Raw genomic sequence first — 270,705 nt, 5'->3', positions numbered from 1 at the left:
ACTCTTCATGAGACCCATTTTTCAGTTCATTTCTTGTGTAAAGTACTTAGGAAAAGAGTGGTGCACCAAGAATATGAAGATGACCCAAAATGAATGCTGGGATGGGGTGGGCCACAAGGGATACACATGAGCCATCCTTCAAATCTGGGCATTTGGAGGAGCCTTGGAATTTGGACAGTCTTTGTTGAAATGCCATACCTCTGTGATTTTAGCTACTTTGTAACCTTTTTCTAAAGCTAAAGTAAATGCAGGGATGGGCCACAAACCAGTCAGAGCTCTTTGCTCATTACCAAGATTACATCACAGGCTGCTCACTGTTTTGTGAAAATGTGTTTTCAGATTGATTACCGCCATTTAAGTTTACCCTGCTGGAGCTAAATGTATTGCTAAAAACGGACTGTCATGATGAATGTGGCTGATTGTTACTCTCCCTCTTTATGCTTTTTTAAAAACTCAAATAATAATAATAAATAAATGTCCAAAAAAGTAAAAAGAAAGCTTAGTTTTTCTTTTGTTGTTGTTGTTTTTTTTTTAATCAAATACAAAACATTAACTTTCATGATATGAAGACATTTTATTAGAAAAGATCTTCAATGTATAACTAAAACGTGACAAATTAACAACAAAGTAAACAAACACTAATAAACTGCGACTGAAAGTATCTTAAATCGGTTGGCTGAGGCAGCAGCAGGGAAGCTCGGACCTCCCTCTAACCACCTCCTCCTCCGGGGAGCCATCGAGCTGTTCCCGGGTCTACCCCGGCCCTTCTGATGGACATGCCTGGCTGAAACACGTTACCCAGCAGGCGACGGCCTTTAGACGTGGAGGAGTAGCAGCTCTACCAGTCCGTTAGTGGACTAAGAAATCAGTGTCCAGAAACATCGCAGATCTTACTGATTCTAAACGTCAAACCCCTTCCTCACTTAAAACTGTTTGTTTCCCGCTCTCCAAGGAGCTCCAGGCCCCGCTCGTAGACTCGAGAGGCTTTTCCTGTAGCTCAGTCAGGCAAATGAGAGCTCTCAGACCTCTGGCTTCAGGTGAGGGGGTGTCACAGCTCCACAGCACGTGTTTCTCTCCCGCGCTCTCATTGGTCGAAGCAAGGGCCTGCCTCTCTTTTAATGACGGGCCACCACTAATTTAACGTAGTTTATTGACGTTCAAGGTCACTCCGACCTTCAGTCAAGGGTCTGACGGGTGTCGGCCGACTCAGAGCTACTCTGAATATGACTTTTTTGCATCAATCTTTCAAATGTTTGATATTTGTGTCACCTCAAGCTAATAATAAATGCTAATATCAGGTTAAAATGACTTGGTTGTAGTACAAATGCCTTCAATGACATGTCTCATCACATATGGAAGCAGAGACTGTTGAGCAGTGGGGCCACACAGACCCATGTTATTTGTAAAATCATTCTAATTAAGTGGCATTTTTAAATCGGCCGACCCTGGACTCTGCAGAGTCTGTCAGATAAACAGCAGCAGTAACTGTCACAAGTTCCTCAAAGGCCATTATTTGACTCATATTGTTTTTACTGAGGAGCTATCAAATGATGTCTGTTCAAGGCATTCTTTATAAACACGCCTCACCCCACTAATATTAATGATTTGTATGCACATAGAAGACTCTTGATACCAAATACATATGTGTAAAACATTTATTAAGTGTACAAAAAGTAGCTTGACAGAAAATCATAGATAAAACAGACAATACATGCCATAACCCCTACATGAATAATAGCATTTCTCCGGTTTTTCGGACTTCTGTTGTCATCAATGTTGGTTACTTTTCAGTTATTAGTAAGGCAACTGGCACTTTCTCCCAATAGAAATCAAAACATTTTATATTAACTGTTCGTATGAAGTGAAGCCTTTTGACTTTTTAGTGGAACACTACAGGAATAGTGTTTAGGTAATTTTTTTGTTTATTTTTTTACATGGACCCTGAAATATAAGTCGAGTTTCCCAGTTTCATTAAGTCACAAAAACCCTACCAGAGCCAATCTAAGAATTGTACACACATTTAAAAAAAAAAAGTTAAACTGATTACATAGAACTAGTAAATCACACAACACAAACACACGAGAGAGAGCCGTTTCCACAATAACACACAGCAGGTATGAGAAAAACTCATACAGTGTGCTCAAGTCAGAAACAGAGTACAGACGGAGACCGTGTACTCGAAATATCACGTCACACCTGCAAAAGTCTGAGGAAACAGGAATCTTACTTCCATCATTTATCCCACACACTTCAAAAAGTTTGTCAGTTTTAGGTTTCGGATTGAGAAAGCTTTAACTTTAATTTCATCATCTAACCTAATCCAATTGACACTGCACTGTCCAAAGAAGAACAAACCCAAGCAAAGAAAAACTGGCCGCTGCATGGTAAATGTTCCTAAACCCTAAAGCCTCAGCTCCACTCTGCAGATCCAGGTGTTTATTAACAGCCTGGCATGTTGGTTAGATGAGTCCAATATCCTGTCTGTCTGCACACATACGTCCTGTTTCTGGGATGAGTGTTTTGGCTCAGAGACGCAACATTTAGCAAGTCTGAGAAGCACCAGTTAGTTCTCCAACTTTGTCGAATGAAAACTGAAAACGGCAACAAGAGGCAGAACAGCAGACTGTAAGAAAACGCCACCCACCCTACAATGTCAGCACTTGTAATAAGTGTTCTATTATTGTTCTGAAGTTTAGTTTCATTGGTTCTCTGGAGGCATCAGTCAGTTTTTGTTACAAGTGCAGATTTCTTCCTCTGCAGACTACACACGGGCAGCATAGACACGCATCTGCTAACAGAAGCGTTGCCAGTCAAAATGAACCACTAGTGTTTTTTGGTCCAAAAAAAAAAAAAAAAAAAAAAAAGTGCTGGCCCCACTAAGAAAATCTCTACAAAAAACTATTAGCAACCAATAAAGCCAGTCTAGGCAACAAGTTGCAGTGTAATTCAAAAAATAAGAGCTAAATAAGAACATTCAAATACTGTAATGGAGCGGTGTGAGGGCCCTGGACTTCCTCTGGGTCTGCTGTCAGGGTTTACACAGCTGCTTTGGAGCACTCGCAGCTCTTTTAGGTGTGGATAGGACTGAGTTCAACAAAGCACATTTCCCCAAGAAAGCAGGGTTCACATGCATCACATAATTCTGACCATGCTAGTCTTGTTGAGGGTCGTAAGAACACAGACGGGAGAGCTACGTGATTTTAGGTTTGGCAGTTGTCTTGTGTTTTTTCCTGGCTTTATGGATTTCGGTCTGCAGCTCAACTGGGAGCCACATTTAACAAAACAAAAGGAGGCTGCTTTTAGTTTTCAGAAATCTAAGAACGTTTTATCTTCACCTTTGAAGAAATAAGGAAGAGAAAAGTACGGAGCATAGTCACAAAGAGTTCTAGGTTGTGACCAGAAGGTCAAGTATCAACCGAGTGTACCTCAAAGGTCAGAGGTGGTTAGATTGAGCCCAAAGTAGAAGAACTGGATCCGGTCAATTTGCAAACCACCTTTTGAATAGGGAAATCCAAGGTAACTGAACAAGAATGTATCGTTTCATTTGCATTTGGATGCAAGTGAAAGGAAGACTTCAAAAAATACTAAGAAAACATGCAGCAGACAAACATGAGTATCCACGCAATAAATGTTAAAGTTAGAAACACATTCAGAAAGGCCCTGATGTCACAAGGGGTTTGATAACAGATGCATTTTACCCAGTACACACCCAGTATACAGCGGGTGTACATAGCATATAGACTATATATAGTATATATACCATATATAGTGTCTATATACCATGTTCTGTTGTGCTTAGGAGTTGGGATCCATCATATCTAATCCATCGTTGCTGGCGTCTGACTAATTTTTATTGACTCATTAAAGTAGGTGCAGAAATATGGAAAGCTATAAAAACCAAGTCCATTATACAAAAATGATCTTGAATAGTAAAAACATCAAATAATGAGGCAATGGACAGGATCATATCTGAATGGCTCTAGAAGAAAAAAAGTAGTATATAAAGGGTAAAAGCCATCTACTTATGAGGAAGGCTTCACATGATGGCACACTCTCTGGACGACACTTTGCCCTGTAGGAGAAACAAAAAGGTTTGTTATTGGGAGACTTCCATGTGTAGCAGTACAGATGTACAAGTTCCAAAGAGTGACTCCATCCAACAGCCTACAACAGGTGCTGACTGAGACAGACCATGTGTTCTACACTGTTTAACCTCAGTAAATAAACATGTTATGAAAACTATGAGCTCATTTTGAATGTGATCGCAGCCACACGTCATAAATACGTTGGCGCAGGGTCACATGCAGCACTGTGTAGCATCCCCTCTTCTTCTAACAGCAACCCACAAGTGTGTGGGACTTGAGGAGAGCAGCTGTTGGACTTGTGGAAGAGGAATGTGTCCCATTCTTCTCTGTTAGAGGATTCCGGCTGCTCAGCAGTTCTGACCCTGCTTTGTCCTGTTTTTTTGGTGCAAACTGCCACTTCCATAGGCACTGAGATTTTGGTTAGTATGACCTCAGCAGTTTCCCCACTTTGCCTCAGTCTATCTTAAACTGGCTTTGGTCCAGAGAAGACAGCGGTGTCTATGGATCACGCTCCCATGTGGCTGCCTCTTTGCATGACAGAGCTCCAACCTGTATCATCATCATCATCATCATCAACTTTATTTATAAAGCACTTTAAAACAACCACAGCTGACACAAAGTGCTGTACATTGGAACTGTAAAATAAAATTACATGAGATATAAATAAAAAACAAATAAAAGAAGAGTGAAATCATTAATTAAATAACTACTGCATTAAAAAAGAAACTAAGTCTCACTGAGGTTAAAAGCCAAGGAATAAAAGTGGGTTTTAAGACGTGATTTAAAAGTGGACAGTGAAGGGGCCTCTCTAACATGCATGGGCAAATTATTCCATAATTTTGGAGCCACAATAGAGAAGGCCCTGTCCCCTCTGAGCTTCCTCCTGGATCTCGGTACCTCCAGGAGCAGCTGGTCAGCTGACCTGAGAGACCGACAGGGTATGTGGGGATGAAGAAGCTCAGAGAGGTAAGGCGGGGCAAGACTGTGTAGACATTTAAAAACAAACATAAGAATTTTAAAATTAACTCTAAAAGACACAGGCAGCCAGTGCAGAGAGGCCAGCACGGGGGTTATATGCTCTCTCTTTCGAGTTCCTGTTAGGAGTCGTGCAGCCGCATTTTGAACCAGCTGCAGACGTGAGAGCAATAACTGACTGACCCCCACATAAAGTGAGTTACAGTAGTCCAGGCGGGAAGAAATAAAAGCATGGATCACTGTTTCAAGGTGCTGCCTCGAAAGAAAAGATTTTAGTCTTGCCAGTCGCCTTAAATGATAAAAACTGGACTTCACCACTGCTCTGATTTGGTTGTCCAATTTAAAATCACTGTCCAACTTAAAACCAAGGTCAGTAACAACAGATTTAAAATAGACTTCCAGGGATCCGTGGAGGGCACGCTGATCCTGAGCACATGCACTGATTTCCACCACACAATCATGCCCGTTTTAAGGGACTGGTGATGCAGATATCCAACAATGATGATATTATGAACTACAGATGATGAATTACTCAAAGTCTTCACATGTTTACATTCAGAGACATTCTGAAAAACAATTTGTAGACGCAGTTTTCTGCAGAACGGTGAACCTCTGCCTCTCTAAGACGCTCTTTTAGACCCCGTCATGTGACTCACATGTTGCCAATTAACCTAAGCGGCTGCTAAATGTTCCTCCAGCTCTTTCTTTTTAGTACCACTTACTTCATCAACCTTTTATTGACTTTCTCCAACTGCTCTGCTACCTGCTCCTGCCACCGAGTCAAAATGAGCTCATAGTTTTCTTAACATCTAATCTAACTGCAGTAACAGCCCTGCTCCTTTACACCGAGCCAAACAAAAAGTTTTACCAAAAAGGTAAAGAAAAAGAAAAATTGTTGGCCAAGTGTACCGTCTGTGCCACTGTCTCCTCCTCGCCATCAACATCATCTACATCCACCTGAGTGTTGGTTACAGTCCTCCTGGCCACCTCCTGTGAGACAAACACCGCATGACTCAAAAAATAAAAACCATGTACGAATTTCAAGCAAAGGAAACTGGTTTAGTTAGCTATGCACCGACGTCTTTACCTCGCCATCAGCATTGACCAAAGAGGTAACTATGTCATTTCCTGTGCCCCAGGAAGCCTGGCTTTTCCACAGCAAGTCAGTTGGAGGACTGTGAGCCATACCAGCATCGGCAGACCACACCTAGGTGCAGGTAAACAACAAAAAAAGCTGTTTACAACATACAGTATAACATACAGCTTCACATATTACATTTTTACAATATTACACAGCATGATCATCACGGTACAGTCTGTTAAACTTGAGAAATATCAGTCTGTCCAGGTAGGAAGTCTGAGCTGCTGGGAATCCATTTCACCTGCACAGGTGCAAATCAATGACAACAGGTGCAGAGGAGAGACAACAAGTCAATGCCCCAGAGGGTTTAGCAGTCGGGGGCCACAGACCTCCCTCCTTATCCCTCACGACTGATTTTTCTCTTGGTGTCCTTGTCAAATACTAGTAGCATGAGACCACCAGTGGGTGGCAGCACATTCAGCACAGAGGGAGAGGGAGGATGGCTGCTACAGGCCAAATGATCTTTGCTGGTGGGCTCTTTATCAGTGTTCCTGTCTCACCTCCACTACATGTGTGTCTATACGTGTCTGATCGTTTAGGGTCATGCAACCATACGCAATCTACTCACAGTGACAGACTGCCCAGCTTTCAGGACGTATTTTGGTGAGAACTTGTAGATGATTTCTTCCCCATTGTCAACCTGTCTCTTCAATCTCCAGTTGCCCAGAGGCTGGTCCTGCAAGACATGAGGAGCCTTAATACAGAAGTGCACTTTGTTCAGAAAAGGAGACACAATATAAAATTTCACCTAACACACCTGCTCAGTATCGTTGATGAGTGTGACTGCGTTTCCATCCATGTCAGTCGGTGATATGGTGACGGCTCCAGTAGCCGTAGCCTCTTCTGACACCAGCAACTGCTCCTCTCCTCTTCCAATCTCGGGCATCTCCCTAACCTCTGCTTCCGCTCTCTTCCTCTTAGAGGAGCGGGAGGATGAAGATCCTGTTAATCTGGACACTGTGACTCGGGAAGACGGGCTGGGGGACAGCTTCAGTCTAAAACAGGAGGAGAAAATGATGCTGTTGGAATCAATGCTGTTGCAATGATCCCAACAGCCCAATCTGATCCAAGTATCACTTTCCACACATCCTACCCACGGTGCCTACAGTAAGTACTGGCTCTGATGGCATCCTCATGATAAAGTACTTGATAAAACATGTGCACCTGTGTTCCTCTCCCTCCAGCAGTTTCCTGTATGCATTGATCTCCATATCCAGAGCCAGCTTCACATCCAGCAGCTCCTGGTATTCACTGAGCTGAGCGTTCATCCGGTCTCTCAGTTCAGCCATTTCTTGTTCTTTTGCTTCGATGGCACGGCGGTGCTTGTCTCGCTCAGACGACAGAATTTCTTCCAACTCTCTGATACGATCTTCTGAGGCAGCCACCTACAAAAGCAAACATGCAGACACCACTCAATTAAAACCAAATAGCAAACCACCAGAAATCCTGAGCTGTTTAAGGGATTTAAAGTGTGGAAGCTGTAGGAGAGATCTCCATTTGGGTGTACTGGTGTCCATAAAGCCACACCTGTTTCTGCAGGGCGCTGAGCTGGTACCCAAGGCTCTCTATTCTGGTACGAGACTCCTGCAGCTCCTCCCTGGCTGAGCTCATTGCCTTGTCATTAATCTCAGAGGACACTTTGGCATTATCCAACTGCAGACAGAACGAGACAGATAGCATATTTGAACACAAGGAGCATAAAACACAAAGAAAGAAAAGGGGAAAAGACAAACATGTGTCTTTCACCTTGGCCTGAAACGTTTGCTCCAGTTCTTCCTTATAAATAGAGACTTGCGCATCATGTTGCCTCCGCAGGTCCTGGTTGGGATCACACAAGTCTGATTAACATTCATTCTCAACAGAAAGCCTGCTGAGCAGTGCTGACACAGATGTGAAGGTGAAATTTAGCATCAACACAAACACAGTACAGACATAATATATACATAATATACTTGCCAAAATGGTTACAGAGAAAATTAACAAGCCCTAGCACGCAATGTGAAATTGTGCAGCATTTTACAGTCAGAGCCAACCACCATGCTCCTGTGCATGTGCGCATGGTGCCACAGGCAAAAAAGAGCTAAAGACTGACTGATACTAAAAATGCCTTTATTATTTGTATGATAACATTTGTTTTTCAATGACACAACTGTACCTGTAAATATACTGGGTTGTAGCAGCCACAGACACGGCAACATCAGAAATTAAATCATACCTGTAGAGCTTGTGCCAGTTTGAACTCATAGTCCTGTCTGACTCCAGAGTCCACCTCCACTATTCTCTGCTCATGTCGACGGCGAGACTCGCGCACCTCCTGAGCACAAGGAGTGAGTGAAGTGTAACAGAGAAACGTCACCCAAAGAAAACCCAAAAACTTTGCTACGTTAAAAGAGAGGGAAAGAAATCTGATTATGCAAACTTTATGGCAGTCTTGTGCACAGGCACAGTATTTACGACACAACCCTTACCTCATCAAACATAGTCTTCCTGAACTCCAGCTCTTCACTCAGTGACTGACAGCGATTCTCCAAGTCCACACGCATCAGTGTCTCTGCCTCCAGCTGGCGTTTACCAACAGCATGGCTGTCCTCTGCCTACACATCATAAGACCGGGACATTTATTAGCACATGGACAACATTAGGCTGATTGGCTGGCTCTTCATGACCAAGCAGAGAACATTTGTTATGTTAGTCTGGCATACAAAAAGTAAATGAAACATTTACTTTTGGGGACATAATACCCAAATAAAAAGGTAAACAAAATTGTAATATCAATCACGATTAAAGTATTGTGGTGATCATATATTATCATTTCTAATTATTCAACCATTTCTAGATATTTCTTTTTCTGGCTTCATTTTTTTACTAAACATCTCGCATCTTTCCCACCTTGGCCAGCAGGCTCTTGACATCAGCTAGCTCAGAGCTCAGAGCAGCATTTTGGCTTAGAGCTGTTGAAAGAGCTGCTTCATTCTTATTCAGCTGGGCTTCCAAACCACTGGCCCTGGACATTGCTGCAGCAAGATCACCATCCTTTTTCTTTATACTGGAACAAATAGACAAGGAGGCAGAACACAATTAATATCTTTAAGTGGTCACTTAATGGCCCTTACAAGCTAACATCCAAAATCTTTAGCCACGTTAACACGATTTCAAATTTTTTTTTAAAAAGTATTTGATAAGGCGTTACCTGCGTGTAGCTTCTTCCAGGTCAGCCTGAGCCTTGCCCAGATCTATCTGGAGCCTGGCTCTCTCTCTAGCAGTTTCATCCAAAACTCGCCGAGCATCAGCCAACTCTGCCTCATACAGAGCCTTTAGGCCTGTTACCTAAAGAGAGGGATGCAAAACACATTACCTGGTGAAGAAAACAAACACTACTGACTGTTCCAGAATGTAAAGTCTTCCGAGTGGTTGCATATTACAACAGAAGGACAGGTTTCTAAAGTTCACCTTAAAAAAAACAAAAACAAAAAAAAACCCCAACCTATTTCTTTTTTTTCTCCTTTCTTTTCTTTTAATCAGACAGAGGATTATTACAGGAACATACACTAAACTAAATATACACTGTGGCTCCATTATTATGTCTTAAAATTAAATTTATTCCCGTTTGAATTTTATCTGAATAAATAATGAATTGAAAAAGATAAATAAATAAAACTCTTTCAGTCAAGCACTGGGGGCAGTGTTAAATTCAACAGTCAGAGCAGCCGTTTCCAGCTGACCTAATTTCATTCAGTATCAATTATTCTGAATGAATAGATCCAACTACCACAACTACACACACTGTGTGACGTTTTCAGTAACCATATATAATGTTAAGATGTAACAAAAGTAATTACTGTCTGAAAATAGCCTTAAAGCTTTCCTTTCACTGCTGCCACCACATTGGACTTTCCGAGTCTAAATAAGATTCAACTAACAACAAAGAGGAAGTGCATTAGCATTTGAGCAAAAAAATACCTCTTAAGTACTTCATGGGCATCTATAAAACCTATAGAAACCAACCATCGCACATTGCTTCACCAGTGGCAAAAAAGGCGAAGAAAAAGAAGACAGAACAAAGCAAGGAAGACTGGTACAACCATTCACACAATGGAGAGAGGTTTGGGATTTAAGACTTTCCAAAAATGTCAGCAAGCACGTCACACTTCTACTGGATCCAGAATTTTTTTTTTTTTTTTTAAACTTGCCTGCTTATGATCTAATTTACCTTTTTTTTTTTTACCTTAGTGTCACTGGAATTTAAAATAACATTTTTAGAATTTATATTACATTATTAAGTAGCAACCCTGTCAGTGTTAGCCACATTGGTAACTACTCCCTAATACCTGCAGTACAACAAAAATGACTCCTGTTTTTTTTAAAACAAACAAACAAACAAACAAACAAACAAACAAACAACAACAGCAACAAAACAGCAGAAAACAGTCACAAACGCAGGCTTGTTAATTCAGTTAGCACTAGGCATGCCAACCAATAAAATCATAAGGCTAGTGTGCAGAAAAAGGTAGCATTGAGTGATCCACTGAGTGATTGTTAATATAAAAGAACACGTTTAGGGGCTCTCCTTTACTCGTTATAAAAGAAGGAACTTTGGAACATAGTATATGAAAGTGTAAAAAGGGTGGACAAGGCCAATTTTTCACGAATGTGGTTATTGCGTGCGTTCATCGCTGTGTTGATTGGGGTTGCTACGTTACAAGAAAAACAGGAAATTGATGCTGCTATGGGCAACAACGTGTCTTTGCAACACCACCTGCTATAACTCCAGTAGAAACACTACAAAACCAAAATTTATCTGTTGTAGGTCAAGTGTCGAAATAGTAGTTCCTTTAAGAAGCAGTTCCATTACAGGGTTGCTACCTGTGAGCATACAGTGACTCACAGCACGAAGAAATAAAGGATCTGGCACGATTACAAGATCTACCATTACTCAAATATGTTGGGTTTTTGTGTTTTTTTTGATGAAGCAGAAATCATACATCATGCAAAGGTCACATATAAAATAGAAACCACGCACAAGTTAAAATTTTAACTTTAGGGCAACAACTATTCAAGATTACAACAAACACCTTTGTCCCATGATAGGTTCTATCGATGCTTATCTGATGAAGCGCAAAATTGTCTTGATACAATCATCCAGGTAAGGAAATCAATCATTATGGTAAAAAAATTCCCCAAAAATGGATTCTGTAGGGTTTTTTTTTTTGTTTGTTTGTTTAGTTTTGGTTTTGTTTTTTTTTGTTTTGTTTTTTTTTTGGGGGGGGGGGGGCAAAGTCAAATGAACGGACAAATTCACAAATGCAAAAAATACATTAAAATAAAAAATTAAAATTAAAATTAAAAAAAAAATCACTGAGCAGAGATTGGCGCGCAGACCCACCCGCTCAGTGCTTCCGGTCCGGTCACATTTGAATACAGATGCAGTATGGATCATTACGGCAAACAATGCAAAGCCAACGGCACCAGTGAAGCTGAGTTTACCGTATGTGAGCGCAGTTAGTTACACATTTTACGCCGCATAATTAACGTGACTTATAATGACCGATTTTCCCTATCGTTCAAGACTAAATATGTGCGCGCACGAGCCTTTTTTCAGTTACACATTTTTACGACAGGGATCACGTGCTGATATTACGTTTACTGAAATATTTTCATTTACTAACCTCTCTCGTAGTCACCTCTTCTTTTTCCGACACTTTGACCATTAGCCGGTCATTCTCCAATTCCAGCGCCCGCACGCGATCGATGTACACAGCCAGCCTGTCGTTCAGATGCTGCAACTCCTGTTTCTCCTGTAAACGAGAAATCCGAGTCGGGGAGAGAGGAGTGGAGGCCGCTGACCGGCCAGCTTCACGGCTTGGGGTAGCGCTTGCAGTCGCCATAGCGGTTCCTTCAAAATTCTGCCCGAGTTTTCCTGAGCACTCAGCGAGCAAAAGAAAATAAATGACTGTATCTACTGGCTTTGTTAGATCGGGATGCAAAACAGCTCCTCTTGATAGTTAGCGCCAGGATATCGCAATCAATGAGCCGGAGGACCACGCAGTGTCTCGAACGCTTGCTTTACACAGTGATGTGATTCCAAGATGGCCGCGGTCAGGACCGCGCCAAAAGCAGAGGACACTTCCTGTCCGCAATGGCTGATGGGAAAGCAGAGGTACGGGAAGGGCGTAACGTAACGCATTACCTCCTGTCTAAACAAAAGCACCTTTAGAGGTTTTTTTTTCGAAAATGTCCCGTGACTTTAACATTATGAAGGACAGCTTCCCCACCAAAACCCTCGAAAAATTACCAGAAAGAACTGTTCACACTTGATAGTACTGAAGAGGATTAGGGCCACTGGAAAAAAAAAAAAAAGCAGGAACGTATTTTTTTTTTCTTTTCCTGAATTCTGACTTTAATCTCAGAATTCTGACTTTTTTCTCAGAATTCTGGGATTAAAGTCAGAATTCTGACTTTTTTTCTCAGAATTCTGGCTTTGATCTCAGAATTCTGACTTTAATCTCAGAATTCTGACTTTTTTCTCAGAATTCTGAGATTAAAGTCAGAATTCTGACTTTTTTCTCAGATTTTTTTTCCAGTGGCCCTAATCCTCTTCCGTATGATAGCAATAGGATAGGGTTACACAGGTGCATATAAAGACTGTGACGTCAGGCCATAAAACCAAACTTCACCTTTCCTGTATGCTTAGAAATAGAAGCAGTTATTCTGGTAAATGACAGTATATTTATATTCCTGTGAGTGCCAAACATAGTGTGTGTGTGTGTGTTTCATTGTTCTACTGTGCTTCATTGATCTGGTAACAGTGACAATAAAGATCTATCTTATCTTATCTTATGTTATCTTTTTATACAGTATGTCAGCATTCAAAAACAACCGCTACAAATATAAAACATTCTATTACATAATTATCCCACTTGTAAGCAGTGTTGCTCAAGTTACTTGAAAATAGCAATTATTTGCTAATTACTGATTACTCCTCCAAAAAAGTAATCCTGTTACTTTATTGAATACTTATTTCCAAAAGTAATTAGCTACTTATTACTTAGTTACTTTTTAAAAACATGAAACCCAACATAATTCTATTGTTTGAGCATAATCCATCATATAAAATTGAAGTCTCTTTTAAAAACTTGTTTTATTAATTTTAATCTTTTAACTTTATGCGCATTGCAGTTAAATGATATGCAGTAGTGTTTGACTTGAAGAAATTTCCTGTATATTCCAGCATATAAAATAAAATGTTTTTTTTTGTGTTTACACTCACTATTTCAAATATATGAAAGTAAAACACTGCAAAAAATAAATAAAATTAAAGATTCAGCGGCACTAACTCCTGTTGTTCTTAAATCTATTTTCACCTGTTTAGCAGGAGTGGCGCCGGTGGAGGTTTTCCTGGTGCCGCAGCTTTCATGTCAATGGGGGGATCCGGGGGTTTGCTCAGATTTGAAGTTTAATTTTTCACTGTAGAAAGAGGTTTTCTTCCCACACAGAGTGTACAGCAGACGCTAAGGTTTTTGTCACTTTTTTTCAGAGTCAAACTCAAAGTAATGTCAGTACTTCCAAGCTTTAAACGCTGCATGGTCGTACTCTCTCCAGCAACACCCATCTGTTGCTGCCACAGATGTCGCACGCTCATACGTCATTGTCATGAGACATTCTCACAAACAAAATCACAGTTTAGTAATACAGCGTACTTACGAGAAAGTAACAGTAATATAATTACTTTTTTGCAATAGTAATCCCTTACTTTACGTGTTACTTGAAAAAAGTAATCGGATTACAGTAACGCTTGTAAGTGCCAAAATTATAATTAATTGACACATTAAATATAAACTTGTGCTTTTATGGAAAATACTGAACATGAAATTAACACAAATCCATTAACATGAATTTACCTCTATTGAAAAAAGCTAAACAAGACTTTTAACAAAAATCTCAAATTATGTTTGTTTGTTATTGTCCATTTATGGAAATATAAGCAGCCTCCTAGAAAATCCTAAAAATATTTTTTAACTCTGTAGAGTTTATTATGTGGATGTGGTGGCAGCGCAAAGACAGCCTGCACTTCTGATTTATAAACAAAATTTGGGAGCTGTTTTAATTTTGTTCTCAGTGGAAGAGTTGGATGGAGGAGGTTGCTCTTTGGTGAGATTAATGGCAGAGGCGTAAATCCTATCCCACAAACCATAGACCAAGGCGACTATGGTTTGTGGGTAAATGTTAGAAATGAGAAAAAGACAAACACCCATGTCGAAAAGTAGAGGGCTCATAGTTGAAGGTTTTAAAGGCGATAGCATACACAAAACATATGGAATACATAATAATAAAGATTATGATCTCTACACTGAAAACAATTAATCAGCATTCACACTAATTTTAACAATATGATGAAACAACAAGTAAGTCTGGTACCAACTAGTGAAAGCGACGATTAGTCAGGTAGTCGACCAGTCATGCACATCCTTAAGCCCAACACTCATAAGTAGATTATGAAACTAAAGACTCATAGAAATGGAGTAATTTATTATTTCTGAGTACACAGTTGTTAAACCTACTTAATATTTACTAATAAATGATCAGTTTAACTAATTAGCCCCCACATATTTAGGGATTTTTAGATTTATACCAGATTTTATTTTCAGACACGGCAAACAATGATTATGTCAACATCTTTAATCAATGACATTATCAAAACCACAAACGAGGTACAAAATGATTCCCTTCACTCTAAAACATCAAGGTGTATGGAGCTCTTCAAATGTAGGTTGGCTCAATACCTTGAACAGTGTACTACTCTCGGCAGAACTGGATGATGAAACATTTTAACTCCACACTTGTCTTATTATTATATATTATAATAAGACATGATTATTTATCATAAATAATTATAAATAAGACAGTTTAAAGCAAGGCAAATGCTGGCTGGGGAGATGGCAGCCCCCCAAAAAGGTAATTCAAATATGCTAAATTTGTGACTGATGATATTGGACTCCAATAATTACTCTGTTAATGTAACAATTTGATCTTTTTCACCAATTTTGTCATTTTCAAAAACATGAAGTTTACTTTCAGAGAAGAGAAAAGAAAACAGAAATGCTTTTTTTAGAACCATTTTTATTTGTTTTGTGAATGTTTTCAACCAGATTAACTGATTAGCAGGGTAGTTGAAAATATATAATAATCCCCAAAATCCTTTTTTTTTTTACAGTGTATTGTCTTCGTCAGCAGCCTCTCTACAACTGTGTGGCTGAGCTTCAGCCTGCGCTGGGATGTTGAGTTCATTCATTAGCTTGTGAAAACTTTGTGTGTGCATAGCTTGCCACATCAACAACGTATGTGTGTTTTCCTCGAGGTGTTGGAAACAGAGTTTGTTATGGGAGCCCAGCCAAATGCGGGAATTGCAGTTGTCACAATTCACACAACGGACACGAGCACTGTGTGGGATTCATGGAGAATCAGCATGGACCCACAGTGCGAGGATTGTCACCTATTGTTGTTCACTTTTTATCACTGTAAATAAACTCACTGCCTTACACAGCTACTGTGTATTTCGGGGTCAGTGGCCACAGATACTGTGTGTTTTGGGCCTGGTCAGCTCATTAAAACAGGTACTGTTTGTTGTGCTAGGCCACCGGCAACAGTGAACTTGGGTTTTGCTTCTAAGTTAGAAGGCGTCTGGGAAGGAATCTCAAAACTGGATTATAGATGGCAGACAGCTGGTGTCATAAGCCACCAGCTCTGTTCAAAGATGGTCGTTCACAATGGGCATAGATGGCTTCTTTCACTCCTCTTTCAAACAATCTGTCTAATCTGTCCAAAATGTGAACATCGACATCCTCGAAAGAGTGACCTTTGTCCTTAAGATGCAGATGGACAGCCGAGTGTTGTCCTGTTGACCTGTCTGTCTGACCTTCTTTTCTGTGCATCTTTGCTGATTTGATGATCAAAAAAGAGCTTTCTTTACAAGTGTGTGTTCCCTCTTTTTCCCTTCTGGTTTAGAGGGAACATTTTCTGCCCAGTGTTTTAGGGTCCTGATTACTCCAAGTTTGTGTCCCAGAGGGCGTTGGGAGTCAAAGAGGAGGTACTGGTCTGTGTGTGTGGGTTTCTGGTAAACTTCCATACACCGGTGACGGACGTCAACGCGCCACCTGGACCTGCCGCGGCTGAGCTGGAGGTCAGCAAGCCATTTGGACCGGTTAGGAGGTCAGAGCACCGTCTGACCTGCCGCGCCTGAGCCGGAGGTCAACGCGCTGCCTGTACCTGCCACGGCTGAGCTGGAGGACAACGTGCCACCTGGATCTGCCGCACCCAAGCTGGAGGACATCACGCCATCTGACCTGCCACGCCCCACCTGGAGGACAGCGCGCCTTCTGGACCTGCCACACCTGAGCCGGAGGTCAACGCGCCACCTGGACATGCTGCACCTGAGCTGGAGGTCAACGCACCACCTGGACATGCTGCACCTGAGCTGGAGGTCAACGCACCGTCTGGATCTGCCATGCCTGAGCCAGAGGCCAGCATGCCGTTTGGACCTGCCATGCCTGACATGCCACGCCCAACCTGGAGTTAAACGCACTGCCTGGACCTGCCACGCCCAAGCTGGAGGACAGCACGCCATCTGACCTGCCACTCCTCAGCCGGAGGTCAACGCGCTGCCTGGACCTGCTGCGGCTGAACCAGAAGACAACGTGCCTTCTGGACCTGCCACGCCTGAGCCGGAGGTCAACGCGCCGTCTGGATCTGCCATGCCTCCCAATGAAACGCCTGCCTGGACTGCCCACGCCCAAGCTGGAGGACATCACGCCATCTGACCTGCCACTCCTCAGCCGGAGGTCAACGCGCTGCCTGGACCTGCTGCGGCTGAACCAGAAGACAACGTGCCTTCTGGACCTGCCACACCTGAGCCGGAGGTCAACGCGCCGTCTGGATCTGCCATGCCTGAGCCAGAGGCCAGCGTGCCGTTTGGACCTGCCGTGCCTGACATGCCACGCCCAACCTGGAGTTAAACGCACTGCCTGGACCTGCCACGCCCAAGCTGGAGGACAGCACGCCATCTGACCTGCCACTCCTCAGCCGGAGGTCAACGCGCTGCCTGGACATGCTGCACCCACGTTGGAGGACAGCACACTGTATGACCTGCCACAACCGAGCTGGAGATCTGTGTGCCACCTGGACCTGCCACACCCCAGCCGGAAGACAGCGCACTGCCTGGACCTGCCGTGCACGACCTGCCATGCCTGAGCGAGACAGTCTGCACATCAATGTCCTGCCAAGCTATGGCCTACACATCCATGATCTGCCAAGCCACATCCAGTTCAGTCACAATCTGCACTGCCAGCACGTTGCTGGTCACCTGTCATGCCACGCCGTTGCTGGCCACCAAAAGTCTTTCGCCATTGTTGCTGCCTACCTGAACTGTTCCATTGCTGAACTGTTGGACCTGCGGTTGGCCCTCTGAACTTTTTGTGTTGGACTATGCCCCTTTTGTTGTCTTGGGGGATTGGTTTGCTTTTGGACTATGCTAATACTAAACAGCTAATGTTACCATATGTGTCAGCCAGGTTAACATTCATGAAAACTGTTTAATACTTTATTGAAAACAGGAGCTTTGCTGACCCCTGAACTTTCTCCTTACGTTTTGTTAAGTGTTATTAGCATTAGCTAATCCAGCTGTTAGTAAGGAGGAGCTGTGTGTCTGTCTGTGTGAAGTTGTGTGTCAGCAGCCAAAAAACCCAAAGGATCTATTGGTTCACATTTCCACCAACTACAAGAAGCATCTCACTGTACTCACCAACAGTGATTTCTGGGGGAATAATTATTTCCTTCAATGTATATAGAAAAAAACATTTAGACATTTAGGGCAAGAAGAATCAAAAGTCTCACTAAACAACAATGGTATTTGTATTAGAATATTAAGAGCTATAGATTTTATATACTGATGCACCAAACTCGGTGAAGATTAGAAACACTTTTGCATAGGATAAAGCTGTGCATCATCACAGCCTCCTCCATCCTCTAACCATCCTCTAACCTCCAAATGCATTTTAGGAATAAAACGACCTTTAACATAGTGTACATAGACTGATTCCAGAGACAGATTAGTGAAATGAGAAAACCCCATTAAAATGAAAAACGCTTTCTCTTCCCGGGCAGCAGGGCGCGCTGTCACGCCAGCGTAACAGAAGCGTTTTCCGGGTCAGCGCTTTCATTGCCCCGTTTAGCTCACGCAACAGTCCTTCCGGCCTGACCGCCATCAAAGATAGCAGGTACGATTTTAATGTCGAGAAGTTTTAGCCAAAAGCCGTTTTTAATCTTTGCCATCCGTCGAGTTTTAGAAGATTTGTTGAAACTGTTTAGTAACTACTAACCTTACTTTACGTCTCAGCTCAGTATTGTAGCACCGTATTATATGAAGTTGAAGAAAATGTGGCGTCTAGTCAGCCGTGTCCGTTTTCCTTATGTTCCTAAGTGCGTAGAAATCGGTGCTTCCGAGCGCAGACTGAATATTGTTGTAGTGAGAAACTAAAGCAGCGAGCAGACCTGCTGGCTCATAGGGAGCTGTCGCACAGTCTGGTGGACACTAAAGCTTTACCGGCCCGATGTGACGGATCAGCGCCAGTAGGTCGCTTGTACCCTCAAAATTGGAAATGAAATCGCAGATTGCTCCAGGCTACCTCGCGTGTCTTACATGGCGAGTCCAAGTCAAGAGTTTTTACTGAAGGTGGCTGCAGCAGAGCACATTTTAGTAATCAGCGTTCACTCAGTGTAACTGTGATGGTTAAGCTTCCACCGACATTGACCTGTTTAGATTGTGGTTGTTAAACGGAGATTTGGAGTCCTGTTAGCACTGTAAGAAATGTTTTTGAGACCAAATTATGGTGTTGTTTCAAATGGCTCGCTCAAAAGAACCAGAAGCTCCTGCTAACATTCTTTTTGCACACAGTTATTGTCTAATCTGCAGGTCGCATCCATTGAACGAGAGTAATTGGTCTGTTGTGTGTGTATATCACACAGTGCTTTTTTTATTTTTTATTTAATGAGGTTGAATTGATTCCACTGACCTTACATCTTGCTCGACTTCCTGAGCTACAGCTACCTTTGCAGTAAAGTAAAGTGATGGACGCCGTTATTCCCATCACTGCTTACAATAGAGCTTAGACAAGAGCCTGTTGTCGGTGTTGGTCTTCCTGCTATTGCATACTAAAGTATTTGTTCTGATATGTTGATCATGTGAGATTGCAGCTAGTTAAAGCCTCATCATTTGCACTTGTCTTAATGTTTGTGTGTGATCCTCCGCAGACATGGCTATTCGTTATCCTATGGCTGTTGGCCTTAACAAAGGCCACCCAGTCACCAAAAATGTAACTGCTCCCAAACACAGCCGCCGGCGCGGGGTGAGTATCTCTTGCTGAGTGACTTTACAGACTTGACTATATTACAAGTGTTAAGATAAATATATTTGCACTTCAGACAGTAGTTTGTGTACTTACTCTGTGACTGGCTTGACCTGAAGCGTTTGATGACACATAGTGTAAATCAGTCCACATAAGCATAATCTGTCAGGCATCAACATTCCTATATCACATTATGTCCAAATAGAGTCAATGGTGTTAAATGCTTTGACTTAACGTGTACTTATGTCTTTACTGCCCAGCGTCTGACCAAACACACCAAGTTTGTGCGGGATATGATCCGTGAAGTGTGTGGGTTTGCTCCGTATGAGAGGAGAGCCATGGAGCTGCTGAAAGTGTCCAAGGACAAGAGAGCCCTCAAGTTCATCAAGAAGAGGGTGAGTTTGTGTCAAAGCACTCGCCAGCCTAAACCACAGTAGTGTTTGCCCGGTTACAAACCACAAAAGTGAGGACAAGTTGTAAAATGTAAATAAAGATTATGCAAATGTTGTATTATCTTTATAATATTTATAAAACATATTACATGTTTAAATAGAGCTGGGCGATATAAGATTTTTTTCATATCACGATATGGTTTTTTTTGTTTGTTTGTTTTTTTTCATTTCAGGCGATAACGATCTATATCACGATATAAGCCAAATAACTATATTTGTAAGATTTAAATATGCCATTGCTCACAAGTAAAATGTGAAATAATCAGCAGCTTGTTTTGATTTAAATATTTATTTCCCATAATAAGTTCAACAGGGTAGATGTACTTAAGGAACATGAGACTTTTTCAGATAAATAAAGGCAAATATTGCAAACTACACAAAAGGCAGCCGCTAAAGCGTTTAAGTTTCAAAATAGAACAAACGAAACAGACTAAATTGTCAATTCCACTTAGAAACAAAATATTAATTCTAAAAATAAATCTTAGTTTGTTTTACAGAAGAACAGACAAAACTGACTAACTTTTGTCAATATCAAATGAACTGAGAACTAAAAGGAAATTCTCAATCTCTCCTTGTTGTATAGCTGAGCTTTTCAAACAGTTTTAACAGTTACTTTAGTCTGACAAAAGCCGAATGACGAATTAGTGCTTCCAGTCAGACATTGAGCATGCACCGCGTTATTGTATTTCCAGACTTGCTTTCGGCACAATTTACAGTGCACGCTACTCTGTTTTTTGTCAGACTTGAAATAGCCGAAATACCTTCACACTACGGAACTTCTGCGGCTCTTCCGTTCGACAATCTCTCCGGCATTGGAACCATCATCTGTTTTCTCTTCGGTAACCTTCGGTCACGCTCGGTTGATTTTTCTCTAGTCGGCACTCTAGTCCCTCCATTACCCGGGCGGCACGGCGGCCGGCTGCTTCCCAAACAAATACACATGTGCGGCTTGGCACTTGTGCTGTACGTAACAAGTCACGTGACGTGACGCTGTGATTGGTTTGGCTCTGCGCTACTTAATTTGGATTGGCTGTTCTTCTTCTTCTTCTTCTTTTTTTTTTTTTAAGAGGACGAGCGGTGAGGTCTATCGCAATAGTTTAACTTTTCTATCGAGAAAAAGTTATTTCGCAATACATATCGTTATCGTTCTATCGCCCAGCTCTATGTTTAAACTGAATTATTGTACCATGTTAAGAAAACTGAGCTCATTTTGACTTGATGGCAGCAGCAGGTATCAGAACATTCGAACAGGGTCAAGCTGAAAAAGTGGGACTAAAAAGAAAGAGCTGGAGGAACATTTAGCAGCCACTTAGGTTAATTGGCAACATGTGAGTCACATGACGGGGTCTAAAAGAGCATCTTAGAGAGGCAGAGGTTCACCGTTCTGCAGAAAACTGCGTCTACAAATTGTTTTTCAGAATGTCTCTGAATGTAAACATGTGAAGACTTTGAGTAATTCATCATCTGTAGTTCATAATATCATCATTGTTGGATATCTGCATCACCAGTCCCTTAAAACGGGCATGATTGTGTGGTGGAAATCAGTGCATGGGCTCAGGATCAGCGTGCCCTCCACAGATGCAGGTTGGAGCTCTGTCATGCAAAGAGGCAGCCACATGGGAGCGTGATCCATAGACACCGCTGTCTTCTCTGGACCAAAGCCAGTTTAAGATAGACTGAGGCAAAGTGGAAAACTGCTGAGGTCATATTAATCAAAATCGGCACCTTTGGAAGTGGCAGTTTGCACCAAAAACAGGACAAAGCAGGGTCAGAACTGCTGAGCAGCTGGAATCCTCTAACAGAGAAGAAGAATCTTCTAACATTCCTCTTCCACAAGTCCCGCAGCTGCTCTGGTGGACTTGTGGGTTGTTGTTAGAAGAAGAGGGGATGCTACACAGTGCTGCATGTGACCCTGCGCCAACTTATTTCTGATTTGTGGCTGCGATCACATTCAAAATGAGCTCAGTTTTCATAACATGTTTATTTACTGAGGTTATCAGTACCATGTTTTGTGATTTGGAGGTTATACTCATAATTTTCCATGTTACACAGCCTTCCAACTGCTAACTATGAGTTGAGATGTGTGCATTCTCACAATTTCAGTGAGGTAGTTTTATAATGAGCCATCTGTAATGTGTTGGCCATTTATAAGGACTTGAGCTTTTTTGTGATCGTTTGTTGGATATGATTTTTATGCACTGACTGGACAACAGAAAAGCTCAGAGCTCTTCTAATATTTCTATACTGTTTTTCCCCTCACAGATCGGCACTCACATTCGGGCCAAGAGAAAGAGAGAAGAGCTGAGCAACGTACTGGCTGCCATGAGAAAGGCTGCTGCCAAGAAGGAGTAAAAGTCATTTAATAAAACATGAAACTACATTCCAGCCTCGTCTTTCTCTTTTTGCTTTGTCACCATTCATCAGATCTGTTTATGTTGCTGCAACCATCTCGGTCGTCAGCACACCTGAAGATGTTTGTAGAAATCTCAAAATATAGACATAACATGCTGCTTGGCTTTAGACCAGACTGTAGATTAGCCTACTGTGGCTAAAGGAATGAATATCACCAAAGAACTTGTAAAATTACCGCTGCAGCAGAAATAAAGCATATACATTTTTGTATAGAAATGTGTACTTTAAGTATAAAATAAATTTTAGAATGGTGACTTGTGCCCATTCTTTTCTGTTTGAAAGGAGCATGAAGCTTTGGCATGTGTGTGAAAATGCTTAATCAGCTGAGTATTCTCCAGCACTTTATTCTGTCTCACACACCGTCACACTCAAGCCACTTCCAAATTTTAAATGAGTTCACAAATTTAAATGGAGAAACTTGAGGTTTGGAAGTTCAGTGGTTACCACTGTTGCCTCAGTGAGGGGTTTGTGGTTCACATCCCAACTGGGCTGTTCTTTGATGAGTTTGCATGGTTTTGATGTATGGCTTGTAGTCTTACAGAATTTGAGTGATCAGTACTACAAAACGCGACACATACACCAGTCGTGCTAAAATTAGCACTCACAGGTGAATTCAATAATGCTGATCATCTCCATCTCTGTTAATTGGCTATGCACCACAGACCTTAGTAGACAAACTGTTACTTAAAATGCCATCACTTGACCCAGCTGTATTGGCACATTATAGGTCAATCTCCAACCTTCCTTTTATTTCAAAAATTCTTGAAAGTGTAGTTGTAAACCGCTAACTGATCACGTGCAGAGAAAAATAATTTGAGGAGGTTCAGTCAGGTTCGAACCTGAGAGATGCATCTCCACCTTCAGCTGATCCATGTACTGTTCACTGAAGCCTCATCAGAAATGGTCTCAGTGGAAGGGTTGCTTTCAAGAAGTCATTGTTAAGAAAGGTAAACAAACAAAAGCCTGAAGTATGCCACATTACACAAGAACTGGACTGAAAATCCGTGGCAACTGGCCCAATGGAGTGATGGATCCAAATTAAAAAATTTACAGCCTGCATCTGTTAAAAACGGTGGAGGCTCTCTCATGGTTGGGGCTGCATTTCAGCCAGTGGTGTTGGAGATCTTGTTAAAATCGATGAAATTATGAATCCAGATAAGTATCAAAAGATTTAGCATCTGCAAAAATGGTAAATTGCTGCACCCATCTCCCATTTTCCATGCAAATTATAAAGATATAAGGGGTGCTCAAAACTTCTACATAAGCCTGGTGCAGTCGTACTGTGTAAAATTGTATGCACACACAGATTTGCCACCAACAATGAACATGTCTGTTTTTAGTATTGTTTGGTCCTGGAGAAGGACAGCCCTGTTTGGATTCTGCGTGCAAACCACAGTTTCCAGCCGTCTTTAACAACTTAAGAGAATTATACTGCACAATTTTCTCATCCAATAAAAGAATATTTACTACATCCGTTTACCTTGCATTTTATTTAAAACCTACAAAAGGATCACATATTTCTAGCTGTCACTAAGGGATATTGCCCTTCAATATAACTAAAGCTTTCAGACAGTTGTAGGGGTCGCAGTATATAATTATTTGTGACACAGTCATACAGGTTTAAAATAATACGAATTAGAACTAAATACCCTGAATTTGAACTGAAATGTAACATTTAGGACAACTGAGTTAAATTCTATCTCTGAGCTACGTTTTGATGTAAGTACAGGATATATAATAAAATATGTATAATATAAGACCTATTATTTTTTGCACCGTCAAAATTAAATGAGTGAAATGAGTGTCTTGAGCTACACTATAGCTAACTAGTTTACTTGCTAAAGTTAACATTACTGTTGGCTAAAGGGAGTCCGCGCACGGCTGTGGTGTTCTCACATACATTACACGAAACAATACAATTTTGCTCCAATAAAAGTAAAATAAATGACATAAATTAAAGATTTTCTCCATTTCGGTCGTCCATCACGGATGCAGCGTCTACTGTCGCGGTTGCTAAGCAGCAAGAGCCGAGCGTCGTAGGGGACACGGTCCAGTTTAACAGCCGCTCACTTCCGGTCTTTAAGGGCAGCCCCTGAATTTGAACACACGCCTAGTTTTGCGTTTTAGGAGAGTGAGTGCTTAAATGATAAAAGAAGTAAGCACACAGACAGCGCAATAATGATGTAATACTTTGTGTGTGGCGTTGCCACTGGTGACGCGTCTTTATCCGTTTTAGTCCCGCCCTTGCTCGCTATTCTCCCTGTGATTGGCTGATAGTGGTTCCCTTGCGTTTCACTGGTTAGGCTGTGTGCAGCCCGTTTGCTAGCTGGGTATATTTAGCTGATTGCATTATCGGATCAGATTTAGCCTGCAGTCCAGCAGAGTAGTGAACGTTATTTCAGGTGAATTCTGACTAGTAGTTAGCCAAGTAGTTAAGCTAACGTGAACAGCAGCCGTCTTTTTTCAGAAAAGTCTAGGTTATCTGTAAGGAGCGAAAACAAACCATTTCGGACATGTCTTCAGACGAAGACAGGGCCAAGGAAATTTTGAAGGGCTTCAAACTGTATCCTTTTTCCTGTTTGTGTTGCGCGAATGTTAGAAACACAGCAATGAGCTAAATAGCTAGCTGTCTGGGTAAAGGCATAGGACAGGATGCAGCAGCCACATTAGCAGGATGGATGTTGTTGTACAACAAGCTTAGTTGCTAAAGCTAACCTGCCACAGTCTCTGGGCACGGAGTTGTATAGTTGCTGTGTTCCAGTGTCTGAACGGACACAACAGCAGCTCATTGAATGACGACCTGTGGGCTCACATGAGCTTCCACATGAGGGTGAATTCGCCTGCAGTTGTAGTACCTGTGGCACATGATGAGGATGAGATTTTGCTCAGGTAGCTGAGAAGTAACTGTTGTGCCTCCTGTAACTATTATTAAGCGCCTCACAGGTATGTGACTCGCGTTGAGCATAGTCTGACTGCTGTATGGTTCCGTAATGCTGGAAGTTGAAACCCAGGTGCGCCTCTCTGTGTGATGATGGCAGACTTGATTCCACGCAGCTATTCTGGATTTGTATGCTAACCACCAGAGCAACATTGGAGATTGCAGTATGACCTGTTAAATGTGTACTCATGTAGTGAGTCAATTTTATTCCTCTTTGGTGTGCCTGTTAGCGCTCATCCAGCACATGTCTGAGAAAGTGACCGAGCAACAGATTTGTGATTAGAGAATAGGAGATGCTGTGCAGGATAAGTGTTCAGCATAAGTTACCTCAGTCATTTAGGTAGGTAAATTGAGTCTCTTTAAGCTTGATGCAGCTCAACATGTCATTGATTGATTCATTAATTCTGAGTTGTAGCATCCAGTTTGAAAGACAAATGTCAGAACATCAGTCTGTAAACTAAACCTGAAGCTGGTGTTTTGTTTGTTTTTTAGCCAAGGGGAAAAAAAAAAGACAAAGTGATTAAAGTCATGCAGTAAAAGTGCGGTAGAGTAGTATCACAATAGTCTCTTATGTGTAGGTTATCATTGTAGACTTATTTTTAGGGGTTACACCTTGTGTACACATGCTGTAACATAAGCATGAAGCAGAAGCTAAGGAGGTGTTTCAAGCACACATCTGATGTTTAGGTTGCCTATATCTTATAAGAACTCAGCGCTGAGTCAGTTCACAATCATTAAAACACTTGTAAAATAGAAGGACATGCCTAGAAGCACTCAAACACACGAGTAAAACTATGTTATAACCTGTGTCGCACAGAATTAAACAAATACACTTCATTTCTGATGCTCAGAAAACATAAAAACTGAAAAGCATGTCCAGATTAGAAATCTTACTATAGAAAAAGTCTACAGAAAAGAAAGGGGGGGGGGATTGTGTGCTTAATGGTTAATGGTCTGTGCCAGTGTCACCCTTTCATGTAAATTAGCTTGAAGCTACACTAGAACATCCTGGGTTAACTTGACCAGTTAAGAACCAGCTTTATGTGAGCACTTTTTACTGCAGGCTTGATTTATACATTCACACACATTTCTACAGCACTTTTACTGCATGCCTTTAACTGTTTGGTCAGACCTCTTGATGCACTGTGGTAATGGTTAAACCCATGATTTAGTGGAATGGAGCTTTACTGCCTTCTGTCCTTATTGAAATGGGCTAAAGAGAATTTTCTTTTTCCCTTCTTTAGTGTAATGGTAACACAGATAAAGTCCAATATGACAACAGCCCTGTTTAACTAATATAATACTAAAGTAGTGTTTGTGAAGTTATGTCACTTTGTCCCATACTGAGTAGTCATCAGATTTGTAAATGGTGAAATGTGATGATTTTAAATGGCCAGGATGTTCTTACGAAACCCCTTCAGACACCTTGGAACTGGAAGGAAGTCTTCTAGAAGGATTAGTCAGATTTCAGCAAGCTGCTGTGAGAGACTGACAACTAAAAGAGCTACACAGCGGTCTTTGTGCTAAAGCAGACAGCTCTAGTGTTTGGTACTTCAGTGTTTCCAGCTGGCTTTTCAATCTTTTGATATCTTTCTAGATATCAAAAAAGTAAAATAATGACCTTTGTTTTAACTGTATGCCAGCTCAAAACACTATTCATCTTCTTTTTATGGTTTACTAGTTGTAAATTAAAGGCAAAATATAAGCAGCTAATGTAATTGATGGTAAAACCTCAAGCAAAGAAAAGTTCTCTCCGTTTCCTAAAATTGCAGTTATGTGCTGTGAACATCACCTCAAAATAAATGGACATCAAAATTGTATTCTTTGTTTATCCTAACATGTAATACTATAAAAGCTATTTTGGCAGCTCCACAATCAAATCTTATTGAATTCTGGTGTAAATGGCTTAAAGGTCAGTAGTTGTATAAATGTTGGGGTTAGGAAGTTGCCAGTACTTGGAGCCATTAACATGTCTTTAAAAAATAAATGCAGACTAAAATGTGACAGCAGCTTTTCACTGGGGGCTCATTAACGATGTTCTGACGGGTCTGTGCAGGCACCCTGGTGATTTACACACACACACACACACACACACACACACACACACACACACACACACACACACACACACACACACAACCTGCAGCAGACCCACAGGAGGCTATGGTATAATTTTGTATGATGTTATTGGAGCTGAAGTGTGTATGGGTTTTAGACTGTGAGAAAGTGATTGGAAGTAAATTGAATAAGGGCATACATTATTGGGTGTAAAGCATTTGTGGAGGTGATGGTTTTTATTTTCTGAGCCTTTTTTTTGTTTTGGTAGTGTGTAAAGAGGATTCTTCTGGATGGTGTAGATCTGGTTATGCATGGAGGGATTAGTGAAACTGTTCAACTCAGCATACTTTACTAGAAAGCCAAAGGAAGGGGGAGGGGCTAGTAGAGGTAATGGAGTTGTGCTGTCAGTGGGATCTGACCCATACGGCTGGGATTATACTCCCTTGCAGACTCAGCCACGGACAGCTGTCAACTGCAGACACTTAGCTTGGAGGAGGTATGTACATTTGGTGCCCTTCAAGTGGAGTGGCTGTGGAGACAACTGTGCACAGACCCAACCACAGGGAGGGTATGTGAAAGTCCACTCAGTCTCTTATATACACTGTTTGGACAAAAGCCACACAGCCACCATGTACAGGGCTCAACAGATAACAAATATTTTACAAATGGGCCAAAAACCTTTTTCCAAACTATAAATGACTGTATTCACTGTAGTGAAGATTGAGTGGACTTCTCTGGGAGGTCAGAAATGAATTACTAATCACATAAACATGTGACCACTAAAACTACCTTTTCAGTTCAAAAATGGAAGTAAATAACTGATTTGGCATCTTAATCAAAATAATAACATGTTGTACTTATATCCAATAAATTTGAAAATTATAATAGCAATTATAGAAACATAGAAAAGTAACTTTGGCAATTAAGGACATCTGTGACATAAAGCTTACACATTTGTAGAACTGTGTTCTTCAAGCAAATTCGAAAACAGTATAAGAAATCCACTATTCATTACACTATTCACAGATGACTAATGAATAATCCCATAATATGACGACTTTCATTCCTCTGGGGGGTTGGCCAACAGGCTGCTGGTGGAAACTGTGCTACTGTTGTCTGAAGATGAAGACAGAGGAGAAGGGGAAGGTGTTTTAGGCATTGGTAAGAGAGAAGGAAAGGCATGAATGCAGAAGTGTGAGTAGGAACTCTACATGTAGGGACTCTGACTGGTAAAAGGAGAGAGCTGGGTGATACGGAGAGAAGGAAGGTTGATATATTGTGTGTGCAGGAGGCAGCAGCTTTTCACTGGGGGCTCATTAACAAGCAAGGGAAGCACTCAAGGTGGATTCAAACTATTCTACCATGGTTTAGATTGGAAGTGAAGCGGCGTGGGGGTAATTTTTAAGGAAGAGGATGTGAACAGTGTTATGGGGATGAAGAGGGAGTGAGGTGGGATCATGAGTTTGATGATGGAAATTGAAGATGTGACGTTAACGGTTGTCAGTGCAGAGTGTCCCTATGGCGGGTGGGAGTTGTTAATTTCAGTGTAATGTAGGTTATGGGAACAGAGGTGATGGTGTTGGGGAGGAAATGTGGAAAATTACGTGGCAGTGGATTTTGCAAAAAGGATGGAAAGGACTGTCAAACATACAAGAAAAGAGAGGAACATAGGGTGGCATAAGGTCACCTTATGTTCACCCTGAGTGCAGTCTGAAAGACATATGAGACTCCAGGGTGGTGTCAAGGGAGAATGTAGCTAAGCAGCATCTGATGGTAGTTGGTAGGATGATTTTAGAAATTAAGAAGAGGAAGCGAGTCAAGGATTAAATGGTGAAAGTTGAAGAAGGAAGCATGTTGCTCAGAGTTCAGGAAGGAGCTGGGACAGGCTGTGGGGTTTGTTGGGAAGTTATCAGATGACTGGGAATGTACAGCTGAAGTGGTGAGAGAACCTGTCAAGAAGGTGTTTGACATATCCCTTGTATTTAAGAAAGAGTATAAAGATACTTGGTAATGGAATGAGGAAGTACATGAAAATATTCAAAGAATGAGGTTGGCAAAGAAAAAGTATGATAGTCACAGAGATGAAGAAAATAGACAGGTGTACTGAGAGGTTTACAGCAAAGAAAGAGGTGGCAAAGGCTCATAGTGAGTTTGTGAAGCTGGAGACTAAGGAAGGACAAAGGACTTGCAGAGAGATCACGCTGAAAAGATTGTGCAGCAGCCTTTCAATCTCTAAACATAAAGATGGAAATCGAGTAATGAGTGAAAAGAGTGTTGAGAAGATGGAGGAGATACAGGAGTAAGGATGGAGGACAATTTTATTTATACAGCGCCAAATCACAACAACAGTCACCTCAAGACGCTTTATATTGTCAGGTAGACCCTACAATAATACATACAGAGAAAAACCCAACAATCATAACCCTATGAGCAAGCACTTCGGCGACAGTGGGAAGGAAAAACTCCCGGAGGGGCGGACATCTGCTGCAACTGTTTGGCGTTAGGGGAGGAAGACGGGACAAAAGACATGCAGTGGAGGGGGCCAGAGATTAATAATGAGTATAATTCAGTGCAGAGAGGTCTATTAACACATAGTGAGTGAGAAAAGCGACTGGAGAAGAAACACTCAATGCATCATGGGAATCCCCAGCAGTCTACACCTATTGCAGCATAACTAAGGGAGGATTCAGGGTCACCTGGTCCAGCCCTAACTATATGCTTTAGCAAAAAGGAAAGTTTTAAGCCTAATCTTAAACATAGAGATCGTGTCTGTCTCCTGAATCCAAACTGGAAGCTGGTTCCACAGAAGAGGGGCCTGAAAACTGAAAAAAGCCTCCCATTCTACTTTTAAATACTCTAGGAAGAACAAGTAGGCCTGCAGTGCGACAGCGAAGTGCTCTAATAGGGTGATATGGTACTGCAAGGTCATTAAGATAAGATGGGGCCTGATTATTTAAGACCTTATATGTGAGGAGCAGGACTTCAACTTCAATTCTGGATTTAACAGGAAGCCAATGAAGGGAAGCCAATGCAGGAGAAATCTGCCCTCTCTTTCTAGTCCCTGTCAGTGCTCTTGCTGCAGCATTTTGGATCAACTGAAGGCTTTTTAAGGTGTTTTGAGAACACCCTGATAATAACAAATTACATTAGTCCAGCCTAGAAGTAATAAATGCACAAACTAGTTTTTCAGCGTCACTCTGAGAGATGATGTTTCTGATTTTAGAGATATTGCGCAAATGGAAGAAAGCAGTCCTACATATTTGTTTACTGTGTGCATTGAAGGACATATCCTGGTCAAAAATGACTCCAGAATTCTATTGGTTAGGTTACATATAAAATTATTGCTTTTTGTTCATCATCAATTTATCCATCCAGCCTCTTCTGATTATTGTGGGGGCGGGGTTTAATTGTAGCTACCATAGGTTGAAAGTGCATTATGAGAAAATTTTCAAAGGTCATATTACAGTGTATGATAGATGACTGTTCATAATAATAGTAGCCTATTAAAGGTCTGCTTTTCACCTGTGTTTTGACACACTGTCAAAAAAAGTTGTAACGTCATCATTTTCAACATGTTCCAGCCATCAGTGCTTGAGAATTTAAATCTGTACTCTGATGGTTTTAAGGTTGTTCTGTGGGTTTGTGCTGTTGTCCTCCTGTTGTTTCTAACGTGAGCAGTCAGCACTTCTGTACTACAGTAGGAAATTCAGCATGCAGGCTTCATGAAGTCTGAGGGAATACTTGTTCCAGGGTACCATGCTTTGGTGTTAATGGCTGACCAGTGTTAAGTTGTAGTACTGCTGTTGTTGCAGTAATATTGTTGAGCTGATCAGAGGTTGTGTTTCTTCACCAGATATCCTGCCAGTTTTCATTTTGCTTTGATTGGAATTAAGTGAGGGCATGGCGCATTAAGAACAGCTTCAGTTCCTTCACGTAAGCTTCTACTGGTTTTTGGCTGATGTCTCCAGTGCAGCATGTCCCTTTTGAAAACACCAGTTGTAGAAGTATCCAGATCCATAATTTTTATTCACAGTACACGCTGTTTGTTGGGAAAAGATCATCTTTAATTGGAAATGATACGAATACAAAATTTCAAATATTTTGAATTTGGCAGCAAACACTTGAAAAAGTTGGCAATGGGGTAACACGACAGGGAAAGAGCCTGAAAATATGCATGTTGAAAAGTCTCACTGCGCTGACCTGACATGTAGGGACTTTACAGGGAGGTGTAGGTCAGGTACACGCTAGGTTACAGCATAGCTGCTTTGTAGATCTCCCACTGCAGCAGAAATTCCCAGTAAGTCTACCGGTGTGTATTTGAGTGGTGCGTTCACTTTGGTTAGGACACTGTTACTTAACTGTTTCCTGCTAGAAACTGGATGAATCTTCGGGATGCAGAGACGGGCAAAGTGCTGTGGCAGGGAACGGAGGACCTCTCTGTACCGGGAGTAGAGCACGAAGGTATGTCTGCGCTTTTGACACTCTCAAGTCATATCTGTTGTGAGAGAACAAATAAATACAAATCTTCAAGACCTGTTTATCAGATGGTTTACCCACTAATTCATAATAAAACCCACTCATCTCATAAGCCAACATTGTCAGCTAATACTGATTGTTCTATATATGCAGTATCCTTCTCTCTGTTTATTTAGAGGCTGTATATTTAGACAAAGTCGTTTTTTCACATCATTTTAAGTTTAAAAATTATAATGTTGAAGAGGCGTTTGTGAGGGCCACTCAAAAAACACCAGATTGACCTTTTAATGTTACCAAAAGTGATTTTGCGGTTTTCAATCATCCTGTTGTAGAAACCAGCCTCTAGTTAACATTGGAAGAAATTGGTTTCACTCTTCCAGTGAAAATTGTGTGCAGCACAAACAATAAATGTGTTCTTTTGTAAATGACAGATAAGGTCGGAAATGACTGTTTATCAGGATCGACTGTTGCAGGTAAACAGGAGTGGAGTCATCACATCCATCATAAAATGTTTTGTGGCATTGTGCCTTCAAATAATGTAAAACACAGGACGACCAAGCAGAAAAAATGTGTTTGTCCATTATTGTTCAAGAAGTTACTTGACAGCACGATATCGCACTGACAGCAGGGAGTCTTTTATGAATTCCATTGTCATCACAGATTTTCCCGCAAATCTGAGGAGCCTGATCAATTTGTTACACTCACAATTGTTCTCGGTTTCCATTCAACCTGATAATTCAGTTACTGAAGTGAAATAATGATCAATGGGTTATGCAACTTTTTTTTTTTTTAGTGACAGTAAAAAGCTAAACTTTGTCTGTTAGTGGACAGCAAATCAGCCATTCATTATTCTTCACTCTCTCCCTTCCCCGTCATATCCCTCCATCAGTTTTTTAAACCATAGTAATTACACCTTCCTGTCGTTCTCGCGCTGTTCTTGGGCCTGCGGTCTCTCCTCCTGCACTTCTCCACAGCAAGTGTGAGCAGCAGCAGCCTCCTGTGACTGCAAAGGCTGGTTACTAGTTGTTGCTAGGACTACAGCTGTCAGTGTAGCAGCAGCCCTAACAACTAACATGTCGCTTAATTTCACACAGTTTGCTGCTTCCATTTCTTGTATCAGAGTGGCTATAGCTCAGGAACTAGAGCGGTCGTGCTAATTAGATGGTTAGTGGTTCAATCCCTGCCTGTTCTGGTTTGGATGCCATAGTATCATTGGGCAAGATGCTAACAATTCGTCGAAGTGTGGATGTTGGATGGAAGCACATAAGCATGGAAAACGTTCTTGTATGAATGGATGTGAACAAGTGAATGAAGCATGTTATGTAAAGTGCTCCGAGTGCCCCAGTAGAGTAGAAAAGAGAACCAGTCCATTTACCATTTCTGTCTTAGCTTTTCAGCTCCACTTTGCTACTTTTGTTTGCTTTGTTCCATCTTTATCCGCCACTTCTTCCACGATACACTCTGTTCTACAAGGTGCATGAATGCACAGGGAGGGCAGACGAGGGGTCAGTTGCCTTGACAGATTTGATCTGATCCTACATGCTGACCTGTAGCCTGTATAATTATGTCTATAAAGTCTTAGGTCCTGGGCCCACAAATGAAAACACTGAATGCTGGTGTTACGTACCTAGCTGTTGTAAGCAGAGTTAATTATATACGGCATATCTGTCTCTTCAGCTCGTGTCCCAAAGAAGATCCTGAAGTGTAAAGCAGTGTCCAGAGAGCTCAACTTTTCTTCCTCAGAGAAGCTGGAGAAGTTCAGACTGGAGCAGAAAGTTTTCTTCAAAGGACAGTGTTTAGAAGGTAATATGTGAAAACTGACAGATCAGTGTTCGTTTCCACATGAATGGAGCCCTGCATGTTCCTGTCTGGTTCTACAGACATCCTCTTATCCACATGTGGTACAGGGACCAGTAGCTAACGGAACATGTTAAAAACGGAGTCGACTAGGTACTGCTGGAAAAGGGCTATATGTTATCCATATCTTATCTGTCTCATATAATATAGTCAGTGTAAGATTAAACCTATTTTACTCCAAATTATGTCAAGTTTATTAAAATGTGTTTAAAATTTGTTAAAAAAAAAAAACAAAGACCAAAATGAATATATACAAAATACAATATTATTCCCTTAAAAGTGATTACTACCCACAGAGTGAGCAGTGAAATGCTATTTGAAGATGTTAACATGTTTGAAGTAAACCTCCCTTTCACATAGCATCATCACTTAACCTCGACCCCTCAGCTGTAATCGGCTGACTGCGTTATGTCGTCACCACGGTGGGCGGGTGAGAGGTCACCCAGGTTTGTGAATGCAAGAACTCAAGAACAAGGCAAAAAAGAAACTTTGCATCGATACCATAGCTGTGTCTACTAAAAATCTCAGACAAGTTCAAATCTCAATGACTTGGACTTGGTCAGTTTTTTGTTGTTTTTTTTTGAAAATCTTGTGAATGTGAGAACTTGAGAAAAAGACAATTTTGAAATTGATACTATAGGTGCGTTTACTAGGAGGCTAACAGCTTTTTGTTGTTTTGACCATGTGTAGGGACAAATGAAGGCCTGGTAGTCTTAGGAAGGTTAACCAATGAATACAGTTGCTACATAGTATTATGAAAAAAACAAAAATGATAAAATGCTCAGAATTAAAATCAAATAAAAATGTATTTTTGTGAATTCATTAGCAAATTAATTATAAGATTCTATAATCAAGCAAGTTGAAATCTGAAAGAAGGAAAACCTGTGCAGGGTTACTAGAAGGCGGTTTGAGAAGAACAGACAGCTCACAGCCCTGGAACCTGTTGTGCATTGTCGTCACTTCCCTGTTTCACTGTGTTTGCAGTACAGTAATCCCCCTGACACCCTGCTGCACAGTTCCAGAGAGAAAACACACAATCCACACCCACATAACATGTTTGTGCTGCTGTTTTCCACCTGAGAAGAGAAATGTCTGTGAACTAATATCTAGGCCATGGTGGTATAGTAATAGCAATGATAGTGTGTGCTAGAGCAGCAGCATTGAGCCCTCTGTCTCTCTGTCCAGAGTGGTTCTTTGAGTTTGGTTTCGTTATCCCCAACTCCACCAACACATGGCAGTCTCTGATAGAAGCGGCTCCAGAGTCCCAGATGATGCCAGCCAATGTTTTAACGTGAGTCTCTGCTCAGATGTTTCCTGTACTTTGTGTTTCTGTACTTGGACCGTCTCTGTTTTAATGCCATAGAGCTGTGCTAGGCTTTTATCTGGCCTTGAGCTACATCAGGCCTGCTTCCATAGCGATACAAAGTGTACATCAACACACAAGTGGTCTTATGTTCTTGGCTGAAATATATTTACATACCTGCATTTTATTCTGATGATCTGAACATTTGCACGTAGACGCCTTGTGGATTTTCAGCGACTGAATCATAAAAGATCCAGTCGCTGAGCTTCAAACCGCACAAAGTGTCGTTCAGCAGCCCTACATTCTTCTTTCAGTGCGCCCGGAGGTCATCTTTAAACAGATGACTTGGGAAGCGCAGGCTAATCATAATTAAAGTCAAGTCCCACATTTAGTTTCCTTTTATTCTACCAGTCACAGCTGTACAAAGTTGCGCAGCATTCATGTATCTTTTGCCCTGTTGTAGTGAATTTTCTGTTATGTTTCACTTTTACTAAAGGCTGACACTTGTCTTTGTTTTCTAGTGGTAATGTTATCATAGAGACCAAGTTCTTCGACGATGACCTGCATGTCAGTACTTCCAGGGTACGGCTTTTCTACGTCTGACATTTAACCCCCCCAAGTCTACCTTCCTGAATGCTGACACCCTGCCAAGGTCTGTAAATACCCAAGGTTAGCTACAATTCACAGCGGTAAAGAGCTCTTTGCTGACGTGGGATCAGCATGTTGGGGTGAAACCCAGCTGTGGCGCCACAATCAGTCAAGTGAGCTCGTGTTCTCTAGTTTTGTCTCGACTTGAAAACCTCTGGACCTTGGAAGAAGAGGGAAGAGGAGAGAGAGAACTCGATTGCTTCCCCTGTTCCAGGATCACCTCTCTCTCTGTTTTCCCCTTCAGACTGTTTCACTGTAAACACGTGATCACTGATCTCAAGTCAGCTAGGGAAGCCCTCTTGTGTTTTTTCTTTTTTGTAGTGCTGCCCTATCTCACTCCCAGGTAGCATTTACTCAGGAACAGAACAGATGTGTAACCTTCTGTGAATAGATATCATGTTTTCTAATCTCCATGTGTCATGTCATGGCTGGTCAAAGATGGACTGTTGTTGTTGAGGGAAGGTGATGCACTCAAGCAGGGGTGGGGGAACTCCAGGCCTCAGGGGGCCTATGTCCTGCAGGTTTTAGATATCAGCCTAGGTCAACACACCTGAATAAAATGATTAGTTCACTACCTCTGGAAGTGGCCTCTGGAGAACTTCAAGACATGTTGAGGAGGTAATTTAGCCATTTAAATCATGTGTTGGATCAAGAATACATCTAAAACCTGCAGGACACGGCTCTCGAGGCCTGGAGTTCCCCCACTCCTGCACTAGAGGGTCGGGGATGACATGAAAGCTCTTATTGTCATTTTAGGTGCTACAAATTTTATTGACAACTCAGATAAAATGTATAAACCTGTTACAATGAGCACTGCATATTTTACATAATTCAAATATAAAGTAGTATAGCCTTGAGGCGACTGTTGTTATGATCTGGCGCTATATAAATAAAATTGAACTGAATTGAGCTCATTTCCTCTGGCTGCCTCCCGTTTCAGAGGCTGTCTGTGAGCGCCCACATTTCTCACTTGGTATGTCTTTACTAGTAAGGGTGACTTTCCAAAGCAGGTGAAATGCAGCCTCCTTCCTTCATTTGAGCAACAGAAGGAGCACAACCTGTGCACTCTTCTCCTCCTCAGATGGTCAATTTGTTTTTTTCTAGTCATTGATTAGAATTGCTCGGTTTTTATTGGAGAAATGGAAGAAATATACATTTGTGGATATATTAATCTTTACACATTAACCCATTCGTAATGTTTCACTTTGATGAGTTGATGAGGCCCGTCTAACACTGCAGTGCTCATCCCCTGTTAGTTTTCACAAGCACTAACCTTAGCAGGCTGACTCGTGACTGGAACAAACCCGCTTAATGTAATGTTTGCAACAGTGGTTTCAATGTAGTCTGATAGAGGGCTACACACGTTTGCTTGTTTTTTTTACACTCCTCCATGAATTGTTAAAATGAAACCTTCACACAGTTATGACATAATTAACAACTGTTGTTATTCATTGGTAGAACAAAACAAGCTTTTATTCCATTAATTTATGTTTTAATTGACCTTCACATGACTTAATTCTGATATTTCACTTTGAATAAAATCATTATCAGGGTGAAACCAAAACATGCGTCATTTTATCTTAGCTAGATCCAGATGGTAACAGCAGCTTGAATTCTTTTACAACACCTTTGCTTTGCATATTCTCACTAAATTTTTAGCTTTGGCTTCCTGCGTAGTTCACACATTCACCTCGTTATGTGTTTTTCTTAGCTCCTATCTGGGCTTTGTAAAATAGATTTGTGTTGTAATATAATGGGAGGTGTGGATTAAAGTTACATGATGTTGGAATAAAATGATGCGTTCTGTTTATTTTATTAATTAATAATTTTCCCCGACCTGGTTGGGAAACAATTTCCCCAATTTCAAATGATGCATGTAGAGTTGTTGGAAAAATTCCCATGCACCCTGAAGTATCTTATCGCAGGTAAAGACTTGATATGCTCTTCTATGGCTAGGCCAAAAAACAGGTGGAGTCTCCTCTCTAGTACTGGGGCAAAGACTTCCACAGGCCAAGGAATGTCATTCCCCTAGTTACCCATGGGACCACCATCCCAGTTTGCCAATCCAGAGGGGACTGTCCCTGACCTCCACACAATGCAGCAGAGATTTGTCAACCAAGACAGCCCCACAGCATTTACTTCACTGCAGATACTAGTCAGCTGGCTCCAGAATCCAAGAAACAAACCAAGGGAAGAGGAGAGAGAACTCGATTGCTTCCCCTGCTCCCTTCACTTTTGGCGTCCACCATTGAGACAGGTACCAGCAACTTTACAGCCAGAAATAGAGGAGTGGCATCTGACTAATTTGGATCCTGACCAAAGATCTACTGCTCTTGGAGCAGGCATTTTGCCAGATGGTGCCTCCACATCCACACTGGACATTTGATTGAGATTTCCACATCAGTGCATCTTCCCACACCACCTTGACAGTTGACAGCTCAGCTTCTCTCAGCCTAGGTTGTGGGTGTTAAGTGCACTGATGTGGAAATCTCTTCAGTTTCATGCAGATTTTTTTTATGGATTTTTTTTTTTATGGATTGAACAATTATGTTTAGAAATGTACTTAATATACTGTAGGTCGTTTTCAGTGTTTATTTGTGACAGAGGGATAGCAGCAAGAGAGAAAGGGAAGGATTACAAGATGGTAGTGAGACCTGCTATGATGTATTGTTTGGAGACAGCGGCACTGAAACAAAGAAAGAAAGCAGAGCTGAAGATGTTCAGATCTTCATTATGAGTGAGCAGGATGGACAGGATTAGAACTGAGTCCTTTAGAGGGACAGCTCAGGCTGAGCAGTTTGGAGAAAAAGTGAGAGAGACGAGGTTGAGATGGTTTGGACATGTGCAGAGGAGGGAGAGTGGATATATCAGATAAAGGATGATGAAGATGGAGCTGAGAGGAAAAAGCACATGCTAGGGACAGGGTGAGATGATCCACTGGGATAAAAGACAAAAAATAATCACATAGCAAGCAGAAGAAACTCAAACACTGTTTGGGTAAATTCTACAGGGTGGGCCATTTATATGGATACACCGTAATAACATGGGAATGGTTGGTGATATTAAAGTCCTGTTTGTGGCACATTAGTATATGTGAGGGGGCAAACTCCTCAAGATGGGTGGTGACCATGGTGGCCATTTAGAAGCCGGCCATCTTGGATACAACTTTTGTTTTTTCAATAGGAAGAGGGTCATGTGACACATCAAACTTATTGGTAATGTCACAAGAAAAACAATGGTGTGCTTGGTTTCAACGTAACTTTATTCTTTCATGAGTTATTTACAAGTTTCTGACCACTTATAGAATGTGTTCACTGTGCTGCCCATTGTGTTGGATTGTCAATGCAACCCTCCTCTCCTACTCTTCACACACTGATAGCAACACCGCAGGAGAAATGCCAGCACAGGCATCCAGTATCTGTAGTTTCAGGCGCTGCACATCTCGTATCTTCACACCATAGACAATTGCCTTCAGATGACTCCAAAGATAAAAGTCTAAGGGGGTCAGATCGGGAGACCTTGGGGGCCATTCAACTGGCCCACGATGACCAATCCACTTTCCAGGAAACTGTTCATCTAGGAATGCTCAGACCTGGCACCCATAATGTGGTGGTGCACCATCTTGCTGGAAAAACTCAGGGAACGTGCCAGCTTCAGTGCATAAAGAGGGAAACGCATCATCATGTAGCAATTTCAAATATCCAGTGACCTTGAGGTTTCCATTGATGAAGAATGGACCCACTATCGTTGTACCCCATATACCACACCAAACCATCACTTTTGTTGTTCCAACAGTCTTGGAGGGATCCATCCAATGTGGGTTAGTGTCAGACCAATAGCGGTGGTTTTGTTTGTTAACTTCACCATTCACATAAAAGTTTGCCTCATCACTGAACAAAATCTTCTGCGTGAACTGAGGGTCCTGTTCCAGTTTTTGTTTTGCCCGTTCTGCAAATTCTGTGCACCGATCTGGGTCATCCTCATTGAGATGCTGCAGTAGCTGGAGTTTGTAAGGGTGCCATTTGTGAGTAGCTAATATCTGCCGAAGGGATGTTCGACTAATGCCACTCTCCAGTGACATGCAGCGAGTGCTACGCTGTGGGCTCTTGCTGAATGAAGCTAGGACAGCCACTGATGTTTCTTCATTAGTGACAGTTTTCTTGCGTCCACATTCTGGCAAATCCAACACTGAACCAGTTTCACGAAACTTAGCAAGCAGTTTGCTAACTGTAGCATGGGAGATGGGTGGTCTCGTAGGGTGTCTTGCATTGAAATCTGCTGCAATGACCCGGTAATTTCGATCCGCTCCTCACGTGTTAACCTCTTCGACATGTCAATGGCTGTGAACAAAGAGAAACTTGTAAATAACTCATGAAAGAATAAAGTTACGTTGAAACCAAGCACACCATTGTTTTTCTTGTGACATTACCAATAAGTTTGATGTGTCACATGACCCTCTTCCTATTAAAAAAACCCGTTGTATCCAAGATGGCCGGCTTCTAAATGGCCACCATGGTCACCACTCATCTTGAGGAGTTTGCCCCCTCACATATACTAATGTGCCACAAACAGGACTTTAATATCACCAACCATTCCCATGTTATTACGGTGTGTCCATATAAATGGCCCACCCTGTAGATGACGGCTGGATTTTGGAGGCTAACAGAGACCTCCAGGGGGCAGCATTACTTCTGTGAGAATGCTTTTATGACGTGAAATGCCGAAGAAAAAGGGGACTACATGTCCCAGTGTAGTTTGCGGCCCACGCGGAGGGGTTCCATCTGTGTCGACCTTGGGCTTTGACGTTTAAAACATGGCGAATAAGGAGCCGAATGTAAGTGTTTGAAATGTGACTGGTTTTGAATGAAGACAGCATGATCTTTATTGTTGTGCGACATGTTTATCTGGCACTAATGTGACTGGTGACGAGGCTAAGTTAGCATGCTCCATCAGATTGAGCAGCTTTGCTAGTTTCGTTGTAGTTCACTAACAGCTCGGTTAGCAGCGACAACTGCTGTATGTGATCTAGTAGGCTTTACACGATACAGGTGAGGGCAGGAGATAGTGGGACAGGGCGACCTTTCGCTGTGAGGCAGATGTTTCACACTGTAGGAAATATCATGAGATTACATGTAGCTGACCTTCTGTTAGTAGAGTAACCTGAACTGGGCTATACAGGCAAACCTGCCGGCAAGCTACTGCCGGCAAGCTACTGTTAGACCTTGTTTCTGCTTAAGGATAGCGGGTTTCTTCTCTACTACCACATATGGTTTTCAAGCATTCATCGTTTTTCTTAACTACCTAAACATGCCAATGCCAGCTAACAGTGGGCGGAAGGCAGTGATCCACCGTGGACAGGTCCCACATACATCACAGAGCTAACACAGACACAGCCAATATTCATGTCCACATCCATGTGTATGAATAACCCAGCTGGCATGCATGTGTTTAGGCTGTGGGAGGAGAACATGCGGACTCCACGCACAGAGCCTTAAGTTCAAATCCACAACCTTGGTACTGTGAGGTGATGGTGCTAACCACTGCACCATCATAGCTCCATCAGCTAAATGATAAATCAGAAAAATTAAGCTTTACACCTGACATAAACATAAACCGCACCAAGATACTGATTGTATTTTTGTTGTTGCACTCTCGCCACCACATACAAACACAAACTGCAGCGGTTCATCCAGCACCTGAGGGATCTGGCTGGTCGGATGTCCTCATCTGGTGGCAGAGGAGCCGGATTAGGAGTGAAACTGCTTCTTGGAGCTGGTGCATTGGCATATGGCATTAAAGAAGCCACCTACACAGGTAAACACAATGTGGGATTTTTAGACCATGCTTTAAATTTGTGGCAGCCTGGGTAATGCTATGGTTATTTACAGAAATAGATTCGAAGACCTGTTTAGAAACTTTAATGATGAATTTTGTTAATAACATGCTGTGTACTAGAACTGTACTACTGTACTTATTGATCGAGTTAAAGATGGTGACAAGGCAAGGTTTCACAACTTCAGTCATGCTAATATAGTGTGTGTGTGTGTGTGTGTGTGTGTGTGTGTGTGTGTGTGTGTGTGTGTGTGTGTGTGTGTGTGTGTGTGAGAGAGCAGTGGAGGGTGGTCACAGAGCCATCATCTTCAACAGGATCGGAGGGGTGCAGATGGACACAGTTCTGGCTGAAGGGCTACATTTCAGGTAGAGTTACAGCTAGTGTCAAGATAAATTTTAGATAAATTTATGTGAATCTATTAATGATACAGATTTTGCACTCAGCACAATTAAATGAAATCTCCCTGAATATTCCCCGAGAAACTGACTCTTAGTTCATTAAAAAAAAACAACTTTTTACTATTATTTTTGTGAGTCATTTTGCCTGATGACACCCAAAGCAGTTTCCAAACCACTTTTATGTTTGTTTGAGAGGTACATGATTAGGCAGAGTGAAGGATTCTGTGTGTGCAACTTACACAGATGTCCTTGTATGCAGTCCTCCAAAAAACCAACAGCTCGTAGCCCAGCAGCATTTGCTATGCATAGGTTAAATGCTGATTGATTGACAAGTGTACCTGAAAAGAAACGGACACCAGCTTTGACTGTAAAGGGGAGAAGTGCAGGAAAAAATGTGAAGAAGATGAGAAGCACACTCGGTTTACTTTAGCGCTTTAGGTTTGGACTTTGCTCTTCTTGGCTGGTTCTAGAGATTTTTGATGCTGCCCCCTGGTGACAGTAAATAGTTAGAGCATGTGACTACAAAGCTCTGTGTAGGCTCATGGCCCAGCTGTACTGATGCCTTTAGATCTTTGGTTTAAAGAACTACAAGAAAACCATTGGCTTTAGTACTGCCGTAGTGCAGGAGATGAGCCACAGCCAAACATGGCGGAAACTGTGTGGGTGGCCACAAATCGGCATGTGTTGGGTCCTATGGTATGTGTGTTGTTTTTCAGCCTCAGCCACTCATCTAATAATATAATATAATATAATATAATATAATATAATATAATATAATATAATATAATATAATAAAGACATGAAATGGGCTGTGAGCTCTGTGGTGAGGTCAAGACATTACCTTTAAAAAAAGATTATGAATTAAGAATATTAAAGGTGATCACAGCACATGATATCTAAGTCATTTATAACTTAAATGTGAGTATGCTTCGAAATCTTGATCAGCTTTGCTATGACTTTCAAATCTTTTGTAGGATCCCTTGGTTCCAGTACCCTATCATCTACGATATCAGAGCTAAACCCAGAAAAATCTCCTCTTTGACTGGAAGCAAAGGTAACAAACATGGGGGGCTTTCTCACTCTCTCTCTGTCACACACTCTCTATCTCGATTCTTTATTTGTTATTTGTAATAGTGATCTAGCTCGTGCTTGAGACAGCTGCTGATGAATGTATCGATGTGCCAGTATAATAACTGAGGCGAAAGATTTGTTTTAAGTTCAGAGTTACAAAGGCGAATATAACAAAACTTGTTGGAGAGGTGGCAAAGAAACCATTCAGTCATTTTTGGTGTGTGCATGTTTGTTTGTAGATCTGCAGATGGTGAATATTGGAGTGCGGGTGTTGTCCAGACCCATGGCATCCAACTTGCCAGCCATGTACCAACGGCTGGGGAAGGACTACGATGAGAGAGTCCTCCCGTCTATTGTCAACGAGATCCTAAAGTCTGTGGTAGCAAAGTTCAATGCCTCCCAGCTCATCACACAGAGAGCACAGGTACTGCAGCACCTTCGCACTGCTGGGGGGGATTCATGTTTTTCCTGTTGGCCAGTTACTGTAATCAGCATTGATAAGTTGATCCAGAACAGTAACTATAATATTCAGCTGATTCGACTGTAGATTCAGTCGTTCCACTAAGCTGACACACAGTGCAGATCATACTTGTGTTGCTGTGTCTCGTTTAGGTGTCTCTGCTGGTGCGCAGGGAGCTATTTGAAAGGGCGAAAGACTTCAACATCATTCTCGATGATGTCGCCATTACTGAGCTGAGTTTCAGCAACCAATACACTGCTGCTGTGGAAGCTAAGCAAGTTGGTAAGGCTCAGTATACCACAGTGTTATCAAACAGTGAATCAGACTGCTCCAGTCTGTCATTAGCATCACTGGAGCAACAAACAGCGAAAATGCTGTTGCCATAGTTTTCATTATTGTCTCTGAAGTAAATGTGGCTGCTTGGGTTGCATTGACCACGCCTGTTGTCTTGTGTTTAGCTCAGCAAGAGGCCCAGAGGGCCCAGTTCTATGTGGAGAAAGCCAAACAAGATCAGCGACAGAAGATCATCCAGGCTGAAGGAGAGGCTGAAGCTGCTAAAATGGTAAGCAGACACTGACGTTGTCTCGGTGCAGTGTTAGCAGCAGTTATTACTGCACAACAAAATGCTGTTTTTCTGAGAAGCTGTTACATGTCAGCCAAGAAATAAAGTTGTTCTCTATTATGCGAGTGTCTTTTCCGTGCAAACTGGAAGTCGGGATGTTGTACCTGAAACCTCTACGGTTTCACACATGTATGTAACCCGAGTCAGACAGCAAAACAAGTGCTGAGAATGAACTGTGAGAAACGTAAATATCCATAGAGAACAATCAAAAGTAATCATTCTCTACCTTTCTTGTCATATTGTATGAATGTCGTTAATAATCTAAACACAAACTGTTTCCTTCAGCTCGGCCAAGCAGTGACTAAGAATCCTGGTTACCTGAAGCTGAGGAGAATCCGAGCGGCACAGAACATTGCTAAGACGGTCAGTACGCTCCTTCATTGCCTGTGGCTTCGTTTCTGTTTTGTCTTGACACTCAGTAAAATCCCAGAAATGCGTGCTCTGGCTTTTGAGTAATCAGCAGAATTCCTCCCTGAGGTGAAAATGTAGACTTTAACTCCCAACATTGGGAGGTGACTAATAATTGCTGTGTCTGCTTCCAGGTGGCATCGTCTCAGAACAAGGTGTATCTTAATGCTGACAGTTTGGTCCTAAACCTACAAGACCAGGCACTTTTTAACAAGTAGGTTTACCCACAGTCTCTGTCCCTCACAAACATACAGACCAACACACAAATGTCTGCATCGCTTCATTGTTTCATTTTATTACTCGGACCATGCACAGATTACCAGTTTTGTACCAGATTTCGCTGTCAGCTAATTTCCATCTGCATCACTTCAAAGGACGCTGCATCCTCTTTTAGTTTCCACTTGTCTTGACTGTGAACGATCGGAGGCTGAAGCTCAACTCCCACGTTCAGTTTTGTTGGCATCTGCACACAATCAGCAGACTGCACATGGCTCAGTAGTTACAAAGTGAAACAACACTTTACATTTCAGTGAGTAAAGCAGCCAGATCCCTGTGAACCTCCGTCTTAATCTACATCACTTTAACAGAAAGTATAAACAGTGTTTCTTTTCCTGTAAAATATCCTGCTGGCATCAACATAAATTCAATTGCAACATTATTGCCTTCACTAAATTCACTTTTATTAGTTTATAAAACAAAGCACAGTCTTTACTTTTTAGCTCATCCAGCTGAAGGACTTGTGCCATGTTGAGGCCTCCAGTGTCCATCTGTCCACAGTTCAGCTGCTGCTCTTCGTAGAGTCTTTTTAACATTTTAGCAAAACTTGCAGGTGACGATCACCTAATGGTTTCCCCCACAAACTGTGCTCAAAGTTGCTTTACGGGCGGTGACCTACGAATGATGAGGGAGCCGGATGAGCTTTTAGATTATTAAACTTCTGGTCTTTATGTAACTTTTCAAAAACAAACTGTTCTAAACAAAAACCCCTCAAACACACCTCTCCACCAAAGCATGGCACTTTTTACCCCATCAGCTGTGAAAGGCTATTGTGGTCACCAGTGTTGAAAATAAAAATTAGTTACTAATTACTGATTACTTCTCCAAGAGAGTAATCCTATTACTTTACTCATGACTTATTTTCAAAAGTACAGTGCATGGTCGTACTCTATATTATCCATCGTTGATCTTCACACGTCGCACGCTCGTACGTCATTGTCATGAGACACTCTCACAAACAAAATCGCGGTTTAGTAACGCAGCGTGCTTATGAGGAAGAAACAGTAATCTAATTACCGTATTTCCCGGACTACAGAGCGCACCTGAATATTAGCCGCACAAGCTAAAATCAGGGGAAAATCCTGTTTTGTACATACATTAGCCGCACCTGACCAAAAGCCGCAGGTGTTTCAATGTTGACTCATCATATGTAAGAGAATATGCACAAAGGGAATTGTCAGGAAAGAGATGGCTGTTTGGAGACACACCCCTTTTATTAATATTTTGAAAAACAAGTTATGGGTACATATTTGCATAACTTTTTAGGTATATGTACAAGTAGCGGTAATTACAAGTACGAAACATGTACTGTGCTTCATAAATGAGTAACAAATGTAGTACATAACAATAACCTACAGCACACCAGAGAAATAGATTCGGACTACCTTTTAGGCTCAGGTGCAGTGACACGGCTTTAACAAGAAGAAAAGTCAGTCATTCACCACCATCTTCCTGCGCACTAAAACCACCAAAGTCCTCTTCTCCAGTGTCGGAAACGAACAGGCTCAGGATGGCTTCGTCATCCACTCTCCGCTTCTTTCCTTTGTTGTCAGTGTCAGAGTCGAACACCCTCTGAAGGGCCGTGGCGGTGTCCTCCTCTCCATCATGCAGCAGTCCAGCCCTTCGAAATCCGTTGGTGATCGTGGATGTTTTCACACTTTTCCACGCTGTCAGATTCCACCGGTGGAGTTGAGCATAACTTGCTTTTCGCAAGTTTATCGCCGCTCGTCATCCACGACTCCCGCTGAACGCGTAGCGTTAATTTGAAGTTTGTTTTTCGCGCTACTTGTACGGCACTATGTTGCCTGGCGGATGGATACGTGACCAACATACCACTCTTGAACCCAGATACTGTGTGTCTGATCACATGCCCTTCCGCCAGGCAACGTAGTGCCGTACAACAGCGGAACAAACAAAACAAATCGTCTTACGATATCACAAAAATCACGGACAATCTATAGAAAAGCCGCACCTGACTAAAAGCTGCAGGGTTCAAAGCTTGTGCAAAAAGTAGCGGCTTATAGCCCGACAATTACAGTACCTTTTTGCAATAGTAATCCCTTACTCTACTCGCTACTTGAAATAAGTAATTGGATTACAGTAATGTTACTGCCCATCCCTGGTCGTAACCCAGGCAGGTGGGCAGCATGCACACTGAAGTTTGTAAATGCAATAACACACAATGACCTTGAACTCAGTTCGAGTCAACTTGACGAGAGGTCAGGACTGGCAGCAGTCATTAGTTTTATATAGTACCAAATAAAAACACAAACTACTTCCTCTGGAAAATGTATGAACACTCTTCAGTCTCTATTTTGTCCACAACACATAAGCAAGAAAACAGCTAACGGGCTTCACATCTGCATCGTATCTGAAACTTGTGCCTTTATTTTTGTAAATACAGATTTAGTTCAACTAAATTTAATAAGTGAAATGTTTAATATTTATTGCCTGTTCATCGCTAAAGGATCTGGTCTCTGCTCTGTGTTGCACTTTTCTTCTGACTCAGCTTTTTCAACAAGGTTGTTAAATTCCATTTCTACGTTTTACCACTGAGTTTATTTCCACTCCTGATAACATGAAATTTGAACAGTGTTGTGCTCGACAGCAGAGTTGTGACTCTGAGTTTAACTGTGTATAACAGTGTACGCTAATGTGGTGTTCCCTTGTTTTTCAGTTTGACAATGGGTGCAAAGAAGTGATGAAGAGGACACGAGCTCTTGCAGAGGCTGTTGATTTTGCTTTGTGCTACTGGAAAAATCAACGTACATGACTGGAAACTTGATTTCTTTATGGTTTTTCTTGTTTTAATTCTCTCATGTGTCGGAGTGACTTTCATCAATGAGTTGTCTAGTGATACATAAAGGGGACGTTATTAAAATCCACATTGAATACGTCTAACAGATTTGTTGAAGAAAAGATCAAAATCCAGTTTTACCAGAGACTTTTGTGTTGAAGGATTTATGCAACAGTACATATGGATACTTAAGAAGATCAGAGACTTCTGTCAGGAGGAGCTCATTGGCCTAAAACGTCTCCAAGCCGCTTGTCTAGTTTGGCTGCCGATGTTCGTTTTACATGTTTTATCAATAAATGTTCCTGTTTCCTCTTTACAGCTATGACATGAGAATGTTAGCTCCATCTACACATGTGTGTGAGTTTATAATACAGCCACTGCTGCTAGCAGACCATCTTATGCATTAATAAAGTTTATTAGGAAAAGTTCTCATTTCTATTAGTTACACCGCTCTACTAACCAGCTGTCAAAGGTTAACTGCAGGGTTAAGACAGAGAGGCAGACAACCGCTCATGCTCATAGTCACACCTGTGGCCAATTTAGGATTGCCAGAAAACGCAACTCATGCATGTGATGGGACTGTGAGAGGAAGTCAGAGAGAACCTACACAAGTGCTGGGACAACATGCAGGCTCCACAGATTTGACTACAACTGTTAAAGAAAAGGAAAATAAAGGAAAATGCAATATCAAACAGCCTACTGGAAGGTTTGTTGTAGGACAGCTTAATACGTAATATAATTGTATATACCAAAATACCCAAGTGCCAACAGGCTGTCTAGCTAGCGTTGGCTCCAGCCCGACCGCGACCCTGAGAAGTGGAAAAGTTCAATGGATGGATGTCTCCTGTGGTATTACTGACTGTTATTACTAGTTGGGACAGCTGGAGGCACTACACCAGTGCAGGATCTGGTGTGTTCTATGGATCTGTGTCAGCCTGCTGTGTGTGATTCCTGAGTCAGGTTTATGGCGTTTTGCCCTGACATCGCATGTGATGAAGGTGGGAGTATGCCCACCAGAGACCAGCAGTTTGCACATAGATCCAATTTGGAAATAGGTGACGCAATCATATACATGCTGCAGAGAGCATACTGCTTTCTAGATGTGCTCCAGAAGAAGGTTAAGGTTGCATTCACTGACCTTTCTTAAAGAAAGCTACTTTCTCCTTTCAGGTTTCTCATATAAAGCTAGAGCAGCAAGCGCTTCTGTCCATTTGGCCTCTTTAGAGTTTTGGTTTCAATCTTGAGAATGGTGTTTCTTTACTTTCTAGTAAGAGTGAGGTTTTGTTGTGGCCTTGGAGACCTTGACATTGAACCGCTTCCTTTTTCTCCTCCGATTTATTTTAATGGTGGAAGTTAATCGTGAATAAATTCCTACGATTTATTTGGAGGCTTAATCTGTGGTTTGCCCTGCTGGCACTTTTTAACTTCATGTGTCCTCTAGACTTTGCAGTAGAGGGAGTTATGGCAGCTTGGTTTAGTGCAAGGTAATTTCAGATGCAGCTTTTTAAAGAGCTCAACAATCATCACCATAAAGTACATCTGTGCAGTTTGTCACAAGTGTGTCTGCTAGCTCATGGACAGCTGCTCTATTTCCCAGTGATTGAGAAAAATGACACTGAGATGGAGGAAGCTGTAAGATGAATTATTTTCAAAGGTAAGGGCTGCTCAGGAAGTGAAACTTTATCATTTGAAAAAGCAAATCTTACATATAATGTTCTAATTTATTTTAGTTTATATTTGGATATTAGATCTATAAACAATGTGTTGCTGAATTGTTTTGTGGAAAAAAACATTCAAAACTTAAGTTTGTGCTATTGAAAGTTTGCATGAAAAAAAAATGTTTTGCAGGCTAAACTAGTTTGCAGCACTGTGGTGAAGTTTTTCAGTGATGCTGTTAACAGGGTGTGTTGCTCCTGTTGGGTTACATCAGGTACTTTTTAGGATGTTTAAGGTAATGTGCTAAACTCTAAATCTTACACTAGCTTTATGCTAACTGGGATTGGAAATCAACCATGTGGCGACCCTCAAAGACCAGTGAATGTCAGTGAAAGAAAGAAGCTTTAGATTTCATTATGGTTTTGCTTTTTTCATTCAAAGGAAAAATCCATCCTTATGCTTCACAGTTGTGGGGCGGTTGATTCAACAGGCACAGCTGAAGTTGCTGACTCTCAGTAAGTTAACTGTGTTCAAAGCAGTTAGGTCAGTCCAGCTCCACTTTACACTGCAGCTCCACTCTGGGTTTCCCTGCAGCCTCTGCGGCGCCTCACTTCTCCCTCCCTCCCATGTTTGTCTCATCCGCCATTTCAAATAGGATTACAGCAATCCTGTGATGGTGGAAGAGGGAGAGGAGATTTGAGGAAGGAAGTAGAAATGTATCTGAAAATAGGGGCTGGAATTGTGAAGCAGTGATTAATGCATGCGCTGCTAGTTATGAGTAAAACTTTAACATCAGTGCAGTCAGCCAATGTAAATGTGTTAGTAGCAAATGCAGAACACTGATACCCATTTGTTACCTTTCAAATTCAAAGTACAATTATATGCAGTAAATAAATAAATAAAAAATATACACAGCCATCCTGTCTGGATCAAAGCTCATTTAAAATGGACTGAGGAAAAGTGGAAAACTGCTCTAAAGTCAGGAGAATAAAAATGTTTATTTCTATTTGGAAAACAGAATGGCTTTTTAGTAGAAAGGTCCAGGTGCTGAACTGGCATGTCTGTAGTGCAAACCTTTGAACAACTGAAAAAGGCCAATGGAGACCAGGGACTGCTGAACAGCTGCAGTGCTCTGAAAGATGAGAATGGGACAATATTCCCTCCCAAAGCCCAGCAGCTGCTCTCCTCAGGTCTGGGCTGGAACGAAAACTATTTTTAAACAAATATCTCAACTTTCTACTCCTTACATTTTCAAAACAGGCTCATTACTTTTACCAATTTGCGGAACAGCAACACATAAAAGTTAGTCCTGTTTGTATATGAATCATCAGGGGATGTCGCATAAAAGATGAGAGAGTCAGAACCGTGTTTTCAAAGTCAGGAAGTCAGGTGTTAAAGTGGGACTGTGTTTTGTTTTTTTTAACCCCTAGTAGAAGACGAGCGAGCATAAAGGGAGTCACGTTTTTTAACCATCAGGTAATTTTAAATGCAACATTTCTATCAGCAAACGGCAAAGCACCCACCCACCACTTTAATCACACTCAAGATCTTGTTCTAGCATATGACATAGAAACTGAACATTTAACAGTGTTTCCTGAAAACCCTCTTTGGTCTGATCATTTCCTAATAACATGTGAATTTACAAGAATGGATCACACAGCAGTGGGGAGTAGAGTTCATCACAGATGTCTTTCTCAAAGCGCTTTAACTCAGTTTAAGAATATATTTCAGCCACAGTTATCTTCTTCAATGCCTTGTACCAACACTACCTGAACACTACTCCAACAGAGGTTGATTATCTTGTTAATAATTTTACGTATGACACTGGATACTGTAGCTCCTGTGAACAATAGAGCTTTAAAATCAGAAGTACCTGACTCCCTGGCAGCTAAATCGTAAGCTGGAGAGAAAATGGCGTATCACAAATGTAGAAGATCATTTAGAAACACTTTGCTGCTTTATAAGAAAGCCCTTCGCAAAGCCAGAACATCTTACTATTCATCACTGATTGAAGAAAATAAGAACAACCCTAAGTTTCTCTTCATCGCTGTAGCCAGAGCGCTGTTGAGACAAACATCCTTTTAACATAAACTTGTAATGACTTCATGAACTTCTTCCCAGATATCATTTTCACCATTACCCTCCTAAGACCTGAACTCTTTCATGGCATGCATTTTTAATTTCTCTTTGCTGTTTGGGCTGATTGGGACCTGATGAATGCAAAAACAAAGAATTACCTGATTTTAGTTTCTGAGAAAAATGAGATCCACATATGAAGACATTCGTTTAAAACGTCGATAGAACAGTGGCAGTATGTCCTCATGAGTGGATATCAGGCCCTTGTAGAGCAAAATTTAGTATTTTGTTCTAGACAACCCAAAATGTGATGTCCACATATGTGGACGTCAGGTCCTAAGAGGTTAGAGACAAAATTACTCATAACCATCTCACAGACATAAAATTATGTACAGCTACTTTCAGTAGCGTTGATATTCATTTAGACTGTTTTCCTCCAGTTGATCTGAGTCAACTTCAGTAATTACGTCCTCCAAACCATCAATGTGTCTTTCAGACCCCATTCATACAAGACTGCTCATAAAAGTCCTACCATTAATGAAGTTTCAGTCCTAAATATGATCAGCCTATCTATAATAATTGTCTATGTACCACAGACCATGAAAGGTGGCAGTATTTAAACCATTACTTAAAAAGCTCCAAGCTTCTTTTTTTTATCTCAAAAATCGTTGAAAGAGTGATTTTCAAACAGCTGACTGATCATCTGCAGAGGAATTGTCATGGTCCTGGGTGTGGTGACCCAGTGTTCATGTCTTTTTGAGTTTTGTTAATATTCCTTGGTTTTGTGTCAGTCATTGTTTTGGTTCTCTTTATTGTTTTTGTGCTTATGTTATAGTTTTTAGTCTTTAGGTTTCTGACTCCGTGTTCCAGGTGCCCTCTCTGTCTCTCCAAATCAGTCATGCCCCCCTGTTCCCAGCATTAAGGTTGTGTGTCTTCGTCCACGTCTGACTATTTGTTGTGCTTCCTGTTTTATTTTGATAGTCCTTGTCCTATGTTCAGGTCACGTCACGTATACCAAGTGTAAGATGCAGACAAGCCCTGCACAATTCAAGAAAAAAACTAGAGACCAGACAGAATCAGAGCTAAAAAACCCTCCTGTGTTATTTTTCTTCTTGAAAGCAGAGTCGGTTTTTATTGACATATTTGAATTATTATACATCACAGTGTGCCACGCTCTCTCTGCTGATGTGAGGAAATGGAGCTCACCCACCAGTCTTGGTCTTTCTCGCTTTCTGTTATCTATATGACAGTAATCATTGTATATTATTTATATAATATGTATTTGATGAAGCTTTCCAAAGGCTCATTAATAAGACAAAAGTATTTCTTATGTGATTTCTTGGTTAATCGATGGATTACTCTATAGCCCTAATTAAAATCAAACATTAATTACTCCGAAAGAAACATCAATTGCATCCTCCTTCATACCACCCACTGGTTAGAATGCTTGGTACTATTGTTTTCTCTATTTACATGATTGTGACTTGGAGGGGCACTCAGGTGGTCATTAGAAAAGGGTAGGTTGTGGCAGTAAAGACCAGCAACAATGATTTGTTGGTATTTAAAATGATCCAAGAAAACATTGCCCATATTATTATTTTTACATTGTCAACAGCAGCCAGACTGTTGATACAGGCCAGGTTGGCCCTATGGGCTGTTCAAGCCAAATTCTGAGCCAAGCATCTGCAGTCTCAGCAGAGATGGAGATCGACCACATTGGTTCTTCCAGGATTGCTGTGCCCACTGCAACCATCTGATCGCTCATATTTGGAATTTCTTCTCCACCTCCAAGACCTCTGGGATGTCTCTGATGAAAAGTGACACAGACGATATAAAATGACAAAAGAATTTAACCGTGTGTTAAGGATCTCTCCTTTTGTTACATACTGGTTCATAGTTTGCTCTGTAATGTGTTCAAACATTACGTAACTTTAATTTAAAACTACGAAATGCGTTATTTCAGGTTCTTTCATTTGAGTTCTGAGGCCTGAGAGCAGCTCAGAAACAGCCCGTCCACCTGCTTCCGATTCGCTCCTGTCTTTGTCTGTTGCCCGACAGCGCGCACACTTTCATAAGCGGCTCTGCGTGATTGGCAGCTCTGTCAGCCACTCACATGGCGCAAAGCGTCAGTTTTACGTTAACTCCGGTTTGCTAACCAATCAGGACAAATGTTAAACATTCAAGACGCAATACGGACTCCAAGACTCGCCATGTTGGTGAGGGAAGCCCCCGAAGCCCTCTGTGGGATTTTTAATGCAAGCTATCCTGATTACAGGACGGATTCAATCAGTGTAGCGTTCTTCTTCACTTTGTAGTTCCAGTATTAACGTCTTACTAGGATTATTGAATATTTCCTTTAATAGTAAAGAACCTACTACGCATTATGAAAATGTCCAAAAAAAAAAAAAAAAATGCAGCCCTGTCCACAGAGAATATTTTCATATTAATATGTTCACACTTTCTCCTCCTTTGGATCCATAACGCCTTTCCAATCCTGCCACCAAGCTTCCGTCCTCCCTCCTCTCCCTCCTCTCTATATCTCGCTACCTTGTCCAGCCTTTCTCTTTCCCATTCTTATACAGAAGTACTATAACTGGGAACAAATAGAAAGACAATAGAAGCAATAGTCAGTTACGAAAAAAACGAACATAAAATGCGATCTTGGCACATCTTGGCACGTAGGCTAAGCATATATAACAACCACTACACATACAATTCATACATGTAGTACTGAGAGAAACTGATTGCATTATTCCTTTAAAAAAAGTCAAAGAAAATCTTATTGCATGTTCACTTCCGAAGGATAATAATAATAATGATAATAATAATAATAATAATAATAATAATAATAATAATAATAATAATAGAAGTAGTGTAATATAGCATGATGACAGCTTTTTAAATGACACTGGAAATACTTTAGTACTTTTACTGAAGTAAAATCTAGGTGCCTGCCCATTATGCTGTTGGGGTATTTTACCTCAGCATCGCTCCTTTCAATACGCGTAATTAGGCGATGCTTCTTACACAACTGAACAGCAGATGTATGACAGTAAAATGGTCTGTATAGTAAAGCGTCGAAATTCTAATATAATTATATAAATCTACACATTTGCACTCCACTGACATGTCCTCAGGGACTCAATGGCTGCCGGCGCTACCGGGCCCTCTGACCGCCACCAGTAGGCAACGGGTGAAGTGTCTTGCCCAAGGACACAATGACCGAGACTGCCAAGCCGGGGCTCGAACCGGCAACCTTCCGATTACAAGGCGAACTCCCAACTCTTGAGCCACGATATTGTAGTATGAAGTATAAAGTGCAGGCTCTAGCTTGTGAAATTGTTCAAGTTAAACATGCACTGTGTGTGTGTGCAACACAGCATGTGTGAGATTTATAGTGTATCAATGTCAGGACCCACACACACACTCACAAGGAGGGCTGGGTATTGTTTTCCCCTCGCCAATAGTAGGCTGGACATTGTCAAAGCCAAACCACCAATCACAGTTCGCTTCTGGACACCCTTCTCCGCCCACTGCTCTATAAAGAAGGGAGCTCCAGCTGGCGGACAAGCAGCTGACAGCGCAACGATTATCTTAACACAGCAGCTGGAATAATTACAATACGTTCATTTTTATTTTTTGCTATATTCTGACTGGATATTAATAATTTCCTTTTATATATCTAATATGGCAGACAGCCAGGTGGAAAGCAGCGGAGAACTGAGCACCAAGGTAAGGACAATAGAAGGAGACAGGGCACGATGCTTTTTCTAACTCTTGCTTCCATTTATAACTGTAACATGTTACTAATTTTTCTATTTTAAGCACAGTGCGTATGAAAAAGAAGACTACCAGTTTTCTAGATGATATTCATTATGACCTGCTTGTATGCACGAAATTCTAATATAAATCTACACATTTGTCATCCATTGACATCGGAGCTAATGGATGAGGAATAAAGACGGGCTTATTAAGGTACTAGTTTTGGCACAGGGAACATTTCTAAGCTTCCTCGGTGGGCAGCTTAATACCGCCTCCCAGTTTCATTTAGAGTCAGACATGCAGAGATTGTAGGATGCCTGTCTGTCATTTCACAAACTACATATACGGCCGCTGTACTCGTCAATGCAGGTGTGTGTTCTGTGAGGGCTGTCCCGATCTGTCGCCAAACTCTCGGATAGTTGAGGGAACTGAACCGGCTGAGGCGCGCAGAACTATTACTTTTACTGTTTGGGGAACGTTTAGAAGTCGAAGCAGTGACCGAAAGCAAATAAAGACCTTCAGGGATGGAGGTAGGATAGCAGAGTGGGTTATCTCCCGCCCGGCACCGAGTGTTTCCATTCACGACCGCGGGACTATCACAGAGCCACATCTAGTCTTGTTAAACTACTGTTCTGGTTTTGGTTTAACATAGTAAATATCGGCTTCATTGTTAGTGCTTCTGATACGTATTCGTGTAATCATTCACAAAAGCAAATGGTAGTTCCGCTGCGGTGAAACGGCGTGGACACCAGGGGCGGAGCGGGGGGGTGGCTTACGGGGCTTAAGCCCGGGTTGTTTTGTCAGAAGCCCGGGGTATTTTGGAGTGTAATTTTTTCATAGATGCCTGGCTGACAACTGTATAAAACAAAAAGTACACACAATATTCGAAGCACATAGTGCACACTGTGGGAATTTACGACTGTGCGTGAATCCCCCCCTGATATTGGTATGATCCGAGCTCAGGCACTAAGCGACTGAGCGAGGGGGCGGGGGGAGCTGCTCCCCGTGAGTGCGCTGTTGGAGAGACGGAGCTAGCCATACTAAGGAGAGCTTAAGTTTGACCAGGTACCAAAGCAAATCATTCGTACTGTACAAATAATGTAAATATGACGGTGCATCACGAAAGACTGATATCAAACTGATCACTTGACCAATATTACGTTACTTGCTCTTCAAGTGAATCAACAAATGGCGAAATGAAAAGCCGAACAAATGCTATTTTTTAGAGAGTCTTAGCTTACGTGTGTTTATTTCATATTTTCAGTTCTTACCCTCCCCGACTAATTCGGTTTCAGTTATGTACTGAAATATAAGAATGGACATTAGAGGGTTCTTTCAAAGAAAAAACTCAGGTAAATGTTATTTTATATATTATGCTTTGTATGTTGTTCAGTATATTTCTATGCAAAACAAGAGGGATTTCAGTACACAGCAGGATATTCACATTTGTAACCAGATATTTACACTTTAGGGAGAAAACATAAAACATTTTTACTGTACAACATCAATTTAGAGTAAACTTTTGTTTTAGATAAATATTGAAATATATTTTGAATTAGTTAAATGTCAGAATAAAGAGAGACAGAGCTGTCTATTTTTTATCACTTTCATTAAATTTAGGAGTACATATACACTAAGTTTATTGTTAATTAATAAGAAAACTCCAGACGATTCCATTCTGAGCTGAAGAAGCTTCTGATAGGTTAGTAGAGTCCATGTGAGTAAATTGGTAGCACAGCTGTGGATGCATATAAGGCAAAACACAGAGCCTGTTTCTTTGACATGGGAAAATCAAGAGATGTCAACCAAAACACCAGGAAAAGAATCGTGGAGCTCCATAAGTGTGGCTCAATTTGAATACAATTTGGTGCCATTTGCAATTAAAAAACACAGACAGTTTCTCTCTTTACTCTTAAAGTTAACAAATATGTTTTTATATTTATCAATCTAAAAAAATAAACATTTAGTCTGATTTGATGTTACAATTAAAAAAGTGTTTGTGTTTTGATCTGAAGAGTTTGTAAATATCTGGTTTCAACTGTATATTTGATGATTGTCAGCACAAAGAGGGAGAGAGAGGAGCAGAGAGGGAGATGGAGAATGAGGACAGAACAGAGATGAACAAGAGCAGGTGAGACATACATGTTAGTCAAATGGTTGCTTACTAAAAGTATCACTGTATCATAGGTACTCATGTATCTCGTACCTAGTGTTTCTTTTTAGGTTTGCTATTTTTCAAATTCTATATTTATTAAGTTCTGCAGGCTTGTTTGCACAACAAGGCTAAATAATTATATAAACTTTTCTCAATCTAAATATTGTACTTTGGTAGAATTAAATAAATAAGTGTAGTGCAGGTCTATGATGATTTTTAGTGCTACTATCATCTAGTTCTGATTGTGGTTATGTCTTGGTTAAGTCCTCAGTAATCCTGCTTTTGAACTGTTGTAGTCCTGTTTTAATTCTGGATCAGTTCTGGGTCTGGTTGAATTGGGGTTTAGTCCTCGTGTCTTGATACAGCCCCGACTTCGTTCTGTCTTGCTGCTCAATTAAAAAACTAGTTTAAGGTGTCCTGCATGTGTGATATATATATTTCCCTATATGAAGTCATTCTTTTTTGAACAAAACTCAAAACACAGCCTATTAATCTTTCAGTCATTTCTACACCCCCCCCCCCCCCCCCCTCAAAAAAAAAAAAATCCCACATGCATACTACCCTTTAGGGCTAAGCCCCGGGTGTTTCGAATGTCTGGCTCCTCCTCTGGTGGACACGCATGTTTCTAACTGTCCAGCTCTGTGTTGTCTGTAACTCCAGTGACGCGATCGAGCAATAATCTGAGTTTATGCATGTGGAGCTCCACCTCACTGCTACTGTGGCCCTCAGCGGAGCTGGGAGCGCGCACGCTCCTGTGTTTCTCACCAGTGTCGTCACGGTGGAGGCAGGCTGCTGTGCCCGACCCTCGGGCCTCTCTTCTTCTTTAACCGAGTTTTCTTTAATGTCTCAGTTTCCTCGCGCCTCGTGTACCCGCTGGTACTGTAGTACTGAGTGATGCCGAGGGGACGCTGGTGGTTTCTGCTCAGTTTGTTTCCGAGCAGCTCCATTTCAAACAAAGGCTGACAGCGAGCGACGCGGCGCAGGGTGTTCTACAGGTACACGCTAATTCAAACAGCTGGCGCGCGAGCCGTGCCCGTGAAGCTGTGCATGTCTGTCTGCAAGCCGACTCGCGCGCTCCACGAGGGGTGGAAGCCTTCCTTTCGTCTAACCAGGTGCCATTCTAGGTTCAAACTCTTAGGGGGGCTCAGCTCCCAATCATAATGTGCTGTTCATAATATGCTCTTTGCAAATGTAATCAGCCCTTCTTACATCAGCAGACCTCAGGTCAATTGAATAATCATTACACCTTCAAAAGCAGCCTAATTAGTTGGATAACCTAGTGTAGTGTCTAAGAATAATTCAGAGTAAGTAGAAATTTCAGTCTAATCCACTCGTTTTAATGTGGAGCCTTTAGTTATCAAACCCAAGGCAAAGGCTCAGTGTTTTAAGAACTATTTATGGCAATCAGATAAGATGAGAGACATGGAGATTATTTCAGTCTCTTAACCACACAGAGGCAGTCCAACAACTCATCAAGCACTTAAACTAGCACACAGACACTGGAAAACCACTCCAAAGACCTGGAGTGGCAGGGTGCAAACGCGCGTTTTATTATGCAAACTCAGCACAGAGCATCATGTACCCCAATTTCACGAGTGAAGAATAGATTTGTAGTCCTGTTCAGCCATGTTTAGAAGGAATCCTGTGAAATGCTGCATTCATGTAAATATGCTCTGTTTAGAGCGTGCTACTGGAAAGCAGAGTGAGCGTTCATGAAAGGCACCGAAAACTACTTTGTTAAAAATAACTTTTGTTTTTCCAGCCAACTGCAACTTAAAGCGTCGAAGCACTGTGTTTGTAAACGATAACTGGCATCCCATTTCCACAGAGGTGAGGACAGGACGGAAAAACCCGAGAGGTTTTGCGCTCATACTGACAAAAATATTCACTTTGAGTATTTGTTTTCTATTTGTTTTAGGCATAGATAAATAATGATGATGCGGTAATTAGTCTTTTGTCTAATCTTTTGGTTTGTGGTGATGAGAGGCTTTCTCTGTGGTGTTTCCTTATTATTTTGAGGAAAGCTGAAATGTGGAGATCACGGTTGTTGTTTTCAAGGCAAACTGCCATGGCTGCCATACCCTCTGTGTAGGTGACTTAATGAAATTGTACTTCAGATACTTCATTATCTGACAGTTTGTATCACTATTGGAATTTTATATAAAGTCACCCAGCTGTACAGCTAAAAAAAAAAAAAAAAATTAATAAATTTTTGATTTGCTTTTTCTCATTGCTTTTTTTATTCCTAGTATTTTTTTTGTTGTTTGTTTTTTTTGTTTCTACACAAAAACAAAGAACTATATTGAGAACATGCATCTTAGGTCATACAAATGCCTACTAAACCAGTTAAAACCATGTGAAATGGTCATTTTATTTTGTTTTAATTCATCATGGCATGACTTTGCAGGGAAATTGCAAAAGGCAGTCTTCCTTCAGTGGAAGGATAAGATGATGTGGTTTAAAAATGCCATGTGGCTGCTTTCCTCCTCCACTTTCATGGCATGTATGTTTTTTGTTTCTGGACTATGATGAGCAAACCTGGATGCAGCTGGAGAAGCTTCAGCTTAAGTGGTTATTGTTGGCATTACTGTGATTCTTATAGGAGGTGCGCTGATTTGGTGAGTAAATAATTTACTTTTTCTGCCTTCTTGCAGTGTCAGGTTTATAAACTTGCTAGCCAGTGTTAGCCTAGCCTTGTAGCATGCTGCCGCCTCTCGGCTTCTGTTGGTTAAAAAAACATAAACCCTGCAGCTTTAACTTTTTCGTTTACATTTCTCTCAGTGAAACTAACTGTTGTTGATTCGAAATGGGAAAGGTGGGCTTATAAATCATTAGATAAGAGACGAGACGTTTTCGCAGCTCTTGACAAGACACAAATGAACAACTACAGGCCGATCTCAAATCTCCCGTTTTTAAGTAAGATCATTGAAAAAGCAGTTTCCCAACAGCTCAGTTACTTCTTAACACAGAATAATTGCTACGATGCCTTCCAGTCAGGTTTTAGACAGAACCACAGCACTGAAACCGCTCTGACCAAAGTGTTTAATGACATATGTCTGAATACAGACAGTGGAAAAATGTCAGTCCTAGTTTTACTGGATCTCAGTGCAGCATTTGATACAGTTGACCACAACATATTACTCAAACGACTGGAGAACTGGACAGGTCTTTCAGGAACTGTACTAAACTGGTTCAAAACATACGTAGAAAACAGGAAATACTTTGTATCAATAGGTAACTTCACATCTGAGCAGACAAGTATCACATGTGGAGTTCCCCAAGGTTCCATCTTGGGACCCCTTCTGTTTAACATCTACATGCTCCCACTGGCACAGATTATAAACAACAACAAAATAAACTATCACAGCTATGCAGATGACACACAAATATATATCACAATGTCACCAGGAGACCGAGGCCCTGTACAGGCTCTTGGTAAATGCATTGAGGAAATCAATGACTGGTTGTGCCACAATTTTCTCCAGCTAAACAAAAACAAAACTGAGGTAATGGTCTTTGGCGCCAAAGAAAAACGATTACAGGTCACCAGAGAACTTCAATCTATACATCTAAAAACCACAAACCAGAAGAGAAATTTGGGTGTAGTGATGGATGCAGGCCTAAACTTAGAAAAACACATTAAGACAATAACAAAGTCAGCTTACTATCACCTCAAGAATATATCAAGGATAAAAGATCTGATGTCTCAACAGGACCTGGAAAAACTAGTCCATGCATTCATCTTTAGTAGGCTTGATTACTGTAACAGCATCTTTAAAGGTCTACCTAAAAAATCAGTCAGACAACTACAGCTCATTCAGAACTCTGCTGCTCGAGTCCTCACTAAGACCAAAAAAGTGGACCACATCAGTCCAGCTCTGAGGTCCTTACACTGGCTGCCTGTCCGTCAGAGGATAGACTTTAAAGTTCTGATGCTGGCCTATAAAGCTCTGAATGGTTTAGGACCAAAATACATCAATGACCTCCTGACCCAGTATGAACCATCCAGATCCCTCAGGTCATCTGGATCCGGTCTTTTATCAGTTCCCAGAGTCAGAACCAGACACGGAGAAGCTGCATTCAGCTTTTATGCTCCTTATATCTGGAACAAACTCCCAGAAAGCCTCAGATCAGCTGAAACACTCAGTTTATTTAAATCCAGGTTGAAGACTCACCTGTTCTCAGCTGCATTTGAATAAAGCACCAAATCCACACTTTAAGCTTAAATTTCAAAACTTACATTTAACTACTGATTTTATCTACTGTTCTGATTTTATCTGTTTTGATTTTATATACTGTTGTTTGTTTGTTTGTTAATTAGTTAGTTAGTTTATTTGCTTGTTTTATTCAATTTTAAATCATGCTTTTTATTTGTTCTTGTTTCTAATGTCTCTGTAAAGCACTTTGAATCACCTTGTTGTTGAATTGTGCTATACAAATAAACTTGCCTTGCCTTGCCTCTTAGCAGCGTTGTCATGTTTTCACCTCACACAAACTGTTAGGTGGCAAAAGCACAATAATTTACAAGCATGTATTCAAATTCCTGCATTTGTTTTAATGCTTTATGGCTACATCTGCGGCATCTGTGAATGTCAAATCTAGCCATTCTTTATCAACATAAACAAACTGCTTTTACATTACTGCTTTTACAGTTCCCATTTCTGTATAGCTGTATATCTCAGATTTCTGTAAAGTTATTTATTTCATATTCTGTATAGTTTTTCATATTTATATCCTGTTCATAGCCTGTACATAGCTTGTACTCACTACAGCCTTTACATACTTAGTTATAGAATATTCACAACATACTTCATACCGTGTACATTATAACATACCATAATAGACCCATTTCTGTAGTATACTTACATATCTATACTATTGCTAATATATATTGTAATATATCTATATCACTAAAGCACTTCTGGATGGATGCAAACTGCATTTCGTTGCCCTGTACCTGTGCATGTGCAATGACAATAAAGTTGAATTCTATTCTATTCTATTTAACTAGCAACATTTCTGCTTAGTTACATTTTTAAAAAAGTAGTCTTAATACCATTACTTTTTACTAAAAACTGTATTCGTATACAAGTTTTGTTGTGAAAGTCAAATTTAAGACATCCAGAAACATTTTGGGGTAGCCTGTGTTAGATATAAACACAGCCACAAGTTTTATCTGGTCATCTTGCTTATTAGAAACTGTAACAAGAAACTGTAACAAGTAACAACTTTAACAACATTAAGTTCTATGTTGTAAACAACAGAACTTTATGTTGTAAGTTATCTATGGTTGCACAGCCATTAGGCATCTAATCTGCTTCTGAATAATTTGCTGGTTTTTATTCTTGTTTTCTTTTTTTCTTTTTACTTTGTCAGAGATTTCTCAGAGTTTGCAGAATTGTCGTTAGACTGAAAGAGTTTAATGATTGCCCACATTACACTGAACTCTTGCAAGTCTAGAAAAGGAGCTGTTGGACAGACATCAGTTGAGTGGTAAGTATTTTTTGTTTTCCAGTAGATTAGTAATATTCAGTGTCATCTATATCAATCATGCTAAATGTTTAATCATACTTTAGACCAACCTGTTTTACTCCTCTAATTTATTCTTTGGCTTTGGGAAATTGTTTCTTTACCAAGCTTTTCGTGCTTTCTGTTATTAGTCCTCAGATATGACTGCATTATGCTGTTGTCCTCAGACGCATTAAAGCAGGACTTTGTGTACATTTCATTAGACATGTTGTGTAAGTAAATACAAACAACAGTTTGGGCTGCATTTCTTGAAAGATTATATCTCACAAACTTAGTTTAGAGGTACCACAATGTCTGTACAGTATATAGCGAAGTCTGAACGTTTGAGCTATCAACTCAACTGAGTTGGATCAGGTGGTGGGGGAGGATGCTGGACAGACCTGTCACACCCAAGCATATAGGCTGCACATGGGATGCCTGCCAGAAGCCCCAGTTCAGGAGATCTTAATATCCCAGTTCAACAGTTTCCAAGGGAGGGTGGGGACATTGAGTCAAAATGGACAATGTTCTGCACCTCCATAGCTGATGCTGCTGCAGCAAGGAGCTGCGGCCGGTATGTCCCACCGGGAGGAGGCCCCAGAGCAGACCCAGGACATGCGGTCTGGGGGTTCTCTGCTTAGGCCCCTGCCCCCGCGACCCAGCTGTGGATAAGTGGAAGAAAATGGATGGATGGCATAATTGGTTATATCAAATTGACGGCATTTTTTGAAAACAGTGTAATAATGTAACTTGATTGTCTAAAATGCAGAAAAAATGTTTTAAGAGCAAATATAACTTGGTGTTCTAAAGAATGGGCAGCGCGGTGATTAGTTCGATTCTGCCACCTGGCCAGGGCCTTTCTGTGTGGAGTTTGCATGGTCGTGTTGGCGTGGGTTCTCTTCAGGTACTCCGGACTATCCCACGACCAAAGACATGTGGTTAGGTCAATTGGTTATTCGAAAGTGCAAGTGGGTGTGAATCAGAGTGTAAATGGTTGCCTGTCTCATGTGTTGTGACAGACTGGCGACATGTCCAGGGTGTACCCTGCCTCTCTATGGTAGCTGGGATTATCTCCAGCCTCCCGCCGCCAACCTGAAAAGGATAAGCGGAAGAGAATGAATGAGTTCTAAAGAATATGATTGTTTCCTTGCAGAACGCAAGGAGAGATGAGTCCTCCGTCACAGATGGTGTGGTCAGTGAAGATGGTCACCTGCATCTTCAAGGTCATTGGATCTCCAACCCACATCCACTGCCACTGTATGGGGATGTTGGGACAATGTTAAAGACTTTCTTCAGGCACTTATATTTGAATCACCTAAATCTATGACAGTCATTTTGAAAGTAATGCCAGGACCTTCACATCCTTAAAGTATTACAAGCTTGTGTGTTTAAATGCACAACAAATGTGGTGTTAGAGCTACAGACTACACTGAACATTTGATAGATAGACAGAAATTGAAACTAGGACTTTGTTTCGTTATACGGTTATTAAAGCTTTAAATTGTGTAACAAATAAATATGAAATTTACATTTGGTAATATTTAAAATAAAATTCAATAACACAGGCTACTATAGCGGCAGTATACTTGTTTGTTGTTCAGCAGAACAGTGTCCAGTATGTTGGCTGATATACTTTTTTGCGTTTGAAAATAAAAGTTGGGCTGATTTTAACTACATTACGAGAAGTGTTTTTAATTATACTGACAGTTTTTATATCTGAGTGTTGTTGAACTAGAAATCTCTTAAACTCAAGGAATATAAAAAGCAATGTGATTTTAGTTGCATTCAGTTTGTATGTAGACAAATTAAAAATAGTAACTTACCACAATTTTTTTTTTTTTCAGAAGTTTTTTTTTTTTTTAATATAATTGATCTTGAAATGTTTGTCATTGACCAAACATTTACTATTGTTCAGAAAATCCAAGATATTCTTAGTGCTGTGTACTCACAATGAAGAAGCTGTCCTAAGTTGGTGATCTTAAGTACGCTTATTTCTTTTTTGAGGCAACGAGCTTGCATATTTTTTTTTTTTTAAAACTCTGTAAGAACTAATTATGACCAATGTACTCATAATTAATAAGTTGCCCTAACTTGGTTATTTTAAATAAGCTTTTTGTATGTTTTTCTTTTCGTTATTTTTTATTTTTATTTTTATTTTTTTTTAGGCAATAAGTTTGCATATTTGATTAAATTTTTTTTAAGTTTTGTGAACTAATTAGATTTTACAGTCTATCCACTCCAATGTTGAAAAGATGGTGCAGAAAGCTGCATCTGGTCAGGGAAGAGTTGGACAGATTTGTAAAAAATGAAGTGGCTGCAGTGGACAGGTGCAAGGATATCGATGGTTACACCATGTGCAATACAGAGGATGTAGGTTGTGTCACAAGATGGTCGATCAATTTGTTTCACTAACTCAACCACACAAGACATTTTGTAGAGGGTATAGGAGCTGTGGAAGCTAGCCTGTAAACAACTGTAATCTGCACATTTTGTTTAAAAGAAACAAAAGAAAACAAAAATACTCCTCCGTACTGTAACGCTCGCCCACATTTGTAACAAAAAATAGACCTGCAATAGAAACGTATTTAGAAGCATGCATGTGAGTAAAAAGTACGACAACATAAAGCCCACGCAGAGCCCAGTGTTTCAACAGAAAGCCTGGTAACACAACAGAAGCAGTGATGATAATGTCACATGTTAACGTTGGCTTGACGTCTGTCTACACTGTGCACTACAAAGGGCAAAGAGGAGACGACACATTGAGCTCAGCTGGAGTGAAAACTTTTTTCTAGCTGTAATGACCATTAAAACCTTCAGTGGGTAAAGCTGGCAGGAGCCCGTCATCAAAGAACCTGATCAACAAACTCCAATGTAAAGAAAAGCAAACCCTGTAGCTGCTCCATCCACGGCTCTTTGTTCTACACAGCAACAAATCTACAGTTAAGCTACAGACGTACGGCTACATTAAAATATGCAGATGAACTGTTCACTTAGTCTGATACCACGTTTAGATTAGGCTGCTGCAGGTGACCTGCAACACCTGAGTCTAAAGGGGGCCATGAGGTGTACTAGACAGTATTTATTTGAAGCTTTTGTAACATTATTTTTCAGATTTAAAGTGAAATATTATAAAATATTGTGTTAATGAAATTGTTTTAATATTTAAAAATATAAAATGAAAAGCTTTTTTCCCCCACAGACTAATAAAAATGTTGTGGATCATGAGCCACTGGCCTGGGGCTGTTACGTTGCACCAAATGATTACTGACATTAATTATTAACATGTGCAGCATCATAACGTTGTGTTCAGCAGGACAAAATCTTCAGAATGTGCATATGCTCACTTTTCTTCACCGCTGCTACCACATGCTCCTTTAAAGGCTTAAAAACAAACTCACTCAATCATTTTGCACATGTAAACATGCAGACACACACCTGCACAAAGTCACATACTCATGAACACATACCTAATCTATGTCATCCAGCAGATACAACACTGTCAGAACCTTTTCCCACTGTTAACGTAAGAAAGCCTAACAGACAGTTTTATTTTATGTATTATGTTGCATGTATACCTTATATCATTTGACATTACAGTACTTTAGATCATTTATCTATTTTTGCATTTAAGAAAATGTTTTCTTTAAAAAACTACATTACTCCGGTTTCACTTATTTAGGGGTAAAGATTTCACCAAATCTAAAAGAAATGTATAGTCTGAACTACACCCCTTTGATTTAGACCATCAATCGCGATTTGGGTAGGTGGTGCAGCCTCCCTCTGTCTCTCTTAGGTCGTATTCACCTGGTCAAGATGAATATCCTCCCTCGCCTCTTGTATTTATTCCAGATGTTACCGCTTGCTCTGTCCAAAAAGGTTTTGTCAAAATTAAATGGTTCAATTATTTCTTTTATATGGCGTAAGAAAAGACCTAGGCTGAGATACAGTTTTCTGTGTTTGCCTGTTCAGAAAGGCGGTCTTGCCGCTCCCTCCTTCCCACAATACCTCTTGGCTGCACAGTTTAAATTTCTTACAGAATGGTTTATGGACGATCCGGATTCTATTTACCTCAGCGCTGAGTCCACTTCTTTAAAGGGCATTCCGTTGCGGAACCTGCTATATATTTCCTCAGGTAAAGCCACAGTTCTAACACAAGATAATATGGTGCTAAAGAATATGCTCATTATTTGGCGCAAAGTCAGGCGCCTGGAAGGATATTTTAATTGTTTCTCCCTACTTACTCCTATTCATGAAAACCCTGACTTCTTACCTGGTCTTCGGGCTGGTTTTGCGGACTGGTCTCAAAAAGGGATTAATACAGTGGGTGATCTTGTTCATGAGAACTCTCTTCTTACTTTTAATCAACTGAAAAGCAAGTTTGGTCTGACCAATAAGGATTTTTTGAAGTACTTTCAGGTAAAGCACTATATTACTTCTAAATTGAAGGATTTTAATGGAGGGTTTGGTCTTTCTCCCACAGAATCACTCATGGTAAAAACTACCCAACTAAAATGTATCACTGAAAAGATTTATAACATTCTGTCTGATCTTAGAATGGATAACTCTAACAAAATCAAGGGCCAATGGGAATCAGACGTAGGCGTTATAGATGCTGAGGCTTGGGATGAGTTGTGTTGTCGTCCTTTCAAAGCCTTGGCATCTAATTCTATTTGGGAGAGGCAGTTTAAACTTATAAATAGGCTTTATATTACACCTGAGAAGAGACACATAATGTTTCCAGCTTTGCCTAATCTTTGTTACAAATGTCAGTCTGCTGTTGGTTCCTTTTTTCATTGTCTGTGGAGCTGCCCTGTTATTCTACAGTTTTGGAGATCACTCATAGATAAGCTATGTGTTATATTTAATTGCCGACTGCATCTGGGTCCAAGGACTTGCTTGTTAGGACTAAATGATGAGCTACCTGCCGGCTTTCGCAGCAAAGATCTCCTTCACATACTGCTACACTACGCTCGAAAGTGCATTATGGTACTGTGGTGGTGGTCAGAGGGCACGGTGGCGCCAGTGTCCGGCAGCCTCGCCTCTGTCAGTGCGCCCCAGGGTGGCTGTGGCTACAATGTAGCTTGCCATCACCAGTGTGTGAATGTGTGTGTGAATGGGTGGATGACTGGATATGTAAAGCGCTTTGGGGTCCTTAGGGACTAGTAAAGCGCTATATAAATACAGGCCATTTACCATTTACTGTGGATTTCTGATAAGGCTCCATCTGTCAACCAGTGGCTACAGTCTGTGATAAGTATTGTGCCAATGGAAGCCTTCTCTACGGCACTTAAGGACAAACCTTTCCTTTTCTACCGGGACCCTTTTTTGGCCTATCTGGAAACTCCTTCTGCTCAGAGGTTGAAATCGGGCTTACGGGATTTAGCCTGGCAACAAAGGGACGATTGTTAACCTTTTTCATTGTTTATTACTATTGCTGTTGGGCTTTTTCTTTCTGCCTCCCACGTCCTGCCATACATGTAGATGCATCTTTGTCCTGTGTATGTATATGCTGGTGACTGCTGTTTTCCTGCTTTGCAATTAAAAGTTCAATTAATAAAAACAAACAAAAAAACAAAAAAACAAAACTACATTAGTTTTTTGACAGATGTCGTATTTAGTTAAACTTTAAGTCAATGCAATTTATATTTACCTTTTTCTCATTTTTGCTCAATTTTCTCTTTCTAAACTAAATAATCTTTCCTAAAAAATTTTCTGAAACCATAAAGTGAGTTATGCTGAGATCACACTTGGTCATTAGGTCATCTCATTTAATCATGTGCTCTTCCTGCATTCATAAAAGTGGGCCAGCATGTCTGAGAATATGTTTTGTTTCAGGAGCTGAAGGAGAAGAAACAGACTGAAGAGACAGAGAATGGAGAAGACTCTGCTGCCAATGGCAAAAATGTAAGAACAGCTCCTGTTAACGCCTCTCGCACCTTTTAGGACGTGGATAGTCCTTGTGTGTTACTGGTGACCAACATAAATCTGTCTCACCGTGTCAGGAAAAGGAAAATGGTGAGGAAGACAATGAGGTAGAGGAGGATGAGGAGGATGTGGGCGACGAAGAGGAGGAGGATAGAGAAGGTAGGTTTTTTTTATGCCATGCTGAGCAAAGAGGTGATGAAACAGAACAACAACAAAACATGTCAATCAATATAATGCAGAGGTGAGAGGAAAAAGCAGACGTGGCGTTGTTTTTAGTGTTGGGGTCATTTTAGGAGTTTGGATTTTTGTAACACCTCCCAACATTTTTGAATGTTTTTGAGCTCAACAAACATCAGCAAACACAGATGCTTGTGTGCAGCTTGTCTCACAGTGTGTTGCTAGCTAAAGGTTCAGCTGCTGTATTACACAGGGAGAGAAAAGAAAGAGAGCTAACTTCACTCCGAGATGGAGAAAGATATGAAAGAGGAAAGGTTAGATTTAAAGGTAAGGACTGCTCAGTGGTGTTTGATAAACTGGAAATTTTCAGTCCTCATGTTTGTAAATCAGATATTGGGTCTGTAATTTACTGGTCAACCACGTCCCTACCCTCACCCACAGTCACAAGCTGTAGTGACCAAAAGAATGAGATCACAGATCCAAATGGGGGAAATGAATCCTCACCCTATCTCTCTTAGAGATAGGGTGAGGATTCAACATTCAACCTTTTCTGTGTCACACAAAGACACGATGGTTGGAACCAAAGATCTCAAATTTGGACTCATCAGACCAAAGCAGAGATTTCCACTGGTGTAATGGCCATTCCTTCTTGTTTTTGGCCCAAACAGATCTCTTCTGCTTGTTGCTTTTCCTGAGTGGTGGTTTTGTAGCAGCTATTTGGCCATAAAGGCCTGATACCTGCAGTCTCTCTATCTGGGCTCTAATCTGAGGTGCTTGCAATTTCTGAGGCTGGTGACTCAGAAATATATACCCTCAGCAGCAGAGGTGACTCTTGGTCTTCCTTTCCTGGGGAGGTTCTCGTGTAAGCCAGTTTAGTCATAGTGCTTGATAGTTTTACGGCTGCACTTGGGGACAGATTCAAAGTTTTAGCAATTTTCCAGATTGACTGACCTTTACTTCTTAAAGCAACGATGGACTGTTGTTTCTCTGTACTTAGCGGATTGGTTCATGCCATAATATGAAGTAGTCAAATAGGGCTCTCAGCTGTGTAGCAAGCTAACTTCTGCACAACACAACTGATGGTCCCAACCCCATTAAGGGGGCAAGAAATTCCACAAATGAACCCTGACAAGGCACAGCTGTGAGGTGAAAACCATTTCAGGTGACTACATCGTGAAGCTTATTGAGAGAAGGCCAAGGGTTTGCTACATATCTAAATTATGAATCATACACACGATGGATAACTACACATAAGACCAATTATTCATGTAAGTAGATAGAAATTTGTCTGCATTATTTATTGATAAAGTTTGACAAGACATCTGTTTAGAAGTCACAGCAGTCACAGTGTGATCCAGGTGGGGTGAAAAATACTGAACTGAAGCCTCGATTTGTTCTACTGTTTCATTCTAACAAGCTTTATCTTTTTGTATTCAGGTGACGAGGAGGACGATGAAGAAGATGACATTGATGGACCGAGGGGGAAGAGAGCAGCTGATGACGATGACGATGACGATGTGAGGATGTGTCCAGCTTACAGGAGCAGCTTTTTATGCTAAAAACAGCAAGAACAGTTAGGGTTACAGCAGATCAGTCACACTGAAGGGCTTCAGTGTTATTTATCCTGAACCCAGATTTGATACTCAAAATATCATATATTTGAAACTTTAGCTCAGTTTTCTGTATAGTTTCAAATTATAAAAACCCTACAGATTTACAGTGCATAATCCAACAGTTATCTAAGATTCCTTTAAATAATAATAATAATAATAATAATGATAATAAAAACATAAAACAATGTCCTGTTTAACACGTATCTGGATGGATGTTATCTTTACCTGAAACGTTTTTTAGTGAGGGATAGAAAAGTTCAGAGCACGTCTTTGAAATATGTTTTGTTAACCTGCTGGCAAACTTTCATTTTTACTTGTGAAAAGGGGGATAACAAAACATCAATAGCGGTGTTGTAATTTTGTGCAGCATCACCTCTAACCTCGATCTTCTCGGTTTTCAGGATGAGGTTGAAAGCAAGAAGCAGAAGACAGATCAGTAGTGTCTGCAGCGCCCACTCTGCACGGAGGACGACACTGTTGAAAGACAGCCAGCAAACCTTCTACACCTCAGTCCTCCTTTCGTAACAAAAATGTGTTTAAAAAGAAAATTTGTTTGTATTTTTATTTACATTTTATATTTTTGTAAATATTGTAAGGAGTTTGGCCATTTTGCAAAAGTGGGTATACAGTGGTGCTCTGAAGACTTTTAGATCCACGTTCAACATCAACCATCCATACTCGGTCTCGACCAACAACCAGCCTGTCATTCCAACAGCGCACACACACACGTACTACAACTACCTTTTTTCTGTTTTTCTAAGACGTATAGGATGCTAGAAGTTGTGTGTTGACCTGTAGTTGCATGGGAGTGTTAAAATAACTCGGCTCTTCTCCCAGTGCTGGGGATATATTAGTGGTAGTTACTATGAGATTCCAAAGTCGTAGTTTCTCTTGTCCATGTGTCTCTATCTGTGTGTCTGTCATGGCCAGATTATCATTTTTTTAAAATGTCTGTGCAATTTGGTTGAATAATAAATTCATTTGATTTTGCTTTTAGATTTGGACTGATTCTGCTTTAATTAAAAAAGAAGTTTGGACAACCAGGAAGTCGCAAAACACTCCTTCTGGTTGTGCTCATGACATGAAAGCTGGTATATTAAGTGTTATTATTTTGGTAGTTTATTAATAAGCCAGGCTGCTGAGCATTTAAAAAAATATCAGAGTAGCTAGCCTCAAAAGTCAGGAAACACACCTCCAGGACATCCATCCTTCACTGCTGACCAACACATGACCCCAATGGTCCTGCAGAAGAAGGGTGGCTGAGCCTCAAAGTAGAGCTGCTGCTCCTCCACACTGAAACAAACCAGTTGAGGTGTTCAGGATATCTGACAAGGATGCTTCCCTGGTTGAAGCCCCAGAGCACTTGGCTGGTCTGAGAACATCTTGGTGTCCCCCCAAATCTTGGAGGAGGTGGCTGGGGAGATGGAATCTATCCCACTATGGATGGCGCAGCTCTCATTCCTAGAAATCTGAACAAATGTATCAAATTCCCCAAAACATGACTATCCAGAGCTGGGACCAGGAAGTAGAGTTGCAGTCTAACACGCCTCTGCAGATTCTCGTTTTCTGTCATCCTCCACAAACTGCATCCCCATAGAGACTCTCTGCTCTCAGACCATCAAAATCAATGATTTACTAGAAGCTCTGTTTTAGCACTATGATCATTTTAAACATGAGGCTGGATGTTAAGACCTTTTATCCCCAATCAGATGTGATGTCAGGGGGACTTGATCTCTCTCTGTCCCACCTTTCTCGACAGTGTTGTCAGCCTCCTAGTAGACAAACCTATCTTATCATTTTCAAAATTCTGACCACCTTCTTATCATATTCACAAGATTTTCAGAACACTTGGCTTCTAACCTTGACCTTGACCAAGGTCTCTATGGAATCAATCGAAAGTCTTTCTCAAGTTATTGTGTTCATAAACTTGGATGTCAACATTACACGCGGGCCTGGCAGGGTGACAACAATACCTATCAGTCTTTTACAGCTGAAGGGTAAAAATTACTATATTGGACATATCAGCTATGTTTTTATAAATGAATTTACACTGAAAGGTGTTTTCTGTTATGTAACTGTGATTAATGAGGGAAAAAGAACTGATCTGACAACATGACCGAAAAGTGGACCTAAAACCTTTCAAATGGACTGTAGTGTGTATAGACGTTCTATAAACTCTATGCAGAGCTCAGATAAACAGCACTTTTTAGTTTTCATACTTTTAGTGGGCTATTAGCTGTACTTAGTATGTTATGAAATTCACACCAGTCACAATTAGCCAAACAACTTTATTTGGAGAAGTGCTGCCCGCAGAATAGCAAACAATATAAATCCTATTCTGACTCGCATCCATGGAAAAAAGAAAAACAGATCAATGGTTTAATTTTATTACCCTTAACATCTTCAAAAAGCAGTCTGCACCATTTTCCATAGATGTGTGAAAAAATGTAAAAAGATTGCATTTAAACGTCTTGATCACGGTGGCGGTGCTCTCCTCCAAACATGGTCACAAATCACGTTGGTATGCGGCTGCGCAGATACTCCATCAGTGCATCTGTTCCTTTGGCCACAATTGCTGCTCTGGGTGTGCGGAAAGGATTTCCCTCCAGACTCAGACACCTGAGGAACAACACCAAATTCAACTCATTTTGTGAGGAATTTATTGTACATCTTACAGGAATTTACACAGTTTCCAAACTCGGCTGCGATTTTAAGTAGATGCACTTATGGTATAGAGGTGGGAATCAGCAGACAGCCCATGATATGATATTATCATGATACTTCACTCATGGTACGATATTATTGCCATTTAGCATTTTGTGACATGCTCACAGAAGCATATATTGTCATTTATAACTTCAAATTCTGTCCTCAAAGATAAACGTTGTCAGCATCTGCTTTATCCAGCAGGATAAAGTGATCTCACTTAAAAAAATAAAATAAATAATGAGTAAGGTCCTTACCTGAGGCTGGTACACAGGCCCAGTTCAGGAGGGATGTTGAGCAGGTCATTGTTTGCCAGATCTAGTGTTGACAGATGAGTCAATTTCATCAGGCGACTAGGATCCACCTCACACACCTGGTTATTAGCAAGCAATATAGTCTCCAGAGAAAGGGTCTCATACAGGACGTCAGGGAAGGATTTGAACCTGTGAGCAACAGAAATACACCGAGTACACAAACACAGGTCAGACAGGCCAACTTACTGAACCACTGTACATGTGCTCCATTACCTACAGTTTATGAGCCACAAAGCGAGGAGGCCGAACTCCGTGACAACAACGTGAAGCGATTTGTAGCTAAGACCATGACGATAACATATTTTTCTTATTAGTTTCATGAGAGCAGAGGATCATTGTCTAGTCTGTGATTAACTTCATTTTCAATGCACAGCATCATATTCTGAGGTCCAAACTGTACAACATACTGTAGGCAGGAATCAACATGTCAGCTGACATCCCTTGTGGAATCAGATCGAGTAAGACAACAGTGGATGCTTCATGCTAAGCTGCTAAGGGCAGAGGTTTAGATCACATCCCACTGAGTTCCATCTTTCCATCCTGCACACTCTTCTTTATTTAGTGCTTAGATGTGGTGCTCAGAAAGGTCAGTCAAGGGAAGGTCTTGCAATGGATCACAAGCTGTATATGGAACATCACAACACACAACATTACAAGCTAACAGCACTGAAGTGCTTTATGGAGTAATGTGCAAGCCATGTCAGGATCGCCTCAGAGCTGATCAGACATCAAGGAGGAATCCAAGTAAGGCGCTGGGACTGCTGTGGCTGCTCCCTCGAGCAGCTGCGTATGTGTGTGCGGGGTGTGATGAAAAAATGCTGGATGATGGGGCTGCAATGTGGAGTTAAGTTACCTGTTGTAAACGAGGATAATGGAACGTAGTTTAGTTAAGTTCTGCATTTCAGACGGTAAATCACTCAGCTGATTATTCCTAAAACAAACGAAAGAAACAAATACAGCATAAAATATTAACACCTGACCCTTCCCTTTTCAGAGGTTTCATACATCTTACTGACTAGTACTAAAAACAACACCCATTATTATGTAATGTCAGATTATAGCTTAATTTAAACAGGACAGGACGGGAGACTCCAGAGCTAAAATGTTGGCAGTGGTTTGCAATGATGTGGTGTCTGATTTAGAAAGGCAAAAATAAAGCAAAAGAACACACAAACACACACACACACACACACACACATGAATGATGCGGTGGATTTCTGTCCTTTCTGTACTTTGGACTCAAAATTTGCACATTATATAATAAATGGGAGCTTCCTGAAATAGATTCTGTCCATATCTGAGTGTCGGCTGTGTCTGCGTACCGGAGATCGATGTGTGTAAGCTGGAGTAACTTGCAGATGTCAGGTGAACAGCTGATCAGTCTATTGAAACCCAGATTGACTTCTGACAGCGAAGATTGGAATTCCACCAGCCTGCAGACAGAAGTGTGATTAGCCTGCAATCATCTGCATTAAAATGGCTTTTTGTTGGGGCTTTACCGTCTGTCACACAGTGATGCTCTGTGTGTGAAAGAAAGAGAGCGAGGGAGTGTGCGTGTACCTGGGAGGAACTGAAGTCAGCTGGTTTTTGCTGAAGTTAACTGTGGCAATGCTCTGACCAGCTGCACCATCAAACAGCTCCTCTGGGATACTCCCTGCTTGCTTGTCACTGGTCACAAACACATTCACATTGGAGTATTTAGCGTAAATATACTGTAATAACCAATAATTATTAGGCATGGGAATTGATAAGAATTTAGCAATCCCATTGTCTCGATCCCTTGTCCACTTGATTAACTATTCATTCTCGCATCGATTGCTATTGGCGCTACTTTGTGAGCTACCACCATAACTAAACTGCATATCACAGACTTTACATTCTGCAAATTAATTGCATGATGTGGTCAAATGTTTGTGCATGTTGGGGGTATTTCTCCTCTTTGTTGGGATCAGTGTTGGGTCATTACTCCAAAACAGTAATTATTACACAGAACATTAAAAGTAATGGCGTACGTTACTTAATTACTCCCACGAGTCAGTCATTTGTTACACTACTCGTTACAGTCAAAGGAGCTTGCAAAGAAAAGCATCTGGACTTCTTTAAGTTACTTGAAGACGTTTCACCTCTCATCCGAGAAGCTTCTTCAGTTCTAAGGTCAAATGGTGGAGAGTCCCAGATATAAACCTAGTAATGTAAAGTAATGTAACTACTCGTTACATTACTTTTGTGTTTCTCCATAAAATGACCTGTAATCACCATTTAACACTATAAGCCTGAGGCTAAAGTCCCACACACCAACACAAACCCCTATTCGGATGAAGACACATATGATCTTTCTCTTAGTATTTAGGTATGAAGACAAATCCAACAGCACAAAGCAAAGACAAAAACCAGCACAAAGAGCCTGGTGAGTATAGTTTTCTGATTCCCTGACGGAGTACATGCACATTCCTGTGGAAATGCAGAAACCAGTCTATATAACTAACCTGTATGCCAACAGCTTGAGAGTTTTAATGTCATGCACATTGACCCTGGCCTGGCTGGGTAACATCATAGCTGTATCTCCTCCATCTGTTTTGTCAGGCTCCTCTACAAAAAACAGACAAAAGATCATGTAAGGACAGCAGAATCTGTAGATTTGCACCCAGGACAAGAAGAACTAAAGCATTGATAGCAATACCATCACACTACTAAGCATTATTAAGGTATTAATAAGGTGTTAGCACGTTCATTTATATAGCATAACTACTAGTTAGTATCCCATTTACATATACAGGTAGGGCAAAAAACCACTTTACCTTTAACTCTTCCTCTCAAATACTTCAGAAGCTCACTGGTTCCTTTCTGTAAGAAAAGACAACGTTTCTCCAGATTCTCTGAATATTTTCTTGATATTATGTACTGCAGATAATGAATTACTCAAAGATAATAATATTTAATGTGATTTAAAAGTCTTTTAGTTTTTAAATTTAAAGAACATTCCAACTTTTCTGGAATTCACGTTGTATTACAACTTCTCCATATAATCCTGTAAATGCAGATTTCAGTGTTTTTACATATTCAGCTGCCACGTTTCCTTTCTCTCTTCCTTTCCTCTGTTTTACCATGCATACTCTGTATTTGAGTCCTCATGTGTCACCTACAGAGAGGATGTCTCTCCTGATTCCTCGCAGAGGGTTTCCCTCCAACAGCAGCACGTTCAGATTGGGCAGCAGGCTGAGTGACGCTGGAAGGCTGGCAGGACACAAAATATTATTTGTATGAAAATCTACCTGCTAGGATTTACTCTGAAAAGGTGGACACTTTTCAGATATAACATCAAGAAATACTTGAAATAAAGAAAACGAGAATAAAATACAAATTAGGCATAAATTCAGACTAATGGCACTAGAAACTTGATGCAGCTGCTCTCAGTGTAGAGCAGTGATTATATTTCCTTCCAGCTGAATTCAGTCACATCCTGGCTGCTTGCAGGTATAAAAGGTTTACTGAGCAGTGTGTCATCATACTGAAAGCTTACCTGGTAATGTCATTGTTGGTGAGGTCAAGGCGCGTTAGCGTACTCAGTAAAGTGATCTCTTCAGGGACTATTTTGATCTTGTTGTTTCTGAGTTCCAGAAGAGAGATGGCTGTCAGGCAGGATAGCTGCTCCGTCTGCAACTGCTCAATTTGGTTGTTCCCCACATATAACTCCTACACACACACACACGCACACACACAGTTACATCTTTCTGCACTGCCAGAGTAACGGATGCACAGAAGCATGTCTCAGACACAATACAGAGCGCAGAGCGATTTGGTCATTGCTCCAATACCGTCAGCTTCACTCACACCACAAAGGAGTTTTAATTCCTGGAACATCATTTTGCTGTTAATACCTTGAGCGCAGGTGCGGGGAGCTTTGGGAGGAAGCGGAGCTTGTTATGTCTAAGGTAAAGCTGCTCCAGAGCGAGCATCTCCGATAGGCTTTCAGGAATCTCAGTCAGCTGATTGTCACTGCAGTCCAGCAGCTTAACATCTGCCAAATTAAACCAGAGTTCAAAAAAGCCAGAAAAAGTAACACAACTTTCAGCTGCTGACATGCCCATCTTATTACAGGGCCTTAGTGTATGTCAAAGAAATAACTTGTTGTCCCTCCACCCACATCTTGGGGAATTATTGGCCAGCTTGTAGCAAACATAAAAATACAGAGAGAGCTGCCCAAAATAAAGCTCAAGCTGTACTACTGTGACCTATTCATTCACGAGTTTGTCTTATATTAATGTTTTCTGTTGTGTGGAACATTATGGCAGACATAAAATGACACTATTGTGTTATCCAGAAATAAATACAAAGATTTAAACACAGAACCTTGTTATAAGGTGTCCGTGCTGATTACTGCACCATTGTTCTACCTGGGGGGTAAAAGAACCCCAAGCAAACAAATAAAATTCCAGTGAATTTACAAGAAGGAAACAAGAGGAGGAGCCATGATGCTGTTGCAGCTTTGCTGGATATTCATTCAAAATCCACCCGGCACGACCACAAAAATCGGCATTGATGCCGTCGTTTATTTTTCAATGAAATTTAAAAAACAAAAGAAAGGCTCTGCATGAACTATTGTTGCTGTTTTTTTTAATGCAACTGATCTGAACATCGAAGTCTGCCATAGGTGTGAATGTGAGCATCAAACATTACCCTCTGTCACACTCCCTCTAGTCACTTGCTTGTGCTTTGCTTTGCTTTATAGCAGCTGATCTTCATCTTTTAGATAAGCACCAATTCTCCAACAGTAAACAAAATCAATTCTGATATATCTAAATATGCACAGAGTTATGTTATTATTCAATAAAACAACATTAGCTAACAATAGCTATGGTCCTTCAATAAACAAAACACCTGCCCAGTTCTCTACCGTTTCTCCTCAAACCACAATGTCACCAGTGGCTGTTTTTTCTCCTGATCCTCGTCTGTTTCTGGTCATCTTGATGTCTATCAGACTATTAATTATAAGGCTGTGGTCATATGCATACATAGATGTTTATACTTTAGTGCATATTTTATGTCAAATCTATATTATTGCATTCTTTTTATAAACATCTATTCGGTGTGGTCGCCAACCTGCGAGCTGCTTTTGAAGAAAATAAATGGATGGAATAATTTGTTACGCCGGAACAAACGCTTTCTCATTCACAACTTATTTGTAAGCACTTCTGCAACTCTTACTTGTGAGCCGGGCTAGGCTGTCTGGGAGCCCGCTAAGCTGGTTGTGACACAGGTTCACTTTCTGTAAACTGACGAGACACCCGAAACTGGAGGGCAGGCTCTTCAGCTGGTTGCTAGACGCGTCCTTTAATCATTCAACAGGATGGACAGAAATTGACCATCATTCCATTTCAGTCTTTCATTCCACTTTGTTTTAATTGGGAAATAAATGGATTATCAATGCATTTCCAATACAGGAGAGAGAGGAAGACACACTAGAGTGCATGCATTATGCATTAGTTACCAGCTCTGTGAGGTTCGCGAGCTGTCCCAGATCCTCTGGCAGGTTCTCCAGCAGATTCTGCTGCAGTGTGAGGCTACGGAGGTTCTTTAGAGTACACATCTCAACTGGCAGAGAGTCTAACTGATTATGACTGGCCACACAGAACAAAAACACAACAGATCACTAGTTATTGCCAACTTCAGAATGATATGCTCACTTTTCTTCACTGCAGCCCCCGCATGCTTCTTAAAGGACTGCAGACACAAGCCCTCTCTTTCACTTGCACACTTAAATGCATGTAAATACATCATTTGTTTTTTGACAGCTGTTTAATGCACTTAAATTATTAAAGTACTGCAATTTCTAAAATAGAAATCAATGAAGACCTCATTTATGAAAGACCTGCAGTGTCTTCTCTTTTGAATATTTATTATTGCTCATTAATAAGGCACAAGTATTTCTTATGCAATGAACTGGTGGAATAATCAATAGGACACTCCATTACTAAAATGACTGATAGCTCCAGCAAATTCTGTATTTAGTCTTCATTTACTGTTTTGCTCGTCTCTCTTTTGTACTGTTGTACGTATGATTATGAAGAGTTAAACTAAACATTAAAGAGCTCAAACAAAGAAAACTAGGTTTTGTTCTCCAATGACTAATATATTGTTTTGAAGTTTGGAGTTGATCCAACAGAAACTAAAGCTTTTTCTTAACTCGTGTGACTTTGACTTTTGACCTTGAAGGATTACATCATAAAATGGTGTATTTTAGCTTTATCCATATGATTGAAGCAGACGTGGCTGAAATCTTTGGCTTCCATAAGCTGTACAAACTTGAGAGTTTTAGATCTATTGTGACATCTTGAAAAAATAAAGTGTACAGCTCTTTCCTGCACTTTCACACGACATATGACTTGATATGGTTTCTTTAAATGTTTTTTAGTTCGCCTTAGCCAACCTAAGTATTCATGTTACCCAAGGCCTAGTCTGCTACTGTGAAGTTTGAAAACAATACATAACTCATTTTGGGTAATGAAAGTTTTTACTGATTTTCATATTTGGTGCAACCAAACCTGATTTTCACCAAAACTAAATGAGCTTGAGCCGTTATCGATCATCACAGAGAATTTGATGCTGACATCTTGGAAACTGGACTGTGGACAAACTAACAGAACCTTATTACAAACTCCCTCTGTGGTTCCAGTGGACACAAGACTGGCCAGCAGACCGGGTATACTGCACAGTCTGTACACGGCCTCCAGCCACAAACACACTCTACAGGGAGATTGCTTTTGCGCTAACCCACTGAACCATAGTCCAGACTGTGGTTGAGTACCAGAGTTCAGGCTGGGCTGTAAAATAAAAGGTGGTCATACCACATACTGACTTTCAAACACATTACACACCTTACATACTGTATTTCCATGTGTATCTGCACATTTCAATAAACCGCTACATCTATTTTCCTGGCAAAATGTAAACAAACTGGGGTGGCTGTTGCACAGTATTGTAACATAAGATATTTTATTGGAGTATTATGAGTGTGCACAAACTTTTTCAGATTTCTCTTTTCCATTAGGATTATGGACTTATGGTGTGTGTGAGTGTGTGTACCTGAGTCGCAGCTGTTGAAGATTCTGCAGTTCTCCCAAAGCACTGGGTAAACTACTTAACTGGTTGTCATGTAGCTGGTAAAACAAAAGTTGACATTTTTTGTTTATTAGCTGGATTTCAAGTCATAATTTTCACAGGTGAAAACAGAAACTGCATTTCCTCTAATCAGCACTTGAGGCTAGTTTTAAATTCTGAGACAATTGCCCATACAGTCCCGTTTACAGCCTGGTACAATAAAACGGTTTTGATCTTTGCTGGTAGCTTTCATGCACTGTATCACAAATAGTTAGAAAGCACTAAGTATAGAGGCAGTGCTTGTGAGAACTGGTGTGATTGGGTGAATGTGGCATGTTGTATAGAGCGCTTTGAGTGCTCCGGGAGAGTAGAAAAGCGCTACATAAGAATCAGTCCATTTACCATTTAAAAACAGAAATATATGTTGGAAACATTTTTAGATTAAAAATGTTTCCATGTCAAATTCTAATCAGCTTTTGTTCAACATAGTTTTACTGCATTGTTAGGTTAGTTGAATGTATTGTCTCCGACTAACACAGCATTAGCAATTAGCTTATTATTGAGGGGAAGAAAAAAAAACCCAAAACATGAGAACCCCCCCCCCCCCCCCCCCCCAAAAAAAAAGTAATATATACACACATATATATATACACACACACACAAATAATAGACATACACTCAGCTAGCTTGTTGATTGAGGCTTCTACTACTTACATCCAGTGTAGTCAGTCCAGGCAGCAGGCTGATGTCATCTGACAATAATGTAATCTGATTGGATGAGAGCAGTAGTTTTGTGAGGTCTGTCTGCTCCCACCAGCGATCTGCTGCTCCAAAGGACACATTCTGCTGGGCCTCCTCTGGTGTGTCGATGTTTAGACGATAGACGTTCTGGGGAACTGAGCCACGTGTTAGTCGGGTTTCTACGCAGTATTGGTGACATTAAATTCATTTCATGTCCTGGAGACTCAAGCCTAATTTTTACTTGCCTAACCCCAACCATAACACTTTTTCATTCACATAACTGGCCTACAACATGAAAGTAAAAATAGGATTATGCTCCCATGATGATAATAATAATAATAATAATAATAATAAAAATAATAGTAGTAGTAAGAAAAAGTGGTGCCTGTAACTCACAAGATAGAACAGGTCATCTACTAAGGTTGAAATTCGATCCCTGGCTGCTCCCATGCCAAATATCCTTGGGCAAGGTTTAACCCTGTGTGTTCTCCGATGAATCCATCAGAATATGAATGCGTGCAAATGTTAGAAAGCGCTTACTTAGACAAACCATAAACCTATGCTTGTGTGAATGGATGAATGAGGCAAGTTGTATAAGCATGAATAAAGGCCATTTACCATTCACCTGACACAACAAAGGCCAGTGTAATTTTTTTGTGGAAAGAGACCATTGCCATGAAGGTATGCACAACATGGTACGAGTCACAAAGTAACAAAGCCAATAAATTCCTGGACCCCAGGTTTCATCTTAACCTTTGCAACAGCAACAAGAACAATAAACTTTGTCTGGCTGGGCCTACCTTTCAGAAGGTCGCCACAGTGGATCTGCCTCCATCTCACTCAGCATCCTCTGCCATACCAACCCTCTACATATCTTCCTTTACTACATCTATAAAGCTCTTCCTTCTGCCTGGCAGCTCCATCTTCATCATCATCCATCAAATATATACACACACTATTCCTTCTCTGCACATGTCCAAACCATTTCAGCCTTATCTGTCTGACTTTGTTAGCTAACTTTTTTTTTTTTTTTTAATTGCTGTTGCTTTCCTAACAGGTCAAAGTGTTGTGACCATTCTCCTCTGATCTCTGGCATCAACAAAGCATTTTCCCCCAGATAACTGCTGCTCACCAGACATTTCTCTTTTTCAGACTATGCTCTGTAATCCCCGGTGATGGTTGTGCAGGAAAATCCCAGCAGATCAGCAGTGTCTGAAATACTCACCAGCCAGACTGGCACCAACAATCCTCCCACTTTTAAAGTCATTTAGATCCCCTTTCTTCCCCATTCTCATACTCTATTTATACTCAGGTCGTCTTAACCCTGTCTACATGAATAAATGGGTTGCTGTCATGTGGCCGGTTGATTACATGATTACATTAACAAGCAGTGTAGATTAAGCAGAGAGACTTACACTGGCGTAAAATATACTTTTTGGAAACAGGCAGGATCATGTGTCAGTGTTCAAACATGAGCAATATGGGAATATCAAGGTTCAGTTTGTTCAGTCAAAATATATACTGAAAGAAGTCCAGCGAGGAAGAAAACGTGTAGTCATATTATTATTATTATTATTATTATTATATATTATAATATATTAGGTTACTTTTTTTTTATTAAATCAATGGCAGATCTGGTCTTTTAGTGGTGCTGTATGTGTGAGCTAACATAAAATTACCTTCTTTCAGTCCTCGGCCGGACAGGTTGAGCTGCCCGCTCTTCCGGGCCGCCTTCAGCAGGCCGTACGGAACAGTCGGCTCTGCCGTTTGCACCTTAAAGCCCGCCAGAGAATCCTTACACCCCCCTTTGAATCGAGACATGGTGAAATAAACCCGCGTTGAACTCAGCTGATGTTTAACCTCAGCACCTCACCCACCCACAGCCTTCCGCCAAAATTAAAAGCGTTTCCGTTTACGATCCTTCAGAATAAAAGTCCTTTATTCACACTTTGTCTTCTAATCAATCGATTTATGCGGCATAAGAAATAAAATATCCTTTAAACACGAACAAGTGACATTTAAAACTTAAAAATCTACGACTCAAACTCTGGCTTGATGTGGTCTTGGAAGTATTTCGCACACTCAGGTTACACACGCTGTCATATCAAAGGGTTCAACAGGGGGCGCTAAATGTTCAGGAGTTCAGCTCCAGCTGCAGTTATATTGCATCAAAGCCTCAGTGACAGACATACAGGGATCGTGAGCTTACATACCCGTGGACACAGATGTCTGATGGATACTAGCCAGCTAGATTTCAATAGAAAGGCTTAAAAAATTATGATTATTATATTGATTATGACATAGCATTTAAGGTTACCACAGTAAAAAGGTCCTGAGTAGTGATTAGTAGTGATTAGTGTTTGGCCACTTAAAATATCTTTATAGGACTATTGTTATACTTGTTGCCATTTCTGCTGCTTTCTTGGCCAGGTCTCTCTTCAAAAAGACATTTTTAATGTCAACAAGACTTTTTAACTGGACAAATAAGCAATATATACAAGTCACTTTGCCAAAAAAACTGATTACAGCTTCTACCTCGTGGCAGAAATGTTGTTTGTGACTTGATGTCATTCATGAGGGATGGATTTGACATATGTTTCACATATTAAAGACAACAAATTACTTTCAGCAGTTTAAATACTGGTAATCACTTTTTGGCAGACCATCGCTTTTTGGCACAAACAATCTGAAAACCATAAGAGCACCAGTGATACCCCACTTCAGAGCAGTATTTCGAAACATCTGTGCTTTGGGAGCTCGACACAGTGAGGAAACGTCAGCATCAAAACTCCCATCCCTGGTCTCGGGTTCAAATCCACCATGATCTGATTTTTCTGTGTGGAGTTTGCATGTTCTCACCGTGGGTCTCTCCAGTGTGGGTTTTCTCTGGAGCTTCCTCCCGAGGTAATTAGAGTTAGGTTAGATTAATGACTCTAAATTGCTGTGCTACAGTTTGTACTTTGCCTCTCATCACATAGCAGCTGGGATAAGCTCTGAGACTCTAAGATAGATGTACACACGGTGTATACATCCATCCACAAAGGAAATATCCTAATAAAAATTCACTAATGTTTTTGAATGATCGAATCAGACATTAGATTGAAAACAGAGACAAAGTTTATTTATGAGTTCAAATCTAATTTCTTCGAGTTCATGTTAAATCTACCATCAGGACACAGACATGTCGGCATACTGAAGATTTTCTCAGCAACTTTAATGTTGAGCAAAGCAATTCTCAGTAGGCAACTTCCATAAAAATGGCACACCTTTTTTTCTTGTCCTCTGCTTTCCTTTGCTTACCTAACTCCTACTTGTTTCATTCTCTTACATAGCCTACCCAGATTATTATGTTAGTGCAGAAAGAAGCGCTTTTGTTTGTTTGTTTTTTTGCCCAGAATACCACTTGGATAATCTAGGCTCAGCAATCAAGTTAAACTGCTGCTGTTAAAGCTATAAAATATTTCAGTATATTCAGATTCTTTGTAATGGCCCTGTGATTTTTACTCAGCAGTGCTCGCCTAATTAACTATTGTCCCTTATGAGGCCTATGGCTGTACATGAACCACGTGAAAATGCTGAAATGTAAGAGCACAATAACTTTCTGTGATATTATCTGTGTGGACTGTGAACTTTGACCCCAGTTAGTGTTAGGTGCATGTGTTTTCTCAGAAAGTCAGGTGAGCTGGAGGCCCATTTCTAGTGAGCTGTTGGATCGACTTGGTCTGAATTCACAATGAAAATATTTTTGTCATGCGTGCTGCTGTGTGCCACCATCTGCTTAGCTGACAGAGGTAAAACATGTCCCGCCTTCTGTTTGAATTCATATGTAATTCTGTATTTCTTACTACAAACAAGTGTGGGTTATATCGTCTTGCTGTCTACATATATGTGCGTCGGTGTGTCTGATTTTCTTTTATCTGCTATACTGTTTACAGCTCAGACGTTAGGTCATTGTTTAGTTACTTGATTTATTTTAACCTGGTGTCCTTAAACGCTAAAATGCTTGTTCTTGTGAAACACTAATCTGTCTAACTATGGCACTTTGTGGTACCATAAAATGTGTTTTGTTACTCAACTTTGTTTCCATATTTTGTTCATTAATGATTGAAGATGTCACATATGAGACCCTTGTTGCAGTGCGGTGTGAACCTGTATTAACAATTATTCCTACAAACTGCTTCCACCAGGTTACATATAATTACCAGGTCTATCGAAATGAATAGAATGTAAACTCTGTCCTTCTGACTCGCTCTGTTTTTGATAAGGAGCAGTTCTGAGCCTAACGTCAAATTTAAAAAAATGATTATGTCATTAAAAACATACAAATTAATTTAAATTGGCTTTCACTTTATTTATAGTTATGCATTGATATCACAAATGTCATTATAATTCTCTGCACACACTGAGGACTCATTTTCCTTTTACAGACAGAAGCACCCATACTTTAAACTATGATGTTAAACAATCAGTTTAAGCTTATGGTAGACCCAAGTTTAGAGTAAGCATTTAGGGTAAGGTTTACAGGAAATCTGTGCAAAGTGCAATATCATCTGGTGATTAGAACCCCCCCCCAATAATAATGCAAGTCTGTGTGTGTGCAGGTGTTCAAAATGGCATGAGAGCAGCAGAAGGATCCAAGCCAGTGTCCCTTCAGCCCTGGCTACTCGGCCTGACAGCTGTTGTCGGTTTCCTTCTCCTTGTCTTCATTATTCTGGTTATTCAAAGACTACTTAAGAAAAGGTTTGTTTTAGGGAAAAAAGAGGAAATATGAAATATATGAAATCTCATGTAGCAAAAATGAATGCAAGCATAGCTTACTTTATAAACAATAATAATAATAATAATAATAATAATAATAATAATAATAATAATGGATTGCATTTATATAGCGCTTTTCGAGACCCTCAAAGCGCTTTACAATTCCACTATTCATTCACTCTCACGTTCACACACTGGTGGAGGCAACGGTGATGAGCGATGTCACAGCATATAAACCAAACCTCACAATTAGTCAGTATTTTTAGGGTAGGGTAAAGTTCATTTATTTCTAGGCAGAAGCACAGTGTGCTGCACGAGCACAAACTACCACAGTGATTGCATAGATAATGTATAAAACGATGTAAAAACTGAATTACTACAATACGAAACAGCAATAAAAAGTAAACACAAGAGTAAAAACAGTAAAACCTCCCTAGCAGAAAGAAGCTAGCCCCGTTGCCTAGAGCAAGGAGGCCAACGCCCACACACACACACACACACACACACACACACACACACACACACACACACACACACACACACACACACACACACACACACACATCAAAGAGTGAAAAGGTAGAACCATTGCAGACACAGTGCAGGTGCATTTCTCTAGCATCCAAAACAGCAGCACTGTTCCTGTAATCACCATTAAAACCTTGACTGGGAAAAAGCTAGCAGGCACCTGATAAACAAACTTTGACTTGAAGAAGCAGCCGTACTTCATCCATGGCTGTTTGTTTTACACAACAACAAATCAATAGAAAATCTACTGAAATGAAAATAAAATATGCTGATGAACTGTAAACCTATATGTTTATGCCAGGAGCTCAAGCCCCCTGGGTGTGCTTTATTTCTAAGCTTTTGTAACATTATTTTTTAAATGAATTAAGTTGCTTAATGGCATGCACCTAACACTAATAGCCTTCCTGTACCTTCTTCCCCATTTTCTTTAATTAATTCCAACAACCTTCATGGCTTCCTGCCAAACAGCAGCTCAAAGGAAGAAAATCCTGCAGGGTCCTGCGGCACCTCATGCACAACCACAATAGTGGGTCTAGCCAGTGATGCCAATTGTGTTCATCCTTGTAAATGAACCTACGAGTCGTAGACTTTAAAGTCTTCTTCATATGCCCCACTAACCTGTCAGTGCGCAAGTGATAGACGCTGGTCCGAACAGACTTTTATCCCAATAATTCATAGTGTTCTTTTAAAGTGTGAGACAAGGTGCCGTGGTCCATCTGTATCCCTTTTGGGATGCTGACTCAGGAGGTGAACTAAAACAGCATCTGTGCTACACTCCTTGCAAAAATGCTAAGCAGCAGCGCTGCTTTGAGACATCTCACTGCATAATCCACAAGAACTAAAACAAAGTGATATCCCCCTGAGCGCAGCACAGACATCACATGTCATTGCCCATCATGCCATTGCCCATCAGTTTGTTAAACCTAGTCCAATCTGGCACATCCTTTAATCAGAATTAAGGGACGCAGAGAGAAACAGGTTACTAGGATATGAACAGGGCAGCTCCTCTCCCTCAGGTGGTGATGGAGGGTCTCCTCTTTGGGGCAAGGAGCCATGGTCTTGCCACCATTGGCTGAGGGCTCCCTGGTGGATCCTCTGAGCACGCCTGCGTCTTGTGGCCTGGGTCTGTAGCATCTCATCTTGTTGCTGATGCACTGCCTCAATCTCCTGATGCAGAGTGGGCAGCTCCTCAACCATCTTCACCGGTACCTGGACTGCGTGTATGGGCTACGCTTATTTACAAAGGCTTTTTCAGGCCTCAGTAGCCGCCTTCGTTTTGTCTCTGTCTCTCAATGCCAGCCCAGTGTTGTCCTCCCTCTGCCAGGCTCCAGCGTGCTACTGAAATAGGTAAGGCATGATTAGACCATCGTTGACAGCTGGGTCAGTCAGCCTCCCCTGGCAGTGCCCCTGAAACCACTGTACCACCTCTCCCCTGCAGCTAAGCCACAGACCACATCCTCCCTCCACAGCAACAATGGAAACTGTACTTCTGCATTACAATTACCAGTTAACTTGGTGGTGAAATTAATAACCTTGTTTTTCTTTAAAAATATCTAGTATTCACATCCATTAGACATAAATTTGGATGCACTTTCTTACATTATGAAGTCACTCACGGTATTCAAAGGTAGCTACAGGTAAAAGCGATTAAACAAATAACCTGTCTGATCATCACTGTCTTTTTTCTGCAGGGAGGATGGTTATGACGAGCCAGCAGGGGCGGATGGAGCTGAAATTCATCAAACCAGTCTGTAGCTGTTCATGACCAACTGAAGAGCACGATTCTGCTAAATCACACTCACTCACTTGTTTTTATTTAATAAAGTTATCATGGTCATATTTAGTGAATATTGCTATAAATCGAGTTTTTAAGTTGATGGTTGAGCAAATATCAGAAAATATCAGCAAAGACAAAAAGCACTTTTTCTCGCAAAACATGTCTGTGAGCTAAATAAAGAGTTGCTGTATTTTCCAGCGAGAGGAAAAAAACATTCATGTGCAAAACTGACAGATGGAGAAAGATGTAAGAAACAGGAGGAAGACGAGAGATTATTTGCAAAGCCAAGAACTGTTCTGGAAAACTGGAAATTTAAATCCTACATGTAGTGTCTTAATTCATTTTAGAGTTATTTTATATCAAATATTTGATCAATATAGAATCTGTTGCTGAATTATAAATTATGTTAAACATTTTACAAAACAAATTAAGTTTTGATTTGTGTTGTATTTGCAACATCAGGCATTTATTTACATTTTGCTCTTTAAAAATAAATGTTGCAATTTACTTTGGGTTTTTTCTTTGCAAATAAAATAAAACAAAATATGATATATTTAGTTTTAAAGGTTATGTTTACAATGATGCACTAGGTCTGGTTGGTTACTGGTTTATTGGTTAACCAGAGCTACTGGAGCTCACACCTGATGTACCAAATCCCACTGCTTCATATGTTAATCAAGAATAAATGAAAGAAGAAGAAGTGGTGTGATTAAGTTGTTTTTCCAATATCCTGTCGTCTTTTTATTTTTTATGCATCCCTACATAAAGCTGTGCTTTTAAATAATTTGTATCCTTCATAAATGTATTTGAGAAAATATATGCATGTTGATCAAGAATCAAAAAAATGATGGAAACAAAACTTGTCTGTTAGTAAAACTTACACAGTATTTGGGAAGAAGAACCTCATACCAACAGTCAGATCTGGTGATTGTGTCATGGTTGTGTGTTGCTTTGCTGCTTCAGGACCCGGACGACTTGCTGTGAATAATGAAACCATGAATTCTGCTCTCTACCAGGAAATCCCGAAGGAGAATATCTGGGCTTCAGTTCATGCCCTGAAGCTTAAGAGCAAGACAATGATTCAAAATTCAATTAAAAAAAAAAAATAAATGGAAAAAACCCTCAACAACAAATAAAATAAGTCTCTTTCCAGCAATTATGCCACTGATATATAAACAAGCCTCATCCACAGAAAAAAACCCCACTTTTGTACAGAAATGCGATTGCAGATGGACATGCAAGTATATGTAGGAAGGTAAACTCAAAAAGTTACTGTGGAGAAGCTGAATCTGTTAAAGGTTGTTAACCAGTAACGTCAGCTACAAACCACAGCAGTGAGCTTCCTGTTCCTACTGCAAACTCAGTTATTCATGCAGCGCTGTCATCTATGCACATTATATGTCTCTAATCCATAAAGAACAATTTTTATTCACTAGATCAAACCATCCATCGACAGGACTCTGAAACGTCTCTTTTCTTTGAACCGCTCCCTCCTTATCACAGTCACCATAGTGGAAAAAAAGTGGTAAGAGTGCACAATGGTGGCAGGAGTGGACCAGTGGGAGCTAAAAATGCTACAGACATAAATACATTTAACACATTTTGAGCTATGCTATTCAAAAGATAACCAAACAACATATTATTCCAAATTCAGTGTTGTGGATGCTGGCAGATCCCCCAGAGAGGAAGAGGAAGAGTTGTTTGAAAACCTTCAGGTATTGGCAAAATTGGGCCTCGAGGCCCGGTGTCCTGCTGGATCCATCACAGCTGATTCAAATGGCTAAATTACCTCCTCAACATGTCTTGAACTAATGAACTAATCATTTGATTCAGGTGTGTAGATCCAGAGTACTATTTAAAACCTGCAGGACACCGGCACTCGAGTCCTGGAGTTGGCCAAGCCTGATCTAGAGTAATGTTGTTTAAAGCAGTACTGGAAACATCCAGCAGGTGGTGCCAAAGCATTTAAGCCTTTTATAAGCTGTTAAATGGCTTCAGAGATCAAGAGCCCCATTGCCCTACATCTGTGTATCACGTACTGCTGCCCACTGTGCTTCACGAGCGCTGTTTTCCACTGTAGCTTGCTTAAGAGCTGGAATCACTGTCCCGAAGTGAGTGTTTAATAGCAGATTTGTATTTACTTTAATAACTTAATAAGTTCCCCGTGATAACATCTGGTATGTGTATAAATCCACCCATCATCTTCTATTCATCCAGTTCAGGGTTGGGGGGACAGGAGCCTACCCCAGCTGTCACAGGGCAAGAGGCTGGTTGACCTTGGGAAGTTGCTAGCCCGTTGCATGCATGTCTTTGAGAAGAAGATAGATGGACATAACCTGGTAGACATGGGGGAAACAGACAAACTCCACAGAGAAAAGCCCCAGCCTGGATTTGAACCCAGAACCGTCTTGCTGAGTGCTAACCACCACACCAACATGCCACCCCACTGAATAAATAAATCAAAAACTGTCTGAACTTCACAAACTACAGGGCATGTGTATAGCCACTTCAGTTTCTGCTCAAATACAACCAAATATAAATCAAATATGTTTAATATATATATCTATTAAATAAAATATATATCAATATGTTTGTTGTTTCTCTAGGCAGACGGCTGCCCCTCCCTAAACCTGGTCATGCTGAAGGTTCTTATAAAGTGTTTACTCACAGGACATCATCAGATTGTTGTTGGGGTGCTTTCTGTTTTAATTCAGTGTTCTTATATAAATGTATAAAGCACATTGAGATGAATGGTGCTGTGAATTGGAGCTATATAAATAAAACCAAATTGAACTGTGTATCCCAGCTATGCTGATTATATATAAGTATCGTGTTTAATGTGAATCATAAGATTACATTTTGTTGGACAACGATCATGAATGCAAGAAAGTAGAGCAGATTTTGAAGTCAAGAAAAGAGAGGCTTGTTCTGCTCTGTCATTCAGTAAGTGTGAGGTCTGTTCCGGGGTTTGGGTACTGGACTCTGTGTGTGTGTGTGTGTGTGCTTATTCTGACCTGTAATTTACTCCCTTTATGTCCTGTTGTTTTTGTGGACCAACAGTGCTGTGTTTATGCCTGATTTGCTGCATGTTTACACCTCTGAGGGAGGTTAATTGTCTAATTAAGTGAGGGGGTGGAACCTTAGAGATGATTGATTGAACTAGTAATTACAAGATTGTGTTTTAAATTTATGTGCATGTGTGTGGTGAGAGGTGGGCTGTTTCATACTGCTAAACCCTCAGTAAGTTTTCATCCTCTCTAGTATTTAAAGCAGTATTTAGGCATTTAAAGGGAAAAACTACTAAAAAGACCAGGGAAGAACAATAGTACCCTAAATAATAATGCCAGTTTAAGGCAAGCCTAAAACAGCAGTTTGACATTTGGTGGAGGAGTATTGACCTTCTCGTCAGTGGGCTGTGGTTGGCCTGATCTGGAGACCTCAAGCCCTCAGCTGTAAGGCTATAACTCTATGGGCTGACATAGACACTAAGTCAACCGCACTGTCACCACACCCTGAAAAACCACCCGTCCTCTAGACAAGGCAGCTCAGCAAAGGGCAGAGGTAGTACTGTAAATTGGTTAATTTACTTTAAAAGAAAATTGCAAAATCCCTGTGAAGGAAGTATGATTCGAAATGACATCTATCTATCTATCTATCTATCTATCTATCTATCTATCTATCTATCTATCTATCTATCTATCTATCTATCTATCTATCTATCTATCTATCTATCTATCTATCTATCTATCTATCTATCTATCTATCTATCTAGCGAGACTGTGTGTGTGGTTGTGGGTGGGTGAGTGGCTGGGTACATTTAACCAAAACAGCAATTTTACTATTAGTTTTTTTCTGCTAAAACTGGTCTGTAGAGTTGTTGCAGCCCCCAGGTCTCCAAAATGGTTGGACCCCGTGTTCCTGGGAAGCCAGAAGCATTCGGCTGAGGTACAATACCGAGCAGTTCAGTTTGGCTCATTTATTTTTAATTGACATAACATTAGTTCATCAACAGTCATCTCAAGATCAGCTATAAAGTAAGATAAAGAAAATGCCTCATAAGAGTTTGTCTAGTTATTGGCATTTTCTTTAACAGGAAGAAGACCTGTAAAGGGCTTTTCCACAATTGGTTGGACTTTGTGGACAGATAAAAAAGAAATGACAAATATAGAGACAAACAACTAGCAAGCGTGGCAACACAAAAGCACAGGGGAGAGCAGATCAAGACTATTAACACCTAAATGCACATAAATTCCTAAAGGGACAAAAATGCACGGGTGGTGAAAAGAGGGGAGTGGAGTAGGAAAACTAATAGTACGGTTTGAATGAACGCTTCAGAAACTGGCCCACGTACACTGGCCTTAGTGTGCTGGAGTCAAAGCTTCAAAGCTTGAGGGTCTGCTGACTCACCTGGTTACTTGGGTATTGGCCAAAGCTATGTCCATCTGACTCGATACACACGTCCTCTTTCTTATCAGGGTTGCAGCCCATCCCATCTATGATAGGGCGAGGGATGGGGTACACCCTGCTAACACAGAGAGGCAGACAACCTATGGTTATTTAGAATCACCAGTTAACCTAACCTCACCAACTGCATGTCTTTGGACTGTGGGAGGAAACCAGAGAACCTGGATAGCCTACACAAACACGGGGAGAACGTGCAAACTCCACAGCAAGGTGGTGGAGTCGAACGCAAGACTTTTTTGCTGTGAGGCACCAGATTCTTCCCGTGGTCCTGGCGTATAATTTTAACACGTTTTGTCATGCTGACAGAGGAGACTCAGAGCAGAATGGGCAGGTGTGAGTTTCCAGCACAACAATCATAACAGAAAACTCACATACTACAAAACAATAGAATCAGAGCAAATTTAGGAGCAATTATATAGTTGTGAATTCCCAAATATTTAGGGTATTAACAATCTCAGTATTCGCAGTATTAGTATCCACTTTTTCTTAAGCTTCTCAGAGTCACGTATCATCTTTTCTTCTCACCTTGAGTTTTATAATTTGATTGTGGAATAACTCGAAAGTGTCTCTTCCTAACATAAGAAAGATTTGAAATGATAGGACATTAGAGAACTTCACGTTTCCATGAACCACTGAAGAAGTTAGATTTGAGGATCCCTGTACCAGCCCGTGCTGCTGTGGGGGTGTTGGATAAAAAGAGAGCGAGCGAGTGAGAGACAGAGAAAGGTCAGTGCATTTTTTCAAAATGAGCACTGAGTCACAGTGGACATCTCGACCTAAAGGGTTTTTGGCTCATTTTTGTTTTATTTGCACATTAGTGTTTTTTAAAGCAACGTGTGTATGTTTTTGTACATGTATGTGATTAGACAGCTGGCAACAAGCATCTGATGTATGTGTGTACCCGCATGTGTGTCTACTAGTTCTTAATCCGCCTCTTCAAAGTGACAGCCCACTCAGTGGAATAAAGAAAGGGGGTGGCTGGCTTGTCGGTTTGGTTGTTGGCTGCTGTTTTTCCTCCACTTTAAAATTGTCAGAAAGAATGGAGCTTGATTGAACTTTTTTGAATGGGACTCTCTGTAGAGATACTGCTGAACTTGGACAGGTGCTGAAAGGACCTGGAAAAACAATACAGGAATATATTCAGTACTTACAAATAACTAATGCCTATTTATTTTGATTTTCCAAAATGAAGAGACTGTCAGGAGCCACATGAGGGAATTATCAGGGGAAGCATAACTGACAAGAGAACAATATCACGTTGAGTTTTGTTTGGAGTTCAAAGTTTGAGGTTTCCCTCGAGGCTGTGGGGGACAGAACGTGACAGGTAAGCAGCTCGGCTTTTGTATGAAGAAAGAAATGCAAGAAGCTGACGACTGGAAATGGACCATGGTGGAGTGGGACTTTTGAAATTCTCTGCCTGATAGTTTTTGGATTTAGTGGGAGTCCAGTGGGACAGAGAGGAGAAACGGTGCTGGATCAGGGTTCCTATATAGTTCAAGGCTGTTTTTTTGTGCTTTTATAATGTAGGCTTTATTTAAAACTGCACTAAATATAACTAACTTTTTGTTTTTCGGAGGCTTGACTGATTTGTTGAGCAGGGAAAATATATCATACACAAGCAATACAAAGTGTCGACACATGTCAGAGGATTCTTGAATATGTCAAATGTACATTAATCTTCGTTGCACTGGAAACCAAACATCGAAGCCCTTCTTTTTAGATACTGGACGGTTTGGGCATTAGTTTGCCACTTGCTTCTTGCTCTGTTCTTCTCAGGAACTTTGTATAAAGACCCAGAGCTGAACTACAACAGCACAGGACTGCATCCGAAAAAGGCTGAGAAATACAGACAAAAGCACGGGAAGCGCAGCTCATCACTTATCATCGAGTCCTCTGTTTTCCTCAAAAGCCATGAACTGATGGTTTGATTGCTCCCGTTCTGTTGTCATGGCAATGTCATCTGCACCAGGAGGATGCGGTGAAGCAGACAGCTCGGTGAAGTGGCAGTTGTGTTATGATGTCAGTGCCAAGACATGGTGGATGGTGAGTACAATAATAATGAGCACTATGGTGCTAATCTGTTTTTATTTTATTTGTCAGATTTATGAGTTTGGTATTTTAATTTTAATATAAAATAAAGTTGGAGTTTTTTTTCCCACAGAAAAAGCAACAACACTAACAGCTTGCACAGGATTCATTCCTCCTTAAACAAACTTTGAATCTTAATTATGAATTATGAGGGATGAACGTACAGCAGACTGCTGTTTTCGGCTCTGCCCTCCAGTGAGTGTGAGGTCTGCGCTGGAGTTTGGGTGCTGAACTCTGTGTGTGTGTGTGTGTGTGTGTGTGTGTGTGTGTGTGTGTGTGTGTGTGTGTGTGTGTGTGTGTGTGTGTGTGTGTGTGAGAGAGAGAGCGAGAGACAGAGGGCTTGTTGTTCTCTAATCCCTTTTCTGTTTCCACATTGTTTATGAGATGAGTCAGAATAAGAGCTCATGTTTTATGATGAATCACGTTATAATCATATGGCATTAAATTTGCGTGTCATTCTGCCCTCTTGTTTATATTCAGTCAAATGTGCTGAACACACCATATGTTATAAAAAATGACCAAGATCATTTTTGTCCATTATCTTGGTACTTTAATGTAACTTAATGTCACTTATTTTGATATGTTTTTGTAGTTTGAGGCTTTTTTAAAATAATGTTGAGCTTCATGTGCCTTTTGGATTTGTTCAGATTAGATCAGGAATTATTAAAGACATGGCTAGCATTCAGGGTTTCTACACTTTAATACTGCAGAGATGTGGATATTGTATTGTTTTTACTGTGTGACATGACAAAACAAAAGAAAAGCATGATAATTGTAGTATTTACTCTGCTTCCAGTGTTTTCTTATACCGCCATCTTATTTGTATTTAAACAACTTACTGGGTGGCAAGTGGTGTGTAGGAGGTCAGCTGGCAGTAATAATCTTTGTAAGAAGGGAAGAAGAGGAGTGGTCGCGGAGCAAGGGCGATAGCATGAGAAGCCTCGAAAACAGACCCAGACAGACAGATGAAAACTATTAAAGTGTTCTTTCATGTCTGTCACATACTGCAACTTATATCGTACCAACAGTGTATAAAATAGTAAATGGAAGGAACAGATTTAAAAACATTTTTTTGTTTATCTGCCCAGAGATTTGCACATGCATTGAAGGTAACTGTGCTCTAAATGCAGAAATGCAACAAAACATAAATCCCACGCAAATATGTATCAATCGCATGGAGAGCAAGGTTCAAACCTGTTCTCGTTTACCTCTAAGCAGTGCTCTTGTCAGTTTATTGTAAGTTAAAGTTGTTTGCGCAGGATAGTCAGGCACAGTTATATCAAAGTGGAATTACAAGAACCCTGCTGAGTTGCACCCAAATGGGCCAACTTCAAATTTGGCTTAAGCTGTATAAAGAGAGACCTAGATACAGTGTGTCCATCAAATATATCATAAATAAGAGAGTCGGTTGTTTTCTGTTTCTATCATTCACATTACGGCAGTAGTTTTTCAGCTATGTCATGTTAATCTGGATTTTGCTTATTAACGAAATTTAAAAAGTTTGCTTCTTTCAGGTAAAATGTGAATAGATTAAAAGTTTACTGCTAACAGAATCTGTTGCAGTTGCTTTTGAAAAACTGAGAAATCTCAAGGTTGAGAAATTTCAAATTTCTTTTTGCCTACAACGGTCTGCTCCTGGGCTGAATTTGCTGAGCCAATCAGTTCTTGAAAGAACAGACGTTGTTTTAAATGTTTACAACTTGTAGATAATTGTAAGTTTTATTTCAATAATTTTTCAGTCCATTGGAGATTAATAAGCATCCAAAACCTTTTTCCTAATGTCTGAAAGAGGTTTTTTTTTTACACCTTGTCATGTCAGTATAATAGGTTCCACTTTACACTGTCTAAGAAAATTCACCTAGTATCTTTGATCCTAACTTAATAGAACTGCTGATTCTATAAAATTCTGTTTATAAAAATTACAAACCCAATTCAAAAAAAAGTTCAGTGCTCTATAAAAATATTTTATGTTATATTAAATTTTATTATAATGTAATGTAATGTATTATAATTTATTTATTATAAATGTTTATATAATGTTAAGGCCCTCGGCAGCACTGCTATAAGGCCAGGTATGATTATGTAATGGAAATCAGTGCATGGTCTCAGAAATACTTCCAGAAATCACTGTGTGAACACAGCTCACTGTGCAGGTCAGAGCGCTGTCATGCTCTGAACACGATTCACCACTGAGTGCTGCATCATTCAGTGCTGAAAGGAATACACAACATGTGCTTCAAACAGAAAATATCTTTTTCAGGAAAGGCCTTGCATATTTAGAGACTCGGTCTTCACCAAAAACCAATTTAATAGAAGCATTCAATTCTGAAACATACACGTTAAAGCAGATAATCTGTAAGGTGGGGAGGAAATGAAATCTCACTAATTAAGAAGATCTTTATTTTGCCTGGAAAAATAGTTTATTGCTCTATTTTTTTTTTAAGGGAAATTAAGAACAACCCTAGGTTTCTGTTAGCACTGCAGCCAGGCTGACAAAGAGTTAGAGCTCTGTTGAGCCAAGCATCCCTTTAACCTTAAATTGTCATGATTTCATAAATTTTTTCAAAAATGCAAAATAAACATTAGAGAAAAAATTACTTATAATATTATTACGTACAGCTACTTTCAGTAATATTGTTAATTTTTTTAGACTGTTTCTCTCTGATTGATTTTTCAGTGTTAACTTCAGTAATTACTTCCTCCAATTCATTAACGTGTCTTTTAGACCCCATTCCTACAAGACTGCTCAGAGAAGTCCTGCCATTAATTAATACTATAATTTTAAATATGATCAGTTTATTCCTATTACTGTGCTAAGTACCACATGCCTATAAGATGGCAGTGATTAAACCATTACTTAAAAACCCATCTGTAGTAGTTGTATGAAGTAGTATGGAAGGCAGAGCATTCAGCTTAAAAGTGAGTTTTTCCTTCCCACTGTTGCTAAAGTGCTTGCTCAGGACTGCTGAGCAACTAGAAGAAGAAGGTGAAGATGAAAACTGAGGCTTGGATGGAGCTATGACTGAGGTGACTGTGAGGTGGAGATGGGGAGGAGGTGGGTTGTATGAATGAGTCTGAAAGGGAAAATGACAGAGAGCAAAGAATTATGCCATGCAAAGTGAAGGCTGATAGGCTCAAAGAAGGCAATTGATTGGACTAGAGTAACAATGGCAGTACTAGGATTGACAGCATGGCAAAGTGGTTGAACAGAAAGTGGCTGAAAAACTGAAAAGCAACCTAACAGAGGAAAGCAGGCAGATGAGGGATTATAGATCTTTCTTATTGAACTTACACAGAAGCTTTGCAATACTGAAAATAATAACATGGGATGTATCTTTGTTGACTTAAAATGCTGGGTGTGTGTGTGTGTGTGTGTGTGTGTGTGGGGGGGGGGGGGGTTGTTACTGTTTTGTTAAATAAAAATTCTAAGCATTGAAAGTTTGAATTGAAATCAGTGATTTTGGAGACTCATAAAAGTCTAACAAATGTCTTGTACTTGTGTAGTTAAATTCTCTCACAGTGATCAAATTGAATGGAAGCCATTGGTGCTTAGCACTTAGAACATCCCCTCTTAATCCTCTGAGCTGCTCCCATTTCTGCAGGAAGTCTTTTTGCTTGCCAGAACTAATTTCTTTTCATTCTTTAAAAGAGCATTAGGAACGCACAGATCACTCAAATGGCATCTTAAAGCTTGGGTGAGCAATTCTGATTTTTCACCTACATTAAAGCAAAATTACAATGTAAATTATACACATAAAAAATGGATCTCTGGTTATATATATCTTTTATATTACTTTGTCAGATTGGTATTGCTAAAACATAGGGAATTAGTGTGTGTAAGGTTTAGTTAGAATTTTGCTATCCTTTAAAACTATATTGTTAATTAAAAAACAAACAAACCTCATATTGCTGGTTTATTTGCTCATCTTATGCGCTGCATCTCTGTTAACTAGCATGAGTGCATGTGTGTTTATGTATAATGCTCACTGATGTACAGATTAACAGAACAGTGAACTGATGATTCTAAACTGGCCATAGGTGTGAATGTGAGTGTGAATGGTTGTCTATGTGTTATCCCTGCTAAAAACTAGTGACCTGTGTACCTCGCCACTCGTAAGCCAAACCCTACTGGCCTAAAAGTCTTTGTTCTCCTTGTGTACCAAGGGGAAAATGCATTCAGGAAAAAAAGATTAGGAGTTGTCTTGCAATTGGTTAAATATGTTCAGACAGGAACTTGCATATTCTTTGCTTGATACTGCACAACAATTAATATCGCAGATACTTTGTTCGCAAAAGGTCTTCTAGCAATTGGAACTACATTGAAGAACCAAAGCCATGCTAGCTAAGAGGAGATAAGCAGCTACGAAAAGAGGGTCGGGGAGCATCTCTAATGATTGTCTGGAGGAGGCCTGAACCATCATTCACCAAATAGTTTGACGGCTTGCTCACGGCAAGCAAACTAGCTTATGATCGTAAAACATAAGACCATGAGGCCATAAGACAGACTGGACTGTCAGCCAATATCCTTGGGCAACCAAGTTGCTCTCCGATGCATCCTTCAGAGTTTGAATGCGTGTGAATGCTACATAGAAATGCTACATACACTTATGCTGGTGTATGTGTGTAAAAGTGCTTTGAGTGCTCAGATAGAGTAGAAAAGTGCTATACAAGAACCAGCCCATTTACCTTTACACTATAACAGTACTGATGGCTTTGACTGTGTCTGGGAAAGCTCCAGAAGATATTTGTAGCAGAAGGCTCATGTCCAGGTTTCCGTGTGACCGAATGCTGAACAAAGAAATGAATGATAGGTGTCATCAGTCATTTCATTGATGTTGCCATCACAAATGCTCGGATCCAATACAAGTCTGACAGTAAAGTGCTCCATTGACAAGCTAAGAACACCCAATAGTACCAGGGCTTCAAAACTTAACCTGCCTGAAGAGCAGTTGGATTGTCCTTTACTAGATGACAGCAGTGAAGAGGAGTATTAGCCACAAGTCAAAACAAGGCTAGTAGCCATGAAAAGGGAGGGAAAAAAAAGAACGCTTGGAAACTGCTAGCATAATGGACAGGTTTTTGACGGGGCGCCCACACAAACGCAAAGCAGGAGATGAAGCATCGCTGAATATGTTTCCAAACCAACTTCATTCTAAGCCAAAGACTAGAAAATATGGTGAAGCATGTCTGCCCTTTGGCTTCACCTGCACAAGTGCCACGGTAGGTCTCCCCTGCAGAACTGGTTTTCCCTGCGTCGGGAGCAGCGCTGGGCTCTCCAAATCATGGGCAAACAGTATCGCACATTCTTGATTTTTAGTTCACAAACACTTGTTGTAATGACTAACTACTCCTGACATTTTGGAGATGTTAGCTCGTTATACAGTAAAGTTACAGCTGGATACAAATAACATCAGGCTCATCCTGCCACGATTTGTTCCCCCTGTCTAAATCACAGACAAACAGTATCCCACAGTTGTTTATGTTTTTGAACCTATTTTGCACAGAGAGGCATTTTTTTGAAAAATGCATTGATAGCAATGTTGAAAATTATTACACAGGAAAAAAACAACTACACGCAAAATAATCACACCGTGACGCCTCTGCCTTTCTAAATAGAGGGACAGTAACTGCGTGTGTATATGTAAGGTGTAAAACCTGAAGACAGTCATATTAACAGTATTTTGTCTCTATCTGCCATTCTGCAATTCATCTCATGTAAACAATAACATGGCGCACTGCGTGACGTGAAAAAGGGCACATACCTTTGACGAACTCTGTATTTCTCGTCCACACGTAAACGCAAAAAGGAGTTTTAAAAAAATCTCAGTTTTCGGTGATTCGAAACACCGTTTACGTGTGGATGAAATGTCCAAACGCATAGAAACAGCTGCGTTTTCAAAAATACCCGTGCAGGTGTGGACATAGTGTAAAAGAGTTAGTAGTGTATTTTATCACTACCTGTAATTTATTGAAGATTACTTGTATTTGCTTAATTGTTTGCTAAATGTTTGAGGTGTGAAATAAACCACAATGGAGTTTGAAAACCACTGGCCTATCCTGTGGAGGTCTTTTCGTCCATCCATTGGATATTTCCTCCCTAGACCATGACTGACTCATCACCAAATCACTCATACTCAACGATGTTACAGGCAACATAACATTCTCCACACATGCTCTACACCCCTTTCATATCTGTCACATGTATGCCTATGTCCCAGAATATCCTCCATGCTCTTGAGACTGTGCTGAAAGACACAGCAAACCTTCTGTCAGTGGTACATACTGCCAACCTGGAGGAGTTGGACAGGCAGTGCAACTTCTGTAGGGTCCTGGTATGATCTTATAGGTGGTGACAATGACCTTTAACCCTAAACCACCACTATCAACCAAGCTTGTTTGCTTAAAAGTTGATCTCTAACAACACTTGTCTTCTCATTGTTGCGGTTTGTACTTTGAGGGAGTCATCCAGGATTTCTACATGTTTATAGCTTACCTGACATTTACAGAAAAAAAGTGCTGATAGTAGCTGTCCAACATGCTGGACTAAAACTGAGGTTCTGGGCGCTGAAAGTCCAGCTGAGCGGTCTTAAAGCAGATAATGAATTCCCCAACATCTGTCCCCTGGATGCTAAGAGAGGCATTAGATAGCCTTCCTAAACACAGCTCCAGAAGGTTAGATGGAGAGTGTGCCCACTAAAAAGCACAGCTGCTTTGATTTACAGTGAAAAGGTAAATACTGCCCTCTAGCAGCAACACAAACACACACAAAAGATAGGGGGGCATAAAAGACGTACAGCAAGAAAAGATACTGGGCATCAAGTGTGATACTGGGCAGACAATTAAGTCCAATCATACCCATTTGCAATTCTGTGCCTGCTCACTCTGCAGTCATGCAGATCCAGCCTGTGGCCAAAACATCTCATTTTGTCTGCTGACTCCATGAAATTATAAACTGCTAGGGATTATGCAAAGATTACCTTTCCTCTCTGCTTTGTGTTACTACTATTCATATTTCAGCACTATGACCAACTTTTAAGTTGCGCATGTAAAAAGACCTTCAGGCAGAGAGTTTATGCATCTGTGTGAGTGAACATGTATGCCTCCAGCAGGGGGCACTATGCAGATTGCAGTAAGCTGAGTCAGCAACTACTCTTTTTTTTTTTTCTAGGACACACTCATGTATAATGATACCTGTTTGGTCCAATAGGGAAGATCAGTTATTTAAACACAAAGCAGATCCTAACGTGGATGCTGTTTGAAGCTTACAGAGTCTCTACTGACAACTGAAGACAATTCTAAAAGGAATTTGTCTTCGACTGTTGGCGCATATCAATCATAATTTCCTTGGAGATTAATAAAATATTCTGTTTCTGATTCTGAATAATAAGGCAAAAAAACATGAAAAATAGGAAAGTGAGAGCAAACATTGTCAAAGAACATATTAGAAAAAGATTATAGTAAAGCTACAAGAGAAAAGAATATAAAATCTGCAAAGAATATTTTAAATATGCTTTAAATTATGTAGTTCAACAGTTTGTAAAGTGATGACGAAAATAAGAACCATGAAATATGCATAAGATGTGCAAAGACAACACTTCACAAAAATATGTGTTATTGTGATGTACTAAAATGTATGAATACATTTCAGCAGTACAGGGTATTATGAGTATAGGAGTATAAGATGCTATAGATCGGCATAATATTTCATAGTGTTGCAGTTTTACAGTTTACAAAGTGATGTCTCACCATGTGTTACCATAGATGAGACTCAGTAGACTCAAAGAGGATCAAAATGCATGTATCCATTATAGACAGCTGCATAGAACTCTGAGTCCTATACATAAGCTGTCTGTTTCCTTCTTGTAATGTACACAACAGTCTGGCCATTAGAGTAGCCAGTAATTACTGGTCATATACCCCATGTAATAAATATATATATATCTACAAGTCTGCACGGTTTAAAATGTTACGACATTTTAACCTTCATTCCTCAGCCTTACTCTAACCCATGTATGCATGAAGTGTGGGAGAAAACCAGAGAACACACATAGGCATGGGGAGAACATACAAACTCCACACAGAAAGGCCTCAGTCAGCCAGAGGATTCAAATCCAACACACTGGCTTCTTCAAAAATTTGCCCTGCTGTTGATTCAAATGATTGCTTGGGATTATCTTTAGTTGCCACTATCTGAGCTCACCTTGTGTCATATGGTTTGGAGATGGAACTAATGCTGTTTCACTCTCTCTGAGTGATGGGTTTCATGGTGTTCATTTGTGCTGGGTTATGATGATGATGGATATGTTTCGCATCTGACCCTGGGTCCCTGTATTTAACTTCTGTTCATACCTAAACTTGTTAGTTGCATTTTGTTTTAACAACTTATTTGCCTCACTTCACTTCCTCTCCATCTCCTTTCTTTCTTTTCTTTACTGATAACACAGTTTGCTTCCCTGACGAGTCGCATTGTCAGTCACCTAGATAAAATATATTAGTTGTGTTGTAAAAGGTCAGCCTAAACAGTTTTCTCTCATTTGTAAGGAGCAAAAATATTATCAGAGAGCCAGTCACCCAGCCAATTTGTGTTGGGCAATTTATTTATGATACCACTTACTCAAATAAAAAACTGCAAACCACAAACCAACTTTTCATTGCAGGCTTCCAAGGTCACCTCCCAGCCCACGTTTTGTGCTTAGAGGTAGCTTCATAAAGATAAAACCTTTAGAGATCCAAGTTTTAAGGGTTACGTTGTAACAGGGAACCTGGAAGAAGAACCCGAATGCTGACGAAACAGGCAAACCACATGATGTGGCATGATGTGCATGACACATTTCTAATTTTCCTGACCATTTAGAGCACCTTACACAAGAAGCCAGACTAATTGGTAACAAATTAACCTAACATGCATTCCTTTGGACTGTGGGAGGAAACCAGAGGAAACTGGAGAAAACCCATGCGGACACAGGAAGAGCCTAAGAGGGCTAGGATCCACAACTGTTCTGCAAACCAGCAAAATGTCTCTTTAAAGGCAGTTACATGCCTCTAAGTTTATTTATGTAAATTCATGTATCCATCACATAATACATATTTGGATAATTATTAAAGAATGTAAAAGAAACATTAATTCATGTGTGCAACAAATGTGTTGTAAACTTGAGAAATATGCATGTTAGTGGAAGTTTAGCATTAGTGCTTTCTATGATAAATTGCATTCATGACTGAATGAATGAGCTGAAATCATTATGCATTCTTTAAAAAAAAATACATGAAAGATGCTTTGAATTAATAATAAAGATAAAAGGAATACTTTATTCATCCCACTTTGGGAAATGCTTTGGTTTTGCTGTTAGTGGTTATTCAGTTCACACAGACTGCTTAATGTGAAGTTATAGATTGATTATTAATGACTGGTCCGTATTGTTGCTCATCCAGAAAGGCACACTGTCGGGACCCAGATGGGAAATCTGACATCTGGTGACCAGCAGCAGATCTATCAGTACTTTGATGCTTTCTATATGTATATCTCCTCAGTCTACATACAGATTCCACAAAGTAACACGTTACTATGTGCATTATTACTAATTTATTATTTTTAGTGAATGCTAAACAAAGCCAAACATTAACAGGAATAAAATATGGCACGTTGTACCATAAGATTCCGATTTTTTTTTTGGTTTTTTTTTTGCGTTTTTTAGTACCGGCAATAGATTGACTGAATCCATAGAGGTCAAAACATAAGATACCATGCCACAGACACGAGAGCCTTGTCTGATCACAGTTAAATCTTCACAAGCTTACATTGTTACCACTGTTTATGTAGTTTAATTGGAACTGTCGAACAGCAGGAACAGCAGATGGATTCATTAATTGTTCAGCTTTTAATTTAATAATAAAATCACAGCTCTGGTCTCAAAACACTGCATTTCACTTTATGGAGTGTATCCCAAGGAAAAAACTAAGACAAATGAAGCTCAAACCTTGGCAGAAAGTGAATATTTAGACTTTATAAAGCAAAGGATTTCTGACTACTGTAGATGAAGGCTCACCCTTAATTCTCTCTAAGGACTGAATCTGCTCATCTACGATCTTAGAAAAAGGGTGAAGAGACATGAACACAAAGCAGTCAAACAAAGTGAGAAAGGAAAAAGTGAAAAAAAAAAAAACTAAAGGAAGGAATAAAACGTTTCACAGTATCAGGAAGAAGAGCTAATATGAGGAAGACAGAAGCGAGGAGAACGCTGAACAGAAGACAGGTGGAAGGTTAATGTAACACTGGTCTGTTCTGCCGCAGCCTTCCAGGCGGTGTGTGTGTATGTGTATGTGTGCGTGCGCGCGCGCGCGTGTGGTGGGGGGGTTATTGCCGTGGAGCCCGAAGCTTGACGCGGGACGTTTCTGGTCTCGAGCACCGCGGTTATACTCCAGCTGGCACGCGCACAATGGTAGACATGAATATGGAATGGTAACGAACGACAGCGCGAGATGGGCAGGCACTGATATCAGCTTTAACTTTCCCCGGTGGCGGCTCAGCTTCGACATGGTAGGACAAAACCTGTTCCGGTACAACAATGTAGCAGTGTGTCCCTTCCAACCCTTCCCACTGGTGTGCTGTTTCGTGTTTTCCGAAAAAGACGCAATGCGAGGAGTTGACTGAGTAACGCAGGCTACGCAGCTGAAAGTGGAGCAGAAAGCGGTGCGATAGTTCCGTCCTAATGTCAGCAAGCCTGCGTCTGTATTTCTCATTTTTTCTTTTAGTTTGTTTCAGCATTTGAACACGGTCCGATCCCTGGCGTTTTCCTGGAGAGATTCTGCCCGCTAAATCACATTCAAAATATGGCAAAATAAATTGTCCTGCGCATGACAACAAATATACACGCAGTCAAAACATAAGTGGGAACAAGGTTGAACTGTCAGGGCCCATCCTTAAATTCGGCACACATATGATACACGTTAAAGCCCACCCTTCAATAAAATCTTAACTTTGCCTGTCGGGTTGCCCTTTTATCCAGCTGACGTTTTCCATCAAACGCTGAGTGCAAGGCGGAAGCCAGCAGCAATTACGATTATGAAAGTGGAAATTTCGTTGCCGTAAAGCTCTTTCTGAGTATTTTATGCGCACCGAATTTGCCAAAAATGTATTTAGACACGAAATGATTTCATGTTACACACGGAATGTTAGTTAGGCCAGCGATAAAACAAAAACTATTTTAACTGTTGTAATTTTGAATGAAGTTTTGAACGTGGCGTATTAGCGTTACACAAGCTTCTTCCCACAGGCTATGGGTTCCGGGCCCTGACTTCGACCGATTAAGCGGAAAATATGCCCTGCTGTGTGCGTATCAGGTGTGGAGTAGGGGGTGAAAGTTGTTGAGCTAGGGGCTTTGTTGAAGCGCGTGCAGCAGCAGGCCCTCCGCCACCGCTCCACTCGTCACGCGGGACGGTGGAAGGCCAAGTTGAAGTTCAGCTCAAGCCTCCTCCTCCGCCTCCTCCTCTCGGCTGTGGATGTGTGGATGTTTCTGGGCATTTGTGTTAGTCAGCAGAAAATGGCCGCAGTTAGAGCCAGCGGGCTGAGTTAGAATGACAGGCCGACAGAGGGCCTCCTGCCCCGGCTTACAGCCCAGTCAGAGAGCTGCCTGAAAGAGGGAGAAAAAATACAGTTAGTGGAGGCAGTCCTCCTGAACCACATCAGTTGGAAACACTCAAAGAGTCATGTTCAACTTGCAAAGTGAGCAAACATCCGAGAATCCGCTCAAGAGTAGAAAAGAGTCAGATGCTGCCCCTCATCAGTCCCTCTAAATGCGGTACATGACCCAGAGGAATGTCTGCCTGAGGAAAAGCTTTAGCCTATTCAACCGACTGAGATGGCATGCCCCTGCTCACACAGTACACGACTCTTGTGTCTTGGGACTTTATGTGAAGGTATTCACATCTTGTAAATCCAGTGTTGAAAACGACTACTGTAAACTGTGTACCACACGAATAAAACCAGTCCTTATGAGCTAACTATATTTAAATATCAAAAGTAAGTATTCTGAGTAGAAAAGGAAGTACATGCGTGTTATACAAATATATCATGAAAGTACAAATGTATGATTATAGGCTATAAGTGGAACTTATTGTTGGTTGAATGTGTATATAAAACATTTGTAAATACCCTGACTTATAATTATGACTATCAATACAATTCAATATAAAGTACTTAGTAATTGCAGGAAATATGGGATACAGTTTAATTGTAGGCACAACAATGCTATCACATGCCATTCTCTTGCATGCCAGCTCTGCCACCATTATTGTGTCTCATTGTGGAAAAATGGACAATAACATTGTAATGTGCTTTGTTTAACCACTAAGGTTAAAAGGTGCTATGTGCAGACCAGTGCAACATTTAAAGCCGAATGGAACAGAAATAGGTTTATCTACCCTGAGAGTACTCAGTCTTGCTGCCACAGTTTGGAAAGTTTGGTCAACAGTCACCTTAGAGGGTCGAGTGAAGCCAAACAAACTTATTCTGAGTAATCACTTTTACTGTGATGAAATATTTCCAAGTGTCCACAGGACAGGATGACTCACATGGTTTGAGAAGCAGGAAAATACTGTGAAACACATGCTGTGCCTGTTGATGATATTGCTGAACACCTATTAAGGTGATGGGGTACGTTGCAGAAGGTTCTGGGTGCACGTGGTTGGATTACTAACACATTAATAGGACACTTATCGGTGTTGGTGTCTCTAATTGACCATTTGCCTGTATATCGCGGAACCATTGTGCCGATTTGTGGATGAGATATCCAATTATAATATAAACCTTGGTCAGGTTTTTAATGCTTCCCATTTCACTAGAATGCAGTCGGTCAGGACTTTGAACACCTTGAATCCATGATTTTTAAGACTGCAGGACGGAGGTGCAGCTGTTATTGAGATAAAGTGCTGTGCGCGTTATAGGGCAGCTGGGCAGTGAGAGCGCAGCTGCAGCTTTAAGCTCATAGTTTGGGATGGGCTGAATTCACAACGTCATTTCAGCGCTCTGTCTTTTATTCTTCGCCCCCTCATCTCCTTCCCTCTCTAAATGACACAACTCCCATGTTCCGTTAAACCTCTGGCCATATTTTCCGAACAACTTTCTTTTTTCCCCCCCGCGGGACATTTTTCCGGGGCCGAAACTTTTCTGGCGTGTGATCGTTTCTGGAGTTGACACAGCAGTCGTTCGCTCTCATATGTGGATTCTTTGGAAAAGCCCATTTTAACAGCCCAGGAAATGCAGCGTTTTCTCCCGCCCAGAGGGATCGCTGCTTAACTGAATCCCGACATGGAAGAACATACAGATATCTCCAAAAACAAATAAGTACGCTATGAGGATTTAAATGTTTATGTTAACGCACAGCCTGCTGTGATTCAGCTCCATCTCGTCAAAATGATGTTTTCGTCCCTCTCGCTGTCTCAGGTAAAACTACACCACAGTTGTTACACTTCAGCTGTTAAAGGAAAGCTTTCCCACTTTGAAAGGAAGCTTTAGTCTAGACAGCCTTTGTTGATTTGACAGTCCTGGTTATATGTGCCCTAACTCTGTTTGGTGACTGACATCTTCAATCAAACAGTGTCGCAATATAAATTCGTGCTTGATCAAAAGCAGGCACATATGCGAAGGCTGAAACAAATCCTGCAGACTGCAGCAAACCTGCTGATCAGGGGCTGGAATTAACATGGAGTTTGTAGCTGGAATGCATTGAAGTTACTGGTTAACAGACTTCAGTTTCTCTACAGTAACTTTTTGAGATTTGTCTGCCTACATGTACTTGTGTGTGCATCTGCAAGTGTGTATCTGTGTTCAAGTGTTTTCCCAGTATCTGTGGACAAGAGTAGTTTACATATCAGTGGTGTCATTTCTGGAAAAAACCCCTTTTTAACAACAAAGTTAAAAAATTTTATTTTAATTGCTGCTTCCTGATTCTTAGTGTTTTCCATATTTTTCACATTTGCATCTTCCAGATTATCAAAGATAACTTGAGTAAATACACAATGCATTTTTTAAACAAGGATTTCATTTATTAAACAAACAGAGTTATCCTAATCTATCTGGGTTTGTGTGAAAGACAAATTGTGTCCTAAATCTAATAACTGGTTGTGGCACCTTTTGAAGCAATGAGTGCGAAGGTTTTTCAGTATGAACGTCCTGTTTAAACTCCCAAAGCATCGTAATCAGGTTTGATTCTGGACTTTGACTAGACAACTTCAAAACCTTCATTTTTTTCATCTTTTTTGAGCTGTTCACAGGTGGGCTTGTTGATGTGTTTTGGATTATTCTCCTGCTGCAAAACCCAAACACAGTTGAGCTTCAGCGCACAAACCTACACCATGTCTGACCACGGTATGATGTTGTTTTTATGAAATGCCGTGTTAGTTTTATGGCAGATGTAATAGGAATCAAACTTTCCCTGAAGTTCAGCATTTGTCCCATCAGTCCACAGAATATTTACCCAAAGGTCTTGGAGATCAGCAGGATGTTTTTTGTGGTTTTTTTCCATGTTCAATCTTTAGAAATGGCTTTGCAACTCTTTCTAGACTATTAGATGTCAAGGACTTCGTTTCCCATCTGTTTGTTTAGATTATGCCATGATGTGTTGGTATTTGAGCTCTTTTAGCCTACTACACTTTTTCAGAAAGGATCTATTTAAGTGACTTATTGATTCAGCAGGTCTGGAAGAATCAGCCCTGAGTGTGGTTAGTGAAATTGAACTTAGCTTTCCGAAAAAAGAAAAAAAAAATTAAAAGATTAATCACAGATAACCTCAGTTAAGGTCAGGTTTCGTGATAAGAAATGTAAGTAAGAAAGAGACTTGACAAAAATGGCATGGAAGAGTTTCAAGGGGAAATCCACTGCTGACCAAAAAGAGCACAAAGACTCATCTCACATTTGACAAAAACCTTGATGATCCCCAAGACCTTTGGAAAACTATTTGGCATAAAACTAACAGCCTTTCATAAAAAGAACCTCATATCAGCACAAGCCTGTTGGTATGGTGATGGTAGTATTATGGCCTTTGGTTGCTTTGCTGCTTGCTGCAGTTGATGAAACCGCAAATTCTGCTCTCTACCAGAAATCCATGAAGGAGTAGTTCAAGCCTTAAAACTCAGGCTAGTTCACTTCTGAATGCTGCCACAACCACTTACTAGGTTTAGGGGGCAATTACTTTTTTGTATAGCACAGGTTTGGATAACTTTTTTGTTTAATAAATGAAAATTTTTATTTACTCAGGTTATCTTTGTCTAATATTCAAATTTGTTTGATGATGTGAAATATGTGACTGTGACAAATATGCAAAAACAAAAGGAATCAGGAAGGATTGTGATACTTTTTTACATAGCATCTTTCTAGTTTTACTGACCAGTCAATGCACTCTACAAACGCAGGAGGTTTTTTTAACTCTTCAAAAATGCTATATTTCCATAAAGCTGCACTGTCTAATGCTGCCTGCTATGTGTGGAAATCAGACAGAGATTCAGTTTTATTTTATTTACATAGCACTAAAAACAGTGCTATGTACTAAAGGTACTTAGTATTGCCAGGTAAAGATCCTACAAAAGTAAAGAGAAAACACCAACAGTAACACAACCCCCTATGAACAAGCACTTAGTGAAAGTGGGAAGAAAAATCTCCCTTTTAAGAGTAAGAAACTACTGCCAGAACCCTGCTCAGGGAAGAGCAGCCAACTGCCATGGCCGGTTGGAAGGGGAAGAAGACAGGACAAAAGATACAGTGTGGAAGAGATCCAGAGATTAATAATAACTAATGATTAAATACAAAGTGGCTTAAAAACGAATAGTGCGTGTCAAAAGAAGAAGAAACACTCAGTGCATCATGGCAACACACCCAGTATCCCTAACTATATGCTTTAACAAAAAGGAAAGTTTTAAGCCTAATCTTACAAGTATAGAGGTTATCTGAGGGTCCTCGAAGCTGAAGGCTCTGCCTCCCATTCTACTTTTAAATACTCTAGGAACCACAAGTAAGCCTGCAGTCCGAGAGTGAAGTGCTCTCATGGGGTGATATGGTACTATGACGTCATTAAGATGAGATACAATCTAATTATTCAAGACCTTGTATATGAGGAGAATGATTTCAAATTTAATTTCAGATTTAACAGTAAAACTATGGAACAATGCAACTATTGGAGAAATATGAAGAAATACACAACTTTTCCAGCCTTATAATAACGAATTCCAATAATCCAGCCTCGGTAAGCATGTTTTTCAGTTTTATAGATAGTTTCAAGAATTTCTGAGATGACAGGAAGGTAGGAGATTAGCCTAGAGTTTGCCAAGGCAGCTGGGTTAAGTGATGGATTAAGTTTTTATAATTTTTTTAACTCATAATATGAATTCATTTTTATTTCTTGCAAACAGCCAACATTAAGTTAAATTATTACAATACATCATAAGCTGTTCAGTAGGGCTTACAACAAAATCATTTAGAAAACTGCAAATTCGTCATTCTAGGTTGTAGACAGCATAGTAGTGATGTCATCAATCATGCTACACATAAAATGGAAATTGTTAATTAAGCTCAGAGTATCCAACCCTGAAGGTAAAACATCCAAGGAAACTAACCCCATTTTTGTTTAGTCAACTAACTGCATCCAACTAACACAGTACATTTACATAAGAACATCATACCAACAGTCAAAGATGGTGGTGGTAGTGTGTCGGTCTGGGGTTGCTTTGCTTCTTCACGACTTAAACGACTTGCTGTACTTGATGAAACCGTAAATTCTGCTCTCTACAAGGAAATCTTGAAGGAACAGCCATTAGTTCAGGCCCTGATCGTCAAGCACAATTATGCAGCAGAACAATGATCCAAAACACACACACCAGCAAGTTCACTTCTAAGTTGCTCAAAAAGCAAAATGAAATGGAGTGAAAATAAAGTGGCCTAGTCAAAGTCCAGGCTTAAATCAGATTGAGATGGTATTAGCCTAAGCGGGCCTTTCGTACTGGAAAACCGTCTAATGTGCCTGAATTAAAACACTTGACCCACTCGTCTTTGCAGAAGAAGAGTGGGTCAAATTCTTCCATAGTGATGTGGAAGAGTTATTGCGAGTAATTGCAATGCTTATTTGCAGTTTTTGTTATCAAGGGTGACATAGCTAGTTATTAGGTTTAGTGGGTAATTATTATTATTTTGCATGGGGCCATGTAGGTTTACATAACTTTTGTTTTGTTTGTCAATTCAATAATAATTTTAAAACTGCCTTTCAAATTTAATATCCATCACATCAGAAACTCTGACTTCACCAACAAGGTCCAGAAACTTACACTGGATCTGGATGAAACCATAGTGTCCTTTGATGTGGTCTCACTCTTTACTTGCATACCTACAACTGAGGTAGTGGAAACTGTCAGGAAATGACTACAGCAAGACAGCTCCTTAGAAAACAGAACCGGCTTTACCCCCAAACAAATGTGCAAACTGTTAGATCTCGGCCTTACCACAGCATATTTTAAATACAACAAGGGTTTATACAGACAAAAACATGGATGTGTCATGGGCTTCCCACTGTCATCCATTGTAGTCAACCTTCACATGGAGGAAGTAGAAAGTAAAGCTCTTGGTTCTTTCAAAAGGACAGCACCAAGCCACTGCCCAAGAAGTTGAATCCTTCACTGCTCGCATCAACTCAGTGGATAAAAACATAAAGTTCACCAGGGAAGAGACAAAGGTCATAGTTTGCCATTTCTGGACTGTGCTGTGCGCAGAAGGGAAAGAAAAGAACACACATGTAAAGAAAGCTCTTAAAACATTTGGTTATCCTAAATGGACTTTCATCAAATCAGCAAAGATGAACTGGGAAGAAGGTCGCACACCAACTAGGGAGAATCAGAAGGACAAACAGAACAACATGGTCATCCCTTATGTAGCAGGTTTATCAGAGAAACTCAGGAGAATTTTCTACAAGCATGACCTCCTAAGCTACTTCATACAAAAACTGGTTCATCCTGAGGACAAAACTGCAGTACAGTGAGGAGAAACCAAATAGCCACTCCATACACGCATGGCAAAACATAGAAGAGCCACCTTGGCAGGACAAGACTGAGCTTTACACCTGCATCTAAAGGTTAAAGGTCACTTATTCGAGGATGCCAATGTTCACATTTTGGATAGAGGAGACAGTCGGTTTGAAAGAGGAGTGAAAGAAGCCATCTCTGTCCACTGTGAACGACCATCCTTGAACAGAGGGGGTGGCTAAGGACACAAACTGTCTGCCACCTACAATCCAGTTTTGAGATCCCTTCTCAGGCGCCACTCACATCTCACAAGTTCTCACAATGGTTTCACCTGAAACCTCTGCTAATAATAACCCACACCCTTTTTGACACCTTGACTCATGTGATCAATAGTTGGTCTAATGACCCTCTTAAGGGAAACTCCCACTAGGTTTTAAATACCTGTGACTCGGCACCATTTGGTTTTAGAACTGAAGAAGCTTCTTAGATGGGAGGTGAAACGTCTTCAAGAAACTTAAAATCCAGTCGCCATTCTTTCCAAACTCCTTAGATTACCATGACCTGGATGATTGAGAACTTACATGGACATGGAATAATGTAACTTTTGTCAAATTAATGTGAGCTTGAATGTGTCCAAAATCCCATGGACCTAACAATAAATTAGAATTTAATAATAGCAATAACTTTGCAACTTTGTGTTGTCTTTGAGCAAACTGGATTAACTACAGCAAACCATTTGGCTCGCTAGAAGACCATGTGAACCAACTGTGGTAGGAATGTAGGAAAGCCTTGGTATCAAGGTATCACTGAGAACTTTCACAGACATGATACCTTGGTATCAAGTCACTTTGCTATACAAAAAAGGCAAAAAAAGGATAAAATGATTTATACAAACTACAGTCAAGGTGAAATGTAGACTCAGTTATAAAAGTGCAAAAATATCTGCCTTATAGGCAAAGCAGGAGGCAGACAACAAAGACATTTTCTCTAAGTACTGAAGTAAATCAATTAAATCACAACACAGCTCTTTGTGAGCGCACAAAATCCTCAACATATTCCCTTTTTAAAAAAATGTTTTGATTGGTGTCATGCTTTGAAATGAGCCGCACCAGATTAAATGACCTCTTTTTAGTTTCAAAGAGACATGCTGGTACTGTGCAAACTGTGCACATTAGGGTCAACTGCTTAGTGTTCTCCTCAGTCATGCTGGTTACTACGATTGGTGCAGAAGGACTAAACTACTGTGAATTAGACAATTAAACTGAGCTTGCACTGCAGTAACTTATTGGCAGTGGTGGTGTTTAAGTCTTTTATGATCAAATTGTAGGAATTAATGTATCAGCAGAATTCAGCTGGGTGGACGCAGTGACCTTGCTGCCAGCCCTGGACCCCCAAGATCTGACCATATTGTTGATGCTGTATAGTTATAAAGGCCTAATACTCACTGAGTACTTGGTTGAGACGTTGCTGGCAAAGACACCAGTACGAAGTTTCTTGTAATTGGTCACCAGGTTTACAGACATCCTAGGAGGGATTTTAACTGACTCCACTTTATAGAATCTCTCTAAATCTTTCAGGTTTCTTGGCTGCTGCTTGGAAATTTGAAACTTCAGCTTCCTCCACAGATTTTCTATAGGACTGAGGTGTAGAGACAGGCTATGCCTGGCCGAGGTATGACTTTAGTGTGCTTCATCTTTAGCCTTTTGTGTGTTTTTGGTCATTGTCAAGACTGGTCCATGACCTTAACTGTTCTGGCTGAGGGAAGAAGGTTCTCGTCCGAAAATCTATAGTACATGGTCCTGTTCAAAGGTCTCTCCCACTGGTCTTCTCGTACTCTTAGCACAAAAATGGTTAGTGTTCCTCGGGTCATGCTTAGCATTTCTCTTCCTCTAAAAGTGGCGGGTCACGTTAAGGTCAGAAAGTTCGATTTTGGTTTTATCTGACTGCAGTGCTTTCTTCCATGCCTGATGATCATCCTCACCCATGAGGCCAGATCTTCCATGAAACTCCAAATTGAGTGATTTGATATTTTTTCAATTTTCAAAGAATTGCACCAGCAGCTGTCATCTTTTCACCACGTTTCTTGTAGCTCATTCCAGCCTTGTGCACATCAACAGTTTTCTTCCTGATGTCCTTTGACAGCCCTTGTCTTGCTCATAGTGGTGGATCGTTTGGAATGGAAGAAATTGATTCTGTGGACACGTGTGCTTTATTCACATAATGAGTTGAAACTAGGACTGTCTGTTATTGATACAAGGTCTTGAATAATCAGCCCTTATCTTATCTTAAAAACCTTATAGTACCGTATCACCCCTTTAGAGCACTTTTCTCATAGACTGAAGGCTTACTTGTTCCTAGAGTATTTAAAAGTAGAATGGGAGGCAGAGCCTTCAGCTTTCAGGCACCTCTTCTTTGGAACCAGCTCCCAGTTTGGATTTGGGAGACAGACACTATCTCTACTTTTAAGATCAGGCTTCAAACTTTCCTTTTTGCTAAATGATATAGTTCAGGTGACTCTTGAGTCCTCCCGTAGTTATGCTGCAATAGATGTAGGCTGCTGAGGGCTTCCATGAATAATTGAGTTTTTCTTCTTCAGTCACCTTTTTTTCACTCACTGTGTGTTCATACACCTCTCTGCATTTAATTATTAGTTATTAGTAATATCTGGCTCTCTTTCATCGCATGTTTTTGTCCTGTCTTCATCTGCTCACTGTCAGATCCCTGAGGCTGTTTCTGCTGAAGGTTTCTTCCTGTTTAAAGGGAGTTTTTCTTTCCCACAAGGAGCTTGTTGGGGGTTTTCTCTCTTTTTCTTGTATTATTGTAGGGTCGTTATCTTACAGTATAAAGCACTTTGAGGCAAGTGTTGTTGTTATTTGGCGCTATATAAGTAAAATTTAATTGACTGAATGTGGCACACAGACAATCTTTGTCTGGCTAGGTTGTAAGGGAAAAAAAATGCTTTTTTCACTCAATGATCTGAAACTCAATTTATAATTTTTATTTAACCTCCTAGGACCTGGCGTCCACATATGTGGACATTTGGGTTATTTAGACCAAAATACTCAATTTAGCTCTACAAGGGCCTGGTATCCACTTACGAGGACATTATACTGCTACTGTTCTATTGAAATTTTAAATGAATATCCTCATATGTGGCTCTCATTTCTCTTAGAAACAAAAATCAGGTAAAAAAAAAAATCTGGTAATTCTTTGTTTTTACATTCATCGGGCCCCAGTCAGCCCAAATATCAAAGAGAAATTTGGAATGAATGGCCACTTTTACCATTGTGTGCCTTCCAAGAGTTACATGGTTACCCCTACAAGTCTGTATTAGTTTAGAGTGAATCGCTTTGAAATGTGTAGATATGGAAAACATTGTTTTTCTAAGTATTTAAATTGAAGTGGAGCTATTATGCTTTTTCCTAAATTGCCATAAATACACTGTTACAATGACACACGGTGTCCCATTATTTTTATTCATTTTTATTTTTGTTAATTATTTTTATTCTGATTACATTCAAAACAGTGGAGCTGTTTCACACAAGTCTCATGCATGCTCTTTTTTGACCCTGTTTTTCCACTGTATCAAGATTTGGAACAGCTACATTGTTCCTGAAAACATCTATTTTTTTACCTTTAAAAAAACATAATTACTGCTCTCTGATACATTGAAAAGAAAGCAGTAAGGCTATTAAAGAAGAATCAGACCTATAGGCTTGGTCATCTGGTACTGGTACTGACATGACTTGAAGAGTGCAGTCTTCTACTGTGAAGTGTGCTGCTTGTGCTCTGGGATATTGCTGTAGGCTGACTGTTGCAATGTACCCTAATGCTACATTCTGTTAATGTGAAAGAGGATCTCTAAACGTTTTAATAGCACGTTTTATATGTCTGGATCTGATACACTTAATTTCTCAGAAAACCATATTCCTTATTTTTTCATATAAAATTAGCTTATATATCATAGAGACTGTTAGTATGTGCGTCTTATCCAGATGTGTAAAATGTCAGTGTTCTGTCTTGCTGCTGATGCACAAGTCAAATCTAAACAATGTAGGCAAAATATTCAAGAAGCAGATTCATTGTTAAGGGTTTCGTTACCAGTATATCGTTAGTATCCAAAGCTACATGTCCTACTCTTTGTGTTTGAGTTTTAGTGGTTTAGTTACTGATTGCTGAGTCTGTACTGTGTGTCTCTATCATCCAGGATGAGTTCCATCCGTTCATTGAGGCTCTGCTACCCCAGGTTCGTGCCTTTGCCTACACGTGGTTTAACCTCCAGGCCAGGAAAAGGAAGTACTTCAAAAAACATGAGAAGAGGATGACTAAAGAAGAAGAGAGAGCTGTCAAAGATGAACTACTTGGGGAGAAGGCAGAGGTGGTATAAGTATATTGGATAACTGAAATAAGCACTACTTTTTTTTATTTTAAAAAGTTTTTTTTTAACTTTTTAAATTCTAATAATTTTAATTCCAAATCACACAACAGTTGCCTCAAGGTGCTTTATATTGTAAGGTAAAGACCCTGCAATAACACAAAGAAAACAGAAAACAAAAATCACAACAATCAGACGACCCCCTATGAGCAAGCACTTACTGGTGACAGTGGGGAGTTTGGGGAGTTTTTAGGACACCCTGATAATAATGAATTACAGTAGTCTGATTTTTATATTTAGCAATCAATGTTTTATATCATACCCATATTATATTGCATCTTCCCCAATTACACTAAGAATATGCTAGAACAAAGCTGACTTATTCAGTTAGAGTTTCTGTTTCTTATTCTGTTCCTAGGTGAAACAGAAGTGGGCCAGTCGTCTTTTGGCTAAGCTAAGAAAGGATATTAGACCTGAATGCAGGGAAGACTTTGTCCTATCAATCACCGGGAAGAAAGCTGCATGTTGTGTCTTATCAAACCCTGACCAGAAAGGCAAAATGAGACGCATAGACTGTCTCCGACAAGCTGACAAGGTAAATTAAAAAGTTGGTTTGTATTTTCTTTTGGCTGGAGAGATAGAAATGCAGATAGTTTTTCTAACCCCAGACTAAAATTGCTGTCAAAGATGTGAAATATCAAGCAGTTTTTAATTAATTAAACTAACTCAGTCTAACTCAGACTAGCAGTGACATCAACTTTGCCGTCGAAGGTAAGTTTATTTACCTACTGTTTGTACTTGTAGCCGGCTTGTTTCTGCCTGAACTGCACAATCGCTGCTGTGAGTGGGTTTAACAGCTGATTTTCCTTGTCTTATGAATGCTATTTTCCATGACTTTTTCATTAAAAAGGTTTTTGTGACAATGCAAGGTTGTATCAGGTTTTTGTTTTTCATGATTTTACATCAAACATGAGGCTAGCAAGAAAAATATATGAACTAACAAAAGTGACCTTCAGCAGAACCAGACTTAGACAGGGAGGTTTGTTTTATGTGTCTCTGTAAAGCACTTTGAATCACCTTGCTGTTGAATTGTGCTATATAAATAAACTTGCCTTGCCTAATTAAAGGAGGTCAAACAACTCACAGCAGCTGAAAATTGGTGGTTAAATATTATAACCTTTCTACTTTTTAAAGATTTCTGATTTTTAGTTAAGAAACTGTCTTATAAATATACCATCACCATACTGTCCGTGCCCCTGAACCCTCTGTTCCACCTCTCCCCGTACGTCCTTAAATTTAGTTACAGCTTTTTCTGTTTATTTTTATATTGTAATGAATTGTATCGCCCGTGTGTACACATTTATCTTTGTGATAGAATAGAATAGAATAGCATAGAATTCAACTTTATTGTCATTGCACATGCACAGGTACAGGGCAACGAAATGCAGTTTGCATCCATCCAGAAGTGCTTTAGTGATATAGATATATTACAATATATATTAGCAATAATATAGATATGTGAGTATATTACAGAAATGGGTCTATTATGGTATGTTATAATGTACACGGTATGAAGTATGTTGTGAATATTCTATAACTATAAGTATGTACAGGCTGTAGTGAGTACAAGCTATGAACAGGCTATGAACAGGATATAAATATGAAAAACTATACAGAATATGAAATAAATAACTTTACAGAATCTGAGATATACAGCTAAACAGAAATGGGAACTATGCAAGTTGTAAACAGTTGTAGGGTTAAAAATTATCGTATGTACAGAATGATTATTTACACAGAGCTATACAGTAGTGCAGTTAAGATAAGTGAGATATAATTCCTACAGAGGCTATATAAAGTGCTAGTGGTTGTGAGTGGTGGTTCAGTCCATGTTATTATTGTGTGTTTGAGGGTACAGTTGTCCATTGTGATCATACAAAAGAGGGTTTTCAGGGAATACTGTTAAATGTACAGTTTTTATACCATATATCAGAACAAGATGTTTAGTGGGATTAAAGTGGTGGGTGGGTTCATTTCCATTTTCAAAGAAGCCAGTTGAGTCTAATGACAGATGAAGTCAGAGCAAGTCAATGTGTTAAAAAGTTAGATTGCCAGTTGTTGATCATCATTATTTTAATGGTTGGAAAAGCTAGTGAATTTTTTAGGCTCTGATCTTTAATTGTATTTGTGATCTTCCTGTTCAAACATTGCCTCAAAAAAAGGCCTGAAAGTGGGTTGATGGACCATTTTATATCTTGAAAAGTATTTGATATATGACGCTAAAATCAGAGACAGTCAAGCAAAATAGCGAATCAAAATCATAGCCTTTATGAAACTTGTAATACAATTTTAGTTAACCCTGAAGTTGGCTTAATAAAATTAGGAAATGCTAAATTTATAGCTAACTGTTTGCTTCATTGCCTGTGCCTGTATTGGTTCTCTCTGGGTATTATGGCTTCCTTACACAATCCAAAGACATGCTTGCAAGGTTAATTAGTGAATCTAAATTGGTTACAATTCTGAATCTGTTCGCCCTGTGATAAAATGGGGCTCTGTATGTACCCTGCCTGTCAGTCTCTGATAGTCCGTAACTCTGTGTCTTAAGCGGTCAAGGAAAAGGATGGATGCTTGGCCCATTCAGGGGACCAGTTTCACACTAAACATAGCAAAAGTGAGACTCATGTTTTTAGTCAGACATAAGTGGGGTTTTTTTGCTTTGTTTTTCCAAGGTGTGGAGATTAGACCTGGTGATGGTTATCCTGTTTAAAGGAATCCCACTGGAAAGCACAGATGGTGAACGGCTGGTGAAAGGAGGCCAGTGCTCCAATCCAGTCCTCTGTGTCCAGCCTCGACACATCTCTGTCTCTGTCAAGGAGCTCGACCTCTACCTTGCTTACTATGTGCAAGAGAGAGGTATGCACTACATACTACATACTTCAACATTGCTGTTCATGCTGACTTTCATGTATACATTTAAATATAGTAGACCTCTGGTAATATTAGATAAAATATGAGATTGCTACATGGTGACGATGCATCGTGCATCTTGTTGTAAAGAAGAAAAAAAACCTTCTTTCTTTCAAGATTCTCTGTTCTACATTTCTATTATATCAAAATTTGTTCTTATGATTTCAGGATATCCTGGAAAGTTTAACTTTCCTCACTTTAAAATGCCGTTCTGTATTCTCTATGTGTTAGTTTGGTATTAGTGTCAGAACAGTGTTCATCTGTTAGCCACAGATGTCGAATAATTTGTGTTAAATGCAAACACACGTTAATCATTGTCAGAACCTGTACTGGTGTGAAATTTAACATTAGTCCCCAAATGGGAAAAAAAACCCTTAAATTAACATTTAACATTAAATAGATATGTTCTGCAAGTCTTAAGAGACTTTTTTATGTTGTACTATAATTTAGGACAAATGCTGCACTTTCTAATGTTAAGAAAATAATTATGATAATTGAGTTAGAATAAATTAAAGATTTAATGTATGAATAACAATGCAAAATGGTGACTTTCATTAATAAACAGGTTATAAAAGGTGGATGGTGATCACATGCCTGTTTGCCTGGTGTATTTGAATAAAACTGTTGTGTTGCTAAATAGAAAATGAACATGAGTGATCTTATTTAACACATTGAACAAATCAAGAAAATCTGCCATGAAAATGGTTTTCAGTCACAAAATATGCAGTTAGTATGTTAAAATATGCCCTCTGCTGGTTTTGGATGAGCATGTCAGTTAAGAACAAACAAACAAACAACAAAAAACAATATGCAATACATATCCATTCTGTGTTTTTACTGCATCTTTAAACTTTTTTGAGGATGGAGCTAACAATATTTAAATATGCTTGTTCTTATATTTTCCTATAAGAAAGAATATATTGGCTGACCTACTTTGCTTGTTGAAATTGCTGAAATCTTGTTCTGTTCTCTGCCTCATCCACAAACACTGTCTCACTCTCGCTCTCTCCTTTCAGAGGCCGAGCAGAGCAGCAGTCCCAGTCGCACTGGTGTGGGTTCTGATCAGGAGGACAGTCGAACTGCCACCATGGGTAATGTAAAGTATATTTCTTTATTTTTCTTTAATCTGTTTACATATCTCTATATGTCTCTATCAGGTAATCTGATCAGATAAAATAAATATCTTGTACATAAACAGTCTAATTTGCTAGAGCATGGGTTGACTTCTTAGACACAAAGTAACAACAAAGACTGCAGTATTCTGAGCTGTGCCTTGTATTTACAAGTTTTAAATGCTGTTATTAATATTTATTACAAGCGGAAACATGGACCTGTATAAATTAAGAAAACTACCCAATCTATCAGTTATATTTTTGCTTTGGACTGCAAAGACCAAATAAGCTATTTAGGCAATTAAACATCAAGATCCAAAGTGTAATTATATAAATACTACCTTAGTTTATCTATTTTCTTAGTGTGTAACTGCTGCTGTTTTATTTTTGCAGATGGTCCAGAGTTCCAGGAGAGTTTTGTAACATCAGGAGTTTTTAGTGTTACTGAGCTTGTTCAGGTCTCGAGAAGTAAGCCTGCTTTACCATTATGTTTACCTTTACACAGCTACGCTACCTTTGGCAGTGTTCTTACAGAGGCTAGTATTGTCATTGTAACACCAACCCTTCTTTAGCTCTGTCTTGACAGATTTGGTTTAAATATTTGAATTTGAAAAATGTTGAAGGGCATATTATTCTTGGACTAGTTTGAGAATATAAGAACAAAATGCAAGTGCAATTTCAAGTTGTTTTTATGATGTCAATTGAGGCAGCAGTGCAGTTTATTAATCAGAAGGTTGGTGGTTTGAACCCTGACTGCTCCAGTCTGTATACCAAATGTCCTTGGGCAAGGTACTGAACCCCAGGTTGCTTTCTGATGCATTCCTCAGAGTGTGAATGTTCAATAGGAAGCACTTATATGTAGAAGGGTGAGTGAGATATGCTGTATGAAGTGCTTTGAGTGCTCAAGTAAAGTAGAAAAGCACAGCATTTCTAATTTGTTGGCCTTATTTTTTGGTAAGATATGGTAACAACAGGATATCCATATCCGATTTTCACCCTCATTTAGCTGTTTATAGCGCCTTTGTCTCCTGGGGGTGGAGAACATGTCATGGTGGAGTACATCAATCCTATCAGGATAGTTTGATCTCAGGATAAAAGTGGACCCACAGAACAACTCAAGTCATTTCCTCTAAATTGAATTTCTAAACATATGGAATCAAACCACACTGTCTCTTTTATTAACCATGTAAAATATTCAAACAGAAAACATTTACAGCCTTTTGTTTTGTTTTGTTTTTATTCGTGACCTTTAAAAGTAAACTGATCTGGTATGACTGGTGATCTGAACTAAGTGGGGGAGGCCATAGCAAAATCTTAAGTGTTGACTGTGAAAGTCAGTGAATTACATGTACATGATTAACAAAGCTTTCCTTGCTGCTTTGTGAGTAGATATAATGAAATCTAGATAGGAAATTAAAGACTAGTCAATTAGCACAGTATTGGGCTTTGCCACACACTTTGTGTACCTGATATTCTGTTTTAAGTGCGTAACTCATAATCTGTCTTTTTCCCATGTAGCTCCCGTTGTAACAGGAGTAGGGCCTGGTTTCTCTGTGGGGGAGCTCCAGGGTCATCTGGCCTATGATCTCAACCAGTCTGTTAACCAGCCAGTCAGTCTCAGACGATCACTGGCCAGCACCTCATCCAGCGGGTATTTTTACACACACACACACACACACACACACACACACACACACACACACACACACACACACACACACACACACACACACACACTAGTTTTCATGTCTTACTGAGCACATCTAATTGACATAATGCTTTCCCTAGCCGCTTGCCCTAACCATGAAAAATGAATGCCTAAACATAATTGTAACACTGATACTTAAACCACATTTTGAGCCTCAAAAATGTCTTCAAACCTGCGGGTTTGCATTTTGTCCCCATAAGGGACTGTACAATTTTCTGTCCTCACAAAGATGCCTAAACATGCACACACAAACAGGGTTGTAAATGGAGACTTCAATTTCTGGTGAATGTTCAAGCACATAAAAGGCAAAATGCAAGTGCACATTAAAATATAGGAGAACGAAAACAAATACATAGAAAGATAATAAAGGGACAACCAGGAGGCATGTACTCTGAGAGCATAAGATGGGTCTATGCCTAAAGCTGCTCAGTCAGATTTTTTGACATATAAAGGATGATGCCTATATACTGCACATATACTGTACTGTACTGTACATTTATGTATGCCTGCAGGTAAGGCTGGGCACTGAAAGCCGACTGAAAATTTTCAGAAATATTATCAAAAAGATTGGACCGACTTGCTGAAATATAAGTCTTTTCAACTTTAAAAACTTTTGAATAGAAGGTGGCTGATAAATATTTAGAGCAATTGCACTTCTGCAAGGTAGAGGTTTACACTTACACTGTAAAAGTGTAAGTGATGACAAGTGATGTGTGAGAGTTGTAGGTTTTTGAGGTTTACCTTTTTAATTCTTTGGAAAAAAGATGGAAGTAGGGAATCCATTTGTCCAATAATCCTGTCTATTTTAAAACGGATTCACTGGGAAGGATGAGCAGCCAAGAAATGGTACAGAGACTCATCCCCTGACTGCAGTTACTGTAGGCTCTGATGTCTGTTTGCAGTAAGATTCATGTAAACAGTGCTGTGAGGTATGGCAGGATACCCCTGAGAAAAATACCTCAGTGATCATCTTGTTTAGCCCACTGCTGCTTTAGTTTCCCTGTCCTTGTTTAACCTTTCTAACACTTCAGCCTTTGTTTTATTGGAGAGCAGTTTTCTGAATTGCTCATTTAAATCACATTTAATAGGATAAAGTAGCTTTAAGAATTTATTCAAGCAAAAGTCTCTTTCTTTAAGGCCGTGTTTTGCTCTTTGCTCTCTTACTATTTTCTTACTTTTTTCACTGTAGGTACAGAAACACCTTTAGTCATTGACCCCAATACAAAAATAAACTTTCTATAGTACATTTGTGCCAAAAATAAGATAAAGCTCAGACAAGCCTGTATCTGTGCTGAAGGGTTAATGTTAGGCAGTAATAAATGAGCAACTACCACAGGAAAGACTGGCAGAATTTCTTCTTTGTCACAGTGAAGAATTAGTCAGCTTTTCATTCAGTCGGCCTGGTAAACACACGTCTGTGGCAAACTTTTGATTTCCCCGGCCATATCACACACACATATCTGCACAATTTGCAAGTTTGCTCACTTACAAAGAAGGATTGGAAGAAAATGCTGCAGTCAGATGAAACCAGATTTGACCTCTTTGACATCAGCTCCGCCCGCCATGTTTGGAGGCAGAAAAAGGTTGAATGTGACTCAAAGAACATCATCCGCACAATCAAACACAGAGTTGGAAACATCATAGTTTGGCCTGTTTTTCTGCTAAAGATGATTTCACAATAAAATCTTGGATGAGAACCTCCTTCTCTCAGCCAGGATGTTGATGAGATGAAGCACATTAAGGTGGTGAAAGCTAAAGCTTCCAGTTTCTAAGCAACAGCCAAGAAACCTAAAGGATTTAGAGAGAGTGTGTGAAGAGGAGTAGGCCGAAATCCCTCCTGAGATGTGTGTAAACCTGGTAACCAAATACAAGAAACTTCTTCCTGCATGTAGCAGTAAGAAGTAGCTCAGGAGGTATCTCCTGATAAGACAGTTGGTGCTTCGATCCCTGACTCACCCCAGTGGGCATGCCAAATGTCCTTGGACAAAGTTGCTCTTGCATCCATCGGAGCATGAATGTGTGTGAACGTTAGTTAGTAAGCACTTAAAAGCATAGAAGAAAGTGCTTGTACGATTGGGTGAATGTAGCATTTTGTATAAAGCGCTCTGAGTGCTCTGGAAGAGTAGACACGTGCTATATAAGAATCAGACAATTTACCATTCTTGCTGGTTTACTCATCCACTAAGTACTAAGTCATGTTGTTCTTGAGAATCAAATACTTTTTTCACAATGACGTGAAAATCCGTTCAGAACTTTTATTTAATGTGTTTTCCTGTTTGACGTTCTGTCGCTCTCCATCAGAACAAAACTGTCATAAAAACGAGAAACCGTTCATTTCTTTCTAAGTGGGCAGACTTGCAAATTCAGCAGGAGATGAAAGAATGTGTCCAGTTGAATGTTTTTATTCACTAGGCATCTTAAGTTTGCAACAAGTATTCATTGGAAAATCAATTGCACTTAGGAGGAACATTAAGTGTGCAGTGTGTTATTGTGCGGACTAAAATCAGTACATGGTTGGAAAAGTAAGAAACACCACTTATTCTTTACAGAATTTATCTGACATGATAACAGTACACAATAGTTTACAGAAATGTTTTTTTGATTCTTGCCCTTTTTTGGCTTTATTTAATAATATTAATAATATTTAATAGTGACAGTTGAGACTGACAGGAAAGCAGAGAGAGAGGGGGGGAAGACATGCAGCAAAGGCCAGAAAGGCCCAGAAATGGTTAAATGAAAATGGGCTGCCAGGGTTGGATTGTAAATGATTTGGGTCTCTGAATGAAACGGGAAACAGTAATGCTGCTAAAAAGCAAGTTGACTTCAGCCCACACACAGGTCCTTATGGCCTCACAGTAATCTTACCTTATGCATTTTAACACTGGACTATGCTTGATCTCCTCACATGGTGCTCAGTGAAACCAGGATCCTAAATGTGTGAGCATCTCTCTATGTGTCTTCAGGAGTAAACGTCATAAGTCTGGCTCTATAGAGGAAGAGGCTGATAGTCCAGGTGGGGAGTATTACCATTCACCTTCCTCACCAGCCAGCAGCTCCAGGAACTGGACTGATGACATGGAAGGAGGTAAGACTACCATATCGACTTTCCTATTTACAGTCATGCTGCTGAACAGATTAGGGCCAGGTTTACTAATACATTGCACCATCACAAACGGGTTTTTGGCATTTAAAAAAATATTGTTGGTAATTATGAAGAGAGCACAGTGACATAATTGAATGTAAGAGGCGGGATTTTTATGCGACTGACTATGTTGTATATCTATTTCTGTGAGGAGAATATTTAAATCAAGTATGTAAACTAATGTACTAACATTTGTGTTAGTACATTTGTGCAATTTACTGCTAATTCATCAAAACTAACAACTAAATCTATTAACTAAAACTAACCTATTTGGGTATTGTGCTCAGATGCTAATTTGCCCTGTTTATTAAATCTGGCCCTAAAGCTTGTGATGCACTTATTTGGATTATTATATTTAAGATTAGCATGTAGGAAAATCCTGTTATTCACCAAAACGATACTAGCTAGTCAGTAGTATAATTAAATAATAATGAATTCATATATTTTATCAGTATTTTTATCAAGAGGCAGGGTCATGAACAGATTCTGGACAGTTGTTATGCATAAGAATAGGATTTGCTTAGGCAGCCTGTATCAGCTGCTGGCTCAGCAGATACCTTCTATACATTGCAATGAAGGGCGCGCTGCATCACTGACTACAAGAAGGACAACACAGTCAGTGTTCAGCCCACTGCATCTCTTGCAGACGAGCTTAACAACTTCTATGCTCGTTTTGACGCAGACAACAGATCTGTTGTCTGCGTCAGAATCCTCTACCCTCAGGAGGACAGTGAGGCTGCAACTTTAACTCTGAAAACAGAAGCTGTGAGATGGACCTTTAAAAAGGTCAATCCTTACAAAGCTCCGGGACCGGACGGCATCCCAGGCCGGCTACTCAGAGTGTGTGCAGACGAGCTGGCAGAGGTGTTCACCAACATCTTCAACCTCTCCCTGAGGCAGTCAGTGGTCCCCACGTCCCTCAAAGCATCCACCATCATTCCCGTTCCCAAAAAATCAGTGGTCTCCTGTCTGAATGACTACCGTCCTGTTGCACTGACATCCGTCATCATGAAGTGCCTGGAGCGGCTGGTCAAAAGTCACATCTGCTCCTTCCTCCCTGACACACTGGACCCTCTTCAGTTTGCCTATCAGACAAACAGAGCCACAGAGGATGCCATCGCCCTGGCAACGCACACCACCCTCACTCACCTGGAGAAAGGGAATACATATGCAAGGATGCTCTTCATCGACTACAGCTCGGCATTTAACACCATCATCCCCTCAAAACTTGCCACGAAGCTCGTCGACCTTGGGCTGGGAACACCGATCTGCAGATGGATTCTAAGCTTCCTCACAAACAGGCCCCAGGTGGTGAAAGTTGGTAAGCACACCTCCTCATCACTCATCCTAAACACAGGTACGCCACAGGGTTGTGTGCTTAGCCCCCTCCTATATTTCCTGTTCACACACGACTGTGTTGCTAAACACGACTCCAACATCATCATCAAGTTTGCGGATGACACAACCATCATCGGCCTCATCACAGACAATGATGAGACGGCCTATAGAGAGGAGGTGATGGCACTGTACAAGTGGTGTCTGGAAAATAACCTGACTCTCAACATCAGCAAAACTAGAGAGATGATAGTGGACTACCGGAAACAACCAGTCAGAGAACACCAGCCCAGCCACATCAACGGTGTCAAGGTCGAAAGGGTCAGAAGCTTCAAGTTCCTTGGAGTCAACATCACAGAGGACTTCTCCTGGACCCTTCACACAGACACTGCTATCAGGAAAGCTCGCCAGCGGCTTTATTTCCTGAGGAGGCTGAGGAAGTTTGGCATGAACGCCAACATCACCTCAAATTTTTACAGGTGTGCAATTGAGAGCTTGCTGACGAGCTGCATCACAGTTTGGTACGGAAGCTGCTCTGCCAGCAGCCGTAAATCACTACAGAGGGTTGTGAAGGCAGCAGAGCACATCACTGGCACGAGGCTTCCTGCCATTCAGGACATTTATCTCCAGCGATGCCTCCGTAAAGCACACAGCATCATCAAGGACCACAGCCACCCAGCACATCAGCTGTTCTCCTTGTTACCATCTGGCAGACGTTACAGGAGTCTGTCTGCTCGGACTACAAGACTCAAAAACAGTTTTTACCACCAAGCCATACGACACCTCAACCACAACACTCAAACACATACAACACAGTGCACAGGACGCACTCAGAAGCTACTTGCAGCTTCACAAGTACTCTGTTTAATCTGCACTGGTCACTCCACTTTATTGTTATTGCTATTTATATTTAAAAAGTACAATACTGTAATTTTCTGCTGCTCATTCCTGTACAATATCCCATCTGCCCTCCCGTCATATTTCTTTTCAAGATTTTCTTATTTAATCACTAGTGTACATATATTTATATTTATAGATACATATATATTCAGTCATCTTTTCTCTTTTACCACGTCTCTCTAATATTTTGCTCCTTACTATTTTTCTATTTTTTTAATTACTTTATTTTATTTTATTTATTTTATTATATTTTATTATATTTCTACTGTATCATGCTGCTGAGTGACTGCTGCTCGTCAAACACATTTCATTGCAATGTTGACCCTGTGCTAACTTGCATATGACGAATAAAACTGAAAACTGAAACTGAAAACTGTGCATTTTAATCTGCTTTAGCTTTTGCATCCCACCACATTTATGCTATGTGACTCAGTCAGTCCATATTCTGTGACCGTTGTCTACTCTGGGGGGCTCTGGGAGGGGCTCTTACTGTTATTCTCATTTCCAGCTTCCCACGTATGCACATGGAAGGGCACCAATGCCTGCACTCTTTGCCTTATACTTTCCAAATACCAAAGAAGAACGGCAGACCACATCTGACATTTAAGAATGACAGGTTCCTCACGCCACTCTAACAAAGTTCTAATCACCGGCGCCTAACCTGGAAATTCTGATTCTAATTTGATGGAGCTGAGTATCACTTACATACAATGTCTTACTTTTTTGGTTAGGTGCCACAAAACGTTTTAAAATGCAACATCAGCACAAAGGGAAACAGTTGGAAAACCTTTCCATTATAAGCCATACAAATACCTGTGGTCTAGTACACAACTGGTTTCTGCTGAGTCAGGATCGTGTGCTTCATGATTATATATTATATTATTTTAAGACCAATTTCTAGAGAAACTAACATAAGTACAAATGACAGAAAATTTTGGGTGCTTTTGTGTGTGTGCGTGCGTGTCTGTGTGTGTGTCTGTGTGTTGTGGGATTCATTTAGGGCTGTCTCCCCCGGTGAAGAAGGCAGAACTGGACAGTCCTTCTCCCCAGGAAGACTCACCAAGAATGGGTTCCTTTACTCAGCACCACCGGCCTGTTATAGCTGTTCACAGTGGTCAGTAGCACACACACACACACACACACACACACACACACACACACACACACACACACACACACACACACACACATATATGTGTGTGTGTGTGTTAATGTTAATGTTATATGTTAATTTGTTATTTACTTAAAGGATGCACAGAACAACATGTCATTTTTTTTCTCAGGTCTGTCCCGGAGTCCACATCCCTCCTCATCTCTTCATTTCCCATCTTCCTCCTACTTCCCCCATGGAGCGATCCGTTATCCTCCTCATCTTGCCCAAGACCCTCTAAAGGATCTGGTTTCATTAGCCTGTGACCCTGCTAATCAAACCCCTAGCTCAGTGAGTACATCTAGTCAACACAAGCCAACACACTATTCCCTTTCTCCATTGCACCTCAAGCTAGTATTACATGTATGCTGCAAAAATAAGTACAAATGTTTTTGAAGACAGATATTTCTTGTGCAACCAATTCAATCACCATATTAGCAGTTCCTCCAGACCTGCAGCACTTTGTAACTATAGACAGGGCTGCACATAAGTGGTCCGCAGATGCACATGTGCTGTCAAAATAAAAGACGTGCGCCAGATAAGAAGTTGCAACGCGCGTTTGCGTACATAAGATTTTCTGGAGGAGGACAGACGTTTGTTTAGAACTCTTAAAGATGTCGAAGAAGCAAGCTCCTTTAAGCAATTACTTTGGTGTTCCTCCACCTCCAAAGAAATGTCAGAAGGAGTCCGAACCGCAAAAGAAGCGTGTATTCTCGGAAAAGTGGTTGCAGGAGGTGAGCTGGCATTTGTTTGAAGCCAGAAAATCTTATGTACACAAATGCGCATTGCAACTTCTCATCTGGTGTGCATCTTTTATTTTGACAGCGCATGCGCACCTGCGGACCACTTATGCGCACCCCTGTCTATAGATGGAGAGTGACAATATCTCCACATGTATAAACATAAAAGTAAAAAAAGACACAAAGAGAAGAACTTTGATGCAGCAAGTACTTTTTTTTTACATAAAAAAAACCCCTGAATGTGGAGTGGTGAAGGTAGAAGCAAGTCAGGATATGTGTGCGTGAATTAGAGGGAGACAGGAGGAAAGGTGAACATGCAAGGTGTAGAAATATAGAAGGTTAGAAATGAGGACATCAGAAGGACAGCCAGAGAGGCTGAGATAGTTTGGACATGTGCAGGAGAGCGAGTGCGGATATATCAGACAGAGGATGATGATGAAGATGGAGCTGAGAGGCAGGAGGAAAAGAGGAAGACCTCAGAAGATTCATGGATGTAATAAAGGAGCACATGTAGAGGGCTTGTGTGACCAAGGAGGATGCTGGGATAGGGTGAGATGGACGCAGATGATCTGTTGTAGCGACCCGTAAAGGCAGCAACCAAAAGAAAGAGGAAATCGCATCTAATTTTTTATTCCACACTGGATATCCACAGTGCAATGTATAAATTAGACCACTTCCTGTGAGTTCCAGTCTCCACCCTAAGGAGAAACCCCTCAGGGGCACATGACATCACCTCTGTCCATAACACTAGCATATTTCATATTACTGTGGGTTTAATGCTTCTTTAATGAACAAAATTCATATTTCCAAAATATTCCAGCTGAATGGAAGTAACCAGGTCAAAGTGCCCAGTCACTACATCTCGTCACAAATGTTGGCACCCCCTGGACCTGCACCCTCTCTGGCGAGTCCCCCATCCTCCCTTTCTAGGCCGACCCTTCCTACAGAGTCAAAAGCTACTACCACGTCCTCTGATGCAGGAGCAAACTCCCCCACATCACCCAGTAAGTGGTCATAAATAATCTACTATATATACAGATAATATATACATATATATACAGTTTGTACAAAACATTTCAGTGAATACCGGTGAAAATGAGGCTTAGAGCATCAGTGACAAGTAGAGCAACTAATGATCTGTTCCATAAAATCAAATAACTTCCAGTATATCTTCAGTATCAAGCTGGTCAAATAAAAGTTATTAGTAAACGCTGCAAATTTGATTTTCCAAAGTATAAGCAAATATTAATATGCTGCCCAGAATAAAACAGTTCAGTGGAAGCTGCTGTGTACACTTCCATGTTCAATGCACGATATTAGAATTTTCTCATATTTTGTCAAGTTTGTGATTTCTGACAGAAATCTGATGCCATACTGTTATTCAGATCAACTACATACATTAAAAGTGGAAAATGTTTTTCAAAAACGACACTGTTAGGAGATGGTCATTATCATTCAAACACAATATGAAAAGAATTAACTCTGCCTTTTGAGATACTGCTTTCTGCACTCACTTGGTTGAGCAGGTGACCCATTTGCACTTTCTTGTAAAAAGAGGTATGAGAATAGACTGGCAGGTCCAGACGCAGGAGGTGGACTGATGTTAATACCTGATAAAGACAGTGTTGTTACAATGTCGTTGTTAGTTAGCAGTTAATTGAATATTTTGTTTACATTGCTGTTACCTTTCTGCTCATTTCTGTGTAAACATTTAAATGTGTGTCAGTTGTATTTCATATACAGTGGACACTTAAAGCCCAGATCTAAGCTGGGCGACATTTGTGGAGTTTGGGGTTTTATTCCAACTTCCAACCTGCAATACAGACAGAATAAATATAATATATTTATAGAATATAGAGTAAAGAGGAGATGGGCAATACTCTGCCCAGTTCACATCAATTTCTCAGATAATTCTGAAGGGAAAGACGAACAATAAGCAAACTTAATTCAGCCAAATATTCTACAGTGAGCAGAGTTGTTGTTGTTGTTAACCCTCAGCATACTCTGCCCCGGGGACCCCTCCAGCTAATCGATCATCCTTCGTGGGAGTCACCCCTCGAGACCCAGGTGGACTCTACCAAGCGCAGGTCAGTATGGTTTACTTCATTGTAAAAGTCGTTTCAGGAAGGATTAGATGACCCCAAACACCAGAAATTTAGAGATTTCACTGTTCAATATCTGGAAAATTCTGGTATTTTTAGTTCTGTGTCGTGTATTCCCAAATGGAAGTTTCAAAGGTTGAGTTGTAGCTGCTGCTGGCAAACGTCTCCCTAATACTGCACATAAATATTTTCAGTAGCAGTGTTTAGTTCAACATGATCAAGAAAGTCCTGGATTATACTTGTGTGTGAGAGGAACTCTGACTTTGTACATTTCTAAGCCGAGTCGTTGTATTTGTGTTTTAATTGTGTGTCTGTCTCCTTTCCAGTCTTGGTATTTGGGCAACTGAGGGAACTTTGGAGGAAACGTGATTGTCATGACAGTAAACTTCTGGGGGGGAAAAATCATGTTGTGAAGACATTTCCAGAGGAAAAATGTATTAACCTCTGGTCATACATATATATAAATATACGTTGCAATATATTTATATATGTGTAAAGAGACGTCCTGGATGGAAGAAGGATGCTGGGCTCTCTCAGCCGTTTTATATCCCCAGAATGAACTATGCTTTATGACATTACATGTTTGTCACAAATGGCATATTTTCAAAGAAAAGTAACGACTTAATGCAGAGGTTTCATTGGTCCAAATGAACTACAGACCAGAACCAGGCATCAACACATCAGATTCTCAGAAGCCTGAAACTTAACTGTGTCCCCAGGATGAGTCCTGTTTCCCTGGGATGGATGTCAGCCTTGACCCCTGTACCCTGGATCTCGACACTAAGTCAACTACAAGGCCTATATAGACCTCATCCCTCCCTCAACACTTAAAATGCCCCACTCTCCGCTGCAGGTGCTGCTTATAATATATGCAAATAAGCCTCCTTTAATTTCTGAACCGACCAGAAGAGGTTGTTAATATTTAATGTTTATTTGCACTTTTTAAGTATGTCATTGATACGTCTGAAGAAAATTACAAGCTGAATAGCGCAGTTTCTTTCACTCTTCCCAACAAAACACAGAGGCTTCATCTTTTTTATTGACAATCATCCACCTGAAATTATTTAGTTGCTTTGCAAGGCTCATGTTTGTAAGACTGTTTGATTGTGCTCTTTGGTAGAAAACAACGAGTAATAGTGGAATATAAGAGCTATATTCATGCCTCCTCCTCCACAGCACACAATGCTACAGCTGAAAGCAAGTGTGGAGCAAGGCCCAGTTTTACTATGCCATGTTAGAGTGCATGAGTGGGCCATGACCTCAGTTCCAAACGTACAGTGTTTGACATTGACGTGACTTCCTCAGTAGAATTATCAAAAGGCAAACACATACCTGGATGATGTGGCAGCACAGCCAGCAGTACATTGGCTGCTGAATGTGGCTGAACTGTAGCCTGGTTGTGTAATGTAGTGTGCGTGTGTGTCTGTAGATGATTGTGTATGAGAATGTGATGGTTCCTGCATTTCCACACTCATTCCTGCTTTGAAGAGATGTCCTGTAGTTTCTGTTTGTCTCAAAATGACAGGATCTGTGTTTGTGTGTGGGTGGGTTAGAAAGAGATAAAGCAGGTGCTGCACTATGATTACAGTAAAATACGTTTCTTTCAAAAGTTATGATGTGGTATGTTGCCAAGCTGGAGGTTTAGCAGACTGTTTTTTGTTTTTGATGAAGGTGTTGATGCTGATGAGCATGTTATGCATATATGACTTGAACTGTGGACAAAATCTGGGTGTGTCGTCTAGCTGTAGAATAAGTGGTGGTCCCTGACAAGTTCTGCTCTGTGTAGTTCAACCCCAACCCAATCTGAACAACGTGTGATGGAACAGCAGCAGTAGGGTTTGATTTGGGACTGGGCTGGGCGACACAGGTGAACAGAAGAACGGTGCTAGAGTTGTTTTCCAGTTTGAAGTGCCAACATCAACAAATTAAGCATTTTAAGGTAGGTCGAGCCCTTGGTTTTCTGTGTAAATGTTGATATAGAGTTTGCATTATTGCTTGCGAGGCAAAGCAGTGTTCTGTTATCGCTGACGTTTCACAGCTTCAGTTATCAAATACATTTCTATAGTGGTCTACTGAAAGGCTTGCAAGCTACATTTTAACATTGACTGAAATCTTCAGAAACATTTAAAAAGGTGAAAAAACATAACGATGAAAGAAGGAATAAAATGAGGATCAGATTCTTGAATGCACCTTAAACATCATCAGTTCTGGCAAATAAAATTCATTGTAAACTCTAAAAGAAACTGTAGTAGACATGTGCACCATGGCCCTTTGGTAAATCTTACACAATGTCATTTGTGTAAGATAATGTTACATGTTGACAATGTCAAGATTTTTAAGAAGTAATACATTATAGTCTGTGCCATAATTTATTTCTAAGAACTGGTGAGTCTAAAGCAGTTTCCTAAACACTTGTTATTTTTCCGTGGATGTAACGATGTAAAAATGTGTTTTTGATAGTGCAATCTGATTGGATACCACACGAGAAGAGTTTCCGAGTAACCTGTATTATTCACAGGAAATTTTCTGCTGGATTGTTTCTGCAGTCCGTCAGTTTTTTCCACTTGCTTTCTGTGCACAGAGAGTAAGAGAAAACTCCAGACATTGTTCCTTGGTGTAGTTGTTGTAGGCTGTTTTCATGACCCACATTTGTCTCCATCTCCTTGGAAACAAATATTCTTATTGGAAGAAAGTTTTTTTTTAAAGTGTCCCCACTGCTGTGGTCTGACCAATGACAGTTTTCTTCAAGTCCTATGCTTCAGCACCTTCAATGCGAAATAATAAAATGGATATTGGTTCAGAGAGCCATATATTTTCAGCTTTAACTAGGAAACCCAATGCTCCCTAGGATGTAGGTCTGAACACTTTCTGTTCTCAGAAAAGAAAACAGAATCTTGCGGAGCTTTGTTTCCACGTTCTATGGAAAACTTACCCGAGGACATTTTATCATTCAGCAGGACAATGATTCAATTCTATAATATTCACATAGCACCAGTTTACGACAACAGTTTTGTCTTTATATGGTAAGGTAAACATTAGGATATAATACAGTGAAAAAAAGGGGAGGAGAAGTGCATGTGCCCCAGCACCATTTAGCCATTTGAATTTGTCATGTGGCTCAACAGCACTAAAACTGGCTCAGTAGATAAAATAAATGTTTGCAGTGTGTTCTAATAATAGTCCGTAAAGGAAGCATATATAATGTAGGTACTGGTCCCAGTACAGAATCTAATGGAACTTCATGACTGACTTTTTTGCGTGAGGAAGCTTTGTTTACGTGATTAATTCTGAACCCCTAAGCTTGTGGCGCTGTGTATTTAAAAGGGTTTACACTCAGACCTGCTCAAGTTAAAGCAGAGGCTTTAAAGAGAATGTGCTGAAGTTCAACAGCTGAAGAAGATAGAAAATTGCTTCACTGGGCTTCCAGTGAACTGTTAGCAAAGCAGGTGGTATAGTCACTGGAAATATTGGACCCAGGATTTCCAGTGATATTTACAGTTTTGATCATGCAAGATATTACTTTGCACTGGAAGCAAACATCTGTGGGATCATGCAAACGCCTTGCACCAAAATGCACCAAGCAGCAGAAAAAGACAGCAGTTCACAGATATGGACAGGCTTCACGCGTGTGTTTGTACAGCAATTCGGACAAAAAACAGAAATTCCATTTTAACATTTTCCTTCTGTTTCTCCTGCCTCCTGTTGTCTTTACATTTATAAATGCTTGTGTGAGTTACTATGGGAATGGGCATGAATGATCAATTTCTAAGGAATCTTACTTGGACGTGTCCCCATATAATTTGAATCTTATATCTTGAAATTTGATTTGATCTTGTCTGTTTTCTGTCAGGCCACACCTAAAATGTACTTTACCTTGCATTAGAACAGAGATGTCGGTGCATTTCCTTTTTCTTTCCCACGGTTTGGGGGCTATAGCTAAGTTAATTTAGTGCCTACAAGGGATCAATGACATGGACAGAAAGTGTTGATATGAACTGGATTTTAGTTTAAGGTTCAGTTAAAGTTGTCTTAAAGCTGATGTATATTGCATGGTGCTGTCCTGGTCGCTGTGCTGACCTAACCAATGCATGGCTCAACTTGATAATACCTCTCCATCTCTGTCTTGCTCTTCCTCATCCTTCTTTTCCTCCCTCTGTTCTGCAGACTACATCAGAGGGAAGTGGATGGAAGGCTATATGTTTCTTTGAATTTAATAATAGCTCTGTTGTTAAACTTTTGCACGATATTTCGTAAAACACATTATGTGCCTTGCCTTTAGTTAAAGAACAGTAATATTTTATGGAAACATGATCATATGTTTCACGGTACAAAAAAGCTGCATGTGTGATTACTCGACATTAACCAGTGTAGCAAGTGCACATTTTTTGGTTGTGGTGGTGCGCCACCTGAGATAGTAACTTACGGCTAAGCTCTATGAAAGCTTCCACTAGCTGTTTATCATCTACTCTGTTATCCTAAAGATAGAGCAATTTTTACAGTGTGAAAGGAAGTGTGTGAAACTTTGCGGAAATATGCTCTTTTTACTGTCGTATGAAGAAAACAACTTTGTTCCCTAAATAATATACATTTGGTTGCAATTAAGGTAGCTCAGCTGTTATATCATGACCTACTGAAAGTGTGAACTTGGTCTGTATGGCCCCAGTGACGCAGGCCTGGAGATCAGTTGACTACCATCTGGCAACTACACATGAGAAAAACGTGTCCTCGGCTACTCCGAGCGGTAGTGAAAAGTGCCACACAAACCGGAAATGGACAACCTGTGCCGTCCAACTAAAAGTTTTGCCTTTTACAGCTGGTTGGCTGAAGCAGTGAGGCTTGACTTTTACTTTGAAGGCTAATGTCCTGTCTTTTCACTTTGCATAGCAAGTTTTGCTCTTGCGGGTGCAGTGTTTAGAGACAACTTGGCATCTTCCATGCAAACTACTGTGGCAGTCTGCTAGCATCTAAAGCAATCACAAGGAAGTTTTTGATGCAGCACCATCTGTGTGAGCAATTTCACCCAGCAACCACTCGCCATCTGGTTGGGAAATATTCATTTTTCACTGGAAGGTTCCCAGAAGTTGACAGGTCTCTAGGCTGGTGTGACTGAGGCCTAAGTGTGAGAACTGTAGACTGTGATCCAGCCTCCAAGTATATACACCTGCTGTCATATATATCATTTAGGTCCCATGCTTGATTTATTGCAACAAAAACACGTGAACACATGGAAAAGACTGCAGTTCCCAGTATTTTCCCAGTTCCTTTAGACTCTGTGGATTTTTCTGGTGTTATCTGAGATACTCAGGTGTTGCCTGCACTCATATAGCTGATTGGATTCAGTGGCTGTGCTGTTTAAGGCTGGCGTGTAGGCTGAGGTGTCTGTGGGCTAATGTAAGTGAACATTATTGGTGTTGCTATGTGTAAAGTCACATGCACACATTGTTTGATATTTGCTTAGATATGTGTTATATGAAAATGTGGACACCGTTGTGTTGTAGTAAAATGTTTTTTCTGGGCGTGGTTAAATATGGATGGAAGCTTTGATTTGAAAATACACTTTGCAGAGGCTAAAACATGGGTTGAGAAAGTCAAGTCTGGTGGTAAGTCCTGCCTAAATGTTCGCAATACAAACAAAAGCCATTTTCAGAGGCACTGCTCAGCTCTATCTACTTAACGTTTTATTGTCCCATGTTAGATGCATATAGACACATTTAAAGGTTCTTATTGCAGGGAAAAATCTTGTTGGGCTTTAGCTAGTATGGCCACGTATGGTTGCCATGTAATGGAAGCATGTTAAACATGTACAGGTTTAGATTTCAGGGCTTTGCAGCTTTATGACTGGTGATGAGAACACCGTCCAATTGCCTATATGACGATCCTGTTACTCAGCATGTGATAAAAGGCCATAAATAACTTTGAGTTAACATTATTTTTACTCATCTTCGCTTTAGGTTATTTTTAGGTTTTCCTTGGGTTATTATTACTTTGCTTTAGAATTATAGTTTTAAACACATCAGTGTGTATAAAAATATATACAAAATGCACTTATTAGTTATCAAGATGTATAGAATGTTTAAATCATTTGTGGCTGTCTTATACAGTAAGTGGAAACCATGAAATGGGGAAAATTGTGTCTCTTAGAGAAAAATGTGGACAACAAAGCTGTTTGGTTTGGACGTCAACTGAAGTGAAATGACACAATGCACAACTGCTAAGACTTCACAATCTCCTAAATGTGTCATTGTGATAAAGAAATGTTGACAGTGATGTCACATGTAGCAATGTTTTTGTAATACATAAATTATGTCCTGAAATATTGAAACTTTTTTATAGGATCGAGCTGTTTGAAATTACTCATTGGGCTTGACTAATGAAATGCTTCTTCTTACTGTAGCACCACACTTATAAGAATATGGCCTTATTTTTGCAAGCGTCAATGAAGGTTGAGTCAACAGTTAAAAATATTTAGGTCAAGTACTTGTGTGCAGAAATGGTATACATAGAAAAACAAGGAATCATTTATCCAAATATTTTGGTGAAAATTAAATGAAATAGGGCTTAAAAAAGCATTCAGTCTTGGACTATACTGGTCCATCGCTGCTTCAAAAATAAAGGTCTTCACCACTGACACGTCATCCATAATAGGGCAAACACTGACAGAGAGAGAATGGCAGCACCGTGACGCTCTAGCAAGTTAGAAAAGAGCAATATCTGGTCATTTTATTGCACATCAGTTGCACAAACACTTTTACCCGCTGAGGATGGTGATGGTATGGGAGCTTATAGGGCGTGCCCTCAGGTATTAGTTTCTTCACACACAGACCTAAGACTTGTAGCAATACAGCAAGAACCCACCAATCCTGGTCAGGTGTACAACTTTAGCAAATCAGAGGATCCTCAGAGACCTCCTGATGGGAGTTCCATCAGAAATTATGAGCCAAAGTGGAAAGTGTAATGGTTGCTGCAAGATCATAGATCGAAGCTGAGTGGTAGAAGCTTTAATTCAGGGCTTTATATGGACTTTGATAGTGGCTGTGATTATAAACCTTAAATAACATGTATTTTGGCTTGAATGATATCTAGTAACCTGACTATGGTGATATATCCAAAACTGTATGAAGACAGACTGTGTTGCTTGTACGGTTACCAAATCTTTATGTACTTTACTTAATGTTAAAACGATGAAGCAGAGTATTAACCTATGATGGGTCTGATTGCGGTTAAGTTGTGATGAGGCCCACTATTTGCAAACATGTTTTTTCCTCACGCGTATAGGAAATATAGAACTTGCTTTTAGATTTAGTTGCTTTAAAAGTTTCAAATACATTTTTAACAAACATTACAGCCAAAAATGCCCATGCAAAATGTGCAAGTGGTTTACAAAAAACTGTACAAGCTTTGGAGTTGTTCCTTCTCCTCCAGCTGACGACCACGATAGAAACTCACGCAAACCTTCACCTGTGGAAAGAATGTACGCACAGTTTACTGGCACGTGACTTAAAATCCACATTTTGGATGCAATGCTGTCAGGAAACAGTGTGAACTGTTGATGTGCGTCTTCATTTCTGTTTCCCACCAAATGAAAACCTGACAACAGGATGCCTAAGTAACACACTCACTCTGCTGAGTGGAAGACACATGCCCAGTACTGTTAAGGTGATAGCATTTCAAGCTTGTGCAGCATGTTTACACAATGTTTTAAATAGAGGTCTATCATAATCAAATCATCATATCATAAAATACTGAAATCAAGATCAAATTTATCAAGAATTACAGCTATTAATTAATCATAATTGGCATGTGATGTGTCTTGATATTATGATCTTTCTTTTTTTTTTTGCTATAAAATTCAACTTTAAAGAAAGCGACACACCAGTTCAGGCTCTCATGCAGACACTGTCCTCTTACCGAAAGTGTACAGACATGCAAACTCATCAAGTTCCTCGCTCTATTCAAATAAACCAGCAGGGCAGCAGCAACTGAAAAGTTCTACCAAAAACAATGTCAATAAGCAGTGCCTATCACTTTACTGTTGGAGGTATTTTGTAAGCTGTAGGTGTTGTTTTCAGACCCTACATGGTTTGGTGACAAACAGCGTTGCCCTCACCGGTGCAGGTCCTGAAGTAACAAGCCATACAACAAACCAAAGAGTTGAAGGAAATCTAGAGATAACACTGAGTGTGCATTTTGGGGGACACTAAAGTTCAGAGGTTTTGCAGTTTATGGTACTTCATGTTATGCTGTACTACGTTCGGGGCCTACAGCTGTGTTCTATTTTCAGCTTTTATAGGTCACGCGTGAAAAACATTATAAATGCAGCACAAATGTGATGCCACATTACAAACGGAGCATCTGTATCAGTTGATTTAACCACTGTGCTGTCAGTGCATGGAGGTCTGTATTATCATTATTATGCAGTTATAATAATGTGTCAGTTGTAGTAATCAGCTCTGTGATTTGCTTTCACCCACTGTCTACTATTTCCCCCTGCAAGCTAGTTCGCTTCACCGTCTTTTGTAAGACCCCACCCCCGCGAACACGCACACAAACACACAGTGCAGTAAATACATGCATATTTATTTTGTGCCACAGATACAGACTGGCGTTAACTGAGCGTGGGGTTGACTTGGTTCCCTCTAGATTTTTTTGAAACTCTGTGGTTTAAAGACAAACAAGTGCTGTTTAGGCGGCCACTGTTATTATAGTTCAAATTCTGATAATCAATGTATGTGTCCATATATTTCATGTTACACTGCATCACACCATAGTCCAAACTGCTCGATGATTGTGATTAGCAGGTCATGTTCAGTATTGTGAACAGCTGTTTCTGAGCAAACAGTCGTACTGCAGGTGGTACTTCCTGTTTTTTAGTTTCACGGCTGCAGATGATCAGATGTTGAACTGTTTGCTGTATGAGGAACAAAGGGACTGCAGAGGGCTCTTTTCTATGAACTATCAATGATATTCAATGCTCTACCCTACTGCTGCTGTTTCCTGGAACAACTCCATTGATTTGGTGACTCCAATATGTGTTTCTTTTTTTTGCTGTTACTTGAAATGCATGTTTGCTTTTTAATTTTTTTAATGGCCTTTGAAAACCTTTCCTGTAATTCAGACTTACAGCAGGAAACCACACTTGGTTACTAAAAATGGGATTGTAGAGCTGCAGGTTTTCCCCTGACAGTGATGCCATATTGATTTGTTTGTGTAACTGAAAGTACATTGCTACTGCACAGTTTACTCCATGTGCTCAAGATAGTATGTAATGAATGAAAGTTTTTTTCTCAGAGAATATTTGAATGCATATTTGAACATTTTTTTCCATCATAACTTTTCCAGATATTATATTAAAAAACTGCTTGCTTGCTTCCAGACATATATCCCTTACATCAGAGAAGGCATAGGCATTAAAACATGTCATCAGTTATTGCATGACTGCAATTCACATAGACTGTCGTCCTTTTCACATTAACTCTATAGTTGGAATTGAGTTAGCCATGTGATAACAACAACAAAATCTTTTTATCACTTAAAATGGGCATGCATGATGCACACTGAGGTACGCTGGTACCTAAAAATAACAACGCTGCAGTGAAGCAGAGAGCGGTCCCCTGTTACAGCGATATGGGAACGCCTCTGTGTTCATTATTGTGTACTTTGGTCACAGTTTTAACATCTGGATAGAGCTGAGTCCATTCCATTCCATATTGGAAAGCTGAAGTTCTGACATTAATCCTGACCTCGAGATTTACTGTGGAAAGGGCTGCTGCTTCAAGCAGAAAGTAGTTTCTTGGCAGCTTTACCGAGCCTTTTAAGTACTTTTTACTATGTGGATTTTTTGTTTTTTTGTTTGTTTTTCAGCTGAAATTATTGTCAGTCATATATTTTTGCATGGCATAAACTAAAGTCTCGCACTTACCGGTCTGATCCCCTTTGAATGTATAATGTTTGCGTGAAAGCCGTCTGAACCAGTGTTTATGACCTTATGTTATTCATCTGTTGTGGGGGATATTCAACCTTTAGAACCACATTTAGACATTGCTATTGACAGATTCTAATGAAGTCATTTCTGGAAATGAGTATGTTTCCCTATGCAAAAATATACCATTAATAAACATGCTATTCTAAAACTCAGCCAGCAGGCTCTGTGTTTGTTCATTCATTCATATCTGCTGTTATTATAATGAGAATGATTTATTAGTGGACCTCCAACAGACCTCCAAATGTGAAGATCTCTTTTGAAGAGAAATTTGAAATGATCATCCCATTTCCAAAAAAGTGGTGACACTGTGTAAAGTGTAAATAAAACCATGCTATAAATTGCAGTTCTCGTAAACACACTCTGCATTTACAATAGACTCTCAGATTTAGTCATTCTTATATTTTGCTTGTTCTTATGTTATTGTATTTTTGCACACCTCTGTTGCTTGTGAAGCTTGCACACAAGAATTTCACTCACATGTACTGTACCAGGGTACCTCCACATGTGATGTGACAATAAAAGTGATTTGAGTTGATTTAGAGCATAAAACACACATCAAAGGAAGTAAAAAGGTTATTTTGGATGTCTGAGAACTGAGGAGAACCATTGGTGGTAAATGGACTGGTTCTTTTCTACTCTACAGGAAGTGCAGAATTATTAGGCCAATGAGTATTTTGTCCACATCATCCTCTTCATGCATGTTGTCTTACTCCAAGCTGTATAGGCTTGAAAGCCTACTACCAATTAAGCATATTAGGTGATGTGCATCTCTGTAATGAGAAGGGGTGTGGTCTAATGACATCAACACCCTATATCAGGTGTGCATAATTATTAGGCAACGTCCTTTCCTTTGGCAAAATGGGTCAAAAGAAGGACTTGACAGGCTCAGAAAAGTCAAAAATAGTGAGATATCTTGCAGAGGGATGCAGCAGTCTCAAAATTGCAAAGCTTCTGAAGCGTGATCATCGAACAATCAAGCGTTTCATTCAAAATAGTCAACAGGGTCACAAGAAGCGTGTGGAAAAACCAAGGCGCAAAATAACTGCCCATGAACTGAGAAAAGTCAAGCGTGCAGCTGCCAAGATGCCACTTGCCACCAGTTTGGCCATATTTCAGAGCTGCAACATCACTGGAGTGCCCAAAAGCACAAGGTGTGCAATACTCAGAGACATGGCCAAGGTAAGAAAGGCTGAAAGACGACCACCACTGAACAAGACACACAAGCTGAAACGTCAAGACTGGGCCAAGAAATATCTCAAGACTGATTTTTCTAAGGTTTTATGGACTGATGAAATGAGAGTGAGTCTTGATGGGCCAGATGGATGGGCCCGTGGCTGGATTGGTAAAGGGCAGAGAGCTCCAGTCCGACTCAGACGCCAGCAAGGTGGCGGTGGAGTACTGGTTTGGGCTGGTATCATCAAAGATGAGCTTGTGGGGCCTTTTCGGGTTGAGGATGGAGTCAAGCTCAACTCCCAGTCCTACTGCCAGTTTCTGGAAGACACCTTCTTCAAGCAGTGGTACAGGAAGAAGTCTGCATCCTTCAAGAAAAACATGATTTTCATGCAGGACAATGCTCCATCACACGCGTCCAAGTACTCCACAGCGTGGCTGGCAAGAAAGGGTATAAAAGAAGAAAAACTAATGACATGGCCTCCTTGTTCACCTGATCTGAACCCCATTGAGAACCTGTGGTCCATCATCAAATGTGAGATTTACAAGGAGGGAAAACAGTACACCTCTCTGAACAGTGTCTGGGAGGCTGTGGTTGCTGCTGCACGCAGTGTTGATGGTGAACAGATCAAAACACTGACAGAATCCATGGATGGCAGGCTTTTGAGTGTCCTTGCAAAGAAAGGTGGCTATATTGGTCGCTGATTGGTTTTTGTTTTGTTTTTGAATGTCAGAAATGTATATTTGTGAATGTGGAGATGTTATATTGGTTTCACTGGTAAAATAATTGAAATGGGTATATATTTGTTTTTTTGTTAAGTTGCCTAATAATTATGCACAGTAATCGTCACCTGCACACACAGATATCCCCCTAAAATAGCTAAAACTAAAAACAAACTAAAAACTACTTCCAAAAACATTCAGCTTTGATATTAATGAGTTTTTTGGGTTCATTGAGAACATGGTTGTTGTTCAATAATAAAATTATTCCTCAAAAATAAAACTTGCCTAATAATTCTGCACTCCCTGTATATGCACAAAAGAGCGTTTTAAGCCTAATCTTAAAAGCAGATCGTGTCTGTCTCCTGAACGCAAACTGGGAGATGGTTCCATAGAAGAGGGCACTGAAAACTGAAGGCTCTCCCTCCCATTCTGCTTTTAAACACTCTTGGAATGACAAGTAAGTCTGAGAGCTGTATTGGAGTCCTTACCATACTATAAGGTCTTTAAGACAAAACGGGGCCTGATTATTCAAGATTCTTCAAGATTACTCAAGGTAGGACTTACCTACCTGAAAGCAATTTCTATCATTATAGCATATGGCTTTTTAAAACTAAACTAAATTAAATGTATCACACTATCACCGTGTGGGTCGCTGTGTTCTGTTTCCACTGTGGCCAGCAGGTGGCGGTGTCGGTACCAGGCTTCATGTCTGCCGTCCACCATTAAAGCGTAGAACAAAAAAAGGACCATATGTTCCGTTTGTACGGTTGGCGCCTGAAAAGCGCCAAATTGAAAGATACCAAACACTACTGATCCAGCTGACTGATGAAAACCAGCATCACTCAGAAATACTCTGATATACGAACCTTTAACGTTGATCGATGTTCTGACTCGTCACAGCGGCACCGCAGGGAAAGACGGTTTTTGTCATGGAGGAGCTCTTCAACAAAGTGTTGCAGGTTAATGTCAGATGCAGGGACTGCGAGGAAAGGTAAGCCTGTGCACACGGACACGGACGCACTATTTAAACAGCTTGGTTTGAAGTTACACCTGACGAGAAGAATAATTACGGTTATTCTGTCGGCACACACGAAACCTCCCCATCCTGACTGCGGCAAACAGCTGTCGGTCCAATCCAACCGGGGAAAACAAACAAACGTGTTGCACAGACTAATGCAAAGCACGTTAATATTAATCAAATGAATGATAACGCAAAGCGTACTGCAAATCCAAGAGTTTCTCAAGGCAAAGAAATGGGATATTCTTGAATGGTAAAGTTAGTCGGCTGTTCTCAACCCAGCAGCATGTTTTTCAGTTACAGAAGACAACGCTGAGAGATTCAGAGACGAACAGCTGGAGGCCTGGCAGAGCATCTCAAGGCAACATGTAGTGGTGTCCGTGGGTTTGACTTTAGCTTGTCTAATTATGTTTGAGCCTCTGAAAACGGCAGTCTATGTATGCAAACTGCTGTGTGTCCTAAGCAGTTTCTGCAGGTAAACCCCTGAATTAAAACTAAATGTCTTCACTTTAGGTGCATCTGGATTGTTTGATTTAAAATCCACCCTGGTGGGTTACAGAGACAAAATCACAAAAATGTGTCTTTGTCAGAATACTTGTAATGTAAATATACACAATAATGGAAACAGAGTAGAACTTTTTTTTGTGCATTTTGGGTTTTGGTAACCATTCAAAATTCTTTTACTGTACAAGTGTGCAATTATGCTTCACATACACAAACAGTTGTGAGAGAACACATCTGTATATTGAACCAGATGGTGCTCTGACAGCAATGTTCACTGCAGCAGTACCAGCGAAGTTCTGATGGTAAATTAGACACAGGAAAAGATTACTGGCATAGATGAAAATGAAGGGCGGACACTTAGTGCTAACAGCACAGTGTTTTAATATTTTGGCATACTGAAAGGTAAAGGCAGGTGACATGCTAATGTTGTTAGCAGCCTTCATAAGTTACTTCACATAAGGGTAAGTGAGCCTTTGTGAATGCTGCATGGAAAGCATTGCAGAATCAGAAGCAAGTGTTAGTGTATTTTGCAAACATTTATGGGAAAATGAAACATTTTCATATTCCTGTCTTTATTCTGTTCGTGGATTTTTGAAATGAGGTGAACACTGAAATACAAGTTCACATAGGACTTATTGAGTCACCAAACATCATGTTTAATTGCTTCATTTTACAGAAAAGCAAATATTCGTGTCACAATTGAACTTCAGCTGACAACAAGTCCAGTGCACAAAAGAGTGAGTGGGACGTTTTATCGTTTTAAAATAAAGAGAGAACTATACTATATACTACACTACACTTACATTATATAATTTAACATTTCCTGTTCTTTACATATTACATTAGGATCTTCTAGTACGGATAACAGATGATATAGATCCATATTTTCTCTTCAACCTTGCAATATCAGAAGAGGATTTCCAAAGGTAAGTGTAAAAAGATTTGTATGAAGTAGTGTGTTGTGTTAGAGTTAAGGGACAAAGCATCTTCAATATTAACTAATGTCATTTGTGTTTGAATTGTTGTGTAGCTTGAAAGTCCAACAGGGTCTACTGATCGATTTTGCATCATTTCCTCAGAAGTTTATTGACCTGCTTAACCTGTGCATTTCCGAACAAACGTCAGACAGTCCAAGGTATGAAGAAAACCAACACATGACATCACACTGTTTGAATAAGCTAAGCAAATATATGCCATAAATATATTTTTTGTTGTTGTTGTTGTTTTTTTTTTTTGGGGGGGGGGGGGGGGGTTGTTTTGTTTTATTTTACTTATCTGTATATAATTTTTTTTCTGTAATAATATCTGAATGATCTACATGTGAGAGTATGTATAACTATATCTATGTGTTTCCCCAACACTGTTCATACACGATGTACATACACTACTATTATACACTCAATTTAAAAAAAAATTAATTTCCTCCTCTGTTTTATTTGAACTATCTCTTCCTATTGGTTAAAATGTTGTTGGAAAAGCAATAAATAAACATTTGAGAAAAAAATTAATGTATTTTATCAGCCAGTGTCATCCCTTCTCAAGTGACGCTGTGATAAAAGTAGACACGATTCTAAGATAAGATAAGATAGAACTTTATTAATCCCTCGGGTGGGTTCCTCTGGGAAATTCGGTTTCCAAAAAGCACAGCACCGACAGAAGTTACAGTTACAGAATGTTTTATATATACACACACACACACACACACACACACACACACACACACACACACACACACACACACACACACACACACACACACACACGCATATATAAATACAGAGACATATATAAATAAAATATACGAAGGGGATAAATAGGAATAAAAATACAAGTGAATTGCACATTTCAAGTATTGAGTCTATTGCACTGTTGACTATTTACAAAAGTATTGCACAAGGTATTGTACAGTGAGGTGAAGAGGCACTACAGCTTAGTTGTTCCCCCCTCCTTTGTCCTCCTGTCTCCCCTCCCTCTCCCCTCCAGAGAGGAGTTAAACAGTTTGATGGCGTGTGGGACAAAGGAGTTTTTAAGTCTGTTAGTTCTTGTCTTGGGGAGAAGCAACCTGTCACTGAACAGACTCTTCTGATTGTTTATGGCCGTGTGCAGAGGATGCCCAGCATTGTTCATAATGTCCATCAGTTTCTTTAGTGTCCTTTTCTCTGCCACTGTCACCAGAGTGTCCAGCTTCATGCCGACCACAGAGCTAGCCCTCCTGATCAGTTTCTCCAGCCTGCATGAGTCCTTCTTTGCTGTGCTGCTCCCCCAGCACACCACAGCATAGAAAAGTACTCCAGCAACCACCGACTGGTAAAACATCCTCAGGAGCTTCCTGCAGATGTTAAAAGACCTCAGCCTCCTGAGGAAGTACAGTCGGCTTTGGGCTTTTTTATACAGGTGCTCTGTGTTGCATGACCAGTCCAGTTTATTGTCCACCCACAGCCCGAGGTACTTGTACTTGTTGACCACCTCCACCTCCTCCCCCTCTATCTGAACCGGCAGTGGACCTTCTCTGGACCTCCCGAAGTCCACAACCAGTTCCTTAGTCTTTGAGGTGTTGAGTTGCAGGTGGTTTGTGTGACTCCATGCGACAAAGTTCCTCACCAGACTTCTGTACTCCTCTTCCTGATCATCCCAGATACACCCCATGATGGCCGTGTCATCTGCAAACTTCTGAATATGGCATAATTCAGAGTTGTAGCAGAAGTCAGAGGTGTACAGGGTGAAGAGAAGAGGGGACAGCACAGTTCCCTGTGGTGCTCCTGTGCTGCTGACCACAGTGTCAGACGTGATGTCCTTCAGCCTGACGTACTGTGGTCTGTCGGTGAGGTAGTCGGAGATCCAAGCCACCAGGCAGGGGTCCACCTCCATCCTGTTCAGTTTTTCTTGAAGCATACAGGGCCGGATGGTATTAAAGGCACTGGAAAAGTCAAGAAACAGGATCCTGACCGTGCCTTTTCCCCCATCCAGGTGTGAGTGGGCTCGGTGTAGGAGGTACAGGATGGCATCCTCCACTCCGACACCCGCCTTGTATGCAAACTGTAGTGGGTCCTGGGGCATGTTGTACCTGTGGTCGGAGGAGGTTGAGGAAGAGCCGCTCTAGAGTCTTCATAAGATGTGACGTCAGTGCCACCGGTCGGAAGTCATTCAGCTCATTGGGCCGGTTCTTTTTGGGGATCGGGACGATGCAGGATGTCTTCCAGAGGGCGGGCACTCTCCCCAGTCGCAGACTGAGGTTGAAGACTCGTTGTAGCGGCTCCCCAAGTTCAGCAGCACACGCCTTTAGCATCCTAGGACACACCTTGTCTGGGCCTGCTGCCTTTCTGGGGCGAAGCTTCCTCAGTTGCCTCCTGACCTGATCCACTGTGACACTGGGAGATGTTTGGGAGGAGGGGAGGGGGGGAGATGTCTTGCTGCTGAGAGAGGGATTGGAGGAGGGGGGTGTCATGGTGTCAGGAAGGGGGGGAAGCGAGGGAGGTAGTAGAGTGGGGAGAGGACTCTGTAGTAAAGGTGAGGGTGAGCCTTGGAATTTGAAATTGGTGAACGATAAAGTTGCTTGCTGCACGTCCCTATGCTCATCATTAAGTATCACTGGAATATTTAAAAACATTACAAATATGTCCTACTGACTTAGTAATTTGAAAGATATAAATTAAACCCTTTTGCACAGACTAACTGTTGTCCTTTCCACAGATTTCTTCTTCATTTGTCATGTCAGTCTCCAGTGCTAGAAGGTCCCGCCAACTTCAGTGTCATAGAGACAAACGCATTTAAGCACCTTAACCACTTATCTTTACGACTTTCTCAAGCTTCTGACAAAGAGGTTAAAGATTACCTGGCAGTTTGTCTCTCCTCTCTGAAGGTTGGTTCCATTTAGCTTCTTCATACTTTATGCCACTCATCAAAAAAACAACCCTTTAAATAAATACCAAATTTTAATGTTAGTTCATGTAAGTAAAACGTTGTCATGTACATGTTAAGTGTAGTTGTTAATCCCAAAGATGGGAGCTTGTATTGCTTGGGTGGGCTTCATGTTTTCAAGCTTACTTGTATTTTAGCTTTAGTTTAGTTTGATCAGCTGAAGGCAACGTATATATATTATATAAAAACATTTGTTTGAATATAATTGTCTAGTCAAATAATTATTTTGTTTTTCAGAGCAAAACTGAGTTTTAACAGGTTTTGTCATGTTTGTGTCATTTTTTGTTGTTTCAGGCAGAGAAGCATGCCCTAGAAATGAAGCTTAAGACGACTGAAGATGATCTGACCAGGCAGCTGAATTATGCTCAACAGGTGTGCATTATTTTTATTTTTTAAGATATGATACAGCTTACTTACGTACTCAGTTTAGTAGTTCTTGCGTTACAGCAATTAATGTTAAGCGAAACTTTTGTGATTTTTCTTTAATAGAAATTTCAGTTTATTTATTAATAAACTGCCCATTTATTGATTTTTTTTTATGTAATTTCTTTTTATTAAACAAAAGTTGAACAATTATTTTGTATGCGGTCAAATATAGCAAGGAAAACTGGAATCTGCAAAGTTGTAATTATCAGATCAACATTTAAAAAGAGTTCCACAAAGCGTTGTCCACGGTGTGTTCTATGTAACTATAACATGCAGCTGAACAAGTGATCATATGTGGATCATAGACGCTGTCTGAGAAGACCAAAGAGTTGGACAAACTACGCTCAGAGTGGACGACTCAGACCAGCTCGCTGTCCAGCCTTCATTCTCAGGAGCTGCAGCTGGAGAGAGACAAGGCTCTGGAGGCAAGACTTCTCTTTTAATCAGCACAAATTCATCAGCTATGTTTTTAATATGGGTATTAATGTCAAAACAAGCTGTGCACAGCGCCGTGTCTAAGGAAGCTCGGCAGGATAGAAGTTATTTTACCTGACTTGGAGCAAAGAGCAGCTAAAAAAACATATTTGGAGAAAGAGCATCTCTCCACAGATTTGTGATCTGTTTAAAAAAAACATAGTCACACAAGTAAAATGTTATTTCCTAAAAAGTTACAAGGTTTTGTTTAGATTCCAGGTTTTCAATTTTGAGTTGTAGAGTACTATGGTGTGTACATTACTCAGTACTTTGTTGTACTTCTTTATGCCAACGTATCAAACGTAGAAAATGGAAAACAAATCTATTAAACTTTATTAGTTTAAATCATTATAATTCATGAAATTACTTAAAAATAATTGTTCAAAGCAAGTCTACGGAAGAGGATTAGGGCCACTGGAAAAAAAATCTGGGAAAAAAGTCAGAATTCTGACTTTAATCTCAGAATTCTGAGAAAAAAAAGTCAGAATTCTGACTTTAATCTCAGAATTCTGAGAAAAAAAAGTCAGAATTCTGACTTTTTCATCAATTTTTTTTTCAGAATTCTGACTTTAATCTCAGAATTCAGGAAAAGAAAAAAAAAAAAAAAAGAGAGACGTGCCCACTTTTTTTCCCCCAGTGGCCCTATTCCTCTTCCGTACAAGTCAGCTCATATTTTAGATGGCAAGTGCTTAAAAAGCATGCGATGTAAATATTTGTGTGGTTATTGTAGGGCTCGAGGTTGACCTAGTCAGGGTCAAATTACTGTGACATTAACATGGAACTTCAGATTAGCTCCCTTAGCTTATGCTACATTTTTGTTAGTTGTGTTTTGCATTTACTACCTTCTTGTATGTAAAGTGGGAGAAATGAACCTTTAAAAGTGATACAAACACGTACTATGTGATCCACGAGTTTAAACTAAGATTTACAAGTGTGTGCAGTGATATGTTTGCATTGTTAATTTTGACAGCAAATTTTAAACTAGTTTTAATCGGTCTTTTGAATAAAGTGTCAATTAGTAGTAGTAGATTTAATCTGATGTTGATTCAGCGACTAAAATATAAAGTGTAGAAGTCGCTTTTTCATCGCTCTACACAGTTTTTTAAAAGCATCTTATATTCATTGACATCTTATGTTGTAAATTTGCCCTCTACAGTCTCTTATTCTTGTTCTTTATTTTATATACTTAGCTTTTTGTCTCAAGCTCTTTCTGCCTGCCACTTCCACGCTGCTGGAACACATGAATTTCCCCAATGAGGGACAATAAAGGATATTTCTGTTCTATTCTGCATGACAGTGTGAAATTTGTCTCAAAACCTCATGTGGGCATGCAGTGTGGTATCGGTGCGTTTCAGGCAATTCGTTCACATGCATTAAATTTTTTAATAGTGAGCGAGAGGGCTGTTACATGTATTTTCAGATTCGTAAGCACTGAAGGATTTATTCAGGTTTATGTGTGCACATTTATGTCGTTTTCCATGTGATCAGATTTCTTTGTATCTGTTTGTGGATCGGAGCACACATTTGTGAGCCCTCAAAAGTAGAACACAAATCACTGCACACAGTTGTAAATCTTAGTCTATGCTTGTGGGTCGTACCATACAAATTACTAACACTATCCTCTGCATAGTTAACAACCCTGTCACACAATATTAACCACGTGTGGCTTTGTTCTTAGCTCAGTCTCGTGGAAGCAGTCATTTATTTGGAACCTTTGAAACTATAGGGATCAAAAGCAAAGCTAAAGATTGCCCTGCAGAAATGGTTGGAGATTGTTTGTCTGTCTTCCAGTTACAGAGCAGGTTTCAGCAGCAGACAGAGCAGCTTCGTCAGGAGCTGGAGACTGCTCATAAAAAGAGCAGCCATCAGCTTAATAGTCGACTGACAGAGTTGGAGGCCTCGTGCAGAGAACTGACTGAGAAGAAATACAAGAACGAGTCTGCCATCCGAGACCTGAAGATTAAACTAGTTGGTGCAGACGAGGTAAGTGAATGTTTAGGATGAGGAATTATTGCGTCCAGGTGACTTGCTCTTAATGTTTGAAACTTTATTATAATTTGTGTATTGGCAGCAGATATAAATTTCATCCGTCCATCTTCTGTAGATCATCCTATCATGGGGGCAGCGGAAGCCGTGCTGAAAGCTCCCCACAGCAAGAGAATGCTGTTGATTATTTTCTTTCTCTTTCATATAGGAATGCCAGCATTTAAAGCAGCAGGTCCTGTCTCTCAGGAGGGAAAACAGCACCCTGGACGCAGAGGTCCATGAAAAGGACCGTTTGGTGAGCCAGATGCAGATGAGAGTGGCTGTTCTGGAACAGGAGGTCAAAGATAAGGATCAGCTGATGAACCGCACCAAAGAAGTATTGGAAGCCACTCAGCAGCAGAAGGTAAGGAAGCCCTCGGGGACAGGGGGGCATTAAGGATTCAGAATGAGAGAAATGATATGACGTTATGAATAGGAAGTCACCAGGAGTCACCGTGTACAGACGAATGGTTAGACTCAGGATGTCAGTGTTGTGCAATTCAATTTCAATTCAGTTTAATTCATGAATCCTTCTGTCTTGATGCGCGCTCAGCCATCCAGGTGTGTAAATCCCAAAAGGTTGATTCTGTTCGTCTGGACGTTGTGTTTTCAGTGGGAGAAATCATCGCTCATCCACTACCAACTCTGCTGCTAACTAACTGTTATGCAGAAAATAAACATCTGTGTCAGACTGGTCCAACTTTTATGTTGGAAGTCATAACTGGTGACAAGACTTGGTATACGGTCTCAAAGCCCCGAGAATGCCTCGGGGTTGTTTTGTGTTTTTTACTATGAGAGTATAAGTGAGGTATTTGGTTGTGATGTCCGGAGGCATCTGAGGAAGAACATGTGACGCAGAGAACCTGAAATGAAGTGAACATGCAACAACTGCAACATACTAACAAACACAGCATGTTTGAAAGGTAGATGTGTTTTTGGAATCGCCTACAAAAACTTTGTTCATCAAAATAAAATTCAAGTTGACAAGCTGCTGTTTTTAGACTTACACACATGGCGGCCAAATTTAAATCAGGATTGTTCATCAAGCCTTCAAGGTTTTTGTTTTTTGTTTGTTTGTTTAATAAAATTTTGCCCTTCTGATATTTTTAACCAGCTTGCTTTTTGTTATAGGAATCAGTGGAAGAAAATGCAGAAAGTAAGGAACTTCAGATTCGAAAACTTGAAGCTACGGTGAAATCACTTTCTGAGGAGCTGATAAAGGTTTGTCAGTTTGTGTGTTTGTGTTCAAAACTCACAGTTTTTATCCTTCAAGCTCAAGTCCTTGGGCCTTGGAGCACAGAATCTTTGCTATATCTTCTAGACAGAGATCTTTGATGTTGTTTGGGGATCTGCTGGAACCACTGGCACAGTTTGGGGTCACTGCCTCAAGTGCCTCCTCGGTTAGCACGGGGACCACTGCTGCCTTGACCTTCCACATATTGGGGTCTTGGCAGTGCATAGGTTCGTCAGTCTAGTCTTACATTCTTGAGTGACTTCTCTGTCTACCAGTCGCTGGTGTTTTTGCTCCTTGGTATTTGGTACTGGGACCGATCCATTCTTGGGGATCCTTGGGATCAAGATATTCCAGTCTTCGGGTAGCCATTCTGGGCGTCTCAGTCATTAGCCATTGTTTTGTATTTTATATTTCAAGCACTCAAGACTTTTATATAAAAGGTTTTGGAGAAGATTTCAGACATGCATCTGAATGGAGGTTTTAAGGTTGTTGTTTTTTTTTATTTCACATATGTAAATCTAAATAATGAAATATATTTTAAACAGAAAACGAAGTAGAAAAAAATCTAATTGCTACTAATATCTCTGATATATACGTGCTCAAAAAGGAGTAGGATGAAGTTTACACTTTCTTTTTAGTCCTTCCCCGCTCACATTCACTCCTGTGGGGAATTTAAAATCACAGATTGACCTGTGCATGTCTTTGGACTGTGGGAGGAAGCCGGAGTACCCGGAGAAAACCCATGCAGACATGAGGCAAACATGCAAACTCCACACAGTAAGGCAGTGGCCAGATGGTGGATTTAAACCCAGGAATGTGAGGCAGCAGTGCTAACCACTGCGCCACCGTGCTAGCCCTGCATCAGATTGGCACCTGTCCAGGGTGTACCCTACCTTTTACCCTATGGTAGCTGGGATAGAGAATGGATGATGGATAATTTTATATAATAATGCTGTTTAATAAATGATAACTCAGTCTTCCTTGATATAACATATAATCAGAAAATATAAATAACTATTTATGAGTCACAGTACAAAGTCAGAGAACCTCCCTTTGACTTTGACCTTTGGCTGTAATTGAGAGTATTTCTGTATTTTCCATGTAATTTTATGTGCCATATTAAATGTAATTAAAAATTAATTTTACATTTTTTGACAGATGAATGCAGTTAATCTTTAAAACACTGGTTTTCATTTTAGAAAGCACAATCAGCAGTTCAACTTAAAAGACCTGTTTTTTCTTTTTAAAATCTTTATTGTTGCTCATTAACAAGAAAAAAGTATTTTTTATCCAGTTAATCGATAGAATACTCGATTACTAAAATAAATGGTAGTTCCAGCCCTTGGCAGTGCTTTCGCAGCCTGTAGGGAGCAATGAATAGCCCATCTACCTGCAGTGAGCCAGTTGGAGGCGATGGTTGTAGCTGTGGGCGACTCTTGTTTGTGCTGTTGATGGTCTTCCAGCCAGCTGCATAGAAGAGCAAAGTTATAACAGATGAACAGATGCGCTGAAAAGAATGAAGACGTGTCCCCTGTAGCTGTTACGTGTGCTTTTCATTATCTCTTTTCTGGTCTTTGATGTTTTTCATGCTTCTTCCGTTCCCTGTAAGCTCCAGAACAAGAGACGTGCACCACTCCCTTTTCTGGTTCACTTCTCACCCAACAGCATTCAGCCTACTTAGTTTGGGGGGGACTACACAGGACCATGTTTTCAAAGCTTGAGAACTTTTCTCCCCATGCAAATGGGCACAACCACTGTAGTATAAAATGAGCAATATGCAGGAATGCCCTACACAGTGAACCACATCCTGTTTTATAGGGTGTTGCTTATACTGATATTGGTTGCTTTGGAAAGAAAGTGAACGGACTGCATCTCTGTTATAGGGAAAAAATCAACTCCTCTTTTTGATCTATCCTTTTTTTCTTTTATACATACAGGCTAACGGTATCATTAAGAAGCTGCAAGGAGAAGTTCGAACCTTAGTAGGAAAAATAAAAGTCAAAAACACTGTGACAGTGTCACAGGAAAAGATTCTCCAGGAAACTTCAGAGAAACTTCAGAGTGTTGAAAAGGATCTACAAAGCGCTCAGCAGCAGCTCAACACTAAGGAAGAACAGGTATGTCACAGACTGAAGCCTTTTCTTTTGGTAAAGCAGTAAAGGAGATCTCATCAGTCAAACCAGTAAATCAGTACAAGTACTTTAAAAAAAATACAAAAAGAAAAAGTACAGTACTGTGTGAACTGTGTCCTTTTAAATGCAAGTGAGCATAAAATAAAATAACAACCTGAACTATCGATACTAGGCGAGATGGATCCGTCCTTTCATGTCATTCTGTCTCTGCCATCCAAATGTCAGAGCAGAAATTGAGACTTATTAGACCAGGCGTTGTTATTCCAATATTCTGCTGTCCAGATTTGGTGAGCCTGTGTGAAATGTAGCCTCAGGTTCCTGACAAGAATAACAACCAGTGCAAAATATTCTTTTTATTTTTCAGATTTTAAAATTAAATGAGCAGTTGGAGGCCACGGTACAGAAGCTAAATGAAACCAAAGAAGTGCTGAAAACTAATGAGAATGGTAAGGAAGCTAGTCCTGTTCAATGGACCCTCTGAAAACTGACTTTCATGTCTTCAAAATCGTTAAGGTTTACAAATCCAGCAAAGCTTCTCAATCCATCAGTGTTTATGGAGTCCACTTCCATATGGCGACGTACACTACAACTACATTTTATTTATATAGCGCTCGTTAACAACAACAGTTGTGATTTGGCAATATTAGAAACACCAACAATCACACAACCATTAGCAAGAAATTGATGACAGTGGGAAGGACCAGGCTCAGCCATCTGCAGAGAGATGGGGGGGGGGGGGGGGGAAACTATAGATGAGTGAAGAAGAAACACTATGTCTTTGCTTAGCCAGATTAATTAAATAGCATCTTATTTCTTAGTGTAAACTTTGTGAGCTTTATCCAAAGCACAATCTGTTGATTCACCCGCTAATTGTATTCACAGTGATTTGCCTGCCTAGCCTAGCTTAGCTTGTAGCCAACTCGCTAGCAGCATGGCCTCTATACCTGTCCCTCCTGCAGTTTCCTGCTCAGTGTGTCAGATATTTAGTTACTCCTCTGCCTCCTTTTGTAATAACAATACTTGTAGTAAATGTAGCCTTTTTGCAGCTTAGGCTGACCTCACTTCAGACCCTTGAAAAGACATAGTTGTCTTCCAGGGGCCAGAGCAGGTGACATTCAGGGAAATTTTTAAACTGCTGGTTAAAGTTAAATGTACATTTTGTAAAATTATAATTCACGTCAACAGTAATGACACCTGGTTGCATCAATCGAAGGTAACTAAATGAATATTGAATTGGGGACTAACTTTACCAAAACAATCTTGGGCTTAGTCATTTTCTCTGGTACCCTCCTTAATCGGACCAGGAGTGACATTTTTAGGCACTTATTTCCCTTTGATTGCTGGCTGTCTGAGTAGTAAAAAATCAGTGGGCTCTAAGAATGATTGGGAAACTTTCAAGTCACCTTTATTTAAATAGCACATTTAAAAGACATCAAGTGTCGGCCAAAGGGCTGAACAGAGGGATGATATGATAAAAAAGAATTAAAAATGTACACAAGCACACATACGTGAACATAAAATACATGTATACGTATACTCATGCAAACATCATCCAATGAGAAGACCAGAATAGCTAAAACAGAATAAAAGTGGTGTCAGAGAGATCTGAAAGCCTTGGAAAATAGTATTCAGATTCTATTTGATGACTTCCAAGGACAACGAGGATTCAGGGGAAATCTGGTCTTTTTAGACAGCATCCACCCCATTGTGGATGGAGGAGCTCTCATTTCTAGAAATCTGGACAAATTTATTAAAACCCCCAGAACATGATGGGTTGGGACAAAGCAACAGAGATTCATTTGTCTTACACGCCTCTCTGCAGCTTCTCTCCAAAACCCATCCCCTTAGATGCTGCGTCTGCCTCCTTCTGAGTCCCTGTTTATACATGAATCAACAAATTGATTTACATTTTGTCATTATGGAATATTGTCTGTAGAATTTTGAGGTGAAAAATGAATTAATTCCATTATTGAATAAGTCATAACATAAAAAACATTCTTTCCAGATGCACTGTGAGTATCTGCTCCTTGCCTTGGCTGCCTTGATAAATGTGTGAATGACAAATAATTTGTATTGTGAATAGCAATCTCATTCACATTATGAAAGTTGCTATTTAAGTGTAGCACATTTACTAGTGTGTTTATTTTCATTTTACCACAGTTATAAATTGGCTTAACAAGCAGCTAAATGAAAAGCAGCTGTCCAGAAAAGCACGGGGTCTGGAATCACTGGAGAATCCTGCAGTCTCAACCACAACAGCAGGACTTGGGGTAGGTGACAACATACTGATGGTGTTTATTCTTCATCCTTCCTCTTAGATATTACTACAAGCTTCATTCCTATTGTGCCATTCAGCTCAATATAAATATGTTTTGTGTCATTGAGTGAGAGATTATGGCAGGAAGAGACGGCAAAGCAAGAAAATTTCAATTTGGTCAGTTTCTTTCTTGAAGCAATGCTTGTTGGCAATAAATGTTATATTGTTGGAAAGCCTGTGTAATTGCTGTTACACTAAATGGTGTGTGAGAAAAATGCATTTGCAGGTTGAACAGCAGCACTGGGCATGTGGGTTGCGCCACATTTATTAGATTGGGTGATTGAAGTCTGAGACATATCGGCATTTAGCAATTTATTCATTCAACAAAAAGGGGCCTCAGTAGCATGTGGAAGGACCGTACACAGCCACAACAGCCTGGCACCACCTGCACCACCTCCTTATGCCGGTCACCTGCTCAGTCACACACCTATATGGGATGGCATCCCATTCTTTTTTGTACGCTACTTAATTACGCACAGAAGACAGTAATTTATTAACTATTCATTATATTAGATTCGAACTTCTCCATTAAATGACCTGAAACGAATTGTCATTTAACAATATACACATCAACATGAGCCTATGAACCTAATAATCCACCCTGGAAGTAATAAATGCAGAAAAGATTTGGTGGGTTTTTCGTGGGTTTGACCAACAAATGCATTATTCACAAGAAGCATTGTTACAATAAAGAAATAATCAATTCAAAACAATCACGTCTAGTTTAACATAAGCTTAGAGAATGACGGGATGCCTGAGAAAGAGAAGTAGCGTACTGGGACAAATGTTTAAGAAAGCAGGTGAAGAGCTGTAGTAACTACAGAGAGAGAAAGCTGCGCCAAGGGAAAGAGTTGTTGAAGCTAAGTTAATAAGAGGGGCGATGATCAGTGAGCAGCAGTTTGCTTTCAGAGTGCTGATGGAGAAGTAGAGAGGTCTGAAGGGGCTTCACTGTGTCTTTGTGCAACAGTCTTATGTTTGCACATTATAGCAGATCAACAGCACTAACACCACCTGAAGATATCTCTGTATTTTTTCTGGCACTTCAGTTTTATCCTCAGACAGCCAAACCTGTTGTATCTCCCATGGCGGCTGCTGGGATCAATCTTACTGATGAGCATCTCGGGAAGTCATCAAACAGACAGATGTGAGTTTGTTGACTTAGTATGACTGAGTATACATTACACTCAAAGACAAATGAGCCAAAGTAAAACTGTGCAATTTATAAAATGTATTATCTTTGAGTAATGTAAGTATTTAGACACATTTATTGATATATGTTATTTTTTTATTGGTATTCATTTATTGTAATTAATCTCATATCAAATGTGAATATAAAGAAAAAAATGTTAGTATAACTGAATTTAGTGCACTTCTCAGACATGGGTTGGGTCTAGCTCAGGAGGCAGAGCAGGTCATGTACTAATTGGAAGCACTACACCGGTGAAAATCCAGGAAGTGGACATTGAGATAGTGGACTCTTATAGGTACCTGGGTGTTCACCTGAATAATAAGCACTGTTTTATGCAGGTATAGGCACAAAATCTCACTAACTTTCCTGTAAAAGTTTGCTACAGATACTATCTGGTCCATTTCTGTCTGATATTGTACTTTTGTGTACAAATGAAATACACTTCCCTATCATTATAGCTGTCTCTCTTGCTTTAGCAGGGAAGGAAGAAGTTTAAGGTCTCTATCCAGGCTGATAAATGTGTTTCTTTATAGCAGTATGCAATTTACAGCAGTTATATATTTAAAATGATTTTGATTCCACGACAATACCAGTGGTAGAACAACAAACTCTTTTTGTTTGTTTGCTTTAAATGTTCATTGTGAATATGTCTCTTTGGTCAGGAATGCAAAGTGATTTTGTGTTCCTCAGGCTTGTGTTTTCTCTTTGTCCTTAGTGGAGACTCTGCTGGTCTGGATTCGAAGTACTTTGAGAAGAGAGATGATTGCATCTCGATCTATGGTCTTTCATCTAATCCACGTCAAAGAGGTAAAAGCGCTCATCTTTTAAAGATCAGCATCTACCACATATTAATTTCAGTGCGTCAAGTTTTTCATTTCATGGCTTAGTAGTGTAACTCTTTTTTTTGGGATGCAGCAGTAAATCTGTGGGGCAACAACGCTAATTTAGGTGCCTTTAAAAAAAAAAATACGAAGAAAAAATTGTTTTTTTGATTGAGATGCTGAATGCGTGTGATAATAAGTAACAGTAATTTGATTCTGTTTGCTTGCTTTGTGTTCAGAGTTTCCTCAGAGTACAAAGCCATCTATAGCTTCAGCTTACTTCTCTGCATAAAACAGAAGTTTCAGGATCTGCAGAAAGATTACAATGGAAATGGACTTAAAACCATCAAGTCACGTCTTCGGCTCTTGTACAAAACTGCTACTGTTGCATTAAATAAATTTGTTTTAATGAGTGATTCTTATGGTTAATTCTAGTGATCACTGAGAATGTATTATTGTATGTGAAATAAAATTGTTCTGTTTTTCTTATGTTTTTGCCCCAAACTGTGCTTTACTGTATACAGTGTACTCTTGAATAAACAACTTTTCCAGTCTCACTTCATTTCTGGATATCTTAAAATTGATCCAATATCGCATTTAGTATAATGTCCAAAATAAAAATATGTGCTTTCTGCTGGGTTTTTTTGTGTTTAGTAATATTCTATCCTCAAATCAGTTTACCTTCAATTTACAAAATGTGAACCATACACCAACCATTGTACATATAGATTCGCATTTGATACCTTTGCCCATAGCTGAGTGCATCATTGCTGCTGCCAGCATCATAATGGAATTAAATAGATGCCAAATCAAACCAAACTTCAGAACTGCTGTTCTGAGTCTGCTGATTCTCAGAAATAACAATCATTGTGCTTACTCCAGCTTCAAGTAGTCAACACCTCGATGGTTTATTTTGTATGCACTATATTTTGGCACATTGCATGCAGAACAACCATGTTCTTTATTTGGCAATGTTCAGCTAATTCTGGATTAGTTGTGTGGGCGGTGAGGAAGAGGCCAGGGGCAAATAGGGTGGAGAGCTGGGTCAGGATTGACTAGGAATCCGTGACATGGATGAAAGCGCCGTAGGGGGTGAAATGACCCTTTACCCTTGCCACCAGTAGGAGGAGGGCCATGACCATGGTCGTGAGCATGTGGAGGGCGTCCTCCTTTGTCAGCATGTGGAGGGGGGCCGTGAGCATGTGGAGGGCGTCCTTCTTTGGCAGCATCTGGAGGGGGGCCACGACCATGGTCGTGAGCATGTGGAGGGCGTCCTCCTTTGCCAGCATCTGGAGGGGGGCCATGACCATGGTCGTGAGCATGTGGAGGGGGGCCACGACCATGGTCGTGAGCATGTGGAGGGGGGCCACCATGACCATGTGGATGACGTCCACAGACAGGCTCCTTCTCACCAGGCCCAAGGGCAGTGGTGTTCTGTTGAGAACAAAGACAACAAATGCAAGAGTTGTTTTTTTGTTGTCGTTTCTTAATAAGTTGCCATAAAAAAGGAAATTTATTCCAAAGCTGCTGTTGGTCTCACCTCTGCAGGATAGAAATCACACTCAGTGGACAGGAGTCCATTTTGACTGGAGTAAGATGAACGGCAGAAAGCATGACGCTTTAAAAAAGGAAGGATATATACAATGAGAGAACTAACAGGAATAAGCCATAAAAAAGGTATTTGTCATTTAGGGATTAGAAATGCTGGTTATCTGTATTGTTTGTATTTGATTTAATACTTCTTACAACTGTGCAGTAAATCGCTTGTTACTCTTTAACATTGTGATATAATTTTAATGGGATGTGGTACTCATGATCTCACTGAATACACACAGCTAAACACTTGACTAATTTTAGTACACAGCATATCAAAATGTGGCTCAGGATTTTCTGAAGTGTATGAGTTGTACTTACAGCTCTGTTAGGACAAAGTGGAATGCATGCCTCAATTACGATTCTAGAGCCCATTGGGCAATGAGTCTCCACAAGTGCAAACTCAGGATAGTAGTTCATTCCTAATCCCATTATGTACTACAAGAAAAGAAAGTGTAAAGTTAAACAATGACTGATCTTATGAGTTCACAAAGAGGGGGAGGAAGAAAAGGATCCTCTGTACCCCAGATGATATCCGCCCCACTTCCTTCAAGATGTAGTAATGCTGGTTACTGGTGTTCTTGTTGAATTCTGCTGTCGCTTCACGAACAGACTTGAGACCTTCAGAGTTGTTGAGAGGCAGCAGCACAGGACAGTCAGGGCAGATGCGTACCATCTCCAAGTTAGTTTTTTCTGCAAACACACAAAGAATTGTACTGAGTGTACGTTCAGAGGATTCCAAAAGTCACTCGCTGAGGCTCTTTAGCGTTTTCTGTCAAATATTCTCCCTTGCAGTCTTTCACAAGATAATGAACTTCTCCCCATGTTTACTTCCTAAAGACTCCTCTTCACTAGGATGCTTGTTTGAAATTATTTTTCAATCGTGAGTTTCTTCATTGTATTTTTTTAGCGTTACACACAAAGTATTTTGTCACCCTTGTCCCAACTTTTTTGAGACATGTTAAATGATTTAAATTCTAAATAAGCATTTTTTTAAACTAAACTTAATGCCACAGTTTTAATATTTGCTATTAGTGTACTGCTTTTACAAATGCTGTTTTTTATCTGCAGTCAAACTTAAATGACAAATTATGAAAAATGAGGAAGTTTGGCCAAAGTCTGTCTTTGGCCACATCGAGTGTGTTTTTGAACAGGCAGACCAACAGCCTTGGAGTAACAAGTAATCAAAAATGATCGTATTTGATCATATCTACAGTAGCATCTTCTCAGTGAAATGGTGAACAGCTATGATGCAGAGAGAGCCCACCTTGTCGTGTGTCACATTCATATTTGGTTATGTCGGCATCACCATCTTTTATAGTCATCAACACAGTGCAGTTGGCCTTCACTGCCTTCAGAGAAACACAGAGAATGCAGTTTTATTTCATAACATCACTGAAGTAACTTTGCATAATTTGGCCAGATTAGCACGTCCACCTTCTGACCAGAGGTGAATGTTGCATGAAGTCAGTGCAGGCAGGTGGATTAAGCAAACAGCTGCTTTGCATTTACCCGCTCTCCCATGCCACGTATTTCACAGTCCTCAAAGGGTTTCGGGTTGATAGTGTGGCATTTTGTTTCCCGAAGATCCAGCTGCAACTTTACGTTACATCCACCATCAACCTGGAAAGAGCAGAGAGTAAGACTGTCATTCATATTTACTGATGCAGTTTCCTACATCACCACAGGAACACCATGACAGACTTTAAGGATTTTTTGTCATGAAAAGCTAATGTTTGGAAAACTACAATAAACATTAATAATTTTTTTTTTTTTAAAAAAGAAAAACATTTCAAAAGAATTGTGGACTTGGATTTGTCACTCACTATGCTTTTATAGAACTGCTACTGTTTTTTCTACTCTCTTCTATTGTTTAAGTTTTGTCCCGCTTGTTGTTTATTATCTCTTTGCTCCTCTTGCCAAAGTGGAAATACTCAAATGTGAACTGCAAATGCGCACATTTACTGCTACTATCATACCTGTTCCACACTGTTCCCTTGAACTTCATGCAGTCTGAACTTGTAGCCATGGTCGTGATGCTCATTGATGTGATGCACTGCCTTCTCTGCTGCCGCCGGACCGTTACCTTCACTGCATGTTAGTGGCTCCAAACCTGGGGCAGCGCTGCAAAGCAGGACTGCTGCCGAAAGAAGTGTCAGGACTCGTAACGTCCTCATGGTACCGCAGAGAAGACTGGAGCAGGCCACTATTACGGGGCTGTTATATAGAGTGGATTGGTTAACATATGTCAGTGGGTTAGGAAATAAATGATAAATAAATAGAAGCGACCACAAGACAAACATGAACTTTAATCAGAGGAGCTCAGCATATTTTGAAATGTTTACCGAACCAGTCAGTTTCATCACACTTCGTACACAGTCGATATTTAAACTGAAGGATGTTATTGTAGGATTTTTAGCAGCTGCAGATCTTACATTTTGTTTTTTGCTCATCATTACAATCAAAATGTTTGAAAAGAGTTCAGATTTGGCCCAACTTTGTTCATTTGATTTGTGTTTAGAATAAACCAGGGTAGCTGTTTAAACATTACTTCTATCCTAAGTTTGGCACAAGGACATGGATCTTTATCCTTTTAAGGGGTTTCCACACCCTTAAAAGTACTTAATAAAACTTTTTTGTTTCTTTTCTTTTTGTTATTTATTTTGGTTGTAAGAGGTTAAGCATATTTTTATCATTTCATTCAAATGCCAGAACACCGAGAGAGTTTTTTGTTATTTTACACCCAATGACCCAAGAGAACTCTTTAGATCAAAATAGCTTCAGACAAACTTTTACCCAGCAATGCTACAGCGTTTTTTCAAGTATAGGTGGATTACATCAAGCTGGAGGTGGTAAAAAAACATCCATGGCCAGATTTATTGCTTAATTTACTAAGAATAATAAAAAACAACAACAACAACAAAACAAAAAAACTATTGTAATGAAGATTCAAGAAAGTGAAAAGTATAGAAGCACTTTGCATTCTCATCAGAAAAGCACCATTTAAGTGCCAGTCAGCATACTAATTACTGCAAACGTATTTGTGTGACTTTCACATTTAGAATGCAGAATTTGGTTATTTCAAAAAACCATACAAAGAAATTTGCTAAAGTTTGCGAAATGCAATTTACTGCTATTTACATCAACAGGCAAAGTGTTGATGTGTTGATTTACCACAGGACTAAAAGATTAACACTTTTCCACTTAACATGGCTGATAATTCTTATCAGCACAAGCATAATCATCAAAAGCGTACCAAATCTTTGAGTCGGGCCAGTTATTTAGTATTAATGGAATTTTGAAACCCATTGTGACCCATTGTGAACAAAGAAACTCAGGGACACAAGAGACAATATCAAAGACAGTAGCAACCTGTTAATCACATACAGGCTACTATGTTGCACAATCCGTTTTGAATCTAAAGGGACTATAACTTATCTTTTTTTTAAAAAAAATTCTGAGTTTTAGAGTTTACAATGTTAGTTACAGGTATTGATTAACACAATTTGCAAAAAAAATAAACAAAAGAGAAACACTGAACAATCGGGAGTGACCAGTTGCCAGATTATTGATTTTAAAATTTGAGAATTAAATTCGGCTTATGTATATTAGTGTATTGGACCCATTTATCCAAGCATGACAAAAACCAACTTACTCTGTTATTCACATACGCTGTTAACTCCTCCATCCTATAAACTCAAGTGTTATTTCCCACCACAATTATAAAGTTGGTACATCTTGTAATAGCCATTTCTTTGTTATACATTTTTTACTTGCAACTAGCAAGGCACTTAGTAAACATTTTTCTTTTTTAGACCATTCCTGTGGCGTACATCCAAAAAAAATTGTTTTCATTCCACCCCTCCCTGAGCCTGGTTCTGCCGGAGGTTTCTTCCTGTTAAAAGGGAGTTTTTCCTTCCCACTTTGAGTGATAGAGTAGAAAAGCCCTATATAAGAGCCAGTCCATTAATTTAACTTTGAAACATTCAGTGTCTGACACTGTCACAGTAATCGTAAGGGTCCTGCAGATGTCACTTGGTAATCTCACTACATTTTAACTGCACAAGACTCTGGATATTGTAGCTCCTGTGAAAAAGAAAGCCTGAAATCAGAAGTATTTGACTCCCTGGTATAACTCTCAAATGGGCACCTAAAAGCAGATAACTGGAGCGAATGGATTCTCACTAATTTAGAAGATCTTTATTTAGACTGGATAAAAAGTTTGTTGCTCTATAAAAAAAAGCCTCCATAAAGCTAGAACATCTTACTATTCATCATTGATTGAAGAAGATAAGAACAACCCCAGGTTTCTCTTCAGCACTGTAACCAAGCTGATAAAAAGTCAGAGCACTGTTGAGCTAACTATTCCTTTAATGCTGACTAGAAATTAATTCATGAACTTTTAACCGTTTTAACCATTAGAGAAACAATTATTCATAACTTTCATTAAGTACAGCTACTGATATTTGTTTAGACAGTCTGTGAAGGTTCTCAGTCATGTAGGTCATTGTAGTCTATGGAGCTTGGAAAGGAAAGCATCTGGAGAGCACCATGAGCTGGATAACTGAGGACATACACAGACTTTCCTAACTGGATGATTACAAACGCATCAACAGAAGAAGAAGAAGGTGGTTTTAAATGGTAACAGGGAGGTACTGCTGGGATTTGAACCCAGGATCTCCTGTTTACTAGACAGGCGCTTTGACCAGCTAAGCCACAGCACCTCTGGATGTGTTTCTTTCCAAGCTCCTTAGATTTATTTGGACTATTTTTCCTCTAGCTGAACTAATTGAACTTTCTGAGTTAACTTCCTTCACCCATTGTGAAGGAAGAATCTCAGGGACACAAGAGACAATATCAAAGACAGTAGCAACCTGTTAATCACATACAGGCTACAATGTTGCACAATCCTTTTTGAATCTAAAGGGGACTATAACCATCATAACTATATGGTGCTGTCTGACTGGAAATGACTGACAACATAAAATAATCAGGAAAGTGTTTGCTGAGGTCAGAGATTATATGAGTCAGAAACTGGATTATATAGTGGTTGAACCACTAACTTGCCAAGTAGTAGATGCCCTGTTCTTTCTCCTGAGCTACAACCACACACAATACTGTTAAAATATAATTTATGGTATACATTTGCATGTTTATTTTGTTTATAAAATTTCTTAGGCCACTCTAGAGGTAGAGCAGGTCACCTACTAATCTTCTGTGGAACCAGCTTCCAGTTTGGATTCAGGAGACAGACACTATCTCTATGTTTAAGATTAGGCTTAAAACTTTCCTTTTTGCTAAAACATATAGATAGGGCTGGATCAGGTGACCCTGAATCCTCCCTTAGTTATGCTGCAATAGGTGTAGGCTGCTGGGGGATTCCCATGATGCATTGAGTATTTCTTCTTCAGTCACCTTTCTCACTCACTATGTGTTAATAGACCTCTCTGCATTGAATCATATCTGTTATTAACCTCTGTCTCTCTTCCACAGCATGTCTTCTATCCTGTCTTCCTTCTCTCACCCCAACCAGTCGCAGCAGATGGCCCCGCCCCTCCCTGAGCCTGGTTCTGCCGGAGGTTTCTTCCTGTTAAAAGGGAGTTTTTCCTTCCCACTGTTGCCAAAGTGCTTGCTCATAGAGGAGCAGTTACTTAGAAAGAGCATAGAAAACAGTTCTTGGGTGAATGAGGCGAGTTGTGTAAAGCACTTTGAGTGATAGAGTAGAAAAGCCCTATATAAGAGCCAGTCCATTAATTTAACTTTGAAACAGACTTCCCAGAATTTCCTAACTGGATAATTACAAACGCATCAACAGAAGAAGAAGATAACAGCGAGGTACTGCTGGGATTTGAACCCAGGATCTCCTGTTTACTAGACAGGCGCTTTGACCAGCTAAGCCACAGCACCTCTGGATGTGTTTCTTTCCAAGCTCCTTAGATTCATTTGGACTATTTTTCCCCTAACTAAACTGAGTTAACTTCAGTAACTACTTCCTCCAAACCATCAACTTGTCTTAAAGACCCCAATCTTACAAGGCTTTTCAAGGAAGTTTAATGTTTTAATTTTAAAAATGATTAGCCTCTGTCAGTTATTAAGCTGTATGTACCACAGGCCTTCAAGCTGGCAGTAGTTAAACCATTACTTTAAAAGCCATCACTGGACCCAGCGGTCTTAGTTAATTATAGGCCAACCTCCAACCTTCCTTTATAAGGTTGTAGCTGTAAAATGCTTCTGTAAATGATCATCTGCAGAGGAATGGCTTATTTGAGGAGTTTCAGTCAGGTTTCAGAGCTCATCACAGAAACAGCTTTACAAATGATCTTCTTATGGCCTCTGACAGTGGACTCATGTCTGTGCCTGTCCTGCTGGACCTCAGACCTCATACTGTTGACCATAATATTTAATTATAGCTATTAGAGCATGCTGTAGGTGTTAAAGGTCTATCCAATAGATACCTATTTGTTCATGTAAGTGGACAAATCTAATTCTTTATGCACTAAGGTTACAAATATGTAAAAGTGCTTTCTGCTGTTTGTGCAGCATTAGAAATATCCTGTTTCAGAGTGCAGCTGAAAAACTAGTTCATGGATTTATTACTTTCAGACTACTGTAATTTGTTATTATCAGGATGTCCTACTGAACTCCCTGAAATGCCTTCAGTTGATCCAAAATGCTGCAGCAGGAGTACTGACAGGGACTAAAAAAGAGAGAGCATATTTCTCCTATACTGGCTTCCCTTCATCGACTCCATGTTAAATCCAGAATTGAATTTAAAATCCTCGTCAAGTACAAGGTCTTGAATAATCGGGCCCCATCTTATCTTAATGACCTAATAGTACCATATCACCCCATTAGAGCACTTCGCTCTCAGAGTGCAGGCTGACTAAAGTACTTAAAAGTAAAATGAGACAGAGCCTTCAGTTTTCAACCCCTCTTCTGTGGAACAAGCTCCCAGTTTGAATTGGGGAGACAGGCACGCTCTCTACTTTTAAGATTAGGCTTAAAATTTTTCTTTTTGATGACTCAGCTCGTTAGGGCTGTAACAGGTGACCCTGGATCCAATAGGCCATGGCTGCTTGCGGCTTCTCATGAAGCTCTGACTGTTTCCTTCTTCACTCACCTTTTGTTATGCAGTCAGAGGTAACGAAGTACAAACACTTTGTATACTCTGCAGGTAGAATTTTGGCACAACACAGAAGGACTGCAGATGTCCATCAGTTCGGGTTGCGTATTTCAGCATCTAGCTTGCTCTACAGAAGACCAGCGAGCGTAAAGGCAGTAATTTTTTTAAGCAGCAGGTAATTTTAAATGCAACTTTTCTATGAGCTCAACAAAACAAAACTGTGCAGTTTGTCACACAGTGTGTTGCTAGCTAAAGGACTAGCTGCTGTATTTCACAGGAAGAGAAAAGAAAGAGCTAACTCCACTCAGAGATGGAGAAAGATTAAAAAAAAGAGGGCAGGAAAGGAAGAGAGCTTAGATTTAAAGGTAAGGACTGCTCAGTGGTGATAAACTGGACATTTTCAAGCTTACATCTAAGTCCTCGTGTTTAAATCAGATATTGGGTCTGTATATTTGACATAATGTTTTTCCATGTTGTCAAACATACTACAAAACAAACTGAGGTAGGCTAACTGTGTTATTATTTAAAGGTAAGAGGCAAAGTAACCCTCTATAATGTAGGCAATTTAAAAAAAATCCTTCTTTTTCTCTGTTCATGTTCTGCTTACCTGATTCAAGCTGAGTACCTTGATTAGAATCAAAACTTAGACTGAAATAAAGTTGGTATTTCTATCTACTAATATTATTTTATTGTCACATTAATATTGCACAAGGTTCAGTCAGCTTTGCATAAAAATAGATGGTAGAAATGTTCTTCAAGGAGCTACGTTTTCACTTTTACTTGCATAAAGAAGTTCAATCTGTACTTTAACTTTTACTGGAGTATTTTTCAACACTAGCATCTGTTCTTCGGGTGGCTGTAGCTCAGGTAGCAGAGCAGATCAGCCACTAACCAGAAGGTCGGTGGTTTGATCCCAGGCTGCTCCTTGTCTGCATGCCAAATATCCTCGGGCAAGATACTAACCTCATGTTGCTCTCTGATGCATCCATTGGAATGTGTATGACTGTTAGATACTCAGCACTTAAAATTAGAAGAAGTGCTTGTGTGAATGAATTAGTTGTATAAAGTGCTTTGAGTGCTCAGACAGAGTAGAAAAGCACTATATAAGAACCAGTCCATTTACTTCTGCTCAAGTACAGAATTACGGGACCTCCTCAGAGTGCAGAACATAAACTATGTTTAATGTTGTTAAAATAAATATTTACTAAATATTTTAAAAGAACAAATCCCGTTTTTCTTGCTTTTTTTCTATTCTTCCTTAGTCTTGTCAAAGTGATTTGTTTATAGTAGTGAAAGCTAAAGTTAAACAGTCTCTTTAACTATGGTCTGCATACAGAATGAATGACTGGGCTCATGGAAACTTATTAACACTAACAAAGAACAGTTACATTTAAAATCTATTTTGGAAATGTTACTATAACACAAACGGCAGTGTGTGAATGTCATGCTTTCTGACAAAGTCAACAAAATCACGAGGCTGAGATTTTTGGCCATCATTTTGTAACCTCGAAAGGTTCAAGGTTAGTAATAACCCCCCCCCCTTTGGGTCCACTCTAACAAACACACCGGCGCACCCGCCGTGACAGCCATCTTACTATTCATGACCATCGCTTTTCATTATTCAGTAACTTGCAACATACTGTAAAGATACAGCTTGTAGTATTCATTAAGAAAATCTTTGGCAGCGGATGAGTGGTGTGATTTAAATATCATACAGAAAACGTATGACATTTTTTTAAGTTGTATTTTTCTTTTCTTTCTTTCTTTCTCTGATAGACTTGTTCCTTTGCTTTACAATGCCAGCTTTTGACCATTGCCAGGTTTTCAGGTTGAATGTCTGTTTTTGTTTGCCTACTCTAAAGTACAGTCTGTTAATGAACCATAATGTCACATGTTTTAACATTGACCTTTTAAAGGCAGTTGACCGCCCACACTACAAAACGGGTTCATTCACCAGCAGAAGTTAAATAAAAAAAGGCTTTTTTCCACTTTTTTCTTTGTTCCTGTCCAGCAATGTAAGAATCAGAATTGTTGTCTGAAGGCCAAAAAATACCCCACACATTTACGTTCCCAAATGGACCATTTGCTGTAATAGTCTAGTTGATCGTCATATTTTACTAGAATTTTTGAGTCTATCACAGCAGACAAGTCACTCACAAACTCAATGACAATCACTTCCAGGGAAGAACAGAGATGGGTGTAGGAGGTCTATTCATAAAGAGAACACAGATTAGACTGAAGGCAAACACAGATGGGTGAATCAGTTAGTTAGAGCCGGGGCTACACTGACGCGAGTGGCACAACAATCCAGCGACGAGTAGCGTCGATCTATTGTCTTAAGTATTTGTATAGCGCTTTACTAGTCCCTAAGGACCCCAAAGCGCTTTACACACTCAGTCATCCACCCATTCACACACTGGTGATGGCAAGCTACATTGTAGCCACAGCCACCCTGGGGTGCACTGACAGAGGCGAGGCTGCCGGTCACTGGCGCCACCGGGCCCTCTGACCACCACCAGCAGGCAACGGGTAAAGTGTCTTGCCCAAGGACACAACGATTGAGACTGTGGGAGCCGGGGCTCGAACCAGCAATCTTTCGATTGCAAGGCAAACTTCCAATTCTTGAGCCACGATCGCCCCACAGTAGTGTCAGGAATGCTGAGATAATGAGCAGCAGGTGAGAGGATGTCTCGCAGGTGTTGGCCAAAAGCTGGAACCCATCATGAGTACCGCACAGGCGGAATACATATATGTGTATATATTATTCTGAAATTTCAAGATTAAAGTTAAAAATCTATTTTGAGAAATTGTGGCGATTACAGTTGTTGTTTCAAGACAAATTGCCATGGTTGCTATACCCTCTGAGTTAGTGAAATTGTACTTTAAAAGAGGAAGGAAATGACTTTTCTTTTAGCACATGAGTGTAAGCACACTGAAAAGATCTGTTGAGACGGATAAACAGACAAACTTTGAAGAGTGGATTTGTAAAATAATGAAGTGGCTGGCAGTGGACTGCAAAGGATATAGATGCTTACACCCATTTACATGACATTTTGACTTTTTTTTTCTTAAAATAGTAATATGACTTTTTTCTCATGACTTTTGTGATTGGTTATTAAATGTTTGCTGTTTTTTTGTTTACTATTTGTATAATTAAATAATATTTATTTCATTAAATTGTGGATTCCAGTGTTTAAGTAATAGTCCATAGTCAATAGTCTGTATTGGTCTTCACAGTCCACAGTAATTATAATGAGAGATAAGATGTTTTCTTTTATACATGTGCGTGTAATAAATAGCAGTCATACTATCAAAAACATTAATTCAGTAAATGCAAACAACCCTGGTTCTTAAAATAGGAATCCTGCCACAAAGCACTGCCTAGAAGTAGCAGGTAAGACACCTGTCTAAATCTCGGATTTAGTCATGATCACGTGACCTGGGTTTTGAAACCCACTTCAAAGCAGTGTTTTGAAATATCTGTGCTTCAGAAACTCGGCACGGAATTGAAAAGTCAGTATCGAGCGTCCATCCCTACTGACCTGCTTCACAGCCAATTACAGGCTCAAAATGTCAATGATTCATACAGAGATTTCCCTAACTTGAGGAAACTTACCGTTATCTTGGTGTTTGTTTGTGCTTTTGTTTTTATTTTTCCCCCTCTCTTCTTTTTCTTTGCTACGGAAGAGGATTAGGGCCACCGGAAAAAAAGTGGGCATTTTTTTCTTCTTTTCCAGAATTCTGAGAAAAAAGTCAGAATTCTGACTTTAATGTCAGAATTCTGGAAAAGAAAAAAAAAGATGTGCCCACTTTTCTTCCCCCAGTAGCCCCAATCCTCTTCCGTACTTTGTGCCTAGAGGATATATTCTTCTAACATTGTTTTGTTCTTCAGCCTGCTCGTTGGACATTACCAGCAGAGCTCAGAGCGGAGGGGCAGGACAAATCGCTACACAAACATTCCTCTGTTTGCATAATACTCCTTTTTTGTACACTGATACCTTTAACATATGAATTATCACTCACACGTGCAAAAATAAACCCTCTGTCCTCAGGGACCCTAAGCAGGCACTTCGTATTTGTAATGCCTTGGGCTGACTCTGCATTGCAACGTAGTTACAGCATAAAGCACTTTGAAACAACCTTTTTGACACAATTGTGTGTCTTTTCAAAAAGATACTTGTGATCCAGTGCAGCTGGTTGTCACTGAACACAATTTCATTGTATATTTCTACAATGGCAGTTATCTAACTAATTTATTAACCCCCCCCCCCCCCCCCCCCAAGATGTTAAAAGAGCTAAAAGATGCTGCTAAATGGGAATTTTGTCTTGTGTAAGCTTGATGCCAGTGACCAAATGCACTAAATGTTAAGCACTTGCTAAACAGACTTGCTCAGTGCTCAGCCAGGTAAAACACACCAAAAATAAATATTTTGATGAGCATACAGCTTTCCAAAAGGGCCATTTTAAAAACATAAAAAAGTAACCAGGGGTCCTTGCAGGTTAAAGAATCGGACACTGCTGTATTACCGTGATACATGTTAATATGATACAGTGGGCTTGGGGTAACTGGACTGGTACTTACATGGCATGTTTGTACTCTGCTTGAGCACTTGAACCACTGGCGAAATCGAAAAATGGTTCCTAAAACCAACTCTGTGCTTTTTCAGTGATATTAGGGTCATTGCGATAAATCTAGGTAGAGTGCCACATCCAAATCTCGCTGCTGCTGCAGCACTGCGCCTGGGGTTACTGTAATCACCCCAATACGCCTGAAAAGCGCGGAGTCACTGCTTTCTTGAACCTTTGGAATTCTTCCAGTTCAGTAAACGGTTCAGGTGTTACGGGAGTTACAGATGAAAAAAGTGAGCTCAGCGAAGATGTGAGCCCCAGAAACCTGAAGTCAGAGACACATTCCACTTGTTCTCCATATAAAGAGAGGGGAGGGGACCTGTCTGTGCCCATAGGAGTCTTTTGTTTTAAGGATGTTTGGCTTCAGGTTTTTTCTGAGCACCGGTGGGACAACGTCTACCTCCGCTCTGTACGCTGTCTTATCTTTATGGGTGAATGAATTAGTTGTGTAAAGCGCTTTGAGTGCTCAGATAGAGTAGAAAAGCGCTATATAAGAACCAGTCCATTTACTACAGTGTTGAACACTGAACTGTAGTCTGTGAGGCAGTGTAACACAAGTTAGGAAGGTGATAAGTAGACAGCATCAGCAGACTGGTCTGTTTCTTCTTGGTGTATTTTATTTTTCTGATATTCTGCCATCGTAAACCACTGGTTCCTAAAATCTTACTGGTTTTACACAGAATTTTACACACTTCTGAACCTCATTAGTCTCTACCATTAAGAAATCAGTAATTGGATTTTTCGAGTTTTCTTTGTATTATTGTGGGATCTTTACCTTACAATATAAAGCACCTTGTGGTTGTTGTGATCTGGTGCTAAATAAATACAATTTTATTGAATAAAATTAAATTGGAATTGAATCGCACTTTTCATAACTGTCCACATTTCTGTGGACTTACACAAGGGCCATGTATCATAAACCAAGACTGTGCGGATTGCTATAGTAACCAGGTGATTTACATTGTGCAGCTGGGTTTTCTACATTGCAAAGGTCTGTCTGTTCTTACTGGGATACATTGCCATGGTAGGTTTTTCTACAAACATATCACTCTTCCTGAGAGATCCCTTGGTTCTCAGTGTGCAGGTAGGAGGGTCTAAAATGTTTCAGTAGTGTTTAAATCTGTCTATCCTTGATTATTCTGAGATGCAACTTTATTCCTTGACTGGACTGTTCCCTGTAAACTGCAAAAAATGTTCCCATTCTTCTAATAAGCATCAATATGTGATTCAGGACAGGACGCCAATCTGTTGATTATTTGTGGACTTTGTGGAATTTCCTGTGATCTGAAGGTGACAGTTTGGGCTTTTTTCCTCGCAAAGTGGTGACACATCTGAATAACTTCTACTTATGTACAAATGTTTGAAATGATGACCTTGGAATGTGTAGTTGTTCAAAAATGGGTCTAACTTGTGTAAATATAAATTCTCCTCAAATCTTCACTGAATTCCTCAGACTTCCCCATTGTTTTAAATACTGGTTCTTTTAAAAAAAAAAACATTTTTATGATGGCAAAAAGAACTAGTTGTTGTTGTTCGTCATGATCACTAACGAAAATAGGCTTTGGCTTTGTTAAGTAAAAGACACATTAGAACTTCCAACACCGCTTACTACAAAATGTAAATGATTTCGGTTTTTAAAAGATGTGTGTTGTACAATCGTTCCACCACGCGCAACAAATCGCTCAAAGAATTCAAAGCCCCAAATGACCATGAAATCCATGTCACGGTGAGTGTATGTAATTTAACCCTAACTGTGAGTCAATTCAGATAACGAAAGCATGCCCCGAGTATGTGGTTAGTTTCAAAGTATACCACGAAAATAATGTGTAGCTGTGTTCTAATCATTGTAAAGAGCTAGACTACATGTTTAGAATAAAAACAGATCAAAGGAACAGGAGAAAAGAGACAAAAGATTCTCTCAGTTTATAAAGGCAACAATAATTCACACGTGATCATTTAAAAGCAAAAACATTCAGTCAGGTAGCTTCATTTCTTGTTTTTTCGAGCCTTGTCTCTTTCTGCTTTGAAAACTTTATTTCTCAATCACAGCAGCTCGTTCATTCAGAAGCAGTCAAATACGTATCGTATAGCTGATGTTTTTTGCTCAGCTAAGAACTCTGCCTCCGTGTGGACTGGAAAACTCAGCAGCAACTCAGATTCATTCCCAACCGCACATGCTAGTATCAATAAAGACGGATAAATCCAAAAGAGTTGGGGTAAACTGAGCTCAGTTCATACTACAGAGAGGAGAGATTCATTTTTTGTGTCTGTTAGGACACTAAGCAACACAGATGAGTAAAATGATGATGAGAGAGAATGAGAATAAAACTCAGACTGACCTTTTTCTACACAGTTATATAATTACAAAATGCACTGTATTTCTACCCTGGGATTAAATTAAAACTTCCAGACACTGACAGCAGTTAGGCTATATAACACAGATTTCCCACATATTCATGAACCGGAGGGGGCCATGATTTCTCTCTTTCCTGTACTCAGCCTCCCAGTGAGCTCTGAGGTCTTGACAGGGCAGATGTTAGCACACCAGTAATGCTAAAATGTGTGAAAGTTAAGCATGTGCAGGACAGTGAAGCTGTCTTGGTGGTCAGTCAGAGGTTCCTATACTCCGAGTCACTCACCTACTCGCTTTTTTGGCAAACAACATCACAGTATGTCTGTGTTTTAGAGGTCAGACAGAGTTTGAGCTCTGCTTTGTACTGGAATTGACTCCGTTAACATTTGTCAGTGTAGTTTTGCAGAAGGAAAATCCTTTCACACAGAAAAGTACTTCTGTGCCTTTTTTGGTACATCCCAATAATGGCCTCCTGTTAGTCCATAAACAAGAAAGGCTGAGCTGTAAACCACTGGGTCACACACATATTTTGCTCTGTCTTCCAGGATTGCTTTCTTCCTTTAGCAGTGAATCTCATAAGCAATGGGAGAGTCTATGAAGAGGCCTGTGTGGTTGAGAAACATTCCTTCTGCCTCTAATGTGATCACGGGCTCTGCCTCCCCTCCTTCCCCTGCCATTCTCCTCATGGTCCGTATGTCACCATCCTGCTGCTGCTGCTTGTCAGGGGCCAGAGTGGGGCTCATGGTCTGGCCAGGGCCCGAGGAGAGGGTGTGGCTGGAGGTATCGGATGGTGCTGAACAGCCCAGGTTAGTGGTGGACACAGCTGTTGGCGGAGCAGGAGGAAGCACAGGCTTGGCCCTGTTGAGGACATACATTTCATGGCCACGCTCATCACGATACTCCTCCAGCTGGGCGAAGGTAGTGGGGCCATCAGAGTAGTCGTTCACATACAAGATGCTCTCCTCCTGTGAATTCAAATTCACCTTCATTAATATGACAATGTAAACAACAACAAAAAAACACCTTACAATATAAAGCGCCTAGAGGTGACTTTAATTGAATTGAATTAAATTGAATTCAAACAGGCGTTACATGTAGGGACCGCAGCCTATCCCGTGCTCAGGTGACCACAGAGAGACAGACCATCATTCACACCAACAGGTAATTTAGAGCATTTGGACTGTGGAAGGAGTCTTCACATAGAGAGCCCACACTGGCAAAAGAAGGTGGTGCAAATCCAAGACCCTCAGTGATAAACACTGCAGCGCTGCCCCCATTTAATTGATTTCATTTTCTTTCCTTTTATTGGATTCTTACTGAATTCCCAGTGCCCTGCAAAAGTCTTGAGTCACCCCTCTTTTTATATATTTTACAAGAAAACTCAACACCAAGCTCTTCATCAGACTATCAGTGACTGATAGAGTTGCATTGTATTTTCCTATCCAGGTATTCTGGCACTGTGTTTCTGATTATCATCTGGCAGAAAAATAAAGTTGTTGCCAATCAGACTCTTTCTGATGATATTGCTTGGTCAATCAAAATTCTACAATACTTCTCTGTGCTAAAGATTTCATCAATTTTGACAAAATATCCAACACTAGTGGCTGAAATGCAGTCCCAAACCTTGACAGAGCCTCCACTGTGTTTTACAAATGGCTGTACACATCAAACTCCTGACCTCCTCGATATATATATTGATATTTGAATCAACAATTTGGATTCATCACTCCATCAGATTTGTTGCCAATGATTCTTAGTTCAGGTCTTGTGTAACACACCTCAGTCTTTCCTTCCTTAAAAATGGCTTCTTGACAACGACTAAGATTGTTTCAGATAAGGCTTTACAACAGAGGGTCTAGATACATTACTTAGGTCCTGTGTCAGGTCTTTGCTGGATTTTTCCCCTTTATCTTGAAGACATAAACTTTTAGATATTGTTCATCCTCATCTTACAGATAGTTTCTTCAGTTTTTTAAGGATAGACTGCAAACCACGCTGGGATATGCAAGATTTAGGCTAATAGCTCTTTAGAAGTTGCTAGCACAAAAATACTAATTTATACTTGTCAAATTGAGTTATGTGTGGCATTACTTGGTAGATTCAACTAAAGAGTGACAAAAATACATGTGTGTTTTTGCCACAGGCTGCTGGTAAGGGGTCTAATATACATGTTAGGTTCCCTGTATGTTTGAGTGATTCACAGGTCAGTGGTAAGTAGTTTTGACTAATAACATTATCTGAAAATGATCACATACAAGAACTAGACTGAAAATTATCTGCCAGTGGCTGAAGAAAAACTTTAAACTACTTTCAGATGGTGAATGGTGAATGGCCTGTATTTATATAGTGCTTTACTAGTCCCTAAGGACCCCAAAGCGCTTTACATAACCAGTCATCCACCCATTCACACACACATTCACACACTGGTGATGGCAGCTACATTGTAGCCACAGCCACCCTGGGGTGCACTGACAGAGGCGAGGCTGCCGGACACTGGCGCCACCGGGCCCTCTGACGACCACCAGTAGACAACGGGTGAAGTGTCTTGCCCAAGGACACAACGACCGAGACTGTCCAAGCAGGGGCTCGAACCGGCAACCTTCCGATTACAAGGCGAACGCCCAACTCTTGAGCCACGATCTCCACGATGGATTGGAGAACTATTGCTCAAGACCTCTTTAAAAAATTACAAGTCTTACTCCTCCATCCATCTATTTTCTTCCACTAGTCCTGGGCCAGGTCATTGGTGGAGTAGCTTAAACAAGGATGCCCAGACCTCCCTCTCTCAGCCAACTTCTCATGCTTATCTGGGAGAACACTTAGACAATCCCAAAAGATTAGCATGTCCTGGGTTTGCTCCAGGGCTGCCTTCTGGTAGGACATGCCTAAAACACCTCATGCAGGAGGTGCCCAGGAGGCATGTCCGAATCACCTCATCTGGCTCCTTTCAATGTGAGTAGTAGCTGTAAACTGAGCCAGTCTTAGATAACTGAACTCCTCACTAAATCTCTAACTGAGATAGCCACCCAGTGGGGAAAGCTCATTTCTGCCACTAGCCTCTATGATCTCATTCTTTCGGTCACTACCCAGAACTCATGATAACAGGAGAGAGTAGGGACATAAATCAAGAGCTTTTCTTTAATGCTCAGCTGTCTTTACCACAATGGACCAGTCCAGCATCTGCATCACTGCAACTGTAGCCCCAACCCATCTGTTAATCTCTCACTTTCTTCTCGCCTCATTCACTAACAAGATCCCAAGATACTTAAACTTGGTTGGTGGCACTCTCACCTGGTGTTTGCTCTTTCTGTGGTACACTATCACTTCTTGTGTTTTGTGTAGCTAGCCCATTTAATTTAAACTCTTGGAAAACATATTTTTTCATAGTGTAATATGAAGATGATTTTTGTAGTGCAGATGATTCATAATATCCATCTGCTTTATCCAAAGCAAACTCTGTTAAACCACCTGCTAATTATATTTACAGTATTTAGTCATTGTGTCTGTAGGGATTTGCTAGCTTAGCTTAGCTCATAGCTAACTTGCTATAAGCACAGCATCTTCACCCGTCCATCTTGCACCTTCTTGCTCCATGTGCAAGAGGTTTAGTTACTCCTCGGCCTCCCTTATTAATAATGGTTCTTGTAATAAATGTAGCCTGTTTTCAGCTCTGTAGGCCAGGATTCCTGAATTGGAGTTGGGATCATGAAGCAGACTTGCTGTCTACGTCTCTCTGCAGCCTGTCTCCTTCTGTCATCCCCTAAACTCCATCCCCTTAGAGACTGCAGTTGCTCCCAGACCACCAAAAACAAACCAAATTTTTTTTTAGCAAAAATGATTTAAAAACATTAAAAAAAAAAATCACAAAGAAAGAACAATATAGCACCAAAGAGTAAAACTGTGGATTCTTAAACTTTAGTCCCTGTTAGTAAAAGATTTAATAATTGATCAACACTGAAAATGGCATCTCACTAATTTAGAAGATTTTCATTTAGCCTGGAAAAAAAAGATTGTTGCTCTATTTAAAATAAAGCTCTCCATAAAGCTAGAAAGTCTTACTATTCATCCTTGTAGCCAGGCTGACAGAGAGTCTGTCGAGCCAAGCATTTCACCAGTCGTTACTTCACATTTCTTGACAAATAAAAATTTGACTATTTAGAGAAAAAATATTCATAACCATCTGACTGATGTCTCATTATGTACTTCTTCCAATTCTATTGATAATTTAGCCTCTCTATCTATTAGCCTCTGAATAGATTTTTCTGAGTTAACTCCAGTAATTACTTCCTCCAAATCATAAACATGTCCATTAGGCCCCTACATCTTACAAGAGTGCTCAAAGAAGTCCTTTGAGAAGTCTATTAATGCTTCAATTTAAACTATGATCTATATATCCCTATTACTGGGCTATGTACCGAGCCATGTATCAGAAGCCTTTAAACTGGCAGTGATTAAGCCATTACTTAAAAAGCAATCACTTGCTGTTTTAGCTAATTATTTCAGGGGCACCACCAATGGCTGGCCAAAATTTGCAGGACCCCCAGTGGACCCCCTGGCATATGTTGGTAATAATTTTAATAAACATGAGTACAAGAGAAGACACTCTACAGTGAGTTGAAACATTAATGTGTTATTTATTCCTGCATATACAATTTTTGTCATTCGTATTGTATTCGTATTTCGTATTCTATGCAGATGACACCCAACTTTATCCATGAAGCCAGATGCATCAATTAACTAAACTACAGGACTGTCTTAAAGACATAAAGACCTGGATGACCTCCAATTTCCTGCTTCTAAATTCAGATGAAACTGGGGTTATTGAACTTGTAAAATTGTATTGTAAAATCTTAGAAATATGGTGTCTAACGTATGCTTACCCTGGACAGAGATGGCAGAAGCACAGGCTTTCTCTACTTAATGCAACTATCTATACTTCTACTTAAAAGCTACTTTTACTTTCGTACTTGAAGTACATTTTAAAGCCTGTACTTTTTCAGTTTTATTTGAGTAAGGAAGTTTCTTCAGTACTTCAACTTTTCTCTAAATCTAACCTTTCTCCTTCTCCTTTCCTGTCTGTCGTCCAACATCAAGTGAAGTTATCTGGCACCGTTTTCTCTCCTTTAGCTAGCAGACACAGTGCAACAAACTGCACACAGTTTGTGTGCTTGCTGATGTTTGTTGAGCTGATAGAAACATTGAACTTCAAATTACCCGTTTCTTAAAAATAGCACTCTTTTCATGCTTCCTCCTCTTGTGTAGAGATAGCTAGATTCTAAAGTACCGCAACCACAACTTACGGAAACCTGCACCTCTTCCGGCCCATTTTAACTCGGATTATAAATGCTATAGATGATACAGTTGAACCTAAAATAATGAGTTTGTTTTGAAAATGTAAGGAGTAAAAAGTACAGATATTTGTTTAAACATGAAGGGAGTAAAAGTAAAAAGTTATCAGAATACAGAGTAGTTGTACTTTCCTCAAGTAATGTGTGGAGGAGGTGTGATCCCTGGCTCAGCTGTGAGCCAGTCTTTATATAGTGATACCTGAAAATTCTAAGTACAGTAACAAAGTACTTGTACTTCATTACTTCCCATCTTTTAATCTAAATGGGATTACACTGGCCTCCAGTAACTGTGTGAGGAATCTTGGAGTCATTTTTGACCAGGATATTACACAAATATGTAGGACTGATTTCTTCCATTTGTGCAATGTCTTTAAAATTAGAAACATCCTTTGTTGAGTGATGCTGAACTTGTTGATGCATTTATTACTTCTAGACTGGATTATTGTAATTCGTTATTATCAGGATGTCCTAAAAACTCCCCAAAAAGCCTTCAGTTAAATGCTGCACTGAGAGCACTGGGACTATATTTCTCTCATATTGGCTTTTCTTCATTGTCTGCATGTAAAATCCAGAATCAAAGTTAAAATCCTTTTCCATACAAGGTCTTGAACACATAAGGTCAAGCCCTACACTTGACTCTTAGACTCCTCGGTTAATTGTGGGATATTTAAAAGTAGGATAGTAATTGGTGACAAAGGGCAGCCCTGGTGGAGTCCAGCATGCACCATGAACAAGTCGGACTTGCAATGTAAACCAAGCTACTGTAATAGCAATAGGACAGACACACCATGGTCCCAAAGCATACCCCAGAGGATACTCCGAGGGATGTGGAAAAGTTTCCTCCACAGTCCACAGAACACATGTAGACTGTTGAGCAAACCTAAATACATAAAACCGCATCTACATCATCAGGTTGTGTGTATCTCTATTGTTATATGACTGCTGCAGATTTGTTTGATCACACATAACAAATTTTAAAGTTATAACAAGAACAGTTATTTTTAACCAGATACACTGATCGTAACATAAGCTCATAAAACATATCTTGACACATGTGGTCATAAGGTACCATTTGTGCCAAAAATTTGTTAACATGAACGCTGTTTACATGGACAATACATTTGTCTGTATTTGCGACATCGCACTTTACTTCAGTTGTAACAAAACTCTTTCGACAAACAGATGGTCCATGTAAAATGCTCACCTGACAAAACATTTGTGTGTGTCAGTGCAGTTTTACTTCTGTCATCTTGTTGTGCTTCCTCTGATTTTGTTGTGTTACACTGACACAGACAAATAATTGAAAATTCATTCATAAATTCCTATCTACTATGAGGATAAATGCCTTTATTCTACTTTTAAATATGCCAATCACATTTGTAGTATTGAACATATATGCACCTTTTCAGCCCCATCAGCCTCTTTGTCCCGTTGGTGATGTCGACTGTAGATCATGGCGACTAGCAGCAGAGCAGTCAAAGTCAGCAGTGAGATGCCCACAGCAATGGCAGTCTGAGTGGCAGCTCCCAGAGCACTGAAGGCCATGCTGCCCAGAGCATACAGGGGTTCCCGGCTTACATCTGAGCCCAAAGCAGGACCGTGGCTCCTCAGTCGAGGCCAGGCAGGTGAGTACGGTAGAGACACCTGGGACCATGAAGCCCAGATGGAGGAAGAAGATGAGGAGGATGTTGATGAGTTGATGGCAAGTTGAAAGGTGACTCTAGCCACACCTCCTGCGTTCCATGCTTCACATTCATAGAAGCCTGCATGAGCCACAGTTACATTACTGAGAAACAACATGCCACTGCCAGTGTCAGGGTCAAAGAGTTCGCCATTAGTCTTCTGGAGACTGACTCTGCCTTCCTGCGAGGGCTCCTCTGCTCCTCCCATTCCACCTCCACCTGCATCCAACTCCTGAACCAGGCCTCTGGGAGAAAGGACTACTTTACCCTGGGAAGCTTTCCTCCAGGTCACCTGCAAAAGGTATTGACATTTCTTTCTTCAGTGGGCTTACAAAGGATAAACCATCACAGTACAAAAAGAAAAACAGATACTACTGTTACAGTACTGTCAACCTGAACTGGAGTATGTAACTGATGATTCATTCAAGATGTTTTAAATAAATGAAAAAAGGAGGAAAATTGAAGTAACCACTTTAGCTGACCACACTGATTGCATGCAGTGTATTTGGAACAGTCAAAGAAGACCAGTACAAACAAATTCACTCATTTGATAGGCAGGACTTATGGCAAATGGTGGGGAAAACAAAATAATTTAAAAGAATATTAAAACTTTAATTACCACTTTATTTCACTTTAATTATCATTACCTGTGGCCGAGGATAACCAGTGGCATGGCACGACACCCTGAGGCTCTCTCCCAGATGCACTGCAAGCCTCTTGGGCTCCAGCTGCACCAAGGGAGGGATACAGACCAAGCTGTTGAGAGGAACCTCCACCAAGCTCAGATGGGACAGGCGTGGTGGCTCGATGCAAACTAGTCGACGTTCTGCAGAGCTAAGCAGACGCTGACCCTCTTCATCAATCCAGGTCCTCAGCCAGTGCAACGCACAGTCACAGCGCCATGGATTATCTGCAGCATAGCACAAGACAGAAGCCACTTAATGTTCTGCCCTAAAGAGTCATGATGATTACCATATTACTAGGCTCTACATGAGTAGCTATCTGTAACTCAGTGAACAGATGTTATTATGCGTGAAACTGTATAAAAACCCAACAAAAAACCCAAAACACAACATGGGTTCCAATGTCATCAGTAAAGGAGCCTCACCTGTGATACGCAGGACCTGCAGGCTCACTAGAGGTCGCAGTGTTGCAGGGCCAATTGTGTGGAGGTTATTCCTACTCAGGTCCAGCAGAGCCAGAGAAGTCAAACCAACTAAAGCCTGGTCGGCTAACGTCTCTATACTATTATGCTGTAAGTGGAGCTCCTGCAGACGCTGAGACATCAAGAGAATGATGTACATTATCTATGAAGCTTCATATAGGGCTCAGCAAAGCTGCTGTGTTGAACAGGAAAGTGAGACTGTACCGGTAGGCCACGGAAGGTGTAGTCCAGCAGCCGTGTGATGTCGTTTCGTGCCAGGTACAGAATGCGTAGATGTTCGAGTCCCTGAAACATGTCAGCTGTCACCAAATGGATGCGGTTTCCATTCAGTGCTAGCTCCAATAACTGACCGAGGCTCTGGAAAGAGCCAGGCTCCACGGCTGAGATGGTGTTGTTCTAGAGGAAGAGGGACATGAAAAGAAAACTAGAAAAATGTCTGCTTCTGGTTAATCTCCTGGAACTACCACTACTATGATGTCATTTGGTTTTATGAAAATTTATGTTTTATTGTAAAATGTACCTATTTTGATTGTAAGCCCAACAAGGGACTATTGTTGAAAATTAGCAATAGCTATAAACTTATGTGCATTACATCAGTTTCATGTTTTGTACTTGAACTATGTTAAACTGCACTGTCCCTTTTAAATAAATAAATTTAAATTCCAAATACTTCTGATGATGCCTTTGAAACACATTTTCTGTCTTCTCTGTTGTGATCCTTTTATTTTGGAGCAGTCTAACATTTGACAGTGTTTTTGGCACAAGGAGGAGAGTGACTCAATTCACAATTTCACTGTTTCAAAAAATACGTACAATAGATTCATAAGAGGTAACGCCAGTGATTTTCTTAATGTCTGTTTGCTGGAGTAAGGAAAGTGTTACTATACATGTTCTCAGCTTTGGTTGGAGATGATGACCACAGAGTTGAAAATTAAACATTTCTGGCGGTGTGGAGTCAGAAAGAGGTAAGTTCATTAGATGTCTACAACTACTTATCTCTGCTGCAGGCTAGCAGCTCATGGTGACAGTAGTGCCCTCTAATATAATATACCTCAAACTCTGAAGTGGTTGCAGGTGCACTGCTGGGTTTTAAAAACAATGAAAACTGTAATGTAATTTGAGTATAAATAGAAGGCCATGTATTTGATAGACATCTGCCTTTGGAGCCAATTTTGGCCTATATGGGTTTTTGCCATGACTGGCAATGTATTTTGAAAAGTCTAGTTTTTATTTTTATTTCAGTTAACCAAAATTTCAACCCACTTTAATTTAGTTTTAGTTAGCAATAACAACCTTTTGCTGCAGCCTTACAAGACATCGACCCTGCTGTATTCTTAAACCTGCTCAGTGAAATCCTTCCTCTGTTGCATTAAAACATTTTGGAGGGTAATACTTCGCTATAATTTGATACTACTGAGTGAAGTAAACACAGCGTATACCATTGCTAGAATGTATACAAATCCATACTTAGTATAAACTGTGATGTAGTCAACAGATTAAAACTGAAGGCTAAAGAGTCTTAGTGTAAGTGTTTAAGAGTGTATGTGCATTTATTACCTGCAGGTACAAATAGTGCAGGTGCTTCAGCATGGTGAGGTCCTGTCGACGGATCTGACCAATCACATTGTCCTGGAGAAAGATGGTCTGGATGGAGAGATGAGCAGGGACAAAAGAGGAGTTTTAGTCACTATTGTCTTAAAACATTTGATACATTGTGATTAATGCTCTGATCAATCTATCTCTATTAATAGGCTCAAATCTTCATTTTATCTCAAAATTTCTTCAAAGAGTAGCTGTAAAGCAGCTAATTGGGCATGTGCAGAGATATTGTTTATTTGAAGAGCTCCATCTATTTAAGAGTCTGCAGTTTGTTCATGTTTTCCACAGGGTTCTGTGCTAGGACCAATTTTATTTGGATTGGATCAACTGGTCCCTAAATGCAATTGACACCCCTTTCTCAACGAGAAGTCTGGGCTTGGGTGAGCCTGAGTGCTGAAGATATCTACCTATTCGGAACCATGGTAACAGGGTTCTGGCGGATCGGAGCTGGCTTGGCCCTGACTTATCGAAGAATTAAGGAAGCGGAACCGGCTGTTCAAACCCCCACAAGGCTGCCCGCTGGGATTGGAACGATGGGAGAGGCGTGAGTTTCTCAAAATGGGCCCATTGAGTCAGCATGGATAAGATCTTGGAAAGGCTACGGCTGCTGTGAATACTCAGAATAAGATCTCTGACTGCAGACTGGATACATCTCGGAAGGACTAGCTCGGAATAACATCTCTGGGCACAAATTGGATGACATCTCGAGGAGGCACACTGCCGTGAGTTCTCAGAAATCGGCTCCTTGAGCACAAGAAATGACAACATCACAGAACGCAAGTATGGCGAAGCTCGCGGCTCTCCAATGGGAGATTGAGAGACCAGTGTTGGACTGTAGAACTGCTTTGAAATTCATATGAGCTGATCGCACTAAAGTAAAAAGCACCATCACTTCATGCGGATATACTTATTCCTAACAATCTTAGAAACACTGTGTGTATCCATATTCTCACGCTGGATAGCATTACTTTGTCCTCCAGTAACACTGTGCGGAATCTTGGCGACTTTTAATGCTCACATTAAACAAATATATAGGACTACTTTCTTGCATTTGAATTAAATTGAATCTTCTTAGGGCATCGATCCTACCTGTATGGTTAAAGGGATGTATTTGGGGATGTCCCTCAGTCCTGTGGAGCCACACTCCACAGTGAGGCTGTAGCAGCGACAGCCCACAGGGCAGGAAGGAGAGGCTCGTAGAGGAGTGGAGTGTAGAGACAGGAGGAGCGTGGAGAGAAGAAGCACCAAAAACACAGCCATCACGTCAAGAGATAAAACTGAGAAAGGTGAGAACACAGAATGAGTCATGATCAGCATTCTTCTGACTTGTTTTGAGGCCGAACAAAAATATGTAAAATGGTCAGTGAGGAGGAATTCCCTCCTACACAAATTAGCCTGAAAATAATACTGTAACAACAAACAATTTTTCAAATCAGCTTGAGCCATACAATCCAATGGATACATCCTAGGATTCTGTCAAAGGTCTCATTGGCATATTGTTTTTCTGACATTTCAGACTCCGAACAATTCCTATTTATTAAAACTGAACAAGAACAAAGCCAAAATGCAAAAGCAGCATGTAGTATCCCATTTGATTTAGTGGTTTGTGGAACCACATTTTGTGGCAACTTGAAGTCTCTCACAGTATTGTGGATCAATTTTGGCTCACTGTTCTTTATAATGTTGCTCAGAAAGTTCCTGCCACTGCATTACAATCATGTTGATGTTTCTTTTCAGCACTGTAGCCAGGCTGACAGGCTAACTCAGCTGTCTTAACTAATTATAGGCCAATCACAAACCTTCTTTTTATCTAAAAAAAATTCTTGAAAGAGTAGTTGTAGAACAGCTAACTGATCATCTGTAGAGGAATTGTTTATTTTAAGATTTTCAGTCAGGTTTCAGAGCTCATCACAGTACAGCGACTGGCCTCTGACAGTGGACTCCTCTCTGTGCTTGTCCTGCTAGACCTCAGTGCAGTGTTTGATACCATTGACCATAATACTTTATAACAGCGATTAGAGCATGCTGTAGATATTAAATGGAGTGGAGTACCTTTAAGTCATTATGGAGAATCCAGTTTATTCATGCAGATGTAGAGTCCTCTTAACACACTAAGGTTAATTATGGAGTTCCACAGGGTTCAGTGCTAGGACAAATTTTGTTTACATTATGCATACTTCCCTTAGTGAGTATCATTAGAAGACATAGCATACATTTTCACTGCTACACAGATGGCACCCAACTTTATCTACCCATGAAGCCAGATAACACACACCAATTAATTAAATTACAGAGATGTCTTAAAGACATAAAGACCTGGATTACCGCTCAATGCTTCTAAATTCAGATAAAAGGGAGGTTTTTGTACTTGGCCCTGAAAGTTTTAGAAATATGGTATCTAATCAGATGCTTACTCTGGATGGCATTACCTTGGCATCCAGCAACACTGTGAGGAATCTTGGAGTCATTTTTGACCAGGATATATCCTTCAATGTGCATATCAAACAAATGACTTCTTCCATTTGTGCAATATCTCAGCCTTCAGTTGATCCAAAATGCTGCAGGAAGAGTACTGACAGAGAGCGAGAGCATATTTCTGCTATACTGGCTTGTCTTCATTGGCTCCCTGTTAAATCCAGAATTGAATTCAAAATCCTGCTCCTCACATACAAGGTCCTACCTTAGTTATGCTGCAAAAGAAATAGACTGCTGGAGATTCCCATGATACACTGAGTGTTTCTTCTTCAGTCACCTTTTTACTCAATATGTAGTTGTACACAACTCTATATTTAATCATTGATTCTTATTAACTAACAACTGTGGCTCCCTTCCACAGCATGTCTACTCCTGTCTTCCTCGGGGCAGATGGCTGTCCCTCCCTGAGCCTGGTTCTTCTGCAGGTTTCTTCCTGTTAAAAGAGTTAAAAAAGTTTTTCCTGCTTTCTCATAGGCGATCATGACTGTTGGGGTTTTCTCTGTTTTCTTTGTATTACTGTAGGGCGTTTATGTCACATATAAAGTGCCTTCAGGCAACTGTTGCTGTGATTTGGTGCTATATAAAATAAATAAAACTGAATTGATTCTTCTAAAATCTGACAGTCAGGATTCAGAATTGCTTACAATAAGAAACAGCACTAGAGATAGTTCAGAATGATCTGACCTCTCTGACAATGAACTGATGTTCTCGTTTGTCCTGCTAGACTTCACTGCAGAATTAGATACTATTGACCACAATATTTTACTACATAGAGTAGAACAAGCGACAGGTATTAAAGGCACTGTGCTGCAGGGATTTGAATATCTTTTGTATCTAATAAACTCCAGTTTATTCATGTAAATAGGAAAGTGTTCTTGACAAGCTAAGGTTAATTATGAACTTCCTCTGGGTGTTGTGCTGAGACCAGTTGTATTTACATTATTTATAAACGATTCTCCTAGGCAGGAACATTAGGAAGCATTACCTTGACATCCAGTACTGTGAACAATCTCATATTTGACCAGGATATGTCCTTCAATATGCATATTAAACTTTTGACCAGTGGATAGTCTACTATCCACTATAGACTATTACTTATAAATATCTTATATATTTATATAAATATCTTATTTGAATGATTACCTCCATATCGATGAGAGAAAGCGAGAAAGACAGAGACTGAGCTCCATTCACTCAGTGATGAAGAAACTGACCTCACAGCTCACCGTTTATTCAGTGGGCTGGTTTCAGTCATTATGCAAATGTACTGTTTATAAAGTTGGGGAAACCTGCAGTCAGCTGAGACTGAAGAAGTCACTTCAATGAGTGACAAAATGTTTCTCCCATTGAAAACGCTATGTCCAGATGAATCAACTTTTTGGCATAAGGAATATATTTATATTGTAAAAATAAAAGCTAGAAAAACACATCCATGAATTACAAATTAAATTATTTCTTAAAAATTATTCTTTTTTTCCCTTTTGCTTTTATACATTGCAAATAAAGTTAAGGAAAGTTTCTTCATGGTTCAACGGTTGCTCATCAGAGGATGATTTAAAAATGTTCTGCCAACAATTTCTTTTTCATGCGTAGTTGCAGCGTCTATCTTTTAATACATATGCCTTTCAAGAGTCTTACTGAGATGATGCAAGAAATTCTCTGCATCTAATCTCCATTGTAGAGATATTTGCCATGTAGCCTCTCTGCCTTGCTTCCACTACATTTCACTACGCCGTAGTTTCTTCAACCCATTGGCTTCCTTTATGACATCTTCCCAGGGCACTGCGAACTTAATAAAGCAGGCAGCACAGTGTGAGTTCAACACACTACCACACAGTACAATGTCTGATCTTAAGTTAGCAAGATCAGACATTGTACTGTGTGGGGGTCCAGAACTGCAGCTTTGTTGCTTCTTTGTCAGAATACTCTCCCCTTATCATTTCAGTTGTACCAGTTAATATGATGTACTTCACACCGTCAGAGAGTTTTGTATGTTGATCTGATGATACAGCCAAACATTCTCTCTTTCATAACTCTTCTGAGGTGGTACTCCCATTTTCCCCACACCTAAACATTTCATCCACTACCTATGTTTCACCTGGGATACTGCCCAAGCACATCTTGATGTTTCCTCTTGTTAGTGGATTTCAGCCATGACTTTTTCTATACAGTCTGATGCAGATGCTTTCCCAAAGTGTTGTCGCATGCTTCTAAATCAGGGGTGGGGAACTCAAGACCTCAAGGGCCGCTGTCCTGCAGGTTTTAGATGTGTCCTTGATCCCAAGCAGCTGATTCAAATGGCTAAATTACCTGCTCAACGTGTCTTGAAGTTGTCCAGATGTCTGGTAATAAACTAATCATTTTATTCAGGTGTGTTGACCCAGGATGATATCTAAAACCTGCAGGACACCGGCCCTTGAAGCCTGGAGTTTCCCCACCTCTGTTCTAAGTCCTACGCCCAGGTGTATTCTCAAGAATGTCACTATGGAGAAAAGCAGATTTTGCTTCTTGATTTGCAATCCCAGCTTTCCAAATTCACCCTGTTTATAGATAAATGGTAAATGGCCTGTATCTGTATAGCACTTTACTTAGTCCCTAAGGACTCCAAAGAGCTTTACACATTCAGTCATCCACCCATTCACACACACATTCACACAAATGGCAGCAACTCTGATTGTTGTATTTGTAGATTCTAATAATCGTTTCATTTTGGTGCACTTAAAGGCCTACCTCTATCATGCTTGATGGAGAAAAAGTGCTTCCTGGCCAAACAACTCGATACTCCTCAAACATCTAGGGAGCCTCAACCTTTTCCTCTCGAAGAAACATATTACTCTCTGTCTTCTTATGGGTGCTGGATTAGGTGTTGGCTCAAACTAATTCTTGTCATTGTATACTTTTGTCAAAATGTGTGTCTAGTTCTTGCCTTGTCTTCAGGTATTCCCTTTTTTGCTATGGTGAAAAGTGATTTTAGAAACTTAAAGGGTTCCATAAAAATGTGATCGTACCCTCTCTTGCTTTTTTTGTACCTTTCACAAATTATCCACTTGTCTCAGGGCGAACAGCTGGTGTTTGATGTTTTCCTGGAGCTGGTTTAATCCAGAGTATTTTATAGTTGTGAATAATTTTTCTACTGTAAAAATATAGTCTTCAAATTGTTTGGAAATGGCACGTCCCAGATTATTGAACAACAACAACGGTTTCTGTGAGACCATTTCCGATGTCTTTCCTGCTTGGCATTGTGTTAACACAACTGAATACCCAAGAACAATAAAGTGGAAAAACCTCTTTTCTGATAGTGAAGGTCATAATTCCTGATGATCAAAAATATCTGATTAGCAGCACCTGGCTGCTACCTACCCTCTCAATTCTTATGAAAAAACAGCAAGGGCCTACTTCACACACTGCGTTTGCATTCGGTCTTACTTTTTGTTAAATAAATATAACACTATGACATGCTTTTGTAGTTTATCTGAGGTTATGTTTACTGCATTTTGAGACCTAAGCCTTAGAATTAAAGGTGAGTGTAATTTATTTTAAACCATGACTGTAAATGTAGTTTTATTCTGATTAACATCTCAATAAATGTAATCTTTTCCATATTCATATCAGTTGGTGAATCTCTGTCACCATAGAAACAGCTCATGCCAAGAGGATTTGACTTGCATAAAAGGATCTACCATCAAGGCCACTTCACTCTGCTGCTGCTGCTCGCCTGTAAACGTCCTCTACTGTGTAACTACAGGGCTGCTGCAGCATGAACTGGGTTTATCTGTATGTAAGATATGAAACACATAAAATATTTCCATTGACTGACAGCAGTGAAACCAGAAAAGCTGTCTTTAAGGGCAGCTAAACATGCACTCGAGCAGTCATATGCTGTGCTAAAGGCCACCTTAATAACACAGAAGCTACACAATAACAGTAACCAGTATCTGATGGCAGCGTGCATGCCAAAGGGTGATTAAATGGACTCTGCGAAGACAAACGCATATAAGATAAGAAGCACCATGATGGATGCGTGTGGAAGAATAAATACCTCTTTGGGGAAGGACGTGGGAGACCCAGAAAAGGACGTCCGACCTGCACGACGTCTTCTTATTCCTTCTTAGCAGACGGTTCTAATAATTTGCCTCAAATAAATGAAAGTAGAAGAGGGGAGGAAAAAATCGACAGTTTGCAGAGGACCGCGGGCCGTCGCACACACGCTTATGATGTCAACAAAAGACGGGAGCCAGCAGCGAAATATTATGGCAGGTTTGATAGTGTAGCACTAAGTGCAAATCAGTGCAGTGCGGTTCAGATCATGTCTTTGTTGAATGCCATCATCCAGCTGTTCATTCATTCGTCACTCCCAGTGAACCCTCCCATCCATTTACCCCACGCTGCTGCTCCTCAGGACGATCGTCGAGTCAGCAGTGCTCCGCAAGAAGCACAAAAGCGTCTCCTGCACACGTTAATCACAGCAAAGTCTTCGTGATAAATGTTGTGCATCAAACTCATCTGTGTAAGAATCTGTGGTCGTTCGCCTGCAGATTGCCATCTCACGCTAACGTAGTGCGTAAATCTGCATTCCGTGGAAACCGTGGACATTTTCATTACGCTCACCGTCACAGTGCCAGCAAAATATTCTTAGGTGTCAGGAACTGAACAGAAATGGTTAATATAGATACAATCATTAGTCACGTGAACAAGGTAAGAAGGCGACATTTATCGCGTCTTCAAACGCATCAAAGACAACCAGGGTTTCAAGAACATCTCAGCCCAGCTGGAAAAGTGTGTGTTCAAAAAAGACTAAGTGTGGCGAGGTTTTAAAAGGATTTCTGATACATGCAAGCGATCATCTAATGACAACCGAGCTTTCAGGGCTGGTCAGCCCTGCAAATCGAGCCCAAGAGACTGTGTTTAATGAAATCCAAATGACATCAGAAGATCTGCTGGTAGGCAACTTCTTGTATCAAGTTACTGTAATCACAGAGACGGCAAAAAGTTCACCTTTATTTCAAGAAAAATTAGAACTCTACGTTCGGGTCCAGGTCTATGAGAGGATCCTCATCACTGATTAATCTTTGTACTGCTCTTCCCAAATACAAATGCGTGACAGTGATGCGAGGTCATCTGTTTGATGAACTGGAACAGTTCCTTTTAGGAAATGAATTCTGCACACACTAACAAAACCACTGAAGAATGACCCAAAGCAGACAGGTGCTTACAAAGTGGCTTAGTCAAAGCCCAGATTTTATTTGCCTTTACCTGTAGGCACAGTTTTAAGGACAAACATGTGTTTCCTTGTCCAGACAAAAAGGAAAAGGCAACAAGTTCTTAATTACTTTTATCCCAAGATTATCTACATTGAGCAAATCTGTAGTGTCTGACAAATAACCACACACTTTAAAATACATAATGGATAATACATGTAACATACATAAGCTTCTACTTGTCAGGGTTGCTTGAGTAGCATCAGCCGCTTTTTATTTGACCAAACAGACGCCTGACAGGATGTTAAAGCTAATTTGAACCTGATCTCTTCCACAGAGTTTTCAGTGGGTTATCTTGTGGTGAACTGTTGTATTTGAGATGTACACTGACACTGTGCTAACTGTGTATGGGCTCAATTCAATTCCAATAATAGAATCACAATAGACCTTCGTAGCCACCTTTTTTGCTACAACACTGCATAGGTCTATGACAGTAATATAGCAGAAATTTAAAAAGAAAAAAAAGTTACTTTGAAACTTACTTTAAGTCATTATTTGATGGGTTTTTAACTTTATTAAAAATGCAAAAGAAGGAAGTAGCTTTGGTGCAGAAAAGCTGCGCGAGTTGAAAGTAGAACACTTCATTCTTTGGAATGCTCTGGCATCTATATAGCATTAATCTGAGTGATCAAAGTTTTTTTACACTCCGTTTATCTTTCTCATCATGTCTGATTCAAACTTGACTGTTTGCAACACTTTTGGATCATTTGTTGTCATTTTCATCTAATTACATACTTCCTTTTTTAAAATTATAAAGTTGAAACAAGCACTTTAATTGCTCACCAAGAGTACAAAAGTGGTTTATAAATTCCAGTCTATTTAACTTAATCAAACCATTAAAATGCCCTCACACAGTCAGAGGTGGGCTAGAACAGGCAACAGCATTCAGTTATGTCTGTTTATTGTTGATTTCAACATCATCATCCTGACATCTGGTATACTACAAATGCACAAAATCTATGAAAGAGTCCATCCACAGACCTGGATGAACAAGCTGCCTGGCAGCAAAGTCCTCAATCTGACTTCTGCTAATCAGTGACATGGTCACGTGTCACCGTCACCATTTGACTTTCCGTGTCCATATTTGGCACATTTCAGTTCAGTGTTGTTGTCTCCGTCACAGCTGTACCCACACAGTAAAGGCTTCTATGGTAACCAAAACAGGATCATGTGCGAGTGACCAACAAGGCTGCTGCTCCACTGTGATACTGCAACAGATGATGTAGTGCCAAGTCTCTATAACAGGACCTCAGAGTCCATTCAGTCAAAAAGTAACAAGTTGATTTCACCATGTACGACGAGAATGACACCGCTATTGCTGTTGGGTAATAAATAGGTACCGAGTTGTCAAGTGCCATCAATCTTGGTCAGGTGCTATAGTTGAAAACAGGCTAAGACTCGTTCTGTGGAAAGACGATGGGGTAGATTTGACTGTAGTGATCCACAAAGTGGACCTCCAAGCCCTGAGTGATGTAGTCTGGCAGGTCCGAGAAATCTTTCTTGTTCTCAACTGGAAGGATGATACAGGTCACACCAGCACGACGAGCCTGACAGAGGAGCCAACGACCAAAGTTAACTAAAAGTGATTCCAAGTGATTTCTCTGAAAGTAATCATAATTTTTTGTTCACATGACAGACAGCTAACACACACACACACACACACACACACACACACACACACACACACACACACACACACACACACACACACACACACACACACACACACACACACACACACACACACACACACACACACACACACACACACGCTTCTGGTGACTTGTCCTGGGCTAGTGTAAGCTACATTTCAACACTTATTCAACACAAATAATTGTGTTATTCTGTTAAATGAACACACTTTATTACAGTCTGGCAGAATGGATAAAACTTGTTGCTCAGCTGCCACAATAATGCAACTGTTTACTTATTGTTAGCCACAGACATGACCTGCTAGTATATGGCTAATGTAGCTATCGAGCAATAGCTACTCTTTAAACAGCTAACATTAATATGTGTGCTGGCCATGTTAACATTTATGATACCTCTTCAGAGTTGCTGAAATGGGAGCTGTACTGACCTCAAAATCCTTCATGAAGCTGTTTTGTGAGCATCAATTACTTTAGCTGTTAGTTAATGAACGATATCCATGTTAAAGAAATGAGCAAAGAATATTTGTTGTACATACAGCAATAGTCTTCTCTTTGATCCCTCCTACTGGTAGTATTTTGCCCATCAGAGACACCTCACCAGTCATGGCTACATTCTGACGCACGGGCTTGTTGATTGCCAGGGACAAGAGTGCTGTGACAATAGTGCAACCAGCGCTTGGTCCATCTTTTGGAGTTGCCCCCTAGAAACAAGTGAAAATAGACAGGAATGAGCACTGCCAGCCACAGTTCAGTTCTACCATTATCGCAAGAAGCATCAACAGGATATTTCTGGTTCATGCATTCATTACATTATTATTGTAGGCTGTAGGCTAAAAAGTCCCTTATAGCTTTTATCTTTCTTGCTGCAGCAAGGCTTTTAACTGACACTAACAGAAGTTAGAACTAATTAATTAGTTGCTTTATATTATTATTTTATTTTAAATAATCAGGCCCCATCTTATCTTAATGACCTCATAGTACCATATCAGATAAGATAAGATATTTTATTTTATTCTATTCTGTACAGTTGTGTACTGTATTTATTCTTATTGTATTCTAATTTTTGCCTCATAACTTTTGCACTGTCCACTTCCTGCTGTGACAAAACAAATTTCCCACGTGTGGGACTAATAAAGGTTATCTTATCTTATATCACCCCATTAGAGCACATTACTCTCAGACTGCAGGCTTACTTGTTGTTCCTAGAGTATTTAAAAATAGAATTGGAGGCAGAGCCTTCAGCTTCAGCCCCCTCGAATAGAATAGAATAGAATAGAATAGAATAGCCCTTTATTGTCATCGTACATGTACAACGAAATTATGGGTGCTGCATGCCAACTGTGTGGGAATAAAATATAAATGGTAGACAGGAGGAATAAATAATAAGCAGGAGAAATGCATACAAACAATAGACGACCACAAATTGGAGAACAAAGTGCTTGGAAGCAGTGGAAAAGGACTTGGTCTGAGTATAGAGTCTGTGTGTGAGTGACCTTAGTGATGAAGGTTACTCAGACCATGATCAGATTGGTGAGGTGGGTGGGTAGGAGTGGAGTGTAGGGTGGGCAGTGTTTGTTAACAGTCCGAATGGCCCAGGGGAAGAAGCTGTTTGTGAGTCTGGAGGTCGCCTGTGCACCTGTTCTCTCTTCCCAGTCAGGATTCAGGAGACAGACACAATCTCTACTTTTAAGATTAGACTTCAGACTTTCCTTTTTGCTAAAGCATATAGTTAGGGCTGGATTAGGTGACCCTGAATCCTGCAATAGGTGTAGGCTGCTGCTGGATTCTCATGATGCACTCAGTCAGTCAGTCTAACCTAATTGGTTGTGGCAGACGGCCTCCCCCTCTGAGCCTGGCTCTGCTCAAGGTTTCTTCCCATTAAAAGGCTTTTCTTCCTCCCACTGTCATCAAAATACTTGATCATACCGCACCACCTTATTGTTGGGGTTTTCTCTGCAGTGTTGTAGGGTCTTTACCTTACAATATAAAACCCCTTGAGACAACTGTTGTGATTTGGCGCTTTATAAAATTTAAAATAAAATGGAACTGAAATGAAATAAATGGTTACCTCAGGGACGTGCAGATGCAGGTGGGAGTTGATGAGGAAGTGATTCTCCGGTTCCTGAGTCATAAGGAATGCTCTGGCGAAGGTTGAAGCGATCTTCGCACTTTCCTTCATAACATCACCCAGCTGACCTGCAGGAGAGCCACATCTTTAGTATCAGTTTACCTGCATTTGTTAAGGATCATGTTTTTAAAACCTCTGAAATGGTTTGAAGACTTTCTAACTCTGTTTCTCCTATGACCAATACACAAAGCTCAGATTACGTTTGTAAAGGACTAACTGAGGGAAGAATGTTTTTTCCTACACCCACACACTGTTTTCAATGCGGTGGCGCAAGATGGGAAACTCCTGACAGACCTGTGACCTCCAATGAGCCCTCTCCTTTAGAGTCCGCTCCTCCTGGAGGCCGGCGGAGTGAAGTCTCGATGAACAGCGTCGATCCTCCTGCACAGGAGATAAATGCACACTCAGTACAGGTAACTTTTGCTGGTGCTGTGTGTGCGTGTGTGTCTCTCTTTCTCACCCATTGCGGTCCAAGCCAGCCCCATAACCACTCCCGGTGGAGTGACATCATACATCCGATCAACTGTGAAAATAGGTTTACCCACAAACTCCTGCAGGTTTTCAGGAGTGACCATCACTCCGGTTTTTTCACCATTCACAATACAGAACGCCACCTTACGGAAAACCTGTGGGCAATAAACGAAGAACAATAAGGAGATAAATAATAGATTAAAAAAAAGGATGACACAGAAAAAAAAAATCATTTTTGGCACAACTGCTATTAAAATGAAAAAGGATGTTTTTGTCACAAAGAACCAGCAACTACATACACACATTATATTCATACCACTACTCCCAGCAAAGAAGTCTTTAGCTTCTGTTACAAGCAGAATGTTGTTTTCTGAGTGCACTTTTACAATATTTTACCTTTTCAACTTGTTTCTGCAGGTTCCTGACTCCAGACTCCCTACAGTACTGCTTGATGAGCAGACTGAGAGCATCAGATGAGATTGAAGCCTTCTCCTCTGTCAGACCACAGAGTGAGCGCAGCTGTGGCACCAAGTAACGCTACACACAGAAATGAAAAAACAAACAAAAAAAAATACTCTGAGGTTGAGCCGAAAGAAAAGAAAACGCTAATATGCAATGCCCGCCCATCCATCCATCTCTTCCACTTATTAAAGGACGTGTCCACTACCCACAGGAGGTGCTGTAGGGTCGGGTGCACTGTCTATGCTGGGCGGCGGCCAAGGGCAGAAACCTTGTGTCAAAATCATTATTTCAAGTTTACAATACATGGGATGCAAAGCCCAAATATTGAGATTTCCCCTAAATATTAAGCTACACTGGGCTAGCTCTTTAATTAATTCTGAGTGATCATATTTATCCTAAACATTTCTATTCTGATGGTAATTAAAATAGTTAAATTAAATCAAACTGAACTGAAGTAACTGGCACTACACTGGGAGCAAGAGCTTGTGGAATGGTTTAAAGAAGATTAAAAGTTCACATCATATTCTGTCACCTTCGCCGTTATTACACCACCACAATGAAAACACCCACTGTGGTAATATATTTAAACAAACTATGTTCATCCCTTAACAGAGCTTTACAGACATTGTAACGTGTAACCCGCATTTGCAGATTTTACCTCAGCAATAGCCAGTTTCTCCTGAGCCACATATCCAGAAACGTTGATCATCTCCATTCTATCCCTGAGTGGCTCTGGGATGGTGTCTATCACATTGGCCGTGCAAATAAACAAAACCTTTACAGGAGGAGAGACGGTGCACATTAAAACCACATATTATGAGGAGCTGTGGAGCACTCGTTACACAGTACCTACCTTTGACAAATCGACAGGAACATCCAGGTAGTGGTCAAGAAAGTTGGCATTCTGCTCAGGGTCCAGGAGCTCCAGCAGAGCAGAGGATGGATCGCCCTGGTAACCACGACCCATCTTATCAACCTGGTAATGACACGGTATGAACATCATCACATCATTTTATACCAGTTATATAACTATTGATGAAACTTGGAAACCAACAACTCCATGCCAACCGGTTAGATCACAAAATCAGTGCACAAGGTTCACTTGCAGACCTGGCCTGACAGTTTGGATCCATGAAAATAATCATTTGAAACATGCTGTATAACCAGATATTTGGATGGCAAGAGGAATTTGGAGTAAATTTTGACCAGGATATGTCCTATGTGCATATTAAATATTTTCTAAATATGTAGGACTGCTTTCTGTCTTTGGTGTAATATTGTTATAATTAGACAAATATTGTTTTAGAACAGTGCTGAAAAACTAGTTAATCCCTTTTTTACTTAATAGGATGTAATAATTAAAGAATTGCTCTAAAATCTCCTTGGAAAGCCTTTGGCTGAGCCAGAACAGGGACGCACTGTTGCCTCACAGCAAGATGGCCGGGGTTTGAACGCATCATCTGGGCAGGACACTTCTATGTGCATTATCCTAATGTCTGCGTGGGTTAAAAACAATCAGTTTTATTTCTATAGCACCAAATCACAACAACTGTCGCCTCAACGCACTTTACATTGTAAGGTAAAAAGGCTAGTTTAATACCGAAAAAAGAGAGAACCCCAACAATCAGATGACCTCCTATGTGAGATAAAACTTTATGATTGCACTATGAAACACCTGTCTAAAGTTACGTTAATTAAATGGGCTACACAGATAAACTATCCCCCAACGTGTGTTGTAGCAGGAACAGGACGTGATACTGTATCAGCTCAGCAAAGTGAAAAAAAAAAAAAGTAAAAAATATGACAGAGCAGAGCAGTATGAAGCCTGAGCTTCTACTTTACCCAGCCTATAAACTATCACACTGCTGTTTGACTTACTGATGGTCCCTGAACAGATCTCTCAAACTGCTGTCAGCAAAACAACTCAGTGGCTTTAAATTAATTTGACAGTTTCTCCTTTTACTGACTGGGCATTTTTTGATATAGAGTGCATGATTTTAGCACTGCCACGAACAATATACTACAGAACGTTATAGTTATAGATGTCATTCAGTGCCAGATTATATGAAGCAAAAATATCCGTTTATCAAAGTGAAGCTAAAACATCGTATCAGCACAAAAATCACACATGAACAGATGGCCTTCATATTAATGTTGCTTTGGTTACGTTATGCTGAAATCAACAGACAACTACAAGAGCATCATCACAACACTCACCTCATCTATCAGCACCAGAGGATTTTCCGTTTTGGTTTTCTTCAGACACTGAATTATCTTTCCCGGCATTGCTCCAACATATGTCCGTCTGGATACACACACATGCAATTTTTACAGTGAGTGATTTGTATCGTCTTCCTCAAAATGAAAGTTGAATTGTTGCCATTTGGACACAGAGGAGAAGACCAGGACACACTGTGGATGTTTCCATTAATCCGTAAGAGATCTACAATTACAGAAGGTCTTAAACTGGTTCAGAGACGCACAGAGAGGCAACCTGAAAGCGGCATCCAGCCAAATCTAATTCAGGGAAGATTTCACTTTTCCTTTATAAAGTCAAGCAGCCAATAAGTTATTACTCTACCATTTGTACCTGTTCATCAGTGCCATCCCTCATGTCAGCAGGAAAGCAGAGAACGTTAAAGTTAAAGTTACTAGCAAAGCGCCGCCCTATCATTTTTCATTCCATAGTTAGTAGTGACATAAAAAAATCCACCATGATTACAAATTTTGGTGAAGAATACACTAATACTGGCCAATTAAAACAACTAAACGACTCAATCCACAGCACTCCAAGTTTTTTGTTGCTTGGATGTGTGCACAGTTGCCTTTTTTGATCTTGATTTGCATCCCATCATAGTTCATCACATTTAATTCTACCATTATCTGCCCTTGTGCAGGATGCCACCTTCTCTGCACATGATACTGACAATGTAATCCAGGATAAGGTCTCTCAGAAATAACAGTAGCACAGATCATACCTGTGCCCCTTGATCTCAGCCACATCTGTCATGCCTCCCACGCTGAACCTGAAGTATTCTCTGTTGAGAGCTCTGGCTATCGAGCGGGCGATGGAGGTCTTTCCTACACCTGGAGGACCGTAGAAACACAAGATCTTCCCCTGGGTGGTGCCACGAAGCTGGCTCACTGCTATAAATTCCTGTAAAAAGAAAGATGTTCATTTCTATAAAAAAGGATCCACTGTTCTGTGGGTGTGGATATATCTGATGTATCAAATACAGAGTATTAGAGTGTGTGTGCGTACCAGTATGCGTTTCTTAACATCATCCATTCCATAATGGTCTTCTTCCAGGACTTCTTTCGCTCTGTCCAGTAACAAGTTCTCTTCACTGTTGGTACCCCAGGGCATGCTGGTCAGCCAGTCTAGATAGTTGCGGGTTACACTGAAACAAACAGTAGATTCCTGATTATTGCAAATAGTCAATAAAACAAGCAGATGGACAGCCAATGTTAAAACAGATGGAGCTTTGCTACACGGAGACGTAGTTATGAGCAGCATATGAATAAAACGTTTGACAACATTAAGCCCATTAAGTTATTTTTAACAGATGCCGTATGCAGCCAAACTTTAAAACATTGTAATACCTAAAATGGAAATAAACAGTTCATTCTGAAAGACCTGTGGTTTTTCTCTTTTGAATATTTATTGTTTTTATCTAATTACTCAATTGATCGATGGACTAATCGAGAGATTACTCAGTTACTAAAATAATCAATAGCTGCTGCCCTAACTGAGATTTCCTTTCTCATAAATGTTCTCGTTTCTTTATTTTGTTCTTCTCTCCTTTGTCTCTCTTTACGTAAGCTCGTCATACTGTCTCGACTCATTTACTTCATTTAAACTCAAAGAGAAAGAGGACCAAGGAGAAAGGAGGCTGCCAGGGGAGCTGTGACTGGAGACAAACGGGTGTTCGCTTCGTGACATCTTTTATACACCAGTAATGTATAAGAGTGGTGTGACACACAGCTGGAGTGCACGAAATATGGTGGGAGCAGAACTACATCAAATAAAATGCAAAACACATCACACCTACCTGATGTTTCTATAAAACTGCAGCTAAAAAGCAAAGATGCCTCATTTTGTTAGAAAATGGAGCGATAAAAGGAAGTGAGGGTGCGCGACCCAAGTCTCCAAGGTAACGTGTTAGCCAGGAGACTGTTTTAGTGATTGGGTTCGTTAGATACTGCATAAGTGCAAATACCAATGCAATCGCGCACACGCACCATGGAGCAAAGAGGGGTTCAGATAACACGTGTTAAAGTATCCTTAGCCAAACTCTGCTTCCTCTTCCTCTGTTCTATTTTCCAATAGCATAACTACATAAACTACATTTCCCTCTATTCTGTTTAGTAGTTTTCAAGTTGACTCCTGTTTTTTTTTTAGTGTAAAGTGGTATTGTGGTTCAAAGGCCTTTGAAGACTAAAACAAGACGACTAACTTGAACTCTGATGAATGGTTGTCCAGAAGACCCAGCTTGTTGAGTTCTTCGTTGATCACATCCATTATATGCTGAGGGACCATCCTATCTTTCAGTCTTTCACGAAACTTCTCCTCAATAGCATCTTTGTCCTCCTTTTCCAGACCCAGCTCCTAATGACAAAAACACAGAATATTTTATGAGCCACATCTTCACACACCTGCATCCACGGCGCATGCTCCTACTGTACTCTGAGTGCAGCTCACATTTTCTTTGCCTATGATAAAGATAAAATTATGCATTTAAATCTGAAACTGTGTATGCACCTGCCAAGAGAACAATACCAAAAGCATATAAATGGAAAATATGGTTCAAAGTACACCAGACAGGTGATTTGATGTAGTATCCAGTCAGTTTTCAATTACGTCATGCTGTAGTACCTGGTACTTTTTTAGTACCTGCTCGCCCGGGGTTCCAAGCGATACGAGCAGGTGCTAAAATGTGACGTCAGACGACTACATGCCACTACATGGCTGATCATTTGATGAGTTCCCAAAAATCAAATCTGCCATTTTTGAAACCTGAAAACAAGAAATGGCTACAAAAACATCGCCATGATCCCAGAGAATTACAAAATGCCACAGACCGAGCTGCAGGTATATTCTTGCCTCAACATCCACCTTTGTTGCAGCATTTGTGTCGCATACTAATTACCTCGCGGGACGCTCTGACGACATGTGTGTCAGATAGCACTGTTTGTAAAAGAAAACCGGTCGATCTAAGTTGAATCGTGGCGAGTCGATCGGAGTAGGTACTAACGGAAAAGGTGCTTTAGGTGTCAGCTGTGCCGGATTGAGACTATTGGCTTGTAAGACGTGTCTTAACAGTATGCTGACAGTTGACTGCTGAAAGTCCCCAGAGTTTTTGAGAGCCCAAGTGTTTCTCCTGAATGACTTTGGGTCTGTCAGGCAAAGGGAAGACAGAGGTGGTCTGTCACAGATTAGTCTGGTGTACCTTCTTAATGATCTTGAGCTGCTCCTGCAGCAGGTACTTCCTATGGGTCTGTTTGATCTTCTCTTCCACCTGAGAACATAGAAGAGACACGGATGAATGGCCAAGGGTAACAACCTAAGCAGAAGTTATTTAATACTTCAACATTATGATGACGTCTGACCTCACGACCCAAGCGCTGCTGTAGCTTACTCAGCTCGTACTCCTTCTTGAGTAAAGACAGAGCCTTGTAGAGACGTTTCGGGATCTGCATGGACACAGAAACAGGACTCAATGAACTGCACACAAAACTTTTAATGAACAGAACTCTGCAACACTGATTTCATGAAATAGAACAGCAGAGTTGGAGATGACGTTTCTGTAGTAATCTCTCAGTAACAAAAAACAAAAAACGCTGCTTTCTTGATTTATTATTATTTTGTATGAGAAAAGCGTTTCTTAATAAGTCTGTACACACGCATAAACGAGGGTATTAGAATCAAATAAAGACACTCCACTCAGAGTTGAAAATCAACTGGACACTATTAGTGTATCAAAAAACAAGTTTTAGGATAAGAAAAGGAGTCACGAGTTAGCACATCACTGGTTGCTCTGGAAAATGCTCACACACTGAGTGTCATAAAGGTCTATAAGCAGGCAGACTGCTCACATTAGTCTCCTCCAGGACGTCTTGTAGTTCATGCGATTCAGCTCCCGTCAGAGCTGCTCCCATATCGCTGAGATAGATGGGGTTATCAACCACACGCTGACCAGCCTGCATCATCTGAAGGACCGACTCTCTGGTTCACACACAAACAAGCACATTTCAGAAAACGTCCCTTTCATCAATACTACAGTTGGATTTTGTTTTCATCCCGACAGCCTGGTACTAATATAAACATCTGACTTTAAAGTGTTTTCATTGGCAAATTAGAAAACAGCCTAATTCAGCATCAGCTGAAAAGGTGCACCGAGCACAGATTGCCTGGAAATTGCTTTAAGATGTTGAACACCCTTACTAGGTTTATAGAATGGAAACCTGAAACTACAAGCAGTATAAAGTAAAAAAGTAAAGTAAAATGAAAGTTTACAGATTGCATATGATAAAACTGAAATGGTAGAACCGACCTGTAGAGGGGGTTAAGTGCAATGATGTCTCTGATGGTCTTTACTATCTCTGCTGTCAGCGCCTGTAGAACACATGACATTACAGACGTGTGTGTTAAAGAATGACAAACAGTTTAATTTATTTTTTTTTTTTAATCACTTGATTGAAGATGATGTAATAACGCGCTACTTTGATGCGTTTTCTGTACCTTGACCTCCTCGGTGACGGTGAACTGTTCATGCTGAACATTGTCCACTTCGACCATCAGGATGTTGGAGGAGGGCAAAGGTTGAAGCTCTGGACTCAGGTCTGCCTCTGATATCTGAATAGAACAAAAATAATTACTATCAATGTGGAAAGAACTGTAAACTATAAATATTACTATACCCATCACTAATGACACATTATCAAAACCAAGATGCACAGCTTGGTGGACACTGACTGAACCAAATAGTTTCAAACCATCCTTAACAAATGTAGGTCATGTTGAAAGCTTACACACTTCTATAAGAGGAACTTCTTCTTTTTTTTTATATTTACTTAAGCTGCCAATGTACCCTCCGCTGTGGTTGCTTCATGCACCGCCGCATCATCATCACACAGATGCAGTGATTTATACCCCCAGTTAAGAAGCAAGAAGTCGCTGCAGTATTCTGTTAAACAATAGGTGTCGCCACTCAGATAAAACTGTCTAGCAGGACAAGCACAGACATGAGTCCACTGTCAGAGGACATAAGAAGATCATTTGTAACGTCACTAAAGCTGTTTCTGTGATGAGCTCTGAAACCTGACTGAAACTCTTCAAATAAGCCATTCCTCCACAGATGATCTGTTAGCTGTTCAGCAACTACTCTTTCAAGGACTTTTGAGATAAAAGGAAGATTGGCCTATAATTGGCTAAGACTGCTGGGTCAAGACATGGCTTTTTAAGTAAAGGTTTAACTACAGCCAGCTTGAAGGCCTGTGATACATAGCCGATTGTTAGAGATAGGTTGATCATATTTAAGATTGAAGCATTAATTAATGGCAGGACTTCTTTGAGCAGTTTTGTAGGAATGGGGTCTAAAAGACACGTTGATGGTTTGGAGGAAGTAATTAGTTAACTCAGAAAGAAGATCAATTGGAGAAAAAGAGTCTAAATACATACCAGTGGAACAGAAAGCAACTGTACATAATGTTATGTCTGTGAGATGATTAATATGAGTAATTTTTTCTCTAAAGGTTAATTTTTTTGTGAAGAAGTTCATGAAGTCATTACTAGTTAACGTTAAAGGGATGTTTGGCTAAAACAGCACTCTGACTTTTTGTCAGCCTGGCTACAGTGCTGAAGAGAAACCTGGGGTTGTTCTTATTTTCCTCAATTAGTGAAGAATAGTAAGATGTTCTGGCTTTATGGAGGGCTTTCTTATAAAGCTGCAAACTATTTCCAAATGATGATCTTCTAAGTTTGCGATATGCCATTTCCTCTCCAGCTTACGAGCTACCTACTTTAAGGTGCGTGTATGAGAGTTATACCAGAGAGTCAAGTACGTCTGATTTGAGGCTCTATTGTTCACAGGAGCTACAGTATCCAGAGTCGTACGTAGTGAGGAGTTAAAATTATAAACAAGATAATCAACCTCTCTTGCAGTAGTGTTCAGGTAGCTGCTCTGCTCTGTGTTGTTCCAGGGCAAGATGATAACAGCGGGTGGATTATATCCTTAAACTTAGTTACAGCAGGTTCAGAAAGACATCTACTGTAATGAACTCTACTCCTCACTGCTGTGTGATCAATTATTTTAAATTGAAATGTTATTAGGAAATGATCAGACAAGAAAGGGGTTTTCAAGAAACTCTTACAATGTTCAGTTTCTATATCATATGTTACAACAAGATCTAGAGTGTGATTAAATCATAAGCACCGATTTCAAACTGCTCCAACATCTTCCTCTGTGTATGTCTCTGAGCTTCTGTTCAGGATTAATATTAAAATGGAGCTAAACCATAACCGTACAGTTGTATCTTCAACCCGGCTCAAGATGTGCACAACCGACCGACGGGACACAAAGATTGTGTCTCACGACGCAGGGTGTGTGAAAATCGTCAAGCGACACCTACGACACAAGCAACACGGCAATGTGAAAACGCCTTACACTGTGATTATATACATTTGGGGGAAATCTGATCAAACCTGCCATGCTTTTTTATAGCAGGTTTAGTGTGCTTGTGAACCCTGTGCTTAGAAACGATGCTGGTTTAGTCTATATGTGGTTACCTTGAAGTTTCCTGCAGTTAGGCATGTGCAAGGAAGCATTGCCTAAACAATGCGACTGTGTTGGTTTAACCTCAGGCGTTCCTGTTAATGACTTTTTCTTTGTACTGTTTTGCTTACACATAACTTTATGTAAAAGCACGCCCCCTTGGACCACCGCATACAGTTGATAGTGGTGCAACGGATCAAAAATCTCACAGGATCGCGGTTTTAAGTCACGGATCGGATCAATTTTCGGATCAGCAAAAACAAAAATTCGACTCGCCATTTACTTATTTAAGTATTTTTGCCTATTAAAAAACATTCAACTGAAGACTCATTCCACTCACTTATATAAAAACAAATTAAGGTGCAATATGGACATTATGGACCATGCTGGGCATCCTCTGCACACGGCCATAAACAACCAGAGGAGTCTGTTCAGTGACAGGTTGCTTCTCCCAAAGTTAAGGACCAGCAGACTTAAAAAGTGGAGTGGGATCCGTTCGGATTTCAGAAAACTTCAACCGTGATCCGTTGCACCACTGGCAGTTAATTTAAAGCCGAGACAACTTAAGAAGAGGTCCAAAAGAAAATGAACGCTGTGGTGAAATGAATCTTTGTGTCCTTCTCTCGACTGCGTGCATAGAAGGCATATGTGATATTAGGCTCCTGTTTCTCACCTTGTCCTCAAGCTGCTCTGGCAGAGAACTGAGATGGTCCTTGCGGCTGCGTTTGGTTTTGCGTCTTTGTGTAGGTTTCTGGTGGGACTCTGGCTCAGACTCCAACTCTGACACAGTTGAAGCTATTTCCTCTTCAGGCTCCACCTGCAGCTGTTTTGTGATCCGGATCCTTACAGCCCAGATGATATACAGAAGAAATAACATACATACTCATAAGTGAGAGCACTGTCTCCAGAGTTCTAATGAAACCAATCCCTATGCCCTTTAACCTAAAATTTCTCACCCACCAGTAATAGCAGTACATCTAACCTGCGGTGTCCCATGACAATCATCCTCAGCTTGTCTCCCAAGTCCTGCATCTCATGAATCTGAACAAAGGTTCCTGTGGTGTAGATGGCATCTATAGACTCCACTACATCCGACTCGTTACTGCAACAGACAGAAAGACATGTTTACTATCAAAACACCAGACAGAGAGCAGGTCTCTTAAATGGACTTGTCCAGGAAAATGAAACAATGCTTTTATCAGGTGGATAAATTGGTCAGTCAGTCACCTAGACTGCAGAAACACAAAACAACCTGGTTGTTAAATCAAAGGTAAGGCAGACGCAGAGAAACGCAGCCGCAAACGCTGAAGCATCTACGATGGCAGAAGCACAAACCGAAATGGTCATCACACCAAAAATAACAATCTTGCAAAGACCAAAAAATGAGCTTGAAAAAGCCAGAAGACCAAATCCTGAAAAGTCTCCTGTGGCACAAGCTCAAAATGAAATGTTGGTGAAACCAAAGAAAACAAAAAAGCAAAAAGTGGCTGAAGAACCAAGAAGACCAATTACTCGGGCATATGCCTGCGCTCTTGTTGAAGCTCAAAACAACATAGGTGATGGAACAAACCCGAGAAATAAAGAAATGCAAGAAAACACTGAAGCCACTTCTGAAAGGGAAAAAGCTGAATCCCTCACTATCTCAAAAGCAAAGGAGGACATAAATATGGAGAGAGAGGGAAACGTGAATAACCCCAGCAGACCAAACCCTGGGCCTAATGGAGAGACTTGGCAATATCAGCCCGATCCCAGATTTAGACCCCATCAGGGCAGTGTCCAGTTTAAACCATGGCACGAGATGCTGCTCTCAGACAGCAACTGGAAGTCTCCCAGAGCCATCAGAACGCCCTTTATTGGAAAATGGTAGCTGCTAACAAGAGGGCTTCTTATCACCTGTTTCAGGTGAACAACCTTCATGCACAAATGCACGAGAACAAGAGAAATCCTGAGGAAACGATTAAAGACCTCATAGAGCAGCTGGAGGAGGCTTCTAGTAATAAGCCCAATAGCAACAGTGAAGCAATTGTCAAACTTGATGAGGTGATGGTTACCCTGCAGGAGGCTTCACACACACACACACACTCTGTAGGCCTGACGTCCTCTAAGGAGGCTGAATTTGAGGTCCAATGTAGGAATCAACAAGAGCAGATAGAGATGCTCCAGAAACAGCTCCTAGCAGCTGAAAATCAACTCAAAGAACAGGACATTAAACATAGGCAGGAGCAGGAGACAGTCAACACAGAAATCAGTGACCTCAAATCCCAGCTCTGCTCCAACAAGGCCCTTCGTGATTTGAAGGTAGAGACTCTTAAGTGGGAGCTGAAAGAAGCCAAAGCTTCCTCACTTAAAATCCCACAGCAGCAAAAAGAACAAAATTCCACCGATGCAAATGAAATGTCAAAATCTGAGCCTCTGAAAGAAAAAGACACTGGAGAACAGGAGAAGATGGAAAAAGAGGACTCACTGCCATCTACTGCAATGTCTCTGCAGGAGCCTCAGAAAGAAAAAGACACCACAGAACAACAGAAGATAGAAAAAGAAGAGTCAGCTGCATTGTCTGTACAGGAATCTTTGCAAAGACTACGAGACACACAGAAAATGCTCACTGTGAAGGTGGCTGAACTCGAGACTGAAGTTAAGAGCCTGCCAGAGATTCCGCCAAGTAAGAAGAAGAAGAAGAAGAAGCGGAACTGGCTGCGTCGCCTTTCCACCTAATTGGTCTCAACAACATGTCCTAAAAATCACATTTATATACAACTAAATTGTCAGTGAACATTTGGACCCCACTCGGTCGAGACAGAAGGCCACCCCTTCCTGAGCCCGGTTCTGTCAGAGGTTTCTCCCTATTAAGAGGGAGTTTTTCCTCTCCACTGTCGCCAAGTGCTTGCTCATAGGGGATTTGGGGGGCTTTTTTTTTTTTTTTTTTTTTTTTTTTTAAACACCAACCACTGATAAGCTCACTGACATCAAATTTAGGACTCAGCAGATATGGAAATGGATGATTTGTCATCAAGTGAGGAATCATTCGTTTAAAACATATTTGCTGAGTCATATTTAGTTGTATATAAATAAGATTTCTGGGACACTAAAGCCAATCACAGGCTAATTTGGAAAATTGGGAAAAAAATAGATGTGTCATTGTTTCATATAGATTTTAAATAACATACCAGTTGATACTGACATATTTTTGTTACATTTGCAGTGCTTGTGGTGTTATATTCTCATGATTCTGTTCATTTTATGAGTATATCCTTCTGCCTTGCTTCACATATTTAATGCTGCTTGGCTAGTTTTAGTCGTGCTAGCATCAGTACAGGTAGAAACAGAGAAACATCAGACATCGCATAGCTTGTGTTTATGTTCAGAGTAGGGCTGGGCCATATCATACCGTTCACGGTAATACCGGTATAATGTTGGGCAACGATAAGAAGATGAAATATCACGATAGAATATGGGTAAAACGCGCATGAGCAGTGCCTTTGTTTTCATATGCACATGGCGGCGACAGAGAACGAGAAGGGCGAAAGTGGACTGCTGAATGAAACGGATGAACCAATCAATCAATCAAGGCTTTATTCGCCACGTGCAGGTTGCCCTGCAGTGAAATAGGACGACCCCGACCTTACACACACAACACAGACATCACATGGGGATACAGGTCGGAGATCGGTAGCGTTACAGAAAAAAACCCCACGGAGGACAGCATGAGAACAGGAAACAAAAAAACTCCTCTGCACAAAAAAGCACATAAATGTCCACAGCGTTTGGAAAGGGAGGGGGGATGAGTGTGTGCATATCAGTGTATATGTATGTGTGTGTGTGTCCAGAGTTCAGCTGAGACAGTGTCCTTCGCCCTGCTAGGCTAAGTAAACAGTCTTCCAGCCAACCCAGGTGGCCTTGCATGGAATGGGAAGGAACAGTCTAAACACAGTTGTTATCAGGGTGTTTTTGTTTGGCTCCAGCCTTGTGACCGCAGCTGGCGCCAAATGGGTATCCGCATGAACCAAAAGGGTATCCGCATGAATTTGTTTGTAAAAATGCTGCAACTTCAGTGGTGTGGAACTGGTTTAGCTTTCGTCCATCAGATACACAACAAAGCACTATTTTTGGTAGAGCATGCTCGCGGGCCGTCGTTATTACCGTGTTTTTTGGAAAATACGGCACACTTAAAATCAATCCTTTGATTTTTCTGAAAATCGACAGTGTCCCTTATAATCAGGGGTGCACATAAGTGGTCCGCAGGTGCGCATTCGCTGTCAAAATAAAAGACGTGCACTAGATAAGAAGGTGCAACGGCGGAGCCACGAGATGGTTTTACTGTTAAAAACAGTCGTTTGTCTGTCCGTAGTGTGGTTATATTAAATATAAGAGAAAGAGAGAACTTTAAGAAATTCTACAGTGACCACCAAAACAATAAAAAAATATTGTCGTAAACAGTTTATTTTGTGACACCACGAAACAAACGATAGCGTAAAATGAAACGATAGACGTTTTCATATCGACATCCGATATATATCGTTATATCGAACAGCCCTACAGCAGCCTACACCTATTGCAGCATAAGTGAGATGCACAGTCCTGTGCAAAAGTCTTGAGCCAGTCCAGTCTTCTGATGTGAATAAAGTTTAAAGCAAAACTTTTAACAGCTATGAAATCCCTTTCTATTTCACCTGCAATGCTGCATACAGTACAGGTACTGCCGCTTGGGAAACATAATTACCAGGGTTAACCATTTCCCAAAGCCTTTGGTCTCACTGTGAGTGTTGGATAAATGGAATGCAATAGTGTTAGCAATTGCAGTATGTCTTTGTGAGCTTAATGGATCCATCAGACGGACGTCTGAGTTGGCACTGGATGATTCACTTATTAATCACTGCACTATTTTTCTTGGCCCGCATTATACTGTAGCCTGAAGTCTGATGTTGCTCTACAGCGCTCTTTGCGTATTATTTGTCTATACCACAATGATGACGTCGTGAATCAATTAGCATTCAGTTTCCCCCCCAAGGCAAAGGAGAAGTGCTGACATCTGAAAGGATGGCAATTCTATGAAAATGCTTTAAGAAAACAGCTGCTTTAGTAACTTCTTCAGTCCGACCCCTCTGCTGTGATGCAGATGTCAAACTAAAAACGCCACTCAACTAGTATCCTATAGATTAATCCATCAACTAATTGAGTATAACAATAAATTATATTTGTAAAGTAAACTCAGACTGTATAACCACATGGAGCAAAAACACACCACTGAGATCAGTATTCATCTTGAGGCATGCAACAACCTGGTGATCAGTAATTCAACTGGAGAAGTGACTTCCAAACTTACGCATCATCTCTCTTCATGAAGACTCCAGCATATGGCTGAGCCAGACGCACCTTCCTCCTCAGCAGTTCCATCAGTGCTTTGTTTTTAACCTGACATGAAGAGAGAAACATCACACACTGGAATACAATAAACAGTAGTTTCCAGGGGTTGTCTGGAAAATGCCCTTATCGGTTGTGAGACATTTTACTTTATTGACTAAATAAAGAAGAGAAACTAAGTCTTAATTTAAAAAAAAAAAGAAAAAACAAACAGCAAAAAACAATGTGCTATGCAACAGCATTTCTACCCACTCCTCACACACCTTTGTGGCAGTCACATGGTGTTCTCTTCAAAATGTGTAGTTTTAAACAGACACTGAGATAATAATGGTAATGTGGCATTAAGTGAAATGAAGACACACTTCTACTTCCGAAGCACAATTTTAACAACCTTAATTAACCAGAGTTTACAGGTTATAAAACATATACACTATACATGACTGTAACTAAATGTTCCAAAGATTAGGAGCCACCACTAAAAAATAAAATAAAAGGCTCTATCGCCTCTTCAGTTTAAGACTGGACTTCCTCTGATAACCTAAGGTGTACTAAGTTTTACCGAAGACCGTTTAAATGTCAAATCACTCTCAGTTTGTTGCGTGATTGCGTCACCCTCCCTTCAACCAGACCAAGTAGCGGACAGAATGTGCAAGGTTACATCAGACTCACCTCGATGATCTTGATGAAGCGGGGGAACACCGGGTTCCTGCTAACGGCAACCAGAGGCACATTGGGAAACACCTCGGGGACCATCATGGGGGTGAGAGCCGTCATCTGAACCCCGTTGTAAGGTGCTCCGCCGTCTCCCCCAGGCTCTTCTCCCCCGGAGCTTGCTCCGTCCTCGCCATCCTGTCCAGAGAAGCCCGCACCTGCCCGGTTTCCATACATCCTACATTGAAGCGTATACGGTCCACAGCTCCGGGTGAGGACACTGTCTTGGAAGTGTGGAACGGCCCCGACACGTATCCACCGGCGAGGTCTGCCGGTCAGCCTGCTGCCAGCTGTCAGTGCTGTGGTGGGGGACATGCATGTTTTCTGTGGGGTTCCGATGCTGGTGTAGAACCGCGCTGGCTGTTGCCGGCTCAGTGGTGATGTCTCGGTCAAGCGGGAGACAACGCCAGGCCAGTGTAGTTTAGCAACAAAAGCCGAATTTCTGTGCAGTTGTTTAGCAGCTCCTATCATTTTGACACAGGTGGCCATGTTTATCTGGAGCCTTCTACGGCTGCACGTGACGATCCGTCTTCCGTCCAATATTGATGACGTAGTGTTGCTCACGCAACGATTCTAGAACAGTGGTGTCAAACGTAAGGTCGGGGGCCAGAATCGACCGAGGAAAGACTCCTATCTAGTCTACCCTAAGGTTTCTGGGGGGGGAATGATGAAGTGCATAGGTTTTTAACTTTAGGTTTTACAGATTTTGTACTGACTGAAGACTTCACCAGCTGGCATTCATACTACTCCAAAATATTTAAGTAATAGTTAAAAAATTAAATGACACACAAACAAATTCCCGTTTTCCCACTATCTAGTACAGAAATTTCTGGGAGTCTTTTGTTTTGATTTTTTTTTTTTTAAAGCAAATCAAAGTTTGTTGAAAGAAAGACAGAAAGCAAGAAGAGAGAGTTTTTGTTTTTATAGTAAAAAAAGAGAACAAAAACTTTATGTTTTATAAAGACAGGTCAGTCTGGGCAATGAGCTAGTAGAACTTTGTAATTTTACACATTTTTCATGAAGAAACACTGGAGACGTACTTTTGAAGCATCTTTTTCTAATACTTATAAGATATCCCAGGGATTATGTGAAGTTAAATGTGTTTACAACTGTGTTGTAAACACACTAAGATATTCTTAGTGTGTTTACAACACATTTAACTGACAGAAATAATTTTTTATTTTGTTAGTAGATGCATTAATGACATTAATGCATTCATTTGTGTTATGTTTGATACTACTGCTACTACTATCAGTGATAGTTGAGCATTGCTGAACACATCCTATGCCCACTAGGTGGCGATGGAGAGTACCATTTGACCAAATGACCAACTGACGCATAACATGGTTGGAACCACCAGTTAAAATGTAATCTAGATCAATAATGATTATAACCTACTATGTCTTTCCTCTTCCCACTAGGAGGTGCTCTAACTATTGCAGCCAAATGGCACATCAATCTGTTCAGGGCTCGACTCTCATCATGCCCGTGAAGCTTGGGAGAGATTGGCGAATGGTCAAGCTCAACGTGCAGCCATGGCCACACCTTTTCACGAAACTTCAAAAGCTTTGTCATTTAACATCATCGAGGTGGGCCGTTCTATGTAAACTCACAATGTTCACACTGAATCGCCATGATGGTCTGACGGTTATTCTCACCACTTTTGAGGCGGATAGGTTGGCCACGCCCTATGATGATAACTCAAAAACTATGCCATTTGAAATGGTCCAGGGTCTGTAGTTGAGACTGGCCAACTGTCCCACAGCCCAATAAAGGAGATGTGGAAATAGCTTCAGTCTGTTGCAGACTAACGTGAAATTCAATTGATTGATTAACAAGATATTCTTAGTGTGTGTTCTTTCCAGAGGCGTAATAGAAAGTCAGCAGCAGGCCTGAATCAAGTATTACAACATTTTATACATTTTCTAAATCATCCAAATTAGTGCAATCCTGTGACAATGTGACACACAGTTTGTACTTCATTCCATGGTTTTGGTGAAGTACAGTTTAAAACAACTGCGCTTAAAACAACTCCAGCAGCTTTAAAGTTTTAGTTTTAAATCAGCGGGATTAGCCATGTTTTCACGGATTTCGATATTTACAGCATGTTTTCATTGTGATATTGTCAAAAAAGGCCATGAGGTTGATAACAAGAGTGAGCCTAAATGCTGAACCAACAAAGAAACTAATGTTTTAGAGTTTATTTTCACACAAAAGAGTTATGGTAAATACAGGGGAACACAGGGTTCTCTTCCAGATCTGGAGAGTGTGTTATGGTATACTGAGGGAAGAGAGGAGAAATTAGGTAAGTCCGGACTGACGGTACATGTTTGAGGCTGATCAGGAGGTTGTACTGACTCTAAGCAGTTTTGGTGACAGTGCATACTCCATGAAATTAAATGCTATTCATTGCAATATACTGGACATTCACTGATAAGATTCAACATACTGTTTTAGAGAGGTTGAGATTAGATGAACATGGTCCTTCATGAATATGAATGTGTGCTCTTGTGTTATTAAAACAAATGTACTTAAATTAATAGTGTCATCTCTACTCTTCGTCTTGCTCGATGCCAGTAATATAAGGGGTGACGGAAGTTACAGCTATCGTTGTAATCACCCTGTCTCTGGTCTTTTAACTCCAACTACCACAAGTTTAAAGGCTGTAGATTGTAGCCATTACTTTAACACTGTATATAAATGTAACAGGGCTCAGTGCTGGTTTTTACAGTTTGAGCTACTTCAAACTTTACTTGGGAATTTCACATTATCATACTAAAAATAGTAGCTAGGTAGTACTGCTGTAATATTTTCATATGCTATGATGATCTTAAAAGAGCAGAGTTAGGGATTAATACAGTGGGTGATCTTGTTCATGAGAACTCTCTTCTTACTTTTAATCAACTGAAAAGCAAGTTTGGTCTGACCAATAAGGATTTTTTGAAGTACTTTCAGGTAAAGCACTATATTACTTCTAAATTGAAGGATTTTAATGGAGGGTTTGGTCTTTCTCCTACAGAATCACTCATGGTAAAAACTACCCAACTAAAATGTATCACTGAAAAGGTTTATAACATTCTCTCTGATCTTAGAATGGATAACTCTAACAAAGTCAAGGGCCAATGGGAATCAGACGTAGGCGTTATAGATGCTGAGGCTTGGGATGAGTTGTGTTGTCGTCCTTTCAAAGCCTTGGCATCTAATTCTATTTGGGAGAGGCAGTTTAAACTTATAAATAGGCTTTATATTACACCCGAGAAGAGACACATTATGTTTCCAGCTTTGCCTAATCTCTGCAACAAATGTCAGTCTGCTGTTGGTTCCTTTTTTCATTGTCTGTGGAGCTGTGCTGTTATTCTACAGTTTTGGAGATCACTCATAGATAAGCTATGTGTTATATTTAATTGCCGACTGCATCTGGGTCCAAGGACTTGCTTGTTAGGACTAAATGATGAGCTACCTGCCGGCTTTCGCAGCAAAGATCTCCTTCACATACTGCTACACTATACGCTCGAAAGTGCATTATGGTACTGTGGATTTCTGATAAGGCTCCATCTATCAACCATTGGCTAGTCTGTGATAAGTATTGTGCCAATGGAAGCCTTCTCTACGGCACTTAAGGACAAACCTTTCCTTTTCTACCGGGACCCTTTTTTGGCCTATCTGGACACTCCTTCTGCTCAGAGGTTGAATTCGGGCTTACGGGATTTAGCCTGGCAACAAAGGGACGATTGTTAACCTTTTTCATTGTTTATTACTATTGCTGTTGGGGTTTTTTTTTCTACCTCCCACGTCCTGCCATACATGTAGATGCATCTTTGTCCTGTGTATGTATATGCTGGTGACTGCTGTTTTCCTGCTTTGCAATTAAAAGTTCAATTAATAAAAAAGAAAAAAAAAAGAAAAAAAAAGAGCGGGATTACATCTAGTCATGCTAGCATTAGCCATGTTAGCATATTACATTCAACTGGGGTTGCCAACTTTTTAACTATCAAATAAGAGACACTCTGGCATACCAGAAGCACAATGCACAGCCAGCTGGGCATAGTGTAAATATGTGCTGTATGTTCATAATCATTATCATATAATAAAAATACAATAAAATGTTGGTATATATTTTAATCAACATCTAATCTAAAACAACAAAGTAAATTATAGCAGAAATCACATGGGTATTTCCTTTGAAAAATAAGCAAAAAATATTCAAATAAAGTACTGTAAACAGGCTAAAGTTACCCAGTTTATTATGCTACGCAGACCAAACAGCACCTTGTTTTTATTTATTACTCCTCTTATGACTGGACACAAGCACTGGTCTGAGTTTTTCCACAACATCTCATTTTGCATCTGCCCTCTAAATATTAAAATGCATTCTCCTAAACTACATTAAAGGTCCACAAGTAAACTAATTTATTTGACACTGGCTTGCATATCTTTTTTCTTTTTAATTTAATGTCAACTTTTTACTCAGTCATCCTCTTCTTCCTCCTCTTCTGTCGCCTCCATTTCCTCTCGGACAGCCTGTTGCTCCTCTAAAGCTTCTTTCAGGGTCTGTTCCTCCTCCAATGATGGGTCCAAGGCCTCTGTGATTTCGGGAACACTAGGATATTCTTTCTGTGGCAGTGGGAGGACAGGTGGGGTATACCCTCCTCCAGTATACTTTAAACCCCATCCAATATATATGTTGTCAAACTTCCTGTATTAAGAGACAGCACATGGTACTTTGTAATTACACCTTCAGGACATTATGATATCATATGTACAAACAAAGGCACTCTGATTTTCTCACTTACTTTCCACAGGCATACGCATATGCGCCTGGCCAGAGGTTAGAACGCAGCACTGCTACTGCATGCTGAGATGTTAGTGTGGAGGACAAACTAAGGCTCCAGGGAGGAGTGTTGAACATTTCTGAGAAAAAACAGACTCAATATAAATAAATAAATAAATATAAACATGTATATGTATATATATGTATATATGTATATATGTATATATATATATATATGGTTATATATATATATACGGTTATATATATATATATATATATACATATATATATATATATATGTATGTATATATATATATATACGGTTATATATATATATATATATATATATATACATACATATGTATATATATACATACATATGTATATATATATATATATATATATATATATATATATATATATATATATATATATATATATATATATATATATATATATATACACATATATATATACATATATACACTCATACATGTATGCTGAATGAAATTTTGGGCAACATTATGACCTTCTCATCAGTGTGAGAAACTAAACTACTGGTTTGCCTGAAAAGTGTCCAAAGTCAAAGACTGACCTGCATCTTGGGAGATAGGTGTAAACATAGGGGGTCCAACCTCTGGCTCTGGCTCATCAGGCTCTTCTTCCTTCTCATCAGCTTCTCCCTCCTCATTAGATTCCTCTCCTGGTTTTACTGCCAAGTTCACCCATGTACAGCGACCCTAAAATCATTTTTTTTTACACATTATTTAAAGGCAATAGAGGCTCCAGCATCACTGCAACCCTGAAGAAGATGGATGGACAAATCCAGACACACTCAATAGGTGAAAGAATGCCCACGAACCTTGTCTGATCAGACCCATACCTGCAGCAAGATGTGTTGAACATGATGCACCCAGTTAGACAAAGACTCAGCCATTTCAGCAGCTGGAATACCCTCAAAGTCTGGATTTGGTTCATAGTTGCTCTGGGATACTTCATCTTCCTCATCACCTTCTTCCTCTAGAACCTGGTAGAAGCCCTGAGGGCTTACTTGTGTGCCAGCAGAGATTCGGGCAATTTGTGCTCGTAAATAGTTAGCTTCATTCCCAGGAAAAGGTGGGTAGCTCACAATTGGGGTGTCCAGCTTCCCAGTGAAAATTTTGCGGATCTGTCGAGCAGCAGTGATCTGTGCAGGACTGACGGAAGGTAACTTTACCCAAGGAAGACCAGGCTCATTGCACACATAGTAAACAAACTTATTAGCACCTGTTCCTGTGGCTTCCTTTGGCACAACTGATGGGGGTTTATAGGTCGACTGAGGAAGTTGATCTATCTGAAAGCAAAAGCACATTTGGACTAAATTAATAATTCACCAATTAATTTTACTTCAATACTTTGTGAAATAATAGGGTGGGGGAGTAGATCCTACCCTTTTCCTCAGCTCCATAATTTCATTTTTACAACTGTTTTTGTATTTTTTTTGATTGTACCATTTTTTTTTTTTATCATTGTATTGTTTGTGATATTACAGTATATAGTATATATTGTATATCATAATAACACAGAGTACTGTGTTAATATGATTCACTGTTGTCTAGTACTGTTATCGTGATAGAGCTCCCCAATATTGAGGAGGTACTTTGTTGTGGAAAACAAAGTAGAGAAGTACCTGGTATCAAAAGTAAATGAAGTTTACGTTGCAATGGAGCAGATGACATGCAAAGGCAGAGGAGTGTAACATCAGTGTAAAAAGTAGGAATGTGTTTTTTTTTACTACTCTTTATTACAAGCATATCTAATTCATTTTCAATACCACACTTTTTACTTCCTCACCTCATTCTCCTGAGTATCAGCCTCTCGCTCCTCTTCTTCAGCTGGTTCATCGATGCTATGGTCGTCCCCTTCAACAACAGCTTCAGCAACAATATAGCTGTTCTCTGTTCCCAAAATTTTGCCCCATAGTCGGCATTGCAACAGCAGCTGTGACTCAACAAGCTGCTTGAGAGCAAGAAAAATTCTCTGCATCTCCTCTCTGCCCAAACCCACTCCAGCCTGCTCCAGGTAGAAGCTCAACTCACTCACATTAGGAAGAGGTGTTTCCACCTAAAAAGACCAATAAGCTGTGTTACACAATACAAATTCAGTTTTATATACTGAACAAGTAATACAAACATAAAGTTCCCAAGAAATTAAAAGAGTTATTAAAGATATAATATAAGAGTCATTGGATTAAATTCAGCTGGAGTACAAAATATCTTACAAATGTGTTAAGTAAAATACTACAGGCAGAAACTCCGTGCTCCACAAAGCCCATACACATACAAAAAAACTATTATTATGACCTATTACTGTCCACAAAGTCAATATCCTGCATAGAAACACTAGGAAGGAGTCTGATGATGTTCACTCTACAGTTTTAACCACCTTGATTAGCACTTGGATTAGCACTTTAGTTTAACACAACTTGTAGCAACTCCTTTCCCCCAATGAAGGATGACACTTTACTGATTAATTTTTAGGTGTAATGGCAATAAATCCTCATTTTCACCATAAGAGCTGGAAATCTGTACACAAAAACAGCATATAAGTTAAAATCCACATTCTTCAATCCCATTGACAGAGGTGTATAAAATCAATCACCTAATGAAGCAGGCTGCCTTTACAGACATTTGGAAAAGAACATCCTTCTAAAGAGCTCATTGAAGCATCAAAAACTAGTGAATGAAGTATTGTTTTTAATGTTTTTAATTTTTATGTATATGGTTCAAATTCTCATGTATTGCAAAATGTCAATTAAAAAGTTATAACTACATATAATGAACTTTATGCATTGCAGGGTTGGAAGGATATTGCCGCTATAGAGAGAAGAGGCTATGTATTTTTTTCTCACCTTCATACAACCTGAGGATTTACTGCAGAAAACGATGTAGCTCAATATTAATATTTTCATTAACAATCTCTAATGGTCAGCATGTCACTGTTGTCTCTAAAAATATGACAAACTAATGCCTCGTTCTCTTCTTTCCTCTGTCTTCTGTCATACACTGACTAGTACTTGGAGTATCACCCATTTGACATCACCAGAACCATCCAACCCCTAGACCAGTGATGACTCTACTTTCTGGGATTTGGAGGCTAGTAAGGAGCTCAGTAAGAAAGGGTGAAGTGGGGCTTCTCCCTAGAGGAGGCCTTAAAAGATCCAGCAGGACAAGTTTCTAGAATCTGAGTTTAGCCCAGAAAAGCTCAGACGCTGGCTGGTTGTACAGGGGTTAAAGAAGAGGCCTCAACAGGAAGTTGCACAGAGGCCGCAGGACATCTGGGCAGATGGAGTGCCCAGCTCTATCAACCTGGACTCCCACAGCTACAAATGCACCAGTCAAAACCTGAATGACCCTGGACATCACAGCTATGAAGAAGCATAGGATAGCACCACATCTTAAAGCTGATGAAAAGTGACAGTTATTCATGTTTTCTACAGTCCAACCTGTACCAAGAACTTCTGATGGTGAGGAAAAAACCTGAAACGGAGCAAGGCAAACACACTTCCCTGGTGAAGTTCAATCGCAGTGAATTATTAGTTATTAATAATCTCTGGCTCTGTTCCACCGCATGTCTTTGATTCCGTCTTCCTCACCTCATCCAAAACCAGTCATGACAGATGGCCATCCCTTCCTGAGCCTGTTTCTGCTCAAGGTTTCTTCCTGTTAAAACTGAGATTTTTCTTCTCACTGTCGCCAAGGCACTTACTCATAGGAGGTCATATGATTGTTGGGGTTTTCTCTTTTTTCTCTGAATTGGTGTAGGATCTACCTTACAATATAAAATGCCTTGAGGCAACTGTTGTTGTGATTTGACACTATATAAATAAAACTGAATTGAACGGATCCACAACCTAACCTCATATCCATCACCTTAGCATTTAACAAAGGGACAGATTGCTGTATATAAAAGTTGTAGAACAAACAGTGTAGGTGTGTGTGGTCAATACCAGTTCCTCCTCGTGATCCACATCTTTTGGCCGAGTAAAGAGCAGGCGCTGTTGCTTAGCCAGCTCCACATCAGCTGTAGTCTCTGGAAGATCTTGCAGAGTGCTCTGCATCTCTTCTAACAAACCCCGTTTTACATCACTGCTTATATCCTCTATCACATCCACTGGATTTTGTGGCTGCTCATCCATCAACTTCGTCAGCAAGCGAGTGAGGTGGTCATAACTAGAACATCAGTTACACAGTTTGGTACATATCAACCTATAAATCTTAGTTGTACATATTAGCACACATATTAATACACAGATGCCATATGGTTCCACAAGACATTTTGTCAAAGGTTTTTCATGAGACTATTCTGTTGTATTGCTGTATTATTTCATCTAAACTGCCTTTTCTTTTTACTGCATCTTTAAATGCTGCAAAATTTGGTCTTGCAACAGTTTTGAAGTTCTCACCTCTAAAGGTGCATTTCCCCTGGCAACTCACATGGGCAGCACAATACTAGTTAACATGCAAAAATTTAGCCAGAATTTAATTAGAGTGAAAAAGAAGCTCTTGTGTCACTAAATAAGTCACAGACACCAGTTCCAGTGGTTGTGGCTCAGGATGCCGTGAGCGTACAGTGGGGCAAAAAAGTATTTAGTCAGCCACCGATTGTGCAAGTTCCCCCACTTAAAATGATGACAGAGGTCAGTAATTTGCACCAGAGGTACACTTCAACTGTGAGAGACAGAATGTGAAAAAAAAATCCATGAATTCACATGGTAGGATTTGTAAAGAATTTATTCGTAAATCAGGGTGGAAAATAAGTATTTGGTCACCTCAAACAAGGAAAATCTCTGGCTCTCACAGACCTGTAACGTCTTCTGTAAGAAGCTTTTCTGTCCCCCACTCGTTACCTGTATGAATGGCACCTGTTTGAACTCATCATCTGTATAAAAGACACCTGTCCACAGCCTCAAACAGTCAGACTCCAAACTCCGCCATGGCCAAGACCAAAGAGCTCTCGAAGGACACCAGGAAAAGTATTGTAGACCTGCACCAGACTGGGAAGAGTGAATCTACAATAGGCAAGCAGCTTGGTGTGAAAAAATCAACTGTGGGAGCAATCATCAGAAAATGGAAGACATACAAGACCACTGATAATCTCCCTCGATCTGGGGCTCCACGCAAGATCTCATCCCGTGGGGTCAAAATGATCATGAGAACGGTGAGCAAAGATCCCAGAACCACACGGGGGGACCTGGTGAATGACCTGCAGAGAGCTGGGACCAAAGTAACAAAGGTCACCATCAGTAACACACTACAACGGCAGGGAATCAAATCCCGCAGTGCCAGACGTGTTCCGCTGCTGAAGCCAGTGCATGTCCAGGCCCGTCTGAAGTTTGCCAGAGAGCACATGGATGATACAGCAGAGGATTGGGAGAATGTCATGTGGTCAGATGAAACCAAAGTAGAACTTTTTGGTATAAACTCAACTCGTCGTGTTTGGAGGAAGAAGAATACCGAGTTGCATCCCAAGAACACCATACCTACTGTGAAGCATGGAGGTGGAAACATCATGCTATGGGGCTGTTTTTCTGCCAAGGGGACAGGACGACTGATCCGTGTTAAGGACAGAATGAATGGGGCCATGTATCGTGAGATTTTGAGCCAAAACCTCCTTCCATCAGTGAGAACTTTGAAGATGAAACGAGGCTGGGTCTTCCAACATGACAATGATCCAAAACACACCGCCCGGGCAACAAAGCAGTGGCTCCGTAAGAAGCATTTGAAAGTCCTGGAGTGGCCTAGCCAGTCTCCAGACCTCAACCCCATAGAAAATCTGTTGAAAGTCCGTGTTGCTCGGCGACAGCCCCAAAACATCACTGCTCTCGAGAAGATCTGCATGGAGGAATGGGCCAAAATACCAGCTACTGTGTGTGCAAACCTGGTAAAGACCTATAGTAAACGTTTGACCTCTGTTATTGCCAACAAAGGTTATGTTACAAAGTATTGAGTTGTATTTTTATTATTGACCAAATACTTATTTTCCACCCTGATTTACGAATAAATTCTTTACAAATCCTACCATGTGGATTCATGGATTTTTTTTTTTCACATTCTGTCTCTCACAGTTGAAGTGTACCTCTGGTGCAAATTACTGACCTCTGTCATCATTTTAGGTGGGGCAACTTGCACAATCGGTGGCTGACTAAATACTTTTTTGCCCCACTGTACATCTACTAATCAGACCACCATCTATGGGGGTTTTATCCCGAGGGATCATCAGAGATCATCAGATGATGGAAAACTGAGACAATATATACACACAGTAAGTAATTAGGGAGGTGGTAAACATCAGGAAAGATAGCTGCAAACAACTCGGAATTAACGAGACAGGAAATAAAGAAATAATACATGAACTAACACACACACATACAGAAACCCAATATGCGTTCAAATAGCCAATTTTGCTTAGGAAGGTTCCTAACTAACAGACGTGATATGGAAGTATCTGCATGGAGGACATAATAGTATTCTTCAAATACTAAGGAAAGAAGCTTCAGTGCTTTAATGCTTGCATCCTCTGCATAGCATACTGGACCATCCTTTATGAAAGGGGAGGAGAAACTGAAGAATGCAGAACGTTATTGTATAATGGCATTACAAATCAAATGATAAAAGTGTGCTTAAGGTTCTTTATAACCAGTATTTATTAGTAATGTTCTTTGCTGTAGAGACAAGGAAAGCGACACTGAACATGATACACATAACACTAGAGACTATCAAAATAAAACTGCAAACAGACAGAGGCCAGACACAGGAAGACAAGGGAAACAAACAGAGACAAGACTGACTAAATAAAGGGAATGCAGGGAGGCGACACAGAGACAAGACTAGGAAGACAAACACAAAGAAAGTGAAGACAGAGAGAGAGAGCAAGAGAGAGAATGACAGGGAAAGAGGGAGAGAGACATGGAGACAAGACAGAGACAAAAACTTGACATTCGCAACCAGACATAACATGCTACACATAGGGGATTGCTGGGGAGGATCCACAGAGACCAAGTCAAACAGGACACGGAAGGAAACGAAACTCAGTGAAATCAGAATGAACTAGATCTAGGGGTTATACAGCTATGGATATCATTACAAAATCTTATCCATAGCCCGATAATGCCCTGGTGCCAATACAGCTTTAACATGTTTCAAACATTTTTGCATATATGTTAATAGTTACATTTGGATCACAGATCAAATAACATCGAATTAAGCAAAGGAGTTATAAAGAAAGGGAGAATGTTGAAATTCAGTGAATGTCTCTATTTAGGAAAGTTTATTCATGCTTATTGCATTGTACAGCTAACTTTTCAAAAATGGAGGTACTGGTCTTGTAGTGTGGAGGCAAAGCTATGGAATCACAAAACATAATGATACGATTTGGTGTAAATATCATATTATATTTTAAATGTGTTCATTATTATAACTTAGATTACATCAGCAAGGAAGCTGATTAAATATTGACCGATAACGTATTGCGAATGGGTGGGATTAAATAAGTGTGCACTTCTTCCCACTGCTTTCGATATGTAACTGAATCAGAACCGGTGAAGCAATGTTGAAATGTATTGGCTTTATTTTGTATAGCTTTTTTTTCTTTTCTAAATGAACTTGTGCACATTGTTTACATGATTGAAATAAATTAACAAACAGACAAGTAGGTCATGAGAGCATCAGATACTAACTAGTACTATAAAAAGGTAACTTACAGGTTCAGGTTGCTCTTTGTGCTGTTTTTCAACATATAAGACTTGAACGCGGCAGCTGACTGTACTCTCTCCTCTTTTCCGTCCATCGTTCGTCAACTACGTCTGAGGTATGGACAGAGTAACGGTTTATACAAGCGTGGAAAAGACTTCCAAAATTTCGTCTTACCGCTTTCTCAATGTACCGCCGTATACAGACTCCAAGGGTTGCTATAGTTACTGTAACGGTGGCGCTCGCTAACAGAGGGCTCTGGTTGCTAGGCTCGCGGATGCACCCTGGCGGTTAGTGATGTGCGACACCACTGCTTGCCTTTGCTATCCGATACCAGGATGTGTTTGGAAAATTAAAACTATACCGTCATAATGAATACAAGACATCATACTTCTTGTTATTATTGTTTAATTAATAAGAATTATTAAAAAGAATTTTTTTAAAAACCACTGAAAGATCAATACGTACATTTTAAAATATTTAACTAACAATCAAAAACAAATGTGCCCGACTGAATATAAAACATTATATAAACATTTTATAGATACATTATATTATCTATTTTATGTATAAAATATTTTGAGTTGTATTTTTATTTTTTAAAGCCTAAATGGCTGTTTTACTGCAAGTATATGGTCTATTCTAATACACCTAGTCTATATAATCCACTTTAAATCTCGACAATTTGGACAAATTGGATTCTGTAGTTTTAAGGATGCAGGGAATTTCCATTAATTAAACATCAACACAAATCTACACCTAGACATAAATCACTTTCCAAAATTCAGCAACAGTGGTACAAGTTGCCAACAACTCACATTTGTCCTTTTGTACCTGGATAGTGTTCACCTGCAGCACCAAAGGGCTTTGTGAGAAATGCCTGCCTTGCAGTCTCTGCTCTTATTCATCCCAGGGATGTTCGATTGGGTTGAAATAGGGACTCTGTGCAGGTGAAGTTCTTACACACCAAACTCACTCATACATGTCTTAATAGACCTACTCTGGACTACGCTGACAGGCGTGATAATAAGGATTCTTTATTTGGCATGAAGTCTGTACTTTATTGCTTACTTACTGATGCTTACAAATAAAGCTTTAATTATCTGATGTGCAAAACCACAAGCAGTTATGAGAATTTGAGTTGTAGGACTTGAGGGAAGAAGGTCTTCGTGAAACTCAGGAGAGACATTAGTATGTAAGATCATTTTAATTTTATACAGTTGACTGTAAATAACAAAAAAATTTACATTTAAACTGCAAGCTGTGCTCCATGGTAATTTAGGAGCAAAGTACCAAGAGAAGCACGACAAATCAAGGTCTACGTCACACCACGAATGCTTGTAGCAGACAGTTTAAAATGAGAAGTTTGCATCAAACTGTAGAAGCACAATGCAGGATGAATTCAGATTGAGCAGAGGGTCCTTACTCAATAAAATAGAGGGTCCGGAGGGTTCGCTCTCTCTTTGCCACGCTTTTCTGCCCCATTTTCTTGTTTTGCCTTCTCTTCTGTGTTGTTTTGTCTTTTGCACGTGAATATGTGGAAGGCTCTATAGCCTGGGGTTGCACTGCTTTGTGTTGTCCTGCTGTTCTGTTGGTTGTGACAGTCTGTTTTATCGTTTATATGACTCCATTCAATAAACAAACTCTGCTCTTTTCCAGATGATCTTTTTGAGTGGGCTGATTTTTAGTTGGACATAAAAAAAACTCAATATGCAAGCTGGATAGAGTTGATTACTTTGGCTTTAAAATTTAGGACCCAACAAACCACACTCATTCATCTCCTGATCACCAGTCTGTTTCTGGTGCCATACAACAGAGGCTGGCTGGTTGTTATAGCAGTCCTTCTTTACTCACTCCATTGCTTCTGTGCACGTCTCCCAATGTTGCTGTTGGCTGGGCAGCTTCTCCTCCATATTTGTACTTGGGGATGATTTGAAGGAGCAGCTGAATGATGGGGCAAGAGCAGCAGCTGGTCAAAGGCACAGGCTATTAGGGTGGATGACCCTATATTATCCATGTTCCACCCTTTGTTTTTTTAAATATATTTGGTTTTCAACTTAGCTATATTGAAGTAAAGAAAATATTACTGTTAGCAACAAATTGTGTTTAATTACCTTTAAACACAAGGTGACCTCAGTACTGACCTAAATAATTAAAAATTAACCCTGTAACCTGACCAATCCATCTGCATACTGGAACTGTCCACTGTTTTCATACTCCAGCATGTCAAGTGCAACCTCACAGCTCTCCTTGACAACACGCTCTTGGTCTTCACGGTAACGCTGCAGCACGGCCAGACACTCGTCTTTGCCAATTGAGCCTAGAGCCTCCGCTGCCTCGTGCCGGACCATGGGGTTCTCGTTGGAACGCTCCAAAGCTGCACGGAGGGCTGGGACTGCTGCTGGATGCTGCATCTGCCCCAGAACATAGCCAATCTCATGACGGAACAGAGCACTGGAGCATTGCAGGCCTGGAGGCAAACAGAATCGGATGCACATATTAATTTCCATCTGCGTAGTTCTACATACTTATTTTTATACTTCACAAGGATTTACAGTTACTGACTTTCATATATGCATATATTTTATTAGGTGCTCAGTAACGACATCTTCAAGTTCCTTGAGTGTTCTAGAACCATAGTTTGCATGTAGTATTATCAGATTAACGATGACTGCTGAGTGAAATAAATGTTCACATAATTGTTTACCATAAAGTTGGACCTTACCGTCTCCTAGTGCCAACACAGCCTCCTCAGTGCCAAGGTTACGCAGGGCAAACATGGCACGGTAGCGGTCAAAGAGTGGCAGGCTTTCATCCAGCAGTGCGGAGCGCAGCTCTGGCACGCTCTTCCTTGCTGCTGGAGGGGCTGGGTCTACAGAGCAGTAGGGGTTTTTATCTGCGTGTCCGTCCTGCAACGTTTTCTCTCCTCCACTCTGAAGCCATTCTAGCCGTCGAACAGCCAGTTGACATGTCTCTGCAACCTGTATAGATTGTCAACTTTTATGTCATTTTCTGTATCAACCGAGTGTTAATAATTGAGAGTGCAAGCTGCAATTTTAGTTGTGGTTTCAAGTATCAAGAGTAACTGAAATTATCACCAAATGTAAACCTCAAAAAATAATAAATGGCATTTGTTTATAAATAAAAATATGTCCAATTATGAAGTTAAAACACTGAAATACTGAGGCAAATGAGATTATATACTGGGAAAGTCAGTGGTTCAGTCCAGGCCTATGAGATCATAGGTGTGAGTTAACTGTCAAGTGTGTGACTGTGCTAAATAAAGCACAGTTGTATGAAGCATGCTAAATGACATATCAGACTTGAATTCTTCCAAAAGTTGAAGTCATATTTACTTTGTCTCTGCTTAGCGTCTCTTCAAGTTCCTCTGACTTACATATTTAATGTTTCTGACAAACAAAGAAACAACATGAGATGATGAGTATATGAGGACCATTATGACTGTATTTTAACCAGTCAATTTCAAACTGCTGCTCTGCTCACATTCAGTTTTTATGACCGTAACATGGTATGTATACCCTCTGAAAATTAGCAAGATTTTGTTACCACTCACTTAGAACTCACCAAATCAAATGGTGGAGAGTCCCAGGTATTTAAACCCTAGTGGGGGTTGTGCCTTAATGTGGCCATTATGCTCACCATGTCTCACACTGACTTTCGTTGTGACAAAACCTGGCACATTGTGCTGCGACCACCACAAGAAAGTTTTTCCTTCCCACTGTTGCCAAAGCGCTTTCTCATAGGAGGTGATATGATTGCTGGGGTTTTGAATTGAATTGATAAGACAGCTGCAGGGAGTTTATAGATACACCAAGAGTAAAAACCAGTAGACCAGAAAATTCACACTGAATGTTGAATGTTAGCAATTTGAAGGAGTGAAATAAACCAGGAGTAAATGGAACACAGTTTTAGTTACCCTTGTAAACTACTGCTATAACTCCAACACGGCTTGAGCACCTCTGGGAATTTAAGTATTGGGTGGACAAAGTTCCACAGTCCCACATTTTAAGGAAAGTTTCACCAATACAGGAAATGATTGATACAGGTGACAATATTGTTAAGTATATATGATTAATTAGATAAAGTTCTACTGGAAAAACTGGCAATAATTGAAGCAGAGAGCAATAATTTTAGTAAGCTTGCATGTGCAAAGATGATCGATGGGATTGTTCCCATCTGTGTCTTACAATCTGAGGAAATGGTAAAGTGGGGGTGGTTGACCTTGAAAATGGGTAAACAGACATGGGTATCACACTGGTATTGTTGTAAATGTTGCCTAGTAGCAATGGTACGAAAACAGCTGTCTCTGTAATAGAGTGGGAGTGAACAGGATTTATGCTGTAAAGACCACAAGAGTGAAGGGTTAGTTCAATGCCTGTGGACAGATTGTGTGAATCCCAGTGGTTTCGGTGAAGGCAATTTCGCTTGAAAAAGTTCAAAGCAGTTGAGGAATGACAGGTTGTAGTACACAAAGGGAATGTCTTTATTAATGCATTAGCTCTTAAACCAGATGTGCCATTGAACTCTAAATAGCTGAACTTTACATTACTAAATAAAAGGGGGTATGACAGCAAGTCAGAGGTGACAGATTGCTTTCCAGTGGCTGCCCACGAGGTGTATAAAGCCTTGCTTGAGGTTCTCTGACAATATATTAAGTCATTAGTGCCAAGACAGACAACTATTGCAGAGACTTTGTGGTCTTAATGTCCTTCATGTGGGCACCGCCATGTGTCAGACCATAGAGCGATCAACAACAAGCACCAGAATTAAAAGGACGCTCAAGGTGGTGGCAGATGGTGAGCAGTTAGGGGGCACAGTAGCATGTCATCAATCAGATGCAGCAGTAGGAGCAGTAACAGCAGCAGAAATAGAGGTGGCAGTGGCAGCAGCAGTACCCAACAAGACAAGCGCTGATCCCCAACTTACAAGACGGAGTCTTGGATATCATCTTGTAACACTGAGTATACCAGCAGACAATGTCAGAGCAGCAAGCAGTTAATAAACAGGCTAAAAAAATAAATAATAATAATAATGATAATATTTTAAAAAGGCTAGCAAGGAAAACCACACTTCAGGGATGGATTGGAATGCAGTGGTGACACTATAGAGTTGAAGATGTCAAAGTAGAGGGCATAGTTTCTGTACCACCAAAGATTTAATACACTTAGTAAAAGGTTTTAGGAAAAAACTTTAAAAGGCAGCAGGAAACATCAAGAGCAGCCTGAAAGATGGCCGTTAGGAGGTGATGTGACAGTAAAGGCATGACAACAACCAGTCAATTCAAATACAACAGTCAATCAAGTTTTTCAGTTACTTTCAAAATTAATTAATATCCTGTTAAATTAGTCCAAGCCTAAATTGTAGGTCTGTTCTGTAGCAGGTAAAATGGAAATCAAGTTGAAAGTTGCAGGCAAGTTTTGTGATATGCTCTTACCTCAATGACAGGATCCTGACTGTACTCTTTCAGTAGGTTCAAAACCACAGAATCACCAATTGCCCCCAGAGCTTCCCCTACAAGTACACAGAGATAGCAGTCAGACTTCAAAACTGCACCGCTGTTTCCAGCTTTCATTTGTTTTTGCATCCTGCAAGTCTCAAAATATTTTCTGAAAAGCATCCATCATGCTTACGCCAGGAAAGTATTGTGAGTTTGCATACACATGTATGTAAACTTATACTTTTCTACACAAACTTATGTTTAGCAGAAAGAGAGTGGTTAAATATTAGCTCACTAACAGTCCCTCATGCCAAATGCACATTCTCAGTTTCTTTCAGTTCAACATGACCTTCTTTAGGGACAATTCTGTCAAAGTGTGGCCTTTTCGCAAGGCACCTAGTGCTCCTTACAAAGACCACTAAAGCATTTTAATGTGGGGGCAGTATATTTGGCTACTCATTTTAGTATTTATTGTTTTGGCAGTCCTTGATATCATTCAGATGCCATGATTGTGTACTGCAGTGGATGGAATTCCAGCTCCACTGTCTGCATAAATGGTCCTTGTGGTGCTCTAGAGACCAGAGCAAGCTAGGGAGAGGATTGCATCTCTCAAACCAGAACCTGCAGTACATGAAACTGGTCTACATGTCATTACTCCATCTCCACAAGGCTGCAGCACAAAAAAAACAACAACGTTGTTACCAGCCCAAAATGGCAAAGCTTCAGACTCAATTGACAAGCAGCTGATTATACGATTATACTGCTTTTTGTCACAAAGTACTTAGCAAAGATAAGATTTGTGAAGGAGCAACTAAATTATATTATTTACCGTAATTGTCGGGCTATAAGCCGCTACTTTTTGCACAAGCTTTGAACCCTGCGGCTTTTAGTCAGGTGCGGCTTTTCTATAGATTGTCCATGATTTTTGTGATATCGTAAGACGATTTGTTTTGTTTGTTCCGCTGTTGTACGGCACTACGTTGCCTGGCGGAAGGATCGGGGTTCAAGAGTGGTATGTTGGTCACATGTCCATCCGCCAGGCAACATAGTGCCGTACAAGTAGCGCGAAAAACAAACTTCAAAGTAGCGCTACGCGTTCAGCGGGAGTCGTGGATGACGAGCGGCGATAAACTTGCGAAAAGCAAGTTGTATTATTAAATCAGTTGGCTGCTGGACTGCTGCATGATGGAGAGGAGGACACCGCCACGGCCCTTCAGAGGGTGTTCGACTCTGACACTGACAATGAGGATTATCTTTGGTTTTGAAAGTGACAACGAAGGAGAGAAGCGGAGAGTGGATGACGAAGCCATCCTGAGCCTGTTCGTTTCCGACACTGGAGAAGAGGACTTTGGTGGTTTTAGTGCGCAGGAAGATGGTGGTGAATGACTGACTTTTCTTCTTGTTAAAGCCGTGTCACTGCACCTGAGCCTAAAAGGTAGTCTGAATCTATTTTTCTGGTGTGCTGTAGGTTACTGTTATGTACTACATTTGTTACTCATTTATGAAGCACAGCACATGTGCAAATATGTACCCATAACTTGATTTTCAAAATATTAATAAAAGTGATGTCTCCAAACAGCCATCTCTTTCCTGACAATTCGCTTTGTGCATATTCTCTTACATATGATAAGTCAATATTGAAACACCTGCGGCTTTTGGTCAGGTGCGGCTAATGTATGTACAAAACAGGATTTTCCCCTGATTTTAGCTTGTGCGGCTAATATTCAGGTGCGCTTTGTAGTCCGGGAAATACGGTAATTGTTTAATTATACCACCTTACCTAAATTACTGTTAGGAAAAAAAATTGATGACACAAGAGAGTAGCTCATTTTCTACTTTTCTGCTACTCTAGGTATTTTACACAGTGCACGTGCGTCTGTATTGCGCGTGTGTTGTAAATACAAAAAGCAGATTAATTGGGAACTTCTGTACTTAGTGCAGCAACAAATGAACACTTGGACACGCACCATCTGTGCAGAGCACAGAGCTTACATAAAACATACTCTGTCAAAATACTTGTGTTGGTAGTACACAGACTCCTCAACCTCATCAAGCATGCTTACCTGCTTCATGCCTAACCATTGGCTCCTGCTGTTTATCTTTGAGAACAGCAGTCAAAGTAGGAATGGCCCGTTTGTCCTGCATCTGTCCCAGGCAGTAAGCCAACTCATGCTTCAGCAGGGCTGATTCATCAGCGAAGGCTTTGCTGATCCATTCTATAGCTTCAGCACCTGACACACACAGATGACACCCTGAATTAGTTCACCCAAAAATCACTACAGGCATTCAGTCACAGCAAATATATTGCAACAATATGCAACAGCTGTGCTGTGATTTCAGTTTACATTAAAAAAAGATCTCTCAGAGAAAAAGAAAAAACTGAATGTCTTGTCTTTCAAACAGTACAGTGCTGCTTTCTGTGATTGAGCCAACCAGACGACGAGGAAAAGACTGGAGGCTGCAAGTCTGAGAACAAGACGTTATTGCAAAGTTTAGGGATTTAAAGATTACTTTTTTCATGTGAGTTTTGTTGGAAAACATAGGGGCTACTAAAATATAGTGAAAGGACAGAAACAACCACAACTACATTTGAAAAAAAAGAAAAAAGAAGAAACTGAATGTGTGGGGTGAGTCCCACCCCTACAAACCAATGTTGGAGTCCTAAATACTACTGCAAATCTTGAGTACTGTTACTTAGCTGAGTGCTTTTGTCATTTATCCAGTTTTTGAAAATAAAAAACTCTGTGATCCTGGTGTTTTACCTCCCAGGTTCCTCAGGGTAAATAAAGCTCTGAACCGCTTGGTCAGGTCCTGTCTCGGGTCCACCAGATGCTGTCCTATTGATGCAACGTTCTCGACAGTAGCCATGCTGCTGGAAAGAGAGCAACACACTTATGACTCTTGGACCTGTAAACTTAGAGCAATGTGAAAGCATTTTTGTCTTACTAATATTCAAGTCTTATTTATCTTATTTATGCTAAAAATCTAAAACTGCTAGGTGAGAACAAAACGGTTATATAGACTATAACCGAGACATATGAGGATTTTGACTAAATACCTCGAGTCCAGGCCAATATTAAAACCAGCTGCGGAGGATATAGTATTTAGATATCGTTTCTGTCCACGGCCCGCAGCTAACTCTGTACTTTATATGATTATTGATCTTTTTCACGCTTCTCTCCTTCCTGGTGAACACCGCTGTCACTTCACTACATTCCGGTGTCTCGCGCCTGAGTCGGGAGCACGCGCTGAGCACACCGGCTTCCACAAATAAACCATCGCCTATCATTGGCTGAACTCTTTCACAACTACCTCACACGGTATTCACTAACTCCACCACACAACGGTGCTCAGTGTAACCATTGTCTAAACATACCAAGCTTCAGTATGTACAGCGTTTCACACACCTCCGTCACGGTCCCCACAGCACAATCCACGGACAGTCGCAGGAAGCGGTTGTGTCCTTCTTCTTTTTTGTTATTTTTGCAGGTGGTTGGAAAACTACGAAATTGTGTTTTGCCGCCACCAGCTGGTATGGAGTGTAGACTCAAATGTCGCTCCAAAAACAAAAAAAACAGGGCTATTTAAGAACATAAACCACACACCTTTACAATATTTGGAATGGAGGTAGCAATAGAAAAAAAAATCTAATAATGTTGTGTGTGTAACTTTTTTCTTTAGTCGGACAGATAAAGTAAAAAAAAGAAGCTCATGCTATACAAGTGTAGCACAATTTACAGACAGTTGTACGGTTATTACTACTGTGAGGTTATGTCCTTCAAGTAAAAACGAGTACTTATTCACCTCAGTGTTCTAGAGGGGGTTATTGGGGGCTATTTCCCTTGGAAATTTCACCTGATAGTCAAGGAATTTAAATAAAATAGAGTAAATTTATAATTAGTCAGTTTGCTGATAATATGCCTTTGTTGTTGTTGTTTTCATTTTTTTTTTGTAAAAGAACTTATGATCTCTAAAGGAACAAAATTAATTTTTCTCAAACGCATCTGGTCTGATTGTAAATGTTATGATATGTCAGATTTTAGCAATCTGCAATCTTGATTTAAATACTTTAATAAAGTATAAAGTATATCAAAATAATAAAATGATTTGTTGTTGAAAGGAACATTTGAATACCACTCCTAGATTTCCTATTTAAGCGATTTGAAATTGAGGTTGACTCATGTAATTTTTTTGTACTTCTGAATGTGAAACTGGTGATCATCTCTGTTTCAAATTGTCCTCATGTGAGTTTATTTTGGTCAGACATTTACAGTTGACTCTATCTGAAAATAGTCAACATTTCCATGCTTACTTATTGTTTCTTTTATGAGTGGGTTGAACAACAAAATTTCTGATATTGTTAATCTAATTATTATTCTGGGTAAATACCATTTTAATTCTTCTTAAAATCATCAATTAATGTAATCTGTCTAACTGCATGTCTTTGGACTGTGGGGGGAAGCTGGAGAACCAGAGGAGAATATGCAAGCTCCACACAGAAAGGCTATAGCGAGATTGTGGATGTAAACCCAGGACCTTTTTGCTGTGACACAATAGTGCTAAACACTGTGTTGCCAAGCTCAAAATATGTATATGTAGATTCTTGCTCCTGATCATACAACAAACAAACAAAAAGATAGCTCTGCACTGCCAAGTGGGTCATTTGAAATGACCAGCTGGATAGCACAGCATTCCCATTGGACTGGGTGTTGGATCCAGCTGGATAAGTGTCTTGTGTGGTCTAACTGTCCAAAGGTTTTGCCTCCTATATTGACCAGGAAGAGAAACTACGGGGTTTCAACCATGTTTTCTAGGATAGGATTTGTAAGCCTATATAATAAATATCAGGACTAAAGATATTTTAAAATGTTGTATTTTTTTAGTATCTTACTTATAGTTAAATAAAAATATTTTCATTTTTGGACGTTTACTCGCAACTGCAACCATCAACCCACCCAAACGAGCAAGGCGCGAACACTCCTCCCAGTCGCAGGGGGCGCTGGAGACAATTCCATAGCCATCTTTTGTGGCGCTGTTTCTGTATCGCATTTCCTGTGCGTAGCAGCGGCAATGCAAGTGATTTTGGGGGAATTTGATATACCTTTTTCTGAAAAAGTAAAGAATTTGGCCGAGTTTTTACATACATATTCTGGCTAAGTGGTTCGCTGGAACAGAAGTTAAACATGGATATCCCCAGTCCTCCCGAAGGTGAGCCGTACACCACAGCTATTTTAAATTTCGATTCAACGTAAGCGAGCACCCGTGCTATCTGCTACATAGCTAACAAAACCATTGGATTTAGCATATTGATTAAGGTCACCGATCACAAGTGGATGAATGTTTAACCAGGCTCTGTGTGTAAGCATTGCACCAACTAACGTGAAAAATAGTGTAGAAATAATCCAGTAATGGAGAGTAAACGTTAGTTGTTCCAACTTTTCACGGCTGCTGGCTTTTAAGAAAAAGAACCCCCATAGAAAGAAGATCCCTTATAGATATTTTTGTGCTACAGCAGCACGATTAAGAGTAGAATTACAGCCAACTGATTTAATAATACTATGTAGAGATATGGAAATAATGATTATGCAACCTCTTTCCTAGATGTTTCTGTTTCAGAAGAAATTCATTATTTTCTAAATCTGTTTTATTTGTTTTTTTAAAAGCACTTTAGACACTATTATTTCTGTCTGTTTCAGTGTCTCTGTTTTGAGGTTTTTACAACAACATTTTTCACTGTATTTATGTCTTTTTTTTTTTTTTTTGTACAGATCAGGAGCTTCGAAATGTGATTGATAAGCTGGCCCAGTTTGTTGCCCGAAATGGCCCAGAGTTTGAGAAGATGACGATGGAAAAACAGAAGGACAACCCTAAGTTTTCCTTCCTTTTTGGGGGCGAATACTTCAGTTACTACAAGTACAAACTTGCTATGGAGCAACAGCAACGTATGTAGTTAAACTGACACGTCAGGATAAAAACAGAATTTTCACATAGAGGTCAATTTAGTATTGCAATATTAAGTTCATTTGATGTTCAGCACTTTGGATTTCTTACTATGATTGAAATATTCAAACTAAAAAAAATGTAATAAAAAAACAGTTTTTATAGATAAAAGCGAAAAAAACAAAACAACCCAGTACATGCACCAGATATGTTGGCAGAATTATTTACTTTTCTGTTTTGGGGTGAAACTGTTAATTGAACAGTCCAACATTGTATTGGTAATGTGAATCTGTTTTAGGCATGGGTTTTCCTTTTGATTAAAGGCTTTAAGACTCCCTTTATATCATCACCTTGCAACAGTAGTCCTTGTTCTGCTTGCAGCCTTCGTGAGCTGCAGAGTCAGTTCTCTAGCTCACAGAAAATCTCCCCAAAAGCAGAACAAGGATATCAGTCACTAAATGCACTAAAGACAGTGGATTTGGAATCTCACTACAGGATAAAAGGTGTCCAAATGACACTTTGGTCTGGCTTAATAACAACCTGGCAAGGAACTGTGGAAGGAACTGTTGAAGCTAAATTTGAAAATACAAATCTTTAAATTTAGAATCTCTTCAATAATCAAAGACACATTGGTGGGGTCCAAAGAATAATTTTCATATCAGACATTTGGGTAGGAGGATTAGTAGATGAAGCACTGTTTTGTACTATCTTACAGTGCGCTGTCTACACATACAGCTTTTTCGGCAGTCTTCAAGGAGACATACAACAAGTTCCAAAATTCTGTCACTCTCCATGCTTTTAGGAGGTTGAGGTGGTATACTTGAGTGGCACCAATCCTGTGTCCACCCCACTTCACAATCTATGTCCCCCACTCGCCAAATGGCCATAAAGGGTCCTTGTCAGTTGGCGAGTAATTTTGAATTGCAAATGGGAAGTAATACGTGTATTTTACCTCCCAGTTTGAACTGAGTCTAGTGCCTCTGTTGTACAGGTGCTGCTGACATTCCTTTTATCACTCAGCCGTAAAAGGCTGATGGGGTTTCTTGTTACCCTGTTAAGGTCAGAGGTCAAATCTTCTGAGAATCTTGTGGATGCAATACCGCAAGAGGGAAGTCCCCTAGGATTTTCAAATTGATACCACAGGTGCATCTAGTAAAAATGAATGCCATACTTTGAGAACAAGATGACAGGATTTTGAAACTGATACCATAGGTCTGTTAGAAGGCTGAGGGTAGCACTGGCGACTGCCGGTATTTATGATTCAAGTTTGGTGTTTTTATTATTGTTGTGTAGGACAACAAAATAACAACATTTTGGCAACCCCTGTCCATGCAAAATATTCAAAAAATGTGCAAAATGCAAATATTTAAAAGTACACATGAAGAAGAAAATAATTAATAGAATAAAAGAATACAAAATACGTACAAGGTCATAAAAATTATGTGCAAAGTTAAGAACATTATGAAAATTTAGTAATGACTTCACAAGTTGTATGTGCAAGTTTCACAGTATAGCAGTGTAGTGCTATTACACAGAAGTTGTAATAGGAAGGCTAGCAAGCATGTGTAGACTGTGTGTATGTGTGTAGCAGCATTTGAGTATAGTTGATGTACATAGGGTCAAGTTCTGTTCTTGACTGTCTGAAATCCACCACAGTCTCCTTGGCTTTGCTGCTGTGTAGTATAAGTTGTTGATGGGGCACCAGGCGATTAGGCTCTACACTTTTTCTCTGCAGTCTTGTTGTTAATGGAGATCAGGCCAATGACTGTGTGTTGTCCGCAAACTTGATGATGGTGTTTGTCACGTTTGAAGGTTGAACAGGTCTTACAGAACAGGGCTCAGCTCACATCCCTTTGGTACATTGAGGGTGGAGGATGCGCATTTGCCCATCCTGACAGTCTGGGGATAGTTGGTTAAGAAATACAGGGTCCACCTAAAGATGGTCGGGCTGAGACGGTTTGGGAGTTTGGACACCAGTTTGTGGGGACACTGGTATTGAAAGCAGAACTGAAGTCCAGGAGGAGCATTCTACAGTACCTGCCTGTTTGTTGAAGTGCTCTAAGGTGGTATAGAGTGTAAGGCTGATGGCTTCTTCTGTTGACTCTGGTCCAGAGTGGCTGTGATCACTTAATGTGAGCCACAATCAGTCTTTCAAAGCATTTTGCTATCATCAGGGTATGTGTAGTTGAATGATAGTCATTTAGGCTGCTCTTAGTTCTTTGTTTTGGAATGGGCACAGTGGTTGTAGTTTTGAGGCATGTTGTGCACTCCCAGAAATCAAAGAGAGGTTAAAGATGTTAGTAAAAACCTCTGCAAGGTGGTCAGTGCAGGTCTGCAGAACACACTCCAGAACACCATCAGGTTCTGTATCCTTTCTGGGTTTAATTCTCTGCAATAACACTCCTAATGTCATTTCTTTCCAATGACAGTTCAGGCTGGGCTGGTAGGGGATGGAGGTAGATTTCGCTTGCATCATTGTACCTGCATTGTACCTGTGTTTGAGATTTGCTTTTGCTAGGCTATAAGATGCCGTGTCCTGGGCTTTGTAAGCAACATCCCTGATTTTAAGCAGCTCTCTGGCCTCTTTATTGACCCAGGGTTTCTGGTTTCAGAACACTTTGATTAGTTTCAATGTGATGACCAGGTCAGTGCAGAAGTTGATGTAGTATAGAACAAATAATCTGTACACTTCTACATCAGAGTCCATAAAAGTGCTCCAGTCTGTTTATTCAAAGCAATCTTGAAGTAGACAAGGTCTTAATCATTCTGTTGGTTGGTTTAGTTCTGCAAATGAGGGGTTTGTAGGTCAGTATCATTAGCAAGGAGAGATGGTCAGAGTATAGTTGATGTATAGTACATGACTCTGTCATGAGCACACCCTCCCAACATTGTCCTACCAGTTTATTAAACCTCAGCCAGTCCGTCCCCAAGAATCAAGGGGGGCACAAGGCAGACTGTGTTTAAACTGGAAGCAGCGCCCAGAACTGCTGCAACCTGAAGAAAAAGAGCAGGAACAAAGGGGTTAGTTTGGTGTCGGCTTGTTGAAGTGAGGTGCTTCTTCCTCAGAGCAGGGACTGAACGGCTTCCAGCCGGCTACATACTTTTATTTATATTTTAAAATCTAGTAAGAAATATCACTGAAATATTACTTTTCAAAAGAAGTCAAAATAGTAATTGTACTAACTATGCACAAATTAAATCTTTAAAAAGCAGTAAAAATATATGAAACTTCCCACATGCAGCTTCAGCAAATGCTGCTTTAGAGAACCTTCTCATATTCTTGCATGAGGAGCAATCCAGTCACGTCCTTATTGTGAGGACAGCAGTTCTTTGAGCAAAACACAAATATTTTCTTGGCATAGATGCTTTACAAAGAAGTGAACTTAATATGAGAGTAAATTACATTATTTACTGTCCTACAGTTGGCTTTGATTACTGAAACATAGTCACCTAATTAGCAGCCTGATACTAGAAGCAGAGTGTTTAGTTTTGCATGGTGTTCTTCTGTCAGTTGTGTGATACCACTGAAATGCATTAAAGTTTGCCTTTCTCCACTTAGATCCCTCTACCCACGATGGGGAGGAGTATAAATCTAAAGGTATTTATTTAAAATCAGAATTTTCAGATACATTTAAAAATTCTATTTGGAAAGTCACATGTTGTTATGCACTTTTTTGCCAGATGACACAACATTTGTGCTTTAAAATACTTTGCTTTGTTTTCATTTTGCATGTTCACATTTTTTGCTTTTTCAGTGAATTTCTCTTGGCCATACCTTCTTAATGATCTTGATTAAAATGCTTAATCCTCCATCTCGAAGCAGGTTTGATTACATGCACAGATACAAAGACACAGACACAAACAGAGCAGGGTGTTGTTTGTCCTGTTTGTCTGTAACATGCTTCTGCTCAGGGCAGCTGTAGAATAAGGGCTGCACAATTTAAAAAATGTCAGTATTGGTTGAACTAGTTTCTGCATTATTTTCCTCATTTTTGGAAAAGTCTTGGCCCAGATCAGCTTGTTTATTTCTTGGTACTCAAATTAGTACTACAGTCAGTACTATAGTATTACAGATATTATTGGCAAGTGGCATCAGAAGCTAAATGTTAAGCTAAGACAAAGTTGTTGTTCTTCTTCTTTTTTATGATTATTATCATCAGTTCAAATGCTGTAATAAAATAATTCCCAAATATGGGATGAATACAGTTTTATTTATCCAGTAATACAAATGTAATCCTCCTGTAATTACTGAAAAGTTTATGATTATGTTCTGAACATTTTATATTATTAAGTGATAACATTTACTTGGCTTTGTTTCACTTTTGTTCTATAAAATGAATTTTACTGCATTAATATCTTTGGTGATAAAGGGCCAGCAATAAGACTGTTAACATATTTAATGTGTTCTCTATTAGTTGAAATTCCAGCAGTGGAAAAATTGGCTTGGTACAATCCACAAAACATTTCTAACATTTATTCTGCATTACAAATTAAACGTAGTCCTTTGAAGTCCTCTGTCTGTACTTGTAACTTTGTAACTTTAAAGAATAGTTCAGTTTGGCTTTGGTAAACATTGCAAAGCGTATCCTAAAAGTATCATTTTAGGAAAGCTAATATTGCATATACCTTGCAGTATTGATACTACCTTTCCAAATATACATGCTGTCAAATAATTTGACACTAATGCATCCTCTGCCATCAAGGATTCAGGCTTTTGAACTGACTGCTGATGACAAGCCAGATGTTCCCTCTCCTCTTTAGTCTGGAAGAGCAGCATTCATAGTTTCAAAAACAATTTCAAACTTTGATTCATCTGACCTCTGAGCGGTTTTCTATTTTGCCTCGGCCCATTTTAAGTGAGCTTTGGTCCTGAGAAGACAGCAATGTTTCTAGATCATGTTCATATGTGTCTACTTTTCATGATAGAGCTTTAACCTGCGTTTGTTGAGGGGACTGTGAGCTGTGTTCTCACACAGTGATTTCTGGGAGTGTTCTTGAGCCCATGCACAGATTTCCGTCACAGAACCATGCCTGGTTTTATTGCAGTATTTGAAGGTCGTGGACATCCAATACTGATTTCCTACCTTGTCCCTTGTGCACAGTGATTTCTCTAGATTCTCTGGAAATCTTTTAACAATATTATGTATGAAATTGTTTCTCAGTTTTTAGATAGTTTTTTGAACATTGTTGAAACTCTGCCAATTTTTGCTTCTGTTGTAGATGCCATCAAATTTAAAATTAGCAAATATTTTTCTTAGGGTGATGTGGCTCAGCAGGTATAGCGGGTTGTCTACCAATCAGAAGCTTGGTTCACTCCTCGGCTTCCCCATTCTGCACGTTTACGTATTCTTGGACAAGCTATTGAAACCCTAGTTGTGTGTGAATGTTAGACAAGGTTAGGGAAAGAAAAAAAGCACCTCTGTGACTATGTTTGACATTAGGTGAATGGGACTTGTAGTAAAAAGCTCAGAGTAAAAAAATGCTAAATAAGTACTGTCCATTTACCTTATAAAACTGTAGATGTTCTCAGATTAAGCATCTGTGTTCTGTTGTGAATAAAGCAAGGATTTAAGAGATTTGCAAATATTGCATTCTGTCTTAAAATTCACAGTGTCCATACATTCTCGGAAGTCTTGGTACAACAGAAATGTATTTTGATTTAATCGAGCAGCCCAGCCTGAGTTTGTGGCGATGCCAACAGGTTACCTCAGCGCACCAGTTGTTTCTGCAGCAATCAGCAGTACCAGGAGGGGATGTGTTGATACTGATTGCATGTCTTAAATTGTGTTCACTCCTCTACTTGGAACATTTCATGTAGGCCATGTTTTATTTCTTCCTCAGAAAACCATATTGGCAGATTAGCAGTATTTCTTTTTCTCTTCATGATTTATTAATTATGTTCATGGCCATCATGTTGTCATCAGCAGCAGCTATACAAAAGAAACACTTCGTCTTAAGGACTGAACATTCAGTCCTGTTTTTGCTTGCTTGTTTGTTTGTTTGTGCAGAAATATACAACCCTGGTACAAAAGATGTGGTTGATATCCCTCCTCCACTGATGCCGATGATTGCTCCACCTCCAATACCTCCACCCTCTGCGCCCGCTATAGATGAGCTCATTCAACAGAGCCAGTGGAATCTGCAGCAGCAGGAGCAGCATCTGCACACGCTCAGACAGGTGAAGTGGAAAGAAGCATAGCCTTCCCTCCAGGAACATTTATTCCCGTGTACTGGTTGTTGATGAACGTTTTTGTTTTGAAGTCTGTCTTTGCTGAATGTTTCAGTTGTCCGGAGTTGATTGGAGAATTTTTTGTGAGGGCATGACAATTTCGGTTTTGCACATATAACTTCTTTACAGAAGAGTAACTCTCTGTACTAACAAAACTGGGACCCACTCTTGAATGCTTGGAGAGAAATGAAGTCGTTATCGCTCCATGCATTAAACAAAATAATAACGAAGAGCATGTGATACAAGAAATAAACACGCTGGAGAGATTATATCTCTCGGCTGGTCTGGGAACACCAAGGCGTTCCCTCGGAGAAGCTGGGGGAGGTGGCCGGGGAGAGGGAGGTCTGGGTGGATGTGGTACAAGTGGCTGAGGGGACATCACAAGACCAATGTTGACCAATAAATTTTCTAATGCTTTCTCAATGTAGGAACAGGTCACTGCAGCCATTACTTTAGCTATGGAGCAGCAGACCCAAAAACTGCTGCTGGAAACACAGTTGGACATAACAGAATTTGACAACCTGCTTCAACCCATTATAGACACCTGCACCAAAGATGCCATCTCGGTAAGGACATAACGATAGGATTTTCTATGAATCAGGGCCACACAGGAAATCATTCCTCCCATTGGCTTTCTCTTTGTACAATTCCTTCATGTAAAGAGTTATTATAATTAGAGCTATTTACATTTCACTTTTGTTTTTCTTCCTCAGGCTGGTAAGAACTGGATGTTCAATAATGCCAAGACCCCACAGCACTGTGAACTGATGACATCACATCTACGCAACCGCATCACTGCTGATACAGCTCATTTTGAGCTGCGCCTACATCTTATCTACTTAACAAATGACGTTCTTCATCACTGGTACCCAAACCTAAATACACTCATGAACCCATGTAGTTTACTTGTGTACTTTATCCGTGAGAAAACTAATAATGGAGTAGCATTATAAGTAATCTGAAAGAGGGTAAAATCAATTTTCCTCACTGCCTTTCTCTTTCCTGTTTGTTTGTTTTTTTTTCTACGCCTTCTGTTGATACTGCCTAAGGGAAGCATGTATAATGTAAACACAATTGGTCCTGGCATCATTAGCACTGAACTCCATAATTAACCTTCGTATGTGAAGAGGACTCTTACATGAACAAATTGGAGTCTGTTAGATATATAGAATGCAAACCACTGCAGCACAGTACCTTTAATACCTACAGTATGCTCTAATAGCCAGACAATGTTATGGTCAACAGTATTGTACGCTGCACAGAGAGGAGTCCACTGTCAGAGGCCATAAGAAGATCATTTGTAACCTTCATTAAAGCTGTTTCTATGTGATTAGCTCTGAAACCTGCTTGACACGCTTCAAATAAGCCAAAGGTTTGCGTGGCTCTTCTGGTTCTCCATAGTTTAAAGTGTATGGGAACAGCTTGAAACAGGTAATATGTCAGAATAGTGGAGATATTTTTTTTTTCATGTTCCAGTTAGGAAGGTTTTTTCATGTTTTTTTTGTTTTTCATCCTTTTTTAAAGAATAATTGAGGTACCAAACTGTGAGAGAATTCTAATAATTTGACTCTTAGTTATGTAGTTTAGTTGTTGGTCTCTGTAAGGTGCACCTTTGACTGTTTTATATTACACAGGAATATTGCAGATGGGGCTGATGAGTGAAGCTCACTCAGCCCATTAACTGAGCTTAGCATTCAGTGTTCTGATGGCAGGATAAAAGCTGTTTCTCAACCTGGCTGTCCTGGGCGTTTTGTTGAACGGGTGAGAAAATTCGGCAGAAGTTTTCTCATCTCTCCAGAGTAAGGTCCAGCCAATGATCTTTTGCGCTGTCTAATGACCCTCTGCATGTTTTTCTGCCACCAAGCCATAAGTATACCAGGCATTGTTGTAGGTCAGGACACTCTCTGTGGTGTTGCAATTAAAAAGCCACCATCAGTTTCTTATCCAGATGGTTCCTTTTAGCATCTTAAGGATGTGGTGTCCTTGTTCGTTTTAACGGTTTTAACGGCCATGTTGTTGTTAGTTGTTCATGACAGGTCCCCAGGAACTTAAAGGAGGACACTTGCTGATTACAGTCCCCGTTGATGTGGAGAGCAACATGTTCTGATTGCTGAAGTCAATCACTACCTCCTTAGTTTTGATGGTGTTGAGCAGAAGGTTGTGTTCTGCTCAACACCATTCTGCCAGTTTTTTTACCCCACTCCCTGTACGCAGTCTTGTCCCCTCTGCTGATGAGGCCAATAACTGTTGAATTGGAGGAGGGAGGTGTACAGGAGAGGGCTCAGCACACAGCTTTGCCCATGCTGTGGGTCAGCATGCAGGAGCCAGGCATTGCTCATTCATTGTAGTATTGTAATGGATTACAGTGGGGCAAAAAGTATTTAGTCAGCCACCAATTGTGCAAGTTCCCCCACTTAAAATGATGACAGAGGTCAGTAATTTGCACCAGAGGTACACTTCAACTGTGAGAGACAGAATGTGAAAAAAAAAATCCATGAATCCACATGGTAGGATTTGTAAAGAATTTATTCGTAAATCAGGGTGGAAAATAAGTATTTGGTCACCTCAAACAAGGAAAATCTCTGGCTCTCACAGACCTGTAACGTCTTCTGTAAGAAGCTTTTCTGTCCCCCACTCGTTACCTGTATGAATGGCACCTGTTTGAACTCATCATCTGTATAAAAGACACCTGTCCACAGTCTCAAACAGTCAGACTCCAAACTCCGCCATGGCCAAGACCAAAGAGCTTTCGAAGGACACCAGGAAAAGTATTGTAGACCTGCACCAGACTGGGAAGAGTGAATCTACAATAGGCAAGCAGCTTGGTGTGAAAAAATCAACTGTGGGAGCAATCATCAGAAAATGGAAGACATACAAGACCACTGATAATCTCCCTCGATCTGGGGCTCCACGCAAGATCTCATCCCGTGGGGTCAAAATGATCATGAGAACGGTGAGCAAAGATCCCAGAACCACACGGGGGGACCTGGTGAATGACCTGCAGAGAGCTGGGACCAAAGTAACAAAGGTCACCATCAGTAACACACTACAACGGCAGGGAATCAAATCCCGCAGTGCCAGACGTGTTCCGCTGCTGAAGCCAGTGCATGTCCAGGCCCGTCTGAAGTTTGCCAGAGAGCACATGGATGATACAGCAGAGGATTGGGAGAATGTCATGTGGTCAGATGAAACCAAAGTAGAACTTTTTGGTATAAACTCAACTCGTCGTGTTTGGAGGAAGAAGAATACTGAGTTGCATCCCAAGAACACCATACCTACTGTGAAGCATGGGGGTGGAAACATCATGCTATGGGGCTGTTTTTCTGCCAAGGGGACAGGACGACTGATCCGTGTTAAGGACAGAATGAATGGGGCCATGTATCGTGAGATTTTGAGCCGAAACCTCCTTCCATCAGTGAGAACTTTGAAGATGAAACGAGGCTGGGTCTTCCAACATGACAATGATCCAAAACACACCGCCCGGGCAACAAAGGAGTGGCTCCGTAAGAAGCATTTGAAAGTCCTGGAGTGGCCTAGCCAGTCTCCAGACCTCAACCCCATAGAAAATCTGTGGCGGGAGTTGAAAGTCCGTGTTGCTCGGCGACAGCCCCAAAACATCACTGCTCTCGAGAAGATCTGCATGGAGGAATGGGCCAAAATACCAGCTACTGTGTGTGCAAACCTGGTAAAGACCTATAGTAAACGTTTGACCTCTGTTATTGCCAACAAAGGTTATGTTACAAAGTATTGAGTTGTATTTTTGTTATTGACCAAATACTTATTTTCCACCCTGATTTACGAATAAATTCTTTACAAATCCTACCATGTGGATTCATGGATTTTTTTTTTTCACATTCTGTCTCTCACAGTTGAAGTGTACCTCTGGTGCAAATTACTGACCTCTGTCATCATTTTAGGTGGGGGAACTTGCACAATCGGTGGCTGACTAAATACTTTTTTGCCCCACTGTATGTGCCTCAATGTTTTGTTTGTGATTCTTTTAATGTTTTACACAGCCAGCGGAAGCAGCAGAAGGACTTGTTGGCAGCGCTGCAGAAAGTTGTTGTTCCAATCTACTGCACAAGCTTTCTAGCTGTAGAGGAAGAAAAACAGCAGAAGATCACCAGGGTAAATACAGACACATATTTTCCAAGTCTAACACACTAACTGGTTTTTCTTTGCTATAGCAGCTTCAGCTATGAATATTCATTCATATCAGTTTATTAGTAGCTTAGATCTGGTGATTAAAAGGAAGTTTTTTCTCCTCCATTTATTGAACGGAAAAAGGTTTCTGTTTCTGACATTCCTTCTCCCTTCACAGTTGTTGCAGCTTTGGGAGAAAAATGGGTACTTTGATGAGGAGACCATTCAACAGCTCCAGAATCCAGCACTGGGCCTTGGCCAGTACCAGGTGACAGGAACATGTCTTAACAATCAGATTTTAGAGTTGGACCCAAATATTTCACTTTCAGGATTTTTGTTGTGTAAGTATTGGGCACTATGGTGTTGCAGTGGTTACCACTGTTGCTTCACAGTAAGAAGGTCTCTGCCACAGACTGTTGATCTGTCCAGCTTGTAGCCCTCCCCTTGTTGGGTTAGCCTCCAGGCCCCTGTGACAGGAGGCAATGTCAGGCGTTTTTATCCCACATGCTGTGAATGCATCCCCCCTCCAAACTGGAAAATTTTCTACCTGGGACACTGCGCTGAGCATGTGTGTTTTTATACTACCAGATGGCGGAAAATATGGTGATAGCAGAAGTTTCAGATGAGCAAGGGAATGAGACTATAATTGAAGAAAAGTCAGACGAGCTAGTTCCAAAGAGAAACAGCTCTGGATCAATAATCTGGCAGTGGTTTGGATTTCATAAGGATATCAAACAAAATGCCGTAATTTGCAAAAGATGCCGTAAAGTTATTGCTGCAAAAGGTAGCAATACCACGAACGTATTCCACCACCTGAAAAGTCATCCCCTGCAAAATGAAGAATGTTTTCAACTCAGCATGTCAACACCTCCCCACACAGCCAAAAAGAAAAAGTGCTGTCGGAGTTCTACATATCAGCAAGAGAAAATATATCCCAGTAGCTAATAAATGTGACCTTCTTCCCAACAACTACGGCTCTATGGACCAGCAGCAGTCGTTGGAATCTGTCAGAAAGTAGTCAGGTGTGCATCACCCCGGATAACAGGAGTAACATAATCAAAACAATATATATGTATCTATCTATATATCGATCTATTGATCGATCTAGATTTGTGTGTGTGTGTGTGTGTGTGTGTGTGTGTGTGTGTGTGTGTGTGTGTGTGTGTGTGTGTGTGTGTGTGTGTGTGTGTGTGTGTGTGTGTGTGTTTTCCTCATATTACCCGGCCCCATTCATGGCTTTTTTTGTATTTTTCCCACCATAGACTTTATCTGGTATTTTGTTGTTTCTTTCAGGCGTCCCTGATAACAGAATATGCTGCAGTGGTGCAGCCAGTCCAGTTGGCCTTCCAGCAGCAGATCCAGGCATTGAAGACTCAGCATGATGAGTTTGTTGCTAGTCTGAAGCAGCAACATCAGTCACAACCGCAGTCTGCCCCTGTAGGACAGCTAGCTGCCCCAGCTGAACCGGAAAAGCCCCCCCCTATGACTACGCAAGCTGGTGAGTGGAAAAACACTCAACCAAAGCAGAGGCACAGCCTCATGCATGAGCTCATGTCAACTGCTTATACAGTTGGGGAAATAATTATTTGATCCTCTGCTGAATTTGCGAGTTTGGTCACTTGCAAAGAAATTAACAGTCTGTAATTTTTATGGTAGTTTAATTTTAATGGAAAGATACAACAATACAGAAAAAACACATAAATACATAAAAGTTATAAACTGATTTTCAGTATTTGATCCTGTTGTGGAAATTTTGTGCATTAGATAAAGGAGGTTATACTGCTGGAGTTGTCTTGTGAGCAGTTTATTCTTACAAGTACTTACAATTCAGTACAAGGCACTGATGGTGTTGTGGTGAGGAATTCACCAAACAAAGGATCCAACAGGGGAGAGATGCAGGGATCTGATTCATGCTCAAAATTTCTCTTTCTAAACATGGCGTGAACTAATCATTTGATTCGGGTGTGTTGACCCAGGGGGATATCTAAAACCTGCAGGCCCTTGAGACCTGGAGTTGCCTACCCCTGATATAGACTTTGCGACTCATTTTATGTCTCTAAAAGCAACATTTCCCTGCCTGGGCTGCCTTGCCCGCTGCTTGTTAGTCTGTTTCAATTGAGGCCTGTGGGGCACTATCAGCCAATGAAACAATAGACACATTTCTGTGTTTTTGCCGATGAATATTTCACACTTTAAGGCTGCCTGTTTATTTAAGGGAGATGACCAATACAATATAATCACAGATGATAGATTAAATAGATTTTAGGTAGATGCTTATGCATTCTTAAAGTCTTATATGTTGAATTGATGTCATCTGCCAGTCAGTGCTGGTCTCCATGCCCGTGTTACTGTACATGACGTTTTAGCACAAACACTTTAAAGGTGATAATTTAGGACTTCAGCAATAATACAGACAGCAATGTAGCTAAACCTGACCAAGTCCATGTATGTTTGTTTTATGATGTCTCTTTTTTGTGTTCAGGAGATGTAAAGCTTCCCATATCAGGTCCTCCTCCGGGAGAGTTTGATGGATCTTCATCCAGACCACCAGACCCCAGCAACCCTAGTGGTCCCTCAGATATACCCCCCACAAAGCCTGCCTGGTATGACCCTCAGCATATGAGCCCCTGGAACCCCAACCAGCCGGTAAAGACCTTTTTGTGTGTGTTTCTTGTGTGTGTGTGTCTGTGTGTGTGAGTGAGGGAAAATATTGAAAGATACAGAAGGAGAGTGCATATTTGCTGGATATTCTCAACTACAGTGGTGTGTACAGCCTTTCCTGATTTCCTATTTTTTTTTATGTTTATCACACTTAAATGTTTCAGATCATCAAATACATTTGAATATTAGGCAAAGATAACACAAGTAAACACACAATGCAGTTCCTAAATAAAGGTGTTTAATATTAATGGGGAACCAATTAAAATTAGGGCTGAACGATATATCGCATTTGCGATAATATCGCGACATGATCAAGTGCAATTTTCTAACCGCAAAGGCTGCGATTATACTCTGGACATGTCCAAATTCATGGGCTGCATCCTCCTGAGGCCGCATTTGTAGACCGATTACGTCACAGCGACGCGCCGAAGGCTGTCCAAATTCGTAGACTCCTCCGAATGTAGCCGACAAATGCGTCCTCCTTTCCCCGAATTTGAAGGATGGGTCGGGTGTGTCCTTCGTGGCCTACCATATCCCAGAATTCATAGCGCGGCCCAGCCAAACTCCAGTTTCCAGCAATGGCGGCCGCTACTAAGTTTTAAAATTACTCATACTAATCTTTCTGGGTCACAAAATAAACTTTTAACATATTTTCAGGCGAGAAAGTAGTTGTGTAAACATCAAATATCTGCTTGGTTTATCAAGATATCCCATATTTGCAAAAGTGCTTCGACGTTTTCAGAGGCGTCTGCTACCCACCAGCTCGACAGCTAGCCGGGAGCTCGAGGGTTACTGATGCGGCCGAGAACGGCACAACTCCCGGCACATCATTTTCAGATCACCGCGGAGTTTCGCTGCTCGGGTTAAACGTAATATATAAGTCACTTAGACAACCTAAAAATGTTATTGTTGGGCTTTTTTCAGTGTTTTGTTTGTTCGTGAGTAAATCGGTTTGGCTGAGATTAAAGTTATTAGATTAGATAAAATAAAACTTTATTAATCCCCCGGGTGGGTTCCTCCTTGGTTTTCACACAGCTGACTAAACGTCAAACAGAAAACTTATTAAACAGAAGTATGAGACAGTCGAGAATTTACACCAGTGTCTGGTTATATTTTAGATAGCAAGGAGCAGACGGCCGAGTTTATTAAACGCCACCGAGACAGCGGTGACGCTAATCAGAACTAGACCGTCCAATTTCACGCCTTTAAACTTTAAAGGCGTGTTTGTGTGTGTGTTTATACAATTGCTATTATGTTTGCACTTTATGTGTAATGTTACTGACTGCAGAGATCAGTAAGCTGTGTGTATTTTTTATTTATTAGTTTTATTTATTTCATATTATTTTTTAATTGAATGACTGTCTAGTAGTTCATGTCGAAAAACTGAGTGTGGTAAAGCCACTGATTTTTTTTATGTATATTTCTGCAATCTGCACATTGTACTGACTTTCATTTTAATGTTTACACCAGGGTTCCTTGTCAGCACTTTATGCTCAGATGTTTGTAAGCTAAAAATAAACTATTGTGTATGTTCAAATATACTGTTGTGATTGAAGAAGTTAAATAAAAATGTCAGTCATCAATTCATGCATCACCTCATGTCATCATAACAGAGGTCTGTCTTCCAGGAAAGAACAGTTTAAAATTAATGTAATATAGTATTGGCCATACTATATGATGTATTGCTTGTCTTTGTTTAATAATACAGAAGACAAAGACCTTAAAAAATAATCGCATATCGCATCGCAATATTGGGGCAAAAAATCGCAATTAGATTATTTTCCATAATTGTTCAGCCCTAATTAAAACCTACATTACCCTGTAGCTGGAGAGGCAGTTAGGACAGAGGGCGATTTTACTCTAAGTGAACATTAAGAGCGTGCAAGAAACAGTGACAGCTTTGCAAGCCACTTTGTTATTTTGTGAAGCCATAGTAGGTCACAATGTGACAGAGTTGTAGTCTGTTGTTATAACATATTGTTATTGTATCAATGTAATTAGCCTTAAATTCTACAACAGTTCCCACACTTCCTTTGTGTTTGCCACCAGTCCACTGACAGATAGTATGTGCCGGCAGCTCAGAGAATCTAATGGAATTTGAAAGAGGTGTTTTCACGCTGAAAAAAACAGGGCGATATTTTAAACCTTTAAAAGAAAGCCAGCCCATCAGAATAAAACAAACACAACGTGCACCAACTGAAGGTGCGTCTGACAACAAAGGAAAAGTTTCTAAGTACAACAGCGAGTTGGAAAAGGAGTTTACGTGGCTGATTTACGATGCTAAGGCACAACTTTTATTTTGTCAGCACTGCTCAGAAACAGCAAAAAAGAGTAAATCAGACATTCTTTACATTGTGGGAAACAAGATATTTTAAAGAGTTGATGTTGAAAAACACCACATTGCATGCTTGTGCTGCAACTTTTGAGCTGTGCCAAAAACTAGCAACCTTTGTAGCACCAGTGCTATAAGCTAGGAATGTTAACATACATTCAGTTTTATATATCACAGCAACAGTCCCCTGAAGGCACTTTATCTTATAAAGTAAAGAGATTAATAATAACTAATGCAAAGTGGTTTATAAACACATAGCAAGTGAAAAAGAAATACTCAGTTTTGTACCAGCAGCCTATGCATATTGCTGTGTAACTAATAGCTCTTTTCCACTGGTACCTACTCAGGTTGGCCCGGCATGGTTTTTAGAATAGAATAGGCCTTTTATTGTCATTGTACATGTATGACAAAATTGTGGGTGCTCCACACCAACTGTGTCGGAATAAAATGGAAACAAAGCAAGAGAAGCATGTTAAAAAATTAGGCACACATTAGATAGCAAAACAGTTGCAAAATGCTGGGAAGTAGGACAAAGAGAAGACTTGGTCTGTTTGTGTGTGAGTGGCCGGAGTGATGGGGGTTACTCAGACCATGGCTCAGGCTGGTGACGTGGGTGGGCAGGGGTGGGTTGCAGGGTGATAGTCCGAATGGTCCAGGGCAAGAAGCGGTTTGTGAGTCTGGAGGTGTGGGAGCAGAATAAACCTTTTGGGATTTACTTTCCTGATTTCTTTGCGCATACATCAAGACTGTTACCTGGTAACATGTTTTCAGTTATTTCACACGTTTTAGTTTACTACATAATTCCATATGTGTTCATTCAATAGTTTAGATCGCTTCAGTGAGAATCTACAATGTAAATAGTCATGAAAATAAAGAAAAACCATTAAATGAGAAGCTGTGGCCAAACTTTGACAGGTAGAGTAGTTCTCCATACTCTCCGCTCAGTTTTTAGCTATTCTGTACAGCCAACAGCCTGACCCTTCGCCATGTCCCTGTAAATCGCTGTGTCACAACTCAATATTCCATCTATTTAGCTTGCAGTTATTATTCTTTTATCCAGCTACAGTCTACTACCCACTACATCAATGATAACAGGTGCCTAATGCGGCTATTAACTGAGTGACAATAGTTAAAACAGCTAATTTGATCATATTTGCTGGCCAGGTTAACATTTATAATAAATGTTTAATACTTCAAGAAAATGGTCAAAGAAAAAGTCTCTTCTGACTTTTTGAACTGCAGCATTGAGCTAAGGTAAGAGTATGAAATAGAAGTCGGTCACACTGGCCTCACTTGAGCTGACCTATCCTGGGTCACTCTGGATGACAGCTACAGGAGAAAAACATCTTCTGACAGAATGGACGTGTCATTGTGGGCTTTTTAACTTTTTCTAATTCCTATCATTAATGCTGAAGGAATACTAGTGTAGCCACACTACATTGTCGCCTTGCCCATCTAGTGACATGTCTCTTAATCATCACAGTTCCTCACTTTGCAATTTACTAGCAAGCTCAGGTCGTGGTCACATCCTTTCTGTCTCGGCTCTTCCCCAGCCTCCTTTTGATCCAAACCAGCCACCACCACCTTGCCCTCCTTGGAACAGCCATGAGGGGATGTGGAATGATCAGCGGGACCCAGGAAACTGGAGTGGAGGTCCTGGTAGAGAAGGAGGTCCTTGGAGTGGTCCAGGTGGGTCTGAGCACGCTCCTCCATCTTGGAACTCGTACGACCAGCAACCACCATGGGGAAATCAGCCGGACCAGCCTCCCTGGGGTCAGAGGGAGCCACCATTCCCTCCACGCATGCAGGCATGTGGGAGAACATTTCTGTGGTTTTACTTCCTCTGCTATTTACTTTGCATTTACAACTTACATTTACACTGCATCCTTTTCTGAATTTGACTTAAGTTTCTTTTGTTGCACCAAAGATGCTAGAGCTTCTTACTTACATGAATGATTGTGGTGTTTCACTTGCATTTTTACAGAGGCCGCCCCATTTCAGAGGACCTTTCCCTCCTCACCAGCAGCCACCTCCTTTCAACCAGCCCCCTCCGCCCCCACACGGCTTTGGACGTTTTCCCCCTCGCTTTATGCAGGAAGACTTTTCTCCCAGACATCACTATGACAGACCACCCTATACACCACATCGATTTGACTATGCTCAAGGAGAATATCCTGGAGGTTAGCGGAGAGACTCAGAGTCATAGATCAGAGGAGATGCATGTTTCTGCGCCTTTTAATTTTCAGGTGTATTTTAACAGTCTCCAAATATGTTTGACAGATATGCCGGCTCCTCCTCCCCACCACCATCCCAATCAGAGGCTTCCTCCACCAGGGATGGGAGCTGAACATCCTCCCTGGGGTGGAGGCCAGCACCCGGAATTTGGCCCACCGCCACATGGTTTTAATGGCCATTCACCTCACATGCGTCATCGCCAGCATCCAGTGCAAGATGATCCCAGTCTGGTGCCAAATGTGCCCTACTTTGACCTGCCAGCTGGTCTCATGGCTCCGCTTGTTAAAGTAAGTCCTCTGCTTCTCATTGTAGGACAGGGGAATGAAAATAAATACAAATGTAAAAAAACAGTAAAAGCTGCCATTATGGTTCAAGTAATGCACTTCTTATATACTGCTGTTTTACTATTTTCTCCCAGTCACACACATCCATACAAGTGTAGTTTTTTTCATACACCACACAAAAAGAGGTACCGTGGTGGTTTTTACAGTTTTTAGCATGGATTTTGTACTGAAGTGGCATCCAGAATAGACACATTTAGCCCCAATAAAGTTTGCATGCCTTATGGTCTTACTGTTACTGTCAACTGTACAGCTTGAGGACTGTGACTATAAACCTCTGGACCCTAAGGACATTCGGTTACCTCCACCCATGCCACCCAGTGATCGCCTGCTAGCTGCTGTGGAAGCTTTCTACAGCCCACCATCTCATGATCGGCCTAGGAATAGGTACGAACACACACTTTTTGTGCAAGACAGTTAAACTTAATTTAATAATAGAATTTAAAAATATAAATCGATGAATAGGTGATTCAGTTTAACTCTTATTTATTTATATAGCACCAAATCATAACAGGAGTCACATCAAGACACTATATAATGCTGGGTAAAGACCATAAAATAATAAAGAGAAAACTCCAACAATCAGATGACCCCGTCTGAATGTTGGCATTTTCTCTTGACAAGCACTTGGTGTCAGTGGAAAGGGAAAAGTTAAGGATAACTTGTGAAAATTGCAGAGTGCTGTATAAAAACATAAAAAGTAAAAGTAAAAAGTGGTGAGTGAAGAAGAAATGCTCAGCAAAGAACTACCTGATAATAACCAATTACAATAGCAAGCCTAGAAGAAATAAATATCATCTGACCTCATAGGTAGATGAAACTGGTTACCTTCTGAATACCAATAAAAATGTATGCTGCTTATTAATAATGCTGCTTAAGGGAAGCATTTATAATATAATACTAAAACAGTTGGGTCACATGACTGCTTTTTAAGTAATGGCTTCTTACCTCTACCTTAAAGGCCTAAAAGCTAAATAATAGAAATAGATCATACTTAAAGATTGACGCGTTGTGTAATGGTAGAACTTCTATGAAAAGTCTTGTAGGGACTGTGACTAGTTTTGAAATATGTCTGTAAGATGGCTATTACAGTTGGTGTAAACGAGGTCTCTTTGTCAGCCAGGCTATGGTGCTAAAAAGAAATGCAGGGTTGTTCATGTTTTGTTCAGTCAGTAATCGTAAGTAAGATTTACTAACCTTATAGAAACTAAATTAGTGAGACATTTCCTCTCCAGCTTACAGGTTATCTGCTTTAACTTCCTAACCCTGAACTCTTTCATGGCATGCATTTTTAATTTCTCTCTGCTATTTGGGCTGATTGGGCAAATTTAGTATTATGGTTTAGACAACCCAAAATGTGATGTTCACATATGTGGAGGTTAAGGTGTTTGTTTGTGAATTATACCTGGTCGAGTGTTCCGCAACCAGGACAAAAACCGCATTGTTCCTCCTGTATGAGAGATCCGACTAGCAGACAAACTCTCCGTTCCAGCAACCTGGGATAGACTTTAAAGTCTGAGAAGTGTGATCCTCTATAGTTGGAGCACAGCCTTGGGTACCGCTTAGTCTTTTGTAGCTGTTTATCTGCAGAAATTGCTGTAGAAACTGGGTGAAGTACTACTACTTTGTTTAAAAATTGCAGCGAATAGTGATTACACGTATTTGTGGTTGGTTTCTCATTCAGTGAAGGCTGGGAGCAGAACGGCCTGTATGAATTCTTCAGGGCTAAGATGAGGGCCAGAAGGAAAAAGGATCAGGAGAAACGTAACAGGTGAGCTTTTCCTTCATAATAGAGTATCCTCTCTTTTTCCATCTCTCCTGTGCTACAAATATCAAAACACATCATATTTAAACTGATTTTTTTAAACTTGACTGTTGTTTGCTAATCATGTCACCAGGTGTCATTATTCACGTCACATCTTTATAATACAGAAAAAAGAAATAAAATAATGTTTATTGCTTCTTCTTTTAGTTTTACAGCACTTTGGTCAGTGATTGTTGTTTTCAAATGTGCTTAATAAAGTGAATTGTCTTTTTAAAAGGAGGATGTTATGCTTTTCAAAGTATTAAACAGTTAAACCCAGAACTTTGTATGTTCTGATAGTTTTATCATTTCTCCAATGATGACTGGTTCTAGTGGTCGTGGAGGCAGCCGCTCCAGGAGTCGCTCTCGCAGCCGAGGGAGGTCTTCGTCTCGCTCCAGCTCTCACTCCTCAAAGTCCTCCAGGTCACGCTCCCGTTCATCACGTTCCCGCTCCCACAGCCGCTCTCGCTCCTACTCACAATCCAGGTCTGTATCCACACATCAAAGCATGGCACCTTCAGTCGTGATTTGTTAGAACCTGCGAAGTCTCATTCACAAGCTATGAAATGCACTCTATTTCCACCAGTTCTTGATTTTCCATCGTGTTTGCTTACCCCAGCTCCCACGGTCATTTTGTTTAATAATCCGCTTGATCATTTACAATCAAACATTACCGCGGAATGAAAGTGGAATATTTTCACATAATCACGGCCAAATTTAACACCAGGAACTTGATGAGTTGGACTAAAGACCTGTAAATACAGCAGATCCTGTGACAATGGCTTCTTGATATTATATTTCTATTAGGTTTACGCAGTGAAGCCATAATGACTCTGCATAATGCGTGTACATGGAAGTCTTTGTGTATCATTAATTCAATGCATCTCTGACTGAATAAATGTTTTTTCTTTTTTTGTAATTGAAGTCTCTTATTTAAAAACGATGCTGTTGGATATAATGAATGTGTTTTGGGCTTTGAGTGCTGAATATGACTGAAGTGTGATTCATGTTACCTAATTTGTGTTCAACCAAACTCTTTAGGTCCAGGAGTAGATCCAGGTCATCTCGTAGTCACTCTCGCTCCAGGTCTCGATCCCGCTCACATTCACCCACCAAGCGACGGCGTGGCCCAAAATCTCGGAGCTCCTCCCCTCCGTGAGTTTCTTCACTACTCTTTCATCATATGCTTTGCTAAAAAACCTTTATCCTGTAGTGTAATGATGAATTTCTCTCGTGCTTTCTGTAGTTCCACAGCAGTGCTGGGCACAACTTCTTCAAAATTACCTGCAGACACCAGGTTAGGGGAGGAGAACAAAGGTCATCAGCTACTGATGAAGATGGGTACGCTCTAATTATTATGATTTACATTTTATTTAATTTTTTAAATCCGGTAAGGATGTTTGAAGAATGATATTTTTGGATATTTTCTGAAGCGACCTAAAATGACGTCCTGTCTGCTGTAGGTTGGAGTGGCTCAGGGGGCTTGGGGGCTAAAGAACAGGGCATCCAGGACCCCATTAAAGGAGGCGATATCAGGGATAAATGGGACCAGTACAAAGGTGTGGGGGTCTCACTGGATGACCCTTACGAGAACTATCGCAGGAATAAAAGTTACAACTTTGTAGCTCGCATGAAGGCAAGAGAAGAAGGTACATAAAATCTTTTATTCAGGAATTACTCACGAAAATAAATTGGGTTGTCCCTTATCTAACTCCTCCTTTTCTGTTTGTTTTTCTTTCTGGGTCAGTCAATCGGGAACCCCAGGAAGCCCCTTCAACTGACTGATGCAGTCAAATTGTGTGAAACAACCCTCTCCTCCTCACCACCGCCACCACAGAGCTAACTTTTTTTTAATTTTAGTTGGTTTTCCACCCAGGATTTGTCACTAGTCCCAAAAGTCCAAACTAAAGGAGAACACTATTCATTTTTAAGTGTCTAAGAGTGCAAAGAGCTTTTGCTGCCTCTAAGTCAAGTTTGTCCAAGCAGAACATGTACAGTGTGTAGATGTGACAATTGACGCTAACAATAGCAACATCACAGGAGTCAGCTAAATCATTTTTGTTCAGCTTGGACCCTCGAATAACTATCTGTTTAATTTTATTATATTTCATGTAAGTGTTCATAATTCTACAGACTGAAAACAGAGCTCTCAGTCACACTCAACATTTAGGACATAATAGAAGTGAATAATGTGTATTAAAGCAGTGCTTTTCTTTCACTTGCGGTGGATTGTCAAAATAATTCTTTAATAAATAATAAAAGCAGTGCTTTTTTTCATAAATTATTCCTTTTTGTGGAGGAATTGGTCTTAAAGAAAACTGCTTACTGTGGAAGGTGTCAAAAGTCTCAGAAGAGTGGGTTCTGAAAATAAGATGTGGCCAGATCACTATTGGTAAAACAGAAATGTCATATGTGAGAACTGAGCATTTAAGGCGAAAGTAGAATAAAGGTATGGTTGTTCTTCTTGTGAATCTTCTTCTTAAGCAGCTTATTATTGTGATATTTTCTTTTTCAGGTAACAACTTCTCTTTAGATATGTCTTTTAGTTGTAGTGTTAAAATGAAGCTCAACAATTCCACTGTATTTTTATCCACAAGCACACTGTAGAGACATGATCTAAATAAACAATTCTGACAGCTCACAATGGGCCTTTTCTTTCTGTTTCCACGATCAATCATCACACTGTCCTGCTGGCTTGGCCATCTCCAAATGGTCACCAGCATGCAGTGTCTAATCTTTTTTTCCTGGCAATTTTTAATTCAATCAAAAGTGTAACTAATAGGTAATGAAATCCTCAAATTATATGATCCTAAGATTCTGCATCACTAGTTGTAAAAGTCCGCCTGTCTAATATTTGTTATTTTGACCAAGCACAGCATTCTTACTGAAACCCGTAATTGTGCCTTTTCCATCATATTGCCAAATGCAATATTTCTGGACCCTTTTAAGTTCATAGCTCTTTGATGAACATTATATTCAGTATATACTGTATTCTTTCATGGCTGCTACTCAGATGGTTTTGTATTTACACTCAAACTTGCCTAAGAAAAATATTTGATACACGATTGTCTCATATGATATAAAGTCCAAGTGTTGACATTTTAAACTCAGAAAGGCAAAGATCAGCTTTACAGAGACAGCATAATAAACAAGAAGAAGCCTCAGGGGGACCCAGGCCCCTGGAAGGACACCTATCACTTGTCTGCCACAACCAATTCGGGGTAAAAGGCAAGAAAAAAGTCAAACTAAAGCAAAGAACCAAACTTTTATAGTTACTGATGATTAAGTACGGTAGAGGTGTATAAACACAAAGAGAGGAGTCAAGAAACAGTCATTGTGTCATAGGAAGCCCCTGTGCAGCCTAAACCTATGGAAGCATAAATAAGGTGTGGTTTAGCATCACCTGTGATCCAGCGCTAACTAGAAATTTCTAAACCTAGATTCAAGTTGCAGAAAGTCTCTCTCTTGAATCCAAACGGGTTCCAAAGTAAAGCAGGCTGGATAGCTGAAGACTAGCTCTGTGCTCTCACCCATTCTTTTACAAATATTTGTAAAAGCAGTCTGCATGCAGAGGTGCTTGATTTATACATCTGCTGCCATTAAGTGGTCTGAACAACTGAATTCAACGATTTAGATAAAGTGCAATAAAGTGTATATAAGTGAAACAGAACATTAATTGGTGCTGCCAAATGTCTGTTTGTCTATCCATCCATCAAGATGACCTTAAGAGCTTTGAAAGCACTCAAAATAAAATCTATTATCATTATTAGTGGAGCTCGAGTATGTGAAGTTTCACCAATCTATGCAACTTCATGCTGTGAAAATACTGAAGCATGTCCCTCATAACTCTTGATAGAGAGTTTGAAAACTTACTGCTTCAACACACATGTATGCAAGTAGTGACAACTAAACAGAACAGTGCATATAGTAATTTTATGTTCAGAAACCGTAAACTGTAAAACAGTCTCTACTCAGAGGAAAACTGCATGTATTACAGTTTTTCCCAATTGTTTACACACAATTACTTGGACTTCAGACACAATGACTACAACATGTAACTGATGCACCCCCTGAACCAATTCTGCTAAACTACAAGTGCAATTTCTGCTTTACACTCAAATTGCAGTTTTACAAAGCACTACACACAATTCTCTGCATTTGGGACAATTTTCATAAAGAAAATCTCTTGTTTGCACAAGAAACACACTGTCATTCAAAAGTATAAACTCAGTTGCGCTACTTTGCATACTAACTCATCACATTGCTAAACACCTTCCACACACAATTGCAATTAAGAAATCAGAGCTTTATAAAAGGGCAACAGGTGAGCTCTTCTGTTTTGGAGCAAAGGATGCCAACATGGAAGAACAGGCAGAGCCAGAGGAGTGAGAGTAAGAGAAGGACGCGGAGGACGAGGAAGACGAAGGCCAGGGAACGTAATCTCTGATGAGATCAAAGCCACTTGGTCTAACAATGAGGGAGGACGTCTTCTGTCTCCGGAACAGGAGACTGAAATCATAAACATGGTTCTAGAAAATAATGCCATAACAGTACAGCAAATACAAAGAGAAATAATAGCAGACAACAACATATTTCAAAATATTGACAGGGTCAGCTTAGAACACTGGACTGTGTCTTGCACAGAAATAATCGGAGGATGAAGCAGCTCTACGGCGTGCCATTTGAACGCAATTCAGAAAGAGTCAAAGAATTGCAATACAACTATGTGCAAGTAAGTCCCGTACAATTCCACAATTGAAAATGTTTTCTGCCTGGAGATGGAAAGTGTACAACCGAAATCCACACACATGTATACCCCTTCTCCAAGCTATAAAAGATGCATGTGGAGATATAGCTATGTAATAGTTGATGCTGTTCATGGCGGGATTCGCCATGCTAGGCCATATTTGCCCTGCTGATCAGCCAGAGCAAACATTGCTTGTGATGTCGATGTGGTGCTGTGGCTGGACCGAAACAGAAGAGAGGAGGGTTTTTTGTTTTGACTGTTACTGTATTCAGTAAATTCTTCTGTTGTTTGTATATGTAGACCACGGTATGTGCAACTTTGTGTTGGTTGGGATGAACACTGTGTACATTGTTTTAGTGGGAAACACAGTAAAATATATTTGGTACCACGTATTTATGTGTTTTATATACAAACATTCTGAAATATTTTACAATGCACTTATGTAGGCCTATGTACTGTCTTTAGTAAGTGTAACACTGAACAAAAAAAGGCTGGCAGTAAGTCATTATGATGACTGGAGAAGAATCATAGTGTTTTACATTAAGCACATCAGTGTTCAACTGGTTCTTATAAATGTGGTCACCCGTTCCTCCAACCTCACTGCACCACCCCTCTGCTGTAACTGAGCCAGGGACCACACCTCTGCCACAAGGTTAAAACAAACCTTTCCTCTGTTTCACCTTTTCATGTTACACTATTAGTTACATAGTGTCACGATCTGAGGAGACAGACCGTGCGGTGGTGTGTGTGGTGGACCCAGGTGCGAACACAAGAAAGTAGACCGGAGTAAACTTAAACTGAAAGCGAGCTTTTATTATGGCTGATGACAGGTCTCACACAAAGCAGAAACACCGTGACTAAACTGAACTTAACGCAGTAAAAGTTGACTGGCAGCAGCTTGCCTCTCACAATGGTCTCCCGTCAGTTTCCCATCAAAGACCACGGCCCATTCACAAACCACCAGAAAAATGCTTCTTGCCTCTCAGCTTGCCCGAGCTCCGCTCAACGTTAACAGTAGATGGACTCATGATCAGAGACAGAGATGACTACTGTTTGCAGCGAGACTGAAATATGCACAGCTGCCACAAGATGGCAATAATGTAAAGGATGGATGGATATATTAACTGACAGGGCTTCCTTGGGCATTTTTGTATATTTTTTTCCTTCTAAGTTTGATTTGGCAATCACTTTTTCTGTATTATACCTCGTGCCTTAGATTGTTACAGGAAATTTTTTTTGTCAAATTTTTGAAATCTGCTGCCTTTTACTCCTGTCATCCATACTCTGTTGATGGACCTTCAAACTCCTGAAAATATCATGTTTGATCATTTTTGATTTATGAAAAAAGAAGAGAAAAAATTCTGTTCTCTGAACATTTTATGGCAGATTTTGTGCGTGTACAATTTTGTCAATGAAGGTGTCGAAGTGTGCAAAATTTGAGGAGGGCACATGAGTTAAGACAGCGATGTCTGAGATGTGGTGTCTTTTATATTATGTCTATTTAAATTAGTTTATATTTGACACGGCAAACACTGCTTTCCTTGATGGAATAGAATAGAATAGACCAGAAACCTTTATTTTCCCACAGATGAGAAACTTTGGGGTGTTACACAGCTCTTATAGCAATATATATTTTCTATGTTTAACATAATTTCATCACATATGAATAATCATATTTAAATATACTTTCCTTTACACTTCAACAGGATTTATCATCAGCTAAGTCTCACATAAGCATTATGACTCATTATAATTCTGACATGATATCTTTCTAACTCATTTACACAGCATCACTTTTTCTTTTGGTGACAGTGTTTGTCAATCACATTATACGTAATATAGCTTCTTTTTAAAATCATATATATTACTTTGATTAGAACTAAAAATGATTTACTATTAGCAAAAGCACAAGCTGACAAACTCTGTTTTGGCACGCTGACATAAAAGGCTGGACGTCAAGTCCTTCTTATCTCACTCAGATGTAATGAGAGGTTAGCTGGGGGACTTAAATTTCTTTCAGTCCCACCAACCTTTCTCAAAAACAATCACCAAATACTTGTATAGACGTCTTGAGTCAGCTGAATGGGAAGAACAAGATCCTGGCAGTCAACACCTACACCCTGGTGAAAACCAGTTATCCTGTTGCAGGGCTGGACTGGGACAAAAAATCGGCCCGGGCATTTTGACTAGAGACCGGCCCACCAGGATAAAGATTGAAAATGTGACGTCATTCAGGGGTAAAACCGCAAAGGATTCTGGGAACTTGTGGCAAGAGGTACTAGCGATAAAAAGAAACCCAAAAAATGCCAAGAAGCTGTTGTATTATTAACTGCAATAGCTGGTCGCATGACAGCCACGGGAAGCCGACGGGTAAAGAGATCGTTTTTTTTTTTATCGGATTACGTCGTTGAAGAGACATTTTTTAAGCCATGTTTCCGAAGTAAGAGCCGACGGATGGTCTGGATATACCAAATATAACGTCTCAGAACACTTCAGCTCACATGTTAGTCTGCTCCAAGCATTCCCACAAAGGTCAGAGTTTTGTTGTAGTTAATACGTCATTTTTCTTAACATAATTGGTGATATAGGTTACAAGCAAGTCTGGCGCTGAACAGAAATTGTCGCACTATGCTCCTTTATTTATTGTGCATAAATAGTGAATTGTCCTGACACAATATTGTGTTTCGCTTCTGTTATTATGGTACATTGACAAAAACATATACTTTTATTCACAGTTGTTTTGTATCACTAATTGCCCAGTGCGATTACAGCATACAATATTATTGTCACTGCTACATTTCTGTAACGCGTACCAGAAATTATTTCCACTACTAATTAATTACCGTTGAGCTCAAAGGTCCTATTAATAAACGGTTAACGAATGTGTATCTATGAGGACGATTTGTGAGACTGGTAAACTTATGATACGTACGATAGTCTTTCGTTCTACACGGTGCGTTTCAAGGTCCTGCACCCATCCGTCGGCAAACTGTACCTGGGCTTGTTGCAGTGACCTGAAGTTACTAAACTTCATGAGTGTATGCACTCACTCCAAGAACCGTATAATTATAAATCTGAGCGTGGTGAAAGTTGGGCAGCACGCTGACGTCTTTTGTCCACTCTGGGTGCTCCTAAGGGTCTGACCCTTTCACTCCTTTGATTTTTTCCTCGTATCTTTTCTTTGTCTTTTCGTCAAGTCTGTCTTTGTACGGACCGGCATTGTTCTCCTTTTGTTTTGTACATTCCTTTTTTGTGCGGCAAAGAAAAAACAAGAAGGTATTGGAACCGGAGAATGAACGTTTAGCGGTGCTGCAAACGCTTGCATTTGATGCGGTACTTGGATTGTTTTGCCACGAGTTCCCGGCATGCAATGCGCGAAAACCACGTGATTGCTAAACAAGGGGGAGGGTGCATCCAGCCTCCTCGGCTGTAATTGGTCCAGCCCAGAGTCGATCATGACCAATTGGCCAATCCAACACCTTTCATTATATATACCCTTCCTAAAATAAAAAAAAATCCATCGGCCCATAAAAACAAAAAAATCGCCAGCGGCCCACCGGGCAAATGCCCGGTATGCCCGATGGCCAGTTCAGCTATGTTCTGTTGGGATAATAAAGTGGCCAAAGGAGGAGGAGAAGCTGCTGACATCAAGGCAAGAAAAATACAGAAGCAACGTTGAATGCTGGGAGCTACAGACCTTTTCTGAAGTTCAATTTTCAGTTCAATTTCATTTGTATAGCACCAAATCATAAATAGTTACCTCAAGGTGCTTTAGATTGTAACCTTACAACAATACAAAGAAAACAGAAAACTCCCAACAATCAAATGACTCCTATGAGCAAGCGCTTTGGTGACAGTGGGAAGGAAGACTCCCTTTTAACAGCAGGAAACCTCTGGCAGAACCAGGCTCAGGGAGGGGCAACCATCTGCTGTGACCGGAGGAAGACAGGACGAAGCCTGTGGAAGAGAGCCAGACATTAATAATAACTAATGATTGATAATGCAGAATGATGTATAAACACACAGTGAGTGAAAAAGGTGACTAAAAAAGAAACCCACCCTAGACACACATCCAGGCTGGACTACTGGAATTCGTTATTATCAGGATATCCTAAAAACTCAGTGAAAAGCCTCTAGTTGATCCAAAATGCTGCAGCAAGAAATCCTTAAAATCCTTCTCACCACATACAAGGTCTTGCATAAAAGGCCCTATTTGATCCATGTGACCTTATAGTACTGTATCACCTCATTTGAGCACTGCAGGCTTACCTGTGGTTCCAGATTTAAAAAAGAGCTTTTAAAGAAGCTTTTGAGTCACTGAAAGAAAGATATCTTTCTAAACTCCCCACTGTTACACACCATGCTCAGCATGTGTTTCATGCACTGAATGGTCTGCACTGCAGATTTTACATACCCTAGCCTTCTCTTTCCACCACCCTGGATTACCACACAATGATAAAGATGATTATTTGTACAAAACTTTACTGTTGCACATTTGTACAGTTTACATTTTTGTAGTTTATCGTGTAACAAAGCAGAAGATTTCTTTTGTTGTTCTTTTTAATAAGATCTTTTGCAGCAGATTCAGGGAGCAGTGCCTGGGAAGGCTGGCCAACTTGCTTGGTGGCCACGGTCTAATCATGCCTCCAGTGTTTCAGTAGCTGAATCCTGGAAAAGGAAGAGCTGTTTATTTAAAAGATAAAACTGTTAAATTATAATTTCATGATGTAAATACATATCAAGAATGACAGTAAAAGTGGTAAAGCTTTGGTCATTTTCAGTGGGTTTGCTCATTAATTAAGAGATTAATATATTTAAATATGGACGTTTTCAACACAAACTTTTGTAGTCTTGACTACTGGATAAACAGCACAAATAACAATGCAGACCTGGTTCATGCAAATGAACAGGTCTGCATTGTTATTTGTTACAAACAAACAAACAGCTTTCAAATCAAAATTCTAGAAAGTGCCTTGTTTTATAGAACTATAGAGGGCAAACTTGTGAGGAGAGAATCTGTTGCTATTTGCAGACACATTCATATTGTAGCAATCATTAATTTTATTGCAATTTGACTGAGGTTTTTAAATGTAGCTGCTTAGTGACATCACAATAAACATGGGTATGGTTAGCAATTCAGCACCGGAGCCAATGTCTATGCCCCACTATTATTTAAGGTGAAGACTTTTCCCACTTGCCCAAAATGAATTCGATATTTCTCAACAATTACAAATTGTGCAAACCATCTTGATATCAATATTAAGCTAACATTCGAGAGACTTAATTCTAGGTGTAAGCGTCACAGTGGATGCTTTTGTGTCAGAGTAAGTGAGGATGGAACACAAAAATATGAAGTTGTCTCATCTTTTATAGCATATACTCCCTTTGAAAATTGGCGCAATAAACCAAAAGCTGAAGAAAACAATGTATCAGCATGTGGGCATTACCTGTGGAAAGACTGATGCTCCTGAAGCGAAACAGAGAAAAGTTGGCACCATCTGTGACAGTTCAAATTTAATATTGAATATCAGACATTAAGCTCTTGTCAAGGGTCATTTTTTGCAAAGCAAAAAAAGTGAATGGATGACCACACTTTACACAACAGCAGAGTGTTGTGCAATGTGTCTGTGCGTAAACAAGCAAATAAGACCGAAAATATCGATTCATGATAGGAAACTGCTAATGAAGCACGTTGGGAGAGTGCGGGAAATGGTTTTATAGCGGTGGAGTCTTTGGAAGCCAGACAGCAAATTTTTTTCAACGGTGAAGTTTAGTTTTGGTCTTTTGCTGCTGTTTCAGTGCATTTTTGGAACTTCCAAGAATCTGCAAGATCTGTGCTTTCTGTGCTTTCAGCAGAGACGTTGTCCGCGTACATGCGGTCAGGTGAAAGCGGGGATGTGTACTTTGTGTTTGCATCTTTTCACGGAACCCATTTACCTGCTCTTTGTTTGTTTAGGCTGCGTTTGGTGGTCATAGAAATGTTTTTCTGAGCTTTTAGCTGGGATTGGAATATACCAGACATGTCCATATTTAAATTACAGACCTGGTGGCACAGTACATGAAACCAGATTCCTTGGCAGAGGGGGAGCATTCAACATATCGCGTTCCATAATCCATGAAGAGGTCCATGCCAAGGCGCTCAAATGGGACCTCCATTAAAAGTAGTGAGTGCAAAGGCATTCTCAGAACGGTACCTATTCCTTCTTGGGCCACCAGCATGCCTGGAACTTCTCCAAGACTGCCCGGTGGTCGTCTTCCTCCCCCATCTGGTGGAATGTGGACCAGGGGGAGAAGAGAAGGTGCCAGAGAGAAGCCAGATCTAGTGACCAGGTGTATGGCAGCTAGCTCCCCTACTATGTTTGCCAGTGACTCCACTGCCTGCATGGGACGCTGGTTTGACATGTAGTCCAGGGCTGTTGGGAACCTCTGTTACACGAATCAGTGTTATCTGTTGCCAGGACGACACACACACACACACACACAAATTAAAATGTATAGTTAAGTCCAGAATGTTCAGTCTGTTTTATCCTAAGTCATCCAAAACTAATGTAAAGCTGAAATAATGGAGACATGGAGAGAGAAACATTTGGAGCTGGTTTTGCATCCACTTGAGTGTGAGTATGTGTGTGATCGTTAGAAAGTATTCAGATGTGTAGAATAAATGTATAAATGTGTAGGTAAATGATGCTTGTATCAGGAAGCGCTTTGAATGCTCAGAGTTGAAAAATATAGTTGCTATATAAGCACAACTCTACTTATTGTCTACCACTAACATGACAACATCAATGTTGATGATTGGTGAAGAGTACCTAAATAATGATACTCTTCTCCCATTCTATCACATACCAAATATAATGGAAGTATTGCACTTAAATTGAGTGAGTGAGCTCTTACCACCTATTTTTTCATAATATTTTGTATGTGGACTGCAAGGCTAGGAGCTTTTTGTAAATCTGTCTCAGTGGGACTGAAAACAGAACAATTTGGAGATTACAACAGGTTTTGTCCGTGAAGTGTAATTTTTAACCCAACATCCACTGACAGGGGTTGTTTCTTAATACTTTCTGTAAGTGGCTGTTATGGTTTTATGTGAAAATCCCAACAGACCTGCAGTTCCTGACATATTATTAGTTATTATAACTTGTTTTTACATTTTAAACTAAATAACAGCAAGGGGATATTACAAACCTTCATAGTTTTCTATTATTAACTGTTTAAATTAAAATTTATGGTTATGTCCAAAACAGTCTGTTTAATCCTAAGTCATCCAAAACTAATGTAAAGCTGAAATAATGGAGACATGGAGAGAAACATTTGGAGCTGCTTTTCTCTTCCTTTTTTTCTTCCTTTTTTTTTTTACAAGGGGAATGTGAAGAATGACGCAAGAGGGAAAACAAGCAAGAAACCAGTTTGTTATTGTAAGGGATCCTGGTTGTCAAGGCATTTGAGGGGGAAACCCACACAGCTGTTCTCCATCTAATGTTACATTCACATCTTCTAAAATATGAACTGTACAGGATGTTCAAGGTTTCATTAGATAAGCAAGAAAGCAAAAAAAGAGAAGACTTTCCAGTACATGTGACCAAAGACAGCACCTACAAAGGTCTATCCAAAATATTATTAATTATGATTTTCTTTAAAGATCCTAAACATAACCAATACCATTATGTATCAGTGCTTCATTATCTATAAAGACATTCAATAGGTGTATTCCCACATGAAGTCAATGCATCATAAAGACAGGTTTAGAAGGACCAAAGTATGGAAAGTTGGAGGAGGACAGTTGGCAGAGTTGGTTAACATCTCCTTAGGGTTTGCTGGTTTCTGATTGGCTAGTGTTGGAGGGGGAGGAGAGAACAATGAGAGTATCTTGCTGTGCTGTTGAGCACCAGGCAGGATTTCATCATGTGAGAGGCCCAGTGTACTCTTTAACACAAAGCAGATGTCCACAACTTCAGCAGTGGCACTATCACTGTAAGGAAACAGCAATTCCTTGTCTCATGTCATCCATTTGTAAGGCCTTGAATGTTGTTTATCATTATGACCTCAGGTTTTTAATGATAATGTTTATATGAATCATAACTGACTCTTAGATAATTTGGGTGGTCTTTTCTGGCTGAAACACATGTTGTTTTTCAGTGTTTTTTTTTTTTTTCATCTATAAGCCTATTAGTCACATCAAATCTGATGACTGGCTTTCTCTTCAGATTTGTTTTTGATGAATAATAAGATTAAAATCCGACAAATAATAAGAAGTGTGTTATTGCATAGGCGCACTTAACTAGCTAGAGAAATACAGAGAAGGTTAACAGACACTGAGAGAAAACTAAGGGCAAGACAGCACTATTCTCACACAATGTTGTGCTTTCTATTAGAAAACAGGTGTGAGACTAGTTTCATTCTTTGTAAAACTTTCTTATTACCTTCCAGTGGGGTCCTAAACACCCCACACCTTCACACTCATATCCCAAGATGCTTCTCACTCCTGCATCTTGCCTTTTGTCGGACAATATGTCTGAGGCCTTATTTGAGGTCTAAATGTCTGTTTAGGTTCTCTGTCATCCAGCTCATGGTAGTCTAAGGAGGGAAGAAAGCAACTGGGCTTCATTCTCCATTATTTGATTCTGCTTTTCCTCTGTTCAATTGCTTCAATAAAATACCCTGCATTAAAAACGTCTAAATTGTGTAGTCAATACCTAAACCATTTAGACAAGAGCACAAAGATACCAAAACCAAAGACAGCCAGGTTAAGTGGGTGAAAAGCCTATTATATTAGGAACCTGACTGAATCTAAAAAAAAAAAAAGTGCTAGCCAAAGGACTCAATTTTGCCATTTCTCCACTACAGCTTTCCATAGTGGATCTTATCACAGCCACAGAAACAGAATTAAGGATTAATAAATTAACACAATCTGAAGCAGAACAAATCACAATGAAGGTTTCAGCTACCCTCTCCAGTACAGAAATGTCTCCATCCAACCTCACAATACAAGAAAAGAAGGCCATCACGTCCCTGAGCAAAGACCAAAACATCACAAAACATTAGCAGCCGACAAGGGAGGTGCACTGTTGTTCTAAACTCTGTGACGACAATACTTATGAAGTCTTAAAGCA

The 270,705-nt window shown here is 40.2% G+C and overlaps 13 protein-coding genes, 3 long non-coding RNA genes, 2 other non-coding genes and 1 pseudogene across 33 annotated transcripts; 9 read left to right on the top strand and 10 right to left on the bottom strand.

The window, feature by feature from the left end:
* Positions 1 to 1,637: 1,637 nt before the first annotated feature.
* Positions 1,638 to 12,393, bottom strand: lmnb2 (lamin B2). Its single transcript, XM_026147466.1, has 13 exons — positions 11,868 to 12,393; positions 9,392 to 9,528; positions 9,091 to 9,247; positions 8,670 to 8,795; positions 8,417 to 8,515; positions 7,948 to 8,019; positions 7,729 to 7,854; positions 7,366 to 7,586; positions 6,959 to 7,196; positions 6,770 to 6,877; positions 6,148 to 6,267; positions 5,970 to 6,050; positions 1,638 to 4,072 (listed from the first exon to the last, which is right to left on the bottom strand). Exons 1-13 carry the CDS (start codon positions 12,084 to 12,086, stop codon positions 4,037 to 4,039), a joined length of 1,740 nt encoding a protein of 579 aa, XP_026003251.1. The 5' UTR covers positions 12,087 to 12,393; the 3' UTR covers positions 1,638 to 4,036.
* A 5,995-nt stretch (positions 12,394 to 18,388) lies between these two features.
* On the top strand, positions 18,389 to 22,430 carry rpl36 (ribosomal protein L36). Its single transcript, XM_026147918.1, has 4 exons — positions 18,389 to 18,470; positions 19,504 to 19,598; positions 19,859 to 19,993; positions 22,313 to 22,430. Exons 2-4 carry the CDS (start codon positions 19,506 to 19,508, stop codon positions 22,400 to 22,402), a joined length of 318 nt encoding a protein of 105 aa, XP_026003703.1. The 5' UTR covers positions 18,389 to 18,470; positions 19,504 to 19,505; the 3' UTR covers positions 22,403 to 22,430.
* A 2,328-nt stretch (positions 22,431 to 24,758) lies between these two features.
* pde6d (phosphodiesterase 6D, cGMP-specific, rod, delta) lies at positions 24,759 to 36,377 on the top strand. The gene is made up of 5 exons (XM_026147665.1): positions 24,759 to 25,025; positions 31,831 to 31,919; positions 33,612 to 33,737; positions 34,977 to 35,082; positions 35,616 to 36,377. The coding sequence occupies exons 1-5, from the start codon at positions 24,976 to 24,978 to the stop codon at positions 35,695 to 35,697; spliced, it is 453 nt and encodes a 150-aa protein (XP_026003450.1). The 5' UTR covers positions 24,759 to 24,975; the 3' UTR covers positions 35,698 to 36,377.
* Positions 36,378 to 40,396: 4,019 nt separating this feature from the next.
* On the top strand, positions 40,397 to 48,299 carry LOC113009519 (prohibitin-2-like). The gene is made up of 10 exons (XM_026147834.1): positions 40,397 to 40,576; positions 41,424 to 41,556; positions 41,856 to 41,940; positions 42,948 to 43,027; positions 43,284 to 43,468; positions 43,657 to 43,786; positions 43,963 to 44,066; positions 44,412 to 44,489; positions 44,669 to 44,748; positions 47,488 to 48,299. Exons 1-10 carry the CDS (start codon positions 40,556 to 40,558, stop codon positions 47,510 to 47,512), a joined length of 921 nt encoding a protein of 306 aa, XP_026003619.1. The 5' UTR covers positions 40,397 to 40,555; the 3' UTR covers positions 47,513 to 48,299.
* A 4,116-nt stretch (positions 48,300 to 52,415) lies between these two features.
* On the bottom strand, positions 52,416 to 59,443 carry LOC113008913 (uncharacterized). The gene is made up of 2 exons (XR_003270084.1): positions 58,022 to 59,443; positions 52,416 to 53,146 (listed from the first exon to the last, which is right to left on the bottom strand). It is a non-coding gene; the product is annotated as an uncharacterized LOC113008913 (long non-coding RNA).
* LOC113008911 (prothymosin alpha-A-like) lies at positions 54,875 to 71,475 on the top strand. The gene is made up of 5 exons (XM_026146840.1): positions 54,875 to 55,071; positions 68,600 to 68,668; positions 68,767 to 68,848; positions 70,304 to 70,383; positions 70,881 to 71,475. Exons 1-5 carry the CDS (start codon positions 55,027 to 55,029, stop codon positions 70,917 to 70,919), a joined length of 315 nt encoding a protein of 104 aa, XP_026002625.1. The 5' UTR covers positions 54,875 to 55,026; the 3' UTR covers positions 70,920 to 71,475.
* LOC113008912 (uncharacterized) lies at positions 59,511 to 64,573 on the top strand. Its single transcript, XR_003270083.1, has 3 exons — positions 59,511 to 59,874; positions 62,633 to 62,749; positions 63,918 to 64,573. It is a non-coding gene; the product is annotated as an uncharacterized LOC113008912 (long non-coding RNA).
* Positions 71,476 to 72,747: 1,272 nt separating the features above from the next.
* Positions 72,748 to 83,240, bottom strand: lrrc40 (leucine rich repeat containing 40). 2 transcript variants are annotated; one of them, XM_026146837.1, is made up of 15 exons: positions 83,018 to 83,239; positions 81,312 to 81,493; positions 80,583 to 80,656; positions 78,988 to 79,117; positions 78,705 to 78,828; positions 77,378 to 77,517; positions 77,020 to 77,192; positions 76,643 to 76,733; positions 76,298 to 76,343; positions 75,986 to 76,088; positions 75,060 to 75,167; positions 74,822 to 74,932; positions 74,353 to 74,430; positions 73,443 to 73,628; positions 72,748 to 73,098 (listed from the first exon to the last, which is right to left on the bottom strand). In XM_026146837.1, exons 1-15 carry the CDS (start codon positions 83,157 to 83,159, stop codon positions 72,993 to 72,995), a joined length of 1,794 nt encoding a protein of 597 aa, XP_026002622.1. In that variant the 5' UTR covers positions 83,160 to 83,239; the 3' UTR covers positions 72,748 to 72,992. The 2 variants fall into 2 exon arrangements, with proteins under 2 accessions (XP_026002622.1, XP_026002624.1); XM_026146839.1 differs by lacking the exon at positions 74,353 to 74,430 and having other exon boundaries at positions 83,018 to 83,240.
* A 21,981-nt stretch (positions 83,241 to 105,221) lies between these two features.
* Positions 105,222 to 142,618, top strand: nfic (nuclear factor I/C). 3 transcript variants are annotated; one of them, XM_026146267.1, is made up of 13 exons: positions 105,222 to 105,490; positions 117,161 to 117,331; positions 117,747 to 117,923; positions 120,058 to 120,241; positions 121,312 to 121,386; positions 121,801 to 121,875; positions 122,926 to 123,058; positions 126,079 to 126,200; positions 129,493 to 129,606; positions 129,776 to 129,933; positions 131,203 to 131,386; positions 132,381 to 132,469; positions 132,811 to 142,618. In XM_026146267.1, exons 1-13 carry the CDS (start codon positions 105,266 to 105,268, stop codon positions 132,829 to 132,831), a joined length of 1,728 nt encoding a protein of 575 aa, XP_026002052.1. In that variant the 5' UTR covers positions 105,222 to 105,265; the 3' UTR covers positions 132,832 to 142,618. The 3 variants fall into 3 exon arrangements, with proteins under 3 accessions (XP_026002052.1, XP_026002051.1, XP_026002053.1); XM_026146266.1 differs by having other exon boundaries at positions 105,224 to 105,490; positions 132,381 to 142,618; XM_026146268.1 differs by lacking the exon at positions 105,222 to 105,490 and adding an exon at positions 105,499 to 108,394 and having other exon boundaries at positions 132,381 to 142,618.
* A 2,387-nt stretch (positions 142,619 to 145,005) lies between these two features.
* On the top strand, positions 145,006 to 160,974 carry sass6 (SAS-6 centriolar assembly protein). Of its 4 annotated transcripts, XM_026147253.1 has the most exons (17): positions 145,291 to 145,350; positions 145,675 to 145,852; positions 146,558 to 146,618; positions 146,728 to 146,807; positions 146,912 to 147,016; positions 149,572 to 149,740; positions 150,094 to 150,171; positions 150,531 to 150,650; positions 152,491 to 152,682; positions 152,894 to 153,088; positions 153,856 to 153,945; positions 155,896 to 156,075; positions 156,455 to 156,536; positions 158,251 to 158,360; positions 159,454 to 159,551; positions 160,312 to 160,403; positions 160,657 to 160,974. In XM_026147253.1, the coding sequence occupies exons 1-17, from the start codon at positions 145,323 to 145,325 to the stop codon at positions 160,707 to 160,709; spliced, it is 1,911 nt and encodes a 636-aa protein (XP_026003038.1). In that variant the 5' UTR covers positions 145,291 to 145,322; the 3' UTR covers positions 160,710 to 160,974. The 4 variants fall into 4 exon arrangements, with proteins under 4 accessions (XP_026003039.1, XP_026003040.1, XP_026003038.1 ...); XM_026147255.1 differs by lacking the exon at positions 145,675 to 145,852 and having other exon boundaries at positions 145,008 to 145,350; XM_026147252.1 differs by lacking the exon at positions 160,657 to 160,974 and having other exon boundaries at positions 160,312 to 160,503.
* A 435-nt stretch (positions 160,975 to 161,409) lies between these two features.
* Positions 161,410 to 164,228, bottom strand: LOC113009127 (alpha-2-HS-glycoprotein-like; annotated as a pseudogene).
* A 2,432-nt stretch (positions 164,229 to 166,660) lies between these two features.
* On the bottom strand, positions 166,661 to 166,734 carry trnat-agu (transfer RNA threonine (anticodon AGU)). The gene has a single exon. It is a non-coding gene; the product is annotated as a tRNA-Thr (tRNA).
* Positions 166,735 to 167,843: 1,109 nt separating this feature from the next.
* Positions 167,844 to 167,917, bottom strand: trnat-agu (transfer RNA threonine (anticodon AGU)). The gene has a single exon. It is a non-coding gene; the product is annotated as a tRNA-Thr (tRNA).
* A 7,753-nt stretch (positions 167,918 to 175,670) lies between these two features.
* On the bottom strand, positions 175,671 to 193,045 carry LOC113009491 (leucine-rich repeat-containing protein 24-like). Of its 4 annotated transcripts, XM_026147805.1 has the most exons (9): positions 192,424 to 193,045; positions 192,065 to 192,156; positions 186,999 to 187,186; positions 185,868 to 185,954; positions 184,515 to 184,706; positions 184,254 to 184,422; positions 183,793 to 184,055; positions 182,865 to 183,437; positions 175,671 to 177,080 (listed from the first exon to the last, which is right to left on the bottom strand). In XM_026147805.1, the coding sequence occupies exons 3-9, from the start codon at positions 187,167 to 187,169 to the stop codon at positions 176,676 to 176,678; spliced, it is 1,860 nt and encodes a 619-aa protein (XP_026003590.1). In that variant the 5' UTR covers positions 187,170 to 187,186; positions 192,065 to 192,156; positions 192,424 to 193,045; the 3' UTR covers positions 175,671 to 176,675. The 4 variants fall into 4 exon arrangements, with proteins under 4 accessions (XP_026003590.1, XP_026003588.1, XP_026003589.1 ...); XM_026147803.1 differs by having other exon boundaries at positions 192,065 to 193,045; XM_026147804.1 differs by lacking the exon at positions 192,065 to 192,156.
* Positions 193,046 to 193,592: 547 nt separating this feature from the next.
* lonp1 (lon peptidase 1, mitochondrial) lies at positions 193,593 to 213,862 on the bottom strand. Its single transcript, XM_026146953.1, has 21 exons — positions 213,160 to 213,862; positions 212,453 to 212,541; positions 208,112 to 208,231; positions 207,803 to 207,971; positions 205,098 to 205,211; positions 204,910 to 204,971; positions 204,452 to 204,581; positions 203,966 to 204,049; positions 203,806 to 203,874; positions 202,813 to 202,964; positions 201,618 to 201,756; positions 201,334 to 201,512; positions 200,573 to 200,660; positions 199,209 to 199,331; positions 199,014 to 199,130; positions 198,290 to 198,430; positions 197,883 to 198,048; positions 197,717 to 197,803; positions 197,363 to 197,490; positions 195,831 to 195,995; positions 193,593 to 195,189 (listed from the first exon to the last, which is right to left on the bottom strand). Exons 1-21 carry the CDS (start codon positions 213,688 to 213,690, stop codon positions 195,034 to 195,036), a joined length of 3,009 nt encoding a protein of 1,002 aa, XP_026002738.1. The 5' UTR covers positions 213,691 to 213,862; the 3' UTR covers positions 193,593 to 195,033.
* On the top strand, positions 213,358 to 214,990 carry LOC113008969 (uncharacterized). Its single transcript, XR_003270101.1, has 2 exons — positions 213,358 to 213,412; positions 214,623 to 214,990. It is a non-coding gene; the product is annotated as an uncharacterized LOC113008969 (long non-coding RNA).
* Positions 214,991 to 215,064: 74 nt separating this feature from the next.
* Positions 215,065 to 225,925, bottom strand: rsph4a (radial spoke head component 4A). Its single transcript, XM_026146955.1, has 7 exons — positions 225,714 to 225,925; positions 221,961 to 222,183; positions 219,806 to 220,075; positions 218,856 to 219,305; positions 218,568 to 218,712; positions 217,995 to 218,112; positions 215,065 to 217,897 (listed from the first exon to the last, which is right to left on the bottom strand). The coding sequence occupies exons 1-7, from the start codon at positions 225,797 to 225,799 to the stop codon at positions 217,669 to 217,671; spliced, it is 1,521 nt and encodes a 506-aa protein (XP_026002740.1). The 5' UTR covers positions 225,800 to 225,925; the 3' UTR covers positions 215,065 to 217,668.
* A 1,035-nt stretch (positions 225,926 to 226,960) lies between these two features.
* dohh (deoxyhypusine hydroxylase/monooxygenase) lies at positions 226,961 to 234,685 on the bottom strand. Of its 6 annotated transcripts, none has more exons than XM_026147957.1 (6): positions 234,568 to 234,685; positions 233,923 to 234,032; positions 233,224 to 233,391; positions 231,158 to 231,234; positions 228,428 to 228,683; positions 226,961 to 228,172 (listed from the first exon to the last, which is right to left on the bottom strand). In XM_026147957.1, the coding sequence occupies exons 2-6, from the start codon at positions 234,026 to 234,028 to the stop codon at positions 227,862 to 227,864; spliced, it is 918 nt and encodes a 305-aa protein (XP_026003742.1). In that variant the 5' UTR covers positions 234,029 to 234,032; positions 234,568 to 234,685; the 3' UTR covers positions 226,961 to 227,861. The 6 variants fall into 6 exon arrangements, with proteins under 6 accessions (XP_026003742.1, XP_026003739.1, XP_026003740.1 ...); XM_026147954.1 differs by having other exon boundaries at positions 234,537 to 234,684; XM_026147955.1 differs by having other exon boundaries at positions 233,923 to 234,029; positions 234,537 to 234,684.
* A 1,498-nt stretch (positions 234,686 to 236,183) lies between these two features.
* Positions 236,184 to 259,486, top strand: cherp (calcium homeostasis endoplasmic reticulum protein). 2 transcript variants are annotated; one of them, XM_026147099.1, is made up of 20 exons: positions 236,184 to 236,368; positions 236,929 to 237,102; positions 240,660 to 240,698; positions 243,109 to 243,278; positions 243,758 to 243,895; positions 244,043 to 244,194; positions 247,346 to 247,457; positions 247,651 to 247,740; positions 248,766 to 248,970; positions 249,955 to 250,118; positions 254,019 to 254,273; positions 254,450 to 254,645; positions 254,746 to 254,987; positions 255,295 to 255,428; positions 256,726 to 256,812; positions 257,179 to 257,331; positions 257,887 to 258,000; positions 258,092 to 258,186; positions 258,309 to 258,494; positions 258,593 to 259,486. In XM_026147099.1, the coding sequence occupies exons 1-20, from the start codon at positions 236,344 to 236,346 to the stop codon at positions 258,628 to 258,630; spliced, it is 2,769 nt and encodes a 922-aa protein (XP_026002884.1). In that variant the 5' UTR covers positions 236,184 to 236,343; the 3' UTR covers positions 258,631 to 259,486. The 2 variants fall into 2 exon arrangements, with proteins under 2 accessions (XP_026002884.1, XP_026002885.1); XM_026147100.1 differs by lacking the exon at positions 240,660 to 240,698.
* The last annotated feature ends 11,219 nt before the right edge of the window (positions 259,487 to 270,705 follow it).

Source organism: Astatotilapia calliptera, chromosome 17 (assembly GCF_900246225.1).
Source record: "Astatotilapia calliptera chromosome 17, fAstCal1.2, whole genome shotgun sequence".
NCBI classification, from domain to species: Eukaryota; Metazoa; Chordata; class Actinopteri; order Cichliformes; family Cichlidae; genus Astatotilapia; species Astatotilapia calliptera.
Note: the sequence above shows the minus strand (reverse complement) of the source record. Positions and strands in the feature narration are given on the sequence as shown.

Bases quoted from the DNA above. Each gene is read 5' to 3' on its own strand.
- cherp (XM_026147099.1), top strand. From the start codon at position 236,344: ATGGATATCCCCAGTCCTCCCGAAG. The intron at 244,195-247,345 runs GTACCCAAACCT...TGTTTTACACAG, and splicing joins AATGACGTTCTTCATCACTG to CCAGCGGAAGCAGCAGAAGG. The intron at 257,332-257,886 runs GTCTGTATCCAC...CAAACTCTTTAG, and splicing joins CGCTCCTACTCACAATCCAG to GTCCAGGAGTAGATCCAGGT.
- rpl36 (XM_026147918.1), top strand. From the start codon at position 19,506: ATGGCTATTCGTTATCCTATGGCTGTTGGCCTTAACAAAGGCCACCCA. The intron at 19,599-19,858 runs GTGAGTATCTCT...TTTACTGCCCAG, and splicing joins AACACAGCCGCCGGCGCGGG to CGTCTGACCAAACACACCAA. The intron at 19,994-22,312 runs GTGAGTTTGTGT...TTCCCCTCACAG, and splicing joins TCAAGTTCATCAAGAAGAGG to ATCGGCACTCACATTCGGGC.
- nfic (XM_026146266.1), top strand. From the start codon at position 105,266: ATGTGTATGTGTGCGTGCGCGCGCGCGCGTGTGGTGGGGGGGTTATTG. The intron at 129,607-129,775 runs GTCAGTAGCACA...TTTTTTTCTCAG, and splicing joins TGTTATAGCTGTTCACAGTG to GTCTGTCCCGGAGTCCACAT. The intron at 129,934-131,202 runs GTGAGTACATCT...AAAATATTCCAG, and splicing joins CTAATCAAACCCCTAGCTCA to CTGAATGGAAGTAACCAGGT.
- LOC113009491 (XM_026147802.1), bottom strand. From the start codon at position 187,373: ATGTATCCATTGGATTGTATGGCTCAAGCTGATTTGAAAAATTGTTTG. The intron at 185,955-186,998 runs GTAGGATCGATG...CTCTCCATCCAG, and splicing joins ACATCCCTTTAACCATACAG to ACCATCTTTCTCCAGGACAA. The intron at 184,707-185,867 runs GTAATAAATGCA...CTCTTCCTCTAG, and splicing joins TGCACTATTTGTACCTGCAG to AACAACACCATCTCAGCCGT.
- lonp1 (XM_026146953.1), bottom strand. From the start codon at position 213,690: ATGGCCACCTGTGTCAAAATGATAGGAGCTGCTAAACAACTGCACAGA. The intron at 204,582-204,909 runs GTCGGTTCTACC...TGTGTGAACCAG, and splicing joins GCACTTAACCCCCTCTACAG to AGAGTCGGTCCTTCAGATGA. The intron at 199,332-200,572 runs GTGAGTGTTGTG...TGTCATTACCAG, and splicing joins CTCTGGTGCTGATAGATGAG to GTTGATAAGATGGGTCGTGG.
- sass6 (XM_026147252.1), top strand. From the start codon at position 145,323: ATGTCAGATGCAGGGACTGCGAGGAAAG. The intron at 153,946-155,895 runs GTTTGTCAGTTT...TTATACATACAG, and splicing joins TTTCTGAGGAGCTGATAAAG to GCTAACGGTATCATTAAGAA. The intron at 158,361-159,453 runs GTAGGTGACAAC...CTGGCACTTCAG, and splicing joins CCACAACAGCAGGACTTGGG to TTTTATCCTCAGACAGCCAA.
- lrrc40 (XM_026146837.1), bottom strand. From the start codon at position 83,159: ATGTCTCGATTCAAAGGGGGGTGTAAGGATTCTCTGGCGGGCTTTAAG. The intron at 78,829-78,987 runs GTAACTAATGCA...GAATGATTAAAG, and splicing joins TCGCGAACCTCACAGAGCTG to GACGCGTCTAGCAACCAGCT. The intron at 76,089-76,297 runs GTAAAGTGGTTT...TGTTTTTTGTAG, and splicing joins TTTGAGAGGAAGAGTTAAAG to AGGAGCCTGACAAAACAGAT.
- LOC113009519 (XM_026147834.1), top strand. From the start codon at position 40,556: ATGGCGAATAAGGAGCCGAAT. The intron at 41,557-41,855 runs GTAAACACAATG...GTGAGAGAGCAG, and splicing joins TAAAGAAGCCACCTACACAG to TGGAGGGTGGTCACAGAGCC. The intron at 43,787-43,962 runs GTAAGGCTCAGT...TCTTGTGTTTAG, and splicing joins TGTGGAAGCTAAGCAAGTTG to CTCAGCAAGAGGCCCAGAGG.
- lmnb2 (XM_026147466.1), bottom strand. From the start codon at position 12,086: ATGGCGACTGCAAGCGCTACCCCAAGCCGTGAAGCTGGCCGGTCAGCG. The intron at 9,529-11,867 runs GTTAGTAAATGA...CCCTCTCTTTAG, and splicing joins AAGAGGTGACTACGAGAGAG to GTAACAGGCCTAAAGGCTCT. The intron at 8,796-9,090 runs GTGGGAAAGATG...TATGATGTGTAG, and splicing joins TCAAGAGCCTGCTGGCCAAG to GCAGAGGACAGCCATGCTGT.
- dohh (XM_026147957.1), bottom strand. From the start codon at position 234,028: ATGGCTACTGTCGAGAACGTTGCATCAATAGGACAGCATCTGGTGGAC. The intron at 233,392-233,922 runs GTAAAACACCAG...TGTGTGTGTCAG, and splicing joins TACCCTGAGGAACCTGGGAG to GTGCTGAAGCTATAGAATGG. The intron at 231,235-233,223 runs GTAAGCATGCTT...GTGTACTTGTAG, and splicing joins AATGGTTAGGCATGAAGCAG to GGGAAGCTCTGGGGGCAATT.
- pde6d (XM_026147665.1), top strand. From the start codon at position 24,976: ATGTCTTCAGACGAAGACAGGGCCAAGGAAATTTTGAAGGGCTTCAAA. The intron at 33,738-34,976 runs GTAATATGTGAA...CTCTCTGTCCAG, and splicing joins CAAAGGACAGTGTTTAGAAG to AGTGGTTCTTTGAGTTTGGT. The intron at 35,083-35,615 runs GTGAGTCTCTGC...TTTGTTTTCTAG, and splicing joins ATGCCAGCCAATGTTTTAAC to TGGTAATGTTATCATAGAGA.
- LOC113008911 (XM_026146840.1), top strand. From the start codon at position 55,027: ATGGCAGACAGCCAGGTGGAAAGCAGCGGAGAACTGAGCACCAAG. The intron at 55,072-68,599 runs GTAAGGACAATA...GTTTTGTTTCAG, and splicing joins GCGGAGAACTGAGCACCAAG to GAGCTGAAGGAGAAGAAACA. The intron at 68,849-70,303 runs GTAGGTTTTTTT...TTTTGTATTCAG, and splicing joins AGAGGAGGAGGATAGAGAAG to GTGACGAGGAGGACGATGAA.
- rsph4a (XM_026146955.1), bottom strand. From the start codon at position 225,799: ATGGACGGAAAAGAGGAGAGAGTACAGTCAGCTGCCGCGTTCAAGTCT. The intron at 220,076-221,960 runs GTATTGACCACA...TGGTCTTTTTAG, and splicing joins TGGATCACGAGGAGGAACTG to GTGGAAACACCTCTTCCTAA. The intron at 217,898-217,994 runs GTAAGTGAGAAA...CTCTTAATACAG, and splicing joins TATGCGTATGCCTGTGGAAA to GAAGTTTGACAACATATATA.